Source organism: Marmota flaviventris, chromosome X (genome assembly GCF_047511675.1).
Source record: "Marmota flaviventris isolate mMarFla1 chromosome X, mMarFla1.hap1, whole genome shotgun sequence".
Taxonomy (NCBI): Eukaryota; Metazoa; Chordata; class Mammalia; order Rodentia; family Sciuridae; genus Marmota; species Marmota flaviventris.
The window spans coordinates 92,239,933-92,528,290 of NC_092518.1; the positions used below are offsets into that span (position 1 = coordinate 92,239,933).

Below are 288,358 nucleotides of genomic sequence, written 5' to 3' on the forward strand. Positions count from 1 at the left end.
AGGACTACAATCCAGGACCTTTCCCCCCAAGTACTGGGGATTGAATCCAGAGGTGTTCTATCACTGAGCTACATCTCAAGCTCTTTTTTAAAAATTTGAATTACGGCCTTGCTAAGTTCTGAGGCTGGTCTCCAACTTGGGATCCTCTTGCTTCCGTCTCCACAGCTGCTGGGTTACAGGTGTATGCCATTTCACCCTGCTAAAACTCTAATTTTTTAAGTAGAATTTTAAAAACCCCATAGTTTCACAAGATGGTTTGACAACTTTGAATAACCACCAGTCCTTTTTAAAATATATGCTGAGTTCACTTTTTAAAATTTTTTTGGTAATAGGGATCCAACCCAGGCACTTTACCACTGAACTAAGTCTCCAGTCCTTTTTATTTTATTTAAAAAAAATTGAGATAGGATCTCACCAAATGACTAAAGGTCTCACTAAGTTGCTAAGGCTGGCCTCAATCTTGCAATCCTCCTGTCTCAGACTCCAGAGTCACTGGGATTACAGGCGTGTGCTCTTGACTACCTCTTTTTAGAATATCCAGCTGTCTCAGCCTTGTGACAAAGTGACATTTAGAGACTAGTTTAATTTTATAAAATGGTAGGGATTATGGTAAGGACTCTGACGAGGAAGCATGGAAAACAATACACCAAAAGATTAAAAACAGAGAGATCAACAAACCTCAGTGTTCTGTTAGAGCTTCCCCTAGCTCTTTCCTCACAGCTTTTCTTGGTTCTTGGCCTTGTGCTCACCCTGCTCTGGAGCTACTTCTCTGGAGCATATCTCCTTGTGCATCACTTTGGTTCTCATGACATGCAGGCACACACACATCTCACGCTCTAACCCTTGACTTCACTTTCTTTTTCTACAGCTGGTATATTTCTATATGTAAATATGCTTAGCTCAGCCAGATATCAAAACTGGAATTCATCTCCCTTATGAAAAATTACATCCTTTTTCTAAATCCCTGTTTCTTTCAGTGCTACCATGGCCTCCCAATCCTCCAGATTCAAAATATTCCCTCTCTCTTTCCCTCTTTGCCTCCTTCCCTCCCTTCCTTTTTTTTTTTTTTGTACTGGGGATTAAACCCAGGGGCACTTAACCACTGAGCCACATTCCTAGCTTTTTTCATTTTTATTTTTCAAAACAGGATCTCACTAAATTGCTTAGGGACTCGCTAAGTAGCTGAGGCTGACCTCTAACTTGTGATCCTCCTCCCTCAGGCTCCCTAGTCACTGGAATTACAGGTGTGCACCACCATGGTTGGCCAGATTTAAAACTTTCATAGCACTAGAGGCTGATAGAGGGAGAGAATAGTTAGTGTTTTATGAGTACAGAACTTCAGTTTGGGATGATGGCAAAGTTCTGGAGATAGGTGGATAAACAGTAGGAATATATTTAATGCCACTGGACTGGAATATCCCTAATGCCTCAACTTCTGATTCCATGAAAGTTTTGAGTCTACGGGATTGGGAGACCATGGAAGCACTGATAGAAACAGGGATTTAAGAAAAAGCTGTCATTTTTTCAGAAGAGAGATGAATTCTTTGAAACTGCTAAATTCACCAGGCATTGTTGCGCATACCTATAATCCTAGTGACTTGGGAGACTGACACAGGAGGACATCAAGTTTGAGGCCAGCCTCAGCAACTTAACAAGACCCCGAGCAACTTAGTGAGACCTGGCTCAAAATGGAAAAAAAAATGAAAAGGACTGGCAATAAGGCTTAGTAGTAAAACACCCTGGGTTCAATCCCCAATACCAAAAACAAATGAATAAATAAGTAAATAAGGCAAATTTTATATATATATATATATATATATATATATATATATACACATATATGTAATATATATATATATATATAATATATATAATATAAATTATATAATATAAATAAATATATATATTTATAAAATTATATAATATAAATTATATAATATAATATAAATATATATATATATATATATATATATATATATATATGAAACACAAACTTTCGTGACATCCTTGACTTGTGGCTATTTTGCTCTCTCCTCCTCCTGACTCACTTTGCCATCAGGTCATGCTGATTTTTTACTTCGTGGAGGGTCCTCCAGCTTTCCCAAGTTACATATCACCAGGGATATATTAGAGTTATGGATTCCTGAGCCCTACCCGCCTCTGTAGTATGGGGTTAGGAGCTGGCATCTACACTTTAAATTCCCATCAATCTGATGCGGGTGGATTGCAGACCACACTTGGAGAAATACCACTGTTCACTGTCTTTGGGCCTTGTTCTTTCCTTTCCATGACCCTTTATTCCTGCCCCGGCTGGCCCTCATCACCTCACACCTGGATTACAGCAGCAGCTGGCTGCCTGCTAGCTTTTCTCTGTTCTAGCCTCTCCAGCTGCCAGGACCCATCTTCTACAAATATCTTTCACATCACATCACTTCCTTGCTCAGAAGCCTACCATGGCTCCCTGAGACCTATTAGATGCTATCTCAAGTCATTTGGCTGGGAGCCATTCAAAGTCAACTTCCTAACCTCCCCTTTCCAAATCTGTGTTTACCCCCACTTCTCCCAGACACATTGGTCTTTTTTTTTGTTGTTGTTATGCTAGTCCCTCTACTTGTTTGGAGTGGTCTCCCTTCTTGCCCACCACCACTGGAACACTTCTGGTTACATAGGAGGAATTAACTCAATATTTCAGATTGTTTATCCTGTGTCTCCATGCATCCATCTCATCTTCCCCCACCTCCCACATAGAGGCTGTGCCATTCACTAGCTGCATGACTTTGGGCAAGCTACTTAACCTCTCTGTGCCATAAATGCTTTCATTTTTCTCATTTTCATTTTCTGTGAAATGAGGATTTCAATAGAATATTTCTCATATGTTTGTGGAGAGGAGTTAAAGAGTCAAGAGATATAAAAAGCTTAGAACTATGTCTGGCATCAATTAAGTGCCTTGTAAGCGATAGCTAGCATTATTGGAAACAATTTTTTGTGGTACTGGGGATGGAACCCAGGGCCTCATATATGTTAGGCAAGTGCTCCACTACTGAGTGATAGCCCTAGCCCAGATAGCTATCATAATTAATTATTCCTTCCAGCCAGCTCCTCTCTGGAAACCATTCTCCTTGGAATAGCTAACTGATGGGGTTCTCTGTTAATCCTTTCCTGATCTAGTGGAGGTAGTTAAGTATTGTTTGTATTCCAACAAGCTTCTCTGTATGAGAAAACCTGAGGACCTGAGCTGTCTACAAAGCTCTAATTAGTCCATTAATTTCTAACCAACTAGGAGGAGAAATGAGATTTAAAAGCAATATTTTCCAGACTAAGTAGAATGATGTTAAGATAACTTCCAAATACCAGAGGGTCATGCATCTTCCTTCCTATGGTCTTTCCAGAGGTCCTTCTCCTTTCACTCCTGGCCCCAATGGCCCTGTCTCCTCATCTGCTCTCTCCATGACTTCTCTCTCAGGAGCATCTTCCCCTGTGGTTGTCTCCAGCCTAAAAGTCCTTTTTTTTTAAAAAAAATATTTTTTAGTTGTAGATGAACACATAACTTTAGTTTATTTTTATGTGGTGCTGAGGATGGAACCCAGTGCCTCACACATGCTAGGCAAGTGCCCTGCCACTGAGCCCAGCCCTGGTCCTTTTTTATTTTACACAAATATTCTATCCCCGGATTTCTGTTCTAGCTTTGTCTTAAAAAAATAAAAACTATTAAAATTGTATGTATTTATTTAAAACATCATGTAATTTAAAACATCATGTATACAACATGATGTTTTGAAATTGTGTGTGTACACATATATATACCTAATGAACATATGCATTACTATTTTAGTTTTCAAACCCATGTCTGTATTTTTGTTACAAATACAATCAATTCTTTTAAAAGTCCGACTGAATTCAGTCACTTTTTGTCACGATGTTGTTCTCTCTCTCTCTCTCAAAAAAAAAAAAAAAAAACAAAAAACACTGAAAGTTCTACTATCATGGAGTTGGGGGAAGTCTGAGGATATTTTTGACATTCAAAAGAGGAACCATTGCCCCATGGGATCTGTGGGACCGATGGGATCTGGCTCTCAGTTTTCTTGTCTGTCAAATGGAGGTAAATCATAACTGCCTCATTCAAAGGGCAGGAAACAGAATGTTCCACATTGGGGGTGGGCTGCAGAGTGGTGCTCTTTCCATCCTTGTCACTATGCTTGGAGGGGCTGCCTTTGAGATCCTATGAGGCAGTAGATTAGAGGACACAAGGTGAGGTGGCATGCTCAGTCAGGGGATGATTACTGCTACAGGTCTCATTGTTCTTTTTCTTGTTCTGGGTCCAGCAGAACCAGCTGAGCCCAGAACCCCAAAGGCCACAAAAGTCCAAGAACAATATGTTTTTTTTGGCCTTTCTCCATGCCTAGTCATTTTGTGTGGAAAAACAACAACAAGGACTTGCTTCTATACGTGAACAACAAACATCTGAAGTTCCTCTTATCTAGTCATGTAACCGCTGTGGCCTCAGAAGTCACAGTGTTTGTCTCTGTTTGGTTGGGGTTGCCTAGGAAACAAAATTGTTCTCTCTTTACCACTATGTGACTATGGGACATGTTTTTTTCCCCTTTCTTGAACAGAAAGGACTTGATGTCCAGAGAGGTTTGGAGTATTGCTGAGTTATTTTCTGGGTTTACTTTTTTCATCTGTTCATTGTTGTTCAGCTGGAAACCAGGTGTAAACAGTGCACAGATCCCTGATCTTAGTTGCGGGGGTGGGGGGTGGGGTACTGGGAGAACCTGGGCAGGTTGGGCGTGGCTGCCTGGGGGATTCCAGTTCACTAGGCCAAAGTTGGTGAACTTTCAGTAGCTGTGCAATCTGCATGCCGTGATCAAATTTTCAGGTGTAGATGACGAACTTGGCATCATGAGTAGCAGCATTGGAAATGGGTAGGGAAACTGGGATTTGATAGACCAGCAACAAAGGGTTTGCAAAATTCTAAAGAAGGGTATTGGTGATTGGAAAAGAAAAGGCCATGTGGATGAACCTGACAGAAAAAAAAAAAAAGTGCCATTTTGATTACATTTAGGCAATGACTGGTGAAAGGGAGGGGGCCAAGAAATCTTGGTTACCTTGAGGTAAATCAAGGAGTGCTGATCAGTCACAAGTGGCCAAGGGTTAGGTAGCAGGCTCATGCTACAGGAAGCTCAGATTGAAGGGAGTCACTAATAGGGGTGATGGTCTCCCCTGGGAACACAGTGGACTTACAAAGCTCAGGGGCCAGGGTGGGTCCATTTTGGGGCATGATAGAGGAGACACTAAATGCTCATCCATAGCCAATCATAGAAACAGCAAGAAATGGTAGAGAAGTAGGGCTGGGAAATGGTGGTGGGTGATCATGAACCCCAAAGAGGTGAAAGAGGGAAGCTGGGGTCAGAAGCTACTCTTCCAACACTGACTATGCATTTGGTGAATGAACTTTCACAGTGGAGAATCAGGGATTGAAGGCTTCTTTCTTTGGGCAGGGTGGGAGGAGCAGGGAACAGTGATGTGGCTTTGTCACCTCCCAATTCCCTGTCTTTTTCTAAGACCCTCGAGCCAAGATCAAATGTCATGTGTGGATTGATATTAAGGAGAATGCACTGTGGTATGGTGATTTTAGAAGGAAATCCAGTCATTATTTATTTGGTTCCTCTCTCCTTGCTCTTTCACACATATATCCTGCTCTTTTCTTTGGGCCCTTCTTGGGGGATATCCTTCCTCCCAAATCACCCCCTGAAGCTGAGTTTGGGTATCAGTAGACACCTGAACACTCACTCTGAAGCTCTAATATGAAAGCTAGACCAGGACAGAGGGACAGCTGGGAGTTTGAGACAAATTTGCATAGCAGCTGTGTTAACTTTGGGCAAGTAAGTCACTTCAACTCACCAAGTCTTAGCTTCCTTACCAACAGTGAGAACATGTCCTTTATATGGAGGTTATGTGGATGACACATGACCATGAACGTAGCATAGGCCTGGCCCTTAGGGGTGCTCAATAAATATTTGCTTGATCAGAAAAACAGCCTCCCCCACCCCCACTGGGTGAGGGCCTCCATTGCCCCGTCTCTTTATACTCAGTCAGACACCAAGTTTATTTTTAGAAAAAAAAAGAGCAAAGTTTATTGAAACTTCAAGCTACATTTGAAAAATCAAAATCCAAATCCTGGAGACATACATCAGGATAAGGTGTCAGAAAGTGGAAAGTTCACTGTCACAGAACCCCCTTGGAAACAAATTTCCTGGGCACATCCCTCAGGCCCCAATGGGATCAAAGTCATTCCCTCATCCACAGCAGGATGCCATCTATCTGTTCAATTGAAAGTGTTCCACCAGAATTAAAAAAAAAAAGTTCTCAAATGACAATGTGAAGTCCAAGCTGATCTTCTCTCAACCCCATTCTATGTAGTCAGCACCAGTGAATGGTGGGTTTGGCATTCGAAAAAGGATTTCACATGTCTTCAGTGGAGAGTTGGGGAAAGAAAGGGTACAGCAGCAAGGCATTTGTGGCCGCATTCTGAGGGCTGGCCCTCCTCTCCCTGCCTTTACTCTTGAGTTTTACTTAATCTAAAGGACAAACTGGATCGACATGGTAAATGAGCACAGTCAAAGAATTAGCTTTAAGAGATAAGGGACCAGTCAATACTCCCAAAGCTGGTCAGGCCCTTCAACATGTAGGTGTATGTATATATGGATACATCGCTACACTAAGATATAGATCTAGCCCTATAAGTATATATACGCATTTATGGCTATATAGAAAAACTATGCCAATACTAACCAAACAGAACTTTGTAAGCGCTCATCCCAAAGCTGTAATCCCACACAGGGCTGTGCACAAAGCCATGCATTAGACCATATTAACCGACAGAAGGCTGACCTGGCTCAATCTCTCCCATCTGTGCCCCCTGCCTTGGCGAGGCAGGGGAGAAGGGAGAGGTTGCCTCTGCTTAAAACACAAGTGGCTTCTTCATAGAACAGTCATCAGGTGAAGCTGTTGAAGATGTCCATGGAAATGAAAAACAGACCCCTTTATACATTCTGGAGCAAACTGGCATCACATGTCAAACTACCTTTCTCCTTTGCCAGTTGCAGCTAAGTTGCCCAGGCCCTGGGAGCCCCCAGGGCGCAGTGGCATTAGAGGCTCACTGGCTTGGGGTTTTGAAGCCCCATGCAACTCAGCCTCCAGAGACCTGCTCTTTGTCAGGGGTCTGTCACTGGAGTGGACCCAGGTGGCCATGTCCTTGGGACATCTCTTGGCACCAGCTATGCTAGGTGTAAAGTTCTCCACGTGAGATGATGCTTGGGGAGCCAAAAACAAACCGGAAAGAACTAGGTAGAACAAGTTTCGTGGCTCTGCCCACCCTAAGGACAGAGCCACTTACACCGCAGAACCACCGGGGGCTTCAGGTGCTTGTGGGGATTCGGCAGCTGGCTCTTCAGGACTCAGCCGAGACTGGAACTTCTCCAGCTGTTCGGGGCTCGCCAGGGTCTTCAGGAGGGTGTTCTCACGCTCCAGCTGGGAGTTCTTCTCCACCAGCTCTCGGATCTGCTCCTTCAGTATCTCCACCTCCTCTCTCACAGCATACATCAGGTGATTCTTCACCAGATCCTGCCAAGGAGGAAACCACACAAAGAGATTCTTCAGCTATTAAGGCCCCTCTGCAGTACCTTCACCCTGCCATGGGGCTGCCTGCCCTAGCTTTCATGTTACTGCCTTGAAGCCTTCCCTCAGCATGCCACTCCTGTAGCCCAATTCCTCATAGCTCCTCTCTGAAGCACTTAAACCTTCACACAGGAGTACTGTAGAATTTGGGCCTTGCCAGAGTTGGGAGCCAGGTTTTGAAAAAGAAAGGTCCACCTTTCTGCAAGTTCCTAAAGATTTTCAAGTCTGGCTGTTGTAGGGACTTTTGGAGTGAGAATTCTACTGGTTGCTGGTTGGCCCAGCTGCTGGTCTAAATCAGGGGTCCACGGGGACCTGCAGCACACCCCATATTGTTGGTCTCCTTTACAAATCTTCACCAAAGAAATAAAATTGGTTATTTGGGAGTCTCTTCCCCTTCACAGGACACAGCACATTAGAGTCGCAGCTGGCCTGCAGCCTGGTTGGACAGGCATTTGCTGGTGGGGGGGTGTAGAGATTGCTCCATCCTCTCTGAATTTGATGACTGATTACACTAGGGGTGGGGAAGTGTGTCATTTAGGCTTCAGAGAACAATTAAGGGGCTTCTAATTGTGAGAGGCCCCGAGCCCCTATAGCCATTTTGCTTGCTCAGTGAAGTCTGACCTCTACCTGGTAAGCAGAGGGAGATGGTGTGGGGTGCTTGGCTTTCTATTTCCTCCCAACTTCTGACCCCAGCCCAGTCTCTGCAGAGGCACTGCAGTGCAGTTGCATCCAATTTGCTCTGGCCCCTGCCAACTGCAGGATACAAATACAAGAGTCTCAGCTCCCTGCCCTGCAGCAGCCCAGGAGGGAGCCAGAGGCTGCAGCAAAGCCCTGGGATGGAGGAGGGGGGGAGAAAGGGAGCCCAGCAAGGGTAGACTGCTGTAACTCTAACCAGACTTTACCAAATGTCACCAGGGAGGATAGGAATCTGGCTTTGGCTTTCTCAGGCCTTTGGCTAACAGCTTTTGTGCCCACCCCCTCAGTTCTGCCCAGAGTTACATAAGCAGCAGCTAAGTCTGGGGATGGGAATGACGCAGTGATGCCACTCACCATTGCCTGCTCAATCTTGTTGTCTATGGCCACCACGCTGGCTCCGGAGGCACTGTCAAGACAAAAGCAAAGCGACCTGTTACCCTCTCGGTTCCACTCTGAGTACCTGGCAGTTGTGACCAAAGTCTTCCATCTGCCCTGGGTCTTCCTCTCCCCTGCCTCCCTGGCCTGGAGTTCCAGGCAGTTTGGCAGCGGGTCCTTCTCTGGCCCCTGCAGGAAGCTGCACCTCCCCACCCAGGCTAGCTCAGCGATGCCGCCCGGAGTTCCTTGAGTTCCTACCGACCTGAGCAGCCCGGGTCCTGGGGCACATGGGCCAGCATAGCCTGCTCAGGGATACACAAACAATGAGGGCGCCAGGTCTAGGAAGGCCCCCGCCGCAGGCCCAAAAGGTCCCAGGCAAACCTACCGGGCTCAGAACCTAGCTAAGAATTTCTTCTCTGCTCAGAAGCTTCTGGCCTTCTCCCTGGTGGTGCACCCCTGCCCGCCCTTGATCCCTCTGCCTCTGGCTGCCTCTGCGGCTGCAGCAGCTGGTTCTCACGGCGCAGCAGCCGCAGGGACGCTCCAACGACGGCGGATCCCAGCGCGGTGGTGACCCCCCTTCCTGCGTCCCTTACCCCCGCCCCTTCCCAGGATGCTGCACCACAGGGAACTGGGGCCGGCAGCATAGGGCTCGCTCAGAGATCCAGCTCCCAGCCCAGCCCAGCCCCCGCCAGCGCCAGGCTGGAGCTGGGGCCAGTCGTTACCTGTTATCCAGCTTAACGGAAACCACATCCCCTCCAAGCAGGGAAGAGAAGAAGGAGATGGAGAAATTGTGCAGCTGATAGACCGCCACCTCCATGGGGGTCTGATACATTTCGGTGTTCATGGCTCGGATTGCCGGGGAGCTCGGGCAGTGCTTCGGACCTGCCTGGGCGGGCTGGGCAACCGCTGGCTGCTGGCAAGCTGTACCGGGCTGGGCTCCGCGCTGGAGTCTGGCCCTGGAGCTAGGAGGGGGGTGAGGGCAGCGGAGCGGACCCAAAGCCAGACAGGCGCTCCAGCTGGAGTTGAAGGGAAGTGCCTCGAGGGGTGTCACCTAGTGTGTCACAAACTCCACTGTCTCCAGTCCAACCCAGACTCAGAGATATTTCGGCTCCTGCTTCTTTATATAGGAGGAGCTGGCTGCGTCACATGGCGTCAGGGGCCATGCAAATGAGTCCTGTACCGGGCTTTGTGGCCCAGTAAAACCACATCCCCTCCCTGAACCTTAGACTGGGACTGTAAACAGTTCAGCACTTTCTTGTGCCAACTGGAATCTCCAAAGAGGACTCTGGAGATTGGTAAAACCCAAACTGGAGCTGTTTTGCAAAGAAATGAGAAACAACAGCCTAACAGGAGGCAGAAAGCACTCAGTAGAGGGCGGTGCTGCTTTTAAAAGCGCTTCTCCAGGTGTCAGCCAGAGTACCCTGATGGTTTTGCAGTGCTCTCATTGTCACTCCACGGACGCCCACCCTCACCATCAGAAGCCTTTCTCCTTCTGACTGCTCTCTCAGTCTCCCCCCAGCACATATACTGTGTCACCTGCACACTCACTCTTACTAATGCAGCTATCCTCTGACTTGGCTACCAGCCTGCTCCAAACTCCAAAACCCATCCGCCCATTTCTTCCTTAGAATTTACAGGTGTGGGAGTATCTACCTGTGTACTGACAGGTTCACATATTGGTGACATGCAAGGAATACACACAGAGGTCTGCATTAATCTGTTTATGCATGTGTATGGAGGAGAGGGTGTACAAGAGTGGATGAACATGTATGGGGGAGCAGCTAGGTTGGCAATAGAGGAGGTGGAGAAGAGATAGGGTATGAGAGTGGGCACAGGAATGACCACAGATACTACCCCTTTTCTCTTCGGTCTCCACACCTTACTCTGTAAATAAAATACATTCAACATAACCCAGGATCTCATGTCCCTATTTTTAAAAAGTAAATTTCACCATTATGTATATCTACAAGGCACTAATTTTAAAAATTAAGTAAAGGGAACAGGGTGAGTGCATAAGGAAGGGAACAGAGGGAGGGTATAAGGGAGGGAAAAGGGAAGTACTAGGGACTGAATTGGAGCAAATTATATTCCATGCTTGTATAATTATGTCAAAATGAATCCTAATGTTATGTATAACTAAAAGGAAACAATTTTTTGTTACTTTCCTCCACCATATATCAGATTGAACCTCAATATTATGTATAATTGTAATGCACAATAAAAACATAAGAAAATTTGTTACTTTCCTATGAAGAGCAAAGGACAAGAAAACTACTATATAAACCACCCAGGAAAAGTCCTGCCATGTGATGGGTCCAGCCATGCATATAGCAGTAGAAGGTATTTCATGGAAAGAGGACTCTGGGCCACAAGGAAAATGATATGTTTGTTGCCTAATAATAGTTATATATGTTTCCATCAAAACATATTTTCATTCTTTTCAGCCTCAAACTTAAAAAAAAAAAAAAAAAAGGCACGGGAGACTTGAGGTGTTTCTAGCTCCTTTCGCTCCTACCTAAGTGAGGCCACCTGGTGGACAGAAGCATAATTACATCTACAAGGGCAACCTAGGCAGGAAAAGGGATAGGTGATGCAACAGCACGTGTTATTTATACAAACGGGGGACCACAAGGAGAACACTGGGTTCCACCAAATATACAATAGTTTGGATAAAGTTAAGGCCAGTACCCATAAATCAGTGTTCCACAGGCTGTGGTCCAAAGAAATATCCTAATGCAATCACGCTACTGGAAAAGTACTGGGCCCTCTTATCAGCAAAGAGGGTAATTATTATTTGCTTCAGGATATTTCTCTTAACCAGGTACCTGGCACCAACACCCTAGCCAAAGCTCCAGCCAAACCCAGTCTGAAGGCCTTGATTGCATCTGGGTTTCCAGTACAGTTATGCCACCAAATAGCCAACATCTCTGGCTATGGCACGGGGCTCCACTGGTGGATTTCAGTGGTGGTAACATGTATAAAATGCTCATTATTATTTTCAAAGGGCTAGCCAATAAAACTACCCAAGCAAACCCACTGCCTTAGCCCACTTCTTCCTACTTTAGGTGGGAGATGATCCTCATCAAAGTATATTGTATAATTATGTCAAAATGAATCCTCATGTTATGTATAACATAACATTAGGACACAGGCTCTCTGAACCTGGTGTTTGCACTAAGCTGTGTGCAGTAGACTGAACAAAGTACAGACTATATTTATAGGTCATCAGAAAAGTTATCTGAGAAAAAAATACTTTAATCAATAGCTTAACTGATATTGGAATTCCCTGACATATTAATCTGCTCTTTGTGCCACCCAGAGCTTTCTTGGTCCAGGAAGAGTCTGGGTTGATCTTTCATTGCCTTGTTAATTTTTCCTAAACTATTGTTACCCATCCCAAGATTCCAAGGGAGGGTGAGGTAAAAAGGGGAGAGAAATAAGCTGGGTTGGCCAGGATTGGGAGGACACTGCTAGGAAAACAGGGTACAGGGCAGAAGTAAAACAGCTCTTTTGATGGGTGAGTCCCTTAGGTGAAAACAGAGGCAGAGAAATCCAGGCAGTTTGAAGAGGGATGGGAAAAAGGGTTAAGATTACTATCAGAGCTGTGTTTGAATTGTTCACTTATTATACTTCAATTAAAAAACAAGCTGAAGCTGGGCATGATGGTACACGCCTATAATCCCAGCAGCTTCAGAGGCTGAGGCAGGAGGATCACGAGTTCAAAACCAGCCTCAGCAACGTAGTGAGGCACTCAACTGAGCAAGATCCTGTCTCTAAATAAAATATTAAAAAGAGGCTAGGGATGTGTCCCAGTGACAAAGTACCTCTGGGTTCAATCCCTGGTACCAAAAAACAGAAAAAGCTGAAGCTGGGTGAAGTGGTGCAGGCCTGCAATCCCAGGGACTTGGGGAGGCTGAGGCAGGAGGATTGCAAGTTTGGGGCCAGCCTCAGCAACTTTCTGAGATCCTAAGAAACTTAGCAAGACCTTGTCTCAAAATTTAAAAAAATAAATAAAAATGACTGGGGGTATAGCTTAGTAGTAAAGTACCCTTTGATTCAATCCCCAATACCAAATAAATAAGAAAAGAAAAAGAAAAACCAAGCTTAATTTGAGACACACTGACCATAATTGCTACAATTAATGGAGCATCAGTTGTGGGCAGACACTGTGCTGGCTGTGCCATCATTTCACTTATGAAGAAACAGGGTCTGAGAGGCTACCTTGCCCAAGGTGGCAGAGCTAATAAATTTCAGACAGGTATAGTGGTGCATGCCTGTAATCTCAGTGACTCAGGAAGCTGAGACAGGAGGATCACAAGTTTGAGAACAGCCTGGGAAGCTTACCAAGACCCTATCTGAAAATAAAAAATAAAAATAGCTGGGATATAGCTCTCTGGTAGACTATCTCTAGGTTCAATCCACAGTATCTATTTCTCTCTGTCTCTCACTGTCTCTGTCTCTGTCTGTCTCTCTCTCTCACACACACAGCTAATAAATTGCAGATGTGGGACTTCAGTTCAAGTCTTCCTGATCATAGTACACTGTTCATAGTACACCCACTTGTGTAGTATTTTAAACCCACTTGTGTAGTATTTTAAACATGAAACCATGCTACGAAGCATCAAGAATTTCCCACACGGAACATCTTAAGTCAAAACATAAATTATCAGCACAGTGGAGCAGGGGATTGATTTTTTGAATGAGGGGAGACTTGAATGAATGAGTAGAGGCAGTTGGGGGATGGGTTGGAGGTGTCAAAGAGGGGTATGGAGGAAGAAAGGGTGAGGGGCAGGGGAAGTGTCCCTAGGATGCTGGCTGCACTAGTATTTGAGAGGCCAGAGGTTGACTTTGAATTCTGTAAGCACAGATAGTTTTCTGACCAGTTGGGGCCTGAAGAATATCTAAACTGTCCCAATGGGTTTTAGAAAAGGCACAAGTTCACTCACATTCATTCAAAAGGCAGTCAAATAGTCCTCAAAGAAAGCTATCTCCCTAGGAAATATTCACCCAAATTCCAGAATGGATATATAGTCTTGGGGAATACCCAGTATTCCAAATAAGGTGTGCAGTCTTGGAATAACAACCACAGTGCAGTCAAACCTCAAGTTCCTTAGGCCCTACTCACTGGCACCCTTAAATAATTCGTCCCTGCCTTTTTCTTTTCTTTTCTTTTTCTTTTTTTTTTTGGTAGCAGGGATTGAACCAGGAGCATTTTACACTGAGCCACATCCCCAGCCATTTTGATTTTTGATTTTCAGACAGTGTCTCACTAAATTGCTTAGGGCCTCTCTAAGTCGCTGAGGCTGGCTTTCAACTAGCAATTTTCCTGCCTCAAACTCCAAATCTTCTGGGATTACAGGCATGTGTTACTGCTCCCAGATCCCACCCTCTCTTCTTGCTATGCTCAGCTTTTGGGAGAAGATCAACAAGAAAATAAGTTCATATCTGGGATTTAGTTAAAAAAAACAAACTTCAAAAAGATGCCTGGTCCCAGTCCAGTTAGGGCCAATCTCTCATCCACATAGCTACCTTTAATTCTGTTATGTGAGAAATGATCACCCCGAGGCCTTATGATCCTCTATTATTAAAATGACTAGATCCCAGAATCCAATAGAAGATGACAATGGACTTAAATGTCTCTGTACAAAGATTTTCTAACAACAAGGACAAGGGAGATAGAGATAGTTAGTAGGGGTAGGAGGAGGAAGAGGAACCCAAAGTTTTTTTTTTTTTTTTTTTAACCCTTGGCACATCAGAAAATTCCTCTGCCCTTGGCTGTGGTGCACACCTGTAATCCTAGTGGCTGGGGAGGCTGAGGCGGGAGGATCGTGAGTTCAAACCCAGCCTCAGCAAAGGCGAGGCACTAAGCAACTCAGTGAGACCCTGTCTCTAAATGAAATACAAAAATAGGGCTGGGGATGTGGCTCAATGGTTGAGCATCCTCGAGTTCAATCCCTGGTACCAAAAAATAAAAAAAAAAAATTCCTCTGCCCAGAAGGATGATTCCAAGTTCAAAGCCAGCCTCAGTAACTTAGTGAGGCCCTAAGCAACTTTGTGAGACCTTGTTTCAAAATAAAAATAAAAATAAAATAAAATAAAAATGAGCTGGGGATGTGATGTGGCTCAGTGGTTAAGTGCCCTTCAGTTCAATATCTGGAACTAAAAAAAAAAAGAAAGAAAATTCCTCTGCCCAGAACAGCTGCACTAAACCTTAGAGAGTATAGAAGTTTGTGCTATACATGATATCCATTATCCAATCTAATATTTCTGAGTAATGTGCTGATCCTTGAAACTTTAAGTGTCCTTGTGTCCTATGAAGGTGGGCCACATACAGGAAGCAGTGGCCTAGCTTCAATAGCCCTGCAACAGCCAGGCATGGTGGTGCATGCCTGTAATCCCAACAGCTCTGGCGGCTGAGGCAGGAGGATTGCAAGTTCAAAGCCAGCCTCAGTAATTTAGTGAAGCTCTAAGCAACTCGGCGAGACCCTGTTTCTAAATAAAATATAAAATAGGGCTGGAGAGGTGGCTCAGTAGTCAAGTGCCCCTGAATTCAATCCCTGGTACCCTCCTGAAAAAAAGGCTTGGGGTATGGCTCAATGGTTAAATACCCCTGGGTTTAATCACTGCTACATTCCCCCCTGCAAAAAAAAAAAATCCAAAAATAAACAAACAAAAAATAGCTCTGCAACAGTAATATTCATAAATATTGTCAAACTCTCCTTCTTACATCCCAGAATTTACAACACAGGCTAAATCCAGAGTCAGTGCAGCAAAAAGCGCCTGATGAGCGAGGCCCTTCACTGTCTCTCTAGCTTTAATGCCATGGGACTTTGTGACAAAACAGACACTGCTGACTCTCTCTCAGGGGCAACCTTCTAGCGGAGGAGAACATAATGAGGATGGAGCCAACTCCCCCCATTTCAGGAGATTCTAGAAGCCAACTTATTCTCTTTGAGCTGGAAGAAGAGTCTAAGCATCCCCGCTGGTCTCTTCTACTTCAAAAGCCACCCTCTTCAGGACAAGATCCCTTCTAACTCCCGGTTCCCACGGGACAGGGAAAGGGTGACTGGGCAAAGTCTGAGCAGCAGAAGCCTCAGGAAGACTCTCAACATGCTGACAAGGGGGTGGCGAGCAAGCTCAGGGAGGGTGCGGTTGGATGGGGGAGGCAGTGAGGAGGAACATCTCACTTCCCCTTTTGTCACATTTGAAGCATTGTGTACCATACAGCCAAAAGGAAATTATTTATAGGCAAGTCTTCCTTATTTTCTAGAGGGAATGTTCCACCCAAGGATTCGGCAACATTGCCAGCAAAACACAGGGTCCTATGTCGGGAGAAGTGGAAAAAGACACCATGCAAGAGGTGTGGGACAAGCCACAAAGCAAACACTGGGTTAGGAGCTGGAAAAGGAAATACAAAAAGGATATTGAGCCCTAGAGCGCACAGTGCTGATGAGACAGGTTGAAAAACACCCCCCCACACACACACATCCTGCGGCCCCCTTCCAACTGAGGCTCTGTCTAGTTCTCATTACTTACTTGTCCCTTTTTCTGAAGAGGCTTGGGGAATAAGGAGGCTGAAATGCCATAGTTTAATTTTTCCTTCCTTCTCTCTTATCTTCTCTCTTCCCCTCTGGTTCCACTCCAATGTGGGAGACTACAGACAGGAAGGCCACTGCCACTTACATAGTTATTTTGTCTTCATGGAAAATCCCCAAAGTCCAGAAGGAGGGAAGCAAGAAGGAAAGACGATGACAGAGAAAGTGCCTTGTTCTCTGTGGATCATGTGAAGTGCCCTGCATGGACACGGCTGGGAGTCCCGACTTTGTAGGGGGCAAGAAAATGGGGAGGAGGGTATAGAAAGTGATGGGGGATGGGAGGGAGCCCAAGGAGAATCCTCATAGAGAGGTGGATACTCTCTTGGAGAAGCAGCTCTAGCAAATGATTTTGGGCACACCCTGGTACTAGATGATGGCAAGAGCAATGAATTGTGCCTTTCAGCTTCCTCCTGGACAGGGTCCCGTGTGAGCTTCACAAACAATCTCTGAGTGACACTAGGATGGCAGGCGGCAGAGCCATACCCTGTTTTAGCAAGGGATTCTACCCCACCCGCCCATATTCAGAGAAGCCCAAAACTACTCTTCAAATCATCTTTATCACCCCAACTTCGATGACTTACCATGGTGGGGGGCTGTCCTGGCATCTGGCATCTCATCTGGACTAGAAGTATTAGTGATTTATCCAGGAATTTAGTCAAAAGCTTAGTGGATCTTAAATTTCATGAACCTGTGTCAATTTTTATGCCTGTCTCCTTTCCTCTTATGCGTTTCAGCTGGGAAAATTTACCTCCATAATTTTTCTAAACCTTCTCATTTTCTACCCTCCCCATTATCCAGCTACAAGTACAAAACAGATATTCCTAAAAAAGAGGTTTGTAAAATTAACCCTGGTAAATGGAATCGCATTCCTTTCTCTTCCCCACACTCACTGTCATTAATATTCAATTCAATTCAGTTAAGTTGACTGAATACGTATTCAAAGCCCAAGGCACATTTCAGAAAAGCATTAAAAAGCAAACCAGGAATACAAGCCCCGAATTGTGCATCCTTCCAAAATATCCCGAGTTTGTGGCAAATTCAGAAAGATTTCCCTACTTGTTAGACCTCAGTGAAAGGCTTGCTACAGGAAAAAAATCTGGGGCTCTGAGGTGCACAGTACAGTAGCTTGGAGTTCAGGAGGATTACACCACTCCCATCCCTGAACACTACTTCACTCCAAAAGATGGGGTGTGTTTTTCTTCTTCCCACTGTGCCCTTCAGCCAGTGCCTTCCTGACTGGGAGTAAAGCAGCAGTCCTGAAGCTTAGGGTTTCTATAGGACCTACAGCCCCTCCGACACTGTGGCCAGTAGTGACAGGAAGCATCCCTTACCCTGATTCCCTTCCTTAACACCAAGAGTTTGTTTTAATTTTTTTTTTTTTTTTGGTGCCGGGGATTGAACCCAGGGGTGCTTAACCATGGAGCCACATCCTCAGTCCTTTTTATTTTTATTTAGAGATAGGGTATCACTGACTTGCTTAGAGCCTTGCTAAATTGCTGAGGCTGGCTTTGAACTTTTGACCCCCTACCTCAGCCTCTGAGTTGCTGTGATTACAGGCATGTGCCACTGCACCTGACTCAACACCAACAGTTTGTAAAGCAAGGGAATAAGGTACAGGTGTTTGTTTTCTGAGTTGCCAGCCTGTCCTTCTGAGAAGGGGCTCTTGGCTTTCCTCCTTTGGTCAGCTATCTTACCCTTGTGCCATCTCCTTAAAAGCAGATGATAAAATTCCTTGTCCTTCCTTACAGACCAGTAAGCATTGTCAGGTATGCAAAAAGCCCCCTTCTATGGGTTGGGGATATAGCTCAGTTGCTTGCCCTGGGTTCAATCCCTAGCACCACCACAAAAAAAAAGAAAGAAAAAAAAAGCCCCCTTCTCATAGACCACCCTCTGGAAATCCTGGTACACTGCCTTTCTGGGGCTGGGAAAGAAAGCATCAAAAACATGGCCACTATCCACATTAACTGTTCTGCAGAAGCCCTCCGCCAGCCTATCCCCACCAACAGGACACTGGCAGGGCCTCTTCCCATCCCCTCTGCTCTGTAGAGCCATCCCACTGGCCAAAATTCTAAGTAATTTTCTCCGGCAGTTGCCAAGGTTACTTTGAGGAAAGACTTAGGGCTATGGGCAGTGCTTGGAAAAAGCCAAGAGAGTCTTGTCAGGGAGGCAGAGCCAGCAGACAAGGGGCCTGTGGAGAGAGCAGGGGCCCTGAGCTGGAGCACCTGGCTCTCCACTGTGGGCCCCACTGTAGAATGGTGACCTTTGAAGTGGTACAGGTTCACTAAGGAACAAAAGGATGGTTAATAATGCTGGGCCTCTTCAGGGGCTCCAGCTCCTCAGCCACTACGGGTAAGCATTACGAGCATCCTAGGGCCCTCATATTGTGCTCTTGAGCCCTTGCTTACCTCACAGTAACACTCTTCATTGTGGGCTCACTTGAGGTGGCTCCTTGATCCTGTGTTGCAGTACTCTATGACTTGTGAAGAGCAGCTCTGCTGATTGCAAAGGGCCTCTGGCTCTGCAGATTCCTCCCCCCCCCCCACCCGCTTCCTTGATGAGAGAAGACCGCCCACCTCAGGTGGGGGGCAGGGGGAACACTACTCCCAAAACAGAAAAAAAAGGAGAGAAACAGGGTGAGCTTCTCTCTGGGCAGGGCCCTCCAACCATGGGAACAGTGCCAGGAAACTCAAAAGAGTAGTGGGCGGGGTTAAGGAAAGCCTCCCGCCTGGTTTAAGAATTGCTGACAAGGAATTACATACACCTTATCAGGAAGAAAGGGAAGCACAAAGCACTCACACATTTATGCAAACACCTTCTCCAGCCTTTCGCAGTCTGATTCTCAGAGATAGTGAGACAGATAGGTCATCATATCTCTTTCTCTCTCTTTTTACTGTTGCCAGCTTCCCCATGACCCCAAAGGGGCAGTAATGCCACAAGGTGTGGCAAGATGGCAAGGCAGGATATTTAGTTTAAGCTAGAGTGTCGAAAGTCATGGCCTCTGCTTTCTCTAACATCCAGAGTTGGCTGCATGTTGTACAGGGGTCATAGGTGGCAAGGTCTTAAAGGGAAACTTGGGGTGGCAATCAGGTGGGCACAAGGAGAACCAGCTTGAATGGTCACACTGCACCCTGTGAACAGGAAGTCCCGGAACTGCAGTTTTCAAAGACGTCAATCAAACATTATAATGGACTCTTTTAAATGAGGGAGAATAAAAGACAAGCACCATTTGTACACAATCAATCACATGGATGCCTAAGGCATCCCACAGACTCCTCCTGAGGACAGTTCTAACTAGAGCCAGTCCTGAAAAAAGTGCCCTCTGTGTCTGGCTACCTCAGAAGTATGATCTCAAGGGCATTGAGAAAAAAAAAATCCCTCTCAGTCAGAGCTGTTTCCCAGACTTGCTACTGAGGTACCTAGAAAGGTCACCACCAGAGTCATGACTTTGATTTCCAGTGATCTGTCCTACAATTCTATACACTAAGAGGAAGAAAAGTTTCTTTTTCAATGCAAAAGCCTTGAGAAGGTGCCACATTCAGTCACTAACAGTTCAAGCACTTCAGTATGACCTAAATTATCGTTTTACTTTCAACAGGGTAGTGAGTGATGAATCAGAGTCAGAAGATAACTGGACACACAGCAAGTAAACCTTGAGAGTGGATTGGGGAGAGAAAGAAATGGATCTGGATGAGATTCTTAAAACTAGAATCACCTGAGAAGATTTGTACAGGGCTCTAGCTCTAGCAAGTCATGCGGGATGGGTCTGGAGCTGGGGGAGGATATTTTTCAAGTGATTTCAATATAGCTCTTTTTGCACCAGTTTATAGAACTCCTTTTAAGAATTGCTGACAAGAGGGGGTGGGATGTAGCTCAGTGGTAAAGCACTTGCTTAGCGTGCACAAGGGCTCAGGTTCAATATCCAACAAACCTACCCCCGCCCCCTGCAAAGAAAGCCGGGCATGGCAGTGCACACCTGTAATCTCAGCAATTTGGCAGGCTGAGGTAGGATGATTGCAAGTTCGAGGCCAGCCTCAGCAACTTAGTGTAGCCCCTAACTCAAAATAAGAAAAAGGGCTGGAGATGTAGATCAGTGGTAAAGTGCCCCTGGGTTCACTTCCCAGCACCCTCCCCCCCCACACACAAAGGAACTGCTGACAACAAATACACACTCCTCATCAGGAAGAAAGAGAAGCACAGGGCACAGGGCACGGTCTTTTTATTGAACCTACTCTGATTTATATCCAAATCTTTGGCAAAATTTGCCTCTCTCTTATGAGAAACAAATTTCTTCTAAGACACTTCACAGTTGTCAGTGGGAACTCTCCACCTGGGAGGTTGGGGTTTGGGGGCACATCACAGTGGGGAAGAGAAAAGAACCCAGGCCAGAGAACAGAAAGGGGCTAATATTTTTCTTGTGTTTGGTCAATGAACCAGCCCTACCTCCCTTCTACAGAAGCCAGCTTTCCTGTAGCCCAGTGACTGTCACCACCCAGTCAAATATGGGTTGATTCCCAGGTTAACTGGAGGGGGTGACTCATTCCCCATCAGGAACCTGCTGAGGCTGACTACAAACATACCTATCACCACCCTGATCCAAGCTTGGAGCTCACCTGCCCCTTCCATGATCACCCCATTCCATGGCTTGTGAGCTTCTCCCTGGCAATGAGGCTGCCTCTACTGCTCACAACTCCCTACTGCCAAGGGGGATTGAGAAGGGGATTCACTGTTCTTTGTGGTACCATCCGGCCTGTGCTTGGGTATTTTATTTTTATGTTTAAATTACACTGCCTGCTAGGTTTGGGGCTTATAAATAAACAAAGGCTATGCTTCCCTCCAAGGCCTGGACTGCCTAGCTCCCTACCAGCAGCACAGTGACCCTTTTAACCTCTTCTCTCACTCCTTGAGTCAGTTCATGTTGTGGGTAGGGTTGGAAAAAAAAAAGATATTTTGAGTTGGGTCAAAAGCCTAGAAATTCTTACTACCAGCCTAAACTATCATCGCCGAACCATTCCTGATGACATGAATACTAAGCACTGAAGTCACCTTACCAAGTACAAACTTCTTTGAAAAGCCATACATGACTATGAAGATAAAGCACACAAATGGAAAATTCCAAGTATCAGAGTTGATTATTTTTGAAAAACTACTTACAGATGTCTTTATGCCACCAAGTAAAGACAGAAGTGCCCAGGTCTTTGTGGGTGGAAACTTTATGGGCATGAGAGGCATTAAAGACCTATGGACAGCAGAGCATGGTGGGCCTGACCAGGAAAAGCTTCTTGCCAATGCTCATACACCTTAAAAAATAAGAGGAACACTAGCCCCTATGTCCTGGGATAGGACTCTAACAGCAAACTACTGAATCCTGGTCAACAGTTCTGACATCCTGTTATTTGCTAAAACTAATAATACTGTGGAGTTTGTTGACAGAGTTGCAAAAGAGCTAAAGCAAATATGGAAACTGAGGAACAGCCAACTGTAGACAGTTACTAGCTCAGCAGTTGGGAAGAAAGGAGTCTTAGAGATCTTCCTTGGACATCTTGGGGAACCAAGGCCTGAGCACAGTTAGGAGATAACCTAGAGACATCTGTCATGCCACCAGGTGAGTTCTCTCCAACAATAGGCTGCTGCAATGATGAGTTTGATTCATATGGCTGATACTGATCCTTCAGACAAATAGTTGTGATAAGCAGAACTGAGAGGGACTCTCCTGATGCATATGTGAAGGGAGGGACTCCCTGAGGACTGCCCTAGCACCCATTCTAGATGAACTTGATCAAGTGAGAATTAAATTAAGTCAGGAGGACAGAATTCTCTTTCCACATTGGCCATTAACTAGTTGGAGGACTGCACAGAAGCTTCAAAACATCCTACAGGGTTTTATCCTCATCCCTGAAATGAAAATTGTGCTCTTTCTCTCCTATAACATATACATACATGCATGGTATACATGTTTATAGATGCTCTAAGGTTTGGAAACATAGGTAATTGCATTTTATGTTTTTAACAGATTAAAGATTATTTTTATGGACCTAGTACCTTTACTTTATTTATTTATTTATTCATTTATTTATTTATTTTTATGTGACACTGAGGATGGAATCCAGTGCCTCAAACATGCTACACAAGTGCTTTACCACTGAGCCACAACCCCAGCACAGATAAAAGATGTTCTTGATGGCATTATATATATTTGGTTTATATTTCCAAACTTATGGATACCCTGTAGGCGGCATTCTTGAGTTCTTCGGAGAGTGAAAAAGGGCCATATTAATATGATAAACTCTGTGATGAGTAAGGGTCCTGATCCCCTAATCACCCCTGGTAAAATGGCTCTCCAAATGTGTAGCACTTACAAAGCTGTTTCAAAGTCTAACACTTCTAAACTTTTGTCCAGTTGTGATTTTTGTTCCCATAGTTCCACAAATTATCCATACTACCTATGGGGAAGGGTGGTTTGTGGAATTATTGTTAACATGAATCAGTATTTAAATTATTCTTTTGGAGTTCATAGCAATCTTTCCAGTACAAAGGACTTCTAACTTGCACATTTTTTTCTGTACTGGGGATTGAACCCAGGAGTACTCTACCCCTAAGCTATTTCCCCAGCCCTTTTTATATTTTGAGACAAGGCCTCACTAAGTTGCTGAGGCTAGCCTCAAACTTTGAGATCCTCTTGCCTCAGCCTCCTGAGTTGCTGGGATTACAGCAACTCAGGTGTGTGCCACCATTGCCTGTCCTGACTTATACAACTTTTTGACCTTGAGAGCCTCTTTGATGGCAAAGTCAGTCATCAGCAGGACCTCTATTGCTTCAGGCACAGCCAGAGAGGCCCATGATTAAAAGTGGGCAACAGGCAACAAAAAGACTCAAGTAAGCATCCATTGGCTTCCTAGATTAGAATATATGTTCTGTGAGGGCAGGGGCTTGTCTTATCTATCATTGTACCCCCATGGCATGGACACAGGGCAAATGTGGTTAATAAATAAATAAAAGAACTGGCTAAGTGTTAGAATTTTGCTAAGGGCCCCAGTGGAGAAGAACTAGGCAAATTCATGTATTAGCGTTTTGTTAACACTTGAATTTGGGAACAGTCATTGTTTGAGAGAAATTCTGCAGTTAAAATACGAAAGACCTGTGAAAATCAAACATACTTGGAAAACCCAAACACAGTTTAATTGAATAAGTGGTCACTAATGACCTGAAAGCAAGGCCCTACCTCTTAAATAAAAGGGATAATTTACCCAGCTATGTGCTCCTGATTCTCCAGTAATGCTGTGACTTTGGTCACTTTCCATCTTTAGCTAAAGGGGCTGGGTCACTTGCGAACAGGTCACACACAGGGAGCAGTAGAGGGTGATAAAGCCCAGGAGCAGGGCAGCCAAGTCTCAGCTGGCACCAATATCAAAGAGGGACTTAGGGCTAGCAGGCCTGATTCTCTGAGTGACAGCCATGTAACTAGAATGATGGGGCAGGGGTGGGGAATGACAAAATAATCCCAAATAAAAATATCCTGATGCTTACCAAGAGAAAGGAAATCCTAATCATTAATGTCATCCTTGGGTTTGAAATCTTGAGGTGCCCTATTAAAATGAAAGGTCTTTCTCAGAGGGGGAACTATTTAGTTTTTCTCAGGGAAGGAACATGATGACCTCTTCAGCTTGGTCTGAACAGTAGGGGGCTTCTGGGAGAAGTGACTCAGACTTGCTAAATATAGATTGGTGTTGTGCTGGGGGCTTATCACAATGGGTACTTGTTACCTGGCGGCCTTGGGCTTTCTGGTGACATGCAAATGCTCCCAAACAGCTGTCAAAAAAACCAAATTGCTTGTGAATGGGCAGCTTTAAGAGTAATAGAGTTTATGGGGCTGTGGTTGTAGCTCAGTGGTAGAGCACTTGCCTAGCATGTGTGAGGCACTGGGTTCGATTCTCAGCACCACATAAAAATAAATAAATAAAATAAAGGTATTAAAAAAAGAGTAATAGAGTTTATGGCTCCTGAGCACAGTTGGGAGATAACCTAGAGACATCTGTCATGTCACCAGGTGAGTTCTCTCCAACAATAGGCTGCTGCAATGATGGGTTTCACCCATGTGGCTGATACTGATCCTTCAGACAAATAGTTGTGATAAGGAGAATTGAGAGGGACTCTCCTGATGCATTAAGGGAGTTAAGGGAGGGACTCCCTAAGGACTGCCGTAGCACCATTCTAGATGAACTTGATCAAGTGAGAATTAAATTGTCAGGAGGACAGAATTCTTTTTCCACATTGGCCATTAGCTAGCTGGAAGACTGCATAGAAGGCTTCCAGATCCTCATGACTGAAATGGCAATCATACTATTCCTCTCCTATAGCATACACACCATGCAAGGTGATTGCTTTTTCCATCTCTTCTTGGTAAATAAAAACAAACTGTTATGCTGGGCACAGAGATGGGCAACTATAATCCCGGTAACTTGGGAGGCTGAGGCAGGAGGATCATTTAAGTTTGAGGCTAGCCTCAGAAACTTAATGAGACACTATCTCAAATATTCAAAAGGACTCAGGGTCTGAGGTTGTGCTCAGTGGTAAAGTGCTTGTCTACCATGTGTGAGGCACTGGGCTTGAGCCTCAGCACCACATAAAAAATAAATACATAGAATAAAGTTTAAAAAAAGGGCTCAGGATGTAGCTCAGTGGTAAAGCACCCCTGAGTTCAAACTCAAGTACTGAAAAAAAAATAAAAATAAAAAGAGCACATTGTTATGAAGATGCTGTGCAAAGCAGCAATGCTGCCTTGGCCATGTTGGGTACATTTATCTGCCTGGGAGACCCCATTTGCTTGCTCACCAAAACATCCTTCCTGGATGAGTCCTCCTCAAACTCTACCACCTCATTTATAAGGTGGCATAGCTGAGAAATTGACCCTGGGAAAGTCTGTGGCTGAGAGGTTAGATGGATTCTCCTTCCCTGGGACAATTTTCTTCTACCAAGAGCCTCTGGATAACCTAAAGGAATGAGTCCAGTGAGGGAAATTCCAAGCAGAAGGGCAGGGGAGCTTTGTTTGGCCATTTTCTGCCATTCTCTGTTAGCTGTGGTCTTCTATACCTGTGCACCAGGTGGCCCTGGAAGGAGACATACTCACAATAGAGCTGGTGAGGGCAGCCCTTGTCCCTCATTATCTGTCCTTCTTGCCCTTGTAAAACTCTGGAAAATCCTCAGCCCTGGGGCTCCCTCTAGCTTGACCAGGTGACAGCCAACTGCCTGACACCAGGCAGAGCTGGCCTCAAGAGGGTGAGGGGAGTAGGACTGGGCATCCCCCCACCCCTGTGGCCCTGTTGTGAGGTGCTGACAGCTGGGAGAGGACCTGAAACCAGTTAGCCTGGGGCTTCCAGCCAGCAGTGTATTTTCATCTTGTTTTGACTGGGACTGACCTCCCCTGTGTAAACACATCCACATCAGGAGGGAGAAAATGTAGAACAGCTTAAAATAGGTGCGTGGAATGAATCCCACCCATGAATCACCAGAGCAGGGAATGCCCGGCAGGTGGGCCTCGCTTTAAGCAAAACTGACATATGAAAATCTCCATTTAACAAGAGGGCAAGGATGGATAACTGTGAGGTCTTGACCTTCCACTGGGAGATCTCAAAGCCTCATCTGGTACAAATAACAGCAGCAGCTCCCGAGTACTGAATGTTTAGAGGGCACTTGGCTAAGAATAATATATACATTAGCTTTTTAAATTTTGTCCACAGTCTTAGGATTAGATATTGGGTTATCATCAGGCCATAGTATGGATGAGGAAACTGAGGCACAGAGATGTTCAATGACTTACCTGGGGCTGCACAACTAGTAAGGAGCAGAGGCCAGAAGAGAATCCCTGGTCTATGACTCCAAAGTGCTGGGCTATCTCTAGCTGGGTATTGCACTTTGTTTTGAGTTCCAGGCACAACTGCATTCTAGGCAATGACTGGAACTTGCATTATTGTGACTTCTCACTGAATGCCCCTTCACAGTAGCTGCAGCTGAATCTGATGAGTCCTTAGCAGGGTCTTGGTAGGGAAGACCTTGGTTGGAAGCTGGCTCTTTCCACTGACTGAAGCAACACCAAGTCAGATAATTTCCCTGAAGAGTGAGCACCCTCTAGAATTCTAAGATGGGATGAATCTGCATTTCAATTTAGGGATTGGCAGATTGTTGAAGGGCAGCTTCTTGCCCATTCTTAGGGATGGGCCCTTCAGAAAGGGCAAATAGGTACAAACTACCCAGACATCAGGCTGGAGAAGGGACAAAAGACTCAGTATAATCCAGTATAAGGAAAGACCAAATGTAAACATGTATTTTGAAACAAAATGTCACCCATCACTGTGTCTGTGCAGGACAGGCCCCCAGGCTAAACTGTGAAGTAGGAGCCTGTCTTCAGAACCTTCCTGCTTCCTTTTGGTACCTTCCTCCTACCTGTCCCCTTAGGCAACCAGTGCCTTCCTGTTGTCTGGAGTTTCAGGGGGCCCACTGATGCAGAGGTGGGGGGGTTACTTGCCTCTCCAGCAATGCCCTCTTTAAGTGACACTCCCAGTTTCCCTTCCACAAATCAAATGTATCTGGGACAGCCCTGAAGCACAGATCGAAGAAATTTGTGTAAATGGCAGGTAATGGCTTAACAGGTTTTCCTTAGTCAGATCACAGGGGCTTTAATCTAAAGGATTCAGTCAATGATATAATTTTAGTCATAGGTGGGGGGTGGCAATTGTGAGGGGAGATTGCTTATCAATGCTCTTCAAATCTTGCCAAGAAGATCACCCTCTACTCTATTGGTATGTCTGGTTCTATGTATGGGGTAAATACTACCCTCTTTCACCCATGATGTATTCTTTTAAGAACACAGAGGAGCTTGGAGTAGTGGTGCACACCTGTAATCCTAGTGGCTCAGGAAGCTGAGGCAGGAGGATCGTGAGTTTAAAGCCAGCCTCAGCAACTTAATGAATCCCTAAGCAACTCAGTGAGACCCTGTCTCTAAGTAAAATATAAAAAAGGGCTGGGGATGTGGCTTAGTGGTTAAATGCTCCTGGGTTCAATTCCCTGTACCAAAATCAAAACCAAAAATACAGTCAAGCCAGGTACAGTAGCACATGCCTGTAATCTCAGATACTGAGGAAGCTGAGGCAGAAGGATTGCAAGATCAAGGCCAGTCTGGGCAACTTAATAAGACCCTGCCTCAAAATAAAAAATAAAAAGGGCTGGGGTGTCACTTAGTAGTAGAGTGCTTGCCTAGCATGTGTGAAACCCTGGGGTTCAATCCCCAGGACTAAAATAAAGGAAAAAAAAAAGAACATAGTGGAAAGAACACTGGAATAGTAATTAGGAAGCCTGGGTTCTGGCCTGCTTTTGCCACTGGCTACCAGAACAACCTTGAAAAGCCCCATAAGCATTCTGTCCCTAGTTCCCCCTAATTGTAAGATGAGAAGATTGGGGATGGAAATATATATTTATTTGGGTGCTTCTTTTAAGAAAGATACAGTTATTCAAACTGAGAGCTTCATGAAGCCAGGAACATGTCTCAAGTGTCTGGCACAGGTATGCTGAATAGCTGAACTGAATGAATGGACAGCAAAACTGACTTCTAAAGTTGATGCCAGTTTTAATAGGCTCTTCCATGATCTTCTGAGACACAGCTATTTGCAGCTCTATCTCAGAGTCAAGAGGCCTAGGCCAAGGGATAAGTGAGAACTTCAGGCCCTTGTCCTCAGGTCCAGGATGTGTCTGCACCACCAGGTGCAGGGGCACCCTGCAACCGGGAGGGGCAGATTTGAGACCAAAGGCAGAAAGCAAGCTTCCATGAGACCCAGGAGGTTTGCAGGATGCTGGATTGGGGTGGGGGCAAGAGGTTTGTAGGAAGGGCAGGATTGGTCAGGAGGAGGAGTCAGTAACGTTTACACAGTTTTCTTTAAAACGGGAAGCCCAGATAACAGAGACCTGATGGGTGTCTGGGCTGAGGTAGGAAAAGTGCCGAGTTGCATGGTGACTCAAGGTCAGGAGCTGGAATGGGGCCCAGAGCTCTGAAGCCTCCCCTCACCCCCTTGGGACTGGCCCCTGGCTCCAGGCCAGCTCCATGAATAGCTTCCCCCACCCTCACTCCACCCCTCCACAAGTCCAGCTTCCTTCTCCAGCCACCACCATGGCCCTCCCCCTCCCTGTTCTCCCAAGGCTACATGGAATTCCTTCCCTAACCTCCCTCCAAGGACTCAGCTGGTGTAGTCACCCATTAGAGTTGTCCAACTTCACTTCTGGGCAGAGCTGCCCCCCTTACCAGGGTTGCCCACATTCGCCCTGACATCACTCCTTTCTTCCTTATGCAAAAGGGTAGAGGTTTGCCAGCTTTGGGTCCCTCCCCCTCTTACATACCCCCTGCCCTGCTCCATTGCCCAGGCCTTCTCCTAGGAACACTCCCAGATTGTATTCTGAGTTACTGAGACATTCTCTCCTGCCCTCTCTACTCTTGCCTTAAGTAGCACCTTTTGTTTGTTTGGTACCAGGGATTGAACCCAGGGGTACTTAACCACTGAGCCACATCCCCAGCCCCAGCCCTTGTTTTTATATATATATATATATATATATATATATATATATATATATATATATATATATATATAAATTTTGAGACAGGGTCTCTATAAGTTGCTTAGGGCCTTGCTAAGTTGCTGAGGCTGGTTTTGAATTTGAGATCCTCCTGCCTCAACTTCCTTGGGTTTCTGGGCAGCAGCACCCTTTCACATTATAAGAGGGGCCACAGTTTCAGTCCCCCCCAAAAAATCTCTTAAGAGTAAAATTGTGAGTAGGGAGAGAAAGATTTTTGAGGGCAATGGGCTTTCTTAGCATTCCTGAAATAATGCCATGGAGGGGGTTACCTACTCTGGACATTCATTAGGCCAATTCAGGCCTTCATCTGACCAAAGCTCTGGTCCCATCTCAGCCATTAAAACAGTCTGTAAAACTCTGGGTAAATTACTTAATCTCTCTGTGTCTAAGTTTCTTCATCAGTCAAATGGAGGTAATTATACCTCCCCTACCATGCCAGGGCTGTTAGGAAAATTAGAGACTGTGTGTGTGTGTGTGTGTGTGTGTGTGAGAGAGAGAGAGAGAGAGAGAGAGAGAGAGAGAGAGAGAGAGAGAGGCAGGCGGGTGCTTTCCAAATGGCAGAGGGAGGCTTTCCAAATGGCAATCAGGAATTATGATGCCTCTCCCTGCCCTGTTATACTTGAAGGACTCATTCAGATTCTATGGCAGTATATTTACCAAAAATGTCCACATACCCTAGGCCTGCCCCTTTCCTCTCTCCTAACTTGTCTCTTCTCCAGGGCTTGGCCCTTAGCCACATTCGATCTCCTGTGCATCTCCACCCTTCTTTAAGAACATCTCCTGCCCCACCTTTGTCTCCCCCCACCGCCCATCCTGCCACCCTCAGGCCTTCCTTCACCATGCAAGGGCCTCCTGCCATGCTCTCTCCCTCTCCAGCTTGTCCATGACTCTCTCCCAGCCCTGACTTCAATCAGGCTCTCCCCATCAAAGCAGTAAAGAGGAAGGGACTCCGGAGGTAATACGGACTTGACAATTTTCTCCAAAGGCTAAGGACGTTGCAGAATACTCAACATGTGTTCAAGAGACATGCCATTGTTTGGTTACATGTTCTGGAGGAGATGTTTGGGGTGGAGTCTGCTTTGGGGGCCCTGAAATCTTGCCAGGTAGACAACTGCCTGCTCCACCTCTAGGTTCTGCAGGCCCTGCCTGTCTACTCTTCCCTCCCATCTTCTCCTTCATCTCTCAACCCAGAAAATGGGCTAGGCCATTTGATCTCTAGGACCTGCATGCTACATCCTCCCTGGCCTAGTGCCATTGAGTTTCTCTGATGCCCCCACTTTTCCCCCAGGGAAGAGAGGCTAGGAAGCAGTTTGGGAAACCTTCTAAATATCCCAGCACTGACAATCAGCTCCCTCTGCAGGGCCACACCTGAGTATTCACATCTGAAGAAACCTGGTATTCTACTCCAGAATTAAGAGCACTGGGGCTTTGGCCTAGGGGTGGGAGAATGAGGCCCACCATAGCATGGACCTTTTAGTTCCACCCTCTGTGCAAGGTGACGCCATTCCTCTTGTCTGGAACATCTCTTGGTCTAGAATATATTAGAGAGGGAGTTTCTCCCAAATTGTGAAGACAAAGCTCTTGCATTTATCTAAATGCTCCCTCCAGGGCTAGGGATGTAACTCAGTGGTAAAGCATTTGCCTAGCATGCACAAGGCCCTGGGTTTAATCCCCAATATCACAAAAAATAAAAATGTTCCCTCGTGTTGTGTCTCAACCCTCCTCTCTCCAAAGGAGGAAATTAGAAGCAAAAGGTGACCTTGGGTAGGCCTTGCCAGGGAACTGGTGACAAAGTGGTAATGCATGGCCTTGTTTTGTTGGACCCTGCCACCTGTCTCCCTCTTTCTGCCTGCAGCTGGGGCCCTTTACTGGCAGACAGATTGGGGAAAGCTGGTACTTCATGGAGAGGCCATCTTAGAAAGCTGCTCTTGTAATGGAGCTAAGGAAGGTGATCTTGGAGGTCCAAGGCTCCACAGATGTACTTTTGGCATGGCAGGACTCTGAAGTCAAAGAGGGAACAGGGAAATGGGAAGCTGGCAAGAAAAGTGGCAAACTGTCATATTTATTATCAGTAGTGGTAATAGTAATAATAATCACAATAATAATGATAGCTGACATTTACTGAGAGTTTATTATGTACCAGGAACTGTGACAAGTATTCTTCATGCATTATTTCACTTATTATTCATAACAATGTTATGTTTTTAAAAAATGACATGCCAGATGCCAGACAAGGAAGGAGAAACCCAGGGAAGTTGTGATCAGTTCAAGGTCACACAGTAGGAACTGGGATTTGAGGATTCAGATGACTCTCAGATCATACTCTTCCCCCCTCACCCAGCCCGCACTGCCTGTGTCTTAAGCATGGGCCCTGCCATCAAATGTCCCATAAGATACCAGAAAGTAGGGTTTGGCCTCCTAAGCCCTTTGAGCTCAGTTATATGGGATTGTTTTTTCCCCTCTAAGGGGCCAATATTACAACTAGGGATTTGTTTAAGATCATCCAGAGGCAGAGGTCACGTAGCAGACAGACCAACCTTTGCTCTTGGCCCTGACAAGAAATTGTCATGTCACTTCTGGCAAGATGACTCTACGCCTGCATGGACTCTATCTCTGGTCCTGGGCAAGGATCAGTAATGTGTCAAATCCAAGAGTATCAAACACTTAGTGATGGGCCCTTGACCACACTTCCCAATGGAAGAATGTCTGATAGTTTGAAGGTGTTCTAGTTCCCTATGTTGCATGTGGGGGTCATTGTTTGGCCAGTCTGTTGGAGCTCTCACCACCTTCCTCAAAATCTTATTTTGAGACCTGCTTAAGATCTCCATGCTGCAGGGTGCAGTAATGCACACCTGTAATTCCAGTGACTTGGGGAGGTTGAGGCAGGAGGATCACAAGTTCAAGACCAAACTTGGCAACTTAGTAAGATTCTGTCTCAAAATAAAAAAATAAAAAAGGACTGGGAGCCAGGCATGGTGGCACATGGCTGTAATCCCAGCGGTTCAGGAGGCTGAGGCAGGAGGATGGCGAGTTCAAAGCCAGCCTCAGCAATGGTAAGTGATCCTGTCTCAAAAAAAAAAAAAAAATCCACAAAATAGGGCTGGGGATATAGCTCATTAGTTGAGTGCCCCCTGAGTTCAATCCCTGGTATCCCCCCCTAAAATAAAAGGACCAGGGATGTGGCTCAGTGGCAAAATACAAAAATTTCCATTCCATGGTGGCTTCTCACCAGCATGCCCTCCAGCCAAGCCCCCTCTCACCAAATATTCATGAATGCCCTTTCTAATCACTCCTTTGAAATGACCTTGCCTTGCCTTTTCCTTATCCTCCTTCCTCTCTGTCCCCATAATTGCTCTGAGCATGCTATCCTTCTTTCCTTCTGTCATAAATGCCCGATCCACACTGACTGGCTTCTTCCCTAAACACACAATTCTCCCCTTTGGTTGATTTGGCATCTTCTAGCTTCTTTTTCATTGTGCTTTGTTTTCTCACATATTCAAAGAGATGAAAGGAACCTTAACCTGCCAACCACCATTACCTTCCCCATCTCCAGATGTATCTATTATCCATGTCACACCACTACTTGTTTGCCATGTTTATATCTAGTTTCTCCAAATACAAAGTAGTCCAGGTGGCAGGGGGCTAAATCCTTCCTCCCACTTGAATGACGTACACAGGGGAGAAGTTACCTGCCTTTTGTCATATAGCTTATTAGTGATAGAATTGGGAATAAGATCTAGGCCACAAAGTCTCCACTCAAGGCCTCACTTGACCAAGACGCAACACACTTCTTTCCCATTATTCCCCTTCTGTACTGCCTGTAGGTTTTCATTTTTGTCCCTTCTTCTCTTTTTCATATTCTTCTCCTTCCTAATGTCTGCATTTTCACAAGTCTGATGGATTTTATGTATGTATGTATGTATATATGTATGTATGTATGTACCAGGGATTGAACCCAGGTGCACTTAACCACTTAGTCACACCCCTAGTCCTTCTTTTAAATATTTTAGAGATAGGGTCTCACTGAGTTGCTTAGGGTCTTGCTAAATTGCTGAGGCTTGGTTTGAACTTATGATCCTCTTGCCTCAGCCTCCTGAGCCACTGGGAATATAGGTGTGCACCACCTTGCCTGGTCATAGGTCTGCTGGATTTTCAAACCTCTCTACCTATCACTTAACAGATGAGAAAACTGAGGCCCATAGAGGAGAAATTGATGGCCTGAATTCAGATGGCTAGTTCATGTCAGAGCTGGGATGCAAGCCCAAAGTCACCAACTCCTAGTTCAGTGCTCTTTCCACCACTTTCTTCCTACCTGTGTTTTATTTCTCTGGTCATTCTTGATTGAAAAGCCTCCTTCCTCTAACAACTAGGTCTTGGAAAACCTGAGAGTGTATGAGCTCAGGGTCATATAATGTCCCTGGGGAAAGGTAGAAGTTGCTGAGAGGCCTGGAACCACCCACATCCTCCCGCATCCCACATCAGGAGGCCCAGCTTGGCCTTCCAGAGAGTGGTGACTATCAAGTATGTGTTGAGATAAAGCCATAGCCTCTCAGATTCTCAGTTCATGGCCTAGACAGTGGCGTCAGAGTCCAAGCCTGCTGCAAAACGAGGTCAGTTCACTGTCCTCTTGGTGGAAATATTTTGTACAATCAATAGCACTTATAACGTCAACAGACCCTGGGACCTTTCCTCTGTTTGTTTTTCCTTCCTGGGCCACTCTTTCTTACCCACCCTGCTGTGAAGGCACAGACAACACAGTAATCCAGCAAGGGAAGCTGCAAAGTCCAGACTTTTAGAGTTCCTGAACCAACCGGAGACAGGAGGCATACTGAAGTGAGTGATTTGTGAAGACCCTGGCCAAGGCCCTCCCAGTTCCCTCTGGCAATGCTCTTCAGATTCAAGGTGCTCCCTGGCAACTGGCACCTAGTTGGTAATAACCAGGAGCTGCCCAAAGTTCACTAGACATTCTAGAAGCTCAGTCCTGACCCTGCTTTGCCACACAGGTTCTTTTCACTCAGAGAGCAACCCAAAAGCCAATTAGACACCACCATGGGGCCTTCCTGTGCTAGGAAGTGTCTGAGGCTCTCAGACTGGAGTGGATATTGGCCCTTTGCCCAGACATTCTCCCCCTTTACACACCATGGGTGTATCCCACCTTCCCTCCATGCACACAGAGGGTGACTGCCCCCATGCTGTTTCTTGGATGGTCTCAAACAGGCTTCTTCTTCCTGCCCCTGAACTGGTCCTACCACAGACCTTGGAATCTGCTGTTAAATGTAGTCCTTTATATAAGAATATTATGAGTTCAGTCAAGCCTGGATTCATTTGACAAATATATATTGAGCATCAATTCAGTGTCAGACACTGGTGGCTTCTATTAACGGTGTTTTGTGTGATTGAATGCTACTATGCCCCATGAGTTCCCATTGAGCACACAGGGCCAGATAAATAGGAGATTTGTTGCTACCAGGAAGAGGAAGTCCAGGGATGATAAGTGAGATGGGTCCTGAGAGTAAGCATGTATCATGGTGTGGATCCCTGAACATCAGGGTATTGAGACATGGGTACCTTGTGTTGTAAGCCTAGAGAGGTTTCTTATATAAAAACTCCTAGGACTAGGGACAAACTTCACATTCCCAGAGAAGTTGTGCTGGGTGGCTGCAAGTGGCAGAAGTGAGAACAATCCCATAGACTTTTATAGCTAATGGTCAACTTTGCTCTCTGCTCTCAGTCTTGGCAGCAGGGATTCCCTGCCTGTTGGTCTCCCAAGCAAATCAAAGGAAAGGCATTTTGGAAGAAGCCACCTTCTTTCTTCTCATATGTCCTCTGGGCACCTAAGCTTGGTTCCATTACTGGTCAAAATGCATCCAAGGCATTTAAAGGCAGTGAGGTAGGTGTTCGGTGAAAAGTTTTCCTGGTTAAACACCCCACCCCCAACTCCCAAGTGTATGAACAAGATTTTGCAGCTCATCTTCCAGGCAAGGTCTTGGCCCTGTGCCTGCTACCCCAACCCTGCCCTCTGGGTGATCTTGCTCAAGGACGCCAAGGGAGTTGGTGGCAGAGGCTGGGAGCAGAGCCCAGGTTTCCTGGATCCTGGCCTGGCACTCTTGCCACCAGACCCTGCTGCCACTCCCTCTGTTTCCTTGCCCTTTGTGCTCAGTCTGCACCCCCTGGAGGCACACGTCCCATACCCCACTAATATTCACTGGGCTAGATGTTTCTGTCCAACACCCGTCAGAGGTCTAGCCATATGGGACATAGGGAGTCTGGCTGGCTGCTGCCCATGGGGCCAGACCTAGGGCAGGAGAGGGGGGATAGCCAGCAGCTTTGCTGGGCTGAGACCAGCAAATCTGGATCCCTGAGGCTGTCATTTTACCCAGGGGTCCTAAGGGTGGCCCTTGAGCTTGGCTTACCGGAGCTAGGACTGGGTCACTGTGGGGGCCCCCACCCCCAGTCTTGTTGCTATGACACATGGCTCTACAAGTGCTGAGCAGCATTGTCGGGGCCGGATGCAAACGACACACAGCAGGGTCTAGCTGTGAGCCAGTTGGCCAGCTGACACTTCAGGGCCCAAAGAGCTTGTGTGTACTGGACAAGCTGTTTATTGTGGTGTTGGCACTGCCCAGCCCTTCAAACAGCAACAAATGCTCCCAAACTGGGAAAGGAGAGGAAATAAGGAATCAGTCATAGCCAAAGAAGACCTGGAATCTCTTCCCTCTCACCATTTGCTCCCTGCAGCTGACGTGCTGCTGGTGCCAACCATTGGAAGTGCCCCCGTGAGGGAACTGGAGGGGGCAAACCCTACAAACCTCCATTCGTGAAGACCTAGATCACAAATCGTGTCGATACCCACGTCAGCCTCCTTCTGACTGCCCAGTGTTCAGAGGCCACTGCTGATGGCAGGTTGAACAATCTGTATTTGGACTAGGAATGAGAAATCTTGATGCCACAAAGTTTAACATACAGAGGAACTGGCACCTTAAGGCTGCAGGTTCTACATTAACACACACACACACACACACACACACACACATCCTCAGGGAGAAGAAGGTCATAAACAGGCCATGATAGAAGCAGTCCTTTCAAGTTCTAGCCTGGTCTTTTAAGATACACTGAAGGTTGACCACACACTAAGAAAAATGTGGCAAGGACATGTGTGTTAGAGCATGGGGTAGGGAAGAGAGGTGGGACAAAGAAGACCCCAAATAAGTGAAGTCAGGAAATCAGAGTCCAGAGAAGTTGGTGAAGGTGGAACTTTCTTTTCTTTTTTTTTTTTTTTTTAGTTTTTGGCGGGCACAACATCTTTGTTTGTACGTGGTGCTGAGGATCGAACCCGGGCCGCATGCATGCCAGGCGAGCGTGCTACCGCTTGAGCCACATCCCCAGCCTGAAGGTGGAACTTTCCAGAAGACATTTGGCCCCATGCCCAGGAGCCAGTCTGGTGTGTACTATGGTCTGAGAGGAAGCTTTGCTTGGGAAGGATAGATGTAGGAATAAAGGGTTGAGTTGTGCCTGTCTCTTGACTTCTACACCTTGTTCTACTCAGGATTGTGGCTGTTAGGGCTAGACAACCAGAATCACTAAGAGGTTTTCTGAGAGTCCCGGTCAGGATCTCTAGTCTTTCTATGGTTTATCACATAGTCACTCTTATCAGCTCAGTTGTATGTAACAGATACCCTTAATTATCACACAGACACAGGGCTACAGTAATGGACACTAGCAGCTAACAGTCATTGTGTGCCTACTTTGTGCCAAACAGTGCTCAAAGCACTTCACATACAATAGGTATGTTATCTCAACTAACCTTCCTCAAATCATGGGATTCATATTATCCGTATCATTATCAAGTTTACAGAGGGGAAATCTGAGGCTCAGAGAAATGGAACAACTTAAGTATACCATCAGTGATAGGAAGAGGCTGACTAGGGATTCAAATTGAGGTCTCTCTGGCTCCAAAGCCTGTACTCATTATACTTCAGGGCCACCCACGTGTGACAAAGTGCATGAGTGCACCCATTTGTACAAGAAGCCTCAGGGAAGGAAGGAAGAGAGTGCTAAGAGGGAAGATCCAAGAGCTCAGCCAGGAGAGAAGAACCACCTGGTAAGAGAGTGGGAGTGAAAGAGAATGAGGGTGGTTAGCAGGGTGCCCACCAGATGCCAGAAGCTAAGATGATCTAAGTTTTTGGTCTCACCCCTCTTGGAAATCCCCATAGCAACCAGCATGGTGCTTGCCATCTCATCAGTAGAACTCTGTTAAAGAAGAAATAAGTACTGGGCATGGTGGCACATACCTATAATCCCAGTGACTCGGGAGGCTAAGACAGGAGGACCACAAGTTTGAGGCCAGCATTGGCAACTTAGTGAGACCCTATCACAAAATTAAAAAAAAAAAATAAAAAGTGGTAAAGCACCCTGGGTTCAATCTCCAGTACACAAAACAAACAAACAAAAGCAAAATAAGCTCAACATGGCAACCTTGGGGAATACACATGGCCAAATTTTGCCTCCCATTCATTGAGACCCAAACTTCAAAGTTTCTCCAAGTCCAGATCAGCAGATAATACTTAAGCCCCTGGCACAAGGCAACCCTCGGGGATATAGAGATGAACATAGTAAGGATAATGCCCTTGACATATGGCCAGGCTCTTAAGGGAAATGTTAGCTTTGCCTAGGCCATCCCCAGGGGCTGGCTGAGGCAAGGGGTGCAGGTTGTATGTTCAGGGAATAGAAAGCAGCCCTTGGATCTCTTCAGGGATGGGACTGTTGCCTTCAGCTCCTTGAGTCCAGTCCTGGGCAGCCTCTGCTGGCCCTATTCTCCATTCCATTGGGTTGCTTCTACAAACACGGCTCAAGGCAGCCTTACAGGGCTGTGCTGGCCACTTTAGCTGGAAATCCAGGAGCCTTAAGTGGATGCAGGCTGGAAGAAGGAATGAAGCCACAGGAGGTCCCCCTTGCCCTTTCTCTCCTCAGTGTCTGGTGGTAGACCTGCCATCCCCAGGAAAGAGAGAACACTTTTCTTCAGAACTCTCCCCTGTCCCCACATTGTCTCCTCCCCCATTGGGAAGCCCAAGGCTTAGGGAAATGAATCCAAGTAATTAACTAATTAATGAATATGGATGGCAAAGTTGCTGAGGTTGCTGGAAAACACCCTGCTGCTGCCAACACACTGCCCAGCCAGGTACCTGCCTCCCATGGTGGGTGACAGGGAGGCTAAGGAGAGACTCTTGGACTGTATCTCTCCAATGATCCAGTTGCAGCAGAAATGCCTGAGACCCAGCACCCCTCACTCAATGCCTAGAGCCCAGATTTTGGGCAACATATCCCCTCACAAGGCAGCCTCCTCCATCCAGCTGGGACAGCAATGACTCAACTTATTTAGCATCAAGGGTATTCTCTGTGGTCCAAGGAAGTCTGTCTGTGGGCTCAAGAGATGGATGGATGGAGATAGGAGAAAGGGAGAGAAAAGGAGAAGGAGAGACCGAGAGGCACACACAGCTGGCAAGAGCCCATCTCCAGCTGTTGGGCGGGCTGTTTCCTTTGATAAAGCACTTGGCAGTACTCCCAGTTCTGTAGTTTCTGGCCTGCGAAAGCACACCCGGAGCAGGAGCCTGCCTGTGGGAGGACTTCAGCCTTGCTTTGTTTTCTTTTTTCTTTCTTTCTTTCTTTCTTCCTTTCTCTCTCTCTTCCTTTCTTTCTTTCTCCCTCCCTCCCTTCCTTCCTTCCTTCCTTCCTTCAAAAATGCTCCTCCCCTTCCAAGGAACTTTGTCCCTCCTCCATACCTAAACAAAGTGAAGTTGTACCTGCAGGTGGTATGGGCTGGGCCACTGGCATCGCGACAGAAAGTCAGTGTCACAGAGCCATGTTTGAGGTCCTGGGATGAGTGTGCAGTGAGGCCTCTGTGTTTGTGAGCACATGTAAGTGTGTGTGTGTGCATGTGCACTTGCACACATGCATGCACATACACACGGATGGGAGAGAGAAAGACAGAATGTGTTCTCAATACTGTGTTTATTTGTCTGAGGTTGTGCTTGTTTGTTGTAGCCGACACTGCCTTCTGTGTGGCACATCATCACTGTTCTGCCTGCTTAGGCTGTTTCCAACTCAGTAATGCTTCCCTGGAAAAGGCTGGAAATAGGGGGAGTCCCAGGATCACATAATCAGATAGAACAACAAGCTCTCCCTTCTTGTAACCCCTTGTCCCATGTATTTATGAAGGCCTTTCTCCCCTCCTTTACTCCCCACCCCCAGAAAAAGAAGAGCCAGGCCTGTGGAAGAACCCAAGTGTATAACGTCTGGGGTCCCCTGCCCAGTCCTATTTACAGTTTAATGAAAAGACCCTCCAATCCCACAGTTTGACCAGCTCCCATGGCGCCTCCATGTGAGTTTCCCAGATTCCTGAGGAGAACCTGATCCTACCCTGGGATCAGCACTGGCTCTTCGCATCATCCCCGAGAAATCCCCACTCATCAGGAGCCCCAAGAACAGTGTCTGTTCCCACATGGAATCAGCCCCACAACACTGCCTGCCTGCCTGCGAGGGGCTCCACATGACCTCTTGGGGTCAGTGGCAATGTTATTGAAGTAGGGGGCTCCAGCAGCTGAGCTGAGCTAAAGCAATAGTATTCCCCTGCTAGCCTAGGCTTCCAGGGCCTTGAACCACTGACCCAGTGGACATTCTGCCCTGCCACACCCACCCACAGCCCAAACCAGAGTGGCCCTTAGCCCTAAGCAATGCAAGAAGCCAGTTGGGAAGAAGCAGACACGACGGAAAAACAAACACAGCCTGGGAACTTTGCCCCAGCTTCCAAACTGGAAGTCCTCAAATGTCCCTCACTCCCCCCAAAATGTTTACCTCATAAAAAAGGGAGGGCACTTAGACCCAGAACAGACATTGGAGCCAGAAGGACACCTTAGGGATTATCTAGTTCAACCCTTTTATCTTACAGATGACAAACCTGAGGCTCAACGTGAAGAAGAGATTTCTAGTTAGCAGAAGAATTGACACTAGAAGTCAGGGCCCTGCCTCAAACACTTCTAGGTCTTGACCATGGTTGGAAAAAGACATGCCGACCCAAGGTCCAGGCCAGAATTTCAGGAACCAGAAGCAGTAGACCCAGCTCCAGAGTTGAGGTGCACGGCATATCCTGGCAAGCTGAGGTTGACCAAGATGTCAGGGTGGGGCTGGGGATACTCTAGACCACTTCATTTGTAAACCAACATGTCTGTTGACACTACTAGGCCAGGTGAGCAGCACACTCTGGGCTTGACGTCAAGCCTGAGTGGAAATGTGGACCCTTGCCCTTTCTTGCCTTGACCCTTTCTAGACAATTCCTACTCAGGGCTCAAGCTCTGGAAGAAGGGAGAAGCTCAGCCCTAGTTTTCCACTGGTTGGCAGTGGGAGCAATGTGGGGGCAAACCCAGGTATGCAGCCCTTAGCACTCCTTTGGGATTCAGAGCCCACCTTTCTCCTTCCCATGTATTACTCCAGTTGAGGACTATATATGTAGCTGAAAATTACACAGAAAAGGAAGTGGGTGGGTGGGAGTGCCTACCAGCTTTGAAAAGGTGATAAGCCATAGAGAACTTCTTCAACTTTGAGCAAACTCTGGAGTCAGATTATAGGCAGATGGCAAAGTCCACAAGGCTGACCCCAGTATTCCCAGGCCAAAATTAAATCAATTAGGTTTGTGCTCAAGTCAGGGACTGGGCTGCATCAGAGGTCAATGGTACCATTGCCCTGCTCTCTCTGATATGGCCAACCTTCCATTATTGTAAGCTGCCAACCCTTCACTTTGGCCGGTGGGGAAATTTTGCATACTGTTTTCTGAGATATGGTGACCTGTATATCTGGGAGACATTCCATTGAAATAAAGAGCTCAGCATGAAAGAAAGCCATGCCAACTTCATGGCTATTTCAGCTTAAACACATGCTATGGAACCCACCCTAGCCACTTCCATTCTCCTTGTTCTTGCTTGGGACTGTGGTGCACATATAAGAGTTAGAACAAGGTCTTAACCTTGCACTAATGAAGTTCTATACTAGGATCCCAGACAGCTGTAACTGGCACCTAATTTCACCTAACACAAAATCCCATCATTTTGGCTCGTACTATTTTGCATCTGCAGACATATACCTTTGTAATTGTCCTTGAGTGACTTTTCTGCATGTATCCCATCTCCACAACATGACCCACAGCTTCAGAAAGGTGGGAGCAGGCCTTTGCATTTTTTTTCTCCCCCTTCCTCCCTCCTCCTGTAGCAACCAGTACAGTGGTGTGGGCAAGAGGATGGTTTCAATAGTGCTTGTTCAACTCACTAACAACAATTGGGGAGGCCAGTATAATTTCTGAATTCATCTGCAAGTGTGGCCAGTGATGACGGAAATCTGCAGCTGGATGTATCCGTTGCAGCAAAGAAAGAGCTATTCTTGCAGGGAGGGCCACCCAAAGCCAGCATGTCAGTTGACTTAACCAAACCCTCCCTGTCCCATCTTGATGAAATAACAAATAAGCAGTTGGGACAAGGATGGGTGCCTCACACTAAGCAATGATTAAGCCTAGGAGCTGGACATTCCATTTTCCAGCACTCTGCTTTATTCATCTCTTTGGCAATACAGCTTTAGGTCGCTCTTTAGGTTTCTTTCCAGAAGTGGCAGTCTATCTGAATTTAGTCATGTGAGTACACTGGATCCACAGTGTATTTTTGATAGGAAATAATTTGAAATTAGATGCCTAATCATTAAAGTGCATTAACATATACCTTGTTTGTGAGTTTACCTATGAGAGGTTATAAAGGGACTGTTTTGTTTTGTTTTAATATGGGGGATTGAACCCAGAGGTACTTTAGCACTGAGCCACATCCCTAGCCCTTTATTTTTATTCTACTTTTTAAAATTTTGAGACAGGGTCTCACTAAGTTGCTATGGCTGTCCTCAAATTTGTGATCCTCCTGTCTCATCCTGCCGAGTCATTGGGACTCAGCAGGATGAGACAGTGCGCCACTGTGCCTACCAAGGGACTGGTTTTGATAATGGCATACATTTATGGATGGGGACCCTGAGTATTTAGGAATCCTTTTCCTAAAATATACTTCAAATCAGAACTGTCTCTAGGTTTTACTTCTTGCCTGCTTCTCCAGCTAATCACAGACTGAATAGCTAAAATTTTTAAATTTCTTAACAGAATCCAAAGGTAGCCTGGAGACACAAATAATAGCTAAAGGCTGAGAATTTAGCTAATATCTCTAAAGACTGAACAACTTATTATTAACTAAGACATTAATTAAGGGTCATGTTTGCACTTCAATTGTCAGCTCCAAACATCTGTTTGTTTAAACGGAGGTCACTCTAGTTTATTACAGTTATAGCCACTGGTGAGATAATCTGCTTAGATTTCACAAGTACATGTGAATTGCCTACCTCAGCTCTTATTTTCACAGAATAAGAGTTCCTTGAAGGCACAGGGTCAGACTAAAGATAACAAATGATTTTCCTTCTGAACAGAACTAAAAACAAGGCTTTAATTAATTCACCAAAATTCAAGGATTGAATATCTATATTACGTTTCTTGATGATGTTAATCTGTCCAAGGGTGACCCGCAGGATTCCCACTGATCCAAGAACAATCTTTAAGCAGACATTTCATTGGCTTGGAGATTGTTTCCCAATTGTTGAGTGCCGCCTTTCCCCCTGGTGTAGTTACCCCCACTTTGTTGGAAGACTGCAAGAGGCCTGGAAGAAAGGGTGCTAAGGGGGATGATAGAGATCATGAAACAGAGAAATGGGGAAACATGGTAGAAAATATCTCCCTAAGAAGGAGAAAGAAGAGGCAAAGAACTAAGTGGTCTGTGAGTGAAGAAAAGCCAAGATGGTTCTCTCAGGTAGGCCTACAATTTGAAGATAGTCCAGACACATACACTCTCATAGATGGACAGGCAGGCAGGCAGACAGACAGACACATGCTCACACATAGACTCAGGTAGGCAAGCACATATACCTCCTTCACATATACCCTCACCATCCTGGCTGTCAAGTCTCATACAGGAGTAGACTCAGATGGAGTTACATGTATATGTCACTCACACTAGAACACCAACCCTCCCAGATGCTATCCTTCTAGCTGTCCCTTCATGAATACAGGTAACCTCCAACATAAATATGTTTACCATACATTTTTCTAACCTTTTGCATATAATGTAAACAGATGTTGCTTTTTACATCCATCCATATTCCTTAATTCCTGACACAGTATATAGTTACACATACATTCTTTCCCAAAAAAAGGCAAAAATAGTCCATGCTTAATAAAATTATTAGTGCTTTCTTCTTTGATAGACTGGATTTGAAGAAACAACGGGATAGCTAGGTGAATTGGATAAGTACTTTTACTAATGTTACTTAGCATGGTGGAAAAGTCCATCAAGGACATTTGAAATCCCTTGCAGAGTTCACTCCCTTGGCCTATAGACAAGACACCAGTGGTAACCTTTAGTGGCTGCCAAAAGCTTCTACAATTCTCTTAGTCTTGCTATGTTAGCTGACCTTTGCAAGGAATCCTGGGTATTTTGAACTAGGAACATTTAGTATAAGAAACAAAGCAAAACAAAAACAAAAATCTTTCCCTGACATTTAAGAACAATATGAAAGTGCCTATACAAATGAACCTGGCAGGCCTGTGCTATGGCAAGATGGTGAAGAAGAAAAATTGATTTTAAAGCCCACTTTCCCCCAAAAAAGCCACTAGAACTGGAAAAAAGGCTTTCAGATTCAACTAGATGGAAGTCATGGGCAAGCTCAGAGGGAGCAGTGAGTCTCCTCCACCCAAGCAGAAAGTAATGCAACATCTAAGCAGTGGGTGCTGTGATCTGCACAGTGTAGTCTGCATAGGAAATCTAGACTCTGGATTTTCCCCATGTCCCGCCAGCCTGCCCATTAAAAAGTTCAAATGTGGCTCAGTTGAAAAGCAATCAGATCTGTTATTGACACTGTTTCATTCTGAATAGCACAGAGGACTAAAGGCTTTCTTTACTTAGTTCATTAGTTAGCTAACAAGCATTTTTCAAGCACCTACTGTGCATGAAGCACTGTCCCAGACACTCGGCTCTTGCCGTTGCTGCTCCTGCTATTGAATTTCTGAATACAGACTGTTGCCAGACATCCAATTTTCTGAGTGCTTGCTCTGACAGGGAACAATGACTAATGAACCAAACATCAGGGAGGGCCCTCTGATCTCCAGCACAGAACATGCCCATAAAGGCAGAGTCTAATTTGTTCAGCAAGCAGCTGCCAATTCTTCTGGGATCTTAATTACCTGGAGCAGTTTATATGGGTGAATCCCCTTGGGAGAGAAACCCTGAACCCTGTCTTTCTCACACCTTATCATACCCCGGGCCCTATAAATGGCTTTAACCCCTAGTCACTGCATATGTATGCAAGGTCCAGGCCACATCAGCTTACCAGACAGGCATTCTGGGCACTGCCCATGGGTCTTCTTCACACCCCTGCACATATAGCGCCCCCCCACATGCACACATATAAACACAAACACAGAGCAATGTGTTATAGAGGAAAACTCTCCAGAATGCCAAGTTAGGAGATGCCTCTGCTTTTCTGTGTGACATTGGGCAAGCTTTTTTTGATGTCTCTGGCTTTCTATTTCCTCTCCTAAAAAGTGAAGGGCTTGACTAGATGATCTCTGTTGGCCTTTCCAGTTCTAGAACTTGAAATTCTGCCCCACAAGCTGCTAGAGAGCTGTGTGACAAGATCAGGTTTGTGGAGTGGGGATGAGACAAGGTGGGTTAGTGGCCTGTTCCAGAGCCCCATCAACCACTGTCATGAAGAAGAAATCTTTGCCTCCTCCAATTGGTTCCTTACTGCTTCTGAAATGATTTGCAAACAGGATTGATGGATCCAGGGCACTGTAGGCTCTTCCTCCCTTCTGCCTCATCTCCCCCCTTATCATTCCTTTCATAACCCTTGTTCCAACTCTTGTTCCTTTTAACCAGCCCTTTAGCTCCCCCAACTAGTCCCCTTTAGCGAGCTCTTCAGAGAAGCCAATGATTAAATGGTCTCAAGAGTCTCTGTGTCTGTAAAATGTAAATAACAGTCCCTGCCCTGGCGGCCTTCACAGGCTTTCCAGAGGATCAAATATGATAAAGTCTGTGAAAGTGCTTTGGAAATTGTCAAGTGCTATGCAAATGTGAGGAATTATTATTAATGATGGGTGGGGAGGCAGCCACATGATGTGAGAAGCAGAGTGCCAATCTGCCTGCTCTCCTCACCATCTAAACTGGATGAAAGTATTGGCATTGTCAGCCAACCTCAGCCAGAGAGCCCATCTGCAGGGATTGTTATTTGATTAGCATTACCCCCACTGTCCGCTAGCAGAGTTCAAAGCCAGAGGAGAAACAAGAGGTAGGTTAATTTTGATAAGGAGAGAGGAAGGCCAAGAGTAGTGGCTTTAAAAAATTAAGAGACACCTTCTTTTGAACAGAATCTCACATGGAAAATTAAAATTATAAAAGAGACCAAAGCAGGGCTACTTAGGTTGACATTGGGGGAAAGGGCCTAGGTCCCTCTGGCTAGGCTCTCTACTTGCCCTTGAGATCAATCCAGTGGCTCCCTAAGGCTCCAAAGGAGCATACCTGTCAATTGGGAGTACAGAGCAGAGCCCTTGCTTAGTACCTGATGCTTTTGGGCATCCAGGGACAGCCTCAGCCTAGGCACTGGAGGAGGTGGAAGACAGGGCATGGAGAAGAGGGGTGAGAAAATGTTGCAGAAGACAAAAGAGTTGGGTATGACACTTTTTGTCTACTCAGACGCTTTGTAGCTTTGTATGGGGTACAGTCCTGCATTCTCAGTCACTGTAGAATGGGGCTGCAGCTTTGGCAATTCAAGTCAGAGGCTTATTAGAAATGTAGACCCAGGTCCGGTGCTGTGGCGCATATCTGTAATCCCAGTGGCGCAGGAGGCTGAGGCAAGAGGATGAGTTCAAAGTCAGCCTCAGCAAATTATCGCGGCCCTAAGCAACTTAGCAAGACCTCTTGTTAAATAAAATATTTTTTAAAAGGCTGGGGATGTGGCTCAGTGGTTAAGCACCTCTGGGTTCAATCCCTGGTATAAATAAGTAACAAATAAATAAACAATTACATAAATAAAAAGAAAGAAAAAAAAAAGAAATATAGGCCCAGAAATGGGTTTTAAAAAGCTGTGGACCAAGTGAATGTGAGCAGTATCACTGATTTTACACATATATTTCAGAAGGAAGCAGTTATTCCCTAAGGTCTCCTAAAGCAATGCCTTCCAACCATGGTCCCATCATGAATGAACATCCCTGTCATGGTGAGGAGAAAAAAGCCAAGAGGAACTGGCCAAACATCTTTAGGTGGGCTCAGTGGCCAGGCAGGCAGAAACCTGCTACCAGCCCAGAGGCTAAGCCAAGGAAAGTGGTGAAAGTGGCGGAGGAGATGGCAGACTGAGTATGGCAAGGAAAACTGCAAACCCAGCATTACAGGCAAGGGGGATTGGGCCTGACTAGGATGGAAGCCCAGAAACAGGAGACACATAACAAGAAGAAAGAGCTAGAGAATCAGGGGTGGGGAAACAGAATCTCTCTCTCCTGGAGTACTTGCCCCATTTTCCCATCCTTCCCAACCAAACAGGCTCAGCAACAGGGCACATCTGACTGACTAGGCATAAACTGATCAGATACTGCAGGGACAAGCTGGAGGCTCCAAGACAGATAGGGGTATGTGTGCCCAAAGACTTTCACAAAACCAAGAGATGGGTGGTAGCTGACTCTTTGAGGCAGATGGAATAGTGTCAGGGATTTTGTTAAAATCCCTGAAACTGGGAGAATATAATAATCATTTAAAAATCACCTTAGAGTAAATTATGCTGGCATCCTAGAAACATCCAGTGCTGGTATTTCTATATTATTAAAGCCACTGACAAAAGCCCAGCATCTTTCTCTAGGAGATTCTTATTCCACATGTGTCTTCCCCTGATTCCTTTTCCACATGTGGTGGCCTAGAACTGCTTCTCAAATTACCCCGAGGTGGCTGCTACAGAGACATGTTTGCTGTGCCAGGGCTGAGCAGGAAATGGGTAACCCAGAGCAGAGGATCAGCAGCAAAAGTCATTTGTGCTAGAAGGAAACAAGAGCATTTGGAATTCCGGTGTGCTTGGGCGGAGGGGAAGAGGTCGTTATGTCGGCCCAGACAGTCTTTGTCCCTGCTCTTCTGGAAGGAGCAGTGGGACCATCTCGGAAAATGTGTTGGATGAGAGAATCACTTGGCTAGGGATTACTTCCCCTGCGTAAGCTGTGTGAGCACAGACACCGGGAAGGAGGTGGAGAGAGAGGCTCCTGAGGGGCCTAGAAGGGAACAGAACTCATGGAGGAAAGAAGAGCAAATGAGCCAAAAATAGATTCAGAGCAGACCCTTCGGGAAGGAGTGTAACCCTTGCTCTCTGTACATGGTCAGAACTCCTCCCTGCAAGCAAGAATGTTTTTGCTATTACAAGTAATTGACTTACTCTTGTGTTCTCAGATACTTAAAAAGTCAACGGAGTCAGGTATGCATGAGGGAGTGTTTTTGGTCTCTTTCCTGCGTCTTCTAAAAGTGTCTACCTGGCTGGCCAGAGGAGTGACCAGAGGCCTAAGCAAGATCCAGCTACCCCCTTCACTGGTTAAACTGGGAACTTCACCTAGTCAGGTTTTCCCAGTTCCTTCTATTAAGGTCAACTGCAATATCTCTGTTTAAGCCCATCAGGGATGGCCTTATGCACAGATGGTAAAGGTGGCTGCCCACATGGTCTGATTTGAGGAGACAAAGGTCGGAGGGACTATGACCCAAAAGCTCAATTCACTTGCCCTCCACTGAACATATGACTCACTCTGCTTACTCTTTCTGAAGGTCCACACTTAAGCAGAATTGTGATCTGGGAGGGAAAGCATATTCGGCTACTGTCAGCTGTTCACACCTTACCTGGTGTCATTGTGTCAAGTAGCATTAGCAGAAAGCAAGGCCGGGAAGGCCCTGGTTAACAGGACAGGGGATGAGGGAATTTTGGTACCATCAGCTATATTTCATTCCAGAGTTGACAGCCCTGAGTAGCAGAGGGTTGTTTGAGTGAAGGTAGAACAGAGCAGAAGGGAGAATGGGGATAGAAGGGAGAAAAGACAGTATCAAAAACAAATACTATACAGTTCAATGTTTTCTGAGGAATGGGCCTGCTTCTTCTACCTGGGCTGGAAATGATTGTGATTTAGCAACCAAGTTTACAGTAAGGGAGATAAAATCTCTTCTCGACACTGAGACATTTCTCCAGTATTTACACTCAAATCTTCCCATGTCATATAGGGGCCATGTGCTGGTAAGAAGTAACTAGATCTGGAGCCAGAGTAGCATTGACTTTCTCTACTGAGCTTCAAGGCCTGGAATGGCCCACCCCTTGCTTCTGTGAAGAGGAGAGGTAAAAATAGTCATTAGAATAAAGAATAGGCAGGGATTGCACAAAAGCTGTGCCTGAAATCCTGGGCTTTTTCTTGTCTATCTCTATCAGTACAGGTCACAGACCTAAACAGAGTGGGTGCTCCCCAAGACAGCTGGATGCAACTTTTCAGGTGGGGGTACCTTTGCATTAAAGAGATTAGAAGCCACCAAAGAATGATAAAGTCCTGAAGATGAGTGCTGCTGTCCAGCTTAGATTCCCAGAGACACCACTGGAGTCTAATGAGGTTGCCAAAGGGGCAGGTCTGGCAACCTCACAACAGGGGGAAAGGAACTGGAGCAAAGATTCAGTTCCTGGCACAGCAGAGGGCCCATAGCCATGATATGCATGGCAGGTAGAAATGCAAAAATCAATTCATAAAGAGGGCAAGAATTAAGACTAGATAGAGCCCAACTAAGTGAGCTGAATGGTCGCTGTGGGCTCTAGGAATGTAGGAACCCCATCCACTCAAGTTTTCATTAGTGCCAGCCCTGGTGACATGGCATCAGCCACAAGCCTGCTGTGGCTGGCTCAAGGGTCTGGGGTCTGTTCCCTTGGACTCTAACTGCCAGGCAAAAAGCAGCAAAAGCCCTTGCTGTCCTTTCTTCACTGTCCTTCCTTCACCTACTGCTTGGCTGCTGGCAGAATACACCTGGCCAATTCTGCTGTTTTTGTTTTTTTTTTTTTTTTCAAGTGAGAGCTGAGCCAGAGAGGAGAGATGGAGGGAGGAAGGGAAAGAGAAGGGAGCATGGACTTGAGGAACGGAGGAAGGGCCAGGATGCTGGTCTCCTGAGGTACCATGGATTCCCAATGAATACACCACTGACTGTGAAAGGTAGCAGTGCTGCCTCTTCCAATTCTAGCACTTCTGGGAGTCATTTCTCAGCTCACACTTCCCTCCTGTGACAGATACATAAATCCTTGGCTGAAGAGGCTGCCTTGCCCCTTCCTGTCTCAGACATGATTTTCCTCAGACAAATTGCACCACCTCCTGCAGACTCACACAAGCCAGTTGATCAGACCAGGCATAGTGATACAGCCACTGGGCTGTGGTGAGGAGGGCAAAGGGAACTACTGATTTCCTGGGAACTCCTTGGCTCTGCCTCCTCAAGTCAAACTAGGTCCCAGTGGGCAGGCCCCTTAGACTTTTGTGTACAAATCCATGGTGTAAACAACCATATGACACATTCTAAAGATACACAGAAATGGCTTCTTGGTGTTGGAAAATCAACTCCCAAGTGTTTCTGGGTGGCTTTTCTACTTTGCGAAATATCCTTGGCAATGCTTGGTGTCAGTTTAGCTTCTCCTCACATCCAGTTTCTCCTCCTAGTTTCTCTATACTCCAGGGATAAAAGCTCATTTTTCTATCAGCCAAAAAAGGAGGAAGGCAAAACTACTGAAAGAAATAGGTAGCTATACATAATATCCCCCATATTAATCTTATACTTTGGATTATCTATGACATATATCCTACATTACTGCAGCCACATGAAACTCAAACATACTTGGGTTTGGAATCCATATGTGAGTGGGTAATTGAATTTCACAAGATCTTTCTTTATTTGTGTTTTGCTTAGACTGGTGTTAAAGTGATCTTATACCCCTGAGTTCCAAGAAACTAGCTAGAAAGTATGGGGGGATTTTGTGATTGCCATGGATGATCCACAAAGTAGATAATGAATATAGGGATAATCCAAATGTGATTCTACTCAGATATAAGAAGGGAATCTGACATAACTTTCCTATATTTACATATGAATACACAACCAGTGAAACTCCACAGCATGTACAACCACAAGAATGGGATCCTGATTAGAATAAGTTATACTCCATCTATGTATAATATGTCAAAATATGTTCTACTGTCATGTCTATCTAAAGGAACAACAACAAAAAGAATGAGACCCTGTGGATGGGCAGCTAAAAGGCAGAAGCTGCAATGAATTGCTAGCACACAATTTAATATCATTAAGGAACAATCATTATCTTGGATGCTCTAAATAGAAAAGAAGCATGTAGAAACCATGAGGTCATCTTCCTTCTCTATTCCATGATCATCAGCCACTAATGAAACCCTACACAGCTCCAGTTTCCTATAGTATAGCTTGCTGAGGGTGTTAGGACAGGTGACCAGGTCCTCCACTATCCAGTTACTCTTGCTCCTTTCTTAACCTGCTGTCTTGCAAATGTGTGTCACTGATCAGAGGTGGGATTGGGATGACTGGCTGAAGGCAAAGCTGTTCATGCTATGCTCTCAGCTTTTATAGAAGATGGAATGAAATCTCTGATGGGGAATTTGGAGAATATTTAAAGGACGAAGAAACAAAACCTGGTTCAAAGTTTTCTTTAAAAATAGATTTAGCTATTTTTTTTAAAAAAGGTCAATGAGGTAATTAATGACTAAGCATATATGGAGAGCTGGAAGACTCTAGAACTAGGAGGAACAATCTCAGGGAACAGCGGTTGTCAACCATTGGAATGTATGGCCAAAGGACACTGTGCTATTTCCTTTCTTAGAGATGTTTGAAGATTAAACTGTGTGCTAAAGCCAGTTCAAGGGAGTGGACCATATAGGAAAAACACACAATATGTCCTGAAAAATACAACCAAGCCAGAAGGCAGGAGACCAGTCCCATGACATTCATCACCTGCTTCTTCCCCTCAGAGTTCTCCCTCCTAATTCACTAGGTGAGTTCCAAGAGGAGGCAGGACTAAGAATCATGTTTTCTACTGTAGGCAACAGAAGGAGGAAGTGGACCAAACTGATTTACACTGGCTCATCAAAAACTCTCAGCAGAATTGGGAAGCCTCTTTTACAGTTTGATGTTATGCACATTTCCCATGAAATCTTGTCCCAGTCTGTCTGGAAATGGGTGCATGTCCATGCAAAATTGGTGCAGTGACGTATTTCCTATCCTTCTCCTCTAGTTTTGTGCATTCAGAGAAAGATTGGAACTTCTTGCCTTGCTTCCCAGAAACATCTCCTTAAATTTGAGTTGAATATGCCCATGAACAATGCTGAGAAGAAATCAGTGGAGGCTAGTGGGGACGGCCCCACTGATTCTCCAGCATCTATTTCCCCATGTCTGACCAAATGTGGTAGAGACAGTGCCCTCGACCAAGAGAAGGGCCTGCTGCTAATCTGGAGTGTTGAGTGTCAAGGGGCAGAGCAGGACACCAGGGATATAAAAATAGCAGGTTGTTCTTACACTTGGAATAAGGCTGTCAGAAGAGGACTTCAAGCTAGGTACACATGAAAAAGACAATCTCAAACCATACTGTATGACTCCTGTCACTTATCCTCTGGCTCTTCTTGCCCCACCCCTGCTTACACACAATGCAATGGCATGTCCCTAACTCCAGTTATTTGTCTACCATGGTCAAGATATTTTCTCTAAATTAAGTAGAGTCACCTTTTAAAAATGCCTCATCCTTAGAAATAATATTTTTAAAATCATAGGGTGTATGTGCTAGCCACATTTTCCCCTAATACATGTTAAATAAATAAGTAGCTATAAAAATAGAAAAACAAAGTTAGTCCACATGCCACCTAAAATCATCTTGCACACCACCAGCGTATGTTTACCGCACTCAGGGAAACAGTGCTCTCTGTATAGCATGTGCAGATGGTTCCTGCCACCAACAAGCCCGGCTTTATTTTCTTCTCTAATGTAAAGCTGTCAGAGCTTTAGACTGCCCCAAATGGCCAGGATACCATCCTAAGCCTAGCTCCCTCCCTCTTTCCTTCCAGGGACAGGGTCCTGGCTGTTATTATTTTTCTCCTTTCAGGTGACAGCCCCAGCCAAAGCTGGAGTCGGCAATAGAACACTGGGCCCTTATTCCTGGTCAAGTGTTCCTTCCCTCGAGCTATTTCCCCTGCCCAGAATTCCACACTAGACTTCACTTAACTCGGCCAGTGCCCTTGGTGGAGTGGACTTCCTCCGCCTTGGCCCCAGGGGCTGCATCTGCTGGAGTGCTGCAAGCCCACATCAGTAGTCTGCCTGTCCGGCCCTGCGCACACAGAGGCCACACAGAGCACGTGGTACCCTTAGCAGGGAACACCGTATTCCCCCAGGCAGCCAGGGCCACCCCTCCCCTAAGTCTGCTCCCCGGGTGGTCAAAAGACAAAGGAGGCCCCGCAGCAGGAACATGAGAGGAGGGGCCAAAGCATTTTGCAAGCAAGAAAGATGTGTGCTGATTTGGTCTGGACTAAACAGATGGACTGTGGATCAACCAGGGAACCAGTTCATACTAGATGCCTTTAAGCCCAGGCAGCATGTCTACTTCCTGGGGATGTTTCAGACAAAATTCCTGTTCAGCTGGGGGGCTGGGGAGTTAAGGTCCTTCAGTGCTTTATAACATTTTTTGTTGTTGTTAAACAATAATCTTCTCCATCCTTACTTCCCTGCCCTGCCCCCACCAATCTAACCTAAAAGCTCTTGTGGTCTTTGGACACAAAGTTTAAGGAGGACCAGGACTGCTCTAAGGGAGGCTGAATTGAGGCTGTGAGCTCTGCCTCCCTGGCTCCCTTGGGGGTCGATTCACCTCCTAATATGTACCATCTATGTGGAGACACCTTCTAGTTTAGTAGAACTCAGCTTCAAAACCTTTTGGTGAAGAAATGCAAATAGATGGAGGACTAAAACCCTAAAAACTTTAAAACAACACATGTAGATTCTTATTTGTGACCTTTTTTTTTGGTGGGGGGATACTGGGGATTAAACCCAGGGCACTTAACCACTGAGCAATATTCCAGCCCTTTTTGTATTTTATTTAGAGACAGAGTCTCACCAAATTGCTTAGGGTCTCCCTATGTTGCTGAGGCTGACTTTGAACTTTTGATCCTCCTGCCTCAGCCTCCCTGCCGCTGGGATCACAGGTATACACCACTGCACCCAGCTATGACCTTATTTTGAAGTGTAATCTCTATTTGGTGAGAGTGGTGGTATAATCTACCTCTCCTTTCTTTTTGTCCTCCTCCAGTCTCTCTCTTCCTCTTCTTTGCTCCCTCAAAGTCACCTCTGCCCTTACCTCTCTTTTCTTCCCCTCTCCACAGTCTCTAAGGTGCAAGAAAGACTCTATATCTTACAGTAATCTTCAAAAACAATTATCCTGTGGAAATATTAAGATCCCTTCCAATCTCAGGAATCTATGATTGATTACGATTACCTATGTGGCCAGAAATCTGTCAGGAAATTATTGTTGAACAAATAAATGGAGCCAAGAAGGGGGGTGGGCAGCAGCAAGGGCACAGTCTTTGTGATAATAAGGGTACTAGGACTGTGGGCAGGTGTCTGAACAGGTGGAGAGAGGTTCCTCTTCTACTCACTGTCTCCACTGTAGTTTCCCTTGCAGTGGAGACACTGGTGGAGATTGGCAGAGGACATCTTAGATGATCTGCCATTTAGGGAACCCCAAGTATCATGGCTGGCCTGGCAAGAGCTCTTTGGTTAGTGAAACTCCACCTGCTATGGCTTACAGGCATTCATCCTATAACCCAGGGAGGAATAAACACAAAGTTAAAGGAATCTGAATGCAATGTTATGTATCAAACACTAACACCCACCAAGCATATTGGAAACATATCTGCACATTATTGGTGGGGGTAGCCATATATATTGGCCTTCAGATTTCCAAAAGGATCTGAAATGAGTCATGCAGCAGTGGGTCTCATTTCAAGAAAGTAGGTTTTTAAGACAGGTGGTCAGTTTCATCTCTCTTCTTAGGCTGTCTTTTAGATCTGGCTGTGAACATCTGAAAATCACCCGCATCCCAGCATTCAATCGAGAATTTATGCAAAGACACACATGAAGAACTCAAGAAATGCAATTTGGTTAAGCAACTGCATTTGGGGACTGATGGGGTCACTGGGAGACATTTGGTTGAGGGGTTCATTAGCAACTGCATATTAATGAAATCCCCAAACACTCTAGTTCTCATCACTAACCTGCTTAAAGTGTATCATCCTTGAATTCTGGAAATCAAAACTAATACTCTGTTCATTAATACTCTGCCTGGATCCCCATTTGAAGCTCATGAGTCTTACACATTTATTGCCTTCTTTTTTTGTTTTTTGTTTGTTTGATCTTGTTTACGTGAACCCTTTGCCCCCGTAAAACTATTCTGACATTCAGGTGTTCAACAGCTAATTCAAATTTCTGTGCATCCCATTCCCATTCATCAAGATTTTTAAAAAATATATTTTTAGTTGTAGATGGACACAATACCTTTATTTTGTTTATTTAGTTTTTATTTTATGTGGTGCTGGGGATCGAACCCAGTGCCTCATGCATGCTAGGCAAGCACTCTATCATTGAGCCACAACCCCAGCCCACACATCAAGATTTTAGAGGCATAGTGTTCCCAAATGAATATCTGAGTTGGAAGAAACCCTACAGACCATCTTGCCTCTCCCTCCCCCATTTTTAAGGAGGAAAATCAGCCCACAGAAGGGCAGGGAGTTACTTACTCAAGCTCAAGCATCAGATTGGTGGCAAAGTCTGGACTCGAACCCAGATCTTCTGGATCCAAATCTGACCCACTCTCTACCACCTCGAGCTGTAACTCCTCCAGGAACTGTGCTTCCTCCCCAGGCTCTGGGTCTTCCCCGAGCTGGGGCTCCTCAAGGAGCTGGGGCTCCTCCAGCCTTTCCACCTTCATCTCACCGCTGCAGAGGGACACCTTGATTGCCTGGCTGGCTGGGGTTGGTTCTTTCCTCTCTCTTACTTGAATGCTCTCTCTCTCTCTCTCTCTCTCTCTCTCTCTCTCTCTCCCTCCCTCTTTCCCTTCTTCCCTCCCTCTTTCCCTTCTTCCCTCCCTCTTTCCCTTCTTCCCTCCCTCTTTCCCTTCTTCCCTCCCTCCCTTCTTGTAGCTGCTAGGCTAGGGTGGGAGCAATTGAAAACTCTTTCCCAGGCTCTAAAGAAAAAGTGCTCAGGGAACCTCAGGGCCAGCCTGGGCTGGCTCGCCAGTGGAGGCGGGAGGAAGTTCCCGGCCCTGAGTGCCTTGGGGGCTCCCAGGCTCTGAGCGAAAGCTGGAGCTCCTGGGGCAAGTGCTGCCCTGGGGATCTTCTGCCGAGGCCGGGCCAGCTTCCTAAACTAACTCCCAGACTGAAGGGGAGGGCCGGATCCTCTGGGGGAGCCCAGACAGCAGCTCTGCCAGCCAGCCCCTGTGGTTGGAACTTTCAAAAAGACCAATGTTTCAGCAACTGATTTCTTTTCCAACCAGAACAGCAGGCCTTTCTATACCCCTAGCATGACTGTGGCTGTGGCATGCAGCCCCAGCCTGAGCAGAATCAGGATTCCAGGACTGGGGCTCCACAACACCAAAACCACTGGTCAATTCCATTAAATAAAATCAAATAAAACACTGTTTTTGGCATCAGGTGGGCCTGAAGCTGGTCTCCTGGCATGGAGATGTTGTGTACCTACTGGGATGGGATGTGCACAGCCATGGGAAGTTGGAACACCATTGGATCAGAGAATCAGGAGACATGGTTTCTCTTTCTAGCTGCTCACTAATTGGCTGTTTGGTTTGGGCAGATACAAACCCCACTTTGAGCCTCAGTTTCCTCATCTGTAGTAGGAAGGGTTCAGACCAGATGACTAAGAAAGTTTCTGCCAGTTCTGAGCCTCCATGTATCTGTCAAGGTGCATGCCCAGGCAGCCAACTTTGGGAGGAGAGTAGCTCAGGTCTTGAAGAGGTCTTCCCCACCCGCATTGCCCTCAGAAATCCTTTCCCATTTGCTAGCAATACCAGTAGGACACCCTTATGTGTACACAGGTTTTGATCTTTGGTAAGAACGTAAAAGCTCTTTCCAGTTCACCTCCTTCCCCAGCAGGAGGGAAACACAAAGTGTTCTCAGTCATTTATAACTGAGTGTGAACGCAGAAGGTTCAGAGTGCAAGCACTGATAGGGGAAAGTCTTGCCAAATGGGTTTTCAGGCCTGGGCTGGCTTGAGGCTGGAGAGGGTATGCGATTGACGCAAAAGGGAAGGTGTCAGAGGAGTAAGGATTTAGGGAGAGAGGCAGAGGCAAGGCAAGCCAGATAAGGTGTTCTGGCACTAAATGTGACTTTCCTAATGATAATCTAAGGATGCTGTATACTTTCTAGAAGTATCCTCTCACTTAACTTTCCCAGCCACATTGCCATCAATTTCTGGATGAGGAGACTGAGATGCAGAAATGCTATCACTTGCCAAGGCCACTGAGTCTATCAATGATTGTCCAACAGATGTGAAGCCCCCGTGCTTCATGCTAATGCCCTATGAGCCACTTTGTGCCCCTCCAGGTCCTTTCAAGGGCAGAGAAACCCATTGGAGCTCCTCACAAGTACCAGAACCCTTCATCCCTCTGAGAGAGGGACAGGGAAAAACAGCTGGGCCCTACCTCTCTAGGATCCTGACTTGCCAGGACCAGGCTCAACAGCACCAGATACAACTTGTAGTTAAAATTAGAAGATACCAGCAAAACCTCCCATATTTAAAGAGGAGACTTGAGGACACAGCATTTTGGAGACATGGTCATTTCTAAGGGCCAATTTCAAATGTAATTTTCTGCACATTAGTTCTTTATTCTCTTCATTGACCTCCATCCTGTTCATCTGGCAGGTGATAAGCTCTTCAAAGTCTTCCTGATCTGGACTTTCAGATGATAGGCCATTATGGCCCTTAGAGAATCACTCTGCCTAAATTGAGGCTGCCTGATTTTGGCAGTAAGAAAATTTCCTTGGGGGTTTGCTCCTATCTGACAGGGCTTCAGTCAGCAGGAAGAGTTTCAAAATCCCATCCCAGTAGGCACACAACATCTCCATTTCTACATTAGTAGTTACTGGGCTCAGGTTGCCTTTTTTGCTACTGATTTTGGGCAAGACACACAGTGGGTCACATGTAGTGCCCAAGGTATCAATAAAGTGAGTTTTCTTTCACAGATTCTTTAATCCTAGGTGAAGCCCCTTAGCCTATGTTCTCCCAGCTTCCTGCACTTTTCCTTCACTACAATCAATTATCATGATATTGTTATTTGTGAAATTATTATTTGACATCTGTTTATGCCATTGAATTGTAAGTTTCCAGTGGCAGGGATTGCCCATGGTTTGTGTTTCCCACTGTATACTCTGTGTCTAATCTTTGTTGTGTGCATTAAAGAGAAAGGTTTTTCCCCACAAGTAGCTGGGGTGAGCAGTCTTACTCTATTGTTTCCAGCATAGGGGTGCTCCCCAAAAATGTTAGAGTAGGGCATGAGGTGCCCTGTTGAGACAAAGTCTATGGATTCTGGGGAAGACCTAATGAGTTTACTCCATTCCCCACACCATTCAGAGAAGAGTGTATGCTAGCTTTAATGACTTGCCTCCCAAGGAAATTTCATTGACATTTTTATTATGAAAGTATTTTCATCATCTTTCACACATGCACTTGCCTTTTCCTTATAAGTACTTGTTCCTGACCCTTTTGTTTTCTCAACTGCCTGCCCCTTTCTGTCCATGGTCCTTATAAAACCAGTCCCTTCACTCTTTTATCCAATTCTTAATGGCTACTGTCACCATCTTTCCCATATTTTAAAATTACATATAACATTCCTTGGTAATTTTGTCTAGTTTCTCTGAACGCTTGAGTCAGGAAGTTCTTTCTGCTATCTAATCTCAGTTCTTCATGCTACTGTGTAGGCCCATTTCCTCTTGTTCTGTTCCTAGTGTGGCTGGGAAATAGCTAGTCACCCTCTCTGAGTCGTGACTTTTTTTTATATTTGAAAATCAACCTCTCTTCTCTCTCTACACCATCCCCATTCCCCACCACGCCCCAGGAACCCTAAATTTCTCTATAATCTTAGTTTCTTTAGCTTTGCCCAACATGTCCCTCAAGCCCAGGCTTACCTCCTGTTGGCTAAACAAGTCCCATTTCCTTTATCTGCACCCATCACAATTAGATTCACTTGGATCATACTGAGATCTCAGCTCTCACCTGCTTTGCCTGTGTGGGGGTTCCTCAATCAATTTCTCTGCTCTTCTCAGAGTATAGTCTCCCTTCACTTCCATATCAGGCTATTTTTCAGCCTGGCCAAATATCTGACATGTGCAGCCCAGAGAATTTGCACATTGGGCCCCAGAAAGGAGTGCAGCCTGCAGTTCTGTGCCCTACTGCTTCTGTCCAATGAGAAACATTCATTGCTCAGAAGGGAGCCCCGAAGGGGAAAGAAAACCCAGCCCACCTCCCCCTTTCTTTTATTCTGAACAGAAAATAATTTACAAAAACAAACTTTCCTCCCCACAGGCTATACCCACTTTATCACTGATCCCCAGGGCCAGCCTTTACACATTTCCATACTGTCACAGACTATTTTTAGCATAGAATGACATTGAATACAAGTTGCCCCATGGGCTTCAAACTTATCTCTTGTCAGAATGTTTTTAGTCCTTTCCCTTTGGACCTGCTGGTTACTTTGGTCCTAGAGATATTTCCAGAGGAGAGAGAGCTACCTACATGGCATGACTTCATGGATCCCTTAGAAAGTCCTCTGTCTGAAAATGTCTTCTCTAGTCTGGGTTTGATGATCAAAATTTCAGCATTAGAGATTCATTTATTTAGTTCAGATATCACTTCCTTAGGAAATCTCTTTGCTATATTCTTTGACAAAGATTATTCCTTTTCCCTCTTGGCACTTAGTTTGTGACTATACATTCATTAATGGGACCATTTGGTTAGTGACTGTTTCCTCCATTCCACTACCATTCTAAGATTGCTTAAACCACGCCTTTTGTACACTTCCTATTGTATCCCCAGTGCCTAACACTGAGCCTGGCACATGGAAAATGTGTAATGAATATTTGTTGTTGATTGAAACTGATATTGAACCTGAATATGAATTCTGTAGACCACTTGTAAGAAAGGATTATGGGCACGTGAATCCAGGACACTAACTGAGGGAGAGGATACCAGACAGCAAAGATGGAACACTTTAACCTTAGACAGCACACTCTTTCCCTAATTTACCTGAAGTCCCTTTTGCTACCCTGGCTCCCTCCCACTCCCTCCCAGCTTGAGTTTTCCCACTTTTCTTAGCCCTACCTCAGGAACTTCACTTAGAGGGCATCAGGGAATAAGGGTTTGACCAAGTTGCAATCAAGACTAAAATGACATCCTATGGGGTCACCAGCACCCCCACCCCCCAAGCATCCTGACACTGCCATACTTCTGTTACCCACCTCAGAAGGGGCCTTGCAGAAACTGAGGACAGAGATGCACAGACATGAAGCCACAGTATCTTCTGGCGTGCCCACCTTTAACTATACCCCCAAGCTCATCTCTCCTGGTTCCAAGGAACTTTCTTCCTGTTCCCAGGCCCTGAAGACCTCCATTTATGCAGGAATAGCCCAGGTTCCTGAGGAGAGGATATAGGGTAAATCTGCCCCAAGGCAGAGAGGACATCGAGGAAGAGGACTGGTTCTCTTGTTCCTGAAGCTTGGTGACATTGGGTTCATCCCAGAAAGAATCAAAAGTGTTCCCACCCCAGGCCAGCACCTTCCTACCAGGAATCCTGCTGGACTGGAAAGGTTCTTCTCCCCTCTCCCAACCAGAAAGTCTCTCAGCCAGCTAGTCAGCCAGCCAGCTGCTTCCCACATGCCAAAGCCAACCCATTCTTTAAGGCTCTGCTGGAAGCCGCCGCCATAAAGAGACTCTCCCTTCCTAGTTTGCTTTGGCACCGCCCAAGTTCCACTAAGCTTAAGGTCTTTCCCTCAAGGAGAAGGAGCCCCAACTTGGCTCTCAGAGATCTGTGGCTGCGCCAGTGCTCTGTTCCCCATGGGCCTTGGGTGCAGCTGCTCCACTCCCCTCAGCTACACCCTCAGCTCCTCACACCCTCATCTAGCCTCTGATGTCCCCAGGGTCCTCTAGAGTGCTTAGTACGGTAGGTAGGTATTCAATAGATCCAGGGTCAGCGCTCAATAAATAGCAGACCCTTGGTCAATAAATGATGGATTGATTAATTGAAGTGTTTGGTGGCTCAGTACAAGGTGCACCATCATTCATTTCTCTGTGCATCTGGCCAGGCAGATTAAGTTGCCTAAAAACTGAGCAGTTCTTTTTCTTATTCTTTCTTTTCTTTTTTTTTTTTACCTTCTCCTCCTCCTTCTCCTTTTTTCCCTGCTAATTGACTATGATGAACCAAAAGGGCAAAAGGGACAGGGAGAAGTGAGGTGCTAGAGCCTGGGAGGACTCCCCAAAGGGAAAATTCTGTACCTCTATCTCAGAGACTTGGGGTGCCCAGCTCTCTTAAGCCCTGGGATGGTGATCTTGAGCTTGTTCAAGGACTCAGGAGTTGGGCTACAAACTATATCTACTGATAATTTCCAAATCACTTTTTTTTGCTTTTTACTATTTTCTCCTTTTTCTCTCTCTTTCTCAGACTACAGAGCAGTGTCCCCACCTACCCTCATGGTGTTAGCCACTTATGGAAACATAGCAGAACAGGCTAGGGCAAAGACAAGAGCTTAGTCACAAGCTTTGAGCCCAGTGGGATATTTGATGGGAATATTGTGTGTTGTAGATAGTCAGATTAGTTTATTAGAGAAATATGTCAGAGACTCCAGTAATCCTGGTTTCATGGGGGCCTCAGTTGCATCAAGCTGGTGACATAACTGTGAATAGGAAAAACTAAGAACCATTGCGAATTCCGATCGGCCTTGGGACTTTGAGATTCATGACGAATGGATTTGGAATTGGTTGCTGGTACAGAATTGAACCCAAGGCCTCACACATACTAGGCAAGTACTCTACCACTGACCTTTATCCCCAGCCCCTTGAAGTGCCTTCCTTTAAACAGGCTGTTCTAACTTCCAGTAAACCCTTCCACCTGCTGTCAGTCAGCCTGGGGTCCCTAAAACAGTACCTGAATCAACGAACAAAAGGAAGAGGAACTCCACAGACCTGTTCTGGGACCCCTCCATGCACTAGGCTGGCTCTTTAGTGGTGCACTATCGGGTCAAAGAAGAGCACCCACCAACCCCACAACAAAAATGCCTCAAGCCAAACTAAGTCCACTCTAGTTCACCAGTATGCTTATATTTGTTGCTCAGTGGGGGCTGAGGAGGCTCACCTTTGCTGTCTGGCACTTATTCTGAGCAGACTGTTTGCCTGACAATGGGGATAGTAAGCTTTTCCTTGGAAAGTATGAGCTCCACATAGACCCTCAGCAGGCTTCTGACTGCTTGGCCTCAGGGAAGTCAGCCACTGAGCAAGCAGAAGCTTGATGCCTCAGTAATCTGGCTGTTACATAAGGCACTGTGTGAGATATGAGTCAGGGCCCTCAGGCTGATATAGGCTGGGAGCAAGGCTAAATGGCAGCCTTGAAGGAGGGGTTTCTGGGGCAGGGTGAGCCAGGAAGGAGCTACTCGAGCCACTTCCCTTCCTCTCATTTCTCACTCCCTTCTTCTTCAGGGCTAGCTGGAGCCAATCACATGCCTAGATAGCACTGAACAGTGGCAATACAGGCAGACCCCTAAACTGTGAGCAGCTGCTCTCCATCTCTCCTGAAGAGAAGACATGAGGAAGTGGATTAAATACTAAGGCTGTTTTGTGAGAAAATTCTTCCTTCGAGGAAGGATGGGGAACGTCCCTGTGATGCTCTGTCTATAGGCTGGAGCCTGATTTCAAGCTGGACCTATTTGAGGAAAGCAGCTCCCAGGAGAGGAAGGCTGATAGCATGCCTGGGTCATCAATGACCAAGCCTGCTTCTAGCTTTTTTTTCCCCTTGGGCTGGCATCTGCACAATGGGAAGCTTCCCATTCAGTCTCCTATGTTGGGTGGGATCTTATACCTCCTAGATGGATTCCGGAAGTTCTATAGCTACTTGGGGGCAGGGATTTCTAGCTGGAAGGTCCAAGCAAACTTGCCTTGTCTACTGATAAGATTTACTCCTTCCTGAAAAATTTGCTTTCTGCTCTCAAAGACCACACTTTATTCCCACTCCAACTCCTTAGCTAAGCCGGATTTCGGCATGGGAGACAGTGGCATCCAGAAGCCATTTTCTCCATGCTGAGTCATCATCAACCTAGGTTGCTCTAAAGCTAGGCTCTCTCCTTCTGGCTTTCCCAGGGCTCCTGTTAGCCCATGGGGTTCTTTGGAGGGTTTGTCTGAGAAAGTTGTGGCATTACAGTGAAGCCCTAACCCTGTCCCATAACTGTAGGCAATGGGACAGCACAATATGTCCTGGGCCATTATTGCTCTCTTCATCTAAAAGGGACATCTTTCATCTTTCTGACCCCTATGGTCATGAAATGCTCTCCTCCCTCGAGTACACTGAGCACACAAAGTGCCCCACCAAATGAGCCTAAGCTTTAGACTCATTCGGCACATTGGTTTCTTCAGGGCTCAAGAGGCTATTGCACGACACAAACCAATTTGTTATGTAAACCCAGCCAACCATGGAAGATTATGGCTTTGCAGTTATCTTGAGAGATACCTTACATAAGAGGAGAAAGTTCAGGTAGGAGCAGAATCACGATGAGCAAATAATGCAACTGCCACTACCAGGTGCAAACACAGTGGCCTTGGTTCTCTCAACCAACCCAGCAGGTGGGGGCAAGTATTCTGCTGGGCTCCATCACTCAGGGGGCCTGGAGACCCTGGCAGCCTTGGCCAGACACATCAATCTCCATTTACCCAGACTCTTCAGGGCCAGGTCTGGAAAGAAGCCAACACTCCACCTGGAATTGAGAGCTTGTCAGTTTATCTGGAAGTGTAAATATAAGCAGGAGTGTTAACCTTCTCTTCAGTCAGGGAAGAAAAATAAGGTCACCGTGGAAAGAGTTATTTTCTAAGTTTTGGGCTCACAGGGTCCACTCTGGGCTAAACTGAGGAGTAGATGAAGTTCATGTTCTGTTCTTACCACCTTTCTTAAAGAGCATGAACCTTCTAGCCAGGCCTCTTGAGCTCTTGTACTGCCCAGGGCCCCATGCTGCAGCCTACCCAAGCTAGGCCTTTCATGGTCTCCAGCTGTCGCCCTACCTCTCTTCTCTAAATTTTCCTTTCCTGTGTTCCATTCCCAAAGAACCCTATTCCCAGTGAGCTGGTACCCTATCTGAAGTTCTGGAAAAAAAATCACACAAAGTAGTTAATGGCCAGTCATGGTGTTTCATGTTACCCTTTTAAAATGTATACCAGATCCTGGCCATTCATGAGAGATGCACACTAAAACTTTTTACCAGTCCCTGACTCATGAATATTCTGAAAGATTATCATTTCCCCAGCTGGCACCATCACTTCATGAAACTTGTAGGTTCCTTTTCATTGTCATCACTAGTACCAGCAGATGACTCAGGGTGGGGGTATTCTTCCCAAGGAAACAGACATTTCTTCATTTCACTGAGAGTTATTACATATGTGTAGGCCGACTATGAGCAGAGGACCAAAAGTTGCATCAAAAGTGACATTGCTGGGCAACGTCACTCTATACCTAAAAGAATTGAAAACGGTTACTGGAACACATACTTGTACACCCGTGTTCATATCAGCATTCTTTTTTTTGGAGGGGACATGGTAGATTGAACCTAGGGGTGCTTTGCCAATATGCTACATCCCCAGATCTTTTTATTTTGTGTTTTTGACAGGGTCTCACTAAGTTGCTGAGGTTGGCCTTAAACTTGCTATCTTCCTGCCTTAGCTTCCTGAGTTGCTAGGATTACAGACCTGTGCCACCATGGCTGGCCGTAGTAGCAATCTTCACAATAGCCAAAAGGTAAAAACAACCAAAAAGTGTTCACTGATGGATAAATGGATAAACAAAATGTGTTATATCCACACAATGGAATATTAATTGGTCTTAAAAAGCATGTTACATGCTACAACATGGAAGAACCTTGAAAACATTATGCTGAGTCAAAGAAGCAAGACACAAAGGCCATATATTGTATTACTCCACCTATGTAAAATATCTAGAATAGGAAAATTCATATAGACTGAAGGTAAAATAGAGGTTTCCAGGGACTGGGAGGAAAGGGGAATGGGTTTTCATTTTAATGGGTACAGAGGTACGTTGGATGATAAGAAGATTCTGGAAATGGTGATGGTTGTACAACACTGTGGATGTACCTGATGCCACTGAACTGTAAAATTAAACATTATTAAAATGGCAAATTTTATATTATATATGTACATATACATATATATATACATCATTGTCTATAATATGTATGTAGTAGTAATGTATAGTGGTTATATATACTTAATATATATAAGTATAATATATATATTAAAGACAATACGTACATATATAACACACACCCAGATATAACAGTAGGTGCTATAGGGTATCAGACTCACCAACAACAAAAGGACTGCCCCCCGTATCCTAGCTTCCTAGCATATGCAATTCCACGTTGCCTTAGGAAAAGGAGAATTTCTTAGACATTGGGGTTCACATGAGGAATCCAAATCATGAATGTTAAGTTTGTTAAGTTTGCAAAGGCATTTGTGTTTTCAAAAGAAACTGTCCCTTAATCCAAGAGTGCCTATTCTTTGTCAGACCACTAAACGCTCAGGAAATAGTTATTTTAAATTACCTTGGGCTAAAGAGGACTTTTGAAGCTTGATACCAAAACTAAAAATCACAAAGGCAAAGAATGACAGGCTTAACCACATAGAAACCCAAAACCTCTCTATGGCAAAGAATTCCATCCTCGAAATCAAATGGTAAATTAGTTGACAAAGGGCTGCAATCTCTAATTCAGGGTTTCTCACGGTGTGGTCCACATACAACTGACGCTATGGGAGAGGAGTTTTAGATAGTGTGGGTACAGAGAACTGAATCTTAAATAGTATGAATGTATGCACTATAGCAAGCAGCCCCTCATATCACACCACATAAGTGGCTACTTTCTCAGAATCCAGGTCCGGGAATATGTATTATGAAATTATTAGTATCTGTGGAGATAGCGGGGATGGAACCCAGGGACACTCTAGCACTGAGCTACACCTCCAGCCTTTTAAAAATATTTTGAGCTGGGCACAGTGTCACATGCCTGTAATCCCAGAAATTGGGAAGCTGAGGCAGAAGGATCGCAAATTCAATGCCAGCCTTAATGAGACCCTGTCTCAAAATAAAAAATAAAAAGGGCTTGGGATGTAGCTCAGTGATACAGCACCCGAGTTCAATCCCTAGAAACACAAACACACACACACACACACAAATATTTTGAGACAGGGTCTCACTAAGTTGCTTAGACTGGCCTCAAACTTACAAACCTCCTGCATCAGCCTCTTAAATTGCCAGGATTACAGGCACGCAACAATGTGTCCAGCTTCAAATCATTAATTTTAAGACTCAATTAAAGCACAAATATTCTTATGTAAAATTTTCTTGAAAGCCTAATCTCTAAATTTATTTCTTTCCCCATGCTACCATATATTAGCATTATAGGGAATATTAAATAAATTAGCACACATAAAGCAACCAGAAAGATATGCTACCTTTAAAAAAATATTTTTAGCAGTAGATGGACACAATAACTTTATTTATTTTTGTGTGGTGCTGAGGATCAAACCCAGTGTCCCCCATGTGTTAGGCAAGCACTCTACCACTGAGCCACAACCCCAGCTCAAGATATGCTATTATTATTATTATTTTAGCATCTATGTGTGAGAACCAGTTAGTGCTAGGTCAGAAGCTTAAAGATAGAATACTAAGACTTCAGGAACTGAAGGGAAATTCATGTACAGAATATTTTAGATTACACTGGGGAAGTATTCTCTGGGATCGAAGGCAGAATGGAGTTGATTTTAAAGTTTTGGGTAAAATCCTAGAAATAAATTTGAGGTTACAGTAACAACAATCACAACAGCAGACTATTGCCAAACCTCTCATTCTAGCTTGGTATATCACATCGGTGGAAGAATTAAAGTTCTTGAAATTTCAAATTAGCAAGGTTTTTCATGTGTTTATGCTACATTTAAACTGGAATTTACAGCTAGGCCTGGGGGGCACATATCTGTAATCCTGGTGGCTCTGGAGGCTGAGGCAGGAGGATCACAGATTTAAGGCCAGCCTGAGTAATTTATGGAGACCTTGTCTCAAAATAAAATAAAATAAGCCAGGCACGATGTCACACACCTGTAATCCCAGCAACTCTGGAGGCTGAGGCAGGAGGATTACAAGTTCAAAGCCAGATTCAGCAATTTAGTGAGACCCTCAGAAACACAGTCAGCCCCTTTCTCAAAATAAAAAATAGAAAGGTCTGGAGTATGGGTTAGTGGTTAAGCATTTCTGGTACCAAAAAAAAAAAAAAAAAGAATAAATAAGGAATGCATTAGTTGAAAACTTCAGTTGTTCCCAGCTTATTTTGTCTCCCTCCTAAGTTTTCCAGCAGTAGAAGCCTACTCAAATCACAAGGTAAAATCCCCTAATAATAGGGTAACCAACTGTCCTAGTTTTCCTAGATTTGTCCCAGTGCGATCAATGAAAGTCCTGTGTTCCAGGACCAAGACTGTTGGTCCCCTTACCTAACAAGGACATATTGCCCATTTGGAAAAGTTGTGTGCTCACATTTACCTCTTCTTCATAGACCCATCTTTAGTGTTTAACAAAGTCTCTAGTGTTAGTTTATTCTTTAATTTTTTTAAATTATACACAATACCTTTATTTCACTTATTTATTTTTATGTGGTGCTGAGGATCAAACCCAGGGTCTTGCACATGTGAGGCAAGCACTCTACCGCTGAGCCACAACCCCAGCCCGAGTTTATTCTTCTTTAGTGTTTTTTGTACTGGAGATTGAACTCAGGGCCACTTGACCACTGAGCCACATCTCCAGCCCTATTTTGTATTTTATTTAGAGATAGGGTCTCACTGAGTTACTTAGCACCTCGATTTTGCTGAGGCTGGCTTTGAACTCATGATCCTCCTGCCTCAGCCTCCAAAGCTGCTGAGATTACAGGCATGTGCACCCAGCTTCTTTAGTGTTCTTAATACTTTCTTCATAGACAGCACATAGACCCTAGAATTCATGCTCTCAGTCACAGTCTAGGTTCTACTCTTCATTGTGAAGCACTGGGCAAGTTACTTAATTTTTCTGAGTCTCAATTTTGTTCTTTTAAAAAATATTTTATTTTAGTTGTAGTTGGACACAATACCTTACTTTATTTTTATATGGTGCTGAGGATCAAACCCAGCACCCTGCACATGCTAGGCAAGCATTCTACCACTGAGCCACAACCCCAGCCTTCATTTTGTTCTTTCTAGAATGAAATAATAGTGAACATTTCATTGGGTTGGTATAAATATTAACTGAAATTATGCAGATATGATATTTAGTACACATTATAAAATATGAAATAAACATTAGCTATTAAACCTTTATAGTTGTTAGTTAAATAACAAAAGACTGAGGGGATGGTGTTTAAAACACACATCTTCCACCCAATAGTATAGAGGCACCATTTACAGACCAAAAGGCTACATACCCATTACCACAGATTTATATGTGTATACACAGAAGCATCTATCAGGACTTCTACCAGGGTACTAGAGGCATTGCATGTGGTGTTAAAAAATGGGGAAAAAAAGAACAACCATATTTAAACTTTAATAAGGATTTTCCAGGACAAATTTGAAGTTATAAAATCTTTACATGGGACTGCACCAACTATTAAGTAGTCACTCCCCCCCCCAAAAAAAAAAACTTTATTAAGTACTGGCTGTATAAGTAGAAGCTGAGGGAAACAAAGTGAGTCAAATACAGCCCTACCTGCAAATTTCTTACACTCTTTTGTTCCAAGGAAATCAAGGGCTAAGCTGGGAAGCAGGGACAGGTCAAAGCAGATAAACAAGATATAAATCAGGAGTGTGCCCTGCCCTCTTCCTAAGAATGCGGGAGCCCTCATAGCAAGGGAATAGGCTACAGGATGAGGGATGTGGAGCATACTTTCTCCAGCAGGACAGGCAGTCTTGCTGGAAAAAGTTGGTTAAGGAGAAAGACACTGAAACAGGAACCTGAAATGTCTAATCATGAAAAGGAACAGGAGTGAAAACGGCAGCTGAAGTATGGTGATAGAAACCCAGGGAATGAAATGAAGTAATAAAGGAAATGTTCACTTAGGAGAAGACTGTCCAATCCAGACATTGGAAAAGTCCCATGACTAGAAATAATGGTCTCCTGGTTTGCTAATGAGCATGTCATTCTGGGCAAAGCCTAAACTGAATTCAGTCCTCACCCCACTCCCATTTCTTTCCAGTGCTGGGGATGGAACTCAGGGTCTCTTGAATGCTAGGCATGTGCTCTACCACTAAGCTATACCCCCAGCCCAGTATCTGTGCTCTTTAAGGTCCTAGTTGTCAAGAAAAATGAGAGAGAGAATATAAGATTGTTACCACAGGACCCTGCCATTCACTCCTCAAACTCAAGGAAGCCTGACAACTTGCTGGTTTGCTCCTCATCAGTTTAGGCCACTGAATTGCTCTGTTTCCAGGAGACAGGGTGCTCAGGTGCACCTTCCTAATAGTTCACTCTCCTTTCTCAATGAGTGCCATCAACACCTCCCCTCTTCCCCAACTTGTAGCATTTCCAGGTTTTACCAAGAATCAAACATCAATAATGTGAATAACAAAGGAGGTCTTTCCATTCAAGAAACCCAAACAACCAGGACACACTGAGGTGTGGCACAGGTGAAAATTTTGATCTTCAGGCTCCCAACTTCACACCTTGCTCACTTAAGTTCAATCCTCCTAGGCCCAGAACCAGAGGAAGTGACCCCTTTCACACTTTACCAAAGCCCTGGAGGGGCAGTTTCTCTCCCAGCTGAAAGAACACAAATGCTACAGACACAATTCCAGGTTTCGGTACCACCCCTCCCCCTCTGCCACTCTCCAACAGAGATGAGTGGATCCTTAGGAGCCAGTTAGGGATTTTGCTCTGCAGGGTTTCAACGTCTGTGGAATGAATACACTTGTAGTAATCTTTCACCAGAAATGAAGATTCTCTCAAAACCTGTTCCATCCATGGCCTGGTTTATTTTAGAAAATGAGATAAGTTGACACCTAAAGTGAAATAATAGATGAGAAAGGCATCACAAATGCCTGAGAAATACAACTTGTTACAGTGATACTAACGAAGTTGGCAGCCTTGCTTGTCCCCCTCTGGAACCACTGGGAATAGAGTGAGGGAGAGGCGATGGTGGATTTGTCTTGGGACAAGGGAGGCAAAACTGATCTTAGCATTAAGTGAGGGTCGCTCCTGCCTTTCTCTATTGTTTTTTAAAATTTCTCCTTTCAGCCTCACAGGCACCCAAGCACTTTGTGAGTGCTCAGTATTTCTTATCACTTTGTCTGTGCACACCACCTACCCATGACCTAGAACCTCAGAGCTAGAAGGAGCCTTAGAGACCAGAGAGGTAAGGCAACTTGCTCAGGCTCATACAGAAAAGTAGAACCATAACTTGTACTACCATCCAGTCTGGCACAACAGGGATGGCTTTCACTTACATAACCTGTGTCATTGAGCATGAATAAAATCCATCCCTGCACATACACACACAGCCTGCCACTAAGAATGCCAAACCCATGGCAAGGTTTCCTAAAGTTGCCTTCCTTGTCTTTAAATTAGCTCAGTTGTATTGGGAGTGTGGGCAGAAACAGGAAAGACAGTGGAATGAACCTCACATAACTTTCCTAAGTACATATATGAATACAACATAGTGAATCTCAACGTTGTGTACGTCCACAAGACTGGAATCATAATTAGAATACCATATACTCCATGTTTGTATACATATGTCAAAATAGACTCTCCTGACATGTATAACTAAAAAGAACAAATACAAATTTTAAAAAAAATGACCTCAGTTGTTAAGTCATTGTTACCAGATCATCTCAGATTGGGGGACAACAGCTGCCTTGGGTATGCCCACTGTGTTTCTCTCCTCTCCTCTCTCTTCCTTTCCTCCCCAACAGGATTTCTAGAAAGTCTAACCTACCCTCTCAAACACTGCTTGCATGGATATGGATTCATCCACCTTACTGCCATATGCAGTTCTTGAGGCACTCAAGGAGATGTCCTAGGGTGCTCTCTGGGGTTCCTTTTGCCTACATTTGAAATCAAAGGCTGTGATCCATGGAGTCCCCCCATCCAGAGTCTCAAGAAAACCTAACCTGTCTCTGGTTTTTCTTATTCCCAACCGTCCACCTTCTGCCACCAGCTGCAGCCTAATTTGTCTTGACATTTTGCTTGTCCTCACTGTCAGTTAGGGCTACTCAGTAATTTAAAAGCCCTTGCAGTTTCAATCCGAGCTTGTGCATTTAGAAATGGGCTTTTGGGTAGGGTAGAACTCAGATTCCAAGAGGACCTCACGGCAGAATGTCCTAAGGGGTCTGTGGAAATGTATGCATTTGTGAAAATGGGTACTGAGAGCTCTCTCCATACCTATGGGGTCTGCCGACCTTCTGGGCCCCAGAGTTCTCCTGGTGAGCCTTTGTAGGCCCCTTCAAAATATTCGCACCTGCCAGTCCTCCCCTGAGTTCTGTGGGATTCCAAATAGCCTCAAAGTCCAGTTACCAAAGCCAGTGATCCTGATCTCCCCCGTGCCCCTAATGAACTTCCTGGTTGCCCCTTTTGTCAGAGGTGAAGGTCCAGCAGAGGCCGGTGTGAACCTGGACTCGCACCCACCCGTGTGCCCAGCCACCCACCTGTGGAAGAAGAGCAGGATGGAGAGCATGGTTTGGTCGATGTTGCGGTTGCAGATGCCCTCGTTAATCAGGTAGCAGGGGTCCCGCAGCACTGGTTCTAGCGAATCCTGCCGCATTATGCTGTTGAGCTTGTCAGTGTTGAGGTTCTCAAAGATTAGCTTCTCCTGCAACTGCCGAAAGTTGCTCACTATAGGGCTGCCCGGGTTGTTGTTCTCCCCGCTACTGTCGCGCTGGAGCCCGCTCCGGTGGGCCAGGTCCAGGCAGCAGTTGCAGCAATCGAGGCCGACAGGTGAGCGGCAGTCGGTCTTGGACTGGGCCATCTTCTCAGGCTCGGGGGCCGCCTGGCCTTCGAGGTCAGGGGCGGCTGGCAGGTGCGCGCCCTCCGGGCTGGCCTTAGGGGACTCCAGGGTGCCTGGAAAAGACAAGCTGTGAGGAGAAGAGTTGGAAATTAGCGCCTAAAGCCAGCCACCCTAGGCTCGGCCCCCTTCTGGTTGTAACTGCTCGGGGTGCGAATAGAAACAGCTGGACAAACAGCTCTGAGCGGATCCTTCGGGCTCACTTCCTCCTCCTCCTCCCCCTCCTCTAGTGGCCGGGGCCGCCCCCTCTGAGGTGCCACACACGGCCCCAGCGCAGTCCCAAGTTTCCCAAGTGTGAGCAGGGCTCGGGGCGGACCTGTGGCGGCAGGAAGGGCGGGCAACAGGGCAAGAGGGAGAACCGGGGCGCGCCCTCGCTCCCTCCCTCCTATGCTCCCTCCCACCCTGGCTCACAGGCTCTCAGGCTCTCTTGGGTTGTGCCGGCTGAGCGGTGGCAGGAGCGGAGAGCGAGCGAGCGAGCGAGCCAGCCTCACGCCTCGGAGTCGGCACCCGGCTATGACAGCATGTAAATGACCCCAGCTGGGCCGGCGGAGCGCGCTCCGCCGTCGCTTCCCTCGCAGGCGCGGGCCCCAGGTCGGGCTCAGTCTGGCCCCCTCGCCCCGCCCCGCCTTCACCCTAGCGCCCACGCAGCCGCTCGCACTCCTATGGAACCCGTTCCTGCTCTCCCTTTCTCCGAGCGCCTAGCGCCTCGATTCGGGCTCCCTCAACGCTCATGGCGCATCCTCTGCCAGAAATCTGCCAGCACTCCGTCTGGAGCGCCGCGCCTCCCCTGTCACCCCGCCTAGCGGGTCTGGAGCTTGGCGGGAGGGCAAATGTTTCTAGTCCCACCGCGGAGGAGTCCCCCTACAGGAGAAACGCCGCGTTTGGGAGCCCCCGCGTGTCGTGGCTTTCAACCATCGCTCTCCACAAACCCTATTTGGGGGGTGCGGAGAACAGGTCGTCTCTGCAGAGTCAGCGCCAGACACACGTCAGGGATACTCAGTAAATGTCTTAAGCCAAACTCAAAGAAGCACGGTCAAACTCGTCCTCAGTTTCTGTCCCTTTCTTCTCACTTCACTTGTCTTCTCCCCCGCCCCCCTTACTCTCTCCCCTCTCTCCGGAATCCTATTTGAATAACCTCTCCTGTTTTTCTGGAACGCCAGCTGGCTAGCGGACTTACCTCTGCTCTAACCCTTCTCCCTTTCCACAGTCACCTACTTTCTTTGAACCTTCCACGTTTTCCAGTTTTTCGCTAATTTTTCTCTTTTAGTTTTTCTTTATCTGTCTGTTTCCTCTATCTCCCTTCCAACCCCAGTTCTTCTCTTTCCCCTCTCTCTCTCATTTCTTTTTCTCCACTTTTCTCCACTTCTACATTTCCCCTTTCCTCTTTTTTCTCTTTCTGAATTCTTTCAGCTCCCTTAATTTCCCCCACTTCCTTCACTTCAGCACCCCCTCTTTCCTCTCATTCATCTCCCTCTGTTTTGTAAACTTGCTCTCCTCAGTCTTTTCTCACTCCTACCTGCCACCTTGGGAAATCTCCGGCCTTCTTACCCTTTTCAGAGATGTGGTGATTAAATGTTCACCGGCCTGAGGGGCACTGGGGAAGCAATGCGTTCGGAAACTGCCGGCGGAGGGATCTGAGAGGATGAATCCGGTGCTGAGGTACAGTGAAAGGGCAGATATGTGGAGAGGGGGCAGTCTGGTGCCCTGGGTCATACCCCAGCTTTGTGAGATGTAGGGATGTGCTGGGTGGGCAAGTGGTAGGCTTCTAAGGTGTCTCAGGACTTGGAGACTTGGAATATATTGAACGTGTAAGATTCAAAAATTACTGGTTCCTGGAAAAATTTAAAATATTCGCAATGTTCAGTTTCCATATAAAACTCAAATAGATTTCAATTTCAGTCCCACTCCCCACCCCCTTTTCACTCGATTCATTCACAAGCCCATGACTTTTGAAATAAAGCAGTATATACTGCCATCTTGTGCTCTAGACGTGAAATAAGTCTATGTCTTCGTCACCAAGTTAGATGTTTGGCAGACGCCAGGGGTGCCTCCTGGTGGAATCCACAGTGCTTTGGTTCTCAGTAACAGACACTGGAGGAGGAGGAAGAGGTGGAGGAGGAGGCAGAGCTCCTGCACCAAGAGAGTGCCCAGCCCAGCCCGCCATTGCAAAGCTGTAGACAGGGACCCCAGTCAGGGTCAGAACCACATCTTTTTGTAGTAGCTGCAGATTGGATTTCATGGATTTGAATTTTCTTCCAGGTGCCATAACCTACACCTGTGATTAAGAGCAAACGGTGGTCAATAAATTAATTCCTGTTCCTAAAGCCCTGTGAGTCTTATTTGGAGTCCCCAATTTAGGGGAATAAGAATGGGGAAGGTGTACTCTCTGCTATAGTGGCCAGAAAACCAAAAACAATCTATACCTCTGCTCCTGATAGGATTCTAAGGTCAGGGATGATTGATGGTCACTGACAAGACCAGCAGAACTGAGTATGATCCCTGTGTTCTTCTCACAGACTGCTAAGAAGTCTCCATTTCTTCCCTCAAAAGCCAATCCTTTAGATGAATTATTTTCCCTTTTTCTTCTTCCTTGTCTTTTTTTTTTTTTTTAATGTTCTTGGGTAAAAGCCAGAGGAGGTAGTAGAATATGAAATTTCATCTGCATTGTGTAGACTTTTAGCCTACTGAATTTTTAAAAAAGTATTTATTTTCTAGTTATAGGTGGACACAATATCTTTATTTTATTTTTATGTGGTGCTGAGGATCAAACATACTTCACACATGCTATGTGAGTGCTCTACCTCTGAGCCACACCCCAGCCCCCTGAATTTTTTTTTTTTTTAGAGAGAGAGAGAGAGAGAGAGAGAGAGAGAGAATTTTAATATTTATTTTTTAGTTTTTGGTGGACACAACATCTTTGTATGTGGTGCTAAGGATCGAACCCCGGCTGCACTCATGCCAGGAGAGTGCACTACCACTTGAACCACATCCCCAGCTCCTGAATTTATTATTGTTTTTTAGTTGTAGTTGGATACAATATCTTTATTTTATTTATTTATTTTATGTGGTGCTGAGGATTGAACCCAGGGCCTTGCAAGTGCTAGGTGAGTGCTCTACCACTGAGCCACAACCCCAGCCCCCTGAATTGTTTTTTAATTACAGTGTTTATGATTTTTCCTCTTGTTTATAATTATTTTATGTTAAATGTTATAACAAAATATATTAGATCCATAAATGTTTACTTAAATTGTGTTTTGAGAACTGCTAGACCTTTTGCTTCTAATATTTGCCTGAGTCCTCTTATCCTTGTGCATAACCTTGGGAAGAGGCCCCAGTGGAAGTATTTCCTTCTTGGCATTTGGCACCATTAAATTCAAGATTTTGTCCCCTTGACATTTTCCTTGTTGTGGTCCTTGTTCTCAAGCAGCATTGTTAATAATTCAGTACAGCTTTGCATACCATATCTAGGCTGATCAAGAAAAAATATAATAGAGATATAGAAAAATCTAGATAGTTCAGAGATAAAGTTCAGAGAACTGTCATGTGTTTGCATACAAGTCCAGCTCATATTGACATACTGCATACCTCTGCAAGGGAATGTTGACTGGGCAGGGCCACCTGGCTCCCCTCTGTGGAACCTTGCTTTGCTGACATATATTGTGTTAAATGGAAAAACTCCAAGCAGAAAAATGTTATTGCATAAACTCAGAAAGCAGAGAGAGACCTCACTTCTAGAAAGAGCTAGTGGCTTTCTGAGTGGAACAGAGAGGGAATAGCAGGAGTACCTCCTTTCACTCTTGCCCTGTGCCAGGTACTATGTTAGTGGGAATTCAGAGGTAAATAAGACACAGCCTTAGACCCCAAAGAATTTGTGGTATAACTGAAAGAACAGATTCATAGACAAAATTCATAGGTAAAAAGAATAAGGACTGGGAGCCAGGCATGGTGGCACACACCTGTAATCCCAGAGACTTGGGAGGCTGAAACAGGAGGATCTTGAGTTCAAAGTCAGCCTCAACAACAGTGAGGCACTAAGCAACTCAGTGAGACCCTGTCTTTAAATAAAATACAAAATAGGGCTGGGGATGTGGCTCAGTGGTCAATTGTCCCTGAGTTCAATCCCCAGTAAACCCCCTAAAAAAGAATAAGGACTGGAGATGTAGCTCAGTAGAGTACTTGCCTAGCATGCATAAGGACTTAGGTTCTATCCCCAGCACCCCAAAAAAGAGAAAATAAATAAAATTTTATATATATATATATATATATATATATATATATATATATATAAAATTTATTAAATCCCTATTGTGTGCCAGGCACTTACATATATTGTCTCATTTACTCTTCACAACAATCCTATGAATTAGGTATTATGATTGCAGGGATGACATGGGCTTGGGAAACATAAAGAAGCTCTCAGGTAACATAAAGAGTAAGTGGTGGAGTCTGGATTTCAACCCATAACTTTCTGCCTTTGGAGCTTGTGCCTTTACCCTTTAGGTGACATTTTAAATGATGGATTTATCAAACATTTACAAAGTGTAGCATCTATTTTAACAAGATCGCATATTCAAAAAAAATCCATGTAATCAATGATTTACTAATATGTTTAAAGATTTTCATTTGTACTATAGAGAACCAAGAAGGAAATTGACAGCACAAGAATAATAGTTGAATTTTTGTTGACCTACTATGTGCCAGGCACTGTGCTAAATGGTTTGCACAACATCATGCCATTAAATTATCTCAACAGCCCTGTGAGTTAGATACTATCATCATCCCCATTAATATACAAGGAAACTGAGATTCAGAGAGGGCATATAGCATGTCTAGAGGATATGTAGCTTCCCTTTAAGCATTTACCAATAGTTAGGTTTAAAAAAAGGCACACAAGTGATTTTTAGGCAAGTTTGTTTCTATATCACTGATCCTCAATTTTGTTAGCTTTTTTTTTTTTTTAAATAGGGGATTGAAAACAGGGGCACTTAAACACTGAGCCACATCTCCAGCACCCCCCTTTTAAATTTTCTTTAATTTATTTTTTGGTGTAGATGGACACAACACAATGCCTTTATTTTTATGTGGTGCTGAGGATCGAACTTGAGTCCCGCCAGTGCTAGGCGAGAGCTCTACCGCTGATCCACAATCCCAGCCCCAGCCCCCACCTTTAATTTTTTTGTCCCGTAGTTGTAGATGGACAGCATGCCTTTATTTTATTTGTTCATTTTTATGTGGTGCTGAGGATCAAACCCAGTGCCTCACGCATGCTAGGCAAGTGCTCTGCCACTGAGCTACAGCCCCAGCCCTCCCCAGCCTCTTTTTTGTATTTTGTATTTTTTATTTTTTTTAGAGACAGAGCCTCACTAAGTTTCTTGAGACTTGCTAAATTGCTCAGGCTGGCTTTAAATTTGCAATCCTCCTGCTGTAGCCTCTCAAACCACTGGGATTACAGGTATGAACCACCATACCCAGCTATTAGGCTTTCTTAACTAGGTGAATGAGATTAACTTTCTCAAACCCTTTCCAAAGTGCTCACCACAGATTTCTAGACTGTTAAAGCTGGCAAAGTTATAAAATCTAGATGAGTGGTTCATAATCCTTCTTTTGTGCCTTAGGCCTTTTTGACATATAGGGAAGTTTATGGATCCTTTCTCAGAATAATGGTTTTAGATAACACAAAATAAAATATTTAGGGTTACAGAAGAAAGCAATTATATTGAAGTGTAGTTATCAAAATATAGAAACAAGAAAATTGTGGCATAGTTACATAAATGCTTATTATTAATGCAGTAAATAGCAAGATTTAGAGGCAGCTTTGATAACCATGGTAACTTCAAAGTAACAAGTGTAAATATATTTTAAAATACTGTATTAACGATATTATGACATAAAACTGTTAGTGATTTCTATTGATGGCAAAGTCACAGGTACTGTTAATATTACTGTGATCTGTTATCTGCATTTTTAATTGAAGGAAAATAAATTTCACTTACAGTATGGTGAAAATAATGATGTAATATTTTTCCATCTAAGTTCATTTGTTCCCTGAATTTTTAAGAGTCCCCATTTTAGACCAGTCCCTTAAAATATTAATAATAATAGCTCACATGAATACACCTTTGCTATATGCCAAGTATTGTGCTAAAGCCTTTACAATGATTTTCCTTTTATTCCTAAGGAAGCTGTCTGTGAGGCAGCCTTGTTTTATAGCTTTCAGAGATATGAAATTGTCTTCCAAGGTTACAGCTGGCAAATGGAAGAGATGAGACTTGACCCTAAGTCAGTGTGATTTTAAGCCCCACCCTTGCTCTTAACCAAACTTCAGACATTTGGATTGGCACTGGGATGGTTATATTAGAACCACCTGGGAAGGTTATTTTGAAAACCCAGGTATTTTGGACCCTGTATTAGTTTATTAGGACTGCCATAACAATACCACAGACTGGGTTATGTAAAAAATTTATGTTTTCATAGTTCCAGAAGCTAAAAGTCCAAGATCAAGATGTCGGTAGAGCAAGTTTCTATTGAGGCCTCTCTCTTTGGCTGTAGATGTCTGTCTTTTGTGTTTTCACATGGTCTCCTGTCTGTATGTCTATGTCCATTCTTCTTCTTGTAAGGACACTAATCATATTCACTAGGGCCCCACCCTAATGAGCTCATTTTAACTGAATTGACTCTTTAAAAACCATCTCTAAATATAGTCACATTCTGAGGTACTTGGGGGTTAGGATTTCAAAATATTAATTTTGGGGGTGAGGACACCATTTATAAGTTATCCCATATTAGACCCCAACCACAAGAATTCTGAGTCAATACGTTTGGGGTAGGGATCAAGGAACTATATTTTTAAACACTCCCCCAGGTGATTCTGACAGATAGCCAGGTTTGGGAGCTATAACATCCCCAACCACAAGTTTCTTTTTTTTAAAAAAAAATTATACATATTTAAAGCATACAGTGTGAAGTTTTGATGTACAAATACATAGAATAGAGTTATGCTAACACATCCATCTCTTCACATAGTTACCTTCCTTTTGTGTGCATGGTGAGAAGTATACAATACAGTTTTATTAACTATAGTCACCATTCTACAAAACTGAAGTTTTTTACACTTTGACCAACATCTCCCCTTTCCCCCACTCCACTTCCCACTGGTAACCACCATACTACTCTTTGCTTCTATGAATTCACCTTTTTTAGATTCAACATATAAGCAAGATCATGTGGTATTTTTATTGTTGTATCTGGATTATTTTACTTAGCATAGTATTATTGGGGTTCATCCATGTTGTCTTAAGTGGCAGGATTTCCTCATTTTAAAAGGCTGGATGATATTCCATTTTGTGTATATACACACACAGCACATTTTTTCTATCCATTAATGGACATTCAGATAATTTTTGCAAGCTTTCTTAGCCCAGTGCTCGAGCATGATGAATGTTCAATAATTTTTTGAAATAGTGGGTATTGAACCCAGGGTGCTCTAACACTGTTATATCCCTAGACCTTTCCTTCCTTCCTTCCTTCCTTCCTTCCTTCCTTCCTTCCTTCCTTTCTTTCTTTCTTTTTTAAAAATATTGAGACAAGGTCTTGCTAAATTGCTGAGGCTGACATTGAACTTGTGATCTTCCTGTCTCAGCTCCCAAGTAGTTGGGATTATAGGCATGTGCCATCACACCCAGCAGTAAATGTTTGTTGAGTGGTTGACCAAAGGAAAATAAAATGTGGAGATGGGCAAGTGGAGGAAAATTTTTAAGTTGTCCATGGGGGCCATCAAATAAAAAATAAGTCAAAGATCTCAAATAGAATAAACACCTCTGCAGATGGAAGGCTGAACCAGATGGTCTCAATGTCCATCCTTCTTCTTTTCATGTTTTCTTAATAGAGTTCTTTTTAATTTTTTTATTTGTTCTAATTAGTTGTACTTAACAGTAGAATGCACTTTGATACACTTTTATACATAAATGGAGTATAACTTCTCATTCTTCTGGTTGTACATGATATAGAGTTACACCAGTCATGTAGTCATATATGCATATAGGGTAATAATGTCTGATTCATTTTACTCTCCTTCCTACCCCTATGCTCCCTCCCCTCCCATCACCCTCTATACCTAATCTAAAGTAACTCTATTCTTCCCTATGAACCACCACCCCTTATTGTGGATTAACATGTGCATATCAGAGAAAACATTTGGCCTTTGGCTTTTCTTTAGATACAAAAATGACAGGGGGCCAGGGTTGTGGCTCAGGGGTAGAGCACTTGCCTAGCATGTGTGAGGCATTGGGTTTGATCCCCAGCACCACATAAAAAAGAACAAATACAATAAAGGTATTGAGTCCATGTACACTAAAAAAATATATTAAAAAAATGACAGAGGGGAGGGAAGATGGCGGCGAGGGGAGTGCATTGCCCCCGTGTGCCGCGTCACTGTGTGGGAGAATGACGAGTCAGGATGGCTAAAGGCTATCTTGTTAGGAATTTCCAGCAATAGTGGGGTGCTCCGGAACCTGGAGGAAGGATTTCCATCGCACGAGGATCAGCTACGGGGGCTCAAACGTGAGAGATTTGTCGCACGGAGGCTCACACTGCTTATTCAGCAAATTGCCCCGCGGCTAGAGTCTGCGGTGCACGCTGGGAAACGAGGAGATAGTGATGCAGGGATACAGCGCTGCAGTTTCTGCCAGCCGTGCAAGCACCGTACTCAGTGCTGAATTCTGGGTTCGAGACGGGGGAAGGAAGCGGTCCAATTCGGTTCTCCACACCGGTCAGACCACAGAGGAGGCCAGCGGCCACCATGTTGGAGAGCTGACGTCACCATCCCTGTTTTGGACTGATCGCAGCTCATTCAGCCATAGAACAGGTAATTTCAGGCTGCCATTCACCTGCGGCTTGCAGACAAATTACTCAGGCTCAGTGCTAAATAACCCGCGGAAACTACTCCTTGGAGCCTGCTCTTATCAGAGCATACACCGAGCACAGAGCGGAGCTGCTCTGGCCCAGGGCTAAGGAGCCCGCGGAAACTGCTTCTCGGACCGGGTCCTGCTGAGTACTGTGGAGGTAAATACCAACCGAGCCTTCGTGGGCAGTGGCAACAGGACTGAGACGGGGCCTGTGAGGGCCGGTCAGGACTCACCCATTGCTTTGGTCACCCGGCAAAGGGAATGAAATGCTGCCATTCGCATAGGATACCAACATGGCAGAGATCTGATGTCATCAGAAAGTGGCGGAGGAGAGAACTTCATCAATACCAGCGGTGACAGAAACAGTTGGTCTCCTGGTAGGGAGGGTGAGTCACAGACACCTGAGTCTCTCTCACTTTGTCGTCGAGCCAGAGGGGAGGAGCCGGGCCACCGCCCGCGCCCGGAGCAGGCCCAGCGGCTTGCCGGCGTGGTGGTCGCGTGACCCCAATTGGAGAGGGGGCGGAGCGGAACCGCCACCCATGCCCGCAAGGTGGGCAGACCTGCGACCGACCGGCAGAACAGGCCCAGTGGTCCGCGGGCATGGTAGGAGGGGCAGGGCAGAGCCGCCGCCCGCACCTGCAAGGTAAGCAGACCTGCGACAGACCGGCGGATCAGGCCCAGCGGCCTGCCAGCGTGGTACACACGTCACCCCAACTGGAGCAGGGGCAGAGCAGAGCCTTCGCCCGCGCCCGGATCAGGCCCAGCGGCCCGCCGGTGTGGTGGTCACGTGACCCCAATTGGAGTGGGGGCGGAGCAGAACCGCCACCCGTGCCCGCAGGGTGGGCAGACCTGTGATCAACCTGCAGATCAGGCCCAGCGGTCCGCGGGCGTGGTACGAGGGGCAGGGCAGAGCCGCTGCCCACGCCTGCAAGGTAGGCAGACCTGCAGCAGACCGGCGGATCAGGCCCACCGGCCTGCCGGCGTGGTACACACGTCACCCCAATGGGAGTAGGGGCAGAGCAGAGCCGCCGCCCGCGCCAGGAACAGGCCCAGCGACCTGCCGGCGTGGTAGTCACGACACCCCAATTGGAGTAGGGGCAGAGCAGAGCCGCCACCCGTGCCCGAAAGGTGGGCAGACCTGCGACCGACCAGCGGGACAGGCCCAGTGGCCTGCCGGTGCGACAGACACGTCACCCCATTTGGAGTAGGGGCAGAGCAGAGCCGCCGCCCGTGCCTGCAAGGTAGGCAGACCTGCGACCGACCGGTGGAACAGGCCCAGCGGCTGGCCGGGGTGGTAGGCACGTCACCCCAATTGGAGTAGGAGCAGAGCAGAGCCTTCGCCCGCGCCCGGAACAGGCTCAGAGGTCCGCGGGTGTGGTAGACAAGTCACACCAATTGGAGGGGGGACAGAGCAGAGCCGCCGCCCGCGCCTGCAGGGTAGGCAGACCTGCAACCGACCGGCGGATCAGGCCCGGTGGCCTGCCGGTGTGGTACACACGTCACCCCAATTGGAGTAGGGGCAGAGCAGAGCCGCCGCCCACGCCCGGAACAGGCCCAGTGACCTGCCGGCGTGGTAGTCATGACACCCTAATTGGAGTAAGGGCAGAGCAGAGCCACCGCCCGCGCCTGCAAGGTAAGCAGACCTGCGACCGACCTGCAGAACAGGCCTAGGGGTCCACGGGCGTGGTAGACACCTCACACCAATTGGAGGAGGGGCAGAGCAGAGCCGCCGCCCGTGCCTGCAAGGTAGGCAGACCGCCGCCCGACCCTGCAAGGGAGACTTTTCAACTATACAAGAGCAATATAAATATATAGGGGGGAATATTTTCAAAAACACAACAGTTTCACCAAGCAGAAAGAAACGCAAGCAGTATGAAAAGACAAGGAAAGAAAGGACCACAAGCAATGCAGGTCAACTCAACTTTAGAAGAGGTAACAGCTGCAGCAGATGGAATGTCAGATAAAGAATTCAGGATATACATGCTTCAGATGATCTGGAGTATCAAGGAAGACATTAGACAGCAAAATCAGACAATTAAAGATCACTTCGACAATGAATTACACAAACAAATCCAGGAAGCAAAAGATCAACTATACAGGGAGATAGAGGTTATAAAAAACAAACAAACAGAAATCCTAGAAATGCAGAAAGCAATAAACCAACTTAAAAACTCAATTGAGAATACTACCAGCAGAGTAGAACACTTAGAAGATAGAACATCAGACAATGAAGACAAAGTATTTCAACTTGAAAAGAACATAGACAGCTCAGCAAGACTGTTAAGAAACCATGAGCAGAACATCCAAGAAATATGGGATAACATAAAGAGACCAAACTTAAGAGTCATTGGGATACAGAAAGGTATAGAGCTCCAAACCAAAGGAATGAGCAATCTATTCAATGAAATAATAAGAGAAAACTTCCCAGACTTGAAGAATGAGACAGAATCCCAAATTCTAGAAGCCTACAGGACGCCGAATGTGCAACATCATAAGAGATCCACACCTAGACACATTATAATGAAGATGCCCAACATACAGAATAAGGAGAGAATTTTAAAAGCTACAAGAGCAAAGAAGCAGATTACATTTAGGGGTAAGCCAATCAGGATAACAGCTGATCTTTCAACACAGACTGAAAGCTAGAAGATCCTGGAATAACATATTTCAAACACTGAAAGAAAATGGGTTCCAACCAAGAATTGTGTATCCAGCAAAATTAAGCTTCAGGATGGAAGATGAAATTAAAACCTTCCACGATAAACAAAAGTTAAAAGAATTTTCAGCTAGAAAACCATCTCTTCAAAACATCCTCGGCAAAACATTACAGGGAGAGGAAATGGAAAATAACAATGAAAACCAACAGTGGGAGGTAGGACAGTAAAGGGGGGGAAAATAATCAAAGAGGAAAACAAACCATGTTTAGTAACAGAAATAAACAAATATGGCTGGAAGAACAACCCATATCTCAATAATAACCCTACCTGTTAATGGCTTAAACTCACCAATTAAGAGACACAGGCTAGTAGAATGGATCACAAAACAAGACCCAACAATATGCTGCCTACAGGAGACGCATTTGATAGGAAAAGATATACATAGGCTGAAGGTGAAAGGTTGGGAAAAATCATATCACTCATATGGACTTCGGAAACAAGCAGGAGTGTCCATACTCATATCAAATAAAATAGATTTCAAGCCAAAGTTAATCAAAAGGGATAAAGAGGGACACTAAATACTGCTTAAGGGAACCATACACCAACAAGACATAACAATCATAAATATATATGCCCCAAACAATGGTGCAGCTATGTTCATCAAACAAACTCTTCTCAAGTTCAAGAGTCTAATAGACCCCCATACAATAATCATGGGAGACTTCAACACACCTCTCTTGCCACTGGACAGATCTTCCAAACAAAATTGGAATAAGGAAACTATAGAACTCAATAACACAATTAATAACCTAGACTTAATTGACATATATAGAATATACCACCCAACATCAAGCAGTTATACTTTTTTCTCAGCAGCACATGGATCCTTCTCAAAAATAGATCATATATTATGTCACAGGGCAACTCTTAGACAATATAAAGGAGTAGAGATAATACCATGCAACTTATCTGATCATAATGGAATGAAACTGAAAATCAACGATAAAAGAAGGAAGGAAAAAGCATGCATCACTTGGAGAATGAACAATAGGTTACTGAATGATCAATGGGTTATAGAAGACATCAAGGAGGAAATTAAAAAATTCTTAGAGATAAATGAAAACACAGACACAACATATCGGAATCTATGGGACACACTGAAAGCAGTTCTAAGAGGAAGATTCATTGCTTGGAGTTCATGCCTTAAAAAAAGAAAAAACCAACAAATAAATGATCTCATACTTCATCTCAAAATCTTAGAAAAAGAAGAGCAAAACAACAGCAAAAGAAGTAGAAGGCAAGAAATAATTAAAATCAGAGCTGAAATTAATGAAATCGAAACAAAAGAAACAATTGAAAAAATTGACAAAACTAAAAGTTGGTTCTTTGAAAAAATAAATAAAATCGACAGACCCTTAGCCATGCTAGCGAAGAGAAGAAGAGAGAGAACTCAAATTACTAGCATACGTGATGAAAAAGGCAATATCACAACAGACACTTCAGAAATACAGAACATAATCAAAAATTATTTTGAATCCTTATACTCCAATAAATTAGAAGATAGTGAAGGCATAGATAAATTTCTTAAGTCATATGATCTGCCCAGATTGAATCAGGAGGATATAGACAACCTAAACAGACCAATATCAATTGAGGAAATAGAAGAAACCATCAAAAGACTACCAACTAAGAAAAGCCCAGGACCGGATGGGTATACAGCAGAGTTTTACAAAACCTTTAAAGAGGAACTAATACCAATACTTTTCAAGCTACTTCAGGAAATAGAAAAAGAGGGAGAACTTCCAAATTCATTCTACGAGGCCAACATCACCCTGATACCTAAACCAGACAAAGACACTTCAAAGAAAGAAAACTACAGACCAATATCTCTAATGAACCTAGATGCAAAAATCCTCAATACAATTCTGGCGAATCAGATACAAAAACATATCAAAAAAATTGTGCACCATGATCAAGTAGGATTCATCCCTGGGATGCAAGGCTGGTTCAATATACGGAAATCAATAAATGTTATTCACCACATCAATAGACTTAAAAATAAGAACCATATGATCATCTCAATAGATGTGGAAAAAGCATTCGACAAAGTACAGCATCCCTTTATGTTCAAGACTCTAGAAAAACTAGGGATAACCGGAACATACCTCAATATTGTAACAGCAATCTATGCTAAGCCTCAGGCTAGCATCATTCTGAATGGAGAAAAACTGAAGGCATTCCCTCTAAAATCTGGAACAAGACAGGGATGCCCTCTCTCACCACTTCTGTTCAACATAGTTCTCGAAACACTGGCCAGAGCAATTAGACAGACGGAAGAAATTAAAGGCATAAAAATAAGAAAAGAAGAACTTACTATTTGCAGGTGACATGATTCTATACCTAGCAGACCCAAAAGGGTCTACAAAGAAACTATTAGAGCTAATAAATGAATTCAGCAAAGTGGCAGGCTATAAAATCAACACGCATAAATCAAAGGCATTTCTGTATATCAGCAACAAATCCTCTGAAATGGAAATGAGGACAACCACTCCATTCACAATATCTTCAAAAAAAAAAAAAAACTTGGGAATCAACCTAACAAAAGAGGTGAAAGACTTATACAATGAAAACTACAGAACCCTAAAGAGAGAAATAGAAGAAGATCTTAGAAGATGGAAAAATATACCCTGTTCATGGATAGGCAGAACTAACATCATCAAAATGGCGATATTACCAAAAGTTCTCTATAGGTTTAATGCAATGCCAATCAAAATCCCAATGGCATTTCTTGTAGAAATAGAGAAAGCAATCATGAAATTCATATGGAAAAATAAAAGACCCAGAATAGCAAATACAATTCTAAGCCGGAAGTGTGAATCAGGCGGTATAGCGATACCAGACTTCAAACTATACTACAGAGCAATAGTAACAAAAACAGCATGGTACTGGTACCAAAACAGGCGGGTGGACCAATGGTACAGAATAGAGGACACAGAAACCAATCCACAAAACTACAACTATCTTATATTTGATAAAGGGGCTAAAAGCATGCAATGGAGGAAGGATAGCATCTTCAACAAATGGTGCTGGGAAAACTGGAAATCCATATGCAACAAAATGAAACTGAATCCCTTTCTCTCGCCATGCACAAAAGTTAATTCAAAATGGATCAAGGAGCTTGATATCAAATCAGAGACACGCCGTCTGATAGAAGAAAAAGTTGGCTACGATCTACATACTGTGGGGTCGGGCTCCAAATTCCTCAATAGGACACCCATAGCACAAAAGTTAATAACTAGAATCAACAAATGGGACTTACTCAAACTAAAAAGTTTTTTCTCAGCAAAAGAAACAATAAGAGAGGTAAATAGGGAGCCTACATCCTGGGAACAAATCTTTACTCCTCACACTTCAGATAGAGCCCTAATATCCAGAGTATACAAAGAACTCAAAAAATTAGACAATAAGATAACAAACAACCCAATCAACAAATGGGCCAAGGACCTGAACAGACACTTCTCAGAGGAGGACATACAGTCAATCAACAATTACATGAAAAAATGCTCACCATCTCTAGCAGTCAGAGAAATGCAAATCAAAACCACCCTAAGATACCATCTCACTCCAGTAAGATTGGCAGCCATTATGAAGTCAAACAACAAGTGCTGGCGAGGATGTGAGGAAAAGGGTACACTTGTACATTGCAGGTGGGACTGCAAATTGGTGCAGCCAATTTGGAAAGCAGTATGGAGATTTCTTGGAAAGCTGGGAATGGAGCCACCATTTGACCCAGCTATTCCCCTTCTTGGTCTATTCCCTAAAGACCTAAAAAGAGCATGCTACAGGGACACTGCTACATTGATGTTCATAGCAGCACAATTCACAATAGCAAGACTGTGGAACCAACCTAGATGCCCTTCAATAGACGAATGGATAAAAAAATTGTGGCATTTATACACAATGGAGTATTACTCTGCATTAAAAAATGACAAAATCAGAATTTGCAGGGAAATGGATGGAATTAGAGCAGATTATGCTAAGTGAAGCTAGCCAGTCCCTAAAAAACAAATGCCAAATGTCTTCTTTGATATAAGGAGAGTAACTAAGAACAGAGTAGGGACGAAGAGCATGAGAAGAAGATTAACATTAAACAGGGATGAGAGGTGGGAGGGAAAGGGAGAGAGAAGGGAAATTGCATGGAAATGGAAGGAGACCCTCAGGGTTATACAAAAGTACATACAAGAGGAAGTGAGGGGAAAGGGAAAAATAATACAAGGGGGAGAAATGAATGACAGTAGAGGGGGTAGAGAGAGAAGAGGGGAGGGGAGGGGAGGGGGGATAGTAGAGGATAGGAAAGGCAGCAGAACACAACAGACACTAGTATGGCAATATGTAAATCAATGGATGTGTAACTGATGTGATTCTGCAATCTGTATACGGGGTAAAAATGGGAGTTCATAACCCACTTGAATCAAAGTGTGAAATATGATATATCAAGAACTATGTAATGTTTTGAACAACCAACAATAAAAAATTAAAAAAAAATAAAAATAAAAATTAATGAGATATCTAAAAAAATCAAAAAAAATTAAAAAATGACAGGGTACAAACTTACTGGGAACTGATTTAAATGGGATAGAGTTAATGAGAAAACAAGGGTAAAATTTTTGTACATAAAGGATATATACATTTTTGTGATTGTGAAAGTTTTTCTACGTGGAGCTTTGGCTGAGAGTGGATATTGTATATGTGGGGCATGGTTTGAGGGGGAATTGTATGGAGAACATGTAAATGAGCAGTTGTAATAGATTTCTTCATCTCTATCGAGGTCCACTTTCTCTTCATTTTCCTAATGGGGATCAATAAATGGTTACCATTATGATATTTTAAAAATGACAAACGTAACAGTACTAGTAGCAGCAGTATTAATCATGTTCTTATCTTTAAGAATCTCTACATTTTCTAGATCTTCCTTTTTTCTTCTCATTTTCTCCCTCTTCCTCCTGTTCTCAAGGAAAAGTATACTCTGGAGAAGTCACAAAGTCTCAGAGAGGTCAGTCCTCATATAGCCCGCAAGCCTAGATCTTCTATAAATACGATTTTATTTTAGCTAAAGTTGGAGGTTTCATTCTTCTACCAAATCTGAGATTTTAGCCAGGCATGATGGAGCACACCTGTAATCCCATTTCTGGAGGCTGAGGCAGGAGGATTACAAATTCAAAGCCAGCCTCAGCATTGTAGTGAGGTCCTAAGCAACTCAGAAAGACCCTGTGTCTAAATAAAATACAAAAAGGGCTGGGGGGCTGGGGATGTGGTTTAAGCGGTAGCGCGCTCACCTGGCATGCGTGCAGCCCGGGTTCAATCCTCAGCACCACATACAAACAAAGATGTTGTGTCTGCCAAAAACTAAAAAATAAATATTAAAATTCTCTCTCTCTCTCTCTCTCTCTTTTTCAAAAAAAAGGGGGGGGGGTCTGGGGATGTGGCTGAGTGGTTAAGCATCCCTGGATTCAATCCCTGGTACACAAAACAAAAACCAAACAACAACAACAGCAGCAAAAAAACCCTGAGAGTTTACTCTATTCAGAATTCACACATTTTTCTGTTGCTTAAATTAAAATAGATCCTCCTGGGCTGGGGTTGTGGTTCAGTGGTAGAACGCTTGCCTGGCATGTGTGAGGCCCTGGATTCAATCCTCAGCACCACATGTAAATAAATAAAACAAAAGATCCATTAACAAATAGAAAAAATACATAAATGCCTAAAAAATAAAATAGATCCCCCTGTGGAGGGATTCCACTTAAAGTGTTGATAGTGCTTACCTCCAGGGAAGGGAGGGATGAGGTGTCGAAGGAAAAGAGTGAAGGAGGGGGACTTTCAAGTTTTCACATTTACTAAAAAATTAGCATGTTTTACTGTAAAAAAAATTTTAAAAATATTTTTTAGTGAAGATGGACACAATCCCTTTATTTGTTTGTTTATTTTTATGTGGTGCTCGGGATCAAACCCAGTGCCTCATGCATGCTAGGCATGCACTGAGCCCCCAACCCCAGCACAAATATATATATATATATATATATATATATATATATATATATATATATATATATATATATTATTATACAAGTAACAAAGATTGAGACTGGGGCTGTAGCTCAGTGGCAGAGCACTTTCCTAGCATGAGTGGAGGCACTGGGTTCAATCCTTAGCATCACATAGAAATAAACAAATAAAATAAAGGCATTCTGTCCATCTTCAACTACCAAATTTTTTTTTTCAAAAAGTAACAAAGATCATTTTAAAAACTGATGATGCGGGAAGATGTGATGAAGTTTTATGACTTACCCACAATTCTGCCACCCAAGAGCAGGTTTCATCTCAGTTTTCCCCTTTTTATATGTGCCTATTCATGGTACAGACATAAGAGCACAGAGAACATTACTTACCCCTCTGCTTCAGGTAATCATTGTTGACATCCTGGTGCCTATAGTTCCAGCTCTCTTTCTCTTCTCCGTAGATTATGTAGAAGCCACCTTTGGTGACAAAATGCTGAGACTCCACCAGTAGGTTAGCATAACTCAAGTCACCTCAGAGCTTCAACTCCAATGCCTGGGGCTGGTGCAAGAGACCATACAATACCTGCCTTTTGTTAAGTACAGGATGAGTGCCTGGGACTGCACACTCCCTTTGATAGATACTGCAAGAGTGAGGAGACAGGCTGTTAGAATAAGCTGCTTGAAGAAGCAGCCTACACATTTGGAGACTTGGGATAGCTGGGTCCCTAAAGGCTCAGAGCTCATATCCCCACAGAGACTTCCAAGGACAGGATTCAGCAAAAGTTTTCTTTTGTGTTTTTCTTATTTTAGTTCTCCTTTTATTTATTTATTTCCTCTAGCTTTATTTTGGTATAATTGACAAATAAAAATTGTTATGTAAGGTGTACAAAGTGATGTTTTGATATACATGTTCCTTGTGAAATGATTTCCATAATCAAGTGAATTAATACATCTACCAGGTTCTCTCTTTATAGAACTAACTATGGAGGTCATATGTTGTTGCATGGTAATAATTCAAGAGTTCTCTCTTCTGGAGTAAACAGTCCAGTTGTGTGTGTGTGTGTGTGTGTGTGTGTGTGTGTGGAGTGTGTGTGTATGTGTGTGTGTTAGGGGTGGGAGTACCATCAAATAAACAATCACATTATCTCTCTCTCTCTCTCTGTATATATATATATATATATATATATATATATATATATATGTGTGTGTGTGTGTGTGTGTGTGTGTGTGTGTGTGTGTGTGTGTTGTGAAAGACAGAAGCACAGGATGCAGGCAGAAAGAACACATACCCAACCTAGGCACACCTAAAATACTGGAAGGGTCAGGAAGGCTTCCTGGAAGAGATGATGACTTGAATTGAGCCTTAAAGGATGAATTGATAAGGCCATAGTGTTTACCTGAGCCAATTTTCTAGTGCCTAGTTGGCATTCACCTAATAAGATGATTGATGTGTAACACTTAATGTTAGAATATAGTAAGTGTTCAATAAATGGTAGATGTCATTATTATCACTTGACCTTTTCAAACAATTTCAATAACAATTTCTGTTTGCTATGAGGAATAAATGAGACAATGCGTCATATGTAAAGTACTTAATATAGTTCTTGGCATATGATCATTGCACAACAAATGGTGGCAGTTGATAGTGTCGTCACTGTTATTATTATTTTTAGGTTCTACGGGACTGAGGTGAAATCTTGTCTCTGACCTTCTGGGTTGTCTGACTCTGCAGTTGATTGTATTACATTATTTCAGATATGATGTCTCCAAGCCTGCATATGTTTGGAGCTTTTCCTGATGATGATCTCTGTCCCTGACCACCAGTTCCACCAATACTAGACACATGGTATGCTCAAGTTCTAGTCTCCAAAAGCATATGGAAAATAAAGCAGGTGATAATGGAAGAAGTGGAGCAGAACTCTGGTTGCCTGCAAAAATATCTTTGGTACAGCGAAGGCATGACTGCTTTTCTCATCAGTGCAGTCTCTATATTGCAAAGCTGAAGAAAGTTGGTAGAAGTGAATCAGGAGCTATCTCCATTTTTCTTGGGCAGTTTAACTATTCTGATCAAAGGGTAGAGTTCTATGTAGACCATAAGTATGCTCCTAAATCTAACCCCATCTCCCATGACGGTTGGCCCAAATTCCTTCCCCACTAGCAATTGGTGGTTATTCCCCCCCCAAGTTCCCTAAGCTAGTGCAAATTTTAATGTTTTTGCAGATATCTGTGGATATTTTAATGGGAATTTATAATGTTGCCATGATAACCCAGAGTTCCCTTGGACACAGTTGATCCTCTTGCTAATGACTTCCATAAGAAGGCACAAAAATCCTTTTCTTTTTCCACCTCCTCCTCCTCCTCCTCCTCCTCCTCTTCTTCTTTGTCTTCTTCTTCTTCCTCCTCTTCCTCCTCCCTCTCCTCCTCCTCCTCCTTCTTCTTCTTCCTCTTTTTTTTTTTGTACCAGGATTGAACCCAGAGGTGCTTAACCAATGAGCCACATCCCCAGGCCCCTTTTTATTTTTTATTTTGAGACAGGGTCTCACTAAATTGTTTACAGACCTGCTAAGTTGCCGAGGCTGGCCTTAAACTTATGATCCTCCTGAATCACTGGGTTACAGGCATGCACTACTGTCCTGACCATCCTTTGCTTTTTTGTGGTCTTTTGTTTCTAACTTTCCATATCTCTCCATCCTGGGGACCTTGTCTTCACTGGTCATCTTATTTTATCTTCCCTTTTGTGTATAAAAACTATGTTGTACTTTTTGACACCATGATTCCTTTAGGAAAAGGGAGGAGGTTATTATGTTTGGGATCTGGAATGATTTACAAAGTCTCATGTTTTGAAGACTTGGTCCTTAATGCGGCAATGTTCAGAGGTTGGGATTTTAGGAAATAATTGAATCATGAGGGTTCTAATCTCATCAGTGGATTAATCCTTTTGATAGGTTAATAATTTGAATGGAGTGCTGGGAGGTGGTAGAAATTATAGGTAGCTGGGGCATGGTTGGAGGAAGTCTGTCACTGGGAGTGTGTCCTGAAATGTTATTTCTTGTCTATGGTCCTTTCTTCCCCTCTCTCTGCTTCCCATCTGCCACGAACTGAGTAATTTTCCTTTGCCATGCCTTTCCACCATAATATTCTGCCTCACCTTAGGCCCAAAGGAATAGAGTCAGCTTACCAGGATCTGAAATCATGAGCCAATATAAGCCTTTCCTTCTTTAAGTTGCACTTATTTTAGTCAATGCAATGGAAAGCTAACAGAGAGGTTAAAGGCACAGGGAAGTTGGCTGAATTTGGGGATGGGGTGTCAGTGTGTGTGGATAAATAAGATGGGAAATACTGCTTACTATCTTCCTTTCTGAGCTGAGAATCAAGGCAAACTGCAGAGAGTGGGGCAGGAGGAGGGTGACCATCTTGGAGAGTTAGCTTGTAAAGGCCATGATATTGCTCGTAGATCCCAAGATACTGATTAGTAGCTCCTGACATAATGTAGTAGAAAAATGGTTTGTGTTGTCATTGTTGCTGTTTTTTAATATCCTTCCCAAGGTATATCTCCTTTCCTGTATTAGCTTTCTAAATCTTGATATTGTGCACTCAGATTGATCTCTCTGCCCTGCTTTCCACTTCTTGTACTATTTCTCATTTGCCTTTCAGCCACCTCTGGAATTCTGGACTTGGTTTATCTAGTCTTTTGTGACCACTCCATATGTTGTCATACAGGCAGTCTCCAACCTTAGAGACAGGCTGAGTTTTCAAAGTTCATTCTGAAGTCAATTATTTGGAAGGTGACATGCATTTTTCCATAGGAGAAAAAAAATGTTATAAGTGGAATTACATTTCCAGGCCAACCCACAGACGATTATTTTTTAGTTTTAATGTACTAGAAGCATGGGTCATTTGCAATGAAAAAGTAGGAAATCTTGTAATTCAGCAGAAACCAGAAGCAAATCCAATGGAATAAGAAATATTTTAGCTTGACTCCTGGCACTGTCATCAAGGAGGTAGAATCAGATGAAGTAGAAAGGGATTTCTGGAAGCTCTTCAGAAAAAAACTTACAGGAATTTTGGAAGACTGTAGAGGATAGTAACATAGTTCTTCAGTATTTCTAATTTCACATCAAAACTTTTTTTTTTGTTTTGTTTGTTACCAGGGATTGAACCCAGGGGCATTCAACCACTAAATCCCATCCCCAGACCATTTTGTTTTTATATTTTATTAGAGACAGGGTCTCACTGAGTTTTTGAAGGCCTCACTAAGTTGCTGAGGCTGGCTTTGAACTCTCAATCCTCCTGCCTAAGCCTCCAGAGCTGCTGGGATTACAGGTGTGCATCACCATGCCCAGAAAAACTAACTTTTTTTTTTTAATAATAATCACTACCAGGGCTGGGGTTGTGGCTCAGTGGTAGAGTGCTTGCTAGCATATGTGAGGCACTGGGTTTGATTCTCAGCACCACGTATAAATAAATAAAGCTCCATCAACAACTAATAAAATAATTAAAAAAATAATAATAATCAGTACCATATACTGAGCACCTACATTGTGACAGGTACTGTGCTAGGCAGTTTGCATAACTTTTCCTCATTTTTATCTTCACAATAGTATTATGAAGAAAATATTATAATGGCCTTCATTTTTCAGATGAGGAGACTAAGGTTCAGAAAAGTCAAAAAGATTGAAAAAAGCCTCAGAGATGTCACACAAATAATACATCAGATCAAGTCAATGATTTCCCATTACCCAAACCCGTGCTTTAAAATATGTATGTGGCCACCCTTTTCTTTACCTGAGTATTTTAGGAGCCCTACTGTTAGGGTTATTATCTGTGATTAGAGTTGTTTGCTAGCTCAGTAGGGAAAAAATCAGAAAACAAGAGAGGTGGAGCAAAGGGAAAGAAAGAGGAGGAAATTAGAGTTTTGCTAGGCAAAAGCTCAAGTAAGAAACCACATATGACAGTGCTTCTCGAACTGAACTGTGCATACAAATCACCCAATGCTTGTTAAAGGGCAGATTATCAGTGAGCAGGTCTGGGAAAGGCCTGAGATCCTATATTTCTAACAAGCTCTCTGGTGATGTTACTCCTATTAGTGCAAAGACAACACTTTGAGTGGCAGGGCCATATAGTGCAAATAATAAATATCCATGAATACCTGCTTCTTAATTAAATTGAAATCAGCTTCTACACAAAACAGTCACTTGTTCTCTTTTCCTCTGCAGGCTACTCCAGGTCACTGTCTCTGCTTTGGATCTGCTAGTCTGTTTCAGTTTATGTTCAATTGCTCACTTAAATACAGCTGTTAAATATGTATGAGCATCTTCTCCCACTCTGAGCTCCAAGAAGTCTCAAACAGGCATTAATTTCTCTTGGCACAAGCTAGATCTCTAGCCAAGGGGTTCCAGGCTGCAACAGCTGCTTTTAGCTCTCTCTCTACTACTAGGATCCCTCTGACAAAAGTATAATGCATGTAACACTACTATCCCAGCTCTTTCTAATTTCCTTCCTCAGAAGAGGAAGAACTACTGGCTTCCTATTAAGCAAGCAACAGTCTGGCTTTTTAGAGTCCAAAATCTTATTCCCTCCACATAGTTGAAACAATACAGGCATTAGTTTAAGGCAGACATTGAAAAGGTTCTTTGCAGTATCCTCTGGCCAATTCCAGAAGCCCAGTAAAATTTGTTTCCTGGAAAGTTATTTGCTTTTTCTTGCCACCTTCTCTCCTTCCTCCCCTTAGGATTTTGATTGTGATCATTTTGAGCTACTTTTCTTTTCCCCCCCTATTTTTAGAGTCTATGACTAATTCTTGCCCAATAGAAAGAGTCAGGAAGGAACTTCTATTTCAGCCAAGCTCTACTTTTTTTTGGTAGAAAATTGTCTTTCACAATATCTACAAATTTGCTTGATGATCTGTGGGTCCTGACAACTGGATTGCTTTTCCATTTTCTCTTTAACCATTGGGGTGGTTATCCTTGGGGGGCAGCCTTTCTGACACCATTAGTGGATAGGTATTTAATCAGCCTTGAATAGACTAGGCAAGTTCACATTTCATCACTGGATGAATTAAAAACTGTTCTGAAAAAAAAATTGCAATCTTCCCCTGTAACTTCTATCCATTAATCTTACTTTTATCACATGGGGCAGAAATAGCCCATCAAATGTTTCATAAAATCTGTCATATCCTCCTTTAATCATCTCTTAGCTAGACTAAATATACCCAATTCCTAATCAGTTCTTGGTTATTCCTTCATTCCTTCTATATTTTTCAGGATCTTATACATGCTAGGCAAGCATTTTACCATTGCGCTATTCCCTCACCCTTTGGTGATTTCGTGACTCTTCTCTAGATGCACTATGGCTTGCAAATATTCACTTTCAAATATGTCCCCTAGAAATGGACACACTGCCCCCTATTATGACTTGACAAGTACTGAGTAATTTGGGGACTGTTACTTCCTATGATCTTCTTAAGCAATTTCATAATTGTTATAGCTTTAAAAAGAGTAAGTCTCTTCATATTTATTGAACACTTGCTTTGGGTCAGGTACCTAATATCTACCAAATAACCAACCTATCAAAAATTTCAATGGTAGAGGTTCTCTGTTCTTTCTTATCATGTGGGGCCAGGGAATGGCACAGCCACTCTCTTCTGATCCTTTCCACTGCCCTCTGCTGCTCTCCAGTTCTTTTACATGTTGAGTACCTCACTACCTCATTTATAGTTTCCCTCTGTACTCCAATTCTGACCACCATTTTAAGTGAATTTACTTTTCTTTAGATGACCCAGGTATAAGCTATATCTTTTCAATCATTTTCACCTCTACTCCACTTCATCATCATCTTTCCATTTTCCACTTTATTCTAAGCAGATGACCTTACCTCTTATTTCATTATAAAAATATAAGCCATCAGATGCTAATGCTAATTTTTCTGCTCCCACCTTGTCCTGCCTCATAACTTCATCCCTAAATGTCCTAGCCTCTTTTTGTTGTCTTGAAGGAATAAACATAGCTCTTTAGTTCAAAGCTAATCCATCTACCTGTGCTTTGGAGCCCATGATCTCCCACCTCCTTGGGGAACTTTCTTTATCAGCAATCCCATTTATCATCTGTCTTTCAACCACTTGTCCTTTTTCTGGTTACTTCCCATCAGTATTTAGATATATTCAAATTTCCTTTCTTTAAAAACAAGCAAACAAACACAACTTTCCTTCAAGTGTATCTCCAACTGGCACTTGCCCTATTCTCTTCTTCCATGACCATGGAAGATTTTCTAAAATGTAAATATATGTTTCATCTCCTCACCTCTTCTTCAAAACTCAGCCCAACTCCAGTTTTTCTGACCCACTATTATAGATGAGAAAAAGCAATGACATCCTATTTGCCAAATCCAATGAACAATTTTAAGTCTTTATATTACTGGCAGTCTCTCTGCTGTGTGGAACATAATTGATTGCTCTCATTCTACTTCTGTCCTCATGCCTCTCTTAAAACTATCTACTCCTTGGCTTTGGTGATTCTGTACCTTTCCTGATTTTCCTCATTCCTCTCTGATTACTCCTTCTCATGCTCCTTTGTGGACCCTTCCTTTGCCACCCCTTAAATGACAGTCTTTTCCAGGATTTTAAAAATCATTCTATACCTTTTCCCTAGATCAACTCATCCATCCATATGGTTTTGTCAACCATGCTATTAATCTCTAAATCTTTATCTGTAGCCTGAGATCTCCCTTGAAGCTTTAGGGCCTGTATACTAAATTAGTACTAGACATGTAAAATATGGTACATCCCATAAGTAACTTCAGACCAAACTCAGTATGTCCCAAATTCATCTTCTTTACTCAAACCCAGCCCTTCACCCTTATCTACCTCACTGCCAACATTTTGGTGACTTAAATCTCTATCCACACAGTTGTCCAGGCCTGAAACTTGAGAGTTCTCCTAATTTTTTCTTTCAATCAAACATTGAGACCTGTTAAGTCTGTCTTCTTAATATCTACGTGATATGTCTCTTCCTGAAGTTATTACAACATATTAGTCCTGGCTTTCCATTATCTCTTTTTTGAACAATTCAAATAATTTCTTAACTGGTCTCCCTGCTTCTTGGCCTACTCCACTTTAGTTCTTCTTCCATATTGGTGCTAGAACGAGTTTAATCTAATGTGAATCCAATCACACCACTCCTGCTTAAATCCCTATCATGGTTCCCCACTTCTTATTAGTAGAGTTCAAACTGCTCACTGGGACTAACAAGGCCCCTCACAACCTAACTCTGCCTACACTTTCAATCTTATCTCCTGCTATCCTTTCTTATTTTTATGCCCAAATGATATCAAGCTGGACACCCCATAGTGCCTCTGTCCTGCAAACATACTCTTGTCTGTGCTGATAATGATCCCTTGTCCTATAGCCATACCCTTTCTTGGCTTTCAAACTTGGATTCAATATGTCTGGATAGATTCACGTAGTGATTTGCCTCTGTAGAGAACTGAGTATCTGGGGAACAGGAGTGGAAGAGTTAATTTGGTTAGCATTTTGTACTTTGTACCAAAAATCTGAATTAGCTTCTTAGCATGTACAAGGCCCTCTGTATTCAGATACAAGCACAAAGGGGAAGAAAAAGAAAAAAAAGTATGAGTTACCTATCCAAAAATAAATATTTTTTTTTAAAAAAGGTTCAAGGATCACATCCTATAGAAAGTTTTCTTCTCCTTAATCTCTTCCTCTATAGTTTTGCATTCCCTTCTGTGTATTCCCTTTGGGCCCATTATATGCTTTTATGATTAGAATAATCACATTTTGTTATAATTGACCTTTTAAGTTGTCTTTCTTCTGAGATTGTGGTGAATTATTTGATGGAATGGGTTGGATCTTATACTTATTGCCTCGAAATATACCACAGTGCCCCATACATGTTTATGGAATGAATGAAGAAATTAGTAAAGAAATGTTAATATACGGGATGCCCCAATTGTAAAATAGAGCTCCCAAGCTTGACTCTTTTCATATCTACCTCACTCCATCCTTTTTGCATGCATTTAGACTAAAACAATAATTTATACTTATAATTGTTGAGTATTATCACATTGTCATTTTGGGCTCAGCCTCCTCCATGACTACATAGATCAGTTCAAAGTCCCTCCTATCTTTGTGTCGTTGGTAGATTTGAGATATATTTATATTTCCTATTCTGAGTCACTGAATCAGAATAATTGGTATAAGATCTACCATTTATTGAACACCTACAGTGTGTCAAGCTTTTACATTTGATTTTGTCATGGCATTTGCTTCAAGGTAGGTATTTTGATCCCCAGATGATAGAGGAGGAAATTGAAAAAAGTATAAGTGCCTTGCCCAGGATCACATTGCTAGTAAGTGGTGACACTGAAATTTGAACCAAGGTCTTTTGACTTCAAAATTCATGCTTGAATCAGGCATGGTGGCACAGGCCTATTGTCCCTGTGATACAGGAGGCTAAGGCAGGAGGATCACAAGTTTGAGGTCAGCTTCAGCAACTAAGCAAGACCCTGTCTCAAATAAAAAAAAAAATAGGGCTGGGATGTGGCTTATTGGAAGGTGCTTCTGGTTCAAACTCAAGTACAAAAAAAAAGTGCTGGCAATGAAACTCAGTGACCAAGTTCTGCTGCATTCAATCCCCAGTATGCACCCCCTAAATTCATCCTTGATTCATAATACCACACTGATTGTAAGGGGCCTGCTTACTGCTTGACTGCCATTCAAGAGGTTCTCCAAGGTTGGCATGCATCCCTTGGTGCCTAGTGCTCACTGCTCTTCAAAGAAGCCATTTCCATCTTTGGACTGCACAGACCATTTAGAAAACTCTTATTTGTATTATGTAAAAGTTATAAATGAACCAAACAAGATATGACCAGGAACAGGGCCTTTTGGCTGTCTTCTATAACTTCCCTTCCAGTCTGACCAAAACATTCTTTTACTCCTTTGGCTACAGTGATTCAACTAGTTACAGGCTCATCTCAACAAACAGTGTAAGTGTCCAGTTTATATTTTTTCTATTTCATCTACAAGGAAATTATAAGAAACTTTGTCCAATGCATGGATGAAATGAAATACCCTATAACTATCACATTCTCTGATATGCCAATCTAGCAACCAGATCAAAAAAAGGAAATGAAGTCTGGGAGGGATATTTGTTTTTTAGCAGGGCAATTTGTCAATGACTCAAAGTAATGAGTTTCCAGTGACATATTTTCAGACATCATTGAAAGGCTGTCAGGAAGATGATTTTTTTTTTGGGGGGGGGCAGTGGGCTTCCTACTGTTCTTCAAATGACATCTAAATAGACAGGGCCTCCCACTTTTATTGTTTTGAATTGTACATCACTCTTTGCTCCTGTTTGTTTATTTTAGGTTTCCATTTCAATTTTCTTTGCTTGTATTAATCTCTGTGTTTTGCCCTACCACATCTTTTGTCTCCCTAATTTATTTCCTAAACTCCTATATTTCCTGCCCCCAAAATGTACGTGCACATGTGCACACACACCCCACATCCTCTGCTAAGCAGTGTCTGAACCCTTTCTCTACAAGCATTCTCTGTTGTTCTTAACTTGGGCTAACTATTACTCCTCCTGTGTGAGATAGTGGGAAGTGTAGACAATGTCTGTCACAAAGCAGATACTCAATAAATATTAGTTTCCTTCTCTCCTACCTCCACAAATAGCTCTCAAATAGTACTAATCACACTATGTTGCATTTTATTGTCTGATATCACTCAGTTATGAACTCATTCATTTGTTTGTTCATTCAACAGATATTTGTTGCTTATCTACTGTGTTTACAAGTCATATCATGTTGGTATCTGGGATTCTATGATTTCCAAAATATTGCTTTTCACTCTTTCTTTGTATTTCTGTATTCACAGCACCTAGCATAATGTTTGGTAAATAGAGTACTCATTAAATGTGTGTTAAGGGAATGCACTTCCTCAGCAGTTTCTTTAATTGTGGTCCTTATATTACTTGCGGCTGGATCACTTAGGGTTGTAGGTTAATTCCCAGGTCCCTCTCCAAATCTACTGAATCAGAATCTCTTAAGGGTGGGCTGAACAAATCTGCATTTAAACTTAGTTCTGTAAGCGTTTCTTTCACCCTAAAATTTGGGAGCCACTGCAAAATAGGAGAGGGAAAGGAAACTAATGTCTATTTTTGAAAAGTGTTTCAAAACCAATTGAATAATTTTTAGTGCTTCTGTCTTCTGTAAGAAAAATTAGTAAAGGGAGAAAATGGCATTAGTTGAAATTCTCTAAAAAGATTTTAAAAATAGACTTGGAATAGTCAACTAATTAAATGCAAGACTTTCTAAAATTGAAGATGAGTAACTGGAATTATTGATAATAAAATCTAATCTTAATTTAGGCCAAATTTATTTATGATACCAGAGAGTTTTCATTTTTACAGAGCTATATAACAGTATTATATATATATATATATATATATATATATATATATATATATATATATATATATATAACAGTATTATATAACAGCAGTATATTTTGATTCCCATATTGTGGACTTGGATTGCAAATTATCACTATATGTCCCAACAGTATTTGTGCTTTGACACTGATCATAAATGTGATTTACCTAATGCCTAGTCCTTATTCAAGGATAGTAATGCTCATTTTCCTTGAAAATTTGATCCATTTTACTCTTTTATGCCATAATTTCCAAGAGCTCAGTTTTATTAAAAGTGCTCTTTGGTAACAGATTAAGTATATAAGATTTAAGTCAACCAAAGATAAACAGACTCTATGTAGACTCTTTCAGGAATATTTTAAAAGTGGGATTTCATGATCATCTTTTTGGGCCTGGAACTGCTCATTTTTAGTTTGCCTTGACATGGTCAAGAGCTGAGGTATCATTGCATTTGGATATGAATTAAATATCCACAAATTTGTACTTTCATTTCCCTTCTTATAATTTCCTTTTTGTTTTTAATTTTAAACAAACTCAGGCTGCAGTGGTGGTATCACTATTTCCAAGGGGGACTGAAAACTGCTATTTACACTCTGTCCACTCAATACCATGTTCAGTGACTTGAGATTTCTGAATAATGTCTCCTTTCTGGAACTGAGTGATTACCAGGACCAGCAGTTCAGTGATGATAATGTTGAGTATGAAAAATTACTGAAAGAGAACTCTACACTGTATATGGGGAATCTTTCATTTCATACAGAGCCAATATATGAGCTCTTTAATGAATATAATGATATCAAGAATGTATTTATGGGGCTGGGGTTGTAGCCCAGTGGTAGAGCGCTTGCCTGACTTGTGTGAGGCACTGGGTTTGATCCTGAACACCACATAAAAATAAATAAAATAAAGGTATTGTGTCCATCTACAACTAAAAAAAATTTTTAAGAAGAGTATATTTATGGGACTGGATATAACAAAGCATCTTGTGGTTTCTGTTTTGTAAAATACCATAACAGAGCTGATGTTGAAAATGCCATGCAATTCCTAAATGGGATTGCCTAAATGACCATATCATTGGTACAGATTGGGATCTCAGTTATTTAGAGGGTAGACAGTGTAGCAAGGGCCAATCTGGGGGCCAGGTAATAGATGATTTTCTTGAAGACTTTGATGTTAGTGGGGGACACTTTGGAAAAAAGGTTCAGGCCCACAACAGGAGAGGAATACACTAGAGAAAACTTTGCAGCTCAATTTTTTTAAAATCAATTAAAGAACAATATCAGCTGTAGAAATAGCCCATTCCACAACAAGTTTAAATTACTTTACTTGCTGAGCAGAAACCCTTGTGATGTAGTTTTTCTCTCTGAAAATTTATTAAATGACACAAAATAAACAGAATCCTTTTGTTCCCACCTTTTTTGTGTGTGTGCGTGTGTGTATTTGTGTGCTGTGCTGGGGATTAAACCTATGGGCACTTTACTCCTGAGTTACATTCTCAGACCTTTTTTTAATTTTTTTTTCTTTTTTGAGACAGGATCTCACTAAATTGCTGAGGCTGGCCTTGAACTTGTGGTCCTCATGTCTCAGCCTCCAAAGTTGTTGAGATTACAAACAAGCATCACTGTGGCCTGCCCATCTTAATTTTGCAGGTGGTTGACAAATTGTCAGTTTACCAGTTTGACTGCTAAACTGGTCAAAAGTGAAGTGTTCTTCAGGAAAGAATTAGGTATATTAGATCTGTGTCCTATAAAGTCCAACTTCTCTTCTAGGAAGACTGCAGTTGAATTTTATGAACACATTCCTGGGACCCCAAAAGATCATTTTTTAAAGTGCATATAAAATAAAGTCAAATAAATGGAAAATTTTAAAAATTATCAAAGTAACACAAGAATATTACTTTAAACCATAAAACGTCTGGAAGAGTTAATGATGAAATGAGACTCCTCCTGCTTTCTTTTTCATATCTTAGGCCTATTAACATTTTTTTTTTTTTTGGTACCAGGGATTGAACCTAGGAGCACTCAACCACTGAGCCACACCCCCAGCCCTTTTTGTATTTTATTTAGAGACAGAGTCTTTCTAAGTTGCTTAGGGCCTTGCTAAATTGCTGAGGCTGGCTTTGAACTCACAATCCTCCTGCCTCAGCCTCCCTAGCTGCTGGAATTAGAGGCACGTTCTAGGAACTTAGGCCTGTTCCTTATGCAATAACTTAATTTTTAAGCAGTTGTTTTGTTTGTTTTTTGGTTTTTCATCCATATCACTAAATAGCATGACTGCTTATTTATTTTCATTTGAAACTTTATCTATTGAATTCCTGCCTTCATAATGGGGATTTAGGTCACTTCTTACTTCAATTTTCACTTTTGTAATCTGCATCCTCTCAGTATAGTTTACAACACTTTACTTTTCTATTATTAATTAGTGTAGGCTAGATTATACTGCAGTAACAAATAACCCCTCAAATCTTACTGGTATAACATCACTAAGAGCTATTCCTCCCACTACATTTCCATTGTTAAATACCTGAGGTCTTTGTATCATGTCATGATCATCCTCCCTTTTGGGTCCCAGGATGATATTATAATCACTAAGGGGATGGTGGTAGAAGGAAATTCAGTGGCAAAGCATGAGCTGGCTCTTTGAGCTTCCTCCCAGAAATGATATATTTTTGCTCACATTTCAGTTCTCAAAATATATTACCAAAACTGACTTTGAGGGAGTGGGGAAGTTTCTGCTGGGAGAGGCCCCAAATACAATAGACATTCTTGTATTTTAACGTAGGTACACCTCCATTTTTGTTTACCACATAGTACTCTCCACTTTGTAAGATGAAGATGTTAATTCCCCTTAGCCTGTATTTCATCTTTCCTCTACCCTTTCTTCTTCCCAGCTTCTTTCATTGTACTTTTGATTTTACTTTTAATAATTAAGTTGTCCATGCTCTGTCTTTAATTCCAAATGGTTAAAATTAGTAAGGAATGTTTTATTATTGTGACTATGTAAATACTATTCTTTAAAGAGCCAAGGAAAATCCAACAATTGTATTTTTCTTGAAATTGTTCATATTTTTCTATTTTTAAGGGTGGTGGTTGTTTACTTATTTATTTTCATCGTCATAGTTGGACATAACACCTTTATTTATTTCTATGAGGTGCTGAGGATCGAACCAAGTGCCTTGCATGTGCTAGGCAAGTACTCTAACACTAAGCTACAACCCCAGCCCTTTTGTCTATTTTTTTACACTATTAGTCTTTATTGCATCCCTTAATTTTCTGCAAATTTCTGTTAAAATCAAGTCTTCTATTCCCCCTACTCTTTTCCTGTAATCTGTCTGTCCTTATACTCCAATCTGGGTTTTTTACACTATTGATATTAAGATCAGATAGTTCTTTGTTGTGAGGGGCTGTCCTGTGCTTTATAAGATGTTTAGTGGCATTCTTGACCTGGTATATCTATTAAATATAGTATCACACATGCACACAAATGTATGCACAAGCATGCACATGCACACACACACTCCAACTCTGACAACCAAAAATGTCTTCAGACATTACCAATTGTTCTTGGTGGCAAAACTGGTTGAGAACTCCTATTCTAAGACAATAGTTGCCATCCAGGGACTTTTTTCACTATTGTCCTGGGTCTGATTGACCATATCATAGATTTTGTATTTCTCTCTTCTGTGGTTTACTCCTTTGCTTGCTGGAACACATTATCAAGGAACCAAGGCAAAACATGTGGCAAATTGATTTTTATGAGTCATCTTTATTCTTCCCAACACTTTCTTGATAGTTTGAATTGGTGTAGAATTCTAGATGACAATAATTTCCATCAGGAGTGTTAAGTCCCTTGTGCTCTAACATCCAATACCTGTCAGGTTTTTAAGTCTTGCTTTTTCTCTGTCAGAAATCTTGGTTTTCTCTTTATTATTGGTGTCCTGATGTTTCACAACAATGTTTATACAATTGTATTTTGTTTTGTTTTAATTTACTATGATGGGCTTTCAAGGGGAACTTTCAATCTAGAGATTTGTACCTATTTTTAGAAATTCATTTGTATTATTTATTTGTTATTGTTTCCTCACCCTCCATTTCCTCTGTTATTTTGTAATCCCCATTAGCTGGATATTGGGCCTCCTGGATTAATTCTCTAGTTTTCATGGGTTTAGCTATGTAAAGCATTATGGTAATCCCCTCCCTCTTGCTGGTGATTGGTTTAGTAGTAAAGACTTAAACCAATCAGAGATTGGCAATCCTGTGATGATAGTTATTATGCTCAGGGATAGATAACAAGCAATGGGAGTCCAAGTGAGACTGAAATAAAATATTTTTTACTTTATGCTTGAAGGAGAGGCATGTGATGTGAACAGGTATACATACAGTGATTAATATAAGCAGCTTTCTTATAATCATAGGAGAAACTAGCCCTAAGATGAATGGGACACTTCAAATGGTGAAAAGAGGGATCAAATATCCCCATGTCCTTCATGAAATAATTCAACTGCTGACTAACTGTATAGCACACATTATGTCTGGATGTCTTATTATGTAAGGAAATACATTATATTTTATTGTTTAAGCCATCTTGTGGCAGGATATTCTGTTGACATGGCAGCTAAAAGCAATCTGATCCCAAAGTTCACACATTTTTGCCTTTAGTTTCATCCTTGTTGTAAAGGAATTGAATCAATGCCTCATAAATTCAAGCATGAATTTCCAGGGTTTGTGATCTTCTGGAAAATTGGGTAAAATCACCTTCTTATTTTTGACTCCTTTACCTTGTAACCTGATGTCATCCTCTCTGGTCAGTAACTTTATTTCCTGAATCAGGAAGGAAAGGGAATGTCCATTTTTATGGAGTGATTATGTGCTAGGCACTTGTGATAATTAATCTGGGTTGTCAATCTGATTGGATTGAGATACTTTAAGATTCAGAGACTTCTGGGTGTTCATTGAGAGTGTTTCCAGAGATGATTTGACTTGTGGGACAGCAAAATGAAGGGGGAAGACCTGCACTGAACCTGGGTGTCTCAGTTCCATAGGCCTGGGCCCTGGATGAAAAACACGTGGAAGAAGAAAGAAGCCAAGTGCAGACATAGCTCAATTCTTGAATGGGTACTTGGATTCCTCCTGTGATCACCAGAGGATATTGAACTTTAGGTCCTTCACTCTGCCGAAGTGGATTGTGACCATCAATTCTCCAGGGAGTTTCTAGGCCTTCAGTCCTGGACTGGAACTGCATTATTGTTCCTTCTTCTGAAGCTCCAACTTCTTGGACTGAGCAACCCTCTTGGTTTCTCCAGTCCTCCAGCCTTCAGACAGCCATTGTGGGACTATCTGACTTCGGGTCCTATAAACTAATCTAATAAGTGCCCTTTTTATAATCATATAATCATTCTCATATATATATGAATGTGTGTGTATATATATATATATATCTTATATATATGAATGTGTGTGTATATATATATATATATATATCTCATATATATATATATATATATATATATATATATATATATGAATGTGTGTGTATATATATATGTGTGCGTATATACATAAATGTGTGCGTATATTTTATATATATATATATATATATATATATATATATATATATATATATATCTCCTGTTGGTTCTGTTCCTCTAGAGAACTCTGACATACAGAATTTGGTACCAGGAGTGACTTCTGGAGTTGTTAGGATTCAAGATGCTTCTCCAGCTGGTAGTATGGAGAATACAGATAGCCCATGCTGTGAACTATTTAAAGAGATATGCCAAGTAAATGTTTTTGATGATCCCAATTCACCATTTGAGAGAGGCACAGGAGTTTAGTGACTCTAAACATTATACTTTTGAACATTTCAGGAAAACTAAGGAAAATAATGATGTTGGCCAGTTACTTCTGGTTTCACAGGACAAAGCAACAAAGGAGAAGGATGAACTTAGAGGTTCACCTTCTAGCTCCTTATTGTCACAACCAATCTTAAATCTTCTCATTGTCCTCTAAAGGAGAACCTTTTCTCCTGCAGCCATAGGGCTCAGGTTGCTGAAAACCAGACACAAACCCTCATCCTGTGATTGGCTGAATTGGGAGGCAAGTTTAACTCTCAGCCTCAAAGGCTGTCTGTAGTTCATGTGAGGATATTGCTTGGGAAAGAATGGGATCCTGTAAATCGGGATGGAGACAAGTGGTAGGAGGACCCTGAAGAAGCTGGAGACATTGAACACCTATGTTCCAATGTTTTTTTTTTCCTTGCCCAAGGAAGTAGCCTCCCCACTGTTACTAACAGAAGGAACATCCCCATCCATATCCTCTGTGGTATTGAACTCTCCACCTCTCCATGAGGGAAGGAATCCTACATTGCCCGTGGAAACAGTAATGACCTCCTATGAATGAAGGGGAGGTTAGGTCCCCTTGAGGATGGACCGTGGTACAATACCAAAGGCTTTCACTGTTAATCTTTCCCCCCATGCTTCCCAAAGAGACCTATGGCTTTTTACCAGGATGACTGTGCATTGGGGAAAAGGCAATGATTGGACCTTTTGGGGACTACCAGACATTATCTCTGAATTGACATTGATTCTGGGAGATCCAAAACATCACTATGGCCCTCCAGTCAAAGTAAGGACTTGTGGAGATCAGTTGATCAATGGAATTTTGGCTAAGATATGACAGTTGGTCCAGGGGTTCCCTGAAAACTCATCCTGTGGCTATTTTCTCAGTCCCACAATGCATAATTCTGGTACATGTAATTAGCTTGGTAGAACCCCCACATTGGTTCTCTGAGTAGTGGAGTGAGGGCTATTATTGTGGGAAAGGCCAAATGGAAGCCATTAGAGTTGTCTCTACCTGTGAAAATAGTAAATAAAGAATTGCATCCCTGGAGGGATTGCAGAGGTTAGTGCCACCATCAAGGACTTGAAAGATGCAGGGATGGTGGTCCCCACCACATTTCCATTTAAATCTCCTATTTGAACTGTGAAGAAGAGAGATGGATCTTGGAGGATGATAGTTGATTATCAAAAGCTTAATCAGGTGGTGACTCAATTGTGGCTGCCGTACCAGATGTGGTTTATTTGCTTGAGCAGATTAACACATTTCCTGGTATCTAATATGTGGCTATTGATTTGGATTTTTTTCCATACCTATTCATAAACCCCCCCAGAATCAATTTGCTTTCAGCTGGCAAGAGTAGCAATACACCTTCACTGACCTACCTCTAGGATATATCCATGTCTCCAGTTATGACAGCCCTGTGTCATAACTTAGTTCATAAGGACTCTGGTCACCTTTCTGTTCTACAAGTTATCACACTGATACATTACACTGATGACATTATGCTGATTTAACAAGGTGATAAAGAGGAAGCAACTACTCTGGACTTATTAGTAAACCAGCTGCATGTTAAAAGATGGGAAATAAACCATCTAAAATTAAAAGACCTTCTACCTCAGTGAAATTTCTAGAAGTCCAGTGGTGTAGGGCCTGATGAGATATCCCTTCATTTTTTTTTTGTACTGGGGATTTAATCCAAGGATGCCTAGCCACTGAACTACCTCCCCAGCACTTTTGTTTACTTTATTTTGAGACAGAGGCTCATTGAGTTGCTTAGGGCCTAACTAACTTCCTGAGGCTGGCTTTGAACTTGCAATCCTTCTGCCTCATCCTCCCCAGATACTGGGATTACAGGTGTACACCACTCTATCCAGCTGAGATATCCCTTCTAAGGTAAAGGATAAGTTATTATATTTGGCCCCTCCTTCAAACAAGAAAGAAGTACAATGCCTGGTGAATCTATTTAGATTTTTGGAGGCAACACATTCCTCACTTGGTTGTTTTATTCTGGCCCATCTTCCAAGTGACTTGAAAGGTTACTAGTTTTGAGTGGGTCCAGAGCAGAAGAAGGCTCTACAACAGGTCCAGACTGCTGTGAAGCCTGATTTGCCACTTGGGCAATATGATCCAGCAAGTCCAATGGTATTTGAGGTGTCAGTGGCAGATAGGGATGTTGTCTGGATCCTTTGGCAGGCCCTTATAGGTGAATCACAGAGGAGACCACTGGGAGTTTGGAGCAAGGCCATATCATCTGCAAACCACTGTCTGAGTTCTTGGCCTGAAACTAGACCTTTGTGAAAACTGAATAATTGACCATGGGCCACCACCAAGTTGCTATGCAACCTGAGCTGTCCATCATGAACTGGGTGCTATCTGATCCACAGGGTCCTAAAGTTAGGCATGCATAACAGCAATATTCTTTCAAATGGAAGTGGAACATACATGATTGGGCCCAGGAGTGTCCTGAAGGCATGAGTAAGTTGCATGAAGAAGTGGCCCAATGGCCAAGGTTCCTACTCTTGTTACAATACCTTTTGTTCCCCAGCTTGAGCCTATGGCTTCATGAGCTGTACCTTATGATTAATTGATAGAGGAAGAGAAGACTAAGGCCTAATTTACAGATGATTCTGTACATTAGTGAGTACCATTGGAAAGTGAATGGCTCCAGCACAACAGCAACTTTCTGGGACATCCTTGAACATGAAAGGAAAACTTCAGTGTGCAGAGAGCTTCAGGCAGTGCAGCTGGTTGTACATTTCACATGGAAGGAAAAATGGCCAGGTGTGTGACTGTATACTTATTCATGGGCTGTAACCAGTAGTTTGACAGGATGGTTAGGAGCCTGGAAAGAACATGATTGGAAAATTGGTGGAAAAAAAACTGGGGAAGAGGTGTGTGGATGGACCTCTCCAAATGGGCAAAGAATGTGAAGATATTTTTGTCCCATGTAGATGTTCACCAAAAGATGACCTTAGCAGAAGAGGACTTTAATAATGAAGTAGATAGGACGAATTGGTCTGTGGATAACAGTCAACCTCTTTTTTTAGCCACCCCTGTCATTGCCCAATGGGCTCATGAACAATATGATCATGATGGCAGGAATGCAGTTTATGCCTGGGCTCGGCAACATGGACTTCCACTCAGCAAGATTGATCTACAGCCATTCCTGGGTGTCCAGTATGCCAGCATCAGAGTCTAGCCCAAAGCCCCAGATATGGTATCCTTGCCTGGGGTGATGAGCCAGTGACTTGGTGGCAGTTTGATCCATCTTGTAAGGGGCAGTAGTTCACCCTTACTGAAATAGATACTTGTTCTGTGTATAAACTTGTCTTCCTTGCATGTGATGCTTCTGCCAAAACTACCATCCATGGATTTACAGAATGCCTTATTTGTTGTCATGGTATGCCATGCAGTGCTGGGAGCCATTAGCCAAGTAGGTATGACAATTTCCTTGCCAGCGTACCCCATGTTGCAGTGACATTGAATGTAGGTGACCTTGCTCAAGGACCAAGGCGGATTAGGGCGTTCCCGGTTTAGGTTCCAGGTTTAAGGTTTAAGATTATTCCTGCTGGGAATAGGGCGTATCCTGCTGCCTGAGTTCCCCTTGAGTTCTCACGGGATTTAGACAGTATATTTTGGGAGACAGAAGCCCAGTGGAGGTGAATTTGGGCAGAGAACGTGGATTTGGGCAGAGAACGTGGATTTCCCCAGAACGTGTTTGTAGACGGCTGGTGTGAGTTCGGGAATAAAGAGTTGCTGTTTGAATCTACAAGCTGTGTGGTGGCTCGTGATTGTGTGCCCAGCCAGACTGCAGCATTTGTGCCCAGCCAGACTGTGGCAATGCAGCATTGTTCCTGACCAAGAAACTTACTTCACAGGCAAAGAAGTGTGGTATTGGGCTCATGCTCACGGAATTCACTGGTCTTATCATGTTTCTGAAGCAGCTGGGTTGATAGTACAGTGGAATGACCTTTTGAAGATGCAGTTACAGTGCCAGCTAGGTGGCAATTTCTGGCAGGGCTGGGGCAAGGTTCTCCAGAAGGCTGAATGTGCCTTGAACCTATATGATACTGCTATATGATACTGTTTCTCTTGTAGCCAGGATTCATGGGTTCAGAAATTAAGGGGTGGAAAGGGGAACAGTATCACTCACCATTACTCCTAGTGTCCCCACTATCAAAATTTTTGCTTCTTGTTTTTGCAGATTTATGCTATGCTGGCCTAGAAGTCTTGTTTCTAAAGGGGACAATGCCCCTACCAGGAGGCACAATGATTCCAAGGAATTTGAAGTTAAGATTTCCCTCTGGCTACTTAGGGCTTCTCATGCTTCTTAAGTCAACAGGCTAAAAAAGGAATTATGGTGTTGGCAGGAGTGAGTGATCCAGATTACCAGGGGCAAATTGGACTGTGATTCTACAATGGAACTAAGGAAAAGTATGTGTATATTGCTGGAACTCCCATAGGGTGTCTCTTAGCATTACCTCCTAGCATTAAGGTCAGTGAGAAACTATAGCAACCAAATGTCTCAGATCCTTCAGGAATGAAGGTGTGGGTTACCCCTCCAGGTAGATAACCAAGACTTGCTGAGGTGCTTCTTGAGGGCAGAAAGAATACAGAATGGGTAGTTGAAGAAGGTAGTTATAAATACCAACTATAGCCACATGACCATTTACGGAAATGAGGATTATAAATGTCATGAGTTCTTTCTTTCCAATTTTGTTAAGAATATGTTTGTGCATATATGCATATGTATTATAAGCAGCCATGTCTGTTTCCTCTCCTCTCTTATTCCTTTATCTTGTAATAATATTAATTGACTTAATGTCAATGCTAAAAGTCATGTTAAATCTACTTTCTAGTATTTAAATTGTGGGATGTCAGAAGAGTAAACACCACCCAAAACCTTTGCTGCCTATTCTGGGGAAGAAATTAGTGCATTTTTGGTTGTACAAAGGATAGTTATATCATGTTAGGTGAAATCATGACCTTGTTGTTGTATTTATTTGGAGACTAAGTATGATTTAAAAAGGTATTTGGGTGTCAGGTTAACAAGGGGTGGATTTGTGATGGTTAATATACATTATCAACCTGATTGAATTAAGAGATGCTTTAAGATTCAGAGACTTCTGGGTATGTCAATGAGGGTGCTTCCAGAGATGACTGGCATGTGTGATAACAAACTGAGTGGAGAGACATACCCAGAATATGGATGGCACAGTCCAATAAGCTGAAGTCTGGATGGAAAAATGGTGGAAGATGGAAGAAACCAGTGCAGATGAAGCTCAATTCTTCTTGAGTGGGTGTTTGGATTGTTGCTGCAGTTGCCCAAGGATGATTCTTCTGAGGCTCCAGTTTCTTGGACTGAGTAGCTAACTGGTTCCTCCAGCTCTTATCTACAGATGGCCATTGTGGTATTCTCTGGCTTCAGATCCTGTAAGCCAATCTAATAAATTCCCCTTTTATAATCATATATATATATATATATATATATATATATATATATATATATATATATCACAACACATATATGTGTACACACACACACACACACACACACCCACACACACCCTATTGGTTCTGTTCCTCTACAGAACCCTGACAAATACAGCACTTTATATTTAGAACACATTTATTCTTAACAATAATCCTGTGTCCATTACCTAGGTGAGGAAACTGAGGATCAAAGAGGTAAAATAATTTGCTCAAGGGCATCAACTAGTAAGTGGCAGAGCTGGGATTCAAACCAAGAGAGTCATTAAGCTGATGCCCTTAATTAGGGTACTTTATTATCTCTTTCCCTTTCTCTCAGGCCATTAACTCTTAAAACCTTCTGCGAGTTTCTTTTTTCTCAGGGAATAATTCGACTACATCACACTGGAGCTCTCTCTTTCTCCAGTAATCTTTCTGGCTTGACTTGCAGGATCTCTTAGATCTCACATCTACTGCCACCTAGCCATAGCTATTTTTACATTTAGGGAGAAGGAAGACCATCTGACAGTATTTCTGGCCAATTTGGCTTACTCTGCATACAGCAATAGAGTTTACCAAATTTTCAGCATCTCCCTTCTGCAACTTCCCTAAAATAGAAAAAGAAAATTTAAAGTCATTGGAGTAAAATTTGTTTTCATTACAGGGTGCTTTTGGAAGGAAATTTTGAAGTATAACTCAGCTATTCCTCCTAGTGGCTTCCCACTTGGATTGGTCCCAAGGATGTCTTCCTAGACTCAGAAAATGCTTTTAAGAATTTCTTCTGAATGATACTTTTGGTTAAGTAAAAGATTTTTTTTTACTGTGTGGTTGGAAAACTCCTCTAGTAGCTCTTACAATATGTTCCTCAATATCATGCTGAATGCATCAATAGATTAAAGGATAAAACCCACACAATCATCTTAATAGACTCGGAAAAAAACATTTGAAAAAATGCACTACCCCTTTCCTTATTAAAAGAAACTCTCAGAAAACTAGGAATAGAAGAGAATGTCCTCACCCTGATAAAGGGTATCTATGAAAACCCCATAGCTAACATCATCAGTGATGAAATATAAAAAAACTTTCCCTTGATGTCAGGAACAAGACATTTCTATTCAACATTGTCCTACAGGTTCTAGCTAGAGCAATTAGGTAAGAAAATAAAATAAAAGACATTCAGATGGAAAAGAATAAATAAAATTTTAAATTATCTTTATTTACAGGTGACATGATTATTTATAGATAAAACCCTAAGGAATCCCCCCCAAAGAACTATTGGGATTAATAGTTCCACAAAAATTGAAGTATGCAAGATAAATATACCCAAATCAATTGTGTTCTAAATACAATTAATAAAAAAAAATTCCAAAGGGAAATTAAGAAGGCAATTCCATTTACAATAGCATCAAAAAGAATGAACTACTTAGGAATGAATTTACCAAAAAAGTGCTAAACTTATACTCTGAAAACTATAAAACCTTGTTGACAGAAACAAAAGAAGACTTAAATAAATGGAAATATATTCCATATTCATGGATTGAAAGATTTAATGATTTAATATTCATGGATTTAATGATTTAATAAGAAGATTTAATAAGAGGGTAATACCTCCCATATTGATCTATAGATTCAATGCAATTCCTATAAAAATTCCAGCTGACTTTTTTTGTAGACAAGATGATCTCAAAATTCATATGGAAATGCAGCAGTTAGAATAGCCAAAACAATAATGAAAGAGAAGAACAAAGTTGGAGGACACAACTTCCTGATTTCAAAACTTATTACAAAGTTACAATATACAAGACAGCATGGTATTGGCATAATCATAGACATGGAAATCAATGGGATATAATTAACAATCCAGAATAACCTTTCCATTTATAGTCAACTAAGTTTCTTAGTTTTAGATGGACATAATAACTTTGTTTTTTAAATTTATTTTTATGTGGTGCTGAGGATTGAACCAAGTGCCTCACACATGCTAAGCACGTGCTCTACTACTGAGCTACAACCCTAGCCACAGTCACTTAATTTTTGACAAGGTCATTCAATGGGTAAAAGAATAGCTTTTGATACAAATATGCACAATTGGATGTATACATAATGGGTGAAAGGACATATATATGTGAAAGAATGAAATTGGACCCCCTACTTCATACCATATACTTAACTGAAAATGGATCAAAGATCTAAATGTAAGAGCCAGCACTATGAGACTCTTGGAAGAAAATAATAGGCATACATTTTTAGATATGGATTTTTAGCAATGGATTTTTAGATATGACACCAAAAGCAAGTCAACCAAAGGAAAAAGAAATAACTTGGATATTATCAAAATTAAAAATCATATCTGATAAGAAACTGTATATATCCATATCTATAATATTTAAAGAACTCCTATAATTCAATAATAAAAAGATAAACCAATTTAGAAAGTGAGCATCCAGGCACACTGGTACACACCTATACTCTCAGGTACTCAGGAGGCTGAGGCAGGAGGATCACAAGTTTGAGGCTAACCTGCGCAAAATAAAAAATAAAGAGGATTAGGAGATGTACTTAAGTGATAGAGTGCCTCTAAATTAAATATCCATTATCAATCAATCAATCAATATATATATATTGGGCAAAATATCTGAATAGGTGTTCCTTCAAAGAAGAGATACCCATGACGAATGAATACATGTTTCAGTCAGCTTTTTCGCTGCTGTGACTAAAGGACCTAATCAGCACAATTATAGAGGAGGACTCATGGTGTCAGAGGTCTTAGTCCATAGAAGGCTGGCTCCATTTCTCAGGGTTCAGGATGAGGCTGAACATTATGGTGGAGTGTGTAGCAGAGGGAAGCAGCGGACATCATGGTGATCAAGAAGCAGAGAGACTCCACTCGTCAGATACAAATATATACCCCAAAGCCACACCCCAATTCCCACCTCCCCCAGCCACACCCTACCACTTCCGCTACTACTCAGTTAATCCCTATCAGGGGATTAACTCACTGATTAGATTAAACTCTTACAACTCAACCATTTCTCCTCTGAATCTTCTTGCATTGTTTCACATCCAAACCATAATAGCACATAAAAAGATGTTCAACATTGTTAACCATTCAGGGAAACTGAAATCAAACCCAAAATGAGATACAGTCAGGATGACTATAACCAAAATGTCAGATAACAAATGTTGGTGTAGATGTAGAGAAATTGTAACTTTCATACATTGCTGATGGGAATGTAAAGTAATGCAACCACTTTGAAAACACTCTAAATGGTCCTTGAGAAGTCAAACATGGAGGACCATATATATGACCTAACAATTCTACTATCAGGATACATTCATGAGAAATGAAAACATGTTCATACAAAAACTTGTACTCCAATGTTCACAGTGCTATAATTCATTATAGCCCCAAAGTAGGAACAACCCAAATGTCCATATATTGATTATGGATAAACAAATTATGGTATACCCATACAATAAAATATTATTCAGTTAAAAAGAAATTAAATACTGATACATGCTACTAGATGAGTGAATTTTTATTAGTTCTTTTTAGTTATTCATTACAGTAGAATTTTGAAAGCACAATGCTAAGTGAATGAACCCAAACACAAAGGGCCATAGGTGGTGCGATTTCACATATATGAAATATTCAGAGTAAGTAAATTCATATAGACAAAAAGAAGATTAATAATTTACAGGAGCAGGTGGTGGGATGGGTATTTGGGGAAAAGTGACCACTAATGAGTATGAAGTTTCTTTTTGGAATGGTGGAAATGACATTTAAATCCATGCAAATAAGTTCACCCACTGAGAGAACATAGAGTGAAGACAGGGTACGGGGTGGTTCACCGAACAATGCAATTTTTTTTAAAAAGTAAAGGAAGGATGGCAGCAGTTAGTAAAGGTGAATGAGAAATAGCTAAGAAGTTAGGAGGAAAACCATGGGATTATAAGTGTCAAGACTTATAGTTAGGAAGTGTATTTCAAAATGGAAGGCGTGCTGAATGCTATTGAGAGCATGAGTAAAATGAGGACAGATAAGTGCTCATTAGATTTAGCAAAATGTAGGTCATTGACAACAACAGTTGTTTGGATGAAATGGTTGGGGTGGTGGGCTGATTATAATGTATTGGGGACTGAATGGGAAGGCAGGAATTCCAGACAGCATATTTACACAACTCTGTATATGAGAAGTTGGCTATAAAGGAGATAGGATAAGTGGGATGGAAGTTGGAGGTTCGTATATGATCAAGGGAGAGTGTTTATTTTTTAAGATCAGCAGTATTAGGACATGCTTGAACTCTGAAGGAAACTGCCCAAGGTGAGTAGGGGAGTGGGAGGGAGAGGGAGAGGCAGAGGACTGCAAAAAGAGAAAGGAGCTAATTAAAGGTGCATATTCCTCAAAGAGAATAAATGGAATGGGATTCATAGCATAATGGAGAGACTATTTACTTTCTTGTGGTATAATTTTATGAAGTTAAAGTGAAAGTAATCAGCTAAATTGTTTAATATCCCCCTGAACTATTCAGTATCTTGGGTGCATGCCCCAAGAAGGCAGATGGCAGAGGATTAGAGTTTTGCCAGGAGAATAAAGTGAAGGAGAGATGGGCAAGGTAGCTGAGTGTACTTGCCAAGATGAAACATGCATTCAAGTTAGAGATGAAGTGAGGAGGGAGGCTGATGGACAGTGAGAAAAGTAAATGACAATGGATTTGAGGTCTTAGGAAGGCTGTGGGTTGTTGGAGGGGAGTGTGTGTATTGGTGGTGAGGGTAAGTCATAGATGAGTGGGATATTCCAAGTAAAAATTGCAGAGGTGATAGAATTTTTGTGATGATGAGATACAGGGTGTTACCACGGGAGGAAGTGGCTGAGTTGGAGTTGAGAAAAATATCATGAGAATTGAATATGTCAAGGAACTGATAATTGGTATTTCATCCATATGAATACTGAAGCATTAACTTTGTGGAGTAGGAGGTAAAGCCATCACCAAAAGTGTGAGTTAACCAGTGTGTTCGCTCTTTTACAAACAAGTCAGTCTTTTTTGAGGTTAGTCAACAGGCTAATTTTATTAATTGTAATTTTTAAATTTCTTATCTTCTTTGTCCCAAAATGTCAATGTTTAGAAATATAGCCATTTTAAAATCTTCTCAGGTGTGACATTTAGGAATCTATAAAGACCTTATTCTTTCAAAGCACTGAATAATACTCACAAACAAGCCAGTTTTTGCATTTGGGTTTTAACTTCCTTGAACCTCAGCTGGACCCTACACAATACTAGATAACTCAACATTTTCCCAGTTAATTTCCTCTCCCATTTTTCAGAACAGTTATTTTGAATACATACTATTTTACAAATAAAGTACTTCACCATATCTCTCATCACACTTCTTAGATGACTTTGCCTCTTACTCTATAAATAGGACTTCAAGAGGGAAATCTCTCTTACTAACTTCTTACATATAATCTACATACACATAGTTTCTTGTTTTTTTCTTATCCTAAGTGGGAAATCTATACATTCTACTAAGGCTAATGCTCCATCAATGTTCCTACTGCCAATAATGACTCCTATATCTTTACCCTCTTTCTACTTGATAGTTCCCTTGAGACTATAAACAAGCCCAAATGTCTCCCACCTATACAATAGGCAACATCTGCAACAATTACCACAACTGGACTTCTTTTCAGTCAAACTTGTTGAAAGAATTTGAAAAGTAAAGCAAAACTGATTGAGAAGTTGCTGTTTTCACTTCAAATCATTTGTTTGCTCTTTTATTTTGGCATAATTTTAGATTCACAGAAAATTTACAAGAAGAGTAGAAGAAAGATACCATTTACCCTTCTCCCAGATTCCCCAAATGCTAATATTTATCACATTTTTACCATATTTGTCTCTTCCTTCCTCTCCCTAGACACACACACACACACACACACACACATGCACATACAGACACACACACACACACATATATACGTACGTATTTTCTCATTACTTCTCAGACTTTAATGTACTAGTTTAAGTATTCACTGATGATTCTTGCCTTATTCAGCTATTATTCTGATGGAGGCCAAATGGCATTTTATTTTTATTCCATCATTTCTCCTACGTTGATTATTACTGTAAAGATGAGCTTTCCCTTCTTTCTCATTTGTTTATAACAGTGTGAACTCATAGATTCTTATATTATTCAAAGAGTTAGCATCTTTTATCATGATTATTTTAATGCTTCAGATTTCCAGATTTGGTCAGTGGAAGTCTCTTCATGCTGGCGTTGTGTCTATTTGTCCATTTGATATTCCCTCATTATTTCTGAATGCAGTATTACTTTCTTACATAAAAACAATATTCTAGGCTTATATTGTATTTCTCTTACCCCAGCCATGAAACCATCCATTTCTTTAATAAGTACTATTTCTTTCAGTAGAGAATAGCATTTAGCAACCAAAGTCTGGATACCTGCTTATTATTATTATTTTTTAATCAGGAGTTGGACCCAAGGGTGCTTAACTACTAAGCCACATCCCCAGCCTTCTTTACTTTTTATTTAGAGACAGGGTCTTGCTAAGTTGCTTAGGGTCTTACTAATTTGCTGAGGCTGGTTTTGAACTCACGATCCTTTTGCCTCACCCTCCTGAGCCACTGGGATTACAGGTGTGCACCACAGCACCCATCTTGCCTGCTGTTCTTGTTGCATGCAGAACCTCTCAGTGTATAGAGCTAACATCTCTAATCAGTAGCTTGGGTACAGGTCCCAAGAAGGCAGATGGCAGAGTTTATCTAGGATTGAAGTTTTGTCAGTAGCATAAAAGTGAAGGAGTGATGGGCAAGGGAGCTGAGTATAGTTGCAATGATGGAATGTACAGTCAAGTTAGGAGTGAAGTCAGTAGGGAGGCTGATGGGCAGTAGGAAAAGTAATAGGGAATTTCTTTTTGTAATTTCTAAATCCAAATGCCACTCTTTGGTCTTGATCTTCCTCAACTTTTCCTCTGTGTTTGACTCTATGGACACTCTTCCTATTATTATTATTATTATTATTATTATTATTATTATTATTTGGGGATTAAACCCAACATCACTCTACCATGGAGATACACTCTCAGTACTTTTAATTTTTTCCACATTTTATTGGTGCATTATAGTTGTACATAATTGTACATACAATTGTACATAATTAATCCCAATAATATGGATTTGTTGTTCCATAATAATATATGCACACAATATAACAATGTAAGTTAGCCAATATCATTGCCTAGTATTTCCCTTTTCCCTTCCCTCCTCCTTCCCCCTGGTCTGTTTCCTCTATTCTGATGATCTCCCTTCAATTTTTATGAAATCATGTCCACCTTTCTTTTCCTTTTCCAAAATGCTAGATTATCCAGGTTGTCCTCAAACTTGTTGATCCTCCTCCTGTCTCATCCTCCCGAGTAGTTGGAATTACAGGTAGATGCCACCACACCAGACCAGATTCTCCTTCTTGAAACATTCTACTTATTGAGGCAGACATAATAATTCCCCCCCACAAGATGTCCATATTTGAATTCCTGAAATTTGTGAATATATTGCTTTATGTGGAAGAACAGACTTTGTAGATCTTATTGAGTTAAGGATCTTGAGATGGGGAAATAATCCTGGATTATTTGGGTGGACTTAATGTAATCACAAGGATCTTTATAAGAGGGAGGCAGAAGAACAGTCAGAGAAGGGGATGTGATGGCAGAAGCAGAGAGAGTGAAGGAGATATAAATATAATATGCTGCTGGTTTTGATGAAGGAGGAAGGGTCCAAGGAGCTAGAAGCTGGCAAAGGCAAGAAAACAAATTATTCCCTAGACGGCAGAAAGCGTCAGTCCTGTTGAAACCTTGACTTTCACTCAGTGAGACTAGTTTTAGATTCCCTATCTTCAGGAGTGTGAGCTAATAAATTTGTGTTGTTTTAAGCTTCTAAATTTGTGGTGATTGGATACAGCAGCAATAAGAAACTAATATGCTTCACTCCATGATACTCTACCATCCTGCTTTTCCTACCTTTCTGGCTGCTCATTGTCTACCTCCTTCTGGGGCCCCTCTTCATCCACCATTCCTTAAATGTTAATGTTCCCCAGGCCTCTGTCTTTAGCCCTACCCTCAACTTTCCTTGGAGCCTTATCTGCTCTCTTAATTCCAATCCACATGCTCATGATATCTACATCTGGGTATTCAGTGCTCATCTCTCTCCTGAGCAATCCACACACATATCCATTTATCTACTCAACAATTTCACTGGATTGTTTCATAGACTCTTTCAATTCTGCAAGTCCAAAACTAATCTCATTATCCTTCTCCTATTTCCCCATTCCCATTTCCTTTCAAAGTTTCCTTCTTCTTCTGCATTCCCTACCACCATCCCCTTTACCCAACCAGAATTCTGAATAATGTCTATATCCCTTGGAATGTCATGCAGAGTGTTTGTGATCTAGCCTCTGACTACTTGATCAATTTCTCTTCATTTCACTCCACACTCAGCCTATGTGTCTAGAATATTATCACATCATGGAAGCTGCTACATTTCCTCTGGCCTTTTTGCAATTTTGTGCTATCTTTCTGAAATGCCTTCTTGCCCCCAGATAACTCCTAGACTGCTTTCAAGACTCCTCTTTCCCTGACTATCCTCTTGCCACTTCCACTGCTGATTATGACCTTATTGCACATGTTCTGTAGCGGTTTGTATTTATCATATCTCAGGACTTTATCAAATTTTTGAATTTGTCTATTTAGCCTCTACTAGATTTTGGGCTCCTTGAGGAAAGGGACTCAATTTATATTGAAAAATTAAATTCTAGAATAATGAGTTTGGTTTATATAAGGTACCCATGGAAATCCATCAAGTTGCTTTCTAGTCACAAGTTTTTATCTTATTGTATTATATGTTTATACATTGAAAATCATTTGAAATAAAATATAAAGTTGATGTATTAATTGTCATATCGTTTTTAGATATTTTTAATTCTCTAATTCTGTACATCTGGACTGCGTTTCCATTACTTAAAATTTGTATTTCCTAAAAAAAAATTTTGTATTTCCTTAGAATGAAAGTTGAAGTCTCACCTAAAAGACTGTCTTCAGTGAACAGGTAAGCAATTTTCTATAGAGTTGCACATAACTGAGTTTTCATTCTTTCCTGCAAATAAATCAGGAATTAGAGACTCTAAGGGTTGAGAAAGACCTTTATATATCTCATTTTCCAGTGATTCTCAACCCGGATATCTCATCCCAGGGATCCTGTAAATATGCAGATTCTAAGACCTTGCCCCAGAGGTACAATACAGTACAATCTTAGGTCAGTATTTCTAAAGTTCTCCTCAGTAAATTCAGATGAACAATCAATTTTTAGAACCTTTAATCTGGTCTACTGATCCTTCCAGGGCTTAAATACTCTGGATACCAGTAAACAGCATATACATTTTTTTTTCAAAATTGATTATGTAGACCAATTTATAGGAAGTGTCTTTACAATACTGCCTTCCATGTATCTATTTTTTATTTAGGTCTTCTTACATGCTATGGTTAAATTAGATGAGATAATGCTTTAAAAAGTCTCAAACATCAGGGGGCAGTGGCATACGCCTGTAATTCTAGTGGCTCAGGAGGCTAAGGCAGGAGGATCAAGAGTTCAAAGCCAGCCTCAGTAACTTAGTAAGGTGCTGCTTTAAGCAGCTCAGTGAGACCTTGTATCTAAATAAAATACAAAATAGGGCTGGGATGTGGCTCAGTGGTCGAGTGCCCCTGAGTTCAATCCTTAGTATCCACCCCCCCCCCCTGCAAATCTCAAACATACACAGAAAGGATGTTATAAATGAATTTCCACATATCCATCATTCCTGTTTCAACAATAACCAACATGTGGACAATCTTCTTTTATCTGCAAACCAACTCATCTCTTCTTCCTCTAAATTATTTTAAAACAAATCTTAGGCATCCATATGATTTTCTCCAGGAATACTGAAGTGGTAATTCTAAAAGATAAGTTGTCTCTTCCTCTGCCTTTTTCTGTCCCTCTCTCATTATAATCAATAGACTATTCTTTTCACCTAAAAATTAGCATGAAATCATTAATATAATCAAATATCCAATCAGCTTTCAAAATACCCAATTGTGTCATAAGCATCTTTTAGAAGTTGGTTTGTTCAGATTAGGATGAGGTTTTTAGTTGTACTGTTAATACTAGTATTATCATTACATTCTCTGCCAAACAAACTTCTGTCCTATACATTGACCTTCAGTGATGGGGAGCTTGCTGACTTCCATGGCAGCTCATTTTAATCTTTGGATAGACTGACTATGAAGTTCCCATTTGATTTAAAGTATTTCTGTCTCCCTATGTCTCCCATCTATTGGGTCTTACACAAAACCAATCTGCTCTCCCTGCTCCATGACAGGCTGTATTGGTTTCCTGTGGCTGCCATAGCAAAGTACCACAAACTGTGTGGTTGAAAACAACAGAAATGTATCATCTCACAGTTCTGGAGTTTGCAAATCTGCAATTAAGTTGTTGACAAGACTATGTTCCCTCTGAAGGTTCTAGGGGAGAATCTTTCCTTTTCTCTTCCAGATTTTTTTGGTGGGGGCTCCTTGTTCCTTGGCTTGTGGCAGTGTAATCCAATCTTTGACTATCTTCACATGACTATCTTCCTTCTACATTTGTGCTCAAATTTCCCTGTTCTCATAAAAACACCAGTTTTATCAGAGTAAGGGCTCACTTTATTACAATGTGACTTCATCTTAATCAATCACATCTTCAAAGAGATATTTCTCAAGTGAGGTCACATTCTGAGGTTCTGGGGGTTAGGACTTCAACAATCTTTTGGGGGCACACAATTCAAACAGTAATATAGCTATTCAAAACTTGAAGAGAACCATCAAATCCCTCAGTCTTCCCTTATCCTGATTAAACTTTCTCTAATTCTTCAACCATTTCTCAAACTTGGATTTATTTTTTCGAAACCTCTGGTATTTATTGGATAATCCAACTTACCTTGCCAGTCGAAAAGTTGTTTATGTGTAGTTTGACCATGCAGAATAGATCCACAGTATCTCTTTGCTGGTTTCTCATACACTATTTCTATTTCTGCAGTCCAAATTTGAATTACTGCACTTCTATATCTTTTTTCCTCTATCTCCCTCACCTTACCCCAAGTTATGTGTCCTTCTTCTGTTTGATTATTTATTTATTTGTTTGTTCAGTTATTTATTTATTTATTTTTGGTACTGCAATTTGAACCCAGGGGTGCTTTAACTACTGAGCTACATCCCAAGCCATTTTTATTTTTTATTTTGAGATAGATTCTCACTAAGCTGATCAGTGCCTCACTCAGTCTTTGAGGAACTTGTGATCCTCCTGGCCACTGAGATTACCAGTGTGAGCCACCATGCCCAGCTCTTTTATTTTTCCTCCTTTATAATCGCACTTACTACACTATGTAATAATTGTGTAAAAATAATTAAGGATGTCATGAGTCAACTTAATGAGACAACAGTGTGTTGTGGCCATAAAATAGGTGAATTATCAAGCAGTCATTTAATTCTTACTATGTGCCAGGCACTGCAAATGGTGCCATGGGTACAACTTTGGATAAGCCATAGTCCCTGCCTTTGAGTAGCTCATAATCTAATGAGGGATGTGAGCAGACAGGATAAATATAGTCAAATGAGAGCTGTGATAAAGGCCAGTTCAGGATGCCTCGAAAATACACAAGAAAGCCATCTAACCCAGCCCAGTATGGAACCTATTAAAGGAAGCCTTGTTTGAGGAGATGATGTCTAGGCTGAGTCTGAGAGGATGACAAAAAGTCAGCCAGGCAAAAGGGGAGTCAATAGTGGGGGAGTGGGGGGGCTGGGGATATGGCTCAAGTGGTAGCGTACTCACCTAGCATGCATGAGGCACTGGGTTCGATTCTCAGCACCACATAAAAATAAAATAAAGATGTTGTTTCCACCTAAAACTAAAAAATAAATGTTTAAAAAAAATAGTGGGGGAGTGGGCACAAAAACAGAGGCCACAGTATGAAGGAATACATAAAATAGAGAATTGTAATGTTGCAAGCAGTTTGGAATTGTTGAAACATTAGCTGTGAGACAGCAGTTGGCAAGTTTCAGGAGATTGGTATGGTCTTTGACGTAACTTGAACTCCATTCTGGTAGGCAATGGGGTGTTACATGATCAGATTTTCACTTTAAAAGGCTAATTCTGGTGACTGTGTGGGGAACTAAATAGGGGAAGAACTGGAGGCAGAGAGAGTGGCTAACAGTTGGTTATAACTAATAGGTGTATGATGAGTTGAGAAATATTTGAGAAGTAGAATCACTAAGATTGGGTCAATTGGGGCTGGGGATGTGGCTCAAGTGGTAGCACGCTCGCCTGGCATGCATGAGACCTGGGTTCGATTCCCAGCACCACATACAAACAAAGATGTTGTGTCCGCCGAAAACTAAAAAAAATAAATATTAAAAATTCTCTCTCTCTCTCTCTTAAAAAAAAAGATTGGGTCAATGTTTACTAATGGGTGGAATGAGAGTAGTAAGAAGGCAAAAATGACTTTCAAATTTCTAGCACGGGGATGAGAGGATGATGCTGTTAATTGAGGCAGGGGACATAGGAAAAGGAATAAATTTGGTGAAAAGATATTGAGTTTGGTTTTGGACATGTTAAATTTGAGGTGCCTGTGCAATTTTTTAGGCCTGCAATACACTTTTGGCCTGGAGATGGAGATTGTGGTGTCATCAGGATGAAGGTAAAAGTGGAAACAATGACAGAAGATGGAACCACCTAAGATAATTTGAAAAGTGGGAAGAGCCAAGGGCTGAGGACAGAATTCTTCTCAATACCCACATTTTAGGGGCTGTCAGAGAAGGGAAAAGAGGAGGATCACATAAGGGACAAATTAAGAATAGTAAGGTGTGCAGGGAACGAAGAAACCAAAAAATGTCATGGAAACAACAACAAAAAAAGTAAACTAGCTGGGGCTGTGGCTCAGTGGCAGTGCACTTGCCTAGCAAATGTGAGGCACTGGGTTTGATTCTCAGAACCACATATAAATAAATAAATAAAGGTCTATCAACAACTAATATATATTTTTTAAAAATTAAACTACCATTAAATGGTATGGGAAGTTCCAGTAAAATAAGGGTTTCTGAAAAGATTTTGTGTGATGCTTTGCTAAAATCCAAAGAAATGCAAAACTTTATTCCCCTTTCTTTGTTCTAAATATTAGATTCACCATTCTTTGTTCTATTAGCCTAATCAAAGAAGGAAATAGGGTTGATCTGACTTACTCTTAGTGAATACTGTGTTACTAATCAGTGTTTTAGAATTTTTATTAAATTGACAAATGTGTATTGATCACTTATTTTGTGCCAAACATTGTTCTAGGCTCTGTTCTAGTGTCCTCAGTAAGCAAAACTGACAGGATTTTTGCTGTTATGGAGCTTGTCATTGAGATATAACATTGCATAATGCTTATGAACCTTGATCTAAATTCTGGAAAATCACTGGCTAAGCTATGTGACCATGGATAAATTAATTAATCTCTCAGCCTTCATTTCCTCATCTATAAAATTAGGAGATTATGGATTATTGTCATGAGGTTATTAGTGACATTTAAAGAGTTAATTTATATAAAGTGCTTAGAACAATGCTAAGCACACAAAAAGATCTTAGTAAATGTTATTGTGTTTTGTGTGTGCGTGTGTGCGTGTGCGTGCGTGTTCGCGCACGTGTGTAGAAGTGGGGATAAGCCAATGAGTAAGAAAATACCAGTTGGTGATAGGTGCAGTGGAGATCATTAAAATGGGAATATTTCAAAGCAAGTAAAGCAAATGTGTAGTTACTTTAGATTGGGTGGTGTAATCCAAAACAATGCTATTTGAGTTGAATTCTGAACAAAAAAGAATCCTGGCAGTGCTTACTCCAAATTCAACAACTTTAGCCCTTGAGCTAAATCTGGCTCACAACCTGATTTTGAAAATAAAGTTTTATTGTTTATGTATTGTCTATGGCTGTTTCTGCACTCAATGACAGAGCTGAATAATTGGGACAGAGATCATTTGGCCCAAAAAGTCTGAAATATTTATCACTGGTTTCTTACACAAAAAGTTCAGCAGTCTCTGCTCCAGTAGAGGGAACAGAAAGAAATACTCAAATGAATAAGAGGAATAGTGGTGTGAACCTTGTCTCAAAACAAGTCCATTGATCCTTACTTTTCAGAATCCACCTTCCTCTTTTTGAAACCTGCCCTTCTGTAGTTTTTGAATCTTTTATTGATATTTCTCTCATTTGTTTGCTTTCTCAAGGAGCATTGACAGTGGTTCATTGATCTTGTTTGCAGGTTCTTAGTAGCCTCAAGGTAATTCATTCAGGCTAGAATATTTGAACTAATTTAGTACTCTCCCTCCACTGTAGGCCAGTACCCTCCTAACAGATCAATATTAACAGCATGCAATATCTCCACTCGTTGCTTTATTTTAAACTTGCATCACACTGTATTTCCTCACATAAATGTCTTTGAATTGGAATTTATTGTCATGGACCTAAAGTTAACTCTCATTAATATCTGTGATACAGACATACACATATGTACACACACATCTATCTCTATCACACATGTACACACGTGTGATATCTATGGCAGTGTTTCCAAAACTATATTTTGAGAGATGCTTGAACCCTGTGAGACATTAATAAGTGAATAGAATATAAATATTCCATGGCCAACTGTGTTTGAGAAATGCTAAACGCAGTTAAAATAGGTTTCATTTCTGGAAGGACTTCTTAGAGCCTTTATATGCTAATGTGTGCTGTGAGTCTCTGAGAGAGAGAGAGAAGGAGAGAGCTTCAGTCTGCAGCATTTCCTAAGCCTGTTTGATCAATTTTTTTTCTCAGAATATTAGTTAATATCTTGAGGGATGCTAGTGCTTCTTTAGCCAGTTTAAGAATTGCTGGCATATAGGCAATTGAGGTACTAAGTTATGCATCTGTCCTTCCACCATGAAACTGCTGTGAATGCACTGATCTTCTAAGATCTCCTTTCCATGCAATGTTCTCATTGCAGATTGAAGGTGGGGGTAAATTCATGTCAGACTTACTCAGATCATCTTTGCACCAAACTCTTTCCTGTTTATTGCTATTCATTCAGGAAATGTCAGTATCTACTGTGATCTAGGTACTGTTCTAGGTGTTGGAGATATACCTGTGATAGATACAGACAAGTCTCTTGCTCTCATGCAATGTGTATTCATGTGTGTGCATTCATGCACGTATGAGGGCATATAGTAAACATATTTATGTATGTTTACATTATTTTTAGCTAGTGATAAGTTCCCTGGGGAAACAGAATGGGATACTATACTAGAGAATATAATGTAGGCAGGGTACATTAGATATGATGGTAAGAGGAGGCTTCTCAATGAAGTGACATATAATCTGAGAGAAGGCACTAGGCAGTAATGTGAATAGTAGAAGGAAGAGCATTCGAGCAGAAGGAAAAGAGCATGCAAATATTCTGGGATGGCTAAGGGCATTGTGTAGTTTCAGAGGTGTCAGAAGGCCAGTGTATTTGGATTGCTGTGAGCAAGGGTAAGAGTAGAACAGAATGAGGTTGAAGAGATAGGCAGGGCTAGCTAATGCCAGGTCCTGTAGACCAACTTAAGTATTTTGAATTTTATTCTAATGACAAAGAACATTGAAGGGTTTGAAGCTGGGAACAGGTGTCAAATGATCATTTTGAAAAGATAACACTGGCTGCATTACTGATTGTAATTAGAAGTGGGGATGCCAAAATACGGCTTGGTCATAGATTGAATGAATGCTGGGCATTGCAGCAAGGGAGGTGTAAGGATGACATCCCAGTGTCTGGCTTAAGTAGTTGGGTGGTGCCATTAACTGAGATGAGGAGGAGTAGAAACTAAGAGCTCTCTTGTGTCCACATTAAGTTAGTGATGGCTATGAGACAGCTAGGTGGAGATGTAAAATATTTAGGTGGATATGCAAGTCTGGATCTAGGGGCGAGATCAGAGATGGAAAGATAAAGTGGAGATCCATCAGCATATGTATTGTACTTAAAATTTTGAGATTAGAGGAGGTCAACTAGGGAGTGAGTGTCGATGGAGAAAGGCGCCAAGGTCTGAGCCCTGGGGCATGGCAACCTTCTGAGGTAGAAAAGCAGGAGGAGGAAGCCACAGAACCTGAGGAACAGGCAGTGAGATGGGAGGAAAACCAGGAAGATGTGGTTTCATGGAAGGCAGGTGTGACTCTGGTTAGAAAGCATGGCCAGCAGAAAGATTTTAGGCTTAGTTCTAAAGTCACATTAAAACTCCAGAAAAATATTTACCAATGCAGCATAGTTATCAAACATACAACATATATATTGTAACAAGCACAATTTGGGTAAGTAACAAAATTGATAATAGCAATAGCAGAATATAAATCAAAGGAGAATAAAGAGTACCAGGGGCATGCCATTTCTCCATACTGGGAACATATTTATTTTAAACCACTCTCTCTTAAGCTGCCTGCATAGGCTATTCACAACCAGAGTTTTAGAACAATGTCCTATTGATGAGTCCATGCCAAAAGTGCTTTTCTTCTTCCATCTTATTAAGAGTCCCCTGGTTAGAAAAGCCTTTCTTTGGTCAACCTCTGGATTTCAGACAACTAGCTGCTTCTTTTGAGAGCAGTATGAAGGTCCCCTTCTGCAGAAGCATGGATTCTGTTGCACAACAAAATCACCCTTCTGTGAATTTTCCTCCTAGAACAGACTGGGCTCTGTGCTTCTCTCAGTAGAAAGTATCTGGAGCCGTTCCTCCCTGCTCCACATTCTTAGCTGGAAAAAATAGCCCATAAGCTATCCCTTTCATACTGTGGGCCTGTGGTGTGGTAAGTCTGCCTCAGATTAATTCAATTAAACACCTCAAGCTGAATCGGTCAAATGTCCTTTTTTTTCCATGGGCCAGATTTATTTTGTTAATAGGATCAACATATGTTCTATACAAAGGTAACCATTAAATAATTATAAACAAATAATTTCATCACATACTCCCAGCCAATTTTGCATCTCCTGCCAGATACAAAACATTTACTTTAATAAATTTACAGTGAGTAATTTACATAAAACCACTGAAAGTGAGGATATTTTCAAAGCAGCTGCTTATGTGCTGTGATTAGCAAAAATCTCCCCACCCCCCATTCCCACCCACACACACTATTAGTCATTCCTTTGAATTAATACATTGAAGGCCTCTGTTAAAACTAAAGTATTATCTACTAATAGACAAATGAAGCTATTAACATTTAGCTCAAATTAATTGGTTGAATTCTTAATCATTAGCAAGATTCTTTGTGAACAGAACCCAGAAGTGGTTAAGTTTTGAGGAGGAAAAGGAAAAGTCCAGAACATGGGCTGCTGCTGGGGAGGGAAGATGGAGTTGGGGAGCTGCTAATAGAGCTCTGGTGAGCCAGGGGCTATTTTAAAAACCCTGGAAGCTCAGGTGGAAGGGAGATTGATAGATAGTTTCTAAAGGATAAGAAAGTCCATTAAAAGCAAATATCCTTTATTGTCAGTTCGGTCAAGAACTAGTTACCTTTTACTGGGAATGTCACTGATGAAAGTGGTCACTTCTTCACATTTTAGAAAATTATCTAGCTCTCTGTGGAGAGCATAGCAGGTGAGATTGAAGGATTCTCAAGGAACTTCTGACTCAATTGGGGGTTCAATTTGGTTTTTGGAGACATACCTTAAATTTTTGTTTGAAAATGACTAAAGACAATCTCACTGCACAATATCTAATTATGAAATGAATAAAATCAAACACCAACCTCAGTTCCAGGATCACACTGTTTGCAAGGTGCTCCCATCTCCTGAAATGTACAGATATTTGGTTTTTTATGCAGATAGATTAGTCTGTACTTGTTCTGTGAACTTCCTCTTTCTTTTTATTTTTTATTTATTTTATTGTGATAAAATATACATAACACACAATTTACCATTCTAATCATTTTTCAGTGTGCAATTTAGTGGCATTAAGTCCACTCATAATGCTGTGTAACATACTATTTCTGGAATTTTTCATCATTCCAGACAGAAACTCCTCTATGCTTTAAACAATAATTCCTTAGTTCCCCTTCCCATTAACCCCTGGTAACCTCCATTCTACTTTCTATCTCTTTGCTCCTTGCTCTTTTAAATGGCTTTTGAAAAGGCAATTCATGACCATTATAAAAAATTAAAACAGTACAAAACAGCATATACAATGTTAACTCTTTTGGGTTTGATTTTCCAACCTATGCTTCACCTCCAGGCTATCAGTGTAATCAGTTTCTTGGGTAGCTTTACAGAAGAGTGTCTATGTATGCGTACACAGTCATATACCTCTTCCTTTTTTACACGAGTACTAACAAATCATGCATAGTTGTTGTTCTTCTCCTCCTTCTCCTTCTCCTTCTCCTTCTCCTTCTTCTTTTTTGGTACCAGAGATTAAACTTAGGGGTACTCAACCACTGAACCATATCCCCAGCCCCTACCCGCTTTTGGTACTGGGGATTGAACTCAGGGATACTTGACTACTGAGCCACATCCTCAGCCCTATTTTGTATTTTATTTAGAGATAGGGTCTCACTGAGTTCTTTAGCACCTTTCTAAGTTTCTAAGGCTGGCTTTGAACTCTCCATCCTCCTGCCTCAGCCTCCCAAGCTGCTGGGATTACAAGTGTGCCATTGTGTCTGGCAATGCATGCATAGTTCTTTGCTGTTTTTATTTAACAATATCATATATACTCTAATATATATACACATCCAATGTATGCATATGCATATATATGATTGTTTTTAGCAACTACACAATTTATTTATCTGCTCTGTTATGGTGAGATCAGCAGACTTCTCACCTATTAACATTTTTTTGTAGTACTAGGGATTGAGCCCAGGGTGTTGCATGTGCTAGGCAAATGTTCTACTATTGAACTATTTTGAGATACCCTCACCAAGTTGCCCAGGCTGGCCTCCATCTTGGGATGCTCCTGCCTTGGTCACCTGAGTAGCTGGGATACAGGTGTGCACCACCATATCCAGCCTGACTCATTAACTTTTAAAAAAGCAATTAACTTTTTTTTATTGAGGCAAAAAAACACATAACATAAAATTTACCCTTTGAACAATTTCCAAGTACACAGAACAATATTGTCAAGTGCATGCATATTGTGCAACAAATCACCAGAACTGCCCCCATCCTGCATGACTGAAACTCTACACTCATCAAACAACAATTTTCATGCCCCCACGCCCTAGCCTCTGGCAACCACCATTCTAATTTCTGTTTCTATGAGTCTGATTTATTTTATCTATTTTAGACTCCTCATATGAGTAGAATTATTCAATATTTGTCTTTTTTGATTGCTTATTTAATGTAGCATAAAGTTCATCCATATTATAACATGTGACAGGATTTCCTTCTTTTTAAAGGCTGAATAGTATTCCGTGGCATGTATATATCAGATTTTCCTTATGCATTAATCTGTTGACGAACACTTAGATGATTTTCATTTCTTCGATATTTTGAATAGTACTGAAATAAACATGGGAGTGAAGATGTTGCTTCTATTTTAGAGAAGGATCCATGTGCTGCTGAGAAGAAAGTGTATTCAGTTAAGATGTCTCTTCTATATACAGATTTCATTTCTTTTGGGCACATACTCAGAAGTAGATTTGCTGGATCATATGGTAATTTTATTTTTAACTTTTTGAGGAGACTCCATCTTGTTTTCTATAGTGGCTACATCAATTTAAAATCCCTTGCATAGTGACTGCACCATTTTTCAACAGTGTGCAAAGGTTCCAATTACTCTACAACCTTGTCAGCATTTATTATTTTCATTTTTCAATATAATGGCCATCCTAATAGGAGTGAGATGACATCTCATTGTGATTAGTGATGTTGAACATCTTATCACATACTTGTTGGCCATTCATTCCTCTTCTTTAGAAAAAATGTCTATCCTTTGCCAATTTTTAGTATTTTTGATTGAGTTCTAGAAGTTCTTTATATATTCTGAATACTAATTCCTTATCAAATATATGGTTTGCAAATATTTTCTGCCATCCTGTAGGTTGCCTTTTCACTCTGTTGATTGTGTTCTTTGTTGTACAGATGTTTTTAAGTTGCATGTAGTCCTATTGTTTATTTTTTGCCTTTGTTGCCTGTGTTTTTGGTGTGACTCATTAACTTTTACTTCTCCTAGCGCTGGACTTTCACAGGGTAGCTTGGTTGTGATTTTTGCCTTTGTTTCCACCTCAGTGCTCTCCAGCACATTGTTTAACAGGGGTGTTGGCTAAATACTATTGGTTCCCTGACAGGATACACCCAGAGCTACCTTAATTTTTCTGGACTTGTTCCCGTACACAATAATGGAAGGCTTAACTGAGAGGAATTGTTTCCTCCCATTATATGGCTTCTTTTCCCTTCTCACCTTTTGCTCCTTATTAGAAATAGTCCTTTCTGGGGCTTCCTCCTCCTTTCCTCTCTCATTCACCTTGTGAGTGGGGCGGTGGTCTCTGAGCCAATGAAAGGTCAGCAGACAGGCCGACTCCAGACCAATGGGAGGCTCTGGGGTTCCAAATGGACCAATCAGCTTTTTAGGGATATTGTATACCTGGATAGCTAGCATCTGCCCCATTGTCCTCCTTGTAATGACCCTCTTGTTTTGCTCATCAAGGATTTGAAGATGCAAAAAACTCCCCTACCCACACACACACTCTCTGATAGCTTTAATACATCTGCATAACTTCTGCCCAAGGCCAATGTTACAGAGCCATTCTCCCTTTGTAAAAAGAAAGAGGGGTTGGGTTTCCTTCAATTGTCTGCCCTTTTCTGTCTCCTCCACTATTTTTGTTTTACTCTGTAGTTAACTTTGCATAGAGGAGCTTCATCCGGAGGACCTGTTCGGTGGACCCAGATACTCTTTTCTCATTGGCGGGTGCAACGGCCTTTTCCTTGTTCTAACCTGGGGGTTTGTGGGGCGAGGGGGCTGGTGGGTGGGAGAAGAGTTTGGCCATAGTCTTCCTTCTTCATTTCACACACATTCTGCGCTCTTCCCCTCTGTCTCTGTTTCTCTCTCTCTCTCTCTCTCTCTCTCTCTCTCTCTCTCTCTCACACACACACACACACACACACACACACACGCCCGCTCGGGCCCCTCTCCGGGTGTCTTCGTTCAAGATGACAGGGCGCTGGAGAAAAGGCTGCTGGAATCAGCTGGTAGGTACAGTAGTAACCCGAACCCCACCCACCCTCTGTCTTTGCTTGCTCAGGTTTCTCCGGTCACTCCTGCCAGGGGAGAAAACATGTAAACGCGTCTCAAGAGGAGGGGCTGGGGGAGCTGGGAGTGGCGGTGGCGGTGGAAGGTGAGCCCAGGAAGGTGGCCCAGCGCCCCTTCTGCCGGGGCCCCTCCCAGTGCTCCCTTGGGGTGTCAGCCTCAGCCCTGTATGCTCCCACTCCACCCCCCTTTTCGAAGGGATTGCCTTTTTTTTTTTCCCCCTCTGCGGCGGCGGAAATGACAGTGGTGCTGCTGTAGTGTCATGGTGCTGCCCCTGGACTGAGGGGCGAAAACTCTTAAGTTTAGCTCGGGAGATCCAGGAGCGGTAGCGTCACTATTGCCGTGCAGTCCCCTGCGGGGCGCGCAGGCTGGCGGATTCTGCTGGCTGCGCGGCGGCGGCAGCTGAGCGGAGGCAGCGAAGGCGAAGGCGGGCGGCGGCCTAGAGCGGTGGTGGCGGCGGCAGCGACGGCGGCCCGGGAGCTCGCGCCAGAGCCCGAGCCAGCTTGCTGCGGAGGCAGACTGGCGCCCAGCGCTCTTGAGCGCGCGTAGGAGATGGCTGGCACACGGGAACGCTATGGGTAAAATGCGCCCCCTCGCCGCGGCCCTGGGGGTCCAGTGTAGCCGTCCGCGCAGGGCTCGGCCCCGGTTCCGGCTACTCCTCAGGTGCCACTGGGGCCCGGAGCTGGGCAAGGTCTCCCGGGTCAGCAGAAAGGGGTGACGGGGCCCGTGAAGCCCGGGCCGGCAGCAACAGGGACCCTGGCCTGTCTCTGGCTCCTGCCGCTGCCCTCCTGGGACGGTGTTAGCACTCCTGGGTGCCGGGCGGGGGTGGCTGGAGGCCTCCTCCGGGCCCGGGTGGTGCGGGGCAGAGCAGTTGAGCAGCTCTCCCCGGCGCCTGAGCGTGAGTCTGGGAAAGGGCACTGCTGCCTTCCCACGCTCCTGCGGCCAGTAGCCTCTTCAGCCCGGGCGGCGCCCCTGGGTCGGCCGTCTGACCAGCGGTGCTGGCGCAGCAGCCTGTGATGCTGCGGACACCCTGTCTGCGGGGAGGCCTGGCGAAACTTAATCCTTTTCCAGCCAGGGGAGAGATCTTCGAGTCTCCGTCTGGGTGGTTCCTTATTTCTGGCCTAGCTGTGAAACCAGCTCTGTAGGGGAGAGAGAAAACTTACATATGTCCACAGGACAGACTGCGACTGAACCGGGGGAAGGTGGGGATTTCCATTTCTGGCTCGTGAGAATTAAGTAAATAACGGCAGAGTAGATTTACAGAAACATTACTGGTGATGGTCCGGTTTAGGTTACTTAGCACTTCGTGTGCAACACACTATTTTCAGAGGCATTTCTTCTTAGAGCAACAAATTTGGGGTCCTGGGCTCATTGGGCTTTCCTCTCTCTTTCTCTCTCTCCCCCCTCTCCCCTCCCCTCTTCTCTTCTTCCTCCTCACTCTCCCCTCTTCCTATCTCTCTTTCTTCCGCTTCTTCTTCCTGTCCCTCTCTGTCTCCCCCACCCATTTTCAAGATCACTCACTTTATTCCTGCCTTGTAACACCTACTTACTCATCCAAACCTCCCACCAGAGCCCCTCATCCCCAGCCTTTCTCCATCATCCTGTGCACTTCCAGCCATATGGCTTCTTGTTTCTCAACCACGTTGCCTTTTATGAGGATTTCTGATTGTGGGATGGGTGGATGGTTATGGTTGCATGTCTTTGAGGAGGAACCCGTATGAAAGAATGTCTTGAAAGCAGCAAATAGATAAGTACAGTATGGGGATTAATACATGTGATTCTTAAGTTGGGCCTTTAACCTCATTCTTTTACATCCCTGTACTCCAATCAGTCTCTCTGGCAATGTTCCAATAAAAGGGGGTTGCCAATTTTGGAGTTCCCCTCCTCTACTTCTCTTCTACTTGGGAGTAGTTTTGCTTTACCCCAGATGATTACCCCCCATACACCCCTCTATCTATCGGCCTGTCCACTCTCACTGCCCTGAGGGAGAGACAATCTTTGCTATTTTTATATATTCCTTCCCAATTAACTTAATACAGATATATAATGTGAATTAGATTTCTCCTGATTGTTCCTCACAACTTGATTTATTTGGTTGAAATACAGGTCTAGGAGCCAAGAAGATCAGAGAGTTCATCCCAAATCTGATGTTGCATTGGCTTTATGGCCTTAGGACATTCCTATGACCTTTCTTTCATAGTTGGTTACTTGTATAAAAGGCACAATATTGTGTACTGGGTATTGTGAGTCTTGGCTTGGTCCTTTGAAGATGAAAGGATTCTATAAATCCTCAGTATTCTACTTCTCAAAGAAAGCACTTCATTTACCTTTTATGGGGTTAGTGGACTGACTGAGTATAAGTAGGAACCCTAGTTTACCAAAATATTAATTTGCCATTATTAGTTCCCTGGGATTCAAATCTATCATTGTATTTAGGTACTAAGTCTGTTTTTCCCCAATGAATGTACAACTGTTTGAAAACATACCTACAAGTAGGCATACAGAGTAATGGTGATGATTTTAAGTCGAGTCTTGCATCACATCTAATGTACTCTAACCCAACAATCTGAGTCAGACTCATTCAAAAACAACCTCACCCATTTTTAGCCCATATGGGGGCAGTTAGCTAATTTCTAATGAAAAGTGGCATAAATAATTTTAGGCCTTGCTATATTAACATGATTATCATCTGGCAGCAGTGAGTCAACAATATTTATTAAGCACCTATAATGTGCAGGGTCCTCTGTTGACTGGACTAACTATTTGGCCCAGTATTTTGCCCTCAGCTCATTCCAGGCTAGATTTCATACTTGTAGCTCCAGCATGAGGACGGGGAAGTGCTGTTCAGGGTAGGGGCAGAGGGCTAGGTATGTAAAGGACTGGTCATGTTTCTTCTGTTTACTCTCAAGACTGCTAAAATTCTCATTTAGCATGTTGCACCTTGTAAGGCCACCTCCAGGAAATACTGTTGCAAATCAGTGACTTGGTTGCTTCATAAGCATATCATCTGAACAGTGCAAATTGATTTAAATGAAATTGGTTTAGTTAATCCCTTGTCTAAGAACAGGGCAACTTGCTTCAACTTGCAGAACTTAAAGTAGTGCCAGTGGAGTCTCATAATTGCATCCAAATATTGCTCTGGGTAGTGAGCCTGTCCATTCCCCCATCCCTCCTCCCATAAAATCTGCTGACATCACAGCAATTGAGAAGGAAACTATAGAAGGAATATGTCTTTATCACTCAGAAAAACTCATTGGCTTGATGAAGAGGAGAGAATGCTGTGTGTTCATTCAGTCCCTTAGAACTCAAGTTTTCTCTTTTTGAATAGTGACATACATATGCCCTAAAAAGGGTGAAAACAGGGCTGAGGTGCAGTCTCTGTCTCAAATGACTGTTCTTGGAAGTACCTGCTTGGTCTTGTGTGTATCTGTCATCTAATTTTTATGGATCTTGGTAACTCCCTAGCTGTTATGCCCTGGAACTGGGCTCTTGGGTTCTGGGTCTTAGGTCCTTTGCTGCTAAGGAGCTGCAAGAGGCACAAGGGTGCTCCATTTCCATTTAGCATTAAATTTTTGTTCTCTCTTCTGTGCAAAAAAGAAAAAAATGAGGCTTTGTGTTCATGAAGTGCCTCCTTACTTAAGCTGGGTTTCTTGATTTGGAGAATTGCATCATCTAAATATGAAGTGTAACATGTTCATACTAGATATCCCATAGTTCAGGAGAGTTTGAAACGCTTCACTTTTTCATGATTGAAAATTTGATATGAAGGTTGTATTGCACAAAGATTGATATTTCAGGTCTCTCAAAAAGCATTGTGTTCATTGCTGAGCAGTTAAAAAAAGAGACTAGAGAAGTGTTTCTCAACCAGTGTGTTAGGTCACATTAACAAGTCAGAAGATCAGACAAGCGGCATTGAGACAAGAAATTCCAACTCTAGTTATCCCCCTGTGCAAATAGCTATTCCCCTTTCAGTTCCCTCTTCCTCTGATAATTGGTATTGGCATCCACTTTCATTTATTAAAAATCTTCTTAGAGTTTTTTATGGGCTCTAGAGGTTTGTGGCTCTTCCTGACTGTTACTCTTTTCATATTCCCCTTCTTTGTAACCATAGGCAGATATAATGTTTTTGTTAGTCAATCTTCCAGATTCTGTATTTTTCCTTATAAATTATATATGCTGATAAGACTACTAGATGATATAAGCTGTTTAAAGTATGGGTGATGGAGGGATTTTGAATAATGTGTCAACACCCAATCACTCCCTTCTTCATGTAGAGTTCACCTGAATACACACTAGGATGTTGGTTCAGGCTAACTGGATTGGCAAAGTATCATTTGTAAAGAGTTATCCTACTTGGGTTCTTGTCTCCTTGCAATGCTCTGACTGCCTGACCTTGGCCTTTGTTTCAGCCTCTTTCCTGCAGGTCAGCCTCTCTGTCTCTGGAGTATCTTGAAACCAGATGATCTGATAACAAACACATTATATAATCTAAAATCCTCCAGAAATATAAAAATCCCAGTATTTGCAATCTGTCCTGATAGGATCATAATGCAGAGGCATGGCAAACAATGTTAATTCAGGACAGTGAAATGTCTGAATATATACAGCCCAGAGGTAGAAAAATGGTTTACGGTCCAGAATCCTCTATCACTTTGTCTATAGCCCTTTGTTAAGTGTTGCTAGGATCCATGTGGTTCCCAGGAGAATAGAAGTTTGATTTCAAGTAGGCCTCTGTTCTCTGTCCCTTGTTTCTGACCTGAACTTGGGGTCCTCGCAGCCTAACATTCAACAGCAGGTCTTACATTCATATATATTGCAAAATTTATTCTGTAAAAATAGAGATGACTGGCCCATCCGGGTGGACTGCTGAACTTAAAAAAAATCACAAATATTTCATTGGGAAACAGGCTGAGAAAAATAGTCCTGGAATAGATGAAAAGCTGTACTGATAGCAGTAGGTAAATTAAGTTTGTTCTGCATTTGTTCTCCAACCTTCTAACCTTGCCAGTGTAATCTGCATTAAGATAAAGGCGTTATGAATTGTACTTAGGATTCCTGTCAATTATCATGTGTTACCTTGGCAAATCCGTTTCTTGGTTACTTAGATTAATCTTTTGCATTTGCAGCAGATTCAGGACTATTAGTTCTGCTACTTCCATATTATTTTAATGTTTATGGTGACTATATTATATAAAATACCCAATGGTTGGATTTAATTATTGAAAGGAAAATATCATTAAATCCATATACTATAAAATATTAAGTAGGCTTTAATAACCTATTAGACAGGAACTGGCTGTGGTTTTCTCTGCCAGTCAGTAATCAACCTCCAGTCCTGAGCTCTCCCTGTGTGTCGTGAGAGCTTAAGAGAACAGAGATAGGTTTTTTTCCTTGGGGGGGTGGGATCCTAGCCTAAAGGGGAATACATAGGAGAATAAGAAATACCACAGACACATGCCTTCCAACAATCTTGTGGGGAAGTGTGATTATCCTCCATTATGACAAGCATGTGTTTGGGATGAATTTCCAAACATTTTCAGCTTGTAAAAAAAAAAATATCATGTTTTATGTGTATCCTCTATGAAGTGTATGATGAGAATATTTATATTTGTCAAACAGGTTAATTATTTTCTTTTATCCTCATCTGATCCTCACAAGAGCCTGTGAGATGCATAGGACAAGTATTTTTAATCCAATAGATATGGAAACTGTGGCCCAAAGAGATGAAATGACTTCCTTTGGATGGTTCTGCTAATTTGGTTTAGATCCCGGACTACAACCAGACTCTATTTGGATGATCAAAAAAGATAATGGCTTTGAAATTTGAAAACTATAAAATACTATACAAATGTAATGTAACTATTCTTATGAATTACAATTACTTAATACCTAGCCTTCTTTTTGGGGGTTTCTTTTTTCTTTTTCTTTTTCTTTTTCTTTTGTCCTTATCCTCTATGGTAAGAATTCTACACATTGTTTGCATAGAATTTGAACTTCAAAGGGTCCTTTGCTAATCATAGTGTCCTGGGATTTGGTTGTCTTCTTTTTTCAGTTGAAAAAGGTGTCCTCCTTAGTTTATACTCACCTGGGACTCCTCTCTTCTTCAGTTGTCCGCTGGAACATTCATTGTAACTTCCTTGAGATACAACAGGCAAAACCATCCACTGTAATTCAGCACCTTGACTTAGCCAAGGGAAAGTCATGCATTTTGTTCATTTTTAGTTCCCTTGATGATGATGTCCATCACTTGTTAGCCTTTCTAGTTAAAACTAGAAAAATAAATAAGATTTGTGTTCATATTAGCTAATTTACAATAACCCAAGTTATCTTTCCTATTCATCAACAAATAGCAGGAGCTCTATAATAATAAGATGTCAGAGATGGAAAGCATCTTAAAAATATTATCTGATGATTCTAGTACAACTTAAACAATATTTTATCATGGAGGAAACATTAGACTAAGCCATGACTCATCTTCTCATTCCCCTACAGTTTCTAATATTTTAAGGAAGATCTCATGGGAGATTAATGTTGATATTCTGAACAACATTTAGTTTATATTAATTTATTTTTAAATAAAACCTTACAACTCAGGTCAATTCTTAATCTATAGCCCAGAGGTCAGGCTTGGTTTGATACTCATGGATTTTCTGTGAAGGAAAAAAGATTGTGGCTCCTCAGGTAGTTTGGTAGGTAGGTAGGTAGGTAGTGAGAGCCCAGAACCCATGCTCTGCAGAATAGAAGATGAAAACTAGATGACGTATTAGCTGCTAGAATAAGTGGACATTTAAGTATGTTCAGATAACATTTTAAGTAATAGAACTCTGCCAAGTGCAGATCAGCGTTATCTAGATGCTGTATTTAGAAGGCTATGCCAAAATCAATCTTTCATCTTGTAAGGGTAGAATGCATTATTTTTTTCTGAAATTTTATATTGAGAAGAATCACATCATTCAATTTGCCTTAAGAAATAACCAAAAAATATGAATGATAAATTGGCAACTTCAGATTACCCAATTAATAATAGATACATATGTATATATTGCATTTACAATAAATTACAGTATACATACATACACACAGACTCATGTGCTGTGTAATGATGCTTCAGGCAATGACAAACTGCTAATATTACAGTGGTCCCATAAGATATCTGTCACCTAGTGATGTCCTGCTCATCGAAACTCCTCTTTTGTATTTCTACCCAGGCACAGAACTTTCTGATAACTCATTGATGAGTTTATTCTCATTAGTTTTTTTTTTTCATGGATTTTAGCCTAAAGAAGAGAGCAGGATAAAGATAAACCATACAGAAACAATTTTATAATAGAGCAAGGGCAAATACATAAACATATATATTTGACTACACAGCAGTAACTCAATGATTTGGAAGCAAATTAATCCAGTTATATGCACATGGACATTTGCTTCTTAACCTACTATGCATTTGCATTCTGTATATAGGATACTATAAAAACTTAAATTGAGTTAAAGTTTGTTGTTCAATTTAAGTTTTTATGGATGTACTACATACAGTACACCAGGACATATACCAAATGGTCCTACCCTCCCAGGCATTTCATTAATTTTTATGACAAACCATTGCGTTTTCTGGAATAAGTTTCACGATTACTTGTCATCAGGTTGCACCCTATCAGGTCCTATCTTTGTCCTTAGCATATCCTTTAATTCCTCATAGATCACTGATGTGAAATCTGTTTGAAGTTGCAACACTATGTTATTGCTTTGTTTTTGTCATACCATTTCCTTCTTCTAAAATTATGTTGTGATGATAGGAGTAAAATATTTTTCAGGAGCTACTTGAATATTTTTAACTGAATAAAAATTGTGAGTTGAGAATTTTCTGACACCTGTTGATCATTAACAATATCTCAGGGCATTGCAAAACTTAGATAGGGAATCACTGACCTAGAAAAACAATCAAAAGAAGTAAGCAATCCAGTAGAGTTCGTAAATACTATGTAATTACACAGTTGGCAGTATAGTACAGTGGTTAATTATTTCCACTCTGGAGTCAGACAGATTTGGATTTGAATCTCTCTTTTTAAAAAATTGAGCTACAATTCACACACCAAAATATTCACCATTTTAAAGTGTTTAATTCGCTGATTTTTAGTATATTAAAAATGTGCAACCATCACCACTATATAATTAATTACAGAACATTTTCCTCATCCCAGAAAGAAATTGTACCTGTTAGTTATCATTCCCCTCCCCCTTTCCTGACCCTTAACAAACACTAATCCACTTTCTATTCCTATGGGTTTACCTATTCTGGTCATTTCACATTAAGGGAATCATACAATACACATGGCCTTTGTGTCTGGCTTCTTTCACTCTGAATAATGTTTTCAAGGGTCATCCATGTTGTAGCAAGTATCAGTACTTCATTCCTTTCACAGTCAAATAATATTCTATTATATGTATAACCATATTTTCTTTATCTGTTCATCTCTTAATGGACTTTTGGGTTGTTTTCATTTTGGCTACCATGAATACTGCTACTATGTACATTTTGTGTACAAATTTTTCAATGAGTACATTACATTTCCAATTCTTTTAGGTATATTCCTTGGAGTGTAATTTCTGTGGTCTTATGATAACTGTTTAACATTTTGAGGAACTGCTGAACTATTTTCCAAAGCAGCTGCACCATTTTACATCCCTACCAGCAATGTATAAGGTCTCTAATTTCTTCACATTCTGACTGACACTTGCTATTTTCTGATTTTGGCTTGTTTGTTGACAGCCTTCTTGGTGTATGTGAAGTAGTATTACAGTGTGGCATTGATTTGCATTTCTCTAATGGCTAATGATGTTGCGCATGTCTTCATGTGTGTTTTGGCTATTTGTATATCATCTTTGAAGAAATGTGTATTCAAACCCTTTGTCTATTTTTAAATTGGGCCATTTGTCTTTTTTATTGTTGAGTTATAAGTTTTCTGTGTTTCTAGATGCCAGATTCCTATCAGATATGATTTGCAAATATTTTCTCCTATTCTGTGAGTTGTCTTTTCACTATGTTGATGGTTCTGTTGGCAGCCCTAGAGTTTTAAATTATGATGAAATACCATTTATTTATATTTTATTTGGTCGTTTGTGCTTTTGGTATCATTTAAGAAGCTGTTGTGGGCTGGGGTTGTGGCTCAGAGGTAGAGCACTCTCCTGGCATGCGCAAGGCCCTGGGTTTGATCCTCAGCACCACATAAAAATAAACAAAATAAAGATATTTTTAAAAAGCTGTTGCCTAATCTAAGTTCATGAAAATGTATACTTTCCTTCCAAAAATTTTATTATTTCAGCCCTTACTTTTCCATTTTGAATTAATTTTATATATGTTATGAGGTAGGGCTCCAGCTTCATCCTTTTGCTTATGGAGATCCAATTGTCTGAGGACACATTTGTTGAGAAGATTCTTCTTTGTGTATTGAATGAGCTTGAACCTCTTATTAAAAATAAGTTGGCCATAAATATATAGGTTTATTTCTGGAGTTTTCTCCATAAGTTTGAATATTAGCATTAATATTTTCAAACAAGTATGACCTTGGACAAATTATTTTCTTGTAATAGTATTACCACCTTTTAGAAAATTGAGAAAGCTAATTGAGATAATGTATGTAAAAGTGTTTTGATAATCATGGAGGTATAGAAAAATAGAGCAGTTGAAAGGATGCTGAATCACTAAGAGTAACCAGAACAAGGAGACCTCATAAATGAGAGTTTATGCATATAAATAAATGTTTGAAGAAGTTAATAAAAGTATCCAGTTCCCCACCATTGGCTAAAGTAATTACTATATGATAATAAAATAGAACAGAATAGAAAAATTACTTACAATAAGCAACAGATTGTAACCATTTTACATTGTTCTTCATAGAGCTGAAATCAGTTAAGTTTGGTTACTTTGAGCCCTGTGCTGCTTGAGTTTTCTGTCAAGGACTCTTAAGAATCCTTTGAAAGTTATGGACAAGGGGCTGGGGATGTGGCTCAGTGGTAAAGTGCCTTTGGGTTCAAACTCCAGTATGAAAAAAAAAAGAACAAGTATTTTTGACCTTACTCAAGGTAATCCTGACCCATTGCACATTTTCCCATGCTCAGTTTCATAGTGAGTTTCAATGGTCACGTTGATTTGGGAACACGTTTTAGGGCTTCAGGCAAAATAGGAGAACTTTCCCTCTGTGTAGAATAACTCTTCTAAGACAGGAAAACAGTGGCACTCTGGTAGATTTTATATAGGTTTCAACCATAAATGTGCTTTCCCCAATGCTTCTGATCAACCCAGGTAGCTTCCAACACAGACGCTGAGGAATGCAAACATGCAGCCCTGGAAGATAGTAGTAGAAGTGTAGTGTGAAGTGGAGATGGCCCTAGAGCAAAGAGATATGATTCTGGAAGTGATCAGAATGAAGGAGACAGATTTGGAGGGACAGAGAGTCAAAAATAGAAGTAGAAACCTGCTCTTTAGAATACTCTTATAAATAGTCAAGATAAAATACAGTGAAGGAAGTGAGATGATTGAAATTAAGGTGTAAAGAGCACAGGTATTGGCATTAGATTGACCTGTGACTGGGTATTATGTTCCCAGTTGATTTACTTAATAACCCTGAGCCCCACTTTCCTAACTATATGATGAAGATAATAATAATACCTTCCTCACAGGTTTTGTGAAAGAATTCAGTGAAATAATGTGTGTAAAGTGCTTAACATTGTACTCAGAATACAGGAGGTACTCAATAAATGCTAAATCCCTTCTTACTGCTACTTTAAGGAATACTTTATTAACAACTATTGAATACCTAGTTTGTGGAGGTGTCATGCTGTGAAAAAAAATATGAAATCATTGATGTCCTGAAAGAGCAGAGAGAGTTCACTAGATATACAGATATGTAAATGAAATGAAACAGAATATTCTGGACGTCACCAGTAGTTGAAGTTATAAATGTAAATGAGAGAACTCCTAGGTTTATAGGCTTGATATTTACCAGGCAGCGATAATTGGAAAAGGAGCTGATATTTTTTTTTCAAGGATAGTGGGGGAACACAAGTTCATTTATGGACATGTTGAATTTGAGCATCTAAATGAAATAAGGTGGAGCTATCTCAGCAATATTTCTACCTTGAGCGGAAATTGGAATCTTTCTTTTCTGAAACCTTTTTCAATTCTAAGATTCTGTTATATATGTGCATATTTTAATTTTTCATCTCTGTAAATGCATGCTGATAGGTTTTATAAGCTATAAAATACTGATCAACAATTTTCAAGTACTTACAGATTGTAAAATAAAAATACATGTCTCAGGTTTTAGTTTTCAGTTTTCTTTAGTACACATGTGCTAGGCATGCACTCTAACACTGAGCTACATCCCTAGATCCACATCTCACATTTCCTTTGAAAAGTGGTTACACACACCTTTGAACCTATTAAACTAACTGAGAGTGGTTGCTTTACAAAGAGTCTTCCCTTTTATACCCCACTTTCCTATTTTTAACTAGATTTTCATTAAGTATCTAGCTAGTTCAGTGCATTTAAAAGATCTGATTTAGAAACAGCCTTTGGGTGTACATCTATTGTACATATGCACTAGGTTTAATTGTACTCAGTATTTATGCATCCTGTGAGAGGTATGCAGATATCACTGATAAATATATGAGTGGAATAAAAAATTCAAGCCCCCATGAGGTTTTGAATGATGATAGTGTAATGATGAACAAAAGCTCAAAATCAAAAGATGCCTTTTTCTTTCCTATACTAATAGATTAACAATTTCAGTCAATTAAAGATGTTTTATATTTTTTTCTTATTTAAAGCTAACTTTGAATATTTATGTGTGTGGATTTTAATTAATGGAAGATACATTACAGTAAGATCTGTATAGCTCAGAAATACCTGTAGGAGAATGGAGAGACTGAGAGGCTAACCAGGTTGTTAGTTTCATGTCAGTTGGGTGATTTCTTTTACTCTCTGATGCACACTAAAATGAAAGTCCTCAGATCTGAAAATTTCTGGCTGCTCATCTGGCTAAGTTCTATCTTGATCTTGATTTGCATCTGGTTATGTTTTAGGAAGTATTAAAAGACATATGGGAGATAAACTTCATAACACACTTTTGCTAGTTCAGTGGTGTTTAAAAATAAAATCAAACTGAAGCCACAAGGTAGTATGACTATCATTGATCAGCAACTATTGCTGAATATGTCAAAATTTAAAGTTCATTCCCATTTGACTTGATGGGTTTTCTGAAGGTGAGGAAAGAAAGCAAAAGTGAGAATTCTCATTTTTTGTTTCTACCAACTCAGTTTACTAGAAATGGGATGTAACAGACATTTCCATGTGTGATAATAGGAAGTAATTCAAGTTCACACTCTGAAGAAGAAATTATTATCCTGCACTGAGAACCACATTTTTCTAAAGTTATCTCTCCTTTTTCATGCAGGCTCTCAGAATGGAATCATTTCAGGAAGTAGAGAGTTAGCTTGAAATATGGGCTTGTTTTCTTTCCACTGGATGTGAAATAGGAGTAGCCCTTATATCTTTCCTTGAAGTGAAATAGAGAACAATATTGGAGAATAGAGATTAAGAATTTTGCAGGGCCTTCAACTCATCATAGCCCTGGAGAAGAGATGTCAGTGGAGAATATGTGAGAGAATGATCATGCCAATATTTTGAGCTGGAATGGTAATGTTAATCAGAAAACCAGAGGTGGCCACTTGGCTCATTTATTAGTGCAAGAGGATAAATGCAGGCATTTGTCAAAAACAAGGTTTGAAGCAGGAAGAAAGGTTTCCTGATTAATTCCCAAATTACCTTCCTATTGCTCAAGCATCCCTGGGTAGTTCAGCATGTAAAGTCTCGATTGGTTAGAATATAATTTTGCAATATCCACTTTTCCTTTGGAAATACTTAATGACTCTTGCTTTGTATTCCTTACAGGTGAAAGCCCAGCCTCTGTGGTTCTTAATGCCTCAGCAGGATTATTTTCACTAAAGATGGAAACACTGGAGTCTGAATTGACCTGTCCAATCTGCCTCGAGTTGTTTGAAGACCCCCTTCTGCTCCCTTGTGCTCACAGTCTGTGCTTCAGCTGTGCCCATCGCATCTTGGTCTCAAGCTGCAGCTCCGGTGAATCCATTGAACCCATTACTGCTTTCCAGTGTCCCACGTGCAGGTATGTTATCTCGCTGAACCACCGGGGCCTGGATGGCCTCAAGAGGAATGTGACCCTGCAGAACATTATTGATCGCTTCCAGAAGGCTTCAGTCAGTGGGCCCAATTCCCCAAGTGAGAGCCGCCGGGAAAGGACATATAGGCCCAGTTCCACCATGTCTAGTGAGCGAATTGCTTGCCAATTTTGTGAGCAGGACCCGCCAAGGGATGCAGTGAAAACATGTATCACCTGTGAGGTCTCCTACTGTGACCGTTGCCTAAGGGCCACACACCCCAACAAGAAACCTTTCACCAGCCATCGCCTGGTGGAACCAGTGCCAGACACACATCTTCGGGGGATTACCTGCCTGGACCATGAGAATGAGAAAGTGAATATGTACTGTGTATCTGATGACCAATTGATCTGTGCCTTATGCAAACTGGTGGGTCGTCACCGAGACCATCAAGTCGCCTCACTGAATGATCGATTTGAGAAACTCAAGGTAAGGGATCTGGAAAATATTCCTTACATGACTTTGACTCTTAACACATAGTTATACAGTTAGCAAGTTCCCTAATAAAATGGGTCACTTTTCCTATAGACAACAGAGTGATCTCCAAGTTGTTCTCATGAGCAATAACTTCACCTGCACGCTTTCATATACTTCTGGATAATTCCAGGGGATTTAGCCCATGGCTCACTCCACCAGTAGTCCATCCAGAGAACCAGCAATTTCTCTCCTCTGTCAGTGGCATATTGCATATTGCATATGTTTGCTATGATCTTTCTAACTCTTCTTTTAAGTATGTGAGTGCCTGTGTAGGTGTACTACAATAAGCATATGCACTGATTTGCATGTTTGGGTGTGTCTCTGTGTAGGTGTGGGTGGAGGTGTCTGAGTGTATCTATATAGATGAGAGATTTTTTGTGGAGGAAGTTAGCATATGTTTGTATTTGCATGTTCAGTGCAGTAAATAAACAAAGTATTGGGGCTGGGGATGTGGCTCAAGCGGTAGTGCGCTCGCCTGGCATGCGTGCGGCCCGGGTTCGATCCTCAGCACCACATACAAACAAAGATGTTGTGTCCGCCGAAAACTAAAAAATAAATATTAAAAATTCTCTCTCTCTTTCTTTTAAAAAAAAAGAAACAAAAGTATGCTATTGGCCATTACAAACTGTCATTAAGCACTTAACACTGGTAATTCTAAACCTGCCTTAAGAATTAAAAAAAAAAAAAACTTAAACAACAAAAAAATTTTAATGTACCACAAAATTAGGAGGGATAATCAAAGACCTGTACTAGCAATTTCAACTAAATGCAATAAATATTTAATTCAGTATTGAATTTTGTGCCAGTGCTTGTTATTGTGGGCTACAGACTGAAGCACTTGTTTGCAGTACCCACCTGGGAAGTTCCAAGTCTTTCATTTGTGTTCAGTGGACAGTGGACAGTTTTCTGGAGTTGTAGCATCTGAAGTTTATGTGCAAGTCAAAGTTCCTATTTTTTTAAGTCCTCCTACCTCACATTGATGCTAACAAATGTCAGATATATTGTTTTATTCCCATTGCCTGCTATGTGGTATAATTTTTCTTAAGAAGGAAGCTACAAAACAAAGATTCCATAAAAATAAAATCTTTAAATGGATAGTACTATTATTACCTCAAAATAGGACCTGAGTACAGAGGCCAAGTTAGAATAAAGAGCTAGATAGGGGCTAGGTGTGGTGGCGCATGCCTGTAATCCCAGTTGCTTGGGAGACTGAGGCAGGAGGATCTTGAATTCAAAGCCAGTCTCAACAATTTAGCGAGGCACTAAACAACTCAGTGAGACCCTGTCTCTAAATAAAATACAGAAAAGGGGTGGGAGTGTTGCTCAGTGGTTAAGTACACCTGAGTTCAATCCCCAGTACCAAAAAATAAAAAAAATAAATAAAGAAAGAAAGAGCTAGATAGCATGTAAGGAGAGCAAGAAGGGAGTGAATATTTTCTTCCTTCCATGTTCTGGAAAATTCTTTCAAACTTATGTAAAATATATAATGTTGATGAGGGTAGGAGTAGTCAGAACAGGACACTTTTTCCCTTCTGTAATTTGTTGTAATTAATATTGAGAATGGTCACACTGATAATGGTTTGTGCCAATTCAGGTTATTATTTATATCTAATGTATATAAAATTCAATGTTTATCATTTGATTTCACTCAAGGTGATACTCTCATTCATATCAAGGCAACAGAGGGGGATTATCTCATTGACTTCAATCCTTAGAATCATAAAATTTTAGTCCTTATATCTGGTCTAGCCAAAACCTTACACTTTAAAGCTGCATAAACTGAGTCTTTGAAAGTTTAAGGGATTTGGTCAAAGTCACAGAATTGTTTAGTAGTAGGAGAGCTGCAACTAAATCTCAGTGTCTAGATCAAATTGACAATTTTTCCATTGTAGCCTTCTGCCACTTTGTTTTAGATGTATGTTCATGAAATGTGATTTGAAACTTAACTTTTTGCTCTAGCAACTGCACATTTAATGGGTCATAGAAAAATGATTAGCAGCATCAAAGAAAGGGCATATTATATAAACTTACAACTTCATAGTGGTGATAGATGGCGGTGGGATTGTAGGAAGAATGGGGGATTTGGAGAGGATGGAACAATCTCTGCCAAATATTTGCAGGTGTTAGGACTATAATAAGGCATTGGCCTTGAGAAATTTTCCAAACAAATATCCGTATCCATATGTACTGTTGAGATAACAAAAAGACTGGAGAGAGTAAGCCTGTATCTACTGAACACCAACTATTTGAAAACATATGAAAACACTGGATGATTGACTAGACATTTGGCATCATATAGCTATATAACTCTTGTCTCAAGGGATAGAGGAAACATGAAAGTATTTATCAAAAGATGCTTCAGTCTGTGACTAGTCAGTAATTTTTAGAGAAAGAAAGAGCAGATTTTTAATAGTTCCCGTTTCGTGTTTTAGGAAATGTGCAGAAAATTCTGATTATAAATTAAGTGGAAACTATTTTTGCTCATTTTTGGACAGAGAGTGGAAACATATGAATCATTCCCAACTGTGTGGTTTGTTATGTTGTCTGGAACATCTTGGACTTTGGGGAGGAGAAGGAGGTGCTGCTTTGTGTGTGTGTGTGTGTGTGTGTGTGTGTGTGTGTGTGCGCATGAGTATGGTGGGGTCATTTTTGTTTGGTGCCAAGTGGAAAATGATATTAGTTCCCCACATTAAGCAGAGAGCAGTTCTGATTTTTAGTGTCATATATACTCACTTCTTTGGGTTAAGTTTAATTTAGAGAAGCATTTAGGATTATCTTCTTAATCTGCTTGATTCCTCCCCAAGGAGAAAAGAAGAAAGATGGCTAGCAGAAGCTGTGGGGGAGACTGTCTGAGCATATTCCCCTGGCCCTGAGAGGGGCAGGGAAGTCCTGTAAGTGGAGAGAAGGAGAAGACTGATTTTATTTATGTATATCTCAAAGAGATTGACTTTCTGTCCTGTAACTAATACAGTGTTTATTTTTACTTTTCAACTCTGGAGCTTCATTTTTAGTGTTTATAACTAACTTTTATGTACTAACCTCTCTGATTAAGATTAGTTGTTTCTAATATTTGTTGTTCAGCAAAGTACAAACAAACCATTATGTTATAGATGAAAGGTTAGAATAACCAGAAGCTGGCTTGTCTTCTTAACATATACTCAAAATGAATTAGAAAGCTTGGGGATACTTACATAGTATCAGGATCTTATTTAGTTGTCTAGTCTGCCTAAAAGATTGAGATGCAGGACACACATCCTTCAAAAGGCTACCAGTGGTTCAATTAATTCTTCAATTTCAAAGGATACTTGTGTTCTTGATAGTTAGTACAATTGTAAGGCCTACAAGAGTAATTATTTTGTTCATTGCTTCTCTTGCTTCTCACTTACTAGTCCCAATATATATCTTAGTTCATGATATGTGCTGCATTTGTATAAAACTATTTTACATTCCAGAATTTTCATCATCCCATGAGTTTCTCCCCTTATCAAAGATTGATATTATAACAATGATTGTTGACTTTATAAAAAGTGGTCAAATGTTGGTGGCTCTCTATTGCTGATAGACCTCAACTTGATACTCTGTCCTATACAACTTGGTTTCCATGCTGCTCATTTATCATTTCTCATTAGTACTCTGAAACATTCTACCTTCATTTACCCTCTTGTCTCTTAAACATCCCATTATCTTTTCTCACTCTTAACTTTTGCTAGTGCTATTCCCTTGGCCTGCTTAGGAATTATACCTATTTTTAGCGGTGCTCAATTAAAACCCTGAAAGTCCACTCCAACGTACCACAGGTACATCCATAAATTCATTGAGATCAGTTTCTTTAGTATCCTCCTTAGTGCTTAGCACACATAGTATGCTTTTGAAATACAAATGAATTGTCACCTTAATGGATTTGAAGGAAGTATACCATTTTCTGTAGCTTGCTTTGGTTCTCATCTTAGTGGATATAAATTGGTCTTGCCACTATGAATACTTTTGAGGTCTGAAAAGTCTCCTGTGAACTACTGACAATCTTCAAAACCAGAGTGTTAGCAAAAGTATGGCATGTCCTTAATTTTAAATGCCTATTCATTTTGATTGCTGGATTTTCCAACTGCCTAACCCTATGGTGACATCTGTATAAATCTCTTTGCAAATGATGTCTTCACATTTCCATGCCCACAGCCTGCCAAAACTATAGCTGATGAAAACCAGGGGGAATAGAGAAATTTCCTGAAAGGAATAAACAAGCATATTTTCTTTTTCTCATTACATTTCCACAAACTCATTACTACAAATAATTCTTAAATGAAGTTACATTTACATATGAGGGATCTCATTGTTATAAAATATTACCTGGCACTGGAGTAAGCATTTTGCCAGTGGGAAATACACACACACACACACACACACACAAATAAAGAGATTCCAAGACAGAGAGAACCAAAGATTGCCAGACAAAGAAAAAGGAGGTATGAGACTTGGAGAATGTTCAAAGGAAAGCCACAACAGGAGTTAAAAGGTTGGAAAATATGATATTCTAGAATCTTATCACAGTTGATTACTTGTCCTTCTTCCTACTCAGTTGCTCTGTCATCCACTTATCCATTCTCACTCAGCTGCCACCTTCTCTCAGTTGTCCACTCACCCACTTGACACTCACTTCTGTTGACAAAGACAGATACCCTCTTAACTTATATATCAGTGGGCATTTGACTATTTCTGAACCAGTATGAGTAGAAGATAAAAGTAAGGAAGAAAAATATCTTCATGAGAGATCAGCTTGAAAGAGGATATATTTCTATACATACATATACATCAATTTATATGAATGTGTGTATTCTTGCATGAATGAGTGCCTGAGAATGACTCTGTGGCTGTGTATCCTTGTTTCTTTTTGGGGTATGTGGCCCATAGTGGTCATGGCACACGTGTGGATGGGAATAGGCCCAATATCTGTCAAGGGGTTTCTCAGTTAAACCAACTAATGGTCATAAAGTCATTATTTCTTGTAGATTTGGCTTATTTGCCGTCTCTAACTATTCAAGATTTGCTCCCCATTACATATAATATATATAAATCTGTACATGTTCCCTGTAACTATATGGGTAAAAATGCATTTTATTTTATCTCTACTCAAATAGTGCTCTAAGACTACTTTGATTATTTGTTCTTTTTCCTCCATGATTTATATTGATTTATCTGGCTTTATACTAACTTAATATTAATAGAATCCTGTGTTGAAAGATGTTTTCTGGTTTTTTTGGGGGGGGGATCAAGTTTAACAAGTATAATACTCCTATCATTTGTGCTCTTATCTTTCTGTTTTTGTTATTTGTTTTGTACTAAGTCTTCTCTTCATCAACATCTGAAAGGTGCTAATTATCATTAGTTTGAGAATAATTTTCAAATGTTGACTCAGATTGTTTTGGGTTTGATAAAAGTCCTGTTTTTTTGAGGGGACAAAGAAACATATTACAGAAACATAATACAGGTGAGGAAAGATTAAGGAAACAAGAATTATTAAACTCAAAGCAATAGGGTTTGAAGGGAAAATGTGATAGTGACCTTTAAGTTCATGAATGGTTGAAATAATGAAGTAACACCTTGTTCTTTGTCATTCCTAGATAGAACAGCTCTGAAAGATAGAGTGCTTGCCTAGTATGCACAAGGTCATAGGTTAAATCCCCAGTACCTAATAAAAGATGAATGTTTTAACTTTAGGTTTGAATTTGATATGATTGTGGGTCATTCACCTTTAACTTATTCATCAGAATTTACTGGACATCTACTAGATTCCAGTCACCAGGAGAGGTTTTGGGGTTGCAGTGATTAATGACAGGATAGTCTCATCCCTGGTGGAGCTCTCAGTTTAGTGTGGGGAGACAGACAAGTAAGGTCATAGTTATAAGACTGTGTAGACATAGGGAGTTGTGAGGGAGCATAGGAGGGGCACTAAGAGATTTGGGGTAAGTTTTTATATACCCTTCAATCAGGGGATGGGGTGGACTCAGGGAAGGGAATGTTCTAGTACAGAGAAAAGAATGTGTTCAAACATTTGGAAATAGAGAAGCATGGAGTAAGTATGGAGTGCTCTTAGAAAGGAAAAGGTAAGTGTCCTAGACGGAATTGAAATTCAGGCCTTTCCAGTGACAGAAAAGTCCAGGCTAGAGAAATAGATTGGAGTGGCTTCAGCATGGAGGTAGATTTGTGCAGTGGTGAGCCAAGTGGGGGCCAAGAATTTAGCCTTGCAGCATACTCATGTTCTAGAAATGAAGGAAAAACAGATGAAAGAGAAAGGAAAGGATGTGCATGAGAGGCTGGCACAAAAGAGGAAGAGTGCAAGTGGAATACAATCCTGAGGCCTTTAGGAAAGTAGAGTGGCTTTGGCTAACTATTCTGAGTGGTAGCAAACTAAACACTGGATTTAGATTTTTAGTTTATATTTTCTTTTAGAAGGTCCTAATAATGGGGCTGTGGTTGTAGCTCAGTGGTACAGCACTCACCTAGCATGTGTGAGGACTGGGGTTCAATCCTCAGGACCACATAAAAATAAATAAATAAAATAAAGGTATTGTGTCCATCTACAACTAAAAGAAATGAAAAAAGAAGGTCCAAATAATAATTTAATCATTTAAGTTAGATAATTAATTATGCTCTGTGCCTGATGATGGGAAAATTGCAGATGGTTAGGGTAGCATTCCTGATGAGGGGAAATGAGTAGGTGTGTGTCTTTGTTTGGTAGTTACAGAGATTTCTGTAAAGAAGAGGAATGCAACCTGCTTCACCTGGCTTGAGGGTCTAGTTATTCTCTAACAAGCCTCAAGTAGAGTAGGCCTATGTTCTATATATCCAGTATATCACCTGCATTTCATTCTGGGATGTAGCCTGTGTCTATACAACAGCAAATAAATGTTTGGGGAAAGAATAAACGCTGGCATAAGGGTGTGGGCTTCAGTTTGTGGACCAGATGGTGTGTTCTGTTGTTGAAAGGCCATATGTAATTGATACATAAAGTGACAGACTGAAGTGAAAGCAAAGTAAGTATTTTAAGACAAGCAATTTAAAAAAGAAGGCAGAATGTGACCCCAAAAGCATGTGAAGATTCTGGCTTCTGGCTTTTGGAAGAGCTAGGAATATCTGTGTGTAGACAGGATGTCTAAAAAGAACATGTCAAACAATAGTAATGGGGTCACTGGCTCAGATTATTTTTAAAGATGAGATTGTCTTCTGTCAATTGGGAAGAATCAGGCTTGGATGGATTATCCTTTCTTCCCTTCTTCACTTCTCCCTCTCCTACTCACCTCAAGGTTCAATTTCCACATCAAAACTCCAAGATTGGAATCTTGCCTAGGTTTAGATAATGTTCCCCTTATACCTGTTAGAAAGCCAGATAGATACAGATATTCAATGGCAATACTAGATGTTTCAGTAGAACAAACAGAAAGGCTGCATCCCATTTTAGTCTTTAGAATTTACTGTGTCAGGTTGGTGCATGTAAGCGTGCTCATAAACGTGTGAATACATCTGCCTTCATAGAGTATGACAGATGGAGATCAGAGTCCAGTTTGTCCTGTAACAATAATCTCTTGATTTAATGAAGAGCTGGTGTTTTGATGCATGGCCAGGTTTTTTGAGGGAGCACGTAAGAAAGTTACCTGAAATAACCTGTGACTAGAGAAGCTAAAAATATAGCAATTATTTTGATAGGGTTAGACAAGTCATTTTTTAAAATTGGATGGATGCTTTCTGGAAGAATAACCTGTGCCCACCTTTCTCAGATGGCAAAACATGTTCATCTTTGGGAAAGGTACTATGGAGCACAAAGAGGCTGTCTATATAACACAAATGAAGTGGAACATGGGTAAAAATGGAATCAGTGTAGACTGCCAATTTAGCTAACTTGGGCCGTTTGAATCTCAATTATGCAAGCCAGCCAAATCTTCTCCTTGCTTTGTGTTGTTTAGACACATGTATAATTTTGTAAGAGCTAGAATGATATAGATATCTGGAGGGAAAGAGGGTCTCCCAGTTTCATAAACAAATTGGTTTCTCTAACCCTCACAAAGGGGAAGCACAAAGGACCCAGAGGTGACCTCCTGCAGCAGGAAATGGGAGCTTCATCCTGCTCTCCCTGCCAACCTCCTGTCCCCATTTCCTCCCAGCAGATATCTCCATTCCAATCTCCCCTGCCACTTTGGCTCTCTTGCTGTCATGGTTCAACTATTCTGAGAAAATTGTACTAACTGAGTTTAGACAGAGGGAACCTGGCCCAGTCATTAACAGGACTGCACAAGAAAAGAACAAAACAAACCAATTCTTCAAGCTAAATGACAACAAAGCATGTTTATTTTTACATAAAGAGAATTTATACACACTCATGTGCACATACACACATGTATACACACACACACACACACACACACACACACACACACACACTTTGTTTACTCAGCCAGAGTACAGACAAGATAATCTGTTGGCCAAATAAATCAAATCATTCAAACCTAGAATGGCCCAGAATTTTTAGTTTTAAATCATTTGTCAGTGCTAGGCTTGATAAGGAAAGGGTGAGGAAACAGGCTGCATAATTGCTTCAGTTCTCTGCTTCCCTTTGCATATGTTCATTATTGAGAATCAATTCCAATTTGAGAGGAGGCTTTAATACTTTGTAAATGAATAGGAAGTGAGTAAGTAAATGTTCGGTGTTTTCCTCAAATTATGTCTCATAATGTAAGAAAACAGTGGCAAAAAGCCATCAACAGATGGTGGTTTCATTAGCCAAAGATTTATTTTTCAAAGCATTTTCATATTAATGAAGCAAGGTTGAAATTAGAATCATCTTGTCATTTCTAGTTTGGTGTTGTTAAAATGCACTAGCATTCTGCAAATTGCTAGGGGGCCAGAGCAAACTAACCATTTACCATAATTTTGTGACGGTAACCCAAGGCCCATAGTCTAACCAGATCCCAAATTATGTGTTCATTTCTAATTTTTGTTTTCAGTGGCTTTATAGAGAAGGCATGAGTCTCAGTTTGGGGCCATAAATGAGGAACACACAGCAGGAATCTTAGTCCTGCTCTGCACTATGAATTATTTATGAGTTATCAATTTCAGGACCAGTGTTGCAACAGGTCGCTTATGATTGTTAAAAAAAATTCCCCATGGAATTCTATGTTTGAATGGAAATATTTCACAGTTGGAAACAGATTTCTAATACTGTTTCTGCTCTGCATTTATCAATACATATTATATTTACCTAATAGGTTGATATATTCATTTGTTGATACATGGAATTCCCATTGATTTAAGAATTTGGACCACTTGTAGAGGAAATTGTTGACCAATTGGATGTATTACCAATTCCCACTCTCTAATTTAAGTTAGATCTTTTGACCAAACTGAGCTCTGTCACAGTTACCTTACAACAAAACTTTTGAAGAGGACTCTAGATTTGTAGCCTCTACTATGTCACTAATGACGTACTCTTTAACCCTATGATTTGGCATCTGTTTAAAAAACCCGACTGAAATTCCTTTTTCAAAGGCTGTGATCTCTAATTAGCGAATCTAGCTGCCTTTTACCAATGCTCATATTTCTTGTACTCTCTGCATATTTGACAGTGACAAATCTTTTCTTCAAATGTGTTTCTATTCATTATCCTCTTAGCTTGGCTCAGACCTGCATTAGCAACTGCCTAATATTTCAGTCTTCTAACCAGTGTCTCTTCCCCCCAGGCTTTCCTGTTTCAGTCTGCCCCACATACTGCTGCTAGGTAAATGTCTTAAATGAAACCCTGATTATTCCATTAGCTTGCTCAACAGCCTTTGGTAAGCACCTTATACTGGAAAAAATGTATGTACAAATTCATCTACACACTTGAGACCTTCATAACAGGACTTTGATCTCCGTTTCCAACCTTGTCCCCTACTAATCTCTTTGTACCCTCTGTTCTAGCCATCTAAACTACCATTCTCTGAACAGTATTCTCTATCCCTTCCTCCTACCTTTCTTTTCTTTCCTTTACCTCCCTCCCTCCCTCCCTTCCTTCCTCTCTATATCTCTGTTTCTTCCTCCTTTCCAATCCCTATTCACTGCCTTCCTTTCCTTTCTTTTTGAGATGAGATCTTACTTATATTGTCTAGGTTTTCCTGGAATTTCTGGGCTCAGGTGATCATACTGCCTCAGCCTTTCAGGTAGCTAGGACTAGAGACATGCACCACAGTGCCTAACTACTTTATTCATTTTTACTTTTGCTCATGCTATTCCTTGTGCCTGGAACACCCTGCCCTCTTCCATCTGTCTGATAAAATCCAACATATACTTCAAAATCCATCTTAATTTCACATCCTATCTGTGAAGTCACTGTACTGAACAGAGTAGATGCTCAATATATTTTTGTTATATTAAAAATCCAAACTGGGGCTGGGGTTATAGCTCAGCGGTAGAGTGCTTGTCTCGCACTTGTGAGGTACTGGGTTCGATCCTCAGCACCATATAAAAAATAAATAAAGATATTTTTAAAAGTTACCATTTAAAAAAAAAAATCCAAACTGCTGTTTCCCCCCTATCTGGTATCTATTTAGCTTAGAGATCATGCCCAAATCAATTGTCAATACTCTGCCTTTTTCCTTCTTCCCTTTCCTTGTGCTTACTAAGGAGACCACAGATGGAGATGTTAGTGGGATTAAAGAAGGTCAGGGAGGAAACCCTCAAGCCAAGAAAACTGTAATAAATGTTGAAAAACCACTTTTATGGAAATAAAGCTGAAGAAAATGAGACACTGGCAAGAAGGGAAGCAATGGTTAAGGTGGTCTTCAAAATCCAGTTTAAGGGCTAGGGTTGTGGCTCAGCGGTAGAGTGCTCACATGCAAGGCCCTGGGTTCAATCCTCAGCACCACATAAAAATAAATAAATAAAGGTATTGTGTCAAACTACAACTAAAAAAGTAAATATATATATTTTAAAAATCCAGCTTTAGAACAAGTGAAATCAGAATATCCAGCCTAGAAATACATATGTCTATGTGAATATATCCTCTGAGATATATTCGTAGGGACAGTGCCCACTTATTGAGCTATGATACTTAGTAGATAGGAAAGGGCCCAAAACACAAGTCCCCTCTCTTCATCCATGTCTGCTCACTGCCCACTGTTATTCTTATCCTCTCTTTCAAAAGTGCGAACTTTGAACAATTAGAAACCATTAATAACCACAGAGACAGCAATGAAGCAGTTAATAAGACTGAGAGAAGGAATACTATAATGACAAGGGCCAACAAGTTGGGGTATTACATTTGGAACAGACTTTGCGGTATGTTGGTATGTTGGATGAGAAGGTATTGGGACAGGTCCTGGAGGAAAAAATAGCCATCAAAGATAAAGACTTGAGGAGAGAAAAGGATTTAAAAACCCATAATTCATCTAGAGTAAAATAGCACTCAAATCTTCACATAAGGAATAGGAGAGAGTTGCCTGCTCAACTGAAAAATATACTGGAGTTCCAAGTACTGTTCTAGCTACTTTATTTTCAACAAACATGCAAAGTACTCTCCTAATGTATACATAAAAGAATGCATGTGCTAATAAATGATGGTAAGCAACGGATGTCCTCTTGATACAGTTGAGGCCTTGTGTTTGAAGCTGAGCATATCTGTGGAAGATGCCTTAGTTCCAAAGAAGGAATATTGTGAGATACAATGCTTGATTTTTATGAATTTCTCATTGAAGGAGCCTACAGATAAATTTATAGTGTCATCAACAAGAAGACTAACAAAATAAAACAAAACAAAACACAAAAACCAGAGTACTGAGTCAAAACTGTGTCTAGGGGATAGAGATCTGGGTTCCAATCCTCACTTTGCTGCAAACTTATATGACTTCAAAATGATTTACACTCACTCTGAAGTTCAGCTTTCTCATCAGTAAAATACTAGCATCTCCTTTGTGAAATTGTTACAATATATTAATGGTATATATGAAATTGCATGGAATATAATCTGGCAAGCAGTAATCATTCAATAAATTATAGTTTTCTTAGTTTACTCATTGGTAGAAGAGATGCTACCAATTTTTATATGCTATAAAATTACTATGAGGGAAAACTGAGATATTTACTATGAGATATTTTGAAAAGTTCCAAATATTATAATATTATAAAATATTACATCGTTTAATGTTAATAAATCCCTACATCTACCTACAAAGTGAGGAATATCGTCTTTTGCCCAATAATTACACTCTGGAACAGATGGACAGCATTATTAACTAGTATCTAGAACAGTCCTAGCCTGTAGCAAGTGCTCAATGAATCTCTGAAATATCTATTTATTGAATGATCTCTACATGATATTGGTTCTTGGTCTCATTGTTCTTTTTCCCCCCCTTCTTTCCTGTTTCCCTCTGGCTTCACATTCTCTGCGATGACAGCAAACTCTGGAGATGAACCTCACCAACCTGGTTAAACGCAACAGTGAACTAGAAAATCAAATGGCCAAACTAATACAGATTTGCCAGCAGGTTGAGGTATGTAACAGAAATATTTGCAATTTTTTCAGAGGACCTGGATTGGGCAATCATTTGGGACTTGTATTTTGACAGAATATAGCTCAGTCATTTGGAACAAAGGTCAGAATGGAAGTTTTAGAAAGTCTCATTCCTTTAGGATGTTTGTCCTAAGAAGAAAAGTGACAGATATCTATGTTTTTAAAAATGGGTAATGGTGATGAATTGCGGGGATAGCAGTCAAAGAGGCCATCCCTCTCCTTTCCAAAAAGCAGGTAGTATGAGAATCAGAGATGAAATGTGCTTCTTCTTTCACCAAACTGGACATTATCACTGCCTAAAGATTTTACTGGGGTATCATAAGGAAGTTGGGAACTCTGAGTCCTTGAGGTAAGGTGAGGGACATTAGTGTAATATTGTTTCTGTAACAATATGATTAAGACTGCTTGCCTGTCCTCCCTTCATTCCCTGCCTTTGGTCTTAGCTATACCATTCACCCTACCTGGCCCTCACTCATCATCTTTCCTCTTATTCTTTTTATCAACAAATAATATCTACATTGAGGTTGTCTGTGTATTGTAAAGTGCTGTACAAGTGTAAGGGTTTTAAAAATTGTTACCTACATAGAATATTAGAGCATAGCTCAAAAGAGAAGTTGACTTCTTCTTTATTGAGCATCATGAAAGAAAGATGTTATTCCTCTCTCTTTCTCAACAACATGCACAAAACTTCAGATTTATCAGTTTAGTTTTGTTGTTGTTGTTGATGGTCCTTTATTTTATTCATTTATTTATATACAGTGCTGAGAATCAAACCCAGCGCCTCACACATGCTAGGCAAGCACTCTTAACACTGAGCCACAACCCCAGACCCATGTATCATTTAGTTTTGTGTTGCTTTTGTTGAAGAACTAATCATAGGCCTTAAAATCTAAATAGGGCCATATAAAAAAAGAGGATTCCTCATGGGTAATGATGGATATGAATGTTTCTGATTCTATTTAGAGCCTGATTTTCTAGTTCTAATCTTACTTGTATGACAGATGAATGTTAAGAGTTCAAGTTTATTTTATTTTAAGTAGTTAAATATTTTACTATAATACCACCTGGGTATTCCTATTTAAGACTGTAGAGACTTTGCTTCTTATAAAGCAAAGACTTGCTCTTATTATATGAATAATGCCACATCTCCCAGTTGTTTGGACTTAAAGTCTTGGGTTTCCTGGAGTAGAGTGTACTTGTATGATGAGCATACCATTGCAACTTAATCCCTGTGCGGCACTCTGTGGAACAGAATGGTACTTTATGTGGGTATATATGGTACTGGTTAAACTTAGGTGTGAGAGCATAGAATAGAATAGGGGATTTGAGAAGAAGCATAAGACATAAAAGAAAAAAAATTGGAATGTGAGTTGGAAAATTGGGTTCTAGACTTGGCTGTTCTGTTAACTGGCCACATAATGTAAGTAATTTAACCTCCCAGCTTCAGCATCCTTACCTATAAAATAAGGAGTTAAAACTGACTCCACAATCTTCAGTGTATTTCCAGATTTCATATGTCACAATTCTGTAAATGGTTACTTTATTCTGTACTTTTTCTCTACTGTCTCATCCTTTCCAAGAGGGGAGAAACAAAATAATAGTTCAGAGTGGTTTTCAGCTAATCAGAATCCCTCTGTGTTCTGTTCTTTCAAAGCTTCTGATTATGCTGCTAGAATACAGCATAAGAAATCCACACTGAAAAAAAATTTAAAAAAGAATCTAAAAAAAAAAAAAAAAGAAAGAAATCCACACTGGTGAAGGGACAATGGAGTATTGTGAATAGGAGACTAGATAAGTGATCCTTTGGTTTAGAACTTTAATGATTGAAGGTGGAGTAACACTTAATAGTGAATAAAATATGGTTAGAAATTATAATTATCACCTTCCTCATTCTAATCAAAAGACTATTAAACACAGAGCAAGTAGTAGTCAAAATAGCAAAGTAAGTGGTTTATTTCTATTGCTCATTTATGTTAGCACCTCTCTAGTGTTTCATCTCCTCACCCCAGGGAAGCTTATCACTGTGACCAGCCTTACCCAAACACAGCCCTATTCCAACCTTTCCCAGCTCTTGCTGCCAACCAAGCCTTTACATTCTGTGCCCTACTGTTTTCAAGTGGCAAGGAGCTAGTCCCCCCTCCCAAATTAATTCATCATTGTTTTGGTAGGGGAGGACTCACTCTGACCTTTTGGATAACAGTTGATGCTTTATCAGTGCTTTTCTGAAGTTAGCATTACACCCTGAGCCTTAAGGAGGTGGCACTAGCATAAGTAAAATAAGAGGGGAAAGTAGCCCTGTGATGAGCTAGCAAAGTAAGTATTCAAGGAAAACTCTTAAGGATGTTTGTTAAATCCCATCATGTATGCTACTGTCTGTTCTGGCTACACAAAAAGTCACCTTTTACTAGTACTTCTGTATGCATGTCACCATACCAGATCCAAAAAAAAAAAAAAAACAGTGCAGATGCAGTGTCTACTTTCTGAGGGTTTACACTACAAAAGCCTACCCTGATGTGGATATCCACATGCAATAAATATGGACAATGGGATAAAAACATTAACTGAAAACTAAGAAAGAATAGTAATATAATAAATGTTGAACATGAAAGTGTATTTTTCTGGGTTAACTTCAGGGTTTTTCAGTTTAGGATTCTATCCTTGATAGGGGCCTTATGGGATAGCTTGTGGAAGGCCATGTCTGTCCTCTCTGACATCATCCTGTGTGAAAGGTTAGGGCTGTGCCCTTACCTTCCCCTTAATAATAGGGTGAATCCAGGCTACTTATTATATTCATTCAACGCAAAGCCTGTGTGTCCAAAATGCTTCAGGACAAGCCCCAGGATTAGAAATGGAGTTAAAGGAAGGACTTGAAATTTCATAAATGCTTATAAATACTTTATAAAATGAAATAATAGGATACTGTCAAACTTGAGAGCCAGACACTTAAGGATGGTTTGGTTTGTTTTCATTTTAACTAATCCAGATTTGTCTATAAGGAATGACTATATTCACAGTGCAAACCAGGCATTTCACATTGGGTGGGGGTGGAGGTTTCACATCTAAGGCACTTCTGAGAAAACTGGAATAGGCTATTTCCCTGCCAAACCTGTTCCCTTCCTTATTGTCTGCAAATGTTTTTGTCACAGATTGACTTTTCATAAAGAAGCCATAAATACTGCCTCCCTATCCTAGTTCTTTCTCCCTGTTCTCTACTCTCTTCAGAAAGTAAACAAAGCTGCAGTCTTCCTATTATTACAGAAACAGAGATTAAGATCACCACAGATTTATTAGCTGAATTGTAGCTTGTTATAGTTGCTTCTCAGCTTTCAGAATTCAGTAAATAGGCAGTTGAAAATAATTTCTTTGGGGGCATGGGAAGGAGGTAGAAGCAGATCAAGACTCCCTTTAATCTGGTTAAGGAAGGGCATGCCTTGACCTTGCTACTCTGGCCACTTGATCTCTATATATAGTTCTTTGTCCTGGCTCATCAGGCATCCTTTGTTTATATTTCCAAAGGAAATCTCTGTATAATGCATAGTCAAGGGAAAATGTATACCAACAGATGGATACTTCCTTTTGGCTTCCAAGATTCCATGATTCTGTGAATAACAAGCATTCCTGAAAAATAGCAAGGGGAAAAAATAAATACTTAGTAATCACTCAGTCAACAGTACTTCTTGGAGCATACACAACATGCTCAATATGATGATCATCTTAGAAGCTACAAAAGGAATACACATGGTTGATGACCCTCAGGAGCTTTTAGTATAGCTGGGGAAAGCACAGTATCTAGTGGAAAATTATGTAGTACAGTAAGTACAAATGAATGTAATAGAACCCTTACAAGTTTACTTTGTTTTGTTCTTAGCTTTTAGGACACTGAACACATTAAAACACTTTCCTGGAAATTTAATGTGCCATCTTCTTTTTTCCTCTCCAGAGTTGCGACAATATGATGGGTTAATCTATCCCAGAAGCTGCATGGGCAGGTTGCTTTTTTTATGGCCCTTCACAAACCTCTTAAGGAGCTGGGTGGCCCTGCTTTTTCAGGCTTAGGACAAAGAAGAAAGAAGGAAGATGTGTTGAAAGAGAAGAAAGAGAGGTTTCCCTTAGTTAGGGGAATTTCAGCTTTCTGCCTAGCCCTGGGTCTCAGCTTCAATCACTTTTGGAAATATTTCTCTTTGGAGATCACATTTTAGGTGGCTTGTTCCTTTCCCTTTTCCGATGCTATTGCTCCCTGGAAGGGTATTAGGTTTGGGAAGAGCAAAAATCTTGGGGCCTATGTACTAACGGTTTGACCTCTTCTTCAAGCCCCAAAACAGGTCTTTGAAAAGCAAGTAATTTAAAAAGCACTGCTATAAATGTTTTCAGGAGATGATCCCTAAATGTTTTAGGGAGATTGAGCTAGAAGAAGGAATGGAATGTAAACAATTCAAGTACAAACATGTTTGTTGGAGGAGCCCTCTATAAGCACTGAAGACATGATAAAATGCAGGTGTGAGTAGGGTGAAACAAGTGTAATCAGGAAAAATTTAGTGGAGATAATGCATTTTGGTCAAATGTCAAAGAAGAAAAAAATAAATTACTTCTCTTGGCTGGAGAGGCACACAGCAGAAGTATTAGTGAGGATGGGAATGACAAATCATATGATTGAAATGGTTCCCTAAGCTTCTGGGTATATAACAGTAAATAGGAAATGATTCCTGCCCTCGAGGAACACAGATTGGTTGAGAATCTTACTGGCAAAATGGCAAATAGAATATGAAGTGATCATTGTTGTAATGAAGGTAATTTCAAGATGACAAGCTAAGATAGAAGAAGAAACACCTAATTCTGCCTGAGGGACTAGGGAAAGACTAAAAATTGTAAATATAAATGGAATTATCTTGAAATATGAGTAGAATTTTGCCAACAAAAATGAGATAAAGGAGAATAGGTGATGATATGCAAGAAAGTAGAAGGGTGATAATCCTAGAGATATGTATCAGAAGTTTGGTTCAGCCAAAATGTAAGTTGTAAGAATCATTGCAAAAAGTGAGTCTGATGATCAGGTAGATGCAATGAGAGAGACTACTAGAATGATCCATAGCTTTATGCCTTGGAGGGCTGAATGGATTTGTTGCTTTTACCTAGGTTAGGAAATAGAGTTCTTTTTATACATGTGAGGTTTGTTGTGCATGGCTCAGAGAGTCAGGTGGAAAATGCCTGCTAGGCAGCTTGTTGGCTGTATCTGCAGGTTAGGAGAGGGATCTGGGAAAGGGATAAACCTGGAAGTCATCAGCATCTAAGTAGCACTTCAAGCCGTGGAGAATGTGCAGAAGAAGGGGAGCTAAGATGGATTTCCAATAATTGTTTGTTGCTCAGAATACAACAACAATTGATCTTCTGAAAATAAATATAAAGACTGTGGTGCTTTAATGAGATTACCAAGGTATGGTATAAATTTTTAAAGTTAAATATCAGAAGTAAACTCTTCATTTGTGGAAAGAATAAAAGTTTTAGGTTTCATGTTTTAAAGACTACAATAAGAAATAACAGTGAGTATATCCTCTCCACCAGGTGAACACTTTATATATGTTAACTCATTTAATCCTCACAAAAACTCTATGGTGTAAACACTGTTGTTATTCTTGCTTTGCAGTTAGATAAATGGAGGTACAGAAAGATGTAAGAGATTTGCCAAGGTGATGCCACCAGTAGGTAACGTAGTGGGGATTTGAATCCAGATTCTTTTTCTTCAGAGCTTGTGCCCCTAATTGATCTATTACACATTCTTTTTCAAGACTAATGTATATACTACTTGGATGTCTCCTTGTCACTAGTGGTTCCTGGACCCATTTTTCAAGATGACTTGTAGTGAGTAAGAAATATGAGATAGGGATGTGGGTTCTGGAGGAGAGCAAAGGAAAGGTGGAAAGAACAGTTAAGGGAGGAGGAATACAATCAGAAACCAAGGATCAAAATTTCAAAGGAAAAGAGGTTCTTATGGTATGAAAGTTTTGATAGAATCCATTGGTGCAGAGAAAACATAGAATAAAATATCATTAGTGACCTTTGAGGGACAAAGTTCTGTGCAAAGATGAAAATAGAAGATAGATTCAAAGAGGTCAAGAAGAAAGTAAGTTGTAAGGAAATGCAAGCTACAAGGAGTTGGATCATGAAAATGAGAGAGAAATAGGGTGGTAGTTTTTAATCCTTTTGAAGTGGAAAACAATTGGAATTACAAAGAAACACATGTGTAAAGCTCTTGTTGTTTATTATTTTGTTACTGAGTAACTAACAATAGAACTTACTAGATCCACTACTTCCAACCACACATGTTCCCCTTCCCTTCCTGACTTGGTGTTCAGGTACCTCTCCAAGGACTCTCTTGCCCATTTCCAAAGCTTCCCTTTCTCAGTATGGGGGGTTGAACCCAAGAGTGCTTTACCATTAGCTTCTTTCCCAGCCCTTTTTGTTTTTGTTTTTATTTTGAGACAGGGTCTTGCTAAGTTGTGACCCTGGAACCTGCTATCTTCCTGCCTTAGCCTCTTGAGTGGCTGTAAATACGAGCATGCACCATTGTGCTCACCAAAGCCTTGTTTTTATAACTTGGTTCCCCTAGAAATGATATGTAGGTTCTCAGATGCAGTGTTATATGGTAGCTTTGGAGGTGGACAGACAGGAATCATGCCAAGTGTGTAACTGAACATCTCTGAGCTTCAGTTTCATCATTTCATCATCTATAAAACTTGGACTGATATCTTAAAAGGAAAAGGTAAGACATGGAAAACTCCTGTTACTGGACCTGGCATTATAATCAAGGCTAAATAAATGGTGGTGTGGGAGAAGAAGGGGTGGTGGGAAAGGTAGAAAAGGAGGAAGAAGAAGCAAAGTAGTAGTAGGAACAGTTGTTGATAGTAGTACTTATGGGCATCATACCTTTTGCTAGAGATTATCCTATCCTTGACCTTAGGACTTCCAGAGGATTTATCACTATCTCTGAGGGGGGTGGAAGAAAGTAATTCCCAAAGGTTCACAATTTCAAATATAACATATATGAACCAGAACTTTCTTTGGAAAGAGGAAGGTGTAATGAAATTGCAGCACCAAAAATGCTGGCAATCCCAGTCCTATGGCCTTATTCAATAACCCCTGTAAGTTTGAAAAGGCCATAAACTAAAAAAGATTCTGTGCTCCATTAGCTGCTAGTTGTCAGTTACTAACTTAAACAAATTTTATTTGGTAGGCAAAAGTTTGTTGCCCTTCTGCAAGAATAGATTCTTTACATTGATACTTCAGTAAACTCGCCTTGTATCCTGCCCAAAGCCCTCTGGGTTACTGCCTCTAAGAAAAGCAAAAGAGAAATTTTAGGGAGGGATGCATCTTTCATCTCTTGACTTCTTTGGGATTTTTAAATGTTCATTAGCCAAAGTATTCTGTTAGTATTTTTTGTGAGAGATGGAAGAGTAAGGGAAGCAGACATAATAGCTCCTGAGAAGGACTTGAGCTACCAGTGCCTTATGAGAATAAAATACCTATTTTGAAACTACAGTAGGATTATAGGAGAAGAAAATGGTTTCCATGAACAATGCAAGAATAAGTGCCTATTGACCTAGTCATTCTATTCATTTATATTTGAGTACTGACTAATTCAGTGTATTTCATTCAATATATTAAGTATATAGCAATTTACATTTAATATAGGTAAAAAACTTAAATCAGCTGCAATCTGAATGTGGGCATAGCCTATTTTTATACTAGAAAAGAAAACACTTTATAATATTTCAGACACCTAAGGTGTTCAGTCCTTTTTCAAAAATGCTTTGTGACAATTCTTGATGTATTACAGTGAAATAACATCTTCGATGCCATTAAATGTTGCAGTTGAAATATATGGAGGAACATATAATATGGATTAGGGATAAAGTGAGTTGGGATTAATATTGTTTTCCTTCCCCATATATATAGGACAGGAAGGTTTCAGGTATGGTCATGTCTTCTTAGCCAAAATAGTTCATATAGGCATGCTTTCTCATTCTATTTTTACATTTTGCTTGGGTCCAATGAACCCCCTCTTGTAACCCCATTTATCATCTGCTGAATTCCTCTTCCATTACCATTCCTCAGTGTTCAAATTCCATATGACACTATATGACCAGAACACTTGCCTAATTTTTCTCCCCTCCTGCTTGCTCCACTCTTCATGATCTGCTCAAGTTACCTATTTCCAATGAGCTCTTGGAAAGTTGATACCTAATAAAGACCTATCAAGCCTAACTTGCACCTTTGAACACTTTTGGTCCTACTCTTACCTCCATTCTCTTCTGCCATCAACCCAGCCAAAAACCCAAATTAAAAAAAAAACAATTTCAAACCTAAACCAAACATCCATTACCACAACAGACATGCACACAGCTGTTGAGTCATCCTTTCTGTCTCTGCCTGTCAAGAGGAGTCCAGCTGTGTGGTATGGTTAAGCGGGGACTGGGAGGGAGAGAGAATCATATTTGAATAATTTATTCTGGGCACTGTGTAACAGGCATTCTTGTTTCCAGTCTCACTTAATGTTTATGACAACCCTGTAATACAGTTGATATTCCCATTTTGTAAAAGAGAATTGGAGGTTTAGAGAAATTAGATGCCTAACTCAAGGTCACACATAGGATAAGCTGGGACTCCACTCTATATCTCTCCTACCCCAAAGCCCATGTTCTTGCCATTGCACTAGGCAGCTTTTCAGAGAAGCTGTTTGTTTGCTTGCCACTGATTAATTTGTGTTCAGAAAGGAAGGAAACAACTCTGGAATTCCCACTGTTTTTCTCCCCCAAATAGTTCTAGCTCTGGAAGAACAGATGGTCTGTTTGGGGACTTGACATTACTGGATCCAAGGCAAACCTCTTATGTACTCCTGCCTTTGACCTATCTTGATAATCCAGAGTGGCTCTATCCTAAGAGTCCTTCTTGGGTAGGGAGGAGGACAGCTTTGGCAAAAGGAAGGAGTAGTGCCCAACATCAAGAAGTTACTTGCTCATATTATTTTTCAGGCAGGTGGGAGGTGAAAATAGGATGGGTAGTTCCAGGTAGCAGCATTATTCCCAGCCATATAGTCAGTTTATTATAGAAGCTGCACTTTGTTTTGTCAGACTACTTAGCTAGGTCCTCCTTTTTAAGGCTTTGCATGACCATGTTGCAGGGTAAAAGTTGTCTTGATGAAACACAACTTCTCTTTCATTTTTTTCCAGGATTCATTACCATCCCCCAGCTTTCTTTCTTTTTGTTTCTTTTTATTGTCACATTATAATTATACATAATAGTCTTATTTATTGTTACATATTCATACATGCATACAGTATAATAGTATAATATGGTCAATGTTGTTCCACTTTTTCTTCCCTCCTCCCTCCCCCTGATCCCTTTTCTCTGTTCTACTGGTATCCCTTCTCTTTTCCTGAGTTGAAAAGAGAAGGGATTTTTTTAAATCTTCTCTAGCTTCCACATAGGCGAGAAAACATACTACTCTTAACTTTCTGAATTTGTCTTATTTTGCTTAACATAATGCTCTCAAGCTCCGTCCATTTTCCTGCAAATGACAGTTGCATTATTCTTTATGGTTGAGTGTAACTCCATTGTGTATATATATCACATTTTCTTTATTCATTCTTCTGTTGACAGACACCTAGACTGGTTCCATAATTTGGCTATTGTGAATTGTGCTGCTGTAAACATAAGTACACATGCATCTCTAGAGTATGCTGACTTTAATTCTTTGGAGAAATACCAAGGAGTAGTATGGCTGGGTCATATGGTGGTTCTATTCCTAGTCTTTTGAGAAGCCTCCATAGTGATTTCCATATTGGATGTACTTATTTAAAATTCCACCAACAGTCTAAAAGTGTTTCTTTTTCTTCATGTCCTCTTCAGCATTTATTATGATTTGTATTCTCTTTTTTTTTCCCCTCAGTGCTGGAGATTTAACCTAGGGCTTTGCACATGCAAGGCAAGTGCTCTACTACTGAGCTATATCGTAGCCCTACTATTTGTATTTTTGATGTCTGCCATTCTAACTGGAGTGAGATGAAATCTCAACAACAACAACAAAAATTTGTACCAGGGATTGAACCCAGGGGTGCTTAATCACTGAGCCCCATTCCCAGCCTTTTTAATTTTTATTTTGAGACAGGGTCTCACTATATTTCTCACAGCCTCACTAAGTTGCTGATGCTGGCTTCAAACCTATGATCCTCCTGTCTCAATTTCCTGGGTTACTGGGATAACAGGCATGAGCCATGCTCGGTCTCAATGAAGTTTTGATTTGTATTTTCCTAATTGCATTTTTCATGTATATGAAGGTCACTTGTATTTCTTCTTGTCTGTTTAGTTTGTTTGCTCATTTATTGGCTAGGTTGTTTATTTATTTATAGTTCTTTGTATATTCTGGGTATTAATCCTTTAAGAGCAGCTAGCAAAGATTTTCTCCCACAACCCTAGCCTGAGACACAGATTTTAACAGTTACAAAGAGTTTGGCAATAAGGAGGTACTCTCTGAAGCATATTTCTGTAGGTTCTCTCTTCATGCTCTTGTTTCCTTGGGTATGTAGAAGCCTTTTAACTTGATGCCATCCCATTTATTGGTTATCAATTTTATTTCCTGAGTTTTAGGAGTCCTATTGAGAAAAGTTGTCACTTGTGCCTATATGTTGGAGTGTTAAGCCTACATTTTCTTCTAGCAGTTGCAGGATTTCTGGTTTAATTCCTAGGTCTTTGATCCACTTTAAGTTGAATTTGGTGTAGGGTGAGAGATAGGGATCTAGTTTCATTTTTCTACATATAGATATCTAGTTTTATCAGCATTGTTTGTAAAAAAAAATTAGACACAGATTTTCTTTTTTAAAAATATTTTTAGTTTTTTTTATTTGTTTAAAAAAGAATATCAGAAAAAGGAAAAAGAATATTTTTTAGTTTTAGTTGGACACAATACCTTTATTTTATTTATTTATTTTTATGTGGTGCTGAGGATCGAACCCAGTGCCGTGCACATGCTAGGCGAGGGCTCTACCACAACCCCAGCCTGAGACACAGATTTTCTTAACAGTTACAAAGAGTTTGGCAATAAGGAGGTACTCTCTAAAGCGTATTTAATATTACCTCATTGAAAACAGACTAAAAACAATAAATATAATACCACAATGACAGCAAATATATATTTCCTTTGAAAAAGAATGAGTATGCTGTTATTAATTGTGGATCCATGTCCTTTGATAGAATGATTATCAAGAAGTGTGTGTAGGGTGCTGGGGCTATAACTCAGCAGCAGAGCACTTGCCTAGCATGTGTGAGGCATTGGGTTTGATCCTCAGCACCACATAAAAATCAGCAAATAAAATAAAGGCATTCTGTCCATCTACAACTACAAAAAGAATTTTAAAGGAATGCATGTAGTACTATGGCTGTGGGTCAGTGGTAGAGCGCTTGCTTGGTATGTATGAGGCACTGGGTTCAATCCTCAGCACCACATAAAAAATAAAAATAAAGGTATTGTGTCTACCTACAACTAAAATATATATATATATTTTAAAAAGACAAATTCATGTATATCCAGGAAATCAGCTATTTACCACCTGAAGACAGAAAGGGAATCCCATACCTCAGCCCATTCTCAAATCTTGAATTCATATTTACCCCATCTTGGTTTGTCCTAGGAACATTCAGTACCCCTAAGAGATTTAAGTGCATGAGTTCATTTTATATGCACAATAATCTGATGAAGTACATACTATTCTTGTATTACAAACAGGGAAACTGAGACATAGAGCAAGTAACCAATATGTTCAAAGTCACACATGGAGTGTCAGAATGGGGGTTTATATTGCAGTTTGGCTCTAAATATATGCTCCTAACCACTGTGCTGTGTTAAAAGTGAAGGGCAAAACACAAGATTAATCAATTGATGGCTCTATGTGCAATGTTCTGCAAGTTGCTGATTATTGTGTTTATGGTCAGGGTAAAGGAGATGTTTGTGTTACCAGTCTTGGTGTGTTACATAGGTGTGTGTCCATGTGGGAATGATGCAGTGTGATAGTAGAGCAGTATTTTGGGCATGCCTTTCTCTATACTGATAATCTCTTTAGAGCATGCATCTTAAGGCCCTTGTGTGCGGTACGTATTATGCATCTATTTTATAGATGGCAGCCTGAGTGTTCATCTCTTGTGTTTGGGGGTATGTGTGTGCGTGTAAGAGGATTTATCTAAGAAGAAGTGTGTATGTCCAGTGAGACAATTCATGTTTTAACCAGGTGGTGGGGACTACTTTTTCCTACCAAGGGTTCTTTTCAATTCCTTGCTGTTTTCTCCACATAAGCAGAAGAACTGGAACACAACAGGAGGATTCCCTGGCCCTTTGCTTCTTCTAATTGGAAACATTGTCTTTTCTGTTCAGAACTGACTTTCCCTTCCCCTCCATATAAGAAGCCTCTTTCAGCTTCTCCTTAGTAACCTCAAAGGCACAAAATAGTCATTGGCTTTGGAACAATTTCTAAACTGATAAAAATTTAGATCAAAGATTGCATTGTACCAAATGGGAGTCCAAATTGTATAGAACCACTGAGTTTTTGCTTCTTCAGTATACAGAGTAGTCATGCACTGGCACAGAACAGCAGGCATACGAATGCCCAAAGGTATCAGGTGCAGGGGCAAGCCTGGAACATGAAGTGACAGGATTAGTTAGGGAATGTAAAAATGATAGATGAAGAAAAATTATGTGAAAAGGAAAGGGAACCAATCAAGGATGCCAGTTTATAGTGCACATACTATGAAATTCTTGCCAAATTTGTGGGATGTTCTAGCATCTGAAGAGCTCTGTGAGGAGCTCTGGATAGTCTAGCCCCCTGGGGCTAGTCTGGGTTTCTGATTTTCAAAGGTCTTCAGTTCAGAAATTCAAACTAGGGGACTGGGGTTGTAGCTCAGTGGTAGAGCGCTCACCTAGCATGTGTGAAACACTGGGTTCAATCCTCAGTGCCATATAAAAATAAATAAAAAGTAAAGGTATATTAAAAAAGATTTTCTATTAAAAAAATAAATACAAATTTTGAGAGGATTCTATTGGCTTTCTAATGGAACAGAATTTATATTATATTGGTAGCTCAGTGAACATTTATATTCAAGAAGTAAAAATCTGTTACCACAGATGAGTAGGCAAATTGCATATTGTCTGCATGCCAGAGAGTAGAATTAAACACCCATGTTTTCACACTCAATTTCTGTAAAAAACAGAATATTGGCAGCAAACCATTGTGGGGGGGAACCCACTGACTTACAGTGAGTACTGCCAAGTCCCATGCTAAACCAGTGACACATGATTAGCCTAAAAGATGAAAGCCAATTATGTTCACAAGGTTTTGGTGTCTATTATTTATGGTCTTAAAATATAACTAACCTTCTAGAGATGCAGTAAAACTTTCATCACCTTTTCCCTTTCTTAATCTTTATCAGAAAGTATTAAGATCCATTATGTGTTTAGCATTGTGCTAAATGCTACAGGGCATACCGCAGGTGTGTAAGTCACTATCCTTTTTTTCAAGGACTTTGTAGTCTAGTTATTAGAAGTTATAATATGAAGCATTTGCAAGCAATACAAAATAAAATAATTCATGTTAAATTGTATGATATTAACCAGAAGCACTGTAGGAGTTTATTAGAAGAGGGGAATTAAAGAAGGCTAACATCATCACTACTATCAATGCTAATACTAATTAGCATTTAATATGCACCAGGTATTGTGTTAAGTGCTTTATGTGTATTATTGCATTTAATCTTCTCAACTATTGGGATAGGCACTATTATCCCCATTTTTTTCAGATGAATAAATTTAGATAGCTAAGTGACTTATCCAAAGGGAATGATAAGAGGCTAGAGAGGTACTAAAGAGGTACATAGGGACTTGATCACCAAGAATCTTAAAAGCCATGTTAAGAAGTTTGGAATTTATCTTATGGTCAGATAGAATTTATCTTATTGAATCTTAGCATAAAACCATTTTAAGCATGGGAGTGGTGTGTTTCCAAAGAGTATGCTGCCTGGCGGCTGAATTAAGAATGTTTTGGGAAGATAACGCTGGAGACAGAGATACTAGTCAGGGAATGTTGTAGCACAGTGCTTGGCACATTGTAGGCATTCAATATGTGATTGTTTGAATGTATGTGCAGATAGATTCATTTAAGGACAAGATTTTGGTGGACATATAGCAAAGTAATAACTAGTAAGAACTGAAAAGAGTCTATTTGAATTGTACTTAGGAGGTAAAATATATGGAATGTGATGATTCATTGGATATGGAGATGACAAAGTCAGAGAAAATAAGAATGACACCCGATGTTTCTGAGGAGGCAGAAGGTGCCCTTCTTTGATTTAGGGAACATTAGAGAAGAATCAAATTTAATGGAAAAAGGTGTGGGAAGGAAATGAGTTCAGCTTTGGAAACACTGAGTTTTTGGTGCCTGTGATTATCTAAATGAAAATATCTGGTAAACAGTGAGATACATGGGTCTAAATTTCAGAACAGATTTAAGATAGAGATAAATGTAAGGGAGGCAAAAAGAGGTCTTTTTGAGGCAATGGAATTGTTCTAAAATTGAATTGTGATTGTGGTTGTTTAGTTTGTAAATTTACCCTAATCACTATTAAAATGGATGAATGTTATGGCATATATATTATATGTCAAAAATTTTTTAAAGATAAAAAATAAGAAAGATTAAATAGTATCTCAATAAATATTTTGACTTGATATATTTTCTTGTATATGATAATCTTACCAGACTGATAATTTTAGATTTAAAGAAAACTGGAGTCTCTTGGGTTTATCTGTGATGCTTTTATCTACTTTACCAATATTTATGCTAATTATTTAATTTTCTAATTTCTTTTGCCTCAACCAAAACATAAGAAGCACTGTGGTGAGGGCTGGGAATGTGACAAAGTGGTATGGTAGTTACATGGAGGCCTTGGGGTCAATCCCCAACACCACAACAAATAAACAAACAAAACACTGTGGTGATATCAGATATCCTTGCCTTGTTTATGATCTTATTGGAAATGGTTTTAGCATTTTATCATTTAGTATATTTGCTATTTGAATCATATTTAAATATTGTCTTTATTATTTAGAGTTTTTATTTGATTGGCTGCTGAATTTTGTTTTGAAAGGTTTAGAATGAACAATGGAAAGATGATGGTTGAAGAATGGATGGGATATCATAAAGATACAGAGAATATCAGTGGAGTAGATGAAGGAGAACAAGAGTGAGGAAGGAAGGAAAGGAAAGGGGAAGAAATATGGAATAACAAAATTGTGTTATATACATATATAAAGGCACCTAAGGGAATTTCACCTTTATGTATATATAGATGAAAAGAAGTTTAATAGAATAGAGGAGGTAAAATAGAGGGAAGCAGAGGGGGAAAAAAGGGGGAGAGAATGGGGATTCAAATCAAATTCCTTGCATGTATGATTTTGTCAAATGAACCAAAATACTATGCTCTAATTTTACAAAAGGTTTTAAATATTTTAACATAGTTCTATAAGTTGATATATTTTCTAATGTTGAGTCATTCTTTTATTCCTGGAATAAACCCTATTTGATTTTGGTATTTTAATTCCTTTGTTGTCCTGTTGGATTTCTTTTTAAATTTTTATTTAGAACATTTTTGTATATATTCAAAAGTGAAATCAATCCACAATCTTAGTATTTCATATATATATATATATATATATAATCTATCTATCTCCAGGAGTACTTAACCACTGAGCCACATCCCCAGTCCTTTTTATTTTTCATTTGAGATAGGGTCTTGCTAAGTTGTTGAGTCTGGCTTTGAACTTGTGGTCCTCCTGCCTCAGCCTCATGAGCCCCTGGTATTACAGTCATGCACCACTGAGCTCCCCGGTTTTTAAAAAAATATATTTTATTTAGAGACAGGGTCTCACTAAGTTGCTGAGGCTGGCCTTGAACTTGCAGTCCTCCTGCCTCAGCCTCCTGATCCACCAGAATTACAGATGTGGGCCACCACATGTGGCCTGATTATATTTTTTTAGGTTTTGGGTATTATAGTAGATTCACTAAATGCATTTGGGTTGTTTTTATTTTTCTCTTTGGCCTTTAATAGCTCAGACAGCTTAAGAATGATCTGTTCTTGTTTATAGAATATGACTCTAAAATCATCTGGAACCTTGAAAAAAAAAGATAGATCTTTAGTTACCTCTCCTGTCTGGTCTAAAGTTATCAGTTTCTTGAACCTATGTTATTTTTTATTGGCTAAAATTAGGTAGTATGCAATAGATTAGGCTATTTGCCATAGATTGTATATAATATTCCCTTACCATTACTTTTATATCTATCTAGTTGTGTGATGGAGCTGGCTTGCCAATTGTATGCCTTTTTCCCCCATGGCGAGTTTAGTGGCTATACATTGGTAGCATAAAATCCACCATTGTGGGAATTTTTATACCAGGAAAACTAGTAAGCACTTCAAATTGTGGCCAATAATTAAATGTTTACCAGCACACTATTGTCTTTATAAGTGAGTGTTATCTCCTTTCACTTTGTTGGTGTTGTTTTCTTTTACTTTCTCTTGTCCCTTAATCAGGATTTTCAAATGATCAGCTTTTGGTTTTAATTATTTTTGTATGATAGTTTCATTTTGATTTGATTAATTTCAGATTTTTAAAAATGAATTTACTCCTAAATATCTTTTTTTATAGTCCTCTCCAGTTTTTTAAATTAAACAGCTAATTCATGTATTTTCCAATTCTTACATTTTCCTGAGTAGAACTTTAACTGTATCCCATAGATTTTGGTATTAAGTTTGAGCCCTTTTTTATTTTCTAGAGGATTAACAATTTCAGTTTTGATTTCTTCTTTGGTTCTAAGGTTATTTAGGAGTATGTTTCTTAATTTCTAAGTCGTTAATAATTTGGAGCTTATATTTTTAAAAATTTTCTTTATTTTACAAGATAATGGTCAGAGATGGTAAACTATAAACTCTTTACTTTTTAAATGTACCTGCATTACGTTCTTTGTGGCTGAGTCAATTGTGAATGTTCCGTGAATGTAGAAGAAGAATGCATATTTTCTGTAAGGTACAAAGTACTATAAATATATAACTATTACATGGATTTACTGTTAGTTTTATTTTTCAAGCCTATATTCCTTTTTTTTTTTTTTTTTGGTCCTGGGGATTGAACCCAGGCATACTCTACCACTGAGCTACATCCCCAACCCTATTATTTTGAAACAGAGTCTCTGTAAGAGACTGAAACTGGCCTTAAACTTGTAATTCTCTTGCCTCAGCCTCCTGTGTCATCAGGATTATAGGCCATGTGCCACTGTACCTGGCTCAGATCTTCTATATTCTTGCTTTTTTCCCTCACTTGATCTGTTTCATATTATAACTGTATATTATTTTCTCATCATCATCATGTCTCTCTCTCTCTCTCTCTCTCTCTCTCTCTCTCTCTCTCTCTCTCTCTCTCCCCCTCCCTCCCTCCCTCCTCTCTCTCTCTTTCATTTTTTGCAGTTCTGGGGATTGATCTCAGGGCCTCACACATGCTACACAAGCCCTTTACCACTGAGCTACATCCCAGCCCTTCTCCTTCTATTCTTGAGAATATTTGTTTCCTAGAAGTGAATGGTCATTTTAAAGTTATTCATACATATTGTCAATAATCTGTATTTACTGAGGCATTTATACTCCCACCAGAGATGTACCAGGGAGTAGATGGTGCTTTCATGTTTTCCTTTATCATGTTGTTATAGAACACTTTTGAATTCAGTCACATACAGAGACATTTTGTTCATCTCTCTAAAAATAATTCTTGGATGCCAGGCTATAGTTGAGAACAGAAACTTCCATTGGGTTAAGGTTAGTGCTGCAAACCTAATGAATATCATCCAATGGGCCTAGTATCCATGGTACAAACAAAACTTTTGAATTGTAAGTGCATGGTTGTTTCAATACATAAAAAAATGTCAGAGAAATCAGAAACAATTTTCAATATGCAGTTGAATGTCCCCTGATGGACTTAAGTAGTCTCCTCCAAAATTCCTGCTGCCCATGCATCTCTCAAGTTTCTGTCTTTGTTCTACCTAATGATAACCTTTTCTTCTCTCCAGTATCTCCTTCAAAACTTGTTTTCTGATATACTGAAATTCATAATGCTGCATGCCTGAATGAAACCCATTGTACAGGGATCTGTGTTTTCATAAAGGACATGCATTCCTGAAGATGGAATTTTAAGTGTCAATAATGAGGGTGGAAGAGGTGTATAGAACCTGATGAGGTCTTCTGTTTTTTCACTATGAAACAACAATAATTATTCATGAGAAATACACATGGCTTTTGAAAAAATCAGTATCAGATTCCTCTTCATAAATTTCCTGATTCAAGCAAGACATTTTTAAGGGTAATTTTTTTTTCATTAATGGGGAAATTAAAATACAGAACAAGCATTAGAGGAATAATATTGATGGATTGTTTTAATCATTCTTATGTGGTAAAATTTCCTTTGTTTTTTGAGATGCCTACTGAAATATTAAGGGTGAAATAACATGGTGTCTTAAATTTATTTAAAAATACCCCAACAGAAAAAGGAAGGGGTAGATTAAACACATGTAGAAAAGTGTTGATGGCTTTTTAGGCTGGGGGGTGGGTGGGCACATGGAATTTCATCATATTCTCTAGTTTTAAATATCTATAGAAAATGTTATATAAAATGTTTAAGATGATAATACTAATATATTTTCACTGCAACCAGGAAAAATGCCAAAATATATTTAAAATTTTAAAGCTTTCCCTATTCTTTCTAGTGACAAACCACAGCCTAGCTTATTTTTCTGGTACACCAAATCCATTTTTTCAAAGTCCTACATCCCCACCCCTCAGGACTATCCCAGTTTTCTCCCATGCCTAATTTATTTTCCTTTTTGTCATATTGTTTGAAGCTCCTCAGTGAGGAGAATGTGACAATAGGGAAAGATCCAGGTGCAAGCTAAACCACATGACTGTGTATATACAACCCACGGGAAATGGGCTGTTAGTAGATGCATCCTTTGTTAGAAAATTTTATTTGGAATCTGGTGCTGAGTATGTGAAATCTGATCTTGGTAAGAGATCATAGACACGAAGTGCTACAGTACATTCAGATCAAACTAACTGAACAAGTTTGTTCACTATTCAAATAAAGGCAACCCAGCCTTTTAGGTTCTACTTAGATGAACTTAAGAATGATTTATCTGATTTTTAGAATGGAAGTAATTTCTGAGTAATAGCTCAAAAGTTTTAAAATTATTTGGAAACACATTTGCATGTACATGCATATATACAAATATAAGTTTTCATCTAATGTCAAATAACCAACAAAAGATTATGGGCATGCATGTCATAAGTTATAAACCAAAAGTTGAAATGCCAGCCATCCTATATTATAATAAGACAAATAGAGACATGAATCAAAGACTGATTTTCAGTTTTCTGGGAAAGAAGTACTGGCTGTTTTCAGATCAGGGTGGCAAGTTGTGGTGGAAGAGGAGTAGGGAAGGAAGTCAATATTTATTTGACTTTTACTGTGTTCCAGGTAGTTTAAGATCTTTATCTCTATTATTTCATTTGTTGTGAGATAGCTAACATTATTTCTATATTACTGATAGAAATATTTGGCTCAGAGATGTTAAGTGACTTGTCTGAGATCCCTCAGGTTATAAGTATGAAAGGTGGAATTCAGACTCAGGCCTGCTTGACTTCAAATCCATGTCCCTTTCTACTCTAGTCTGTTGCCTCCTGGGAGAAAAAAAAAAGTGCTGAGAAGAAATGGAAACTTAGCATGTGAAAATCCTCAAAAGAGAGAGTGGGGCTTCCTCCAAATAATACCTTTAGCTACAAAGACAGTGATCAAAGGGCGGGGTTACTTTGATGGTTTGAATGAGACATGGGTAATCTGCCGGAGCCCTGGCCTTGGAGTTAGAAAGCCCAGTTTGGGAGTTGTAATTCCATCACTTGCTAGCTATGACTTCAGTAGTTCACTTTACCCTTCTGTTTTTTTTAAAATTAATTAATTAATTAATTAATTATTTTTCACTTTATCCTTCTGGTTCTCAGTTTCCTTATCCATAAAATGCATAGAGAAGTGCCTGCCTTATCTATCTCATAGGGTTATTGTGAAGATCAAATATAGAGATCAAATACATCTGAAAGCACTTTATACATTAAATCTTAACAACTGTGTAGCTATAATAACTACACAACTGTACTTATTTCCTTTTTTTTAACAGTAATAATGTGTTAGATGATTGGATCCTTGGAATTTCCCAGGAGATGGGGTTTCATTCCCTTTTGGTTTATTCCAGAAGCCATTGGACTTTCCAAAATGTGGAACCTTGAGCCACAGGGTTCAGATTTATGGTATATATGGTATACCCATAGTTAAGGGCTATTCCCCACATGCCCTCACCATTTTGATATAGGCAGATGAGATTAAGAGGAACTCAAGGACAGACCTATATGGGAAAGAAGCTCCATAAAGGTAGCCTTTTGCCTAGCAAGTGTGGGGATGGGGGATATACTTGCTTTGCTCTAGTGATAGTGGAGAGAGATTATAAATTATAGACATTATACATACATAAATACACATACATGAGCCTCAGGGCATTTTAACCATAAGGCAGAACCCATCCAGATCCCTGTGTAATCTAGGGCCTGTGTAAACTATGGCCACCTCTGACTCCAGTAAGACTTTCATAGTACCTCATTTTCGGTTGATAATTTTTAAAATTTTTTCCTCATTTTTAAATTTTAATATGTTATGTATGACAGTAAAACACATTACAATTCATATTACACATATATAGCACAATTTTTCATATCTCTGGTTGTATATAGAGTCATACCATTCATGTCTTCATATGTGTACTTAAGGTAATGATGTCCATCTCATTTCACTATCTTTCCTACCCCCATACCCCTTCCCTTCCCCTCCCTCCTCTTTTCTGCTTTGCCTTATCTAGAGTTCATTTAACCCTCCCAAGTCTTCCTACCACATTATGAATCAGCATACTTAAATCACAGAAAACATTCAGCATTTGTTTTTTTGGGGGGATTGGCTAACTTCATTTAGCATTGTATTCTCCAACTCCATCCATTTACCTGCAAATGCCATGATTTTATTCTCTTTTAATGCTGAATAATATTCCATTGTGTATATATACCATATTTTTTTATCCATTCATCTACTGAAAGGCATTTAGGTTGGTTCCGCAGTTTAGCTATTGTGAATTGTGCTGCTATAAACATTGATGTGGCTGTGTCTCTGTAGTATGCTGTTTTTAAGTCCTTTGGGTATAGATTGAGGAGAGGGATAGCTGGGTTAAATGATGGTTCCATTCCAAGTTTTCCAAGGATTCTCTTCACTGTTTTCCATATTGGCTGCACCATTTTGCAGTCCCACCAGCAATGTATGAGTGTGCCCTTTTCCCCACATCCTTTGTAACACTTATGGTTGTTTGTCTTCATAATAGCTGCCATTCTGACTGGAGTGAAATGAAATCTTAGAGTAGTTTTGATTTGAATTTCACTAATTGCTAGAGATGTTGAACATTTTTCCTATATTTGTTGATTGATTGTATATCATCTTCTGAGAAGTGTCTGTTCAGTTCCTTTGCCCATTTATTGATTGGGTTATTTGGGTTTTTTTTTATGTTAAGATTTTTGGGTTCTTTATATACCTTACAGATTAGTGCTCTGATGTGTGTGTGGTAAGAATTGTTCCCAAATTGTAGGCTCCCTATTCACATCACTGTTTCTTTTGATGAGAAGATTTTTAGTTTTAATTCATCCCACTTATTGATTCTTGATATTAATTCTTTTGCTATAGGATTCTTATTAAGGAAGTTGGGGCCTAATCTGACATGATAGAGATTTGGGCCTACTTTTTCTTCTAATAGACACATGGTCTCTGGTTTAATTCCTAGGTCTTTAATCCATTGACTTGAGTTTTGTGCATGGTGAGAGATAGGGGTTTAATTTCATTTTGTTGCATGTGCATTTCCAGTTCTCCCAGCACCATTTGTTGAAGAGGCTATCTTTTCTCCAATTACGTTTTTGGTGCCTTTGTCTGATATAAGATTATTATAATTATGTGGGTTAATCTCTGTGTCCTTTATTCGGTACCATTGGTGTACCAGTCTATTTAATACCATGCTGTTTTTGTTACTGTTCCTCTGTAGTATAGTTTAAGTTCTGGTATAGTGATGCCAACTGCTTTACTCTTCTTGCTAAGCATTGCTTTAGCTATTCTGGGTCTCTCATTTTTCCAGATGAATTTCATGACTGCTTTTTCTATTTCTATGAGGAATGTCATTGGGATTTTGATTGGAATTGTAAATCTGTATAGTGCTTTTGGTAGTATGGTCATTTTAACAATATTAATTCTGCCTATCCAAGAACAAGGGATATATTTCCATCTTCTAAGATCTTCTTTAATTTCTTTCCTTAGCATTCTGTAGTTTTCATTGTAGAGGTTTTTTACCTCTTTCGTTGATTCCCAAGTTTTGTTTTGTTTTGTTGATGCTATTGTAAATGGGGTAGTTTTCCTTGTTTCCTTTCAGAGGATTTGTCACTGATATACAGAAATGCCTTTGATTTATCAGTGTTGATTTTGTATCTTGCTACTTTGCTGAATTCATTTCCTAGTTCTAGAAGTTTTCTGGTGGAATTTTGTGGGTCTTCTATGTATGGAATCATATCATTGGCAAGTAGTGCTAATTTGAGTTCTTCTTTACCTATCTGTATCACTTTAATTTCTTTTGTCTCTAATTGCTCTGGCCAATGTTTCAAGAACTATGTTAAATAGAAGTGGTGAAAAAGCTGTCTTGTTCTAGTTTTTAAAGGGAATGCTTTCAATTTTTCTCCATTTAGAATGATGTTGGCCTGAGGCTTACATAGATAGCTTTTATGATATTTAGATATATTCCTGTTATCCCTAGTTTTTCTAGTGTTTTGAACAAGAAGGGGTGCTATATTTTGTCAAATGCCTTTTCTGCATCTATTGATATGACTATATGGTTCTTATCTTTAAGTCTATTGATGTTATGAATTACATTTACTGATTTCTGTACGTTGAACCAACCTTGCATCACTGGGATGAACCCCACTTGATCATGGTGCACTGTCTTTTTGATATGTTTTTGTATTTGATTTGCCAGAATTTTATTGAGAATTTTTGCATGTATGTTCATTAGAGATATTGGTCTGAAGTTTAATTTCTTTGATGTGTCTTGGTTGGTTTTGGAATCAGGGTTATATTGGCCTCATAGAATGAGTTTGGAAATGCTCCCTCTTTTTCTATTTCCTGAAATAAATTGAAGAGTATTGATATTACTTCTTCTTTAAAGGTCTTGTAGAACTTGGCTGTGTATCCATCCAGTTCTGAGCTTTTCTTGGTTGGTAGTCTTCTGATGGCATCTTCTGTTTCATCACTTGAAATTGATCTGTTTAAATTGTGTATATCATCCTGATTCAATTTTGGCAAATCATATGACTCTAGAAATTTGTTGATGCCTTTGATATTTTCTATTTTATTGGAATACAAGTTTTCAAAATGATTTCTAATTATCTTCTGTATTTCTGTAATGTCTGTTGTGATATTCCCTTTTTCATCACAGATGTTAGTAATTTGAGTTTTCTCTCTCCTCTTCATTAGCATGGCTAAGAGTCTTGTCAATTTTATTTATTTTTTCAAAAATCCAACTTTCTATTTTGTCAATTTTTTTCTTTAGTTTCAATTTCATTGATTTCAGTTCCGATTTTAATTATTTCTTGTCTTCTCCTGCTTTTGGTGTTGATTTGTTCTTCTTTTTCTAGGGCTTTGAGATGTTATGTTAAGTCATTTGTTTGTTTACTTTTTCTGCTTTTAAGGAATGAACTCCATACAATGAAGTTTCCTCTTAGTACTGCCTTCATAGTGTCCCGGAGATTTTGATATGTTGTATCAGTGTTCTCATTTACCTCTGTGAATTTTTAAATATCCTCTTTAATGTCTTCTGTAATTCATTGTTCATTCAAAAGCATATTATTTAGTCTCTAGGTGTTGGAGTAGCTTCTATTTTTATTTTATCATTGATTTCTAATTTCATTCCATAATGTTCTGATAGAATGCAGGGTAGTATCTCTACTTTTTTGTATTTGCTAAGAGTTGCTTTGTGGCATAATATATGATCTATTTTAGAGAAGGATCCATGTGCTGCTGAGAAGAAAGTGTATTCATTTGTTGATGCATGAAATATTTTATATATGTCTGTTAAGTCTAAGTTATTGATTGTATTATTGAATTCTGTAGTTTCTTTGTTTAGCTTTTGTTTGGAAGGTCTATCCAGTGGTGAAAGAGGTGTGTTAAAGTCACCCAGAATTATTGTGTTTATGGTCTATTTGAGCCTTGAACTTGAAAGAGTTTGTTGGATGAACGTAGATGTTCCATTGTTTAGGGCATATATAATTGTTATGTCTTGTTGATGTATGGTTTCCTTAAGCAGTATGTAATACCCTTCTTAATCCCTTTTGATTAACTTTGGCTTGAAATCTACTTTATTTGATATGAAGATGGAAACCCGTGCTTGTTTCTGCAGTCCATATGAATGGTATGATTTTTTTCTCCAACCTTTCACCTTCAGCCTGTGGATGTCTTTTCCTATGAGATGAGTCTCTTGGAGGCAGCATATTGTTGGGACTTTTTTAAAAATCCAATCTTCCAGTCTATGTCTTTTGATTTGTGAGTTTAGGCCATTAACATCCAGGGTTATTATTGAGACATGATTTGTATTTCCAGTTATTTTTGTTTAATTTTGGCAATTTAACTTGACTTGGTTTCTCTTTTGATTGATTTTCCCTTTAGTGTAATATCTCCCTTTGCTGATTTTCATTGTTGTTTTTCATTTCCTCTTCATGGAATATTTTGCCAAGGCTATAGTGTAGGCTTTCTCGTTGTAAATTCTTTTAACTTTTGTTTATCATGGAAAGCTTTTATTTCATCATCAAATCTAAAGCTTATTTTTGCTGGATATAAGATTCTTGGTTAGCATCCATTTTCTTTCAGAGCTTGGCATATGCTGTTCCTGGCTTTGAGGGTCTGGATTGAAAAATCTGCTGAGATATGAATTGGTCTCCCCCTATATGTGATCTGATTCTTCTCTCGTTGCCTTTAAAATTCTAGCCTTATTCTCTATGCTACACATTTTCATTATAATGTGACTTGGTGTAGATCTGTTGTAATTTTGTATATTTGGTGTCCTGTAAGCCTCTTGTATTTGGTTTTCCAATTCGTTCTTCATGCTTGGGAAATTTTCTGATATTATCTCATTGAAGAGATTGTGCATTCCTTTGGTTTGAAACTCTGGGCCTTCTTCTATCCCAGTAACTCTCAGATCATTTTAATTATAAACATTCTTAACTCATTCTCTGACATTTCATCAACTGCACTGTCCATGGATTCTGTTATTTTAGTATCCTGGTTTATTTGGGGCACTTTCCTCCCCGCCCTTTTTTTTCATGTTGTCTATGTGATTTCCTTATTTGCAGTGTGGACCTGAGGTATCACAGTTTCTACCCTGTAATCTTGTAGTTTCTGTGCAGATTATCTGTACCTCACCTTGGTATTGGGCTTCCAGACCCTGCCGGTGTCCCAGGATGGATGCTACTGCAACTATAGGTGGTGGCGGCAATAGCAGGAACTAACTCAAGATAGCAGTGGAGGTGCCCCAAGATGGATGCAATGTCTTTCAGAATGTGGCTGAAAGGGTGGGCCTTACACTGACTTTGGGATGCCTGCTTCAAGATGCAGCTGCTTCTAGGCCCTGTCTGTTGTCCTAAGGTAGAGGCTACTGCAGGGGAAGGTAATGGGGATGGCTGCAGCTGCAGTGTCTCAAGATGGAAGTTGATTTGGGCTGGGGATGTGTCTCAAGCAGTAGCGTGCTCACCTGGCATGTGTGCGGCCTGGGTTCCATCCTCAGCACCACATACAAAAAAAGATGTTGTATCCACCGGAAACTAAACTAAACTAAAATAAAAATAAATATTAAAATTCTCTCTCTCTCTCTCTCTCTCTCTCTCTCTCTCTCTCTCCTTCCCTCCCTCCCTCTCTTTAAAAAAAAAAAAAAAGATGGAAGTTGATTAGACCTGGGCTCCCATGTGGTGGTGGCGTGGGGGGTGGGGGCGGACCCAAGCTTATCCTGGGCCCTGACTCCCACGCAGGTCAGGGAGGCGGATCTGGCCTGGGTCTGAACTCTGGTGTGTGGTGGGATGGACTCGTGCCTACTCTGGGCCCAAGCTCCCCACGCAAGCCAGCGAGGCGGGTCTGGGCCAGCCTGACTCCAGCGGGTATCTTTTCTGTTGATATTTTTGACAACTGTCTCTTATTCCTGCATCCAACCATGGGCGGGCTAGTAAGAGTATTCACTACTATATAGAACAGAGATTGGATGTGGGATGGTGTGTATTCATCAATTCATTAACAAATCTTTTAATGAGCTTCTAGTACATAAAGCACTACTCTGCTTAGAGAATAGTAGCACAGAAGAGGCGTAGTTCTTTCTCTCAAGGAGCAAAGAGAGACTACAATTGAAGGTAATTACAGTATTATATTTTTATAAGCAAGAAACATGTTAGATATCTTTCCTGCTTACACACCTATTTCTTCTAAACTCAAGCTATTATCTTTTGGGCTCTGAGCCTGGGGGATTGTGTTAATTATGGGGGAGCCCAGAGCAGAAAAACAAGCTCAGGCCAGCCAAATTCATTCCCAACCAGTGATGTGAAATGTAATTGGTGTTTTGTCAGAAATTAGTAGTTGACCTCCTTTCTGGCATTGACCTTCTTGCCTGAATTAAAGAGTAGGTGGTAGTATAGTTTCTGGTAGGGAGAGAGACCTTCTTACCTTAAGAGTCATGGCTAACCCTGTATGGAGATTGACTGCATTTGGAAATAATGTCTATGTGCTTATATGTGGAAGGAAGAGTAAGGGGAAAACAAATTATGACCCAGTATGTTCCAGAAAGCAAAGCAGACTATATTCAGAAACTAATTTAAAATAGACCAGATGAACCACAGTGAATTTCATCTTTATGTATATCTATAGGGCACCAATTTATTTATTTTTTTATATTTTAAATTTATTTATTTATTCTAATTTGTTATATATGACAGCAGAATGCATTTCAATTCATAGTACACATAAAGAGCACAATTTTTCATGTCTCTGGTTGTACACGAAGTAGTCACACCTTTTGTGTTTTCATACATATACTGGGGATAATGATGTCCATCTCATTCCACCATCTGTCCTACCTGCCTGCTCCCTCTCTCCCCCTCCCTCCCCTTTGCCCTATCTAAAGTTCCTCCATTCCTCCCATGCTCCTCCCTCCACCATCCCCATTATGGATCAGCATCCTCATATCAGAGAAAACATTCAGCATTTGTTTTCTGGGATTGGCTTACTTCACTTCGCACTATATTCTCTAACTCCATCCATTTACCTGCAAATGCCATGATATTGTTCTCTTTTAATGCTGAGTAATATTGCATTGTGTATATATACCACAGTTTTTTTTATCCATTTATTCATCTACTGAAGGGCATCTAGGTTGGTTCTACAATTTAGCTATTGTGAATGGTGCTGCTATAAACATTGATGTGGCTGCGTTACTATAGTATGCTTTTTTGAAGTCCTTTGGGTATAGACAAAGGAGTGGGATAGCTGGGTCAAATGGTGGTTCCATTCCAAGTTTTCCAAGGAATCTCAATACTGCTTTCCATATTTTGGTTGCACCAATTTGCAGTCCCACCAGCAGTGTAGGAGTGTGCCTTTCTTCCCACATCCTCACCAGCACTTATTGTTGTTTGTATTCTTAATAGCTGCCATTCTGACTGGAGTGAGATGAAATCTTAAGAGTAGTTTTGATTTGCATTTCTCTAATTGCTAGAGATGTTGAACATTTTTTCATATATTTGTTGATTGATTATATATCATCTTCTGAGAAGTGTCTGTTCAATTCCTTGGCCCATTTATCGATTGGGTTATTTGTGGTTTTGGTGTTAAGATTTTTGAGTTCTTTATGTATCCTGGGGATTAGTGCTCTATCTGATGTGCGTGTGGTGAAAATTTGCTCCCATTCTGAGGCTGTCTGTTCACCTCACTGATTGTTTCTTTTGCTGAGAAAAAGCTTTTTAGTTTGAACCCATCCCATTAATTGAGTCTTGATTTTATTTCTTGTGCTATAGGAGTCTTACTAAGGAAGTCAGGGCCTAATCTGACATGATGAAGATTTGGGCCTACTGTTTCTTCTATTAGGTTCAGGGTCTCTGGTTTAATTCCTAGGTCATTGATCCACTTAGTGTTGAGTTTTGTGCATGATGAGAAATAGGGGCTTGATTTCATTTTGTTGCATATGGATTTCCAGTTTTCCCAGCACCATTTGCGGAAGAGGCTATCCTTTCTCCATTATATGTGTTTGGCACCTTTGTCTAATATGAGATAACTGTATTTATGTGGGTTGGTCTCTGTGTCCTCTATTCTGTACTATTGGTGTACAAGTGCCAATATTTTGGTGCCAATATTATGCCGTATTTGTTACTATTGTTCTGTAGTGTAGTTTATGGTCTAGTATAGTGATGCCGCCTGCTTTACTCTTCTTGCTAAGGATTGCTTTAGCTATTCTGGGTTAGGGCACCAATTTAAAAAGCAATAAATAGAAGGAAGACCAATAAGAGTACAGAAAAGGGAATAGGGGGAGGAAAAGAGGAAGTACTAGGTACTAAAAGGAGCAAATTATATTCCATGCATGTATGATTATATCAAAATGAACCTCTCTGTTATGTATAATTATAATGCCCTAACAAAACCATTAAAAATAGACCATATGATAAAATTATACTGATTGTTGGCTCCGTAGAAAACTTCAGAAGATATAGTGTATAACATTAGGAGTCACAGTTGTTGTCACTGTCTTAGTAGTAATAGTAAAACAAATAAAAAAAAACAAAATACAAGTATTTGACAACCTAGCATATATCAGGAAAGATATTAGGTGCTTTATATATGTTATTTAATTTAATAAATATATACAAAATCACATGAGTCTAGGTATTAGTGTTATCCTCATTTACAGAAGAAGAAACTGAGACCATTTACCCCAGATCAAATAGGGTTTTGGTAAGTAGCAGAACCAGGAGGATAACCTGTGTGTGTGTGTGTGTGTGTGTGGTTGGTGGTGTTTGGCTTCAAAGTCCATTTTTTAACTATCTCCAATTTTAGTTTAATTTATTTTTGGTTCAAGAAAATATGCCCTCATCCCAGGACTCCCAGGATCCCATATTCCTTGACACTGCCTTTAGGGAATTTGTCTTTACAGCCCTTGCTGTGATCTTTGTCCGCCTCTGCCTCTGTCTCTGTCTCCCTGTGTGTTTCTATCTCTTTTTCTCCTTATCCCATCCTCACCAAGGTAACCTGGCCAAGGCCTCTAGTCAGGACCCCCTCATCCCTGTGGACTTTGCTCCATAGACACCTCTTAAGTGTAGTCTTTTTCCTGACATATAAGGGATTTGAGATCTGTGGAAATATATCCTCAAGACATCTTTGTTACCATAGAGTTGGGGATTATTCTAAGGCTTCCCTTCCCAGTAATCTTTTCATAAAGAATTTCTCAGGTTGTTGTTCTTGGGGTTCTTTCCTGGTACTTCTCTATCTTTTCTCACTACCTCCCAGCCCAGCCCTACAGCTTCAAGGCAATACAAGCCATTCATTAGCTCTTTCCACTCTTCCACTTGTGCTTTGTTTCTCCTAGTGATCATCTGAATGTAGAACCAAAGGGGTTTTTTTCCCCTTTGTCATCCAAAGTCCCCTGCCTTAAAATGTGTGACTTCTTTATCAGGACAATGCCCTAGTTTGAATTTCTGTGGTCCTTCTGATAGAGATTCATGGCTCTGTATGTATATAGGAGTATCACGATGCTGATACCTTCTCCCAGAAGTGAAGGCCTTAGGGGAGGAATGCTTGTATCAGACTTGAGTATAAAGAGGGACTAAATTCTCTCTATAGTCCTGTTTGAGGCTAAAGAAGGCATAAGCTTTCATTGGCTTGCCTTGGTCTTCTTTGCTTATATAATTTCATGGTTGTGAAAGGCAGAAAAAAGGGTAGCTTTGAAAATGCCCTGTACTAGGAATTTGGAATCCTGGATTCTGATACTGGCTCTGCCACCTGCCAGCTACATAAACTCAGGCAGTGTGGCCTGTGCATATCTCTATTACTTGGCTGAATCGGAATTTCCTGATTACATGTTATTTCCTTCATTGGAATATAAGCTTCCTGAAGGCAGTGGCTATGACCATGTCACATTCACTTTGGAGACTAGAGTTCCTAACTATTCTTTCTGACACATTTGGTCACCTTCAGCATCCATTTTCCACACTGTTGTGGGAATAAGCTTTCTAAAGTGCAACATCCCTCATATCTTTCCTTTCCCACAAACCCTTCAATGGTTACCCATCACCTTTAAAATAAAAATTTATAAGACCCAGCACAAGCAGAACCCTGCCTATCTTACAAGCCTGTTCTTTTACCATCTGTACCATATACTTTGTTCATTCATTCCATAAATATTTAAGCATATTTTTGCCTCGAGACAGGCACTGGGAACACTATGGTGGACATGGCACTTATCTTCTTAGAAGTTACACTCTCTCCCTTTTCTTCTGGCTGACTACTGCTTGTTGCATAAGACTCAGTTCAAGTGTCACCTCTTCCAGAAAGCCATCACCCATACACCATGCTTTTCTCTGAACCTCCCATATCTAGTTCAGGGGTTCCTCCTTTATACCCTGTACATACTTTCATCTTAGCACTTATATGTGCCAATTTGTCTCTTCATCAGACTAAACTATAAACACGGATATTATACCTTATCCAGTTTTCTTTTTATACCCAGCACATGGCTTGGTACACAAAGTATACTGAGAAAGGATAACCAAGTAAACAGTACCCTCTGGTGGCTGGCTGATGAAAGTACAATCTTTCCTTTGGAAGTATGATTGGAGTACAGCCAATAACCTAGGAAAAGCAACATTTTTTTTTTTTTTAATATTGGGAAAGGAAATATTTCAGAACACATGGCCTTCTAGAACCTAGGTTGTTATTGTAACATCTTTTTCATAATTCAGCAAACAATATTGAAGTGACAGAAGAGATAAAAGAAAATCATTTTGAGTAATTGTGTAGAAAAAAGGGAAATTTATCTCATGTAATGAAGAAGCATAACACAGCACATTCATTACACAGTATCCATGCGGAATTGGTTTCAGGATTCCCTTCAGATATGAAATCCACAGATGCCCTCACATAATATGGTGCAGTATTTGCATGTAACTTACCCACATCCTCCAATATACTTTAAATAGCTCTAAAGTACACTTTATACAATGTAATGCTATATAAATAGTTGTTATGCTGTATTGTCTAGGGAGTAGTGACAGAAACCCTGTACATGTACAGTGCAGATACAATATCTTTTTCCAAATATTTTCAATCTGAGTTTGGTTAAATCTACAAATATGGAACCCATGGATACTGAAGGTCAAATTACACATTTTTCTTTATATCTTTATTGCATGGCCAACACACACATATTCATTCATTCCACAAATATTTATAAAGCACCTAGGGTATGCCAGGCATTATTCTATGTGTGGAGGCTGCAGTAATGAACACAATGAAATCTTTAGCCTTATGGAGTTTACATTCTACTGGGGGGAGATGCATAATAAAACATGTATATTATAAAAAAATGTATATTCTTAGCTGGGCTCAGTGGCACACGCCTGTAATCCCAGCAGCTCCAGAGGCTGAGGCAGGAGAACCATGAGTTCAAAGCCAGCTTCAGCAAAAGCAAGGCACTAAGGAACTCAGTGAGACCCTGTCTTTAAATAAAATACAAAATATGGCTGGGGATATGGCTCAGTGGTTAAGCACCCCTGGGTTCAAGTCCCAATAGCTAAATAAATAATAAATAAATATTCTTATTAAGGATTATAAGTGGTATAAAAATAAGATAGAATGAGGTACATGTATGTGAAAGAGAAAGAGAGAGAGATGGAGATATATATATATATATATATATATATATATATATATATATATATATATATATGGAGAGAGAGAGAGAGAGAGAGAGAGAGAGAGAGAATTTCTGATTCAAGCCATTTATCATATATGTGCAAGGGCCTGAAGATGTAATAGGGTATATCAGTTAGGTTTTCAGAAAACTATAGAAATATTGAGTCACTAGGATTGTCTAAGAGATTGTGGGACTTCCCCAAAGTTTGTGTTTTCTTTTTTCAAATTTTTATCTTGAAGTAGTTTAATTTCACATGGAAGTTACTTAAAAAATTAAAAATTCACATATATCATTTACCAAACCTTCCCCAGCACTAATATCTTACATAACCACCTAATTATGAGAATCAGGAAACTATCATTGTTACAATAATATATTGAGAAAACTCCAGGCCCGATTAAATTTTTTTTGCCAGTTTTTACATGCACTTAGCTTTCTGGGTGCATGTATATTTGTGTGTATATTTGTATATGTTTTTTTTTTTTTTGTGTGTGTGTGTGTAATTTTAACACATGTATAGATTCTGGTAATCACCACTGTAATTAGGATGGCATAGTTTATCATCCCCCCAATCTCATTCGTGCTACCTCTTTATTGTTATATCTGCCTTCCCTTGCAACCACAGATCTGTTTTTCATGCTTATAGTTTGGTCATTTCTAGAATGTTATGTAAATGGAATCATATAGCATGTAAAATATTGTGATTTTTCTGTTACTCATCATAATACCCCTGAGATTCATTCAAATTGTATGGATAGTCTTTATTTTTTACTTTTATTACCAAATAGTGTTCTATTGTGTAGATGTTTCCCAATTTACTTGTCCTTTCTCCAAGTAAAGAACTTTTCAGTTGTTTTCAGTTTTTGGCTAATGCAAACAGAGCTGTTATGAACATTCCTGTAGGTTTTTTTTTTTCCATCAACATAAATGTTCATATTTCTAGGGTAAATGCATAGTGCTAAGAATTGGAAAGTTTTATGTCTTCAGAGGAGTTTATAAGCAAGTGCTATGCTTCACAAAATAAGCAGTAGAGTGGAAATAACACTGGGTGGGGAGTCAAAAGATCTGACTCTGGAGCTTGGCACTGTCACTTCTTAATAGTAATGTTAGATAGGCCCCCTCCCCTCTCTAGGGCTTATATTTCTATATATAAACTGAAAGGGTCAGAATATATGATTTTGTAGTCTTTTCTACATCTATTCCTTTCATGGTTCTGAAGACATATGAAAGAGGTTTCTCCCTCATTTCAAATAAAATTTATAGCTATGTAAGGAAACTACTATATGCAAAACCTAGGTTATATATTCCCACTTTTTATTTCATGTTTTAAGCAGTTACCTGATATGAAAATAGATATGGGGGATACAGTAACTAACCTTAAGGCTATAAAAGTTTGGTGGTCTGAACCCTGGAGAGGAGGAACTCCAAAACCAATAATGAATAGCCAAAAAACAAAAGCCATTCCTAAAGCATATATGTGGAACAAAGTGTCCTTGCTCTCTGTCTTCAATATTTTTATTAGGTAGACTAGGTAAAATAAGCATGGAATATGTGTATGTGAGCATTATTTATGTTTTCTAAATATGTTTCATTTTATGTATCTCTGCAGTATATTTTTCCCAAAAGGAAGGAAATACACAAAACACTTGCAATGGTTAACTCTAGGGAATGTGATTATCTTCAGAGGAAATTCAAAGGGGGAAAAGAAGCATGTTTGTGAACATTCTCTCTCTCTCTCTCTCTCTCTCTCTCTCTCTCTCTCTTTCACACACACACAGAGAGAGAGAGAGAGAGAGAGAAAGAGAGAGAGAAGTTAAAATCAAAGACATGAGGCAGACTATAAATACTGGCTGATATTTACTAGTTTTATGATCCTGGACAAGTTACATAACTTCTATGTTTCTCAGTTTCTTCTGTAGAATGAGAATCATAATAAGAGGGTCTACGTCACAGGACTAAGTATGAGTTAAAATACATGAAACATTTAGAATAGTGCCTAGCATGTGGCAAGCACTAGAAAAGGGTTCACTATTATATATTTTTCCCCCAAGCTGACAGGAAACCTCTCAGTCAATGTCTTCCTAGAGGCCTCCCATAGCCTGTGGTTTGGAGCCCAATTCAGTAGCATTCTTTCACTGTTAGAGATGCCTTAGCTGCCACCTCCCCATCCATACTACTTTTCTAACTCAAACAGCCTATTCTTCACCTACTTCCAACTCCACCCTCTTAATCTCTGTCCCCTTTTCCTGCCAAAATATAATAACTTAGGAACTGAGGCCATAGATTGCTTAACTTACTTCAGTAAAAAAAATAATAACCTCCTAGCCTGTAGTTACTCCAGGAGAGGAAACTAAAACTCCTATTAATAGTTTCACATATCCATTAGTACTTAAGTGGCCACCTCTCACTAAATCTAAAGAAACAGATAAGAACCCAATGTGATAGACATAATTATCCAAAGTACATGTATGAAGACACGAATTGGTGTCAACATACTTTATATACAACCAGAGATAAGAAAAATTGTGCTGTATATGTGTAACAAGAATTGTAATGCATTCCGCTGTCATTTATTTTTTTAAAAAAATCAATAAAAACCAATAGAACCATTAAAGAAATTACTGCTTCATTTAGTTATTTTTATATAAAGCTAGCAGGACGATCTTTGAAATGCTGTGGTGTTTCAAAAACAAAAAGGAAAATAGTTTCTCCTATTTATTCATTTGAATCTTCCTGATACAACAGGACTGTGCCACTGAAGGTGCTGGGGTGTGTGTGTGTGTGTGTCTCCTCAAAGTGCAATCTGGTTTAACACATTAGCATCGTTGCTGCCACAGTGATTGCTGTCTGCTTCATAAACACTGCATTTTCTTATAAAAATGTAATGAAGTCTTTGCAGCTCACTAAGATGACAAAGCTGTTCATAACATCTTCTTGATAATTTATCAGATGTCCAATTTACCTCCTACTTTTCCTTCTCATTTCCCTTGTATAGAAAGCAACTGCATGTTGAATGAAGTCCAATTCAGCCTTTTTTCCCCTGATGTTATGGAATCTGAGAGAGTGGGCTAAGGCAACTGTGGGAAGTGGGGAGCTTGTCATGCCCTCCCACTTTGAATACAGTGCCTGCTTTCTCTCTCTACCTTGTTCTCAACAATACTTGAAGTGTTACTATAGTGCTAAATTCCTGACATTTCATCCAGGTACTTTCAGAGACACAAAACGACAGCATATTCTTTATAATAGATCTGCAACCTCCATTTCCAGCCTTATTTCCTCCATTGTATCTGTCAGGCTGATTTGCTTTACCCAAGCAAATTCTCTACTTTTCTGCCTGTGCTTTTGCTCATATTATTTATAACATTCTCTCTGGCTGGACTTGTTTCCTTAAATCCCACTTCTTTTTATGTTTCTATTGGTTCTCTTTAGTTATACATAACATTTAGGATACATTTTGACAAAATTATAAAAGCATGGAATATAATTTGTTCTAATTCAGTCCCCAGTATTTCCCCTTTCCTTTCCCTCTTCCCTTCCCCTATCTCCTTCCCTCTCATTTACTGTTCTTTTTGCTATTATAGTTTTTTTTAATTAGTGTCTTGTGGATATACATGATGGTGAGACTCACTGTGGTATATTCATATATGTACATAGGAATGTTAGGTCAGATTCATTCTACTGTTCTTTCCTTATCCCAGTCCTCCTCCCTCCCCTTCAATCTCGTTCATCTACTCCACTGATCTTCTATTTTTTTTATACCCCCTTATTTTGGATTATCTTCGGCATATCAGAGAAACATTCAACCTTTGACTTTTGGAGGCTGGCATCTATCACTAAGCATGATAACCTCCAGTTCTATCCATTTAGTAGTGATTATCATAAAGTCATTCTTCTCTATGGCTCAGTAATACTCCCTTGTATATGTATACAACATTTTCTTTATCCATTCATCTGTCGAAGGGTACCTACATTTGTTCCATAGCTTGGCTATTGTGAATTATGCTGCTATTTACATTGATCAAGAACAATTTAGCTACAGGAAACCTACCTGAATTCTCTGGTTGTCCTTTTCTGGACAAATATTGTTTTCCCTTCTGTAAGTTCTACTACATCTTTATTTGTATCCTATTATATTATTTGTTTTGTTGTTTCCTAAATTATAATTAGTTGTATCCTCGTTTTCTCTACTACATTGCAAATACCTTGAAGGCAGAAGTGTTGAGTCATATTCCCACTCAGGAAATGACGAGCACTCAACAAATGTTTGCTGAAATAAAAACTTTCCCAAATGATTTTTAACGCTAGAATTTCAGAATCTTCTAGGTGGAATGGGAATATATATTTGGGTAACAGATTTGAAGAAATAAACCAGTCTGGTATTTACTGTGTAGAGTGGAAGACACTAAGATGGAAAAGTCAACAAGGATCCTGTTGCCATATAAACACATTGCATTTGCGTCTGGTTATATAGAATCATCTACTACTTTATATATATTGTTCCACCTGAACAGGAAATGTCAGTGCCTTCTATACTCCTGTACAGTACTCTGTAGGGCTGATGGGTATGACTGAGCTGAGGGGAGAGTGTGAATGGGGAAGTTTCTCATGGGTATAAATACGGAGGGAAAGCTGATAAACTTTATTTATTTATTTTACTAGGAATTGAACTCAGGGGCACTTAACCAGTGAGCCACATCCCCAGCCTTTTTTACTTTTTGTTTTGAGACAGAGTATCTCTAAGTTGCTTAGGGCCTTGCTAAATTGCTGAAGCTGACCTTGAACTTGTGAACCTCCTGCTTCAGCCTTCTATGTTACAGGGATTATAGGTGTGAGCCACCAATCCCAGCAAGGCTGATGAACTTTAATCATAGGAATAAAAGACCTATAGAACGAACATATGAGAGACCTCTTAAAAATTATCAAATAAGTTCTCTTCAAGAAGTTAAGGGTACAAAGATCTAGTCCATTTACATTTCAAAATATGTTTTTTAGTTGTAGCTGGACACAATACCTTTATTATTTGTTTTTATGTGGTGCTGAGGATCCAACCAAAGGCCTTGCGCTTGCTAGGCAAGCGTGCTACCACTGAGCCACAACGCCAGCCCCCACTTACATTTTAATACAAAATTGAAACAATTGCCAAAATAGCTTTTGGTTGTTTGTTAAGTCTATTTCTTCATAGTGACCAGCAGTAAAATTCTTCCAACAAGGGACTTGTATGTTTGCATTAGGGAAGAGTAGAATTTTGGGAGGACTGGGGGGTCTTACTATACAGTCATTCTTTGGGCTGGGAGGTAAGAAAGAACTTCAGGAAGTAGAGTAGAATGGGCAGTTTGAAAGAAATAACACAAATCGAAAACAATTGTCATCTTTGGGAAGAAAGTAAAAGTGCACAGAGCAGAATGAGGACCTGGGGACTTACAAGGGAAGCCTGTGTATCTAGGGCTTAGGTCCTGGAATATTGAGGCTGGGGCTCTTAGTCTTAAGCATCACAAACTGCCCCTTAGAGGTATTTTTTTTTTTTTGAGGTGGGTAGATTTGCACAAGTAGATTGACAAAAATTACCCTAATGGTAATTTCAAGGAGGATAAATTGTTCCATAGACATAAAGCACTTTAATCAAACCCACTAACCCCAAACAAAGAGCAAAAGTCAAATAAAGAGCTGGGGTCTTCCATAAAACAACCAACCAAGGACACTTAAGGAGATAGCCCCAGTTATTTCCAACTAGGGGTTAATATGCATGTGAAATACCTTACTGCATTTTCAAACAAAACATCTGGGCTTTCAAGTGCCTTCCAAGCAATTTGAGTTGTTTTATTCACATCATGAAGGCAGTTTTTCCCCTGGAGTATTTCCTGTTCAGAAAACACTTGAATACCCTGCTCTTTTGGGCTGCTTCTTGACATGGAAAGATTTTAATGCCACTCTTTACCTTCAGTTTGGGATTTTGCCTCTTCAGCCAAACTTCCGCTCCACCAGTCATGCTGGGTTGTTTTATCTCCTCTGATGTGGCTGTCGAAAGACCCTTCCTGCACAAGCTCCCACCCTTCAACTTATATTTTATCTACAAAATACATTTATGAAAGTGTGTTTTCTAATGCTTGGCATTATCATTTTGATATTCTACTGTGTTAAAGTAATCAGTAAAATGTTTCATAAGCATTCACTGTGTGTAAAGCTTAGGGCCAGGTACCAAGGGAGGAGCGAAGTAGCGTATAAACCTTTCCTTTCCTCGGAGCTTGTTGTCTAGATTTTTCAGCAAGGGACTATTTTACCTTTCCTTTCTATTCCTGTTATCCCCCCTGGCTAGGCCCTGTTCACATCACTATAGCTTCCTAATTTGCCTGCAAGGTTGCAATTACTCCCATCACATCAATCCCAGTTTCTCTTCTCAAAAGTCAACTGTGGTCATCCTCCCATCACATTACCTTCCCTCTATTCAAAACTATTTTTTTTTCAAAGATAGCATATTGCCTGAAGAATAAAGTTTGGCAATATGTTATCTTACACAAACCCTATTGCATGGTTTGATATATACCCCCACTCTTACATTTAAATCTAAATCTTACTCCATCTTTAAGATTCAATCCAAGTCCCATGACATTCATGCATCTTTTCTCCATTTCCCCACTGAGGGTCTGATCTTTCCTTTCAGTTTCTGTGATTATACTCTACATCATTCATTTGGTGTTTAACTTCTGCTACCATGACTGGTTTGTTTTACATGTATAAGCATCTTCCCCATCTAGATTATAAATTTATTGAGGGCAGAACTTTAGCTTAATGCATTGCACACAAATATGTTTAATACCAGTTTGACAATGAAGATGGTGTTTTTTTTTTTTTTTTCTGGCTTTTGGGTAAAGAAAGATGCTGGAGGTAGATTAGTTGAGGAGGCTATTGCAATAATAATCCAAAAGGGTGATTAATGAAGGCCTCAATTTATTGACTCCTTGACTCAGATCATCACTTTATTATCAAAGGAGCCTTAGCAAGATTGAAAAGAATGGAAAGACTTTAAGACTGTTGTGAGTTTATGTGGGGGATGAGGGAGAAGTAGAAGTCAAAGTTTTACTGAACCTGACAAACTGTAATACTCATAGTACCATTGACAAAAAAATAAGTCAGGAGTGAAGGACAAATCGGGAGAGGAGATGATATTTGTCTTTAGATATAGTGTAGAGAGTTTAGGATAACTTGGGTGATCAAATTGATGTGCCTAGCAAGCAGAAAAACAAAAACAAAAACTTTTTATCACCATTGAATTCAATCTAACAGATATTTACTTAACATATCCCATGTGTCATTCATTATGCTGGAGATACACAAAGTCAAATAAGACATAGTTCCTGGCCATCAGAATTCATGTTTAAGTGGGAAAAGCAGACTAATACAATTGCTATGATATAAGGTAGTAAATGGTGTTACTGAATTATATATAAAGTGCTATGGAAATATAAAGAGGGGACCAATTGATTGTGTATGGGGAGCTGAGAAGAAGTTACAAAAGTGATGACCATGGATAGAACTTTGAAAGATAAGTAGAAGTTTGTTCAATAATGCGGACATGCCCTTCCAAGGAAAAGGGTAATCATAGGCAAAGTCACAGAACATGAAAGTTCATTGATTCTAGGGGAACAGCAAGGACTCTGAAATGACTAAAGAAAAGGGGATAACAGGATAAAGATAAATGGTACAAAAGACATAATGATTGTCAGAAATCAAAGATGTGTTGTTATATTAATCTGGAGAGGCAATATGTGTAACAGGTAAAAATATAGACTCTGGTGTTTGATTCCCTGGATCTAAATCTCACTTTTACCACTACTAGCTGTGTAGCCTTGAGCAAATCACTTAATTTCTCTGTGCTCAAGTTTCCCTACCTGTCAAAGGGGAATGATAGATACCTGCCTCATAGGATTGTTTTCAGAATTGAGAGAGCTGATATTTGTAAACTGGTAAAGCAGTGTCTGGCATAGAATAAGTGTTGTGTAAAGATTAGTTCAAGAACTAAATTATAAGTAACGAGGTTGCACACCATTTTTTACTACACCAGTAGCAGCTCAAAAAGAGAAACTATAAACGGGCAGTGCCTAGGTTTCCAGATACTCTAAGCAAGGACCCAAGGAGAATTAGATAAATCTCTTATTCTTGGATGAGTGTGAGTTCCTTGAGATGTTAAGATATCTGCCTTGGAAAGGTAGATACAATTTAGGGAAAGGAAGGGTAGTCAGAGGAAAAAGAAAGTGCAATGGTCAGAGTAGGAATGTTCACTTGAAATAAGTGGAAGCTCCCATTGTGCCATTCTCCCTGGAACATGGAAATAAAGCAAAATAAGTTTGTCACTCACTGGCTAATAGATTTTATTTTGGTTAAATAATAAACAGGAAATTATCCAGTAGGGGCCTTAGAGGCTGGGAGAGGAGGTAACAGGTTCCAGGCAAAGCTATCTTGCTGGGATTGAAGTATGTAGAGGAACCTTGTAAAAAAAAAAGACAGATAGCAATTAGAAATGCAGCCCTGCCTTGCTAATGAAGCACAGGTAGCCCCTTGAGTTTTGATGCTCTCAAGTAACCCATGTCTATTCCTCAGCCTTCTAGAGCTCTGCTCGAGTGATCCTTGAATAGACTCTTGGAATGATTGTGCTTCCCTGTGTGACTGCTCTGTGTGCTGCTGAAATGGAACTGAACCTCATCTGCCCACCCAGCCTGCCAAAGGGTTTCACTTGACAGAACTTGGTTTGAATTCTGGTTTTGCCACTTTCTAACTATGTGACTTGGAGCAGGTCACTAAAATTCTCAGAGCCCCAGCTTGCCTGTCTGAAATGCAAATAAAAATGATTCCTATGTCATAGAGTCATATGGATAATTATATGAAATTTTTATTTCTAAAGTGCTTGGCACACTAAATGTTTGAAAAAATGTTAGTTGTTGGTCCCTTTCTTTCCCTTCACATTTAGGCAGCCCCCAAATGCCCTGCTCTCATTTTAGCCCCTTCTGGTGGCTCTGTACCATATAATATGAATAGTGATAGAGATGAGTAGAAAAATAAATCAACCCATGGAAAGGCAATGAAAATAGTATTCTTTTTCAATTCTATCTACACATTCATATATTTAATGTGAAAATGTATCTGCATATTCATATATTTAGAAGGTAGAAGGGAACAAGGAAACTGAAAACATTTTTGGTGAGGACAGCTAAAAATATATTGTTGCATTGTTATCTTAATATTATTGTGCCTGTGGAGAAGGATCCTCTTTTCCTGACATACATAAATCTCCTTACCCTCTTTACAAAAGAATATCAGGAGGACAGGGTGCTGGAGTAAAGGGAATTGCACAGTGGGAATAACATGCCCCATCTCATCTGTCCTTCTGCCCAGCTTTCCATTAACCATCATGACCTACCAGAGGCCCGGAGAGCTTCCTATCTGTGGTGCTTCAATGCCCTTGCATCATTAATATCATCATCTCTACTCTTCTTCTAGGAGTGGATCTTATCGAGGGAGGTATGGAAGAAGTTGTGCATGTTTAGCTGTCAGTCCGAATCTTTTAGAGCCAGCAGGGGACAAAGGCAACAATCACTGTGTAATACTCTGGACTTTCTTGGCAGGTGAATACTGCTATGCATGAGGCAAAACTTATGGAAGAATGTGACGAGTTGGTAGAGATCATCCAGCAGAGGAAGCAAATGATTGCTGTCAAAATCAAAGAGACAAAGGTAAAGCACAGCACTTCAGTGAAGCCAAGGAAGAGTTGACTCTTTATAAATGAAAGAGTTGAATCCTGATGATTGCAGTTTGAAATTAGATCATGAAAGCAAGAAGAAATGAGGTTATAGGAAGAAAGGCAAAGAAGCAATGTTTGGCCTAGTGCTATGGATCCAATAAGAAGTATAGCAGATCTGGATACTAGAAACATATTATACCTTGGCCTAGTTGTTGGTTTCATGCATGTATATATGTGTAAACATTCACTGAGTTGTATACTTAGGATCTGAGTGCTTTACTGTTTGTTGTAAGTGAACACAAAGAAAGAAAAAGAAAAAAGTAATAATAGAAATATTGGTTAGAATTATGGAAAGACTGTGAATGTCACTATGAGTACTTTGGCTTTAGACTGAATGGTGTTGGGAAGCCATTCTAGAAGACTGATTGATATGGCCAGATAGAGCAGATCGGATGATGCTGAAGTCTGGGAAGTACATTAGGAGGCTTACAACATGATTCTTCATATGAATTGTTGAAGACCTAAAGCAGAATGTAGACAGCACACACAGAAGGAAAGAACAGAATAGGTAGTGCCAACAAGAAAATGATTGGAATCATCCAATTTATTTAGGTATAAAAGATGAAGGAGAGAGAGGAGTCCAGAAAAACTCCCAGATTTTTAAAAACTTGGGAACTGAAGAATCATGGTCAAAAACGTCAGCTGTGAGCCTCCATGCAGCTATATGGTTTTAGGTTTGACGGCCTGCTGGTCAGTGTTAGTGATCATAAGCTCATGCTGTGGGCACAATGTAAAAAGTTATGAGAGTCTGGTTTGATGGCCAATATTTTATGCCATTCTGGGTAGCTCCAGTTAACAGGAATGGAAGCTTCCAAGAATACAGATTTGTGTACCCACAGGTATGTGTAAAGATTAGAGAAATATATATATATATATATATATATATATATATATATATATATATATATATATACATATACATAAAGAAAAATGAGGTACTTCTTGTGAAATTTATGTGCAAAAGTATATTGACGATAAAATGTAAACAATGGTGATCTCTAGGTGATAGCAGTTCTTTTTTATACTTTCAACTTTTTAGCTTTTCTATAATGAGCATGGACTGCTTCTACAATCAGTAAAATTAATATTATTAATATAAAGAGGAGGTAGATAACAGAGTACATGGCTGAGTGCAACATAAGTAAGGGAGCTGTAGATTGGAGGAGGAGGGGTTGGCAAGAGAGTTTTTAGTGGGTGGGGTGAGAAGGTGAATGGTTAGTAAAGGGATCATGGGGTATTAATAAGCCTTATTTTTAGAATCACTGCAGCAGATCTCCTTCAACTTGTTTTATTGTTTTTAATTAAGTGCTGTGTCTTTATCTTATTTTTTTCTTTGACTAATTCCTTTAAGGTTATGAAACTAAGAAAGTTGGCACAGCAGGTTGCTAATTGCCGCCAGTGTCTTGAACGGTCAACGGTCCTCATCAACCAAGCTGAGCATATCCTCAAAGAAAATGACCAGGCACGGTTTCTACAGTCTGCAAAAAATATTGCTGAGAGGTGGGTTTCTTATATTCTTTTGAAATGTCCTGTATTGTGAAAAGGAACAAGCTTAAAAGTCAGTGAATTATATTCAGGCATGTATATAGCAGCTGCCATTTGAAGATTTTACCAGCTAGGTAATTCTTGAGCCTCAGTGGTAAATTTCCCCGTGGATTTCTGTATCCTTCTCTCCATCTTTGCAGCCTGCCAGTTCTTTTAATGCGCAGCCAAACATGAGGCCTAGCTACTGCCTTCTCTCCTTGTTGCTCACTTAGAGCTTGAGCTCTCTGTGATGGTAGTGGTGTAGGGTCAGAGAAACTTTTGGTTACATTGATAGGTGTGTGCCTTTCTGAAGTATACATGCAGTTTCTATTGTTTTTATTTAATTCTTGCTTTTATAAAACATTTAGAGCAATGATAATTTGACTTTTATTTAGTCACTTTCTTCTTTGAAAATCTGATGAAATTGATGAACCTTATTCCAGAGTGGAGAAAATGCATTTTAATCTGTACAATTAGAAAAATGAGAAATTATCCCCAATGATACAAATGTATGAATTGCCAAGATCATTGTAATGTCATGTGAGATAATAATAAAAAATGTAAAAAAAAGAAAATGCATTTTAGATGTATACACAGAGAATTTTGTATATAATTTTATGATGGATTTTTAGAAGCCCATCTATAAACTATTGGCAGAGTCCATGGCCTAAAGTGAAACATTGTTGAGTATAATCTCCAAGGCTTCAAGGGGATACAGTAGATCATTAGGCCAGACTTAACCTCCTGATTTCTCCCTCCCATTCATTGGAGAATTGGGTTCCAGCTCATAGTCTTCTTCGTATTGCCTGTGCATCATTATGGTGACTTTAGCTGCACCCATATGACTGACCCATCTAATGCTCTAGCCATTTAGCACTCGCCCCAACATCTGTTCCTCCAGTGACTCTCACCTTGGCTCCACTTCATCCACCCACTCCCATGGACTAAATGCTGAACCTTATCCTCACTCAGAGTTGCACTGAAATCATAAACTGAAGCATCCCACTTTCTAATTACAACTCCATGCTTAAAACTCTTTGCTTCAAATGCATCTCTATTTTTGAACTCCATTGGGACTTCTAATCTGGACTCCTATTCTTTTTTCCTCCCTACCAGCTACTTCCTGTCTTCACTTCTTTCTTTAACCTATTTTGGATCTGTGATTTCTTCCTTCAGCTATTCTTTTCAATCTGCCCAATTCCATTGCTCATTGTCCTTTTATCACACCCACCTGATAAAATCCTAACCCCGAATCACTCCACCTATTCTTAATATTTTCATGCCTGTATTTGAGTTGCAGAACTTTGCTGGAAAAATCACATAGCCACACAGGTTGGTACTATTTTACCAAAAATGTGTGGCTTCTCATCTGACCTGAGCCTTAAGTACTGATTTAAAATCTTGTTGTGTTGCTTTAGTCCACTTCCTTTTAAAGTCATCTCCACACTGGCTATTTTAAATCTTTTGTACTAGCTTCAAAATTCCAACCCAGCCTCCTTCCTGCTTAAGCTCAGGAAATGCCTGCCCATCCTTTTAAACTGAAAATGGTAGGTATGAAATGATAAATTCCTCATCTACTCATACCAAAGTGCTGGACACACCTACATCTACATCCATTACTTCTACCCTCTTTCTGTGTACAATGAAGAGATGTTCCTTCATTTGTCCTTTGACCACATGCCCTCTTTTTTCCCATAGCTTCAATTTCTGCCACTGTTTAGTTGACTTCACATCCACATTCAAAACCACTAATGTCTTTCCTACCTAAAAGCAAAAACAAAAATCCCTGAAACTTTCCTTTCCTCATATCCTCTCTAGCTGTCACCATATCCCTCTCCTTTTCTTCACATTAAATTACTTTTAAGACTTTCCAGGTCCTCACCCTTAATTTACCATAATATTTTAAATATATTTATGTCAAATGATACCTTGTGCATGATTAGAAAGTAAAATATTACTGCAAATCACATTGAAAGAAATATTAATCTTCTCATTTATAATTCCAGATCTATAATAATAATAATAGCAACAGCAACTTACTTTATGTTGGGTACTATGCTAAGTCTTTATAAGGACTAACACATTTAATCCTCATAAAAACCTTATGTGGTAGACTCTGCTACTACTACCATTTTATAAATAAGACAACAAGGTTCATAAAGGTTAAGCAACCTGCCTAAGATCACCCAACTAGTGATGGGCAGAAGCTGGGTTCAAATCTGTGGAGTCTAATGTCATCATCTATATTTTCTCAACAAAGCCAAGCAATTTCAACTCTATTAGATATTTCAATGGGCATGAACTTTACATTTATAAATAGCATTCTTACATTGCTACTTTTATTTTCTCTTTTTAATCTTAGATATCAATTGACATGCAAATTTGGCAATATTTTCCTATTATTTTTTTCAAATATTTTTAGGCTAATTCCTTCTTCTATTTTAGGGATTCTAATTACTTGTGTATTAGGGTGCCTAAAGTTGTCCTATGGTTTAATGATGTTCTTTTTGTTTGTTTGTTTGTTTTTTGGATTTTTTTTCCCTTGGTGTTTCACTGATATTTTTTCAAGTGCATTAACTTTTTCTTTTATAATGACTAATCTGCTCTTGACCCCCTCCAGTGTATTTTTCATCTCAAATATTGTAGTTTTCATCTCTAGAAGTTTGGGTCTTTCTAAAAATATCTTCTAAAATACCTACTTAAGATATTCAGCCTTTCCTCTAGTTTCTGAACATACAGAATAAAAATTTAATAACTATTTTAATGTTTTTGATTGCTAATTCTAACATTTGTGTCAGATCTGGGTCAGTTTCAATTGGTTGATTTTGTTTTCATGATGGGTTGTATTTTTTTATTCTTTGCATGTGGTATTTTTTTTTATCAGATGCCAAATTTTGTGAATTTTATCTTGATGTTTTTTTTAATCAGATGCCAAACTTTGTGAATATTATCTTGTTGGCTTTTTTATTATAAAGATTTGTAAACTTTGTTCTGAGACACAGTCAAATTACTTAAAAATAGCTTGATCCTTTTGAGTCTTGTTTTTAGATTTGTTAGGAGAAGGGCTGGTGGTATACTTACTTAGCGGTGGAATGCTTGCCTATCCTGTGCAAGGCCCTGGGATCCATCCCCAGCACTGCAAAGATTAGATGAGAGCAGAGAAGTGTCTAGTCTAGAATAGTTTTTCCTTGCTACTGAGGTGAAATACTTATGAGTGCTTTATACAGTGTCTCATGAATCCATGATTTTCTGGAACCACTGTGGGAGCAGACAATATTGCCACTATTTCTGGCCCTGTATTACCATCAGAGATTGTTCTCCCTAATCTTTTTAATTGATTCTTTCCCCAGCACTGGTAATTTCTTCCCATGTATATGTTGATCAGTATTCTGTTGAATACTACATGGAAACCCTCTGAAGATCTCTAGAATTTTCTTACTGTAGCTCTTTACTTTCTGGTTTTCTGCCTTGTGAACTCTACAAACTTATTTTCTCTCCATTCTTCACCCTGTCTCCTTAATTATGGGAAGTCAATCAGGCTGTGCCTGGATTTTCTCTTCCTCTACAAGTTTACATTCTTAATTTTTTGAAACAAAATTTCTCAGTGTTTCTTAATAGCACATAAGAAGCAAAATTTTTGAGAACTTTGTCTCAAAAATATTTTAAATTAATTTTCATTCTTCACAGGTTATAAATAAATTTTGTTTATAATTCTGAAAGCATGACTCCATTGTGTTTTGACTTCCAGTGAGTGTTGTATGGATAAGTTCACTGTCATTCTGATTTCCTGGTCTTATGAATATGACATATTTTTAAATGTACAAGTTTCCTTGAAATTAGCATTATTAGACAAGTTATGATTGTATACACTAGTGGGGTACAATATGATGTGTTGATATATCTACATGATATGGAATATTAAATTGAACTGATTAATATATATTTCACCTCACTTATATTTTTGTGGTGAGACATTTGAAATTTGCTCTCTTAGCTGTTTTGAAATATACAATATATGATTATAGACTGCAGTAACTCTACTATGCAACATATCTTAAAAACTATTCTCCTGAGGAGGGAAGGGGAAGGGAAATTACTGGGGAATCAGATTGATCAAATTGTGTTATGTGCATGTACGAATATGACATAATAAATTCCCCTATTATGTATAACTATAATGCACCAATAAAAATAAAAACGATTGCTCCTCTCTAAGTGAAATATTGTACCCTGTGAGCAATAACTTCCAATTCTCTCCCTCCACCAGCCTCTGGTAAACACTGTTATATTCCCAACATATATGAGTTGGACATTTTTAGATTTTACATATAAGTGAGATTATATGGTATTTGTCTTTCTCTGTCTGGCTTATTTTACTTAGCATATAGTCCTCTAGCTTTATCCATGCTGTCATGGATAAAGCTTTTAAGGCTAAATAATATTCCAATGTGTGTGTGTGTGTGTGTGTGTGTGTGTGTATATATATATATATATATATATATATATATATATTCCATATTTTTTATTCATTCATCCATTGACAGAAACTTGTGTTGACTCTATATATAAGTTATTGTGAATACATATAAACATGGGGAGTTTGGCATGTTGATTTCAATTCCTTTGTATATACATTGAGAAATAGGACGGTTGTATTGTATAATAGTTCTATTTATCATTTTTGAGACACTTCATACAGTTTCCTTTAATGGCTCTATTAACTTACATTCTAACTAACAGTGTAAAAAGGTTCTCCTTTCTCTACATTCATGTCAGCATTTGTTATCTTTCACCTTCTTAATAATAACCATTAAAATCTAGAAGGTTTTAAAATCCTATCTTTATACCAATAAAATATATGAAAGTCATTTCTTTAACCCAGTTTTTCCAAAATCTTACCAAGTTTTCTTTGATTATGCATCTTTGACTATTCATTTTTCTGGATACTCAGGGAGTCTTTCCAGTCTAAACACTAGTGATCTTTGATTCTGAAAAATTTTCTTTTATTATTCACTAATAACTTCCTCCCTCTATCCTCTCTCATCTCTATTTCTGGGACTCTAATTAATCATGCAATTGACATCCTAGATTTTCCTCCAATTAAAAAAATGTTTCCTATTTTCCATGACTGTTTATTTTTGTTTTAGTTTTTTTTATTTCCTTAACTTCTCTCCCCCATCTTTCTTTAAATTTTTTTAAACATTTTTATACCTTTATTTTATTTGTTTATTTTTATATGGTTCCTGGGATCGAACCCTGTGTCTTAGGCATGCTAGGCAAGCACTCTACCACTGAGCCATAACCCTGGCCCTCTATTAAAATTTTAATTCCAACATTCATATTTTTATTTACAAGGGTTCTTTTTAGATATTTTTTGGCATTATTCTTGTCTTTTTGTTTCTTCTTTAGCATTATTGCTTTGTGGATTCAAACTATTTGTCTGAGAATATTTTCATTTTAAAAAGTTTCCTTTCAAATCCTACATTGTCTTGATATCTTCCAAGTTTCTTTTCTCTATTAGTTTGTTTTGGTTTCTGTTCTTCTCTAAATTTCTGGTAAGTTTTCAGCTGCCTTTTTTAATTTAAGCACTATAAGATGTCTGGAAGCTCAGAGTGGATGGGGGCAATTCATTGCTTAGTGAACTTTGCTGTAGTAATACAAGGTAGAGTGCCAGTTTTTTATTAAGAGACCTGAAGTGTCAATTCTATAGGCATTTTCTCTTGGGTTATTTTCCCTTGGAAGAAATTCTCCAATCTCCTGCTTTGGTGGTGGAGGTTATAAGCCTGGCTGCCAGGATTCTGGGAGCCAACCGGGGAAAGAGAACTGAGAGATTTAAGACTGCTTTTAGTATAATGTCAAAGCTCTGCAGAAGGCAAACCTCACATCTCCTGCCAGGATGAGGGAAATGCAGTCTCTGATTGAGTGAATCTGGGATCTAGCTGTTCTTCATGCAAACTTTCAAATTTGTGGCACTAAATCAGTTTGATGTTGTTGGCTTCCTGATCTAGCTTTTTCTGATCTGTTGTTGGTTACCACACACCCATCCCTTTCTAGCTTCCAAACATATGTTGACAATCTCTTAATTACTGGCATCTTTTTTTTTCCATTCTCTTTGTCTTTGTGGATTTATGATGCTTTATTCTTTGTCATTTCAGTGGGATTTCATGAAAGCAAAGCTAAAACATGTATTGAAACCAGTGTATTTAATCGTTACCACTTACTCTTCAACTGTGTAATGTTTTCTCCCACTTCCATATCTTTGAAAGTGCTTTTTCTTCAAGATCACTAAAAAAAGATCTTGTTGCTAAATATAGTAGCCACTCCTTTTTTTCATCTTTGTCTTTCATCTTACTTGCTGTCTAAGTAGCATTTTCTCTGCCGATCATATTTTTTGTTTGCTAACTCCATTTTATTCATAGTTCATGTGTGTGTGGTACAAATAGGCAGTTACAATTGGTTATCACTGATAATCAAAGCCACTAGTATAACAGTCTTCATGAAAATATATTGTACAATGGAGAATATACAGTAATAGCCTTTTCAAAAGCAGAGGTTGCAAACAACCATCTTTCTAAGAAATATACCTGTTATATAAATTCCGACAATAGAAAGAGTGTGAAATAATAATGCTTATTTTATGGAGAAATGAAAATAATTTTAATTATGACCTATATGATTTTAAGTAATTAGAATCCTCTTAGATTGGATACAGAACATAAAGACATTTTCCATAGCTCACAACCATCCTAGTCAAAAAGAACTGAAAAGTTAATAAGTAAGTAGAATTGCCATGACCAACTGTGTTCAAACCATTTTTGGTACCAGGAATTGAATTTACGGGCACTTGATCACTGAGCTATTTGCAGCCCTATTTTTGTTTGTATTTTATTCAGAGACAGGGTCTCACTGAGTTGCTTAGTGTCTTGCTTTTTAAAATATATATATTTTAGTTGTTGATGGACCTTTATTTTATTTATTTGTACACAGTGCTGAGAATTGAACCCCGTGTCTCACATGTGCCAGGCAAACGCTCTGCCACTGAGCTACAGCCCCAGCCCAGTGCCTTGCTTTTGCTGAGGCTGGCTTTGAACTCACACTCCTCCTGCCTCAGCCTGCCAAGCCGCTGGGATTTTAGGCCTGTGCTGCCATGCCCGGCTTAAACCGAATTCTTTTTTTTTTAAGAAATAGTGGAGAGAGAGAGAGAGAGAGAGAGAGAGAGAGAGAGAGAGAGAGAGAGAGAGAGAGAGAATTTTTTAATATTTATTTTTTAGTTCTCGGCGGACACAACATCTTTGTATGTGGTGCTGAGGATCGAACCCGGGTCGCAAGCATGCCAGGCGAGCGCGCTACCGCTTGAGCCACATCCCTAGCCCTTAAACCGAATTCTTTAGGTACAAATTGTAAATTGTTTTTAACTCCAGCTAATTAAGGGAAATAAGCAAGAAGAGAACAGTATTCCGTTTTTAAATGACTTTCTAAGGAATTGAGCTCTTGACTAAACTAATTTTTATGAGAAGTTCATTTTTTTTTAAGAGAGAGAGAGAGAGAGGTTTTTTTTTTTTTTTAAATATTTCTTTTTTAGTTTCGGCATCCTTGTCTGTATGTGGTGCTGAGGATCGAACCGGGCCGCACGCATGCCAGGCGAGCGCGCTACCGCTTGAGCCACATCCCCAGCCCAAGAAGTTCATTTGTATTTAACCTAAAATGGTTTAAAGATTATTTTATGAATCCGAACATTCTAGTTCTTTAGTTTTTCTCAAGGAAAGAGAACTTTGTATGCTTAATATTTTTCCTTTCAATTGCTCTTCCCTTATCTTCCATGAATGTTCCTGGTTTCCTTCCTTCCTTCCTTCCTTCCTTCCTTCCTTCCTTCCTTCCTTCCTTCCTTCCTTCCTTTTCTTTCTTTCTCTCTCTCTTTCTTTCTTTCTTTCTTTTTTTTCCCTTTTTTAACCTATGTGATCGGTTTTGCCTTTGTGAGCAATTCTCCCTTGATCTATTCCATTAATGCTATTGCTCTTCTTGATTTTGATTTAGGATATTCCCTTCTCTCCCTATACATTCTCCTCTTTGCCAACCTATTAGCTTGTAGGGCTTCAATTACCATTGAATTACCATCAATTACCATGTTGATGATTCCCAACTTTCTGTGTAAATCTTTTTTCATAGGCTCAAATGTAGTGTGTGGTGTAGGTGGAATAAATGACTGTTTATGTGGTATGACTTGAGAATCAATTATCCAACTTAATCTTTCTCATTGTTTTTTCCCAGAGTCTGAAATTCTTCCCCACCATTATTCCCTGTATTGTGTTAAGGCACCATGACTTCAGATAAAATTAAATTTTAGATAAAAGAGCTGTCTCTTTCCCCTTACAAATAGCAATTGTTATATTATCCCTAATAGAGATCAATACCTTGGGAGACTGCAACAAGATGTGGATATTGTGTTTTGCAGAGACAGAAAGACATACACACCCACATCCCACTGCATTACTTTAACTCATTCTTAACCTTCCAGCCACCATTAACATTTGGGAATTTAGCATTCTAGTGGTTGTATGTGTGTGTGTGTGTGTGTGTGTGTGTGTGTGTGTGTGTGTGTATCATATGGTCATATTGTATATATTGCATTATATCCTACATTTGAAACAACATATCACAAATTTTTCCCTATCAGTGTAAAACCAATGGTCTAGTGATATTTCATCTTTTGATGTATAATACAATGTTTAACTCACTCTCCATTGTTAGACAATTAGGTTACATACACTGTGTTGAATGCCCATGTAGTTGTGTCACTGCATACATCTAAATTATTTCCTTGTTAAAATTTTTATGAAGTAGAACTGCAATGTCAAAGAATATTTCACTTTAATGTATTTTAATATTCAATGCTAAATGAACCTTCAAAATTTCTATCAATTTCAGTCCTAATAAAAGTACCCCTATATCATCATTATTTATAACCTACATGCTATCTCATTTCAATTTACATTTCTTTGATTTCTCATGTAGTTTGGATTTTTAATATATTTGTTTTCCATTTGCTTTCACAGTTTTTGAATAAACTCTTTCTGTTTTATTTGTCTACATGTGCATTACCACTTTTTACTTGCTACTCATTTCTGGCACCTTAAAATCCAGTCTAATTGCTTCCAATTTTGTCCCTTTCCAGTCCATCCACTGCAGTCATAATACTCTTCTCAAAACATAAATATGAGCATATCACTCCTCTTCTTAAAATGCTTCAGTGGTCCATTGTTCTTAATATAAAGGCCAAAGTTTGTAACATGAGGTCCTACAAGGCCCTGCATGACTGTCTCATTCTCCAGTCCTCAGGCAAGAGAGAACACACATACCCTCACTGCCGTTGCTTAGCTAACTCCTATTCATCATCTAGGTGATTGCTCAAAATTAACTTCTTCTGGGGAGATTTCCCTTAGATTCCAAGTCCCTGAGGGTGACTCCCTTTGCACATTAGTTTTGCTTAAGTATTTGTTGGATGGGTGGGTTGATGGATGGATGGATGGATAGAAGAAAGATTGGGGAGGCCAGGAAGAGATTTTATGTACCATTATTTTGGCTGAAATTTTACCCTAAGAAGTTGTCTCCTTATTCACCAAATCTTAGAAGACTGGCTGTTAAATGTGAGACCTAAAGATTTTACCAAATTGTATTTGATTTGTGTGTATATATATTTAATTTTTTTAGTTGTACACGGACACAATACCTTTGTTTTATTTATTTATTTTTATGTGAACCCAGGGCTTCACATGTGCTAGGCGAGCACTCTACCACTGAACCACAGTCCCAGCCCCTTGATTTGTTTATATTGATCTGCACTTTATTCCCAAAATATTTCTATTTTCAAAAACATACAAGAGATATTTGTAGATGTATATGAGGGCATGCCTACATGAGGATATGTATTTGTTCAACTCCCTATCCCCTTATAATTTGTTCCCCATAAAAATTTCCTTTCTTAACTTTTTACATGTGATGCTTCTTCCTTCCACCCTAATCTGCATGTTGTTATGCCAATTTAATATTTCTTTCCAGCCTGTCATTTGCATGCACAAAGATCTTCATTGGCTTTGGTTCATAAGGTCTGATACAGAACTTAAATATATGTATTTTGTTAAAAGACCTTGCCCCCCAGGTAATTCTGATGCAGAAACATGGTTAAGAATTGCTCAAGTGTAACCAGGTGAGGTGGCATATGCCTATAATCCCAGTGGCTTGGGAGCCTGAGGCAGGAAGATTACAAGTTCAAAGCCAGCCTCAGCAATTTAGTGAGGCCCTAAGCAACCAGTGAGACCCTGTCTCTTAAATAAAATATAAAATAGGACTATGGATGTTACTCAGTGGTTAAGCACTGCTGGGTTCAACCCCTGGTACAAAAAACAAACAAAAAAAGATTTGCTCAAGTGTGTAAAACATACACCATTTTTTTTAAAATAAAAGGAATAGTAGAAATGGTTATGGGTACAGAGGTTAAAGTCAGGTGGACAAAGGTTCAATTATATTTTGATCTTTATTGGTTGTGTGATTTTGGGCAAGTTACTTTGTTTTTTCATTGTGTCAGTTTTCTCACTTGCAAAATAGAAATTGCATCTACTACACAGGGTTATGGTAAGGAGTAAATTATATAATGCATGTAAAGTGTATACAAAATGTCCTATATGTATTAAACTCTCAATAAATCTTAGTAATTGTATTGTTGTTGCTAGTAATTCAGTTATTAATTCAACAATTATTTATTCACCATATTTCCAACACTGTTTTAGAGACCATGGAAAATTAAGAAGTACAAAATATGAACCTCGTTCTTGAGTCTCTTAGAATTAGTTGGAAAAATAAAATTATTGTAGCATATACAATATAGAACAATAAAATGAAACATAAATATTATAAAAGATCAAATAAAGGACAGGATTTACAGTAAGGTATTAACCCAGCATGTCATTTTGTTGATTATCATGAACAAAATAGAGAGGGAGGAAACAATTTCTCAAACTGCTCTTACCAAGCCTTCAGAGGTCTAGTTCTGATGCTGCCTGCCAGATGGAAAATGATGCAGAGGGGAAAAAATCCTGTATTTACTTCTCAAAATTAAGACAGGATGGGGGAGTATGTTTGAGGGGTGAACATATGTGAATAAATATTGTATAACTCTTAATTGGTTCCTGACGATTAAAATTGAAATGGTTTCTGTTGGAAAAGCACAGCTATGATATTTTCAGTTAACAAATCAAGCCTTACAAGTCATTTATTTTCACCTCGTTAAACCAGAAATCAAACACTGGATGAAGGTTGCAAACCTATGTTGATGTATATTGATGAACTTTTCTTCTTTTTTTTTTCAGGGTCGCTATGGCAACTGCATCTTCTCAAGTTCTGATTCCAGATATCAATTTTAATGATGCCTTTGAAAACTTTGCTTTAGATTTTTCTAGAGAAAAGAAATTGTTGGAGGGGCTAGACTATTTAACAGGTGCGAAATTACTGTACTTTCCTTCCCATTTTAATTTTTCAATGAGCTTTTAGTTGAAAATAATCTGAAAAGGACAATATTTACAAGTAAATGATTTTGAAATCTTTAAAATGATTGTAAAAATATTAGAATGTGTCTTAGTTTATATAATTGGAGTGAAAAATTATTTGTCAAATATTTCTGGAGTAAGAAAGGGTATACCATCCATACTTAAAGGTAAAACACAAGAAATTGCTGAGTCTATCAGTTATATATTTTTAACTGTTATAAGGGTAAAACATAGGTAAGAATTAGGGAATATTATAGAATGTCCCACATTGTTAGGTCCTACTCAAATGGTTTTAAGGAAACTTAGGAATCAACTGATCAGGAAGAAAATTGTAAGAAATAACTGGCTTGCAGACAACTTGAGAAAATACAGGATACCAAACAAATATGATCCCTCTTGATCTGTTTTTTTCTTTAAGCATGAGCTATCTCAGCCTTACTGAGAATTTATCCTCTCTAACATCGGTTTTAGTTACCATGTTTATTTTTTAAATATTTTGTAAAACATTATATCCAGTCTCAGAGCTATTAGGACTCAGGATTAGTTTTCAAGACATGTTTTGCATATCAGAAACATCTGTCAAAAGTGACAGGGTACAATTGTTAAAATGTCTGAAATAGAGGGTAATAAATGTCTACAAAAAAGAAAATAAGGGATACAGCCTGCCTGTTAAAAATGCTGCTTACATTGAGGGTTATTGAATGGTTATTTCCTAAGAAAATATACACACACTAACATTATATTTATAGCTGTTTTGTTAATATATTAACATAGCTGTCATTTACTGAACATCTACTTTATACAGACACTGTATATTAATTTTAAATAATTAATCCTCACAACAAATCTATAAGGTAATTATCATCCCCATTTACAGATGGGGGAACTCATACTGATTTGCATTTGAATATACTGTCAAACATATATAATAAAACCCATTCTGAAATATAAATAAATATGCTAAGAACCATGTAATAAGAAAACCATGTGGCTACTTTGCTCTAATACCTACATATGTGTTTATAGGCAGACTAGACAGCTGGGGTGATCATCATAATAACTTAAGCTTGTATGTTGGCCTAAAATATTTCATCATTGAAATAAAAGTACTTTGGGAGAGCTTAAGTCTCAGCACTGTGCTTCAGGTTGCATGGTTCTTGCAATCCTAAGTTTTTCTAAGAAAATGTCTCCATGGATGGGGTGCAGCTCCGTGGTAGTGTTTGCCTAGCATGTCCAAGGCCCTGGGTTGGATCCCCAGCACCACAAAGCAAAACAAAACAATGAAAACTACTCCAAGAGATGTTGGGTTAGGCAGAAAGAGTAAGGATTATAAACTTGGATAAAGGAGAATGTGCTTTCCTTACTGTCTTGTCTACCTTTCCTTACAGCCCCAAACCCACCATCCATCCGAGAAGAACTCTGTACTGCCTCCCATGACACCATTACAGTCCATTGGATCTCGGATGATGAGTTCAGCATCAGCTCCTATGAGCTTCAGTACACCATATTCACTGGCCAGGCTAACTTCATCAGTAAGTCATGGTGTAGTTGGGGCCTGTGGCCAGAGATAAGGAAATGTAAGGAAGCAGTAAGCTGCTCAAGATTGGCCGGGGCGCCACGAGGCAAGTGTTTGTAAGACATGTTAGGTTGTTTAGTATAGTCTTTCATAGACAGTGTAAGCTCCTCAGGGCATTGCAAAAACTTTATTTATGGGTGGACAAGCAAGTTGTGTATTTCCTTGCTGGGCAGTCACTGGGGCCACTCCCATTCGTTTATGTAATCCCTAGCCTTTTCTCAACTAATCCATGGCACTCCACTCTCCTAAGGAGAGCGCTGCTCAGCATTTGTTCCTGGACAGTTAAGCTACCATCATCACTGATTCCATGTGTGTGAACATCTCTTTCCCTGACTCTTCTTCCACTTCATTATCATGATAAAATGTTTTGTTCAAAGACTATTACTTCCTTTGGTGTACTGATTTGTATTAGTAAACATGGTGACAAGCCTCCTGCCTCTGTCACTCTTCCCTTTACTCCTTCTCCCTTTCCATGAAGAATTACAGTAAATATAAAAACATGTCAGTGGACCACAAAATGAAAGATTTTATAAAGCAGTTGTTTAGCTCACCTGTTATGATGGTTTCACCTTCTGGCAGAGTAGGAACTTGATTCATCTATTGCCAGTTTACAGGCATTTAACTGAAAATTCCCCTCAATGCACTTGATGGGAGGATAGAAATAAAAGCAATATTAAAGCTGGATTCAAGACTGGGACTGATCCCCACTCTATGGTTGCATCTTCATAGCTGCAACTCAATATTTTTTTAACTTCGTGTTTTTCATTTATGTCTGACTTTACAGGCCAATATGAGAGGAATTTTTCCAACTGACCCCTCATTTTGGACTTCCTTTTCCTATTTTGTGACAATTCTGGGGAAGAATTCTGTTTTGTGACAATAGTGGGGAGGGGATAAAAGAGGACATTTGGGAGTCAAACACTAAAAAACACTTGCCTCGTGCAGCTCCAGCCTAAGCCACTTGGCTCATGTAGCTGAGTTCCTGGATGTTTCTTCAGTGACATACCTTTCTGTACTTGTCTTTCATGTTCTTAGAAAGTCTCAGAACCAGTATCTGTGCTTCTACTTCCTAATACGGGGAGAACAGTCATTCCCTGAGAGTTGAGAGCAAATTTAAAAATTGACAAAGATCTAAAGGTTGTCACCTTTTGTTTTCAAAGCTATATATTCCTTTGTAAAGAAATATCTGAAGGATAATTCCTAAGAGTGATAGAATTATGACATCTTAGAATTGGAATGGACCTTAGAAGTCTACTCTAATCATCTCTTCTGCCAGACATCCAATAAATTATCATCCTGTCTTTGCTTGAACATTGCCAGTGATGGGGAGCTCACTTCTAACAAAATAGCCCAGTTGATTTTTGTATAGCTATAAATAATTATCAGTGCTTCTTTTCTCTTAGTAAATAATAACAATAATATTTTCTATGCATATTATCATTGCCATTTATAAATACTCCTACGTATATTATTTCATTTGATCCTTATGACTTCTTATTTAGCCATATGAAGTAGATTATATTGATTTTATTTCATACATTTAAAAACTGAGACTCAAGTGAGTTGCCCAAGGTCACAGAGCTACAGAATTATGGAGTCAGGATTGAAAACCAAACCTGTCAGAGTTCAAGCTTAATGCTCCTTGAGTTAAACTATATCTACCAGTTAGTAATAGGTCTGGTATTTTGTGCCTTATTAACAAACCTGATCCATCTTTAACATACCAGTTCATCATATAATTTTAGGTAACTTGTATATGTTCCATCTAAATTTTATCTTTTCTTGGCTAGTTATTTCAGTTGCTCCTCATACAGCATGGTTTTCAGACCCTTTCCCATCCTGATATCCTTTTTATTAACACTCTCCTGTTTGTTAAAGTGGTTTACAAAGTGTGATGTAAAAAGGGCGAATAGCATATCCAAATGTGGTCACCACAAAAGATTGCTGGATTATTTCTCTTGTACATGAGTCACTGTCCAGTTGCTCTGTACTCTTACTTTTTGTATTTTGGCGGCCACATTGACTACTGACTTCACTGAGCATATAGCCAACTGAAAACTCTACGAAGTCCAAATCCTATTCCTATAATTGAATATCTGAAACTCAACACCTTGCATTTATCTCTATTACATTTTATCTGGAACTCATTCATTGGCATGTACCTATAATCCCAGTGACTTGGGAGTTTGAGGCAGGAGGATTGCAGATTCAAGACCAGCTTCAGCAACTTTGCAAGATCCTCAGCAATTTAATGAGACCTTGTCTCAATTTTTTTTTTAAATAGCTGGGGATGTACTCAGTGGTACAGTGTCCCTGGGTTCAATTCCCAGTACCACCACAAGAAAAAAAATCTGCTTAGATTTGAACCCTCATTTCAGTATGCCAAGATCCTTTTGAATCCAAATACCTTCCAATACATTTGCTTTCCCTACCAGCCTGACTCTTATTTCTTCCTCTAATCATTGAAAGAAAAGTGCAGTAGCACAGGAATAAAGGAAGAGACCCCTGAAGCAAAATTTCTAATTGAAATGGGAAACAATTTTATAAGAAATAAAGATGAAAATTCAAGGGGTAGTAGGGCCTGCCGCTGTGGACTGAACTCCAGTTCTGAGAGCTACTTCCCCTTGAGGATTTTTCATGTTTTCTTTATCCACATGTTTCTTTCTTGATGGTTAAAATTAAGGCTAGAAAAGTAGTTCTCCCTGTTTTTCAACTTCCTTCCTTCCTTTTAAACCATCTTTCCACCACTTGTAAGATTTGCAATCATGACCAATACTGTTTCAGATGATCGTGTTAGCTGAATGAGAATTCCAACAGATGTTAGTCTTCCCAATTATTCTTTTTTCTTTCCTCGTCTCAGTTTTGTATTTTGCATTACAAAAGCAATGTTCATAACCTGTGACTGACTAGGCAGTCTATAACATACTACCACAAAGATATAACTTTTATTTTCCCTCCTTTTCATTCCCATACAAATGCTCTCTACTATGCATTTACACTAAGGTTCATAGATTTCCATATTGTGGTGTTTCCCTTTTGAACAAGAGATAAACTTCTGTTTCCATAGTTCAGTCATAAGTCCCATCTCATAACATCTCAGTGATAGTCAGAGGATCATATATTTATCCAATTAAATTTAGAAATAATTTCAAAATTACAGAACAGTTCAAGACTAGCACAAAGAATGCCCATGTACTCATCACCCACATTAACCTATTGTTAATACTTTGCCCCATTTCCTTTGTCATTTGAAACATTCTATTTTTGGATTTATTTTTTTCTGCATTTTTATTGGTGCATTATAGTTGCATATATTAATGGGGTTTGTTGTGCCATGTTCATACAGGCACACAATTCTCTCTTTTTTTTTCAGAACTGTTTGAGAGTAAATTGCATGCATCATAGTCTTTCACCCCTAAAGTCTTCAGTGGGTGTTTCCTAAGAATAAGGACATTCTCTTACATAATCATAGTACAGTTATCAACTTTGAGAAATTTAACACTGAGGCAATACTTCTATTTAAACCATCATTCATATTCCAATTTTGACAATTAACCCCAAAATGTTCATTATAACTTATAAAGAACCCAATGTTGTCCTTTATAGTCTAGGATCAGGTAATGCATTTAATTATCATTTCTCTTTTTTTAATATATGTATTTTTTAGTTGTTGATGGACATTTATTTTGTTTTATATGCAGTGCTGAGGATCAAACCCAGTGCCTCACACATGCTAGGCAAGTGCTCTACCACTGAGCCAACAACCCCAGCCCTCATCATTTCTCTTTAGCTTCCTTTAGTCTGGAACATTTCCTCAGCCCTTGCTTATCTTTAATGATATTGACTTTTTTTGTAAATATTTTATTGGTTCTTTTTAGTTATATGTGACAATAGAATATACTATGGCATAATTATAAAAGCATGGAATGTAATTTGTTCTAATTCAGTCCCCTTTTAATTTCTTTATTATACTGTTCCTCATTTTAATGTTTCCTCACAATTATTTTTGGGTCACACATTCATGGCTGGAATACTACATAAGGGATGTTATGTCCCCAGAGTGTCATATCTAGAGGCACATGATGCTGACTTGCCCTTTATTGTTGATATTGCTTTTGATCACCTGGTCAAAGTATCTTCTGGTTTCTTCACCATGCCATTTGTGTTTTTCTTTTGCTACTAATAAGCAATCTGTTAAATCTGTTGATCATTAAAATGTTCTGCTACATCATCAAACCCATCTCACCTCACACCTGTTTTAGCATCAATTGATTTTTGTCTTATCCATTCTTTACTATGATGATAGAAAGATGATGATTCTCCAGCTGAGTATTCCCTCCCACAATTACAAGTTAGCACTCATATTTCTATTGTAAGCAAGAGCCCTACCCCTTGTACCCCCTCATTTGTTTATTTACTTACCAGTATGGACTCATGAATTCTCCATAATCAATGATTTATAATTCTTTACTGCCCTTATTTATTTTGGTGCTCAATTTGTCCAGCTCTGGCCAGTAGTAATCTTTCAGGATGACTTCTGGGTCTTATATTCATTCTCCTATCATTTTCATGAGGACTTCCTTACTTTCTGTCATTAAAAAAATGTTCTAGGCTTGGGGCTGGGGCTGTAGCTCAGTGGAAGAGCACTTTCCTAGCATGTGTGAGGCACTGGGTTTGATCCCTAGCACCATATAAAAATAAACAAATAAAATAAAGGCATGCTGTCCATTTAAAACTACAAAATATTTTTTTCAAAAATGTTCTAATTTTGAACTTATCCTGTCCCAGCCTTGAAATCAGCCATTTTGTTCAATCAGCCTTGGTTTCTTTTAGTGGGAAAAGTAGAGACCAAGATCTGGTTATTAGGTATACACCTATGTAAGCATATGCATATACCTATAATATACATACATATATACTCTGTGTGCACACCTATATGCCCATACAAAAACATATGTAATCATCCCTTGGTATCCAGGTAAAATTGGTTCCATGATCTCCCAAGGATACCGAACTATGCATATGCTCAAGTCCCTTATATAAAATTATATAATGTTTGCATATAACCTGCACACATCCTCCTGTTATACTCTGAATCATTCCTAGATTACTTATAATACCTAAAGAAATATAAATGCTATATAAATAGTTATGGTATTGTTTTGGAAATAATGACAAGGAAAAAAAATCTGTACATGTCCAGTTTTTAAACATTTTGGACATGTAGTTAGTTGTTTCTTTAGACAGAGAACTTGAAGATAAGGAGGGCTGATCTATATATTTTAGAAGTCATTCAGTCACATCAGTGTCAATTCCAACCCATCCCCATGAGTTCTTTCTCACCTTCCCTCATTCCATATTTGTATGTTCCTTCTTCCATAGTGGGAACCCTGTCTCCCAATAACATCAATATGTATACTTATTTACTCAATATCATATCGAAAATACTTTCAGAGTTGCTCTGCTCATATCACTACAAACAGAAACCACTTAACAATAATTCAAGGGTCTGCTTGTAGTTCTACCATCCCCATTGCTGTGGTGTGATTATTATTTATTGGAAATTCAGTTGTCATTAGTTCCAGTCTAGTTTTCAGTCTTTTCCCATCCTTGCTGATTTAACTCAAAAAGATATACTCAAAGAAGTATCATTTCCTCCCATGTCCTTTTAAGACTGTTTTTAGTTGTAGATAGATACAATACCTTTGTTTTAATTATTTATTTTTATGTGGTGATGAGGATAGAACCAAGTGCCTCACACATGAGAAACAAGTGCTCTACCACTGAGCTACAACCCCAGGCCATTCTCCCATGTCCATTTAATCCTCTTCCTCCATCCTCATCCTTTCAGGATAACTAACTTCATTATTTTTTGGTTATCTTTCCTATTGCTATTATTGTTGTTTTGCAAATACAAGACACTTTATTATGTTCTCACTTTAATTTTTCTCTCAAAAAGTGTGGCATACTATAGATGCTTTTGTTTAATTAACTTTTTACAATTCATCATATATCCTGGAAAGCACCCTATATTAACTCATAGAGATCATACATATTCTTTTTCTGCAGATGTATAATACTTCATTTTGAAGTTTTTTTATTGTTGGAAGTGTATCTAGAAGATCATATAATTTCCTCTTTGTATTAAAATTTTATGTGCACTTTTTGATTCACATGTGTATTGGTACATAGATATGCAGGGTCTCAAATAATATTCCTGACTGTTATCCTTATTGTCTTTTCATAAGAATCACCAGTGCCTCCATGTACTTATTCTTTATACAACATAGGTTTGCCTCCTATTATGTTTCTTTTTCTAGTTTTAATTTAGGCTTTTTCAACCTTCCCCCAAATGAATTATAAAACCCTTTTGATCAGATCTCTTGCAAAACACTCATGACTTATTATTTCCAATTTCCACCCTCAGTACATCCTTTACTAGAGCTTCATAGAAGTGACCAAATCCATTACTCATTTTCCTTGCCCTTTCCATCATCTGGTAGAACTGTGGTTAAAAAGTGGTAAGCTGACTGAAAAAAGAGATAACAGCAGAGGGAAATCTAGATAACCTGTAGACTAGAATGTAGGTTCTTCTTTTACTGAAAGCTAGTCAAATATATATTTTTAATTATGTATATTCCCCCTTTTAAGTCAATGTTTATAGTCTAAAAGACCTTCAAAATCAGAAGTCTGGATCTCTGATTTCTTTCCATACTTTGGAGGGGAAAAGGTTCCAGATGATAATGTGTTCCTAGACTATCCAACCCCAGAGAAGTACGAGAATCAGCCAGGAAGGGGTAAAAATGTACAGTGTCAGACTGAGATGATATCTTATTTTGATTATCATGTCATCTCATTGACTTCTCTGACACTTTGAAACCTAGCAAGATTGGTACATGTGAAAATGGGTACTAAAGAGGAATCATAAACCCTGAAAGCCTCACAAGCTTACAGAGACAAACACTGTCCTTAACTCCATGAAATGTGATGTAGTGGAGAGATTACTAGACTGGGATTAAAAGATTCTACTTAGCACCCTCATCAAAAATCTATGACCTCAGGCATGTCTTCTCTCCATTCTAGTTTCCCATTTGTAAAATGAGGGAAATTCAATGTCTAGGTGTCCCTTATGCTTTGAGTTTTCATGTTTCTGTGCTCTGCACAGGACTGCTCCACCCATGAAAGGCCAGATTCAGCCTGTGGAGGAATGGGAACTTGGGGTAAAGATCCAGTGACTCCCTAAGAATGATGGTTCTGTGTATTTGGCATAATGGTCATTCCTGAGTTATTTGGCAAAAAAATGAAATAACCTAACTTTTGTTAGTGGTTACAAGTCAAGAACGTGGCATAAGCCTAGCTCTGTGGGACTAAAAAATAGTGGAATCATAAGCTCTTGTTCATTTCATTTTGTTGTCCAGGACTCAAAAGAAAATGAATTCACTTTGGGGGGCTTATGATTGAATTTTCAGTGTGCTTTTCATCCTCTCTTTAGAACCTGTTGATTGATGTCCTTGTCTTTTCCCACTTTACAGGCCTGTATAACTCAGTGGATAGCTGGATGATTGTTCCCAACATTAAACAGAATCATTACACAGTGCATGGACTCCAGAGTGGAACACGCTACATCTTCATTGTTAAAGCCATAAACCAAGCAGGCAGCCGGAACAGTGAACCTACCCGACTAAAAACTAACAGTATGTTGTGATTCTAAAAGGAAAGATCAATTTTCTTCTCCCCAGGAAGGATAACCCGAGCAGGCACCCACAATAGTGTGTGAGATCAGCGGCACTGTGTGGAGGAGCTGTACTTTTGTAATTTGTGTTTTGAACAAGAGGTTTGTTGGTGTCTATGGGAAATTTGTGGACAGAGAGATACATAAAATAGCTGATTGTTTGGGAAAATGTAACTGAAACGTTTTTCTCTGCTTTTCCCTGCCCCCATGCTTGGTGGAAAATTGAGGGAAAGGCCATTATTTGTGATTATGCAGCAAACCTCTACTGCAGAGAAGCCATATCTGTTAGGAATGCTTTTGACCACAAATAATAGAAAATGCAACTAACTTAGCTGCTTAACCATTAGTATTTGTTAGTAACTCAAACAAATAGTTTTTTTCTTTTTCTGAATGCACAACGAGTGTGTAACTCTTCATCATGTACAACCACAAGAATGGGATCAAAATTGTAATAGGTTGCACTCCATGTGTGTATAATATGTCAAAATACACCCTACTGTCATGTATTTCTAAAAACAAAAACAACAACAAAAAAGAAGTTTGAAGGTAGGCAGTTCAGGGCTGGAGCAGCAGCTCTGCAGTATCATAAATGGCACTGGTACCTTCTCCCTTTGTGCATTGGCTTATTGCCATGTGATCACAAAATGGCTACTGCAAACTCCAGATATCTTATTTCTTTTAAAGATAGGAAGACAGAATTAAACTATTGGTACACATGATGACTATCTCTTCTATCAGGAAAATAGAAAACTTCCCAGAAGTTTCTACCCCTCTGACTTTAGTTCCATCTCATTAGCCACCTTTGGCAGCAAGGGAGGATAGGAGATTGGGTAGAAGAGAATAAATAGGGAATGGGAATTGGGCCAGCCAACAGTGTCTGTCACAGAAGCATTTTAATAATAAAGCTTTTGCCATACCCAGCAACTGGCCTCTGATAACAATGCTTTGGTCATATAGTTATAAAGAATTATCTGTTGTGAATGATCCTTACACAATAAATGTTTTCTCTCATCACTGATGATGCACTGTCACTCAAAGATGCCTAATGATATTTTGTTTACATTCCAATTTAATGAGAGCAAAAACTTATTCTTTTGCTGAGTTCTTTTCAGGTTTTGTCTTCTGTTTTTGCCACCAAACAGCAATTGCCTTATAGGTACTCCTCACTTTGTCCCCCTCAAATATCATGATACTCCTTCTCTTACAATCTACCCGAATTTCAAACCACCCACTGAAATAAAGCAAAGTACAAAACATATTTGAGGACACAAGCCTTAGAGACATCCCTTTTAATTTGATAATATATTCTAGTGGGCAGCTGACTAGCTCTCATATGCTTAGAATATGATTTTAGGAAAATACTCATATGAGAGATCCAATTTTTTCCTGCAGTGGTGAAATAAATGCCTTTAGAAGATAATTTTTTGGGGATTGGCGTCTATTCTTATTTAATTGAAAATGTGGCTTCTGATCTGCCTCCTTAATATAGTCTAAACAGCAGCCAACTTGCACTAACCAAAGAATGATCATTATATCAAGGCTCCACTGCTATTGATGGTCCTGGAAGAAAAAAGTAAAATTCTTAAAAGCTTCATCATGCTTTTTCTATTTTCAATTTTTTCAGGCCAGCCCTTTAAACTGGATCCTAAAATGACTCACAAGAAGTTGAAGATCTCCAATGATGGATTGCAGATGGAGAAGGATGAAAGCTCTCTGAAGAAAAGTCATACCCCAGAGAGGTTTAGTGGCACAGGGTGCTATGGGGCTGCAGGAAATATATTCATTGATAGTGGCTGCCACTATTGGGAGGTGGTCATGGGTTCTTCAACATGGTGAGTGGATCCAATTTTTCTTTTTTCTTATTCCCTCTCTTTTTAAATCCCTGGGGATTCAATTTTATAGCATAACCATAATATCAATAAGACATGGTTAAAAAGTATGTGATGAAAATCAGTCCTAGAAAAAAATTTCCATTTTTAATAAGATTATGGAATATATGTGGTGGTAGGAGATGGAAATGACTACATAGCTCTAATTGCTAACTTTTCAAAGCTCTATTGATATTAGCATTTTGTAACTATTGAAGGCAAAAACATGTATTCTACTTCTTATATGTCCTATATGGTGTCTAGAACAACTCATATCATTTATGAATGTGTATTTCTCTCTCCTTTCCATTGTTTCACAGGTATGCAATTGGTATTGCCTATAAATCAGCTCCAAAGAATGAATGGATTGGCAAGAATGCATCTTCATGGGTCTTCTCTCGCTGCAATAGTAACTTTGTAGTGAGACATAACAATAAGGAAATGCTGGTGGACGTGCCCCCACAGTTGAAGCGTCTAGGTGTCCTCCTGGATTATGACAACAACATGCTGTCTTTCTATGACCCAGCTAACTCTCTCCATCTTCATACCTTTGATGTGACCTTCATTCTTCCAGTGTGTCCAACATTTACAATCTGGAACAAATCCTTAATGATCCTGTCTGGCTTGCCTGCCCCAGATTTTATTGATTACCCTGAGCGGCAGGAATGCAACTGTAGGCCTCAAGAATCCCCTTATGTTTCTGGGATGAAAGCTTGCCATTAAATTTCAAGAGAGCATATAATTCACTGGCTCTCCTGTTCAGCAGTTCTTCCCCTCAGTTAGTGTTCAATATACAAGATAAAAATAAAATTCATCTGAAGCATCCAAAATAACTAGATATTGTAGAGTTAATTTTTGTGCATTAAAGCTTGTATTTGAATCAATGTAATTGAGTTCCTCAGAACAAATTATCTGAATAGTCTGGGTTCAAGCCATTGAAGATGAAATTTAGAGAAAGCCTCTGTTGTCATTGGACAATTAAAAATTCCCAGTGATTTAAGAGTTTAAATTATATTAGAAGGAATTAGGGTAATTCTAGGTAATAATGTAGAAAGATACTCTGAACAAGGAGCTAGCCAGCCAGAATAGGGTATGGTGGTCAGCCTTTCTAGTACTGGCCAGTTTGGCCAAGTAGAATTTTGAACAGTGTCAAATGATCACATATTGTATGTCTCTTTTAATAAAAACCTACAAGCAATGCTTCACTACAAAGAAAACATGGATGTATATATAATATATAAAATAATAAAATTCATTTTATATATTATATTTACAAAATAAAAGTTTTAATTTGCACATTTGAGTGATAAATATACTGGAAGGAAAAATAAATTACACCATTCATTTTTTTCCCTAAAATAAACAACAAAATCAATCAGCATTTCTCCCTTCCCCCTTCCAACTCTTCCTTCCCTCCTCTTGTCACACACACACATAATATATGCAATCATTGACATAGACAGTGAGAAGCACTCTTGGTTCAATTAAGAGAGACTTGAGGAGAACATTGTACAAGAGATGCTATTGCTAGATAGAAAACTGATCCAGGTAGAAGTGTCCTATGTGGCACAATTTCATGGATGATACTTAATAGAGGAGATCCATCTGAATTGTTAAAAATTATGTCAGAATATTACAAAGAAATATGGTTTCATCATTCACATATATATACAGTTCCCAGAATTAAGCCAAAGCAGTTGTATAATGCAGCTTCTGTAGAAACTTGCTTTACTTAATCAGTAAGGAAGGAACTGTATAGATGCAACAACTATTTGCATATAAATATACTGTTTTCAGATTTTAAAAAACCCCGAAACTTCTGAAGTGCTCGCAAATGCCTGAGAATAGTTTGTCATTGTTAAATGAGGTTAAATACTATTTCCATTTACAATCTTCTTCACACTATTCATTTACTTAGCCATCTTTTCAAATGCAGACGTTAACTTCATCCTCATCAGCAAAGTTGAAGGGAAATGAACTTCATGGTCTATGATTTTTGCCAGTTGTATTGCAGAGACTAAGAGCTATCAGATTCATAGCTTTCTCCTTTTCCAGGAGCTAAGTCTTCCCCAAGGAGTCTGTTCTTTGGGAATTGTGATAATACTGTTTTGCAATTATGAAGTGATAGCTACAGCTACAATCACTTGTAGATTGGAGCCTTAAAGTAATGTCAAAACTCTGCTCGTCTTCCTTTCCTTCAGCATGGTAAATGTTCATTTATTAATTTGTTACATAAACTATTAGATGCCAGGTAACACATTACTGCCCTGAGAATGCACATATTAAGAAAACAGTTCTTGCTCTCAAATGGCTTATGATTCTGCATAAGAGAAAGAGTATCTCTATAAATATCACCTAATTACAGATATTGTTTACCCAACATGGAAAGCAAGACTGATGCAGATATAAAAGGAAGGCTCAAATTTACACATGTAATGGTAAAGTCAGCTTTCTGGCTTTAAAGACCATATGTACTTACTGCTAATCAGGAAATGAGCAACCCCAGTAAGATTAAGTAGTGCTGGCAAACAGCTTACTGTAATGGAAAGCCTTTGGGTTATAATTTTGAATTAGAATAATCCTAGTTTCTCTGCTATTTACTAGTAGTGTGACCAAGGGTAGGCATTTCACTTCTCCGAGCCTCTGTTTTCTTTTCTGTAAAATAATACTTCACAGACTGTTTCAAAGATTTCAAAAGATAGCATGTGGGGGCTGGGGCTGTAGCTCAGTGGTAGAGCACTTGCCTAGCATGTGTGAGGCACTGGGTTCCATCCTCAGCACCACATAAAAATAAATAAATAAAGATATTATGTCCATCTACAATAAAAAAATAAAAAATAAAAAAAAGATTGCATGTGGAAACTGCCTAGCACAGCACCTGGCATTTAGTAAGTGTGTCATATATATTAATCTCCTTCTCAAAGCCTTTTACTGCCCTGGGACAATAATTTTTCCACCCTACTTTTGACTCTAGCCTGGATTAAATTTCTCCACCTCTCACTCTCTCAGACTAACACCTGATCTCCTAACTGAGTTATGGGCCCCTCTTTGGAACCCACATGGCACTCTAAGTATCCCCTCCCTGAGCAATAATCACAGTGTATAGCAGTGTTTTTCAAAATGTGGTCTTCAGAACACTTATATTAGGATCACCTTCCATGGTTTGTTTGTCAAAACAACTGATTTCTGGACCCCACATAATTAGAGTATCTGGAAACAGGCGGAAATGTACATTTTTGTCAAGCTCCTCAGGTTATTCTAATGCACATGAAAGTTTAATGTATAATAATTATCTTCCCTATTAGACTGGGAATGCCTCGAGGGCAAGGACTGTGTCTTGTTGTTGTTGTGTTTTTAATACTTGGCACAGTGTCTGGAAGAGAATAGTTGCCTGGCTAATGTTTGTTGAACAAATGTATGAATGAACAAATGAATAAGCAAAATTTATCTCTTGTACTCTGATGACCAGGGTGGTATTTGTTATTTACTGGGCAGAAAAGTTTGGTTACTTCTCCATTTTGTCTGTATTGATATTATTTTGAAAATGCAATAGGGCTCATACATATAAATGAGCATTGTTCTCCTCAAATACACTTTGGCAGTCATCTTGGGGAATTGTCTTTGGAACATGTGACACCATTCTTTTCAATAACATTTCAATTTTTTTCACTTTGTTCTTTGAAGGTATGTTTAAGTTGATTATAGGCTAAAATCACTCAGAACTAAGCCTACTAAATAAACTGGGAAGTGAAACAGTTTGAGGTAAGCAATGAAGTTTGACTGTAAAGTCCCAACTTCTGAGCCAAATAATGAAGTGACTTCCAAGATACAGCAAAGTTGCAAAGCACACAGTAGGGATTCTTCAAGTCCCACATATTTACTTTAATAAACTTAAGACTTTCGTAGAATCCTGGCAGTACCAGGAACCATAAGAGAAGCCATTGGCTGTCTCTAGCTTAACCCAGTTGCACAAGGGGAATAGAATCTGTATTTAACATCTTCAAGGAAGGTGACTTCATAAACTTTTTTTGTTGCTTTACTCAATCTATTCTCCACAGCTCTTTCTGCTGGAAAATTATTTTCTGTCTGCAGTTTATGCTTTTTTTCACTTTTTATATTGTCTTCTTGAAGAAAGCACAAAAATAAAGTTTAGCCTGTTTGAGAATATGAAAGAAAATTTAATGCCACATAGAGGTTCTGGCTATTTACCTATAAGTAAGAGTAACTGCATCTGGCTGTATTTTTATTATGTCATTCCATTGTGTATCTTCAGATGCAGTGAAATTCCAATTGCAGCAAAATCACTTATACATTCTTTTCAGCAAAAATACTCTAGGCGAATTTTTTAAGCTTCCATGGTTTACATATTTATATATGATGACTACCTGGATGGAGCAATCCATGGATGGACTTTTGAATTAGCTCAAATATTTGATACCCTTTCTTCCAAGGAAAAGAGAAAGTGAGGCAGGTAGATATGAACCACACCCACACTTATTTCTAGCTCCTGAAGCCAATTTCAGCCTTAGAGCCATTGGCTGTATTTGGCTGTGTATTACAAGTTGGCCAGACATTGCCATCAGGTCAGGAAAAGCTGCCCTTTATGGTGTGGTCTGCCGGCTTCAGACATATGCTGTGTTATTGTTATTGGCTAGAATATTTATTAGACTCTTGTTGAACTATTTTTTATCAAATGCTTTATCCCAGGCTTGTTTGTACTGGGAGCTCTGGACCAATAGTGTCTCTCCCAGTGAAACAAATATGAGCATCTGTGAATTAAACACAGTCTCATCCCTCTCTAAAATATCCCAGCCCATCCAAAATGCTATATTATGAATTAAATAAATATATATGTATTCATGAGTTCTTGGCTGTCTGTCACTGGAATTTAATTGGGGGAGGACTAAATGAACAATTATGGGTTACTGGAATTGGGTAAGTGACTTGGGGGAAAACACTCATCATATAATATGTAGAGATCTATGCAGAGAGGGGTCTAGGAGGTCTGGAACTCAGGATCCAATAATGAAGACTTTTATTTTAGGAGCTATTTACAGTCAACTCCAAGGAAATGAAGATATAAAGTCCAAAGAAATATGACACATCCAGTTTCAGGAACTGGAATGGAAGTTAGGAACTAAGGGAGAACAAGTAAGTCCCTAGTGCCAGAACTCATTGGTTAAGGTCAGAGTAGGACCAGAAGCCAGTGAGCTAACTTACTGTTAAATAATTGCTTTATAGGAGGAGCCTAGGAATGGTAGGCAGTACCTCAGGGTTGGGATTTAAAAGAAATTTTAATGCCACATAGTAATTAATCAGATTTGATGTTGCCCTGAGACTAAAAGGCCATGCAATGTGAAGCAAACAGGGCAGTCAAGTAGGCAGTTAGAGTAGTGACTTGAAAGGAGGTCAGACCAAGGGCCTACAGAAGTATAGCCCAAAGGTAAGAGGATTAAAACATAAAGGATAAAAAAACATAAAGGAGACAAGAATTTGGAGTATTAGGGAATAATTGGTCTAATTGGTAATCTGGAGAAATGCCGGATATGAGGCTATTGTCCACAGCTGTTTTAGTCAGCTTTTTAGCTGCTATGACTAAAGAACCCTACTAGAACAATTGTAGAGAAAGAACTGTTTATTTAGGGCTCATGATTACAGAGATTTCAGTCCATAGAAGTCCAACTCCATTCCTAGGGACTCCAGGTGAGGGTGAACATCATGGTGAAAGAGTGTGGCAGAGGGAGGCAGCTCACATCACGATAATCAGGAAGTGGAGAGAGAAACTCCACTTTCTAGATACAAATATATACCCAAAGCCACGCCCCAATTCCTGCATCCTCCAGCCACTCATTACCACTTCAATTACCACTCAGTTCATCGCTACCAGGGGATTAATTCACTGATTGCGTTAAGATGTTTACAACCCAATCACTTCTCCTCTGAACCTTCTTGTATTGTCTCACACATAAGCATTTGGGGGGACACCTAACATCTGAACTGTTAGGTGCAGGACAGGCTGAGTAAATTGTCTGTAGGGCATGCCAAACAAAGTTAGCTGCAGAATGACCTGGCCACTCAAACCCTCTGTCTGGTTCTTTATCACCTGTTTGCTTCAAGCCCAAATGCCCAAGCCCCCGCTCAAGGCTGAGCGCTTCGCCCCCGCTGCTCAAGGCTGAACACGTGGCCCGCCGCTCAAGGCTGGGCACTTAACCCCCTTGTGCCAACAAGGCAGCTTGCAGACCCAGAGACCCCATTAGATTTGGGCTATAAAAACTCCCTCCTGCGGGGCCCCCTCTCTCTTGCTCTCTCTGTCTCTCTTGCTCTCTCTCTTGCTATCTCTCTTGCTTTCTCTGTCTCTCTCTTGCTCTCTCTCTCTCCTCTTTCTCTCTTTTCTCCTCTGTTGCACTGCTGTAATAAAGATCTCTTGGTGCTCCGAGTGTTATGGTCACTTTCCTTTCATGAACCATAATAACAGCCAAGGTTTTCAGGTGTATTTTTTTTGTCTATGAATGCGTGATGTGATGTTTGGAAAGACCATCTCTGTTCAATGTGCCAGAACAAAGACAGGAATCTTATATGCTATGTAGGAAAAGAGTTGGCCCCAGAATCTCAGTGAAGCAGAGCCCATAGGTGGGGATGAGGGGGTCTCAGTTACAAATGTTAGGAGTAACAGAGATCAAGAAAGTTCTGTAGATATAGGGGGATGTATATAGCATGATAGTTAATGAGAATGAGTCCTCCACTGTGAATTTGCAGGAGTGGAGAAGGAAGTGATCTTATAATTGCAGGGCACAATGCACAAATTATAGTTGTGACTTATCTGGCCTGATTCAAGAAGCATTTATTGACCACTCATTACGTTCCTAGCACTCTTCATTTCAGTGAGGGTATCCTAAGATGAAAAATATTGTGAATACTCTTATTAGAGCACCCAAGTCAATAATTCTCAAATAGTGTTAGGTGTCTGAACTCAGTGAGTTATTGATAATTGAGAAAGGGAGCATTTAATGGAGACATAGGGACAAAAGTGGAAGCTCTTACTAGTACCTACTATGGAGACTTGTTCCTAGTAAATTTTTAGTAAATGCTCGTAAAATAGAAACAGAACCTGATCAGCAGACTAACAAGCAGGACTCGCCATCACCACTTATATAATTCCCCCCTGCCTTGTACTCCTGACTCAGCATTCCTATAAACGTGTATTTTGGTTATTCTTTAGGGCCAGGCTTCTTCAAAGAGAACAGTTAGAAGAATATATGAATTAGTCATCAATAATGTGCTAATGAAGAAGTGTGGGCAAAATACATACCCCTACCAACTACTTACTCTACCTCTTCCTTTTCATAAATGTTAACAAGGACCTTTTAGATACACACTTTCATTGTCATCTAGGGGTAACAAGGTGGGGAGGGCAAGCTCTGAGCTTTCAGGTTTATAAGGGTCAACAGACAATGTATTGGAAGACTTGTAGGGAACATATTGTGAGCCAAGAAGAATCCTTCAAATACTGGAATATAGATGCCAACTCTACTTTCTTTAAGGTTGGCCTCATATAGAGAATGCAAAGAGAATCTGTTACTCCTCCAGACAAATTGAAAGTCCCAGAAAATGGACTGATTTTCCCTTTGATGTACAGGGGGAGGAAAAGCCATTATGAGCTACACCTTTTTGTCCAGCTCAACTCCCTTTGTAACAAAGGAGGGTGCTATACCAGAATGTGAAATTCACAGCAAGCAACTATCAGGCACATAAGGCAAGGCCAAATTCAAGGCCTGGCTGATTCAACAAGTAAAGATAAAATGAATCACTTTTAGATTTGTTGCATTCGTTGCATTTATTATTAACAGATGGTTGTTAACATAGGGAAACAGAAAGCACCAGAAGTTCCAGTTCCTCTGGGTGCTTCTCTCAAACACAAAAAAGGATGACTTTGGGGCCAGAGGACTACCATGTGAAGTGTGGGATACATCCCATGCTGAGAAGGCAATTCTATACTGCAGCTAAATGGCTATATATTTTGTAGTCCTGTTCTGAGGAAAATGGGTCAGGAAGCCTTGTACCTCATCAGAACCTAGATGTTGGGAGGTGATGAAAAACTGACTCACACAGCCTCTCAGGGGAGATAAGGAGACAAGTGGTGATGGCTTTGAAGCATCTCCTCTCAGGCTAGCCATACTCTTGTGCTCTGGGAAAGGATCACAGGCACTCTGACAAGACTAGTTGTGTGGTTCAAGCCTTTGTCTGCCAGACCTATATGAATAGTGTAACATCTCCAAAGTGCCAGAGTAAAGTCCTTCTACAGAGGCTTCCCGAAGTTCCAAATAACTTTCCTGGGGGTGGGGGAAAGCAAAAGGAAGTAAGTCAGGGTCTAGTGAGAAACCTCCTTTCTCTGTCCCTTCTGGTGACCTTCCGTTTATGTCCTTCCCTTCTTCTTAGCTTCTTTGATATAGAGGGTGGACATGGTTCAGGGATTAAAGGAATAATGGGAGAATAAAAAAATACAGGTCTCGCAATATTCAGTACGAAGGCCAGAGAATCCCAAGGCCCAAAACCTTTGCTACCTCTAGTCCTTATTTTTTAAATTAATTTTTTAAAAATTTCAGTTATACATGACAGTAGAATTTATTTTGGCAGATTATACATACATAAAGTATGACTTACTTTATTTAGGTTCCCACTCTTGTGGTTGTACATGATTTGGAGTTACCCTGGTCATGTAAACAAACACAAGGCTAGGAAAATTATGGCCAGTTAATTCTACTGTCTTTCTTATTCTTCTTCCCCTCCCTTCCCTTCATTTCCCTTTGTTTAATCCAATGGATTTCTATTATTCCCCTCCCTAGCCTCCCTTGTTTGGGGTTAGCTTAAGTTTTTTAAATTATCAATTGAAGTATATGGGTAATTTACAAGGTCTCTGCTAGCCCTAACTGGATTTCCATGAATGCAAATTTAGTGAATGTAGTGATAGAAGCCCAATCTGTATACCTACCCAAGAATGTTGGGACATTAAGATAGATCACAGGGAATCCTAATGACTACAACAAAGAGGCAGACGACATAGCTTTACTTTAGTGGGTATGGGGGATTCACTTTTGAAGTGACTATCCTCCCCCATACCCACTTCACCTCACTTGGAACTTCAATCTCTCCCACTTACATTTGCACCTTTAGTTTTAGTTTTTCACTTCAGACCTTTCCCCTTATCCTGCTTTACTCATTGATAGTACAAGATGCAAATACTGCTCTAGATAGCCATGTCTCAATTTCAGCTTTCACAATCTTCCATGTGTGTGTGTAGGAAATTGCTAAAGATATTCCATATTCCAAGAGTAGAACAGGCCGTTTGATATAGCAACCGACAGGGTCCTTTGCACCACCTTCCCAATCATTGCCTTTCTCCTACCCCTCCACCAAACTTCCACAAATACACACCTTATCTGACTGAGAAAGAGGGTCGTGGTCTAGCCATTAGCTCAAATTATCATTCAACCATCTATTTATTGATTCATTCAACAAATTATTTGTCCATAGTCCCTTTGTGTTAGGTGCTGGAATTCAGTAATAAATATGGCTACATAGTCCCTGCCCTGATAAAACTCATAATCCAATGAGGCAGAGATCAACGAATAAGCACTTTTCTAATCATAAGAGCTATCACTAATTGATTGCTTATACTGTGCCTGATAGTATGCTAAGCTCTTGGGATGCAGTGATTCATTTAATCCATTCAGCAAGCACATGTAATAAAGACTATTATTACCTCCCTAGAACAAGAATAGTTAATCCCTGCATCCTGTGCCTAGACGCGCAGAAAGACACCTGGCAACTGCAGGCAAGGGTGTTAGCCATGATTGCCTTTGGCATGGGGTATCAAGTTTAAGAAGAAAATCATCTAGCCCAGTAGCTTCTGGGGTCAGTGTTGACCAGGAGGGATTTCCAAGATTTCTCTAGACATCCTCAAAATCTCTCCTCTGGAGCAGTTTCTCCACGCGCATTTTCCTCTCCTTTCCCTCCTGCTCCCCAGTGCCCCACCCCCTTCCAGGCCGGTCCCTCCCTCTGGGCCGCCTCCTCCAAGAGTCATTTCCCCTTCCCGGCCCCAAAGACTTTGGTTGTCTCTTGGAATCCCTTCCCCACTAACAGGAAGTAAAGAAGGGCAAGCTGCTTTGGGAACCAGGTAAGTGCTTTCTGCCGCGAGGATGGGAAACAACTTCCCGCACCTGGATTCTGAAGGACCAAAATAGGGGAAGTTCCCTTAGGCAGTTCTGCTGACGTCCCTGAAGTTCCTGTGGTCTGAAAACCTGGTGGCTGGCTGTGGAAGGTGCAATGCCCACCACCCTGTCTACTGGGACTGGAGTGTAGCGGCAGTCCCACAGGCCTGCGGAACTGCGGTGGGTTTGGGTGGGATGAACTCAGCGGCTAGGGAGGGACCTCACCATTGTGGAAGCTGGAGGGCGGGACGGGTCGGCTCCAGAAACCAGCCATTGCAAGGAAGTTGAGGGAAAAGGTCTTGAGGATGCTGGTGGGAATGGGGGCGTGTGCAAGTGAGCCTATGGTGAGCTGGGAATGCATGTGTGCGAAGGGATGTGTATGAGTGTGGAGGCGCCTGAGTGCAGGGATATGTATGTATGTGTGGAAATGTGTGGGGGTGTATGGTGATTATTCAGGTGCGGGTGTAGGGGGTGTGCATAAGATAAATCTTGTTATGTTCCTGCATGGAGAGGTGTGTGTTGGGATTTCTTGTGACGCCTCTGGAGGTGTGTATGTGTATGGAACTGTGTGAGGTGATTTATATGCATGTGTGGAGTGCGTGGGGGTGCCGCGTACTTAGGGTGCGGGTGTGTAGGCGTTCATGGGGGATAGAGTTGAGAACCAAAAGGAAAGCTGACCCACCGAGGGAGTAGGGACTGACACTGCTTGTGCGCCCACGCGCGACTCAGGTAAAGATGTCACAAAACCTCTGGCTGACAGAACTTGAAGACAGGATTCTCAATGGTTTGTGTTTTCGGGGGTTGGGGGTGTGTGAAAGGGTGGGCATGGACCCCTTGGAAATCTGGGGAAAACTCTTAACCATCTAGTAAAAAAAAAAAAAAGTCTTCAATTTGCATATGGATTCCTGGGCCCCTGCATGACCATTTGACTCCAGATTATGGTTTAAAGGGGAATAGCAGATCCAAAAATAGCAGATCCAAATAGGTTACTTTGATACTTGTCATTGACTGTTTTGATTTCGTGAGAGCAGAAATGAAACTTGACTGAGCCGTTCTCTAATCTTTCTGTGGGCCTGTTGGCTTGCTGTGATAGGTGTGCTGCTCCTGTGGGACATAGTGCCCTCAGAATGAGGGGAGAGGTTAAAAAAAAACATGATCACTCCCCAGAGTAAGTTTGCAGAAAGCTGATTGTGATACATTGTATGCAAGACCCTCTCAGAGGGGGTCTTGGGAACTCACTAGTCTCAAGGTTTACTTCTCAGCTCTTTGTTAAGTAAGGTTGGAACAAAGATTTTCAGTGCTTCCTTAGGGTACCCCTACCCACAATTCTTGGACAGTCAGTGGGTAATTTGGGAAGTAGGAATCTAAGTTTGGGACTTTGTTGGGTGACTAGGAGACAGCAGACTTGGATTCTGATCCCATCTTTACCATGAACTGTGTTTAACCTTAAGTAGTTTTCTTAATCTTCCCATGCCTCACTTTCCTCTTATAAAATGGGATAGTAGCTCATGGGACAGCTAAAAGTATAAATATGACTATAATAAATTCCCAGCACATGGAAAATAGCAGTATACCTAGAAATACACACACACACACACACACACACACAGTGGTCTGTAGGTATCCTAGGAGAATTGGCTCCAGGGACCCTAGTGCATACAAAAATTATCAGATGTACAAGTCCCTTATACAATCAAATGGTGTTCAATTTTCATGTAACCTGTAATATCCTCCCGTGTACCATAAATCATCTCTACATTACTTACAGTGCCTAATGCAATGTACATGCTATGTAAATAGGTTTTATGCTCTATTGTTGAAGCAATAATGCAAGGAAAAGAAAAGTGAAGCTGTTAACAAGAGAGTGTTTGAAGAGATATTGAAATGATGCACCTTGGCACCAGACTGGATAGGGAGTGAAGCTGCTATGGAATGACCCCTGAGGGTTCATGTGTGAAAGGCTTTGGTTGCTGGCCTGTGGTAATATTAGGAGGTGGTGGAACCTTTAGGAAGTTCAGATACAGGCTCCCCACCTTGGCTTCTGGGGATTGAATTCAGTGCCTAACATGTGCTAGGTAAATGCTCTACCACTGAGTTACATCCCCTGTCCCAGTAAAGGTTTTTAAAAAAGAATTTTTTAGTTGTCAATGGACCTTTATTTTATTCATTTATTTTTATGTGGTGCTGAGAATCAAACCCAGTACCTCACACATGCTAGGCAAGTGCTCTACCACTGAGTCACAACCCCAGTCCCCCAGTACAGGTTTTTAAAAGAATAGTTTCAATCCTTTTTTAGTTGGATGCACAGACATGGAGCCTACTGATAAGGAGGACTGATTGAAAATAAATACACATATATAAAATATACAATATGTATATTTCCAAAGAAATTAAGGTAAACATTTTATTCTGAGAGAAGATATTGAATTGATTTGTTTTTGGTTTATTCTAGGCACTCCTAGTTGTGCATCCTCAGTCAAAGTCAACTGGATCCAGCCTGTAAAGTCACACATCTACTAATTCTTACTTCACATTTGTCTGCTTTCCTCTCCTACATTCTTCAATTGTACCCTACTCCACCACTGTCTAGCAGTGTCACCTTTTGTAAGATACCTCATTTCTTTAAGTACTTTTACTTATTTGTAAAAATGATCAATGATATTTACCATGTATGGATTTTGTGAGGAGTAGCAGAGATGATGTCTGTAGATTGGCCCATAGTAGTAATTGCTTAATAAATGGTAGAGGAAAAATGGTAAGAGCAGTGAAACTCCTAACAAAAGAGTAGTTGAAGTGCTATGACACCTAAACCGGGTAGGGAGTGAAGTTCCTATGGTTTGGATCTGGAACATCTTCTAAGGGCTCATGTGTTTCTTTAAAAAACTCCTTTTTTAAAAAAAAGTTTTTTAGTTGTTGATGGATAGCTATCTATCTATTCATTTATTTATTTATATGCAGTACTGAGAATCAACCCAGTGCCTCATACATAGTAGGCAAGTGCTCTACCACTGAGCCACAACCCCAGCCCCAGGGCTCATATGTTGCCAGCCTGTGGCCCTATTGGGAGGTGGTGGAACTTAGAGGAGGTGGGTCCTAGTGGAAGAAAGTTAGGTCATTGGAAGCATGCCCTAGAAAGGGATGTTGGGACTTCCCTTTCTCTCCCCCTCCTTCCCCTATTCCCTTCCATCTACACTACTGACCTTTCTGATATATATATATATATATATATATATATATATATATATATATATATATATATATAATTTTTTTAATTAGTGTCTTGTGGATTCTTGAAAATTGATGGTATACTGCAGGAATTCCATGTCTGCTCAGTGAGTATCTTCAGGTTATCAGTGCTTTCCCTGGTCTGACAACCTATGTTAGGGAGATTCAAATACCTCTGCTGGGAATTACTCATTCTCTCTCTAGGTAGGGACTCCTGCGCTTTCCCCATGGTAGGCACATCCCAGCTTTCCTGAGTTTGTTATCTGTTCCTCTTGAGGATATGTTGATTATTGTCTGTTTTTATAAAGTTTGATGGGAAAGTGTCTTTCATCTTGATAGAGGAGTGCTTTCCCTGCCCACTGAGCTAAAGCATACCCCACACTGCCACCATATGTGCCTTTATTAATTCTTTTTCTATTCTAGGACCCAAAATTTTGGGGTTTCTTCTAGATACTAGCTTATTGAGTTGCCTCCCTGTTTTTCCTTGTTTTCTTACCGCAGTTTGTCACTGCAGAACTACTAATTTAATTCACTCTTGGAGAGCTGCTGCAACACTGTGGATTCCTCTGAGCTGCCATCTTTATATATTCTTATGTTGATGGATACCTAGGTTGTTTTTTTACTTTTGGGTTATTATGGATAAATCTACTATATACTTTTTTTGTATAATTCTCTTTGAGGACATATGTTTTCATTTTTCTTGGGAGATACCTAGGAATGGAATTGTAGGACAAAAATGTATGTTTACTTTTTTGAGAAACTTCTATACCTTTTTATACTATTTTACTATTTCACCAACATCCTTATAATCATTTGGTAATATCAGTGTTTTTCATATTAACCATTTTGGTGGGTGTGGGTAAAACACTGCTGAGAATCCATCTGGTCCTGGGCTTTTCTTTGTTGGTAGGCTTTTAATTGCTGTTTCAATTTCATTACTTCATATTGGACGGTTTAGGTTTTCTGTATCTTCCTGGTTTACTTTGGGCAAGTCATATGTGTCTAGAAATCTGTCAATGACTTCTAGATTTTGCATTCATTGGAGTATAAATTTTCAAAATAAGTTCTTTTCAAAGGATCAACTCTTTGTTGCATTGATCCTGTGTATTTTTAAAAATATTTTTTTAGTTGTCAATGGACCTTTATTTTATTTATTTATATGTGGTGCTGAGAATCTAACCTAGTGCCTCACAGGTGCTAGGCAAGTGCGCTACCAGTGAGCTGCAACCCCAGCCTAAACCTGTTTATTTTTTTATTTTCAATTTCATTAATGTTGGCTCTGATTCTTATTATTTCTTGTCTTCTACTTATTTTGGATTTATTTTGTTTTTCTTATAAGGGTTTTAGGTGGGTCAAAGCTTATTTACTTAGGATCTCTCCATTTTTTGATGTAGGCACTCAATGCAATGAATTTTCCTCTTAATGCAGATTTCATAGTATTGCAAATATTTTGATATGGTTTATCTTTGTTTTTATTTGTTTCTAAGAATTTGTTGATTCCCCCTCTCATTTCTTCTTTGATCTATTCTTCATTTAAAAGAGTAATGTTTAATCTTAATGTGTTTATGTGGTTTCTATTATTTTCTTGCTGTCAATTTCTAGTTTCATTCCATTATGTTTCGATAGAATGCATGATCTTTTTGTATTTGCTAAGACTTATCTTGTGACCTAGAATATGGCCTGTTTTGGAAAAGTTCCATGTCCTGCTGAGGAGAAAGTGAATTCAGCTGCTTTGGGGTGAAATATTCTGTAGATGTTCATTTGATTCATAGTTTTATTTAAGTTGAATATGTTTTTATTAATTGTATACTTTGATAATCTATTGGTGATAAGAGTATGTTTAAATATTCAGTATTATTGTATTGGGATCTATGTGAGGTTTAATATCAGTGATTATTTTTATTAATGTAACTGGGTGTGGTGACATTTGGGACATAGGGATTTACTATCATTATATCTTCTTCATGGATTGTTCCCTTTACCAGGATGCGATGGCTTTCTTTGTCTCTTTTGATTATTTTTTGCTTGAAATCAGCTTTGTCATATTCACGTATAGCTATTCCAGCTTGTTTTTGAATTTAATTTGTCTTAGATACTTTTTTCTATACTTTTACCTTCAGCCTGTGAGTGTATGTAAGACAGTGATTCTCAGGTTTGGTCTTTTAATATTGTCCCAGATTTCCTGTTTATTCTGATCATGTTCTATTATTTTCCCCCTTTAGTGTATTCCATGTACTCAATTGATATATCCTGTCTTGCAGGCCTGAGGCTCTGTATTCAAGGGCTGATGTTCTATTTTCTGTGCATTCTAATCTGTTGGTGATTGTTGGTGATTTTTAAAAATAGTTTTAGTTGTTTTATTTATTTTCATGTGGTGCTGAGGATCGAATGAGGATCGAACCCTCACAAGTGCTAGACAAACTTTCTACCACCCCCACCCCTTGTTGATGTTGTTTTCAAGTAAATTTTTATTTATGTATTCATTCATTCATTTTAGTTGTAGATGGACATAATACCTTTATTTTGTTTATTCATTTTTATGCGGTGCTGAGGATCCAACCCAGTGCCTCACACATGCTAGGCAAGTGCTCTACTACTGAGCCACAACCCCAGCCCTCAACTGAATTTTTTTAACTTATTGACAACAGGTTACTTTCTCCAGCTGTAAAACATCAAATGACTTGAATAAATACCAACCTAATTTGTTATTTCTATATAAACCCGAGATTATTGCTGCAGATAATTTTAGTTGGCAAAGTGCTCTCATAAGCTCTACATTTAACTAAGTTTAACTTTTAAAGTACAATTTAGAATCTATAATCACAGGTCTGCATGGGTTAGCAAAAATCAAAAGATAGCCTTATATACACTTAGGAAACAGTGTTAATTATCAGAAATTGACTTAGTCAAAGCAAACAGATATAAGACAAGTCCTTCAAATGAATATGGCCCTTCTAAGACACATATAATGTATAAAGAGAGCACTCATTGATTATCTTGCTGGAAAACCTACATAAATTTTATTTTATAAACTTTTACATAACACTTAGCCAAGACTTAGACAGATGTACTTCTCAGATGCATACGTATAACTAGTCACATATATTTAGGGTGTCAACTGTATTGTTATAACCTAAGTAAGAATTGTTTTTTTTTAATATTTTTTAGTTGTAATTGGACACAATACCTTTTATTTTATTTATTTATTTTTATGTGGTGCTGAAGAGTTGTTTGTTTAACCAGTTCAAAGTAATCATTTAAGACTTTAAAACAGGTGCAAACTCTAATTCCTTTAAGACAGTTTCCCCAAGTAATAAAACCTAACAAATACAAGAAAATTATCCTTTTTAAAAAAATATTTATTTTTTTAGGTGTAGTTGGACACAATGTCTTTATTTTATTTACTTGTTTTTATGTGGTGCTGAGGATCAAACCCAGGGCCTTGCACGTGCTAGGCGTGCACTCTACCGCTGAGCTACAACCCCAGCCCAAGAAAATTATCTTGATAAATAAGAGCTGATCAGGGTTTCACACTTTGCTTCCTATTAAAGTTCAAATAACTTTGTGCTCATTATAGCCAATTTGATCACAAACACAAACTTTTTGAGATTTATCTTGAGCAAATCTTCTGTGACTTACATGCACAACTTGTTAACATCCTTAGATTTGCCCTCTTTCATTTTGGGCTTTAGCACAAGAATATTATTTTACCAGACAAAATACTTTCTCACCCAGAAACATTTATTTTACCTTCAAATTTTCCATACTAAAATATTTCCATACCTATAACTTTGTTTTATCTTTTCTAGTTTCAGACCTTTCTTAAATTAATACTCTGAAATAATCCTTATAAATGTTATCTGTTTCATTCCAGGAGAGGGTTGGACAATACAGCATGTGTAAAAACTGTGCCTTAACATTTTCTCTCCCAGATTGCATGTAAGGGGTTGGAGCACAGGATATTTTTTAGCCTGACCTGTCTGCCTTGTCATTATCATGATGCCATCAACTTTGAGTTCTCCACTATCACTTGTACCCAGAGGCTCCTTTTGGGTCTTTTTCTTATATTGGACATATTGATATGCAATGGAGGAGGCCCTTTAGGTTCTTTTTTAGGCTTCCTTGAAGATCCTTTTGCAGAGGCTGTCTACAAAACACAGGTTGGCCTTAGTTTCTTTTTCTTTTCTGGGTACAGTTGTTTATTCTGCCAGTCTCCCCATGCATTTAGTTTGATGGGATTACATTAAAGCAGGAACTGCTTTGTCCCAGTGATGGATATCCACTGGCCAAATGAGGTGTCCTGTCAGATCTTAAAAGGGGAGACTACTTCTGTCCCCAGGCTATAAACTAACAGTGCTAGAAATTACTGTCCCATCCTCTGTGGCCTGCAGCCTCCAACCCCCATGGGTAAAAGGGGTGGAAGGCAGGGCAGAGAGGAGGTTCTCTTGGGCCATTTTTTTTTACAGCTCAGGCAGCTTTTCTGGGATTTCCCCGGCCCCCCTAGTTTAGAGTTGTTTCCTTGACCATAGTGAAAAGATCTTCACTGCCTGGGGCCAGGCAGAGAAACAGTGCTGGGAGTGCCTACACTGGGTTTAAAAGATTGAAATCTTTTTGTAACCCTTTCTTCTGGTGTCCTGCTATCCTTATTCACCTGAGGCAGTGCCTTTAGGCTCCTTCAAATTAGTTCCTGACTGTTCAGAATCCTTATCATGCAACTGCATAAATGCCTGTACTTACAGAATCTCTTTCATATACTTTACCCCTGACAGACTAACTTCAACTTCAAAATTGTGTTATAATCCAGAAAAACCATTCGAAGGCTAGATTGTGTTACAGTACCCTGTCTTTCTTTTAGACAGGCTTATACCTATAGGTGGCCCATTCAGTCAAGTTCTCTCTGCTCAAGAGACTACTGGTAAGATCAATGCAGCATGGCCCATGTCTTAAAGGGCCAGTAACAGATACAAAAAGAATAAAAACAGATGAGAAGATCACCAAAACCAGGGCTGACAGACGGGAACCTTTAAAACAGAGAGACCTGCACATACAAATTTCTTCTACTTACTTTACCTTTGACAGATCAACTCCAATTATGCAACCTTGTATAATAGTCCAGAAGGCTATTGAAAGCCAGATCATTACAGTAAAACTTTATCTTCGATAGGTTTATACCTAACAGTGGTCTTTCTAACTTACTTTACCTCTGACAGACTAACTTCAATTGCATGATTGGACAAAAAATAAACACAGGGAGAGACCACTAGAGTGGATCCCCAAAACCATGGCCAACAAACTGGAACCTTTAAAACAGACCAGCCAAGATCTTTCCCAAGAGGCTACCTATAGAACCAATGCAGTAGTGCCCAGGTCACTACTGGGTCAATAACAGATACAAACAAAAACACAGACAACCAGAGGGAATTCCCAAACCCAAGGCAAACAAACAGATGACAACCTAGAACAGACAAGAACGGAGTAAATAACTTTATGTTCTCAAGTCATACTTAATCTTGACTCCTATACCAGTGCACCATAGATGTTCCCACAAAGAGGGACCAGATGTGTAGAATCAAGGGTCTTGACGTGCACACTGGAGGACTTAAATGGCCAAAGTTGTTGCAACTTTCCTGAGTTCAGTTTCCTTTTTCTTAAAAGTGGACCTCAATGGAGCAAGTACACTGTTTGGGGAGCGCAGGTGGGAGTTCCCTGAAGCAAAAGGAGCTTCAGCTGCTGCTGGGATGGTCCCTCAGTCCTTTCCTTTACTCATAGGTACAGCTCCTCTAGTGCACCCAAGGCAAACTCACCCATCTCCTAACTCTCCTGCAGTTGGCTCTCAAGTTCACAGCCTCCTTGCATCCTCAGCATGGAAGTGGGGTTCCTTGGAGAGCCAAGCCTTCTCAAGAAAGCTGGAGCAGGGGCTGCTCTCAGTTCCCACCTGCAGTACCAAATTTGTTACCAAAAGCTCAGTCCTTTCTCCGATGCCAATCCAATAATGAGGACACAGTTTTGACAGAAAGGAAAACAAAGTTTTATAGCTTTGCTAGCAAAGGAGAAACACAAGGGGCTCCTGTCCAAGAGGCTGTGATTCTCTCAAGTGAATTTTTTAATTTGATTCATTGTGCCTTTAATTTCCAAGAGTTCTGATTTACTTTCACCATTTCTATTTCTTTATCCAGGTGGTCTTTCATATCCTGTATTTGCTTTCTTAATCAATGCCTTAGATCTTCTTTTAGTTCATTGAATATTTTAATAATCAGTTTTTCATAATCTTTCTCTAGAATTTCATCCACTTCTGTGTGGGATCCTTTTTTGAAGAGTTCTGAATTTTGGGGACAGTGGTTTGTTTGCCTGTTTCCTTATGTTTTCAGGGGTACTGGATTTGTGCATCAATTGATGTGTATACCCTTACTCTTTTATATGTGTGTAGTTTTTTTTTTGTTTTTTTTTTTTTTTTTTTTTTTAGTTCTGCAATTTCTGTTTTTGATATATATGTAGATGTTAAAGGGGAGGGCACATGAAGTTCCCTTCTGGGTGTTCCTTCTTGGAGCCTGGTTTCTGTTCTGGGTACTTTCTCTCCCCTAATTGTATGAGTTGAAGTTATATTTAGGCTCAGGGTGGGGTTAGATATTGTGTGGAGTGAGATTCACTATTGTTTGGCTAGGTTGTAAAAATTTCTCAGCAATAGGGTTTAGTCTTTAATCTTGAAGTGTCCCAGTCACTTTTCAGCCCCTCTTAGAGTGGGGGGTGGGGTGGGCTAGCAGTAGCACTAACATCAGTAACTCATGAATAAAGGTCTAGAGTCTACTTTGATGTTTGTAACATTAATTGCCACCTTGCTGAGAAGCTGATGCTGAGGGACTGTTCTGAGATGCTTCTTTCCTCTAATCAGCCACCTCAATCCCCTCCCCCCACATAATTCTATTTTGTTTCTTTGGTTTTTGTTTTGTTTTGTTTGCTTGGGATTGAACTCCTCAGGGGTGCTCTACCACTGAGCTATATCTCCAGCCCTTTATATATCTATATTTATAACTATATCTAACTATCTATCTATCTATATATATATATATAATTTTTTTAAAGAGAGAGAGTGAGAGAATTTTTTAATATTTATTTTTCAGTTTTCAGTGGACACAACATCTTTATTTTATTTTATGTGGTACTGAGGATCGAACCCAGCGCCCTACGCATGCCAGGTGACCGTGTTACTGCTAGAGCCACATCCCCAGCCATATATATATATATATATATATATATATATATATATATATATATATATATATATAATTTTAATTTTGAGATGGGTTATTGCTGTGTTGCCCAGGATAGCCTCAAACTTCTGATTCTCCTGCCTTATCCTGAGTATCTGGGATTATAAGAGTGTGACGCCATGCCTGCCACACATGTTTTCAAGGGACATCTATGCTAGATGTATCAGTTCTTCATTCCTTTCTGTGGTTGAATAATTCTTCATTATATATATATATATATATATATATATATATATATATATATATCACATTTTATCAGTTTATCAATTGGTGGGCATTTGGGTTGTTTCCATGTTTTGCTATTGTGTACAGTACTGCAAGGAACATACTTGTACAAGTTGTTTGAACACTAGTTTTCAGTTTTTTTGAGTATGACTTAGGTGTGGAATTGCTGTGTCATATGGTAATTCTGTTTAATTTTTTGAGCAATTGCCAACTGTTCTCCAGAGTGTCCACATCATTTTATGTTCCCACCAGCAATGTATTAGGGTGCTAAGTTTTCCGCATCCTTGCTATAATTTTAAAAACGGAAAATAGCAAGGATGTGGTATAGCCATTCTAGTGGATATGAAATTGATTATTAATCAGCTATAAAAAGGGAACAAAGTACCAATACATGGTATACTATGCATAGGCCTTGAAAATATAGTGGCAAGTCAGAAAAGCCAGATACAAAAGACCATATATTGTATGACTGCATTTACATAAAATGTTCAGAATAGACAAATCCTTAGAGACAGAAAATAGAATTGTGGCTACCAAGTACTAGGAGTAGAGAGGGAATAGAGAGCGTTTGCCTTATTGGTGCAGTTTTTCTTATTGGGGTGATGTAAATATTTTGGAATTAGTGGTGATAGTTATAAAATGTTATGTATATACTATAAAACATTGAATTGTACACTTAGAGTAACTTTATGATATGCTAATTATGTCTCATGTTTTTGAAGTGCAATCTCATTTTAGGCTTGGGAATGAGGGTTGATCTTTGAATTTTTATTGCATATATAACTAATCCTAACACAAAAACAAGCAAAGGACTGAATGAACATTTTTTTTCCAAATATGAAAAGGTGGTAAGCATCATTAATCATCAGGAAAATACAAATGAAAATTACAGTGATCTATCACTTCACATTTGTTAAGATAGTTGTCATAAAAAAGACAGGAAAAAACAAAATTTGGTGAGGGGTGATAAAAAGGGAACCCTTGTATTCTGTTCCTGGGAAAATAAATTGGCACATAGCCATTGTGGAAAACAGTGTGAAAGATCCTCATAATATTAAAAGTAGATTTGCCATATGATCCAGCTATCCTACTTCTGAGTATAGAGTCAAAGGAAGTGGAATTAATATTTTGAAGAGAATTCAGCACTCTCACATTCATTGCAGCATTATTCACAATAACCAATAAAACTGGAAAATTATACTATCTCCCCTATTTTTGGTAGCATGCATAATGTAGAGTCATCACGTAGAGTTGAGCAGTTTGTTGAATGAAAAGGCACACAGCCAAAGATGTGAATGGGGACTGAAATTATCCTATACTCTGTTATAACTTGTGTGACCCATGGAAACAACCTGAGTGTCTGTCAATAGATGACTGGATAAAGGAAATGTAGTATGTAATGGAATATGAAAAGAAAGAAATCTTTCCATTTATAATATGGATGAACCCATAGGACATTACACTAAATGAAATAAACCAGACACAAAAAGACAGAACTGTATGATCTCCCTTGTTTGTGGAATCTAAAAAAGTTGATCTCACAGAAGAAAGGTGGTTACCAGGAGCTGGGGCTCTGGAAAAATGGGAAAGTGTTCAAAGAGTATAAGCTTTCAATTACAAGATGTGTAGGTTCAGGGGTTCTAACATACAGCACAGTGACTATAGTTATACTGTATTGTATACTTGATATTTGATAAGAGAATAGATCTTCAGCATTCTCACCACATAAAGAAAAAGAAAAACTGAAGTGACTGATATGTAACCTTGATTGTGGTAATCATTTTACAGTGTATGTATATATCAAACCATCACATATACCTTTAACATATAGTTTTTGGTTCTCATTTATACCTCAATAAGACTGGGAAAACATTCTAGTAAATTCCCTATTTTTGGCAGCATGCATTTTGTAGAGTCACCATGTAAAGCTGTGCAGTTTGTTGAATGAAAAAACACATATCCATAGATGTAAATGGGGACTGAATTTATTCTGTACTCTGTTCTTACTTATGTACCCTAGATTGGTGCTGTGTTGTCTCACAGGAAAGCATATAATTTTATCATTTTATTATTCAGCTACCTAGAGGAGACAATCTTATTTGTCTTCTTGGAGAGGGTACCTTTTAATACCTTGCATAAAGATTTCATATGTTCTAGTGGTAATCCTAGTACAATGAATACTACTTTCCTATTCTGGAATTTGGGCCATCTCTCAGCCTTTACTCTAGCTGGGACTGATATCCAGCAATAAAATACCTCCCCCATAATTCCCAAAGCATGTTAACTTTAATTCACTCTCACATATAACTTTTATATTAGAATTCTTTACTTACATATAGCAGAAATTGATTTGCATAAGTTAATTAAAAACAGGGATATTTGGAAAGATACTGGGTTGATCAAATTAAAATCGAAATGCTGAAAATCAAGGCCTTGAGCTCAGGAACCAGGGAGGCATTTTGGTAGTAGAACTCCAGAATCTTCAATCAAGTTTAAAAATTCAAGGATGAAGAATCTGATTGTTCCCTTGAGGTATTTTCATTTCTTATTAGAGCAAAGGTCAGTGAAAGAATGCCAGATGAATAAAACAACAATCAAAGGAGGTAAAAATAGAGAGATGTCAATATATATATTGGATATGTTGAATAAGCTTTTTGTTGGGGGTGGGTACTGGGGATTGAACCCAACACACTTAACCACTGAGCCACATTCCCAGCCTTTTAAAACTATTTCATTTAGAGACAGGGTCTCGCTGAGTTGCTAAGTGCCTTACTAATCTGCTGAGGCCAGCTTTCTACTTGCAATCCTCCTGCTCAGCCTCCTGAGTTGCTGGGATTATAGGCATGTGCCACTGTGCCCAGCTGAATAATCTTTTAAACATATAAATTGGAATATCAGAGGAAGGGACTAGACTGGAATAAACAATTAGGAGTCAAAAGGATAATTGAAATAATGGACAAGGAAAAGAGCAGGAGACCATGCATCTCTCCATGTCCTTTATCCAGGACAGACACTTTTACTGGAATAATTTATAGCTAGAGCATTGATTCTTTTTTTTTTTTTATGGTGCTAGGGATTGAGTCCAGGGCCTTGCACAAGCTAGGCAAGTGCTATGCCATTAAACCACATCCCCAGCCCAAGGATTGATTCTGTCTTGAGGGGGATAATGATATTACTAGAGATTGGGAAAAAATATAATTCTATCTTGGAAACATTTCACATGATAGGAATTAAATTTTTATGTATAGATTTTAGTAGAATATGACTTCTTTCTGTCAAAGTTATAATAAATGACATTTTTTTCTCTTAACATTTACCATTTGTATTGTACCTGTCCCTATGCTAAGAATTTTATGAATGCCATATTATTTAATCCTCACAATTAATGAAGTAGGTATTATTCTATCAATCATATTTTACATGTGGGTTACTGGAGTCTTAGTTTAATTTACTCAAGTTCATTTTTCTAGAAAGATTGGAAATGGGACTTAAAGTCTATGTGAGTTCAAAGATATATCTACTCCATATAAAATGATAAAATACATTAGCTATAGTTTAGGATTATTTAGTCCTTACTATATACTGCATAGTGGACTAAAACTTTATATGCCTTATCTCATTTGGTCTTCATAACCACCTTATAAGGAAAGTACTGTTGTTATCTCCACTTAATGAATAACAAAATCTGATGTGTAGAGATGTTAATTCCATGGTTGTCGCATAGTAAATGGTAGAATCAGGGTTTGAACATACTTGTTGGATTCTAAAACTTCTGTGCTTCACTAATCCATTTTTTTTTAATCAAGAAGAACCAAATCTTAGAACAGTGGCTTTCTTTGCTGACCGTGTATTGGAATCACCTGGAGATGCTTTTAAGAAAATCAATGCCAGACCTCACCAAAGATTCTGATTTATCAAGAGTATGGGCCAGTAATTGGATTATGTTTAAAAGCATCTATCCATTCAATTTATTCATCAAATATTTAATATCTACTCTGTGCCAAACATGTACTAGGCATATGTGTTCTATCAAGATTTATCAGTTAGCTATTGCCACAGTGGTATGTAGCAACCACATAATCTCTGTGATATTAAGCACTTATATTATCACAACTTTGGAGGCCATCTGGGACTCAGCTGCTTAGCTCTATTGGGCAACTGTAAGACTGAGGTGGCTCTACATTTTTGCTCTAGGATTATGGGTAAACTAGGTGGCGTGCTTCACATACTCCTCCTTCTTGGACCAGTGGACTAGCTGAGGATTGTTTCTCTTAAGACTCCTCTCCTAATAGTGATGGAATTACAAAACAGGGAGAGATTCAAGATGGCAGATTAGAGGAAGGCTGCATTTCTAGTTGCTCCGTGGCTTGGAATTCAAGTAGCAGGAGTATTGCTTCTCACTGAGGTGGGTGAAAGAGCAATCTTGCCAAAATTCAATAATTGGACAGAGTGTCTTAGAGACTCAGAAATTCTGGCACATTGAACAAAAAAGAAAGAGTACATAAAATCAAACTGGTTGCAGCAGAGGCAGCAGTCTGGTTTACCACAGAGGGGACAACACAGAGAGAAACACAATAAACAGATTTGCTACAGAAAACCCTATAGATCAGAAAAGCAGCCTGAACTTTGTTGAACCGGAAACTGCACCACAAACTGATGTTTTAAAAGTGGTCTGTATTTTTCAACTGGTAAGCGGAGAGCTGAGGCAGGAGCCATTTTGAGATAGCCATGTTGCAGCTAGCTGTTTCAGGAACCCAGGAGATCATAGCAAACATAGCCATATTCTCCTGGCAAGTGCCTACTGTGTGGCATAAGGTGTATCTAGTAGAAAACATGAAAGAAACAAGCACAGGGAAGATTGTTCCTGGGGGATTCAGTTAGAAAAATGAAGAGGAGCTCAGTTCACTTCTCCTTTGAGTCGGATGGCTCATGTGACCAGCTGAAGAGGCTATGGAGTCTGAAAAGGTGGATGTGAATATACTCAATGACTAAGTGTGGATAGGCTGTGTTCATGGGCAGCAGAGTGTGTATAGGGTTGGTTTCCCTGCCCAGTAAGTAGAGTTCTTGGGAGGATCCTGAAATGCAGACTCCCATCAGAGATCAGCATCTGAGGGGGCCTAGGGGTGTGTTGATCTAATCTCTCCAGAGCAGATAGCATCCAACAAAACCCCTAAGGCCTGATTAATCCTACGCCCTAGCTGCCAGAACTTTCCTTATAGAATTTTGCAGCAGCCCCACTCTTGGAGTGCATCTGTCTCGTCTGTCCAGACAAAAATCCAATCAGCAGTACATACCACTTCATCTAACCTTAAACTGGTGAGAAGGGAAACTAAAAGCTATTTTAGATTCAATCCTTAGACACTTGAAATGGCAGCTTTGTGAGCAACACAAAAAGAGGAAGCATTTAATAACCCCCAGCCCTTGCATGCATGCATACCCCCCACCTCAGTACAAAGCCCATATGACCCAGCTAGCTATACCACTTCTTGGTTTTCATCCTGAACAATTAAAGTCATCTTGTTACAGTGATAACATGTACCCCTGTGTTTATAGCAGCATAACCCACAATAGCCAAACTGTGAAACCAGCTTAGGTGTCTGTCAATGGATGAATGGATAAAGAAAATGTGATATATATATATATATATATATATATATATATATATATATATATATATATATATATAAACAATGGAGTTTTCTTCAGTTATAAAGAAGAATGAAATTATGTCATTTGCAGGAAGGTGGATGGAAGTTGAGACCATTATGTTAAGCAAACTAAGTCAAACCCAGAAGGTCAAGGGTCATGTGTTTTCTCTCAAATGTGGAAGCTAGAGAGGAAAAAGGAAAAGAAAGGTTGAGGTGGATCTCCTAAAAATTAAAGTGGGATCTGTAAAACAATAGAGGAAAATGACCAGGGGATGGAGGAGGGGAGGGGGGAAGTGCAGGGGAGTGATATTAGTTAAATTTATTATATTATGTGCACATATGAATATGTAGCAACAAATCCCACCAGTATGTACAACTATAATGCACCAATAAAAATATGGGGAAAAAAAGAATTTCAAGAGGGGGCATGTCCAATTATGGGTATACTGTTTTGGTCAAAGCAAGTCTCAAGGTTGAGCTAAAAGGAAAAAAAAATAGAAAAATAAACCCCACATTTTTGTGTAGAATTGTAAAGTTCATGGCAATGACTATAATGCAGTTTAGGTGAGAAAAGGGTATCAAATATGACAGGCATGTTATTAATAATAACATTTGAGGGCTGGGGGGATTGTGGCTCAGAGGTAAAGTACTTGCCTGCCATGCATGAGGTATTGGGTTCGATCCTCAGCACCACATAAAAATAAAATAAAGATACTGTGTCCACCTATAACTAAAAAATAAATATTAAAAAATAATAATAACATTTGAGCAACAACACATTCAACAGTTAAAGAATGACATTCTCACCCAATACTCATACTCATAGTGCAAACCTCATCCTCTTGAATGTTGTGTTCTTGCCTGCCTCAGTGTTGTGACAGTGATCCCTAAACTGTGTCAAATTCTAAAACAAAGTGCCAGATAATCTATGGAAGATTTGCAGAAGAGGTTGCAAAAGCTGGTTTGCTCTATGTGGCCCATTACATACACAGGGCATACATGATTGATGAGGAGAAATTGTTAAATTAATAGGAAATATTTCTTTAGAGAGACGGTCATTGAACTACTGCAATGTTTCCCATCTTTTCCCTCTTTCTTTACTTAAAAGCTAGGGTGGTTAAAGAAGCCACGTGGACAGCAGTGCTTTCTGGGATTTGGGAGCTGCAGGGAATGGACTGAAATTGGACTTGCAGACTTCTCTGAGAACAAAGCAAAAAGAAAGTCTGCTGCGGAAGTGAGCTGTTTTTCCACTGAGGGGATGCAGTATAGTAAGATTTCTTGAAAATCTGAGATAGTCCTTGATCATACCAGACTGTTTTTGTGATAAATATTTTATAACATTCATTCTTAAAATTGTGAAATGGAATTTATAGATAAGACCACCTACCTACACACAAAATTTCAAGATAAAAAATGCAATGCTCTAACTGCAATATCAAAAATAAATAAAATAGATTTATAATAAAATAATAACCATATATAAATGCTTTGGCATGATCACACTAGATAACATAATTAATCAAATGCTTGCAGCTGCTTATAAAGAACAGTATTCAAATGAATTCAACTAAGTCCTTTTCCTTCTATTTAACCATTTGAATAAGGATTAAGTGTATTCCTATATATACACATAGAATTGCTACAACAACACCTACTAATGAGTAATTTGATAGTCATATTGGTAATTTATATGATACAAATATTGTGTCTGTTAGTGAAATGGTTTTCTGAAATAGTGAACAACACTTGACAAAGTTCTGAGCAAAAACAGTGTGCAGTTATCCTTTGATATATCCAGTGTTCTCAATTTTGGAAAATTTAGTGTGTAGTAAACCAAGGCAAAAATAATTTGTATTTATATGTTTTATGTATACATAAGTATCCAAAAAGACATTAAAAAATCATTTGCTACCAAAAAAAAAAAAACAGTAAGTGTAATACATTGTAAGGTCCTTGCTTAGCATCTAGATGGTCATTTTTAAGAAAAAGTTTTGCTTTCCTGCCCAAGGTCCTTTCTGAGAAAGGTTCACCACTCCCTCATACCAACCCAACCCTTCACTGCCTAGATTAGGACCCATGCAGCTCTGATTCCTGAGCCTGCCCTGTAAAAGTTGGAACCCAAGCCTGTATTGCCTCTTTCCTTCTATGGAGAGATGGCCTTTATTTGTCAGCTCTGACAAATAAACTCTCGTGTGTATCTCTGCCTGGTCTTTGTCTTTCATTTATTGCTCACCCACCTCCTGGTTCCTTGCTTTCCTTTAATACAAAAGTAAATTACTAAATATATTAGAATGTGATAATTCATATTGCAAAGAAGGAAAATTAGTTCCAGATGGTAGTATAAAAATGATTCTAATATGCAATGGTATAACTGAAAACCAATTTTCTTTCAATGTGAAATCTAAAAAGAAAGAAACCTGGTCTAGCATTTCCTCAGCCATTTTGAAAATAATAACACAGACCAAGAAAAGTAAATAATTTTACACAAATTCCATAGGTAGACAGAAATGGAACTAGGGCCTATGTCTCTTGATATTCTAGACTATTTTTTCTACACTACAGCATTCTAACATATAGTCTTAGAATTCTCTCTTTACCAAGATCACCAAAGATATTTTGTAGAAGGGTATTATAGCTGTTATTTCTGTTTTCTTGATTTTCTAGGATGAACAGTCAGAAGAAAAGATATGGAACCTGCTTGTATCTGGAGTTTGTTGTCTGCAGAGAAAGGTAATTGAACGAATAAGGAGTATTCTAGATAAAACTTTTCATTCTCTTTCTTCTATTTATCATAGCCTTTGTGATTCTTCCGAAAACTTAAATTTTTTGTTAGATGTATGTGTGTGTATGTGTGTGTATCTTAAGATATTACTTGGATACAGTATTTACTTCTTAATTTAGAATGGACTGCACAATTTTTGTGTTGCCCAAAATGAGGAAAAAGAAAGCAGAAAGGTGAAGAGGCAACTGTGGTTTATTATTTTCCATAATCTCCAAAGCATTCATAATCATATAATCAGAAAAGGCTCATCATGTCTTTCTCTCTTTGCTGTAACCACAGCTTTCTAACAAGAGAGCACAAAAGAGCAAAGAGTAAACTTTGCTAGAGTCCTCCCCTGGTGGCTGATTCTTGAACTACAAGGAATGTTTAGCAGCTGGGAACAAAACCTGGTACCAGTCTCTTCCCTTCTCATTTCTGTGACATTCTAATGTCTGCCTCTGCAGACCCTGCTTCCATCCATCCACCTTTATCACCCATTTAGTCACACCTTCTCCTAGAGGTTGCAAGTAGTAAACAATCAATAACTACTACTATAGGAATGTGGACTTGTATGCTTGCTTGTATTCTTATTTATTTACTTTTATGTGCACGTGTTTGGATTGAACATGGATATATGTATGTGAATGTAGGCCATTGTATATATTGTTAAACTAACATCCACCAATGCTTTATTCTTTCCCATTTACCAAGTTAGGCTCAAAAGAAGGTTCTACAGAAGCAATAGGCTAATTAATGTTCAATGGAAAGAAAAATAGCAGAAAACAGTCATTTCAAGTATTGTATACATCTTTAAGTTAATGCCTAAATTTTTCTTATTAATCATAAGTTAAAATGTTCACAACCCATATATGTATGTAAGGGGAGTTCTTATGTTTTCCTTTATGGTGGGCATTAGCTATAAAATATCTTTGTGGGTACATTAAAAAAAGATGGGAAGTGACTTACTTTGTTCCTTGTATTTCTGTTTGAGGAACAGTGTGAATGGCTGTAGCAATGTGGCTATATTTCTGTTTGTTTCATGTATGAAGGTATATAAGGTATGAAGGTATATTTGTGCTTCTCCTAACTCAAACTCTTCCTCCACAGCTGCTTCTGGTTCTCTGGCTTCGTTTTTCAAGGAAGGAGCTTACAAGTAGATGTCTTTTTTATTTTACCCTCTTTTTCTATTTTGGTATTAGTGTCTCTCATGAACCACCTTCTCATCCCCAACCTTTTCACATTTCCACTTTATTCTTTAGCAATCATTAACAAAAGTTGTTAAGAGACAGATGTAGAGATTTTTATAGGCTAGCAAATTCTCTTTGGGAATTATGTAAATAAGGACCAACAAACTGTAGCTAGTAGGCCAAATCCAGCCAGTTGCCTATTTTTGTAAAAATGTTTTACTGGAAAAGACTATTTATTTACATATTGTCTATGGCTGCTTTCATGCTAAGATGGCAAAATTGAGTAATTGCAATAGAGACTGAAAAACCCAAACTATTCATGACAATTTTTCAGAAAATATTTGCCAACTCTTATGTAGTTCAGCATTCCCCTTCATTCTACAGACATTGTTTTCCAGGAGTTAACAACTTTGCTGTTAGGGTTCTTTAGTCATTTAAGACCAGAAAATGTTAGATTAAATAAATTTAAATAGCCTATTTAACTTGAAATAAAGAAGCATTTCATAAGCTAATATCGAACATTTAGAAACTCAGGGGAAAGAGGGTGCATTTCCCTCAATTTATTTGGTCACAGAACACCTTTTTACAGCTTTCCTTACTAATATATCGCATAATAATGTTCTAAGGAACAACTCATTTGGAAAATGCTGTGTAGACATTCACATAACAGTAGTTTGAACTGGATATCTGATTTCCTGAGTTACTTTTTCTAGATGCAGGTGAAAAGCTACTTAGTATAGTGTTTAAGCACATAAACCTCAGATAAACCTGGATCAGAATTAAAGCTCTTCCATTTACCAGAATTGATCAAGCTACCAAATGCCATAAGGAGGACTGGCTATATAATTTGCAGTTTTGTACAAAGTGAAAACACAGGATCTCTTGTTCAAATGTTAAGAATTTCAAGACAGTAATAGCTGAACATTAAATCAAGCATGGGTCTTGAGCATGAAGACCTGATACACACTCCAGAAGCCAGTCCTGGTTATATGTTTGAATTTCTTCAACTATCAAATGTGGACAATACCTAACTTTTGAGATTGTTTTGAGAATTAAATCAGAAATGTATGTAAAGGGCCAAGCACAATATCAAGCACAGAATATTTAATAATAAATGACTTGCTTTTAATTCAAAAGCATTAATAGCCATATTCAATAAATATGTATTTAGTGTCCACTATGTGCTGGCCACTGTGCTAGGTATTCTGGGTACTGTGGTGAAAAAGACAGATAAGACCTTTGTTGTTATTTAGATTATTATTTAGTGAGGAAGACAAATAATTGAAGCAAAAAATAAGATAATTATAAATTGTGATAAGTGACATACCGGGAAAAATAGGGTGCTAGGAAGAGGAATAGTAGAATGAATCTTAATTTCGGTGGCCAGGCAGAATCTCTTCTGAGAAGTCCTATTTGAGATCAGAAGTATGAAAAGAAACTCACCATGGGAAGAACAGGAGGAAGAATATTCAAGGTAGAAAGGACTGCTATTGAAAAGGCTCTGAAGTAGGAGAGAAAATGGTATTTATGAGAGGCTTTAGTGGAGGAAGTAAGGAGAATGATATAAAATGAGGCTGGGGAGGGGAGGTAGGTAGGGTCCAGATCATGGAACACCTTGTAGGATGAAATAAGGATTTTGTTTTTTAGACCAAGTGCAATGAAAAGCTCTTTAACTATTTTGGACAGGGCAGTGACATGATCTAATTGATGTTTATAGAAACTCACTTTGGATCAGATGGATAAGAGTAGAAAAGTAGGAGTCTGTTTCAGCAGTCCAGTAGAGTTCATAGTACCTTGGACTTATGTGATCTTGAAGACATGCTGATAAATAAATGAATTTGAGGCTTATGCTTTTTAAAATTTTATTAAATTTCATTTCTAAATTTTATTTTTATTAGTTCTTTTTAGTTATACATGACAATAGAATTTATTTTGACATAATTAGAGAATCATGGAATAAAATTTGTTCTAGTTCACTCCCCAGTATTTCCCCTTCCCTTCTCTTCCTCTCGCCCCCCTATTCCCTTCTCTGTATTACTTTGATCTTTTTGCTGTTTACATTTAGTTTTTTTAATTTGTCTTGTGGGTGCTCATGATGGAGAGATTCATTGTAGTATATTCATATATGTTAGGTTACATTCATTCCACTGTGTTTCCCTATCCCATCCCACTACCCTTCTCTTTGTTTCCTTTTTCCTACCCCACTGGTCTTCTTTTTTTTCTTGGTACCAGGGATTGAACCCAGGGGCACTTAACCACTGATACCTATCCTCAGCCCTTTTTATATTTTATTTTGAGACAGGGTCTCAGTAAGCTGCTCAGGGCCTCACTAAATTATTCAGGGCATCACTAAGTAGCTGAGGCTGGTTTGAACTTGAGATCCTCCTGCCTCAGCCTCCCAAGCTACTGAGATTACAGGTATGCACCACCACACCTATTCTTTTTTATTTTCAACCTCCCCACCTTATTTTGGACTAGCTTCCGCATATCAGAGAAAACATTCAACCTTGGACTTTTTGGGTCTGGCTTATTTCACTTAGCATGGTAGTCTCCAGGTCTATCCATTTACCAGAAAATGCCATACTTTCATTTTTTATGGCCAAGTAATACTCCATTGTGTATATATATACATTTTCTTTATCCATTCATCTGTTGAGGGACCCCTAGGTGGTTCCATAGCTTAGTGAATTGAGCTGCTATAAACATTGATATAGCTGTATCACTTAATTTTAAATCCTTTGGATATATACTGAGGAATGGGATAATGAGGTCAAATGGTAGTTCCATTTCTAGTCTTTTGAGAACTCTCCTTACTGCTTTCCAGAAATCTCCTTACTGCCTCAGCCCCCTGAGCCACTGGGATTATATACTTTTGCCACCATGCCTGGACTGATACTTGTATTCTTGATGATTGCTAAGGCTTATTTTTGAAGGTATGAATAATAGACCTTGTTAATTGACATAGATAATTGAAAGAAAAAATAAACATCTCAAAGTTTTTCTGATCAATTAGATGGCATCATTTTTTTAAATCTTTTTAAAATATTTATCTTTTAGGTGTAGATGAACACAATACAATGCCTTTATTTTATGTGGTGCTGAGAATCAAACCCAGGTCCTTCCCATGCTAGGTGAGTACTCTACAGCTGAGCCACAATCCCAGCCCCAGATGGCATCATTTAACTGAGATAAAAGATGTCTGGGGGTGAGTTGTTTGGGGGCACTGGGGCTAAGTAGGTATATAAATCAAGAGCTCAGGTTTAGACATGAAAAATTTGAAGAGCCTTTGAGTCATCTAAGAAGAGATGGTAGTGATGGTGGTATTAGTCATAGTTGTTGTTTGCATTGCTATCTACAATTCTGTGATTATTTACTCTTGGTGTCACCTCATTAGACTACCAGGAAATATACAGAAAACATCTAAGGGAAAAACACCTAAAAATAGGAGTTGATAAATGTTATCACCATGGCAAGCATATAGAGTCACGGCTGCTTCTTGTAAAAGAGAACTGTGTATCAGAAAAGACACCATGTGGAATTCCTCAACAATATCATTTTGTTAAGATGGAACATGTATTTAATCCTAATGAAGAAGATTTCAGCTCATCCAGAACTCTGGTGCTTCAGGGATGTGCTGGGACTGGGAAAACAGCTGTGGTGCACAAATTCATGTTTGACTGGGCAGCAGGAATGGTTACTCCAGGCAGATTTGACTATCTCATTTATGTCAGTTGCAGAGAAATCAGCCACACTAATAATCTTAGTGCTGTTGACCTGATCACTAACATATTTCAAGACATAAAGGGACCAATCCTGGACATTATACTTCTATATCCAGAGAAACTTCTATTTGTTCTTGATGGATTTTCTGAGCTGCAATACCATGGGGGTGACCAAGAAGACGATCTTACTAGTAATCCCCAGGAGAGGAAGCCAGTAGAGATACTCTTGTGCAGTTTGGTGAAGAAAAAACTTTCCTGAATCCTCTCTCCTAATAAGTGCCCAGCTCAAAGCCATGAAGCTCCACTCTCTGTTAAAGCAACCTATCCAGGCAGAAGTCTTATAGTTTACAGATGCTGAAAAAAGAGCATATTTCTTGAGTCAGTTTTCAGGTGCTAATGCAGCTATGAAAATCTTCTATGGTTTGCAAGACAGTGAAGGTCTTGACATTATATCTTCTCTTCCAATTGATTCCTGGATGTTACGCAGGGTCCTGCAGTCACAAGGAGATGTTGATAGAACTCTTCTGCAGTCCCTTAAGAACATGACTGACATGTATCTGTTCTACTTTTCCAAGTGCCTCAAAACCCTTATAGGCATATCAATGTGGAAGGGACAAAGTTGCCTGTGGGGCCTTTGCTCTTTGGCTGTGGAGGGTCTACAGAAGCATCGGGTTATGTTTGCAGTTAGTGACCTCAGAAAACATCGAATAGGAGTTTATGATACTGACTGCATTTTTCTCAATCATTTTCTAAAAAAAATGAAGGAGATGTCAATGTCTATACTTTTCTTCACTTCAGTTTCCAAGAATTCCTGACTGCTGTGTTCTATGCCCTGAAGAATGACAAAAAAAGGATATTTTTTTTTGGTCATGTGGGGAAAACATGGCAAGAAATATTCCAACAATATGGAAAAGGGTTTTCATCAGCAATGATACAATTTTTATTTGGCCTCTTACATAACAGAAAAGCAAAGACTGTGGAAACTACTTTTGGGAGAAAAGTCTCTCCAGGACTTCAAGAAGAGTTATTGAAGTGGACCAAAAGGAAAACAAAGGATAAATCTTCTAGATTACAGATTAAATCAGTGGACTTGTTTCACTGGTTGTATGAGATACAGGAATAAGAATATGCAGAAAAGATAATTGATAATTTACAGTCAATTGTACTACTCCAATCTACCTATACAAAAATGGACATTCTGGCTATGTCATTCTGTGTAAAAAGCAGTCACAGTCCTCTTTCAATGTCTCTGAAGTGTCAGCACCTACTTGGATTTGAGAAGGAAGAGAAAACCATGGCATTTATGCCAACAGCCTTAACATTTAATCAGTGAGTATATTCATATCCTTCCTCTAGTTTTTTTGGCATTCTTTCTTTTTTTATTACTTATTTATTTTAAGTACTTAGGCATATGATCATTTCAAGTGTCATCAATAAGTAGAAGTAATCACCTCAGCTTTCCATATTTTATGTGAGTCAATAATGTAAGGATTTACTGATTATCTACCATGCATTGAACACTAGCCTAGGTAAACAATGAGGAAAGCTAGTTTTTTGAGCACTTACCATATACTGGGCACTGTGTGTGTGTGTGTGTGTGTGTGTGTGTGTGTTTTGTGTGTGACGCGCACATACGCATTAGTCTTCATTGTCACTCTGTGGATGTGCTTTATCATTATAAAATGTTATAAGCATTTAAAATCTTCAAGACCCACGATTTTGGTGTCAGTGACCATTCTGGGAAAGTTTGCAAACCTAACATTGGATTGGTTGTCACTCTTCTGCATGTATATACTTCATCACTGAGGCCTCAAAAATTTCCAGGTTAAGAAGAGGAGCTACATGTCTGTGTATCTTTCTGTAACACCTGAGCTCTTCCTACCAGACCTTTATAGAGGACTGGGAGCTGAAGTTCAAAGAGACATAGGTAAACCACTATTATAATATGAACTCTCTGTATATGATAAAATGCAATTCTAGTTCCTTTTTATAGTATGGATTCTGTACACTATATAAAACAGTTCTACTGACTGATTAAAGCAGTGAATAACTATATCAATCTGTTCCCAATATCTGAGTTATGAAAGACAATGCCTCTTCCTTATTGTGGGGCCAATTGAGTGGTAGGGGACCTTGAGGAGAAGAGTGAACAGAAAGCTCTCTTAGAGGAATGCATTAATCCTATTCTTAGCTCTTATAGATGGATTTCCTCAGCTGGCTGTAGCATAGAGGTGGTAATGGGCAATGGAGAATTTGTGTTTGAAGGAAATAGGGAGGGACAGGGAGTGCAAGAAGAGTTTGTTTAGAACTAGCAGGGACAGGGGTAGGAGAGGTTAAGTTAACAAATAATTATGAAGGATCTTGGTTATAAGGTCCCAGTGAATTCGTTGTATATTATAAAGTAAAATAATTGACAAATACATTTGAGAGATTTAGAAAACTCTCAAACACATTTGAGAGATGGAAACAAAAAGGGCTTCTGATTAATTCTGGGTTTCCAGAAAGTCAACTTTAGATGGAGTCTCCACCCCCTGCCTTTATTGCCTTTATCAGAGGGCTTAAATGCCTGTCAAAATTTAAGCCAGAACATTCCTTTCCCAACATTAGCATATTGGTGAAGTGAGAGTACACTGTTGAACTTAAACTTGAGTTTCAATTACTATAATTAGTTTTTCTATTTGAACGGACAACCAAGAATCAGTTATATTGTACAGGTAGCTTGGGGAAGTCACTTGATCTCTTAGAACATCTGCAAAGTGGTGATTATAATTTTAAAAGCCAATAAATAAATAGAAGGAGAACAAGTAGAGAGAGGGATTGTGGGAGGGAGAGAAAATGGAAGCACTAAGGATTGACATGGAGCAAATTATATGAATTTATGAATATGTTGAAATAAACCCCACAGTAATGTATAACTATATAACAAAGTTTTAAAATGGTGATTATAATAGTCATTATGTTAAGAGCCAGATAACCTTGATGCCTGGCACATAGTAGCATGGGTTTGGAGTAAGACCCGATTAATGGTCTCAGTTCTTTGTCAACTTATATGATTTTGACCAAATTGCTTAACATTTTGTGCCTAATTCCCTAATCTGCAACATGGGGTGACACCTTCTAAGGTTTTAGAAGAGTCAATTAATACTAGCATAGAAAAAGAAGCCAAAATAAGCTTTTTGCTTAAAGTTTTAAAATTATTTTTGTTTTCTCATCTCTTGTAGGTCCTTTTAGATGCACAGTTTCCTAGTGTCTCAGCTACACTTGCTTTGCCAAGCACTGCGTAATCCATAATGTAAAATCAAAGATCTGAAGTAAGTTGAACTTTACTTTAAACTCTGAAGTATTTGCAGATAAATACTGGGTTGCCAGAAATTGCACTGTGGGCTTATTGGATCTGAAAACAAAATATAACTAGTGTTCAGTTTGTCCATAGTGGAGCAAATAAAAAGATGCTACAAACCTAGAAGAAAGGTGTGAGTAACATCTTTGTCCACATGCCTGTTTTTTTGTAGGTGCTATTTCTGCACATAACAATGCACTGCAATGAGTGGGTGGCAAGTTGTAACACCTAGGAGATTTGTCTGTGGTTCGTTCTGGATCTACCCCTCTTCCTTTTCCTACCAGACCCCTGAGATCCTTCCCCTAAATTGTCTTTCAGTTGGGTCCTGTCCTACTGTGGATCTGCAGTGTGGTGATCATTTTCTCTCCCTCCATGCCCAATCCACTGCCCCCATTTATTCATCAAAGTGCCCCAAGAAGCCCCCATCCTGGACACTTTCAGATATTTGTCTGCATCACAAGCATATAAGCACAAGCCTCCTTGATTTTCCATATCTATTTTTCCACATAGATCAGTTTCTGCAGTCCTTCTCCTGTCCTATCCCAGAGGAAGAAATGGCCTTTCCAAACCCAAAGAAGCCAGTAAATTCAGTTTATTTGTAATTTTTTTGTGAACATTTCATTATTTTACTTTCACATCACAGAATCTTAAAACAATATAAAAACCTTTCATCCAGCTGACCTATACTCCACCCCATCCTCCATGCCCCCACCCTATTGCCTTCCATTCCCTGACCCCTGAGACCACCCTCTCTAGGGTAATATCTTATTTGCTAATGTGTTTCCAGATCTTTTCTCTCCTCACACAAATAGGAATTTGTAACATAAGACAAACATAATCTATAAAGATATACAGCATACCTAAAGCTACAGAACTATGGAAGGTTTGTTTTACACAAAACAAAAGTGACTTATATAATTGTTTTTTTCATTTCACAGAACAGTAACTATGCCTCAAATACAATATGTGGACTCTACCTCATTCTTTCACATATTTCTTGCATTTTCAAGCTTCTTTCTGTGATCTCCTTCCCTATGACTCAAGCTTCTCTCAACATTCAGAACTCTCTCTCAACCACATGTCCTGTTACATTCAAACTTTGTCCTTAAAAACAGATTCCCCTCACTGACTCCACTTCTGCATTTTCCATTCACTCACTCCTTGCACTTTGGCTTCTATCCTGCCACTCCCCTGAATTTGCTTGAAGATCCAAAGTAAATGCCAAGTCCAATGGACATTTTCAGCTTTTGTTTCTCCGGGCCCCTCAGCCTACATGACCTTTTTTAAAAAAATTTGGTTTCTAGTTGTAGTTGGATACAATACCTTCATTTTATTTTTATATGGTTCTGAGAATTGAACTTAGTGCCCCATATGTGCTAGGCGAGTGTTCTACCACTGAGCTGTAATACCAGCACCCCCTACACACCTTCTCTTTTGATTCATCCCCCATTCAAACTGTTCCTAATTATTTTATTGCCTCCAGCCATCTCCAGCTGGGATGATTTTAACATTTTGTGGATATCTAGAGACACTTTTGTCTGTCATGGCTGAGTGAGTGGGGTAGGTACCACTGTCATCTAGTGGATAGAGGCTAAGGATTCTGCTGAACATCCTACAGTGTACTGGCAAGCCCCCCATAATAATGAATTATCCAACTGTAACTGTCAAGAGTACTGAGGTTAGAAAACACTGTCTAGAGGGATATAAACAAAACAAAGACATTTATGAAATGTACAGTTTAAGTAGCTGGCCCCCAATTTGGATGGTGATTGTCTACACCCTTCCCAACAGGAGGAAGCCGAAAGTCACATCTCTGCTGGATGTCCCAGAGCCATGGCAGCTTTCTGGTATGTAGGTCCACAGTCCCTAGGTGATGTCCAGGACTCCTCCAGTCATGTCTCATTGTGTTCCAGTTGCACACCTCCTCCCCATCCTTCCACCTGAGGGCTAAAGCACACTTTTAGCCCCCTTCAACACAGCTTATGGTCACCAGGGGGGAAAGCAGACCAACCTCCCACCTACCCCCTTCCCTGACTCACTCTCCTCTTCCTCCCACCTCTCCCCCTCCCACTGGCGGTTGATTTCCCATTGGATATTCTTCTGTTCTATTTCACATTTATGAATTCACTGAGAGCTTTACAGCCAGATTCCCTTACCACATTTTTCATGGTGGTGGGTTGGAGGAGAGAATGGTCTAGATGAGTATACCCTCTGAGTGTTATGAATTTCGGACTCACCTTGGCAGTGGTATGAGTTCAGATCTGTCTGTGGTTTCATCTACTGATGAGTGGGGAGGATTCTCCTGTCATGAGACTGTGCAGTTATAGGAGTCCTTGCCGGCAGCTGGTGCTGCTGGCTTCCTTTGTATGCAGCCCTGTGGGATTCCCTTGGGGTGGCAAATCTCTGCTGTGTTAAGAATAAATGTGGGGCAGGGCATGATGGTGAATGCCTGTAATTCCAGCCACTCAGGAGCCTGAGGCAGGAGCATTGCACATTCAACCCAGCCTCAGCAACTTAGCAGGGCCCTGGTAATTCAGCAAGACCCTGCCTCAAAATTTCATTCATATATATATATATATATATATATATATATATATATATATATCTATCTATCACATACATATACATATACATACACACACACACACACACACACACACACACACACACACACGTCTGAGCATGTTGCTCAGTGGTTAAGCACCCTTGTGTTGAATCCCCAGTACTAAATAAAATTAAATTAAGTAAACCTGAGTTAACCCCAGACTTGTTCCGATTATTTCTTATTATTTATTTAACTCCCTTAGAACATGAGCCATTCTATTCATTTTGCTCCTGGGGACTTTTGGGATGCAGGAATTCCTATTACTTGACAAGCCTGATGGAACTCCCCAGCCAGTTCCAAAATTTTCTTTTTTTTTGGTTGTAGGTGAACACACAGTATCTTTATTTATTTCTATGTGGTGCTGAGGATCGAACCCAGTGCCTCACACATGCGAGGCAAGTGCTTTACCACTGAGCCACAGCCCCAGCCCCCCAAAATTTTCTTTGATGTTTTTTTGTTTCAAATTTCTCTGCTAGTACCAGTTTCTGACTGGGAAGTAATCTGACTCTCCAGAATAGGAACCTATTCAAGTTAGCTTAAAGAAAAAGGTATCTGGGGCTGGGGTTGTGGCTCAGTGGTAGCACACTCACACTCGTGTGAGGCACTGGGTTCGATCCTCAGAACCACATAAAAATAAGTAAGTAAATAAAATAAAGTTATAAAAAATGTTTAAAAAAATAAAAGAATATCTGGGTAAAGTGGATCCTCATGTAGCATAATTGCAAGATGTGAAAGGAATTGCATCATAGCCACTCTCTCCAGCTCTCTAGAGTTACTGGATCAACTCGTCTATGCCTGTCTGTACCCTGGAAACTCATGCTGGTGTCCTCTAAAAGATACCTCTGTAAAGCACTCAGTTTTGCTCCCGTTTTCAGGGCCAGGCCTTGGTGTTTGTGGCTATGACCCAGGCCTCAGCAAAATTACTCACTGCTACATTGACCAACTCCACCATGACTATGGCATCTACCTCTCAGTGCTGATGATCTAGCCTGGGAATCTGTGTGGCTCAGGATAAGAGTCAAATGACCAGTCCTATTTAAACCATCATAAGGACTAGGTGGGCAGAGGATGTCCTTTTATATACATGGATTTCCAGGCCCACCAGACACTAGGATGGGGAAACAGACAGACATAGATCTATCTCTGTTGATCTATAGATAAATCTATAAATCTATAGATCGATAGATATAGATATATGTATGTACACACACATACAGAAGCTTCAGTAATTCTAGTGTTGAATGATAATGCTCTGTAATACAAGAGGTGTAATCTGACCTGGCATGGTGGCATATGCCTTTAATACCAGCTACTTGGAGGCTGAGGCAGACAGATTCCAAGTTTGAGGCCAGCCTGCACCACTTAGTGAGATCTTGTCTCAAAATAAAAAAATAAAAAAAAATTAAAAGGACTGGGGGGGCTAGGGATGTGGCTCAAGCGGTAGCACGCTCGCCTGGCATGCGTGAGGCCCGGGTTTGATCCTCAGCACCACATACAAAGATATTGTGTCCGCCGAAAACTAAAAAATAAATATTAAAAAAAATTCTCTCTATATATATCTTTTTTTTTTTAAAAAAAAAAGGACTGGGGATGTAGCTTGATGGTACAGCATCCCTGGACTCAATCCCCAATACTACAAAAGGGGGGGTAATCAAAGCATATCTTTCCCTCCACCACCTACACTCTCCCCATCTCTCATCCCTTACCTCCCTCCCACCCCTAACCCCCAACTCCCACCCACCTCTGAAAATTGATTTCCCACTGGGATATGTTTCGGTTCTATTTCATATTTCTGAATTCACTAAGGGCTTTGCAGCCAGATTCCCCTCCCACAGCGGAAGCAACTTTCCCTTCGTGAAAAATTCACAGCTTTACACCAAGGGCAGTCCCAATCCCCAGGCCAGCGAAAAACCGGAGGTTTTCTCTGCTGATGGGATTCAAAGTCTTTCCTATTAAGGGTTTCTGGAGGGTCTAATCCCTGGGCCTCCATATCAGACCACCACAGGCTAACATCAAAGGCTGAGCTGTGGGGAAGCATCTGAGGTGGAGCAGGTGCTGTGACCATGCCTGTTGGTGGAGATGATGAGGGTGAGGGTGAGGGTGAGGCTGGGAAGGGGGACAAAGGGGATGAATATGAGTAAGAGAATGAGGCAGGGAGCTGAACAGGGAGGGGTTCTGATGAGGCTATGGACCCAGGATTCAGGGTCCCAGCAAGAGAAAACACGGTATTTTCCATGGATCTGTGTTCTCCCTCCCTCTGCCCACCAGAGGTGTAATTTTTTGGCTCAGTAGTTCCGAGAAGCTGCAGGAAGCTCCCACCCATCTCCTGTTCGGCCTCCATGGGGGCGGCTCCCACTGCATCACTCTCCTCTCTTCTTCCTCCTCCTCCTGTAGCATCATCTGCAGCAGCTGTTGCTTCTTCCATCTCACCTGTTACTTCGGTCCCTGCCCCTCTGGCAGTGGCCAAGCCTGGCCCCTCTACAGCCTGGGCTGGGAGGGCCCTCAGCTCCTGGGGATAAGTGGGCAGGGCTGGAATATGTTCTGTGGGAAAATCAGGGGGCAGACCTACTATTGGGGTGGGGGGTGGGGCAAGGATGGTGGGGTAATCTTACCGCCCTGAGAAGCTTCCACCTCAGTAGATCCCGCTCTTTCTGCACCTCTGCCAGTTTGGCCTGGGCCAGCCGCAACTGCAAGGCAGCCTCCTTGCGTTCCATCTCCTGCTGTGCTCCAAGCTGCTTCAAGTCTGAGGCCAGGGCATGGGCAGCTGACTTGTGTAGTTTGGCAAAGTCGTGCAGCCACTGCACCCTGCATCCCTGTAAATGTCCCTGCCTGCGAGCCAAGCGCACACCCAGAGCCAGGCTGCTCCAAGCGCAGGCTTCCTGGGCCTGGCTGGACATCTCGCTGTCCTCCAGGATGGTTCTGATCTTATCTTCCACCTCCTCCCAGGACAAAGACATATTCTCAAGGTAGAACTCAGGGCCTTTCACGTGCCTGGCCATCTTCTCGTTGATGTAGGCCACAACCTTGCCATGGAGAAACCCACTACAGGGGTCGTCAGGTTTGAAGGCCATGATGTTTCAGGACCTTATGGCTTCCTGGTCCCTGGGAGATGGATCAAACATATTTTTTTCCTTTTTATTTATTTATTTATTGTGTGTGCTGGGGATCAAACCCAGGGCTTTGTACATGCAGCTGAGCTAAATGCCAAACCGCGGATCAAACATTTGTTGTGTTCTTCACCTTTAGCCTTCTCCCTCACCCCTAGTCCTCCATCCCCATCCCTACCCTATTGCCCTTAGTCCCCATGCCCACCCCTGCATCACCTGTAGCCTCCCACTCTAGTTGCCCTTAGCTCCCCACCCGTACTCACATCGCCATGGCCCTTAACATCTCTCCCCTCACCCTTCCCACCACCCGCATCGCCCATAGCCTTACCCCGTGCCTTCACTCCCCTCCCCCACCCTTAGCCCCTCCCTTCGCCTTTACTCTCCTTCCCTTTCCTTCGCTCCCCACCCCTCTCTTCTCTGTCCCACCCCTCGCTTCTCTGTCCCACCCACTCATAAAGAGCCGCCTCTGCCTCAGTCCCCTCATAGAACGCTTCCCACCGGGCTCACCAGAGTAGATACAGGGCTACCACAGCCCTCTCCCAGGCAGAAAGGGGTCCCTCTCCCTTCGAGGGCTCTGGGAAAAGGGAGCCACGCGGCCAAATCTCTAGGCTTTTACTCAAGGACTGTTCCAACTCCCAGAGACTGCGGGGGTGCCGAGGAGGGAGAGCCGAAGGTCCCGCCCCCTCTTGGGCTCCTAAGGGAACCCACCACATGGCTGAAAGCCATCGAAGGCGGGAAGAAACGGGACTGGTTAGAAAAGACCCAGAATGAAGAAAATGAAGCTCTCAGAAGTAAGTCCAAAAGGTCCCACCCCACCATGATGGTTTGTTCCACGCCTGGTGAGCCCCCCTCCAATACTTGGAATATTCTAGAACAGGAAGTAACTCCAACACCTCTGTGGCTTCCGGTAGCCCCAAGGAAGAGGAGAAGCCAGGAAACAGCCCATCCCCCAACGCCCGCCCAACGGGACACTGCAGTAACTTTGGTAATAAACAGTGGCTATTTCCATCCTCAAAATGTGCCCTGAATCTGTTCACCCCCATCCCCGATACTAGTTTAGCCCCCCTCATTTCTTCCCTCAACCACTGCAGCTCTCTGACATCAGATACTGACCCGATCTAACCGTCATCAGTGCGATGTGATCCTGTCTCTCAAAACTTTCAATGACTTTCTGAGGCTTATAGGATAAACTAAAGAGATCCTAGGTTGAGTCCCACTTTTTTTGCCATTTTTATCATCTTGAATCTCAGTTTCTACCTATGGGCCCAGGATGAGGACAAAATGTTGAAAGTACATGTAAAGTTGAAGAAGTAATGGTTTGTGTGATCCCATTTTTAAAAAATGTAGAAATAAATCTCATATATTCTCATACATATGTAATCTAGTATATATTCATGTATTTCTATAATCAGATAATTGGAGTGGGAAAGGGTGGCACCACACTCTTACCATAGTTATCTCTGGAAGGTGGAGTTGGATGGAAGGTTAGAAAAAATTTTTAACTTTTAAAATACATCTTTCTGTGATATAATGTGTTATAAACATGTAATTACATGTGTGTGTGTATATGTGTGTGTGTGTATATATATATATATATATATATATATATATATATATATATATATATATATTTTAATATGGAAAGTTATATGACAGCATTTTAATAATGGTTCTTTGGGTGCTGGAAATATAGACTGTGGGTATGGATATATGGGAGTGTGTTTGTGTGTGTGGCCTTCCATCTGCTAGGCAAGCACTGTACCCCTGAGCAATATCCCCTTTAAAAAAAAAACAACAACTTTATATTTTTCTCTATTATAAAGATTTTTTATAATAAGCCAGGCACAGTGGTGCATGCCTTTAATTCTAGTGACTTGAGAGGCTAAGGCAGGAGGATCATAAGGTCAAGGCCAGCCTCAGCAACTTAGGGAGACCTTGTCTGAAAATAAAAAGGGCTGAGGATGTGATAAAGTACCCCTGAGTTCTATGCCAAGTACCAAAGTTGTTTTCTAGAATAAGCAAGATTTTTTTCAAACTTTTTGAAAACCTTTTCCCCAATAATGTCTGATCATGACAAATAATTTGTAAGTACCTGAAAAGCACATATCTTCCTATAATTCCACCCTCCCCCTATCCTGGGAGAAACCCATTTTAATTCTTGATACACGTCTTTCCAGCCTTTTAAAATAGGCAATAGCAAATAATTTTCAGTTTCTTAAAGGAGGCCTCAGTATATTTTCTCTTGCTTCCTTGCTTTTGCACAGGCTATTCTTTATGTGGTTGGCCCTCAGCCCCTCTGACACTCTTTCCATTCCTGTTCTTATCTACCTAGTTCCTATTCAGTTTCCATTCCTCTTACACAAGCACTCAAGCATTTCTCCCTCTTATAAATATTCCTTGATTCTCCAAACCCCCTTCTGAGCTAGGCTGAATTGTGCAACATTTTTATGTCCTGATAATATGTGATAATATGTTTTGTATACCTCTTGCAGTACTTTTCACACTGTATTATAACCTAATATTTTTAAATCTTTTTCCCCATTAACTGGGCATTACTTGAGGGTATAGTTTGTCTTAAATATGTCTTGTTTTGAACATCTCACATAGTAGTAAGCATTCAATACATTATTCATTAAATAAATTGAATGTGCAAAGAATACTTTTAAAAGAACCATGTTTTTTTTTTTCCTTGTGATATCTTTTTCTTCATATACACCGATTTTCTGCCACCTCACAGCTCTTGTGGTAGGGACCTCTCCTCAGTATTTGAAACCAACCAGTGTCTGACAGATTTGGAGTTTGTAAAAAATACCCTGGAAGATTCAGGAATGAAGCTTCTGTGTGAAGGATTGAAATAGCCAAATTGTACATTACAGACATTGAGGTAACTGGTAGCAGGATAATATGTTGTTTGTGTGCATTCCATTTTTTGGTCACTTTCTATTTGGGGGCAGGATGAGAGCATAAATTAGGTAATGAAGCTACTTTTCTGTTCTCGAAAGGTTTTTTTTAAATATTATTTTTTAGTTGTAGTTGGACACAATGCCTTTATTTTATTTATTCATTTTTATGTGGTGCTGAGGATCAAACCCAGGGCATTGCACATGCAAGGCAAGTGCTCTACCGCTGAGCCACAACCTCAGCCCTCTCTAAAGGTTTTATCACCCATGCCTTATCTCTCCTGCATCTTGTGGGTCACTTGCTGCTGTTCTTAGCACCAGTCAGTGGCTAACTGAGCTGGAATTTAGTGAAACAAAGCTGGAAGCTTCAGCTTTGAAATTGCTCTGTGAAGGCTTAAAAGATCCAGGTTGCAAATTACAGAAGCTCAAGTAAGTTGCAATTGTTAGTTGCTATTCTGCAGGAATATTTAAAAAATACACAATTCAAGATGGGTGTGGTGTTAAAAATCACATTTCAAAGAGTTATGGAAAACAAGAAAAAGAGTGGCAATCCCTGAACTTGTCCTGTGTAACAAGTTTGGAAAAAAATATTTTTTATTCTAAATGGCATATTATCAATGTCAATATTAACTCATTGAGTACTTATTGAGTTCTTTATAATAAGCACTGTGCTAAGTGCTTTGTATAATGATTTCCTTTAATCTGTGTACAGCTCTAAGAGGTTCAGATTATTGTACCCATTTTAGCAGAGGAGGAAATGGAAGCCCAACATCATTAGGCTAAACAACATGGCAAGGGCAGAATTCAAAACCCAGATTTATATGAATTCACAGTCCATTGTATTCACCTTAATTAAATATTTGTCATCACATATGTATGAGTTAGGGTTTGACAGAGAAACATATGGATAGGATGTTTGTGTGCATGTATGCATGTACACACACCCACACATGTGACTGTGTAGAGATTAATTTTAAAAGATTGGCTCATGTGATTATGGAGATTGGTATCTCTGAAATCTGCAGGGGAGGCTGGCAGACTGGAAACCCAGGGAAGAGCCCATGTTACAGTTAAGTCCAAAGGCTATTTGTTGACAGATTTTCTTCTGAGAAGAAGGTAAGTATTTTTCCATTATCTTTCAACTGATTAGACATGTTTCTCCCACATACATTTTTCAAAGTCTACTGATTAAGATACTGATCGCATCGTAAAAGTACCTTCACAGAAACATCTAGAACAATGTTTGACCAAATATCTGGGTACCATGGACCAACCAACTTGACACATAAAAGTAACTCACAATATATATGTGGGATTTTAAAAAATTTTGGCAGCACTGGGGATTGAACCCAAGGGTGTCTTACCATAGAGCCAAATACTCAGCCCCCTTTTTAAATTTATTTTTTATTTTTATTTTTTTAAATTTTTTAATTGTTGATTGACCTTTATTTATTTGCTTATATGTGGTGCTGAGTATCGAACCCAGTGCCTCACATGTGCTAGGCAAGCACTCTACCGCTGAGCCACAACCCCAGCCCCCCTTTTTAATTTTGAGACAGGGTCTTATTGTTGAGGATCTCAGTGAGTTGCTGAGGATAGCTTCAAACTTGAGATCCTCCTGCCTCAGCCTCCCAAGTAGCTGGGTTTACAGGCATGTGCCACTGTTCCAGCTTATGTGGGATTTTTAAAAAGCAAAAGCTCTTTAGCATTAAAGCTTTATAAAATCCACTTTGAGAACTCATTTTATACAAAGTACCTCTTTTTAAAATTTCAAAACTGGGGAGCTATAAATACATTTCCTTTTGAACCTTATTCAAGACTGAGTTTGGTATATCCTCTACTCTTGCTCTGTGCCTTCTCTCCCTAAAAGTAGACCTCAAACTCCAAGATCTTGACTTCTGGGACAGCTTCCATGGCAAGGTTCCAGGACTGCTGGACTGACATAAGGGGAATGTACCTGGCCCTGATGGAGCAGAACCTTGCCAGATATGAACTTCGAATAGTTGAACCACCAAAAGTACCTTTTGGGAAAAAACCCCAAATGCTGATGAATATGGTCCAGATATTGAGCCCAACCTGTGGATGTGGGTGAAACCCAATGTGGTGTATCCCCATGGCAAGCTAGAAAGGGGAGGATCTGATGAGTGAGTTCCCATCCCTGCCGCAGTCTGGCTGGGCACAATTCAGGAGCCACTTGTCAAAGGAAACGAACTTTATTTTTAGAACACACACACCGCACCACACAGCTCTTCAGGAAAACCCTCAGAGCCCAACTGCCACCACCAGCTTCCCACAAGCCTCTCAACCTCCCCCACTCCTCCTGCTCTTGAGGCCAATTGGCTGGGTCGCGTGGGCAGAGCCAAAAAGAGTTCCCCAATGAGCAGCAACGTGGTCTGAAAGGGTGGGGAAACAGCCCAATGAGCATCAATGCAGAGGAGCCAATCATTTGGCAGCTAGAAGTTTGCTGGGGCCGCTGTGAGCCAATCATCAGCTGGCAGCTGGAAGTTTGCTGGCAGCTGGAAGTTTGCTGGGGCCCCTTCGGCTGTGGCTCTCAACATCTCCCCCTCTCTGTTTAAACAACAAGCATGTGGCTTAGGGACCATGCCTGCCTTAGGTTGTCCAATACTACATATGGTTCTTACCCGTCATCGGATGAGCTGACCTCAAGGTGTCAGCCTCCTGTCTTAGGTTGGTACCATTGCAATTGGATCTTACCTGTCATTGACTACTGGTCCAGCATACAGCCACACCTGTGGAGAGGTCTTTGTACCAGCGGGGGGGGGGGTGAGATTCTTTGCCTCACCTCTGTTGGCCCCCAAATTTTAGCTGAACGACCATCACAAGCAGAAGGGAGGAAGATACACCAAGTCAATTGACGGCTCCTTTTGGAAAAATTGTACCACCGATGACACCATCAGCAAAAATACCCCAACACTACCACAAGTCTCTGCACCAACAGATAGTTCACAATGCATACAAGTGAGTTCACAATGCGTACAAGTGATACATAGTCCAGGCAAGTTCTGCAAGCAGTTCAGTGATAGCTATTGCAGAAGCTGTAGATTGGTTTTATCTTTGTCTTCACTGGCACTGGGATGAAGATAGGAATTCTGGCAATAATGGCTAAAGAAAAAATTATGTAACATTCCAGAAGGCACTAAAAGAAAACAATTTTCTTAACCAATTACATTATCTTGAAGAGACTTATTAAATATAATGAAAAGGAAAGGTGAAAGTAAACAAACAGATCTGTTAATCTCCTTTTTTGTTCACATATTAAAACAATCCTCAACACATCCCCTCAGCCACTCCTGAAGGAGGAAGATTCCAGCTGCTTAGAGGTCACAAGGGCAAAATCATTGCTGCATTCCTCCAGCGAGCAGTCTATCCCTTGGAAGCACTTCATCTCTTCCCCCAGCAACTGGGAGCTCCCTGAAGAGGAGGAGGCTAAGGACCAGGATGACAGCTCCTCTGTGGCTCTCTGTCTCCTCACTCAAGGGCCCCCCTCCAAAGGTGGAGGCTTCCCAAAGCCATCAGCCCAGAGGGGAGTGCTCTGGTCCCAGCCCCCTCTTAATTACTTTCACCTAATTGCCCTGGCACTAAGAAACAGTTCCTGCTGTGGGTGGCCTCAATATGTAGCAGATCTACAGTTTCATTTGACAACACTTCCCCTTTTTCTGGACAGCACAGAACCAAAAGGCTGGAAGAATACTGTTCATCACAATCTCTGTTTCTGTGACAGCTTTGAGAAAGTGTCCATGTGATGCCCTTCCTCTTTAACCTTTAACTCTAAGAAGCAAAGTCTGCCATGCCCTACTAAAGTTTCTTTCAACAGCCAAAAAAAAAAAAAAAAAAAAAAGACTTAGTTTGGAACATAGTGAGTCAAGAAAAAAATTGAGGATTAAAAGATCGTAGTGTATATCTAGAAATTCTTGAAAGTGGTAGAAGAAAAGTTGATGGAAAATGATTCAGGAATTTGACTACTTAATATGGAGAAACAAAGATTAAGGCAACAGGGAAGTCAATAAAAAACATGCTTCATTCCCAAAAATAAATATTATATGGATGATTCTGATAAATTAGGTTTCTCTAAGGATGGGAAACTAATAATAGTGGATATTTAGATAAGAGGAAAAGAGGGCTGGGGTTGTGGCTCAGTGGTAGAGCCTAGCACTTGTGAGGCCCTGAGTTCAATCCTCAGCACCACATAAAAATAAATAAATAAATGTCTATCAACAACTAAAAAAAACATTAAAAAAAGAGGAAACAAAGTGCATTGGCTATAAAGTTTATTAAGGACAATTATAGAATTTTCCCTCTGGTATTTGAAAGAAATGAGACAGAGTGTTAAATTAATACAGGAATTTAAAGTTAGATTAGATTATCAAGATTTCGGCAGTCGCAGTTGTGCCAGGGCACCAAGATGTCGTTTCCAAAGTATAAGCCCTTGCGTTTGGCCACTCTACTCCCTACCCTTGACCCCGCTGAGTACACCAAATACAACATATCTCCGGAAACCCTGAAGGCGCAAGCTGAGAGGTTGGCCATAAGAGCCGGGCTTAAATGGGAGTATCTGCTTCAGTATAATGACCCCAACCATGGAGGGCTCATTGAAGATCCTGCCTTAATTCGCTGTACCTACGCAAGATCAGAAAATATCTATCCAAATTTTAGACCCACTCCCAAGAACTCACTCTTAGAAGCTCTGTTTGGAATTGAACCCCTGTTCTTCTGGTATTATGTTTTCAAAACTTATAGGGATAGGAAGGAAAAACTTATCCAGGAAGGAAAATTGGACCGGAAATTTAATATCTCCTATTAAGTCTGGCAATGATTACTAATATATTCTTGCTTAATAAATCTTCTAAAAATCATTTAAAAAAAGATTTCCTCCCAACCCTTTTCTAAGATAAGTCAACATTTATTGAGTTCCCACTGTGAAACACCTTGTTTTGGAAACATTTCATAATTTTGTGACATGCTTAAGATTTGGGGTCTTGGGCTGGGGATGTGGCTCAAGCGGTAGTGCGCTCGCCTGGCATGCGCGCGTTGCTGGGTTTGATCCTCAGCACCATATATAAATAAAGATGTTGTGTCCGCCAAAAACTAAAAAAATAAATATTAAAAAAATTCTCTCTCTCTCTAAAAAAAAAAAAAAAGATTTTGGGTCTTATAACTGTGAAACTTTTTTTTTCTGTTCATGTGGTATTATAGGTAGAAAATGAGTAGTATTCTAAAATTGCCAATTCTGTCTCTCTTCATCTTTCTTTTCAGGTTGTGTGCTAGCCTTCTCCCAAAAAGCTCAGAGGCTGTTTGCAAGTATCTTGCCTCTGTTCTCATTTGCAACCCATATCTCACTGAATTGGACCTGAGTGAAAATCCCCTGGGGGACAAAGGAGTGAAGTATCTTTGTGAGGGTCTTAGACATTCTAACTGTAAATTGGAGAAACTAGAGTAAGTTTCTTACAACTCTCTTGCATCATCTAATGATCACTTGTTGAGTGCCAGCTATGTGCTTGGTGCTTCCCAGAAGTTATCTCACTTTATTCACTACTTAGAATAAACATAAAGGGCAGACTTTCTTATCTGCATTGTACAGATGAAGACACTGAAGATTAGAGGAAAAGTGACTTGTTCAAAGTCATACTGCTAATAAGTGATAGTCAGGATGTGATTCCAACATATGTCTTCAAATCTGATATTCTTTGTAGTATACCACAGCTTTGTGTTTATAGGAATGACATCAATTATTAATTACATAAAATATACCTACTATGTATCCAAAGATTGTGGGGATAGATGTCAGTGGTGTTATCAGAAGTTCTTCATGTGACAGGGCTACCCTTAAGAACATAACAGATACGTAAACATATTGTGGAATCGTTTAATGTCAGATGAGCTCAGGAAGAGGATGAGGTCACTGTTGGCTGGAGACATCAGGAGGCGCTTCTATGAAGGTGGTGGGACACGAGCTGGAATTCAAAGGAGGAAGCAGGGAGCCTGCTAGGACATGCCCAGGAATCCCAAATGATGACAGTGGCTGATTTTTCTTTTCTTTTTCTCTGATTAGCTTAAGCAAATGTTACCTCTCAGATGTGAGCTGTGTGGAGCTCTCTTCTTTCTTGCAAGTGAGTCACACTTTAAAAGAAATGTTTGTGTTTGCCAATGTCCTGGGAGACAGGAGTACAGCATCTCTGTGAAGGTCTGCTGCATGCAAAGGGACTAATTGAGAATCTTGTGTATTGTCTGCTTATCCTTGTCCTCATGAGCTTTTGCATTTGAGGGTCAGCAGGAATCCCAGCTGCTATAGTTAACAGCCATCGTGGTGTCTTCATCTTTCCAGGCTTTCTGAATGGTCCCTCTCTGTAGCTTCCTGTAAGCCGCCTTGCCCAAGTCCAGAGCTCCACCCGGAGCCTGACAAGACTGCTTTTGATTAATGACAGAATTGAAGATTTTGGACTGAAATTGCTGTGTGAAGGATTAAAACAGCCCGGCTGTCAGTTAAAGGATCTGGCGTAAGTATTCTGGACTATAGCCATAGGCAGTTTCTTGATAGTTGAGCAATTCCCCAAATTAAATATTTCTTGGCCTGGTGATTGAATCTCCAAGGAAGCAATAAATGAAGAGCCAAATAATTTAGAGGGAATAAATTATCCTTTCTCCACAATCACTGCTTTGCTCTGACCTAAGGGATTTTTTTCTAACGTGGCACTCTAATTATCTAATGTGATTTTCTGACGGGAAAACACAACTCCTATAGTGACCTGGTATAGATGAAATGTCATCAGCTTTCTCTTCCTTAATTATTGGCAGGTTATGGACCTGTCATCTGACTGGAACGTGTTGCCAGGATTTTTGCAATGCACTCTATACAAATGAACACCTGAGAGACCTTGACCTCAGTGACAATGCCTTAGGGGATGAGGGCATGAAGGTGCTGTGTGAAGGGCTGAAACACCCCTGCTGCAAGCTACAGTCCTTGGGGTAAGTGTATGGAGATTCATGTCTAGTGAATTTTGTTTTGTCTTTTTTTTTTTTTTTGTATCAGGGATTGAACCCAAGGGTGCTTGACCACCGAGCCACATTCCCAACATCCCCAGCCCTTTGTTATATTTTATTAGAGACAGGGTCTTGCTGAGTTGCTTAGGGCCTTGCTCAGTTGCTGAGGCTGGCTTTGAACTTGTGATCCTCCTGCCTTGGCCTCCAGAGTTGCTGGGATTGCAGGTGTGCATAGCTGTGCCTGGCTCTGGTGAGCTTTTGTTTCAGGCTGTTTATGAAAGGGAAGGCCAGTATGGAACTTGGGATTTCACAGATTTCTTTCTTAAATCTTCAAACCCTTCAGGTTAGCAGAATGTCACCTCACAGGTGTGTGCTATGGAGCCCTTGCCTCAAAGTCCTCAATAGAAATGAGAATTTAGCATTGCTAGACTTAAGTGGAAATGACCTCAAGGATTTTGGAGTGCAAATGCTCTGTGATGTACTGATTCATCCAATATGTAAACTTCAGACATTCTAGTAAGTCACTATGGTCGGGGAAATGGGCAGAGGGCCCTTTTCAGGACAGGCACATTGGGTTTGGTCATCATTCACTTCAGTGAAGAAAGAGAAGTAAAACTGAAGGCAGACAAAGCTTAGGCAAAATAATAAAGTAAGTGTAAGGGGAGAATCTGAGAACAGGCAGCCTTGTATCTTGCTACTAAAGGAAGAAGCATGGTAGGGGAAAGAGAGCATAGGATCTAGATTTTGCTAGGTCTGGCTCAAATCCTGGATCTTAACATCTACTGGCTACATGACCAGCATGCTAACTTAATCTCTCTGAACTTCAGTATCCTTGTCTGAAAATGGGGATGAAGCTGGTATTGACTACCCAAGGTTAACATGGGCATTGAATTTAGATGTACAACCTTTAGCACATAGGAGGTACTCCATAAATTTTAGGTCCTTTCCAGTTCTACTTTTAATACATTATGAATGCTTAATATGTATATTTTAAGTGTCTCCAAAACTCAAGGGGATGAAGCTGTAGTTGTATAATTACAGAAGATGGAGGTCTTGACCCTCCCTGATCAGTGTCCGTCTGTCAACTCAGCAGGCTGGCATAACACACAAAGTAATTCTTAATTACAATACAACTGTGCTCTGTTGGCAATTAACTAGTGGCCAAATGGCCATTTGTTTCTGGCATTCAGAACTGGAACACATAATGGAAAATAAAGCCTGAACAAAAATTCCACATTCCAAAATCAATTTGATAGGTTGAATTGTAAATGAAAACAGCATAAAGGATGGATTACAAGTATGTCTAAAACAAAACTGGTTCTTTACCAGAGAATGAAGTCTATTGGTTCCAAAGGCTCGAGAGTGTGGTGATTATTGCCCAAGCAGAGGTAATTATGCACAATATTACAAACCTCAGGGATTAGGGAACTTCATAGTGTCTCTTTCAAAAAGATGTAGATGGAACCTTTATTTTCAAGAAAGTTAAATAAACTCAGCTAAGGTTTATTTAAATGAAAGTAGTTTTAACGTGGCAGCACCCAACAGTGTGTATGGTGTGGTAAAGTTTCTAAATAATAGCAAGAAGAAATTATTTTGGGGGGCATGGTGTGCAGTTACTTGTTTTTGTTGTTGTTATTAGTTATAAATTGTTACACTATTTCCCATTTCTCTTATGTTTTAACCTATGTATTTTAACCTATAAGCTTTAATTATGTTTTCAGGCCAACTTTCAAACCCTCATAACTTGTCAATCCACAAGTTGAGAGCAGTGTGCAATTGTAAATTTGAATAGAAAATAAAGGACACACAAACAGAGTGGAAATAATATGTTGATTTCAAATAAATTTTGAGTGTTAGAATGTATACAAAACAAAATTGAAATCATTGGAAACAGGTACTAACCCAAGTTAGAGGAACATGTGGATCATTTAATATAGTGAGCCGGAAATGAGTCAATCAAAGAGAGCCTCCTAAGAATTGTCTTCTGTAGAAATTATAAAGGCTATAAGATGGTTATTTTCTATGAGCTGCTTCAGTGAAGGGTCTGAATCTTGTTCCTTATTATAGTTCCCCTGTAAATTTCCTGGCACACTGCTTGGAACTACATATAAGAAGCCAGTTAGTAATTTAGATCATCCAGGGCCAAAGCAAGAAGACAGTTATTATTGTGTTCAATAAAGACTAAGTGTCTAGATGTTCAGAAGATCAAGAAAAATAAAAAGTGTGTCCTTAAAATGACAAAGCTCATCTTCAGTCATTCCACAAGCACTTATTCCATACCTCTTATGTGTCAGATTGATGTTCCAGGTGATGTAATGAAACAAGAATGAATAAGATATGAGACTTTGTTAATACTTTTCAGGGGCCAATGAGCCCAGTAGTAGAGAGATACCTAAACTCATTAAAGCAATGAGATAATCAACCAAGAGGTATTAAGGAAGCCATTGCAGGATACACTAACCCAGCTCAAAAGGGTCAGGGAAAGCTTCTTGGAAGAAAGGCCACAAGAGCTGAATGTTTATGACTATAGCTAGGGGAGGTGCGGGTAATGATGGAGGAGGGTAGTCCAGGCTTAGGAGATAGCATAAGGAAAGGTACCCAGACAACAAACAACATGGTTTATGGTTCATGATGAGAACAGGGGTGTGAAATTTCTGAGAACTTTGGCATTGCTGGAGCACAAATTGCTAAGCAGTATGTCAGTAAATGGGCCTGGGGAGGAGTCAGGACCCTCATATATCATATGTGATGAAGTTAGACCTGTTAGTAGAATTTGAGCATATATTCAGTCATCTCTTTATCCTACATGCTCCTGTAGTAATAGTACATTTTGGAACCACTCCTTATCCCATATTTCCAAAGCTAGATGGGAAATCAGTCTATGGTTGCTGCTGCTTCTCACTGATCCTTGGTGTTCATCTTGAGAAAGATCCTACCCATTCAAACAGAAGTAACTGAACAGTGATGCACTGGTTGTTCCAGGATCCCTGCTAGCCCTGCAGTGACATTACACTTCCACTCCACAGTTACAGATATTTTAATCTATATACAAATGTGCACTCATTGTTTCATAAAGTACCATTTGTGTCAGGGTAGCTGAGTGTGGAGGAGCTCCATTTATCACCACAGGTATATACATGCTGAAGGCTTCTCTTGCCCACCAAGGCCTTTGAGTGGAGCAATGTTCACCATTTAAGCCTTCCTCTTTCTTCAATTTTATTTTAGTCATCTTGGCCTCTTTCCCAGCCAGTGGACCTTGGATGAGATTCCCTAGCTCATCCTTGATACTTGTTCCTAATTTTAAATGTAGAAATAAAGGGTTGAGAGTTCTCTTTACTTCCAGAAGACATCTAGGCTTCCTGATAAAATTGCCCCTGCAAACCCAGTGATAAATGCTACCTATAACAACGGAAGGCAGCTTTTGCTAGGTCACTCAAAATATTCTAAAGGTGTTGTTATACTTGTATGGTATTAAATATACACCTACCATACAATTATATAAATGAAGCCATTCATTTTGCTTTTCTAGATAAAGATTAGTTTTTATCCACTAAAAACTATACTTCATTCATAATTGAAAGAGTTGTCTTTTGTAGTCAGTAGGTTTTAATCATGGATACATATATTGGGTTTGAAGTGCCTGAGAAACACTCAGGAAGTTTTCTAGTAGGTAGGCAGCTGGATACAGGAGTATGCCCTGGGAAGCAATCATCTATGTAGAAATGATATCTGAAGTTATGGCAGTGGTTAGGATCTGTTAGGAAGAGTTAGGAGAGAAGAACATGAAAAATCTCTCTGGAGGAATAGGTCCTGCGCAATATCAGCTTTTAAGAGGTAGCTATGGAAAGGAAAAACCATGGAGAGAACCAAGAGAGAATGGTGTTCTTGAAGCCAAGGGGAAAATGAGTTTCAAGGAAGAAATGCTCAACAACATCAAATGCAGCAGAGAGGTCCATTAGAATGAGTACTGAAAAATGTGCATTGAATTGAGCAATTAGGAATTTATAAGTGACCTTATGAAATGATGTTTTAGTGGTGTGGTAGGGTCAGAAACCATATGAAATAACTCGAGAGAAGTAAGGAAATGGAGAGAGCAGAGAGTACTTTTTCAAGAAGTTTGTGAAAAGTACAGATGTAAGGTCACAGCTGGACGGAGGTGTGGGGCTGCAAAAAGTAGGGAGTTCTCTTTTTGCCTTGAGATAGGTACATTTGTAGGCTGAAATAAAGGAGCCCATAGAAAGGGAGACATTGCAGCTACAGGAGCAGGAACTAATGGACTAATGGACAGGGGGTTGGACAAGGCAGGGACAGGAGTGAGAATCCAAGAGGAAAGGAGTTAAGGCTGGGGGAGGAGGTAGATAAATGAGTGGATGCAGTAACTGATTGGTGCCATGGAGCAAGTATGAATGGGAATGTTATCCTTTAGAATAGGAGAGTTGCTTCAAGAATTTGCTGGCCTGACTTTACTCAAGATTTTTTCTGTTTGTTTCTCACAGCATTGACACAGATCATTTACATGAAGATACATTTAGAAAGATGGAAGCTTTAAAAATGAACAAGCCTGGAATTACCTGGTAATTTCCCAGGAGAGCCTCTGAACTGACTTCATAGAGACTCTCTCCATTTGGTACCACCTTTAACAGATGTGCAGTATTGTTTTTCCAAATCTGTTAACCTTTGCTGAGGAATCTCCTATGAAACAAGTGTCAGTGATTGCCATTTCTTACATAAAACCGTCTACTAAATAGGATGTAAAAGACAGAAGCACCTTAGTTTAAATGTCTTCAGCAATAATACCTTATATTTATATATTGTATTACCATGTTAACTGTACTGTCACAAGAACCCTCTAAGGTGGGAAGGTTAGGTTTAGAAAAGTTGTGACTAACTCCAGGTTACACAGATCATTAGTGAGAGAGCTGAGGCTGGAATTCAGCCAGGTCTTCCAAGTCTCAGACCATGCAAAGAAACAGTAGGAAAAAACATACATGAATGAGTCTACTTAAACAAGATCCTTGAATCGATTAAAAGACAAAGGAGTATACAAACATACATTATATCTTATGGTGCTGATTTTAAGTAAACTTATATTTCATGAAAGAGAGAAATGAGCTAGATTAATTGGGAAAGTCTCATGGAGGAGGTAAGACTTGATGTTGGTCTTGAAGAGTGAGAAGGATTGAGATAGACAAAAGTATAATAGACCTTGGTTTTAAGACTGCAGGGTGACACATGCCTGTAATCTCAGCAGCTCAGGAGGCTGAGGCAGAAAGATTGCCAGCCTCAGCAACTTAGTGAGTTTAAGGCCAACCTCAGCAACTTAGTAAGACCCTGTCTCAAAAAATAGAAAAGACTGGGGATGTGGTTCAGTGGTTTGGCATCCTTGAGTTTAATCCCTGGTACCAAAAAAAAATTAGAATTTAAAAAAAGACTGCAAGGTTACATGGCTATTTTTGTAAGTATCTCAGTAAAAGAGAGAAGAGAGAAATATTTGCTTTAGAATTTCGTGAGCTACCATAGTATCCATACTACTACTAGGCTCCTGAGAGTGCTCTCCAGTTCCCAGTCTTAATTCTTTTTCTGGACCTTTTAAAAAATATATATTTATTTTTTACTTGTAGTTGGACACAGTACCTTTATTTTATTTGTTTTTATGTGGTGCTGAGGATCAAACCCAGGGCCTTGAATTGCTAGGCAAGTGCTATACTGCTGAGCCACAACCCCAGCCCCAGCCCCTTTTTTCTGAACTTTTAGTATCTCATAAATGTGTTTGTATTTGTTCATGGGTTACCAAGACTAACACACTCCTCATTCCTGACATCTCACTTAGCCCAACAGTGATCATTCATAGCACCCTATTCCTATCTCTGCCTAGTTTCCACAAAATGTCAGATGAGACAAATGCAGAAATAGAGTGCCAGGCAAGGAAAATAGCAAAAACTCATTGAAATAGATATGAATGGAGAATGGGATCAACAGAAATAGGCTGGCCTTATTAAAGTGTAGAGTTGTCCCTGGAAGCTATTCAACTACCTGTGTGACCCTGAACAATTCACTTAGATTCCTAGAACCTCCATTTTATTATCTATAAAATGGGATAAATTGATTTTAGCCTTGAAGGGCTGCTTCCCAATGTTTTCTTCTCCACAGTAGGCATCAATTAGTTGTACTTGTTTGTATGAGTATGTGTCTATAGTATCACTCAGCTGTGTAGTCTTTAACTCCTAGATTTTCTTGCTGTAGTAATCTGAGTTAACTTTCCATTTGAATTAAATATGTGCTAGAGGCAGTGAATCTAGTGGTAGAAGAAACAAAGTGAGACAATACTTCAGGTGAGAGATTGTGGAAAACCCAGCTGTTCCTTGACCTCATCCATAATTGTATATTTTTTACCACCTCCTGGGAGATGGTAACTCTCAGTAAGGAGACCAGGCTCCCATAAGAATAATAATCAAAATAGTTTGTTCCCAGATTAATCAAGTTCCCTTTACTCATTTAACATATATTTATTGAATATTTATTATATGCCAGGATTTGTGTTAATGTTGGGTTTACAGAGATGGTTATGCCTTTCCTGAGCACTTCCCCCCTTTTGTATTCTCTGATTACCCTAGTTCCTCTGTCAGTCTGGTAAAAATATGATAAAACTCAGTCACATTAAGAACTTAAAGATATAAAGTTAAAAGAAAAATTGCAAAACTGTGTGTGTGTGTGTGTGTGTGTGTAAAAATCATGTATATGTATTTGTATGTGTCTGTACAGAAAAATGTATGGAATAATATATATGATTAATCACAAATACTGATAAGCTCTGGCAAGAAGAATTTGGCAAGCAGGGCAATAAATAGAATAGGAAAGAAACTTTTTATCTATATCCTCCTGTTCTACTTGATGTTTTTACCATGTACATGTATTACTTTTATAATTAATAGATTTGCTGTTAAAAATAAAAATCATACTGGTGAGTTATTTTTCTTCTTTTAAAACACTTTGTGATACTGGTGCAAAGATAGATATACACAATGAAACAGAATAGAGTCTAGAAATATATCTACCCTCATTGGACAATTGATGCAATGCAAAGAGATAATATTTTCAACAAATCGTGCTATAACAATTGGATAGGCATTTGCAAATGAATGGCTTTACATCCTTAATTCATACACATATTGGCTCAAAATATAGCCATCACGTGCTACCTGTCCCCTGCTTACCTTCCCTTCACTTTTTAAATATTTCAAACTTTCTATTGCCCTTCTACCTCATTTTCTGTTTACTTAAGGAGCTGTAATTTTACTACCAGTTAGAACAAGGCCAGAAGCATCACAATCCCTGATCTCAAATTATACTACAGAGCTATAATAACAAAAAACAGCATGCTATTGGCATCAAAACAGAGATGAAAATGAATGAAATAGAAGACACAGAGACAAAGTCACATAGTTATAGTCATCTGATACTTGGCAAAGCTGCCAAAAATATGTCAGAGAAAAGGCAGCCTTTTTATCAAATGGTGCTGGGTAAACTGGATATCAAATGCAGACAATGAAACCAGATGCTTATCTCTTGCCCTGCACAAAAGTCAAATCAAAGTGGATTAGAGATGCCAGAATTAGACCAGAAACTTTTTAACTGCTAGAAGAAAACACAATGTCAATACTCTATCATGTTGCCAGAGGTACTGACTTCCTTAACAAGAAACCTATACCTCGAGGAATAAAACCAAGAATCAATAAGTGACATGGCATCAAATTAAAAAGCTTCTGCACAGAAAAGGAAGCAAGAGCATGAAGAGAGAACCTGAAAAATGGGAGAATAGCTTTGTCACTTACTCCTATGACAGGGAATTAATGCCCAGACTATATAAAGAATTGAAAAATCTTAACACACACACACACACACACACACACACAAAGCCACCAATTGATAAATGGGTAAAATAACTGAATAGGTATTTCTCAAAAGTAGAAATACAAATGGCTAGCAAATATATGAAAAAGTATTACACATTCGTAGCAATCAGTGAAATGCAAATAAAAACTACACTAAGATTTTATCTCACTCCTGTTAGAATGGCAATCCTTAATAATACAAATAATAATAAATGCTGGAGAGGATGTGGGGGAAATGTTACTCTCACACATTGTTGGTGAATCTGCAAATTAGTGCAACTACTTTGTAAAGCAGTGGGGAGATTCCTCAAAAAACTAGAAATGAAACTACCAAATGACCCTGCTATCCCACTTCTTGGTATTTATAAAAAAAACAAAACCCCTAAAATTAGCTCACTTCAATGTTTATCGTAGCACAATTCACAATATCCAAGTTATGGAATCAACCCAGATGCCTGTCAACAGATGAATGGAAACAGAAAATGTGGTGTAGATACACAATGAAGTTTTATTCAGCCATAAAGAAGAATGAAATTATGGAATTTTTTGGTAAATGGATAGAACTGGAGAGCATCATGCTAAGTGAAATAAGGCAGATTCATAAGCTCAAGGGTTGAATATTTTCTCTCATATGCAGAAGACAGAGCAAAATAAGAGGAAAATGGAGAAGGGTGGATTCCTTAAAATGCAAGGGAGATCAGCAGAGTAGAAGAAGAGGTATGAGGGGGAGAGATGTGAAAAGGGAAGAACTGAAAAAAGAAATTGACCAAATTATGCTATGTACATATATGAATATCCCACAGTGAATTCCACCTTTGTATATATCTATAAAGGACCAATAACAACAATAAATGAATACAAGGAAGAGCAGTAGAGAAAGGATAACATTAGGAGGGAGGAGGGGAGAGAAAGAGAAAGCACTGAGGACTGAAAGGGAGCAAATTATGTTCCATGCATCTAGGATTATGTCAAAATGAACCCCATTATTATGTGTAACTATAATGCACTAGTAAAAACATTTAAAAAATAAGCATATGAAAATACACAGCATCATTATTAAATATTCATAAATTACTCTCATTAGAAAATAAAAATATTTGTCTGAGAGGTTGTGACACATTAATGAGATTAAAATGTGAATATTATGCCAATACTTGATATAATAAGCATCTACATCTGTAAAAGTTTTTTATAGATACTTAACTACTGAAATATAATAATATTAACATTTTTAAATAGCTAATATTTCCTAATGTTCAGTTTAGCCCAAGCATGACTATCCATACATTAATTTGTATATAATAATTTGTTTATATAATACAATAATTTGGATGAAATAATTTGTTTCTTTCATATTCAAAACATTACTATCCCAATTTATAGGTAAGAAAAGAGTATGAACAGTTTGTGAAACTATGGTTCATTCTTTTTTTTTTTAGTTTTTTTTTTTTTTAGTTATTTAAGTGGACACAATATCTTTATTTTACGTTTATGTGGTGCTGAGGATCAAACTCAGTGCCTCAAGCATGCTAGGTGAGCACTCTACCACTGAGCCACAACCCCAGCCTCTCTATGGTTCATTCTTATGTGCATGATTCTCACCTGCACCCTTTACCTCTGCCCAGTGGTATCATG

The 288,358-nt window shown here is 40.0% G+C and overlaps 4 protein-coding genes and 1 pseudogene across 10 annotated transcripts; 3 read left to right on the forward strand and 2 right to left on the reverse strand.

Annotated features, from left to right (window-relative positions):
• Positions 1-6,104: 6,104 nt before the first annotated feature.
• On the reverse strand, positions 6,105-71,641 carry Tsc22d3 (TSC22 domain family member 3). Of its 3 annotated transcripts, none has more exons than XM_027934770.2 (3): positions 71,108-71,641; positions 8,728-8,779; positions 6,105-7,623 (listed from the first exon to the last, which is right to left on the reverse strand). In XM_027934770.2, exons 1-3 carry the CDS (start codon positions 71,425-71,427, stop codon positions 7,393-7,395), a joined length of 603 nt encoding a protein of 200 aa, XP_027790571.1. In that variant the 5' UTR covers positions 71,428-71,641; the 3' UTR covers positions 6,105-7,392. The 3 variants fall into 3 exon arrangements, with proteins under 3 accessions (XP_027790571.1, XP_027790595.1, XP_071462675.1); XM_027934794.2 differs by lacking the exon at positions 71,108-71,641 and adding an exon at positions 9,471-9,857; XM_071606574.1 differs by lacking the exon at positions 71,108-71,641 and adding an exon at positions 9,134-9,241.
• A 451-nt stretch (positions 71,642-72,092) lies between these two features.
• Positions 72,093-230,499, forward strand: Mid2 (midline 2). Of its 5 annotated transcripts, XM_071606572.1 has the most exons (11): positions 72,093-73,122; positions 120,904-120,948; positions 146,128-146,843; positions 159,308-159,403; positions 201,221-201,328; positions 202,748-202,896; positions 214,284-214,411; positions 215,849-216,082; positions 223,569-223,730; positions 225,393-225,600; positions 225,957-230,499. In XM_071606572.1, exons 3-11 carry the CDS (start codon positions 146,184-146,186, stop codon positions 226,357-226,359), a joined length of 2,148 nt encoding a protein of 715 aa, XP_071462673.1. In that variant the 5' UTR covers positions 72,093-73,122; positions 120,904-120,948; positions 146,128-146,183; the 3' UTR covers positions 226,360-230,499. The 5 variants fall into 5 exon arrangements, with proteins under 5 accessions (XP_071462673.1, XP_071462672.1, XP_071462671.1 ...); XM_071606571.1 differs by lacking the exons at positions 72,093-73,122; positions 120,904-120,948 and adding an exon at positions 133,044-133,117; XM_071606570.1 differs by lacking the exons at positions 72,093-73,122; positions 120,904-120,948 and adding an exon at positions 133,243-133,753.
• Positions 230,500-267,626: 37,127 nt separating this feature from the next.
• Positions 267,627-268,896, reverse strand: Tex13b (testis expressed 13B). The gene is made up of 2 exons (XM_027934263.2): positions 268,438-268,896; positions 267,627-268,334 (listed from the first exon to the last, which is right to left on the reverse strand). The coding sequence occupies exons 1-2, from the start codon at positions 268,894-268,896 to the stop codon at positions 267,627-267,629; spliced, it is 1,167 nt and encodes a 388-aa protein (XP_027790064.2).
• A 305-nt stretch (positions 268,897-269,201) lies between these two features.
• Positions 269,202-275,640, forward strand: LOC114091771 (forkhead box protein R1-like; annotated as a pseudogene).
• Positions 275,641-276,255: 615 nt separating this feature from the next.
• LOC114091148 (NADH dehydrogenase [ubiquinone] 1 beta subcomplex subunit 4-like) lies at positions 276,256-276,712 on the forward strand. The gene has a single exon (XM_027933535.2). The coding sequence runs from the start codon at positions 276,256-276,258 to the stop codon at positions 276,652-276,654; it is 399 nt and encodes a 132-aa protein (XP_027789336.1). The 3' UTR covers positions 276,655-276,712.
• The last annotated feature ends 11,646 nt before the right edge of the window (positions 276,713-288,358 follow it).

Excerpts from the sequence above, each read along its gene's own strand:
- Tsc22d3 (XM_027934770.2), bottom strand. The coding sequence starts at position 71,427 with ATGGCCCAGTCCAAGACCGACTGCCGCTCACCTGTCGGCCTCGATTGC. Across the intron at positions 8,780-71,107 it reads ATCCTGCTCTTCTTCCACAG|TGCCTCCGGAGCCAGCGTGG; the intron begins GTGGGTGGCTGG and ends TTGTCTTGACAG. Across the intron at positions 7,624-8,727 it reads ACAAGATTGAGCAGGCAATG|GATCTGGTGAAGAATCACCT; the intron begins GTGAGTGGCATC and ends CCTCCTTGGCAG.
- Mid2 (XM_071606570.1), top strand. Across the intron at positions 146,844-159,307 it reads ATCGATTTGAGAAACTCAAG|CAAACTCTGGAGATGAACCT; the intron begins GTAAGGGATCTG and ends CTGCGATGACAG. Across the intron at positions 225,601-225,956 it reads GTCATGGGTTCTTCAACATG|GTATGCAATTGGTATTGCCT; the intron begins GTGAGTGGATCC and ends ATTGTTTCACAG.
- Tex13b (XM_027934263.2), bottom strand. The coding sequence starts at position 268,896 with ATGGCCTTCAAACCTGACGACCCCTGTAGTGGGTTTCTCCATGGCAAG. Across the intron at positions 268,335-268,437 it reads GGTGGAAGCTTCTCAGGGCG|GAGCTGAGGGCCCTCCCAGC; the intron begins GTAAGATTACCC and ends ACTTATCCCCAG.
- LOC114091148 (XM_027933535.2), top strand. The coding sequence starts at position 276,256 with ATGTCGTTTCCAAAGTATAAGCCCTTGCGTTTGGCCACTCTACTCCCT.